Source organism: Rhinoderma darwinii, chromosome 12 (assembly GCF_050947455.1).
Source record: "Rhinoderma darwinii isolate aRhiDar2 chromosome 12, aRhiDar2.hap1, whole genome shotgun sequence".
In the NCBI taxonomy this organism is placed as follows: domain Eukaryota; kingdom Metazoa; phylum Chordata; class Amphibia; order Anura; family Rhinodermatidae; genus Rhinoderma; species Rhinoderma darwinii.
This window is the reverse complement of record NC_134698.1, coordinates 40,488,184-40,776,541: the sequence shown is the minus strand read 5'-3', so window position 1 is coordinate 40,776,541 and position 288,358 is coordinate 40,488,184. Positions and strand designations below refer to the sequence as shown.

At 43.8% G+C, this 288,358-nt stretch overlaps 1 protein-coding gene across 1 annotated transcript; it reads left to right on the top strand.

Moving 5' to 3' along the window:
* The first annotated feature begins 125,543 nt into the window (after positions 1-125,543).
* On the top strand, positions 125,544-271,800 carry COCH (cochlin). The gene is made up of 11 exons (XM_075844668.1): positions 125,544-125,617; positions 145,054-145,098; positions 184,929-185,085; positions 208,075-208,208; positions 215,920-215,982; positions 226,090-226,134; positions 244,047-244,194; positions 244,299-244,402; positions 258,496-258,722; positions 264,166-264,682; positions 269,876-271,800. Exons 1-11 carry the CDS (start codon positions 125,587-125,589, stop codon positions 270,049-270,051), a joined length of 1,647 nt encoding a protein of 548 aa, XP_075700783.1. The 5' UTR covers positions 125,544-125,586; the 3' UTR covers positions 270,052-271,800.
* The last annotated feature ends 16,558 nt before the right edge of the window (positions 271,801-288,358 follow it).

Below are 288,358 nucleotides of genomic sequence, written 5' to 3'. Positions count from 1 at the left end.
TCATCCATGACTCATCCAAACACCTCTACATGACTCATCCATGACTCATCCAAACACCTCTACATGACTCATCCATGACTCATCCAAACAACTCTACATGACTCATCCATGACTCATCCAAACACCTCTACATGACTCATCCATGACTCATCCAAACACCTCTACATGACTCATCCATGACTCATCCAAACACCTCTACATGACTCATCCATGACTCATCCAAACAACTCTGCATGACTCAACCATGACTCATCCATGACTCATCCAAACACCTCTACATGACTCCTCCATGACTCATCCAAACACCTCTACATGAGTCATCCATGACTCATCCAAACACCTCTACATGACTCATCCATGACTCATCCAAACACCTCTACATGACTCATCCATGACTCATCCAAACAACTCTGCATGACTCAACCATGACTCATCCAAACACCTCTGCATGGCTCAACCATGACTCATCCAAACACCTCTGCATGACTCATCCATGACTCATCCATGACTCATCCAAACACCTCTACATTACTCCTCCATGACTCATCCAAACACCTCTACATGACTCACCCATGACTCATCCAAACACCTCTACATGACTCACCCATGACTCATCCAAACACCTCTACATGACTCCTCCATGACTCATCCAAACAACTCTACATGACTCAACCATGACTCATCCAAACACCTCTACATGACTCCTCCATGACTCCTCCATGACTCATCCAAACAACTCTACATAACTCATCCATGACTCATCCAAACACCTCTACATGACTCATCCAAACACCTCTACATGACTCATCCATGACCCATCCAAACAACTCTACATGACTCCTCCATGACTCATCCAAACACCTCTGCATGACTCATCCATGACTCATCAAACACCTCTACATTACTCATCCATGACTCATCCAAACACCTCTGCATGACTCATCCATGACTCATCCAAACACCTCTACATGACTCATCCAAACAACTCTACATGACTCATCCAAACAACTCTACATGACTCATCCATAACTCATCCAAACACCTCTACATGACTCAACCATGACTCAACCATGACTTATCCAAACACCTCTGCATGACTCATCCATGACTCATCCAAACACCTCTACATGACTCCTCCATGACTCATCCAAACACCTCTACATGACTCATCCATGACTCATCCAAACAACTCTACATGACTCATCCATGACTCATCCAAACACCTCTACATGACTCATCCATGACTCATCCAAACACCTCTACATGACTCATCCATGACTCATCCAAACAACTCTGCATGACTCAACCATGACTCATCCAAACACCTCTGCATGGCTCAACCATGACTCATCCAAACACCTCTGCATGACTCATCCATGACTCATCCATGACTCATCCAAACACCTCTACATTACTCCTCCATGACTCATCCAAACACCTCTACATTACTCACCCATGACTCATCCAAACACCTCTACATGACTCCTCCATGACTCATCCAAACACCTCTACATGAGTCATCCATGACTCATCCAAACACCTCTACATGACTCATCCATGACTCATCCAAACACCTCTGCATGACTCATCCATGACTCATCCAAACACCTCTACATGACTCCTCCATGACTCATCCAAATACCTCTACATGACTCAACCATGACTCATCCAAACACCTCTGCATGATTCATCCATGACTCATCCAAACACTTCTGCATGACTCATCCATGACTCATCCAAACACCTTTCTTATCTATACTGCAGTCTTTTATGTTTGTTTCTACTTTGACAGTCTCTTTATCAGACTTCAATGACCTTTTCAATCTAAGTAACCTTTAACCTGCCAAACACATTAGCATGTCTCATCCATGACTCATCCAAACACCTCTACATGACTCCTCCATGACTCATCCAAACACCTCTACATGAGTCATCCATGACTCATCCAAACACCTCTACATGACTCATCCATGACTCATCCAAACACCTCTACATGACTCATCCATGACTCATCCAAACAACTCTACATGACTCATCCATGACTCATCCATGACTCATCCATGACTCATCCAAACACCTCTACATGACTCATCCATGACTCATCCAAACACCTCTACATGACTCATCCATGACTCATCCAAACAACTCTGCATGACTCAACCATGACTCATCCAAACACCTCTACATGACTCCTCCATGACTCATCCAAACAGCTCTACATGAGTCATCCATGACTCATCCAAACACCTCTACATGACTCATCCATGACTCATCCAAACACCTCTACATGACTCATCCATGACTCATCCAAACAACTCTGCATGACTCAACCATGACTCATCCAAACACCTCTGCATGGCTCAACCATGACTCATCCAAACACCTCTGCATGACTCATCCATGACTCATCCATGACTCATCCAAACACCTCTACATTACTCCTCCATGACTCATCCAAACACCTCTACATGACTCACCCATGACTCATCCATTCACCTCTACATGACTCACCCATGACTCATCCAAACACCTCTACATGACTCCTCCATGACTCATCCAAACACCTCTACATGAGTCATCCATGACTCTTCCAAATACCTCTGCATGACGATTCCATGACTCATCAAACACCTCTACATTACTCATCCATGACTCATCCAAACACCTCTACATGACTCATCCAAACATCTCTACATGACTCATCCATCACTCATCCAAACACCTCTACATGACTCAACCATGACTCATCCAAACACCTCTGCATGACTCATCCATGACTCATCCAAACACCTCTACATGACTCATCCAAACACCTCTACATGACTCCTCCATGACTCATCCAAACACCTCTGCATGACTCATCCATGACTCATCCAAACACCTCTACATGACTCATCCAAACAACTCTACATGACTCATCCATAACTCATCCAAACACCTCTACATGACTCATCCAAACACCTCTACATGACTCATCCATGACTCATCCAAACACCTCTACATGACTCATCCATGAGTCATCCAAACAACTCTACATGACTCAACCATGACTCATCCAAACACCTCTACATGACTCATCCATGACTCATCCAAACACCTCTACATTACTCCTCCATGACTCATCCAAACACCTCTACATGAGTTATCCATGACTCATCCAAACACCTCTACATGACTCAACCATGACTCATCCAAACACCTCTGCATGACTCATCCATGACTCATCCAAACACCTCTACATGAGTCATCCATGACTCAACCAAACAACTCTACATGACTCATCCATGACTCATCCAAACACCTCTACATGACTTAACCATGACTCATCCATACACCTCTGCATGACTCATCCATGACTCATCCAAACACCTCTACATGACTCATCCATGACCCATCCAAACAACTCTACATGACTCCTCCATGACTCATCCAAACACCTCTGCATGACTCATCCATGACTCATCAAACACCTCTGCATGACTCATCCATGACTCATCCAAACACCTCTTTATGACTCATCCAAACAACTCTACATGACTCATCCAAACACCTCTACATGACTCAACCATGACTCATCCAAACACCTCTGCATGACTCATCCATGACTCATCCGAACACCTCTACATGACTCATCCATGACTCATCCAAACACCTCTACATTACTACTCCATGACTCATCCAAACAGCTCTACATGAGTTATCCATGACTCATCCAAATACCTCTGCATGACGATTCCATGACTCAAACACCTCTACATTACTCATCCATGACTCATCCAAACACCTCTACATGACTCATCAATGACTCATCCAAACAACTCTACATGACTCATCCATGACTCATCCAAACACCTCTACATGACTCAACCATGACTCATCCAAACACCTCTACATTACTCCTCCATGACTCATCCAAACACCTCTACATGAGTTATCCATGACTCATCCAAACACCTCTGCATGACTCATCCATGACTCATCCAAACACCTCTACATGACTCATCCAAACAACTCTACATGACTCATCCAAACACCTCTACATGACTCCTCCATGACTCATCCAAACACCTCTGCATGACTCCTCCATGACTCATCCAAACACCTCTACATGACTCCTCCATGACTTATCCAAACACCTCTGCATGACTCCTCCATGACTCCTCCATGACTCAGACAAACACCTCTACATGACTCCTCCATGACTCATCCAAACACCTCTGCATGACTCCTCCATGACTCCTCCATGACTCATCCAAACACCTCTACATGATTCAACCATGACTCATCCAAACACCTCTGCATGACTCATCCATGACTCATCCAAACACCTCTACATGACTCCACCATGACTCATCCAAATACCTCTACATGACTCAACCATGACTCATCCAAACACCTCTGCATGATTCATCCATGACTCATCCAAACACTTCTGCATGACTCATCCATGACTCATCCAAACACCTTTCTTATCTATACTGCAGTCTTTTATGTTTGTTTCTACTTTGACAGTCTCTGTATCAGACTTCAATGACCTTTTCAATCTAAGTAACCTTCAACCTGCCAAACACATTAGCATGTCTCATCCATGACTCATCCAAACACCTCTACATGACTCATCCATGATTCTTCCAAACACCTCTACATGATTAATCCATGACTCATCCAAACACCTCTACGTGACTTATCCATGACTCCTCCAAACAACTCTACATGACTCAACCATGACTCATCCAAATACCTCTGCATGATTCATCCATGACTCATCCAAACACCTCTGCATGACTCATCCATGACTCTCCCAAACACCTCTGCATGACTCATCCATGTGACTCGGCACTTTTTCACACCTTTTTTTACCACTTTGTCTTGGCTATATATTTCAAGGGGCATGTATAGCATTTATATTTTCCCTGATTAAGAGGATCAGTTACCTCTACATGACTCATCCAAACACCTCTACATGACTCCTCCATGACTCATCCAAACAACTCTACATGACTCAACCATGACTCATCCAAACACCTCTACATGACTCCTCCATGACTCCTCCATGACTCATCCAAACAACTCTACATAACTCATCCATGACTCATCCAAACACCTCTACATGACTCATCCAAACACCTCTACATGACTCATCCATGACCCATCCAAACAACTCTACATGACTCCTCCATGACTCATCCAAACACCTCTGCATGACTCATCCATGACTCATCAAACACCTCTACATTACTCATCCATGACTCATCCAAACACCTCTGCATGACTCATCCATGACTCATCCAAACACCTCTACATGACTCATCCAAACAACTCTACATGACTCATCCAAACAACTCTACATGAGTCATCCATGACTCATCCAAACACCTCTACATGACTCATCCATGACTCATCCAAACACCTCTACATGACTCATCCATGACTCATCCAAACAACTCTACATGACTCATCCATGACTCATCCAAACACCTCTACATGACTCATCCATGACTCATCCAAACACCTCTACATGACTCCTCCATGACTCATCCAAACACCTCTGCATGACTCATCCATGACTCATCAAACACCTCTGCATGACTCATCCATGACTCATCAAACACCTCTACATTACTCATCCATGACTCATCCAAACACCTCTGCATGACTCATCCATGACTCATCCAAACACCTCTACATGACTCATCCAAACAACTCTACATGACTCATCCAAACACCTCTGCATGACTCATCCATGACTCATCCAAACACCTCTACATGACTCATCCATGACTCATCCAAACACCTCTACATGACTCATCCATGACTCATCCAAACAACTCTACATTACTCATCCATGACTCATCCAAACACCTCTGCATGACTCATCCATGACTCATCCAAACACCTCTACATGACTCATCCAAACAACTCTACATGACTCATCCAAACACCTCTGCATGACTCATCCATGACTCATCCAAACACCTCTACATGACTCATCCATGACTCATCCAAACACCTCTACATTACTCCTCCATGACTCATCCAAACACCTCTACATGAGTTATCCATGACTCATCCAAATACCTCTGCATGACGATTCCATGACTCATCAAACACCTCTACATGACTCATCCATGACTCATCCAAACACCTCTACATGACTCCTCCATGACTCATCCAAACACCTCTACATGACTCATCCATGACTCATCCAAACACCTCTGCATGACTCGGCACTTTTTCACACATTTGTTTACCACTTTGTCTTGGCTATATATTTCAAGGGGCATGTATAGCATTTTTATTTTACCTTATTAAGAGGATCAGTTACCAGTTAGCAGCGCCAGGGAAAATCAGTTTTTTCCTCAAACTTCTCAAATTACCATCTACACACTTTTTAACATTTATCTTGTATTTACCTTGTTAAAACAGTCTTTTGTCTATTTCCTTGATGAGCAAGGTTTAAGCTGACAGTTATTTTCAGTTACTTTCATTTCTTCCGCATTTGCTAATCGCCAAACTCACTAATTTTTCCCATCTCAGCCACCGTAGTCCAGCCAATATTTGCATATAACCATGACAACGTTGACGCTGTCGGCTGTTGAAGCTACCGCGAGGTTTCCCGTGCATCTGATGACGAGCGACCAGGTTTTATTCTCATTTAGCTTCTTTTGTTCCCTTATTATTTTCTAAGTTTACTCTCTACTCACCATGATTGCCCTGCAGTGTATGTGGATAATTTTCCTGAAGGATGGCACTGACATCAATCTCGCAATCTCACTTACTAATGAATAGTATTTTTACTATACTTGTTCTCTTCTATTATTGTTTGACTGCTGTATTGTTGTCCATTGGATTAATTCCACCATGCTCCGTTTATTTACTACTCTGACGTCATGGCTGAGCTTTGACCCCATGTTTTTTGCGCCCTTTTTTGCTGATTGTGTTTTCATTGTATGTGTTACCTCTACAAATAGAGGTTCTTTTTTGTTCTTGTATTATTGGCCTGATGAAGATGTTAGTCCAACGTCGAAACGCTTTGCCTGCATATCAATAAACCTTCTTATCTTAAAACTAATTGTTATCCCTCTCCGCAATACAGCAGCGCCTCACTAGAGGTCCTCAATATATATATATATATATAATTGCACCCATATATATATATATATGTACAATTTTGTTTTCTTTCAACTAATTTCATGCACTTGCGGTAACCTTTACGGTTTACTGGATTGGACCTGGCTGCAGCTGACTACTCCTTTTACCAGCATTGTGCCTGTAGTTTGCACAAACTGACAAGGTGCGCATTTGCCTTGATCCTTATTTTTCCATATTGTCTATCAACATTTACTTTGCACTATGTGGCACCGTACTTTTTTATTTTTTTCCACATCTAATCCAGATGACATATGACATGTATGCAGCAATGGAGAAGCATACCCAGCAAGATATAATTTGCTATTCAAAGTTTAATTGAATTAGATATACACAAAAACCTATTAATCTTAAGGTAACAAATATATCGATGATGCAAAACTAATGTTAAAGTGGTGGCCTGGGACTAGAAAAAAGTATTATTTTTCCCAGAAACAGCACTAATTAATTAAGTAATGAAAAAAATGAATGTTAAAAAACGCTTTGCTCGGGGGGCGTGGCTTGGCTACCGGACTGGATGGCTGTGTGAGGGACTAGCTCCGCACTGCACAAACGACTTCTACCGCATTGTACCTTGGTACACATCTAAAAACTATCCACAACGGGTAACGATCATCTCCTGGGATGCCCAGGAGAAAGAGAACCGTCGCTAAACCGGCGAAACTGACGGACTTCTACCTCCCGTGCCGCCGCATGTCGGGACAAGATGGCGCCGACGACTGCTCTCAGGCTGGTTCCCTGACGTCTGATCCGGGTTCCTCCTCCGTGCCTCCCGCTGCCATACCGAGGCGAAGCAGCTCAGCTCCGCTGACTCCACCACCAGGAGAGACACAGGTCGGTAACTCACCTATGGCTACGGGCTCGCCTTCTCTGGATCACAGCGGCCGCCATCTTGAGACCACAACACGTGGCTCACAGCTTCACTCTCCTTCCTCCCCTCTCACACGCGGCCCCGGAACAAAAGAGCATCTAGAGGTAGGAGAAAACCCTGCTGAGAACCCTGTGCTTGCCATAGCTCCACAATCTGATTGGCCTGAATCTGCGCCTCCTTCATCTAATTTCATTACTGAAATCTCCCTTAAAATGATGTTGCAGGATTTACAGCGCTCCATACAGGTGGGCTTTGCCCAATTGCTCAAACCTATGTCCGAGGCCATTCATGAGATTGAGGACAGAGTACAACACACGGAATCAAAAATGAGCGATTATGCAACTTCGCACAATGCTCTGATTGACGCACATTACGATCTAGAGGGAGAAATGTCGCAAATGAGAGCGAAGATCGCTGATTTAGAAGACCGCTCACGACGTAACAACGTTAAATTTCGGGGAGTTCCAGAAACAGTAGCCGCAAAAGATCTAGCCCAGTACATTCAAGGGCTGATGACAGCATTGCTCCCCAACTGTACCCCTAGAGATTTAATAATCGACAGAACTCATAGAGTTCCGAAACCGAAGCATCTGGCGGAAGAAATACCAAGAGATGTCCTTGCTCGACTGCATTTCTACCACATCAAGGACCGCTTCATGCTGGCGTCCAGACAAAAAGATGCGTTCCCTGCCCAGTACAAGACGGTCTCCATCTATGCGGATCTATCAGCAGCTACCCTCCAACTCCGGAGACAGCTTTCTCCAGTTACCTCAGCACTTCAGGACAAGGGGATTCTTTACAAATGGGGCTTCCCGGTTCGTCTGCTGGTACACAGGAATAACACGCTACATGTGATCAGATCTGTGGACGAAGGGACTTCCTTGCTGCTGTCATGGAATATTCCCGTCAAATCTTCCTCGACTTTGTTACCAACTTCTGGCTCTCCTATTCGACACGCTGAGAACGAGTGGAGAGGGGCCAAATCTCGCACCCGAGCAAAGCACTGAGGTACTGTATATCTCCATCTGCAATAGTGCCTTCTTTTGCAGTTCTTTCGTGCTATCCAGTCTACAAGCTGACTCTTTACCCTCTGGTTTTACTGAACAATGGTCTTGTTCAGATGTTTTTCTTTTTTTTGGTTCTTACGGACATTCCGTTCTTTTTTTTATGTTACTGTGTTTCGTGCAGATTTTGTTTCTCCTGACATAGTCGCAACTTATTTTAACGCCTATAAAGTGTCATTACTTCTAATGTTTCAAGGTATGAGGGAATGTGTACTATTGACATATCTATCATATGCACCTGAAGGCCCGCAGCACTCCTACCCCCACTATGGCCCTTAAATTTGCATCCATGAATGTTAACGGTCTGAATAGTCCTCATAAACGTACATTCATGTGGAAAGAGGCCCAACAGTTGGCCTGCGATGTCCTATGTGTGCAGGAAACTCACCTGTTACACAAAGATGGAGCCCGTATCAAACACCCACTTTTCCCTCATATATTTCAATCTCATCATTCCTCTAAAGCGAGAGGGGTGCTGCTGGCAATCAAAAATACGGTTGCCTTTCAAATGCTTTCAGTACTTTCGGACCCTAATGGTAGATACATCTTACTTGTGTGCTCTGTGAATAATGTTGTATATACTATTCTCTCATTGTATGCTCCTAACAAACGCCAGGTTCACTTTTTGCACAAAATCCTCCGCTTGATTGATAAACATAAACAAGGTAAACTGATCATTTGCGGGGACTTTAATGCTGTAATGGATGCGGAGTTGGACTCAACCTCTCATTCCCGACACTCCCACGTCACAATTGCAGATGTATTCTGGAAGGCAGAATTGCATGATGTGTGGCGCAACCAACACTCCTCTGAGAGAGACTTCTCTTACCACTCCCAAACACATAATAGTTACTCCAGACTCGATATGTTTCTGGTGGATAGGGACACTCTGTTTGGGTCCAAGTCCGCATCCATTGGGGACATAACATGGTCCGACCACGCTCCGATCACGCTGATTGTTGCTGAGAAGTATGACTCTCCTCAAACATATTTATGGAGATGTAACTCCTTCCTACTGTCCCATCCCACATATAAACAACAAATAGAGAGAGATCTCACTGAATATTTTGAGACAAACAATACGCCTGATATCAAAACAAACACACTTTGGAATGCGCACAAAGCGTACATTAGGGGCACTTTCATTCGCATTGGACACATAATAAAAAAACAACACAATGCAGAGCTTTCCTCCTTAATGAACGAGATTCATTCGCTAGATGAAAGAAACAAAGCTTCCCCTTCAGCAAGCTTAGCACAGCAACTCTTGGGCCTAAGACAGCGTCTCCGACTTTGTTTGTTATCATCATATGAAAAGAATCTTAGGAAAACGAATGCCAGATACTACTCTCAAAACAACAAATCAGGGAAATTGCTGGCGTCGCGCCTCAAGGCCCACCATCAAAAAACTAGAATCCCATATCTACGTGATCCTTTGACTCAAAACAAAATTTTAGACCCCAGAGATATAGTGGATCAGTTCCGAAAATATTATTCTTCTCTGTATAACTTAAAAGATGACCCCTTTATTGAACCTCCCACCCCTCCAAACATAGAGGACTTCCTTAAACGAGCCTCCCTTCCCAGCATATCGACAGACCAACTCCTTTCCTTAAACTCGCCGATCACAATTTCGGAGGTTTTGAGGGCTATTCACTCCCTGCCACAAGGTAAATCTCCAGGACCAGATGGTCTGACTAATTTATATTACAAAACATACTCCACTATTTTGACCCCTTTTCTCAGAAATTTCTTTCAAACTGCTGTGGAGGCGGGCTCCTTCCCAAAAGAGAACCAAGCAGCCCTTATTGTCACACTTCCCAAACCAGGGAAAGCTATGGACAGCCCTCAGAACTTCCGACCCATTTCACTCCTCAACACAGATTTAAAATTATACGCCAAAATACTTGTCCAGAGACTCACACCTCTATTGCCCTCGTTAGTTGGTCTGGATCAAGTTGGTTTTATTAAAGGGCGTCAAGTCCCAGATAATACCAGGAAAGTCCTGAATTTGCTACACATTATTGAATCTCGTCAGATTCCTGCAGTGTTGATGGCTCTGGATGCGGAGAAAGCCTTCGACCGGGTTAAATGGTCGTATGTCTTCTCAACCTTGAGGGAAATGGGGTTTGGCGGAGAAATATTAAATGCAGTGATGGCGTTATATTCTGAACCCTCGGCACGAGTATATAACAATGGTGTTCTTTCCGACGATTTTCGGATATCTAACGGGACTCGTCAGGGTTGCCCATCGGATATCTAACGGGACTCGTCAGGGTTGCCCATTATCTCCCATAATCTTCATCCTCTCGATGGAACCGCTGGCTCAGCATCTCAGAAACCACGCTGGAATTCTAGGCATCCCTTTCGCAGACAAAAAACATATCATATCCCTCTATGCCGACGACATTATCCTATCCCTATCACATCCTGAGGCCTCCATTGCCTCAGTCATGGACACAATCAACGCCTTCGGGAAGTTATCGTACTATAAATTAAATACCCAGAAAACTCAGGTGTTACCATTCTACATAGACCAGTCTACATTACACTTTCTTAAAACAAAATACCCGTTCGACTGGAAATTGAAGGGAATTCAATACCTTGGAATTACGTTAACCCCCTCTTTCAAAGACTTGTATAAGGCCAATTATGCTCCTCTACTACAGATCATACAGACTGATACAAACAATCTCCTTAAATTTGAAGTGTCGTGGCTGGGAAGGATAGCGGCTTTTAAAATGATGCTTCTTCCTAAATTATTATATTTATTTAGAGCCCTTCCCATTAAAGTACCTAAGAAATTCTTCTCTGCGGCCCAATCCATCCTTTCTAAATTTATATGGCAAGGGCATAAACCGAGAATAGCGTTCAAGATCCTAGCGCAAGATAGAAAAGTGTTGGGACTGGGAGTCCCAGATATTCATAATTATTACATAGCTACTCAAGTGGCCCAGATCTCTAGCTGGTGGAATAACGATAGAGGGAAACAGTGGCTACAAATAGAAACATCATATTTAGCTCCAATAAATCTAAAAACGGCTTTGTTTTTGGGGTTCTGGGGTGCTTCCCTCCCTTGCGATGTGTCACCAATGACAAAAACCTCCCTGGAGTGCTGGTCGTTCAGTCAGAGCAATACACACACCCGGGGCACACTGCCTAAAAAATATATCCCCTTGGATCTCCTTATGCTTTTAATCCCTGATCTAGACATCTCTCACTGGATAGACAAAGGTATACTTAACATCTCTCAAATGTTTGAGGAAGATCAGTTTGTTACTTTCGAACATCTAGTCTCCAGATACGATCTCTCTAACTCTGATTTCTATAAGTATCTACAAATTAGGCACTGCGCCTCAAAAAACAACAATTTCACGGCCTCATGCAACTTTACTTTATTTGGGATCTTCTCGAACCACCAAAAAGGGCTCAAAGGTATATACAACACATTGAACTTCAACTGTAGCTTTTCCAAATCTCGTCCTTTGAAAGTCTGGGAAAAAGAGATCGGCCTCACTTTTTCTGAATCCATGTGGATGGCCTCCTTTAAACTTATACATATAGCGCTACCTTGTGTTCAGCATCTGGAAACTGCGGTTAAGACATCCCTGAGATGGTACTTCACACCAGATAAGCTCCACAAAATGTTTCCCGGCGCTTCTCCTGTATGCTGGAGAAGCTGTGGACACATAGGAACACTATTTCATGTACTCTGGGAATGCCCTCAATTGACTACATATTGGAGTCAAACGTTTCGTCTCATACATACTGTTACTCACTGTCGAATGCCTCAAACTCCTCAAATAGCATTACTCTTTCTCGATCTAGATAAGTATCCAGTGAAGATTAGATGCTTGGTTTGCAAAATATTGGCAATGGCGAAACTGGTTATAACCCGACACTGGAAAGAGACCTCTCCTCCCCTCATAGGGGAACTAAAAGGCCTGATAAACACCACATACACGTATGAGAAAACCATTGCACTGGGAAATGGGAACCACCAAAAATTTTACTCCATATGGAATCTGTGGACCCAGAGCACCTCTTTCACCCCATAACTTGTTATTTATAGACATGTGAAAACTGGTAATAGAACCTGCTTCCTCTCCCCAAGGATGATAAAAATTTGGTTAAATAAGGGAAGGAAATCTATGCACGATGTTTTGTTTCTTTTTCTTTCATACTTTCTGATGTTTATGTTACATGGATATGTATACCTTGATTGAGTTCGGGATATTGCGATGAACACAACGGCTGTTTACTTTGTCCTCTTCATATCCCAGAACGAATTCTCATTCAATTATATATTACCTATTGTAAATTTTACTGTATGAATACTATTGTATGAATATGTGTGGATACTGTTTTCCACAAGGTAATGTGAATATACTGTCTTGTTCTATGCTTGAAAAACAATAAAAAACTATTGAAACGAAAAAACGCTTTGCTCTATTTGTATTCAAATTCTTTTGCGGCTCCACCAATGGATATTGTGGCGTGTTAACATTATATTACAATTTTATTAGGATTTCTACACATGATCTTTTTTACTTATTGTTGCATCAACACTTTTAACAACATTAGTGGAGAGGAACATCCATATTATTTCTCACCAGGGCTCCCTCTGTCTGTTTATAAATTAGATGTAAACATTTAGGTGGATCATGTGTTTCCGAGACATGCAGGACACGCTCTCAGTCAAGCCGTCACTTCAGTTAAATTGACGGAATAGGCAGAGAGAGAAGGATACAGCTTTTATGTATACCGGATAGGCTTCGTCCACATCTGCGTCGGGACTCAGTTTATGAGTTCCGTCTGAGTTTTCTGTCAAGGGAACCCATAAATGGAATCCAAACGGAAACCATAGGTTTCCATTTGCATCACCATTGATTTCAATGGTGACGGATCCGTTGCAAATGGTTTCCGTTTGTCACCGTTGTGTAAGGGTTCCGTCATTTTGACGGAATCAATACCGTAGTCGACTCATTTTATCATTTTGTGAAAATGATGGAATTCTTACACAACGGAAACATTCTTTCTGTTTGGATTCTGTTCATGGGTTCCCCTGACGGAAATCTCAGGCGGAACCCATGAACAGTTTCTCGACGCAGATCTGAACGAAGTTATACATAGAAGCTGTATTGTAAAAAGTAAAACAATTTTTTAATAAAAGTCAAATAGAAAATTGCTTCAAAACACAATAGTTTGCTAAAAAAAACAAAAACATCCATTTAAATGTGTACATAGCTTTTAATTCAACAGCTTTGCCAAGTTAAGTTCTTGTACACAGATAATGTAAGTCCCATGTGTTGATCACCACAGAACATGGTAGATACAATCTACTATTCATAAGGGAGCAAAATCTACAAATATTGTAATGAAAACAGTGCAACAGCTTGTGCCCCCACTCTTATAAATATATTTGGCCCCTAAAAGGACAATTGTAAAAGAAAGTCATTCTTTTTTGGATACCGTAGATTTTTTCACAAACAGTGTTTCCTTTATAAATAGGGGCGCTAAAAATTGGTGGAAAAAGTGAAAAAGGGGTGAATTAAATGAATGATTGCCCATATGAGTTATCATGCTGAATTTCAGGGACAGTGGGCGGTGAGGGCACATACTGAAACCACCGGCTTAGGCAGCAATAGAGTTTGTCCTAAAAACTCTCAACCTCCTTTACTAAATCCTATAAATATCTTACACACATCTGCAGGACTCTTGCTGCACCCATTTTGTGGAACTCCTTCTCCCGGACCATTAGCCTTGCTCCTAACATTCCCTGTTTTAAACATGCCTTAAAGGGTTTCTCCCACTGAGCACCTTTATCACCTATCCACAGGTCACTAGAACGGGGGACGATTGCAATGAGGAGGATATTGAATCCAGAGGCAGTCGCGCATCCGTGCTTCTAATTCCATCAATGTCTATGGGCCGACGGAAGTAGCTGAGTACAGCGCATGGCTGTTTCCATCAGCCCCTTAGACATTGAATGAGTAATGGCCGTGGACTGTCAGCATTACTTACCTGCCAATGGCTACGACCGCAGGCCTCTGCGCTCTTGCCGGCGTCTCTCTCCGCTGAGAAGCCAGCACACAAGACAGTCCTCAGCTGCTGTGCATAGGGTGCGCTGAATAAAGCTCCATATCAAATCCCTACCCACCCCCTGTATAAAAGGACCATTCCCTCTTCCTCCTTGCATGAGCGTTGTTGTGTCTACCCATGTTTGTTATCGCAAATGGTCCCTTAGTTGTATCCTGTATCCTGTGTTTCCGTATGCTGTATCCGTATCCAGTAATTGTATTTGTTCCGGAGCGAAGTCTAGTGTTGGAGTCGAGTTCATCCACTGTGCCACGTGTCTTCTGCCACGCCAAGCGTCATCTGCCACGCCAACTGTCATCTGTGCCAATTGTCATTTGAGCTAAGTGTCTGCTACTCCTCGCACCTGCTACGCCACGTGTATTGACTATACTTTGGCCAACTGCTACTCCGCTACGGAGGAGCGGCCTAGTGGGTCCACATACCCCATAGCCGTGACAGTACACTCAGGCCATGGATCCCGCTGGTCAACCTAAAAGTACGGTCCAAATGATGCATGTCTGCACCTCCAGCCCTGTCTGGATCAACTACTATGGGTGGTAAACTCCGTAATTAACTGTTTGGATCGTCCTTCTGTCACTCCTCTGGCTGCTATTGCTGCTCCATCACCAGCTATCCCTCCTGTCTGTCCTGGGTCTGCAGTCTTGTTGCCACTACCTCCTCGCTACGACGGAGATCCTAGGACCTGTAGAGGTTTAATTAACCAATCTACGATTCACTTCACGTTACATGCCCGACTCTTCCCCTCTGATGAGGCCAAGGTCGCTTTTATTATTTCTCTCCTCTCTGGCAAAGCTCTGGCATGGGCGAACCCCATCTTGGAATGAGAGGGTCTGGAATTCTCTGATTTAGCACTGTTTTTGGAGACCTTCAGTACATTGTTCGAGGAACCAGGTCGAACCTGCTCTGTAGCTGCCTCACTGGGAATCAACTTGTAGCGTCCATGGCCACGGGCCGTCGGGTTTACTCACCTCCTGACGCCCGCAGTCACGGATCTGTGAGCGCTGGTCCCCATCTCCTTCCTAGGAGACGCCAGCGCTCACTTCCGCTCCGGTCTGCTGTGTCCCGTAGGAAAACAAGAGGAAATCATCATCATCATCCTGCCATGATTTCCTGGTCTATAAGAAGGCCCCAGCCCCTCTGATCCATGCCTGAGCGTTGTTAGTTATCCCTAGTCTGTCTTGCAAATGGTCCCTTAGTGTTTTCTGTTCCAGTTGTTACCCGTGCCCTGTTACCTGTTCCTGTATCCCGTGCTGTTCTTGTTCCAGTGCCTACTAGTGTCGGAGTCATGTCACATACTGTGTCATCTGCCACGTCTAGAGGAATTCGCCACGTCTAGCGCAACCTGCGGCATCTGTGTCATCCACCACATCCTGTGTCATCTGCCACGTCCAGAGGAATTTGCCACATCTGGCGCAACCTGCGGCACCTGTCATCCGCCACGTTTGGCGTTACTTGCTGCACCCATCTACATCAGTGCAAGAGCTGCAGGCAGTGTCTGGACTATCCAGGTACCCTTGTGCGGGACATTGAATTGCTGGGGTTCCTGTTGTTTGGCCAGCTGCCTCCCCGCTACGGCGGTACAGCCTAGTGGGTCCACAAACCCACAATGTGACAGTACGCTCAGACCATGAACCCCGCTGGTCAACCTGAGACCTTGACGACACAAGCCATGCTGACCGAGATGGAGGATCTCCAGTCACGACAAGACCAACTCCACCTGTCGGTCAACGCCATTGCCCATTGGCTGCTTGCTCCAACCACAGTCGTCACCGCACCCATTCCTCCTGCTACACTTCCGGTCTGTACCAGTACCAATCCCCTGTGCTTCCTGCCGCTACCTCCACGCTATGACGGAAATCCGAGGTCCTGCAGGGGATTTTTGAATCAGTGCCAGATCCACTTCTGACTACATGCCAGGTCCTTCTCTTCGGATGACGTCAGGATTGCCTTCATCATCTCTCAACTTACTGGCAAAGCCCTGGCATGGGCTAATCCTCTGTGGGAACATCAGGGACCAGAGACCCGTGACTTGCAGTACTTCTTACGGACCTTCCGCTCGATCTTTCAAGAACCTGGGAGAGTTTCTTTGGCTGCTGAATCCCTGCTGACCCCACACCAGGGAGACCTCTCCATGGGCGAGTACGCTATTTAATTACATATCCTGGCTGCTGAGTTGACCTGGAACAACGAGGCTTTGGTGGCCACATTCTGGCAGGGACTGTCTTCAGGGATTAAGGACGAGCTGGCTGCTCGCGATCTACAATCTACCCTGGACGATCTTATCCTACTCGCCTCCCGGGTTGACATGAGGATCCGGGAGCGTTCCCAAGAGGTTCTCCGGGAGAGAGAACTTCCTAGGCTGGATTCTACATTCCAGCAATCCTCCTCAGTCGTCCCACCAGAGGATCTTGTGCATAGTAAGCAAGCCAAGTTGTCTATCCAGGAGAGACAGCGCAGACGCACTTCTGGACTTTGTCTGTATTGGAGGCCATATTGTGCGTCTGTGTCCCCAGAGGCCAGAGAGACCCCATTGCCTAGGATTGGTTGGAGAGACAACCCTAGGTGGAACGTACCTAATAGAGCATTCTGTTCCAAGCTGACTATTCCTGTGACCCTAGTATCCGGCAAGAGGACGCATTGGGTTTCTGCCTATCTTGACTCTGGGTCTGCGGCAAACTTCATTCAAAAGGAGCTAGTGGATCATCTTCAGTTGCCCACAGTTCCCGTGGAGACATCTTTGGCTGTTGCCTCGATGAATGGACTGCCTCTGCCTGATCCTATCGTTTCTAAAACAAAGCCGTTGAAGCTCCAGGTTGGAGTTCTTCATTCTGAACTGATTTCTTTCCTTGTTTTGCCCAAGGCCATCAATCCTGTTCTGCTGGGCCTGCCTTGGCTTCGACTACATGCCCCAGTCCTGGACTGGAATTCTGGAGAGGTTCTCCAATGGGGCTCCAAGTGCCTTGGTCGTTGTCTGTTGCAGATCCATCCTATCCAGCCTCGTCTGCCTCAGTCATTTGCGTGACTCCCCCCCAGTTTGCTCAGTTTGCAGATGTTTTCAGCAAAAGGGAGGCTGAGACGCTGCCTCCACATCGGACTTATGACTGCCCCATTGAACTGGTCCCTAATGCCTCTCTCCCCCGTGGCCGAGTATATCCTCTCTCCTTCCCAGAGTCTCTATCCATGTCGGCCTGTATCAAGAAGAATTTGGAGAGGGGTTGCATAGGGCTGGATTCTTCTTTGTTAAAAAGGAGGACATATCTCTTCGACCCTGCATTGACTACCGTGGTCTCAACCAGATCACGGTCAAGAACAAATACCCGTTGCCACTTATATCCGAGCTGTTTGATCACATACGAGGAGCCCAACATTTTTCTAAGCTAGACCTGCGGGGGGCTTATAACCTAGTCTGGATTTGCCGGAGTGACGAATGGTAGACGGCATTTAACACCCGGGACGGGCACTACGAATACCTAGTTATGCCCTTCAGACTGTGTAATGCTCCCGCAGTGTTTCCGGAGTTCATTAATGATATCTTCAGAGGTCTCCTCTATGTCTGTGTTGTTGTTTATCTCGATGATATTTTGATTTTCTCCCCAGATTCGATGACTCATCAGAGGCATGTCCGTCAAGTTCTACTATGATTATGAGGGAATTGTTTATACACCAAGCTGGAGAAGTGCGTCTTTGAGAGGAGTTTTCTGCCCTTCCTGGGCTACATCATCTCGGATCAAGGTCTCAAGATGGATCCTGAGAAAGTGAGAGCTGTCCTGGAGTGGCCACATCCTCAAGGCCTAAGGACCATACAGCGGTTCCTGGGATTCGCCAATTTCTACTAGCAGTTTATTCCAAACTTCTCATCCCTAACGTCTCCCATCTCTACCCTTACCAAGAAGGGTGTGAATGCCAAGGTGTGGACTCCACAGGCAGAGTCCGCATTTATTAGCCTCAAGAGAGCCTTCAGTTCAGCTTCGATCCTCCATCATCCTGATGTATCTCGGCAGTTCTCTCTGGAAGTGGACGCTTCCTCTGTTGGTGCTGGTGCACTTCTGTTCCAGAGGAGATCCAAAGGAAAGGCAGTAGTATGTGGCTACTATTCTAGACTTTCTTTCTTCTGCTGAGCGCAATTACTCTATTGGAGATCGGGAGCTACTAGCCATCAAATTGGCTCTGGAGGAGTGGAGACATCTTCTAGAGGGCACAGCTCACCCCATCCTGATCTTCACCGACCCCAAGAACCTTACCTACCTTCAGTCTGCTCAACGACTGAATCCCCGTCAAGCCAGGTGGTCGCTGTTCTTCACCCGTTTCCAGTTTGTGCTCCACTACCGTCCCGCGGACAAAAATGTGAGGGCCGATGCCCTGTCCAGATCGTTTGAGACGGAAGACACGGTGGAGTCCCTTCAGACTATCATAGACTCGTCCTGCATTGTCACTGCTAATCCTCTGAAGGTTAGAGACATCCCTCCAGGGAGGACTTTTGTTCGGTTGGCAGACAGGAGAAGAATTCTCCGCTGGGGACACAGTTCTAAACTGGCTGTGCATGCTGGTGTCCATAAAACCCGAGACCTGATTGCTCGTCACTTCTGGTGGCTCACGCTACCTAAAGATGTTCTGGACTTTGTCTCTTCTTGCACGGTGTGTGCTTCCAACAAAGTTACTCACTCCAAGCCTCCCGGCCTGCTTCAACCTCTGCCTGTACCCAACGCCCCCTGGCAGCACATTGCGATTGAATTTGTCACATACCTTCCCCCCTCAGCAGGATGCAACACTGTCTGGGTGGTGGTGGACCGGTTCTCTAAGATGGCACATTTTATCCCGCTGACCGGCCTACCTTCTGCTCCCCGACTGGCGAGTCTCTTCATTCAACACATCTTTCGCTTGCATGGCTTGCGTCTTCACATTGTGTCCAACCAGGGGGTTCAGTTTACTTCAAAGTTCTGCAGAGCCCTCTGTAAACTCCTTGATGTGAGATTGGACTTTTCCTCAGCCTATCACCCCCAGTCCAATGGGCAAGTTGAGAGGATCAACCAGATCATGGAGAATTATCTCCGCCACTTCATCTCTTCACAGCACAATAACTGGGTACAGCTTTTTCCATGGGCCGATTTCTCGTCTAACAACCACACAAGTGAGTCCACCACTTCCTCCCCATTTCACATTGTGTACAGTTAACATCCTAGAGTCCCCCTTCCAGTGTTGACCACATCTCAGGTACCCGCTGCTGACTCTGCATATGGGGACTTTCTACAAATCTGGCAACAGACCCGGTCTTCTATTTTGCTGGCAGTCGATCGCATGAAGCGAAAAGCAGATACAAGGAGAAGAGAGCCTCCTCAGTATCTTCCGGGTACCAAAGTCTGGCTGTCCTCTCGGAACATTCGTTTGAGGGAGCCTTCGTACAAGTTTGCTCCCAGGTTCCTTGGTTCTTTCAAGATTCTGCAACAGATAAACCCTGTCTCCTATAAGCTGCGGCTGCCTCCTACCCTCAGAATTCCCAACTCCTTTCATGTGCCCCTCCTGAAGCCTGTGGTCCTGAACCACTACAGCAAGACTTCTAGTTCCACAGTTGCTCCCAGCGGTTCTTCTGATGTGTTTTAGGTGAGGGAGATCCTGGACTGCAAAAGGGTAGGAGGAAGGACTTTCTATTTGGTGGACTGGAGAGGGTTTGGTCCTGAGGAGAGAACCTGGGAGCCAGAAGAGAACCTCAGTGCTCCTGCTCTTATTAAAAAATTCCTCTCTCGCTCTGGCCCCAAGAAGAGGGGGCGTAAGAGGGGGGATACTGTAGCGTCCATGGCCATGGGCCGTCGGGTATACTCACTTCCCGATGCCCGCTCCATGGATCCGTGAGCGCTGGTCCCCATTTCATTCCTAGGAGACGCTAGCGCTCACTTCCGCTCCGCTCTGATGTGTCCCGTAGAGTGCGCACGCACTCTCGTGCCTGGCCTTAAAGGAAATCATATTAGAAATCATCATCATCATACTGCCATGATTTTCTGGTCTATAAGAAGACCCCAGCCCTTCTGATCCTTGCCTGAGCATTGTTAGTTATCCCAAGTCTGTCTTGCAAATGGTCCCTTAGTGTTTCCCATTCCAGTTGTTACCTATGCCTTTTTACCGGCTCCTGTATCCCGTGCTGTTCTTGTCCCAGTGCCTACTAGTGTCGGAGTCGTGTCATGTCCTGTGTCATCTGCCACGTCCAGAGGAATTTGCCACGTCTGGCGCAACCTGCGGCACCTATGTCATCCACCATGTCCTGTGTCATCTGCCACATCCAGAGGAATTCACCACGTCTGGCGCAACCTGCGGCACCTGTGTCATCCGCCACGTTTGGCGTTACCTGTTGCAATCATCTCCATCAGTGTCAGACCTGCGGCCACTGTCTGGACTATCCAGGTACCCTTGTGCGGTACATTGTATTGCTGGGGTTCCCTGTTGTTTGGCCAGCTGCCTCCCCGCTATGGTGGTACGGCATAGTGGGTCCACAAACCCACAACGTGACACAACTGTAGGGGAGTACGCTATCTCCTTCCGTACACTGGCGGTGTTTGGAATAATGAGGCTCTAGTGGCAACTTTCTGGCAGGGACTATCTCCGCGTATTAAAGATGAACTGTCAGTTTGAGAGCTTCCCTCTACTCTGGATGCCTTGACACTGCTAGCAACCCAGATTGATATGAGGATCCAAGAGCGCACTTGTGAAGTTCGCCGGTAGAGGAGGTCTTATCAATTTGCACTTAAGTTTCAAAAACCTCTTCTGCCTTCTCTTGTTGTACCTCTGAGGGAGAGCCAATGCAAATAGATAGACTCAGACAGTCCGATCAAGAGCGGCAACGTAGAAGTTCTTCTGGATTGGGTCTGTATTGTCGTCACAAGGGACATTTTGTGTCCCAATGCCCTATGAAACTAGGAAATCCCCAGCACCTTGTGTCGATTGGAGAGACAATCCTAGGTGAATCCTCCACGACTACTAAATTCTCCTCCAGACTTTCTATTCTGGTGTCTATCATGAGGTCCTTCCTCCTCATCATCCCTACGATTGTCCTATTGAGTTGCATCCTGAAGCTTCACCTCCTCGTGAACGGGTTTATCCTCTCTCTTTGCCATGTTGGACTATGTCAAGGAGAACCTGGAGAGGGGGTTCATCAGAAAATCTTCTTTACCAGCCGGTGCCGTATTCTTCTTTGTGAAGAAAAGATGGATCACTCCGTGCATCGATTACCGTGGGTTAAACTTAATCACGGTAAAAAAACAAGTACCCCTTGCCGCTTATCTCCGAGCTCTTCAATAGGATTCCTGAAGCCAAGATTTTCACGAAGCTGGATCTACGCAGGGCCTATAACCTGATCCGTATTCACAAGGGGGACGAATGGAAAGCCGCATTCAACACCTGATACTACAAGTATCTCGTAAAGCCCTTTGGACTGTGCAAAGCTCCAGCGGTGTTTCAGGAGTTTGTAAACGACATCTTCCGTGATCTTCTGTATGTCTGTGTGGTGGTTTATCTGGATGACATCTTAATTTTCTCACCTGATCTGACGACGCATCGGAAACATGTTCGCAAGTTTGCTCATCCATCACATCTTTCGTTTGCATGGTCTCCCCCTCCATATTGTGTCAGATCAGGGTGCACATCTAAGTTCTGGAGAGCCCTGTGTAGACTTTCGGATGTGAAATTGGACTTCTCTTCCGCTTATCACGGCAGTCTAATGGCCAAGTTGAAAGGATCAACCAAGTCCTTGAAGATTATCTTCGTCATTTCATTGGGTGCAGCTTCTGCCATGGGCCGAATTCTCCTACAACAACCATACTAGAGAGTCTACTGCTTCTTCTCCATTCTTCATTGTGTACAGTTAACATCCACGTGTTCCTCTTCCTGTGTCAGCTACGCCTCAATTGCCTGCAGCCAACTCTTCCTTCTGCGGTTTTCTTCACATCTGGCTGCAAAATAAGTCTGCGATCTTTCAGGCAGTGGATCGCATGAAGAGCTATGCAGATGGGAGAAGAAAAAATTCCTCCTCAGTTTTCTCCTGGAGTCAAGGTCTGGTTGTCTTCCAGAAACATTGGCCTTAAGATCCTTTCCCACAAATTCGCTCCCAGATTCCTCGGTCCCTTCGAGGTTTTGTAACAGATAAACCCTGTATCCTATAAGCTTTGGCTACCTCCTACCCTCAAAATCCCCAAACCATTTAATGTCTCCCTCCTAAAGCCTGTGGTCCTGAACCGAGTCAGCAAATCCCGTGGTTCTGCAGATGCTCCCTGCAGTTCTTCTGACATCTTTGAAGTAAAAGAGATCGTGGATTACAAGAGGATAGGACAGAGGACCTTCTACCTGGTATACTGAAAAGGGTTTGGTTCTGAGGAGAGTTCGTGGGAGCCTGAAGAGAATGTGGATGCTTCAGCTGTCATCAAGAGATTCCTCTCACGTTCTGGACCTAAGAAGAGGGTAAGGGGGGTGTACTGTAAAGGGAACAGTGCGTGCACCAGAATTAAGCTCCCTATCCAATCCCTACTCACCCACCCCCTGTATAAAAGGACCCTGCCTTCTTCCTTCTTGCCTGAGCATTGTTGTGTCTACCCATGTTGTTATAGCAAATGGTCCCTTAGTTGTATCCTGTAACCATCTGTTCCCGTATCATGTATCCCGCATCCCATATCGAGTAATTGTGTTTGTTCCTGAGCGAAGTCTAGTGTTGGAGTCAAGTTCATCCTCTGTGTCACATGTCATCTGTCACGCCAAGCGTCATCTGCCACACCAAGCGTCACCTGCCACGCCAAGCGTCATCTGCCACGCCTGACTTCATCTGCCACGCCAAGCGTCATCTGTGCCAAGTGTCTGCTACTCCTCGTGTCTACTACGCAACGTGTCTGCCACGCCGAGTGTCTGCCAGATCATCTTTCCAGGTACTCTTGTCCTAAAGACTGTTATTGACTATACTTTGGCCAGCTGTTACTTCGCTATGGTGGAGTGGCCTAGTGGGTCCACATACCCCATAGGCGTGACAGAATGGAGCAGCATCGTGCAGTGAGCTACTCCTGTTTCAGCACTCTGCAATTTATATAGGTTTTGGCTCAAATACAGGATGGGTAATGGGTTCATGCAACTTTATTTATATTTCCATTACCAACAGAAGGGGCTGGATCCCTGGACAAAATAAGCACCGCGTACCTTTTGTGTCACTCCTCCCATTTAAATTAAATTGTAAACTCCTATGGTCAGAGACCTCTAGATCTCATTGCTTTTGATTGATTGTTTGTTCATTTGTTATAATTGCTTCAAATTTTACTTGTTTGTCACTTCCCCAATTGTAAAAAGCTTCATAATATGTTGGTCATATATATGTAAAGATAGATTATTATTGAATGATATTTGGACAGCGTTTTGTCCCCAATTTTTGCTTGAAAGATTTCTGTTCAAGGGTAGCATTTCAGTTATTATATACCAAATAAGCATTTTAGTTGCAGTTTTCTCCAAAATGTAGTATTCAAAAATAACTTACATACTTGTGGAATCAATGTTCTGTATCCTATACCTTAGTGAATGATTTTTAGTGAGTGTACGCCAATGTATAGTACTTTGCCATTTCTATGAATATGCATGTCTGATATGTGTTTTTCAACTGCGTAGATAATTTCTCTGTATGTTTTCTCATGAATTCTTTGGGTAATTTATTGTAACTTTGCATCTTATAAAGTGATGGCATATCAATAGGATATGGCATCAATTTATGATCAGTGGGGGTCTGATCTCTGGAACCCCCACTGATCATGAAAAAAGGGGCCACAGCACCGGTTTATTGCTATGTCCCCTTTTACGTTTTGCTTGAATGGGGCCATGCAGAAGTTCCTTGGACAGCGGGTGCCTGGGGGACCACTGTGCAGGAAAAATCAGTGAAGGAGACACAGTGCTAAATTAGCGCTGTAGCCCCTACATTCTCATTATTGGTGGGATTCCATAGGTCGCATATGCCATCACTTTATAAAATGGGAATACCCCTTTAAGTCTTGTAAGAGTGCATAGACATAAGACTGCTAGCATACGCCCTGCATAATGGTATTGATGTGTTGGGGTTGTTATTAATTGCAGAAGGGTTGGTGACCGTTTAGAATGGAAATATTTACATTTCCAATAAATACCAAGAAGCTGATTTGTAACTGTGATCTTGTTTATACATGTACCGTAGCATATTATGTTCCGTGCCTTGTAATTTTCTAGTCCTGCTTTAATCTAGTTAACTACCCTGACCAAAATATTCTAAGACATGTTTCGTAAAAAAGGTTGAACTTACTGGAAATCTCATTCTCATCTGGGAACATAGATTTAGGTTATCGTTCTGGAATGTTTTGGAAATTAGTAGATTAGAAAATTTATTTGGTTGGTACTATACTAAAGGTTCTGAAAAAAATAGACTAAAGACTAAAAGAAAAACATATTTAGTCTATTTAGTTGGTTACAAAACCCCAATTTTGCCCCTTCACAAATTTGGCCTTCGTTCCCCTTGGTATAAAAGATATATTATACATATACTGTATGTGTTTTTACGCTCTCAAATTTTATGCTTATCTGGTTAATGGTTCTCTGCATATAATAATAATTTAGATTCCAGAAGTCCAGTGTTGACGCTATGGAAGTGGCATAGACAGAATTTAACCCCTTGGAGACACAGCTAGTTTTGGCCTTGTCGACACAGCCTATTTTTTTAATTCTGACGTGTCACTTTATGTGGTAATAACTTGGGAGTGCTTATCCAAGCGAATGTTTTCTCGTGACATATTGTATTTTATGTTAGTGAAAAAATTTGATCGATAAATTCAATATTTCTTTTTGAAAAACACCATGATTTAGGGAAAATTTGGAAAAATTAGCGTTTTTCTAAATTTAAATGTATCTGCTTGTAAAACAGATAGTAATACCACACAAAATAGTTACTAGTTTACATTTCTCATATGTCTACATCATGTTTGCATCATTTTTTGAACGCTCTTTTATTTTTCTAGGATGTTACAAGTCTTACAACTTTAGCAGCAATTTCTCACATTTTCAAGAACATTTCAAAAGGCTATTTTTCAGGGACCAGTTCAGTTCTGAATTGGCTTTGAGGGCCTTATATATTAGAAAGTCGCCATAAATCCCCACATTTTAAAAACTGCACCCCTCAAAGTATTCAAAACAGAATTAAGATAGTGTCTTAACCCTTTAGATGTTTCACAGGAATTAAAGTAAAGTGAAATGTACAAATTTCATTTTTTTTGCAGAAATTCATTTGTAATAAATATTTCCCTGTAACACAGAAGGGTTTACCAGGGAAACACAACACAATATTTATTGCACTGATTCTGCAGTTTTTAGAAATATCCCACATGTGGCCCTGGTGTGCTAATAGACTGAAACAAAGGCCTCCGAAGCAAAGGAGCACCTAGTGGATTTTCAGGCCCCTTTCTATTAGAAAATATTTTAGGACCATTTCAGGTTTGAAAAGGTCTTGTGGGGCCAAAACACAGGGAAACCCCTCAAAAAGACACAATTTTGGAAACTATACCCCAAGGAATTTATCTAGGGGCATAGTGAGCATTTTGACCCCACAGATTTTTTTCAGAATTAATTGGAACTAGGCTGTGAAAATGAAAATCTAAATTTTTTCCCATAAAATGTAGATCTAGCTTAGATTATTTTCATTTTCACAAGGGCTAAAGGAGAAAAAGCACCACAATGTTTGTAAAGCAATTTCTCCTGAGCACAGCAATATCCCATATGTGGACATAAATTGCTGTTCGTACCCACGGCATGGCTTAGAAGGGAAGGAGCATTATTTGGCTTTTGGAGCTCAAATTTTGCTGGAATAGTTTGCGGCGCCATGTCACATTTGCAAAGCCCCTGCGGGACCAAATCAGTGGAAACCCCCCAAAAGTGACACCATTTGGGAAACTACACCCCTGAAGGAATTTATTGAGATGTATAGTGAGCATTTTGCCCCCACAGTTTTTTTTTGCAGAATTTAGTGTAACTATGCTTTGAAATGATCAAAATTTTTTTTTCGGATAAAACGTTACAAGGAATAAAGGAAAAATGCACCCAAACATTTGAAAACCAATTTCTCCTGATTACAGCAATATCCCATATCTGGTAATAAACTGCTTTTGGACCCACAACAGGGCTCAGAAGGGAAGAAGCGCCATTTGGCTTTTGAAGCTCAAGTTTTTCAGGAATAGGACTGTGCATGTGTCCCGACCGGAGCCTGTGGGGGTGAGCAGGATGGCACTATATACAAGGGGGTAAGCAGGGTGGCACTATATACAAGGGGGGAGCAGGGGGCACTATATACAAGGGGGAAGCAGGGTGGCACCATATACAAGGGGGAGCAGGGTGGCACTTTATACAAGGGGGAGCAGGGTGACACTATATACAAGGGAGTAAGCAGGGTGGCACTATACACAAGGGGGGACCAGGGTGGCACTATATACAATGGGGGAGTAGGGTGGCAATATTTACAAGGGGGAGCAGGGTGGCACTATATACTAGGGGGGCTGAGTGGCACTATACAGGGGGGCTAGCCCCATTTTCCCCTGAAGGACGCCAATACGGTGGTGAAACATGTTGGGGGGCTTTTCTTCTTTTAAAATTCAATGTGTTCTGACAATTCCGAGTCTTCTTCTAAGCGGACTGCAGCCGCTAATTATAGTTGTTAATTATAGTTGTTTCATCAGGCAGTGTGGTCATCAGAGATGGTGGTTTGACTCTGCATTTAGATAGTACAGACTACAGAGCAATACTAGTAAAAAACAGTATGTAGGTAGAACAATACAACCCCTACACTGTCGCCTCAACAAACATAGGTCAAACTGTATGAAACAATTTATGCAGCACAGCATATCACGTCATTGCACTACCGAACATAAGGGAGATTTTAATTGTTTTTTGATCACTCCAATTGAACAAATAGACCCCTCCCTCAGTAACAGTTTTGAGAATTTATGTAAAAGGGAGATCTTCTGGATCTACAAACTAGACACCCTCAAACCTATGGGCCTCAATGAGGTCACTGAAACTATCATTTGACACCTGAAACTGTGTTAGAGGCGGTAACCCGTCTCCTTAGCAACCAGAGACGCCAACCCATCTCCTGGCTTCCGAGCGTTAGCGCTCGTTCTCCATAGCGACCTGAGACGCACATCCTGCGATCCCCGCTGTAAACGGCAGACACATATTCTGGAACATTCCGTAACTGTTAGTATGATATACAGTATCCCAAGCCCTTGAAGTTTTAATCTTTGATCATATGGTTAGAAATGTCAATAACAGTAATACTGGCAGAATTTTTTAATTCATTTTTTAATTTTCAATTTTAACCATTTTTAGTTCCACGAGCACAATGGCAAAAGCCCTCTCATGTTTCTCCTGCACTGAGCCACATAAACTGTAGAACAGTAATTAAGTTCATGTGTACAGTCTCTATGTTTATCATCAATTTTGGGTATTTGTTCAATTGCATCTGTTATTAAAGTTTTTTTTTTCCTTTGACCTTTGACACCAGAAACGTTCTTTTTTGGTGGTCTTTTTAAGCTATTTAAACCCTGCTGGGTCCTCCAGCATCATGTATGTTTCTTTGCCTGATGAAGAGATCGGTCCGATCTCGTAACGCGTGGCATTCTTATCCATTAAACATATATCTTATTTAAACTTCTTGCCTTGGATTGAATCCTTCAATTTCACAACAATTGGACAGCGCTGGAGAATTTTATCCACTTTTTTCTCCATTTATCTCTTTAATTTGCAGTGGGTTCACGGGAATAATCCTGGAAGGATCTATGATATATTGGGGAGTCTCCTCAGTGTCATCTGTCTCAAATGACCTAGATACAGATGTAGCCGTATTTATCTTGACTAACGCATAAAATACACAGTTGCAATATCCTTTTTCTTGATATTTTCAATGGCTTTTGTTGTGTGACATCACGTTGCAGCAAGTTATCAGTCAAGATAAAGATGGCTACATCCGTAGAGCATCGGCCCTCACATTTTTATCTGCAGGGCAAAAGTGGAGCAGAAACTAGAATCGGGCAAAAAACAGCGACCATCTGGCTTGACAAGGATTTAATCATTACGCAGACTGAAGGTACGTGCGGTTTTTGTGGTCCAGATAAATGATGATGGGGTGAGAAGTGCCCTCCAGCAGATGTCTCCATTGCTCCAAGGCCAACTTGACTGTCAGTAACTCCCGATCCCCAATGAAGTAGTTGCGCTCTGCAGGAGAGAACAGTTTGGAGAAGAAGCCACAAACCACTGCCTTACCCTTGGAGTTTCTTTGAAACAGTAGTGCTCCAGCACTAACGGAAGAGGCATCTATCTCTAGTAAGAACTGTCAAGACACACCAGGATAATAAAGAACTGAGGCTTTAGTGAAGGCGCTCTTGAGACTCAAAAATGCTGACTCTGCCTTCGGGCTCCAAACCTTGGCGTTCACCTCCTTCTTAGTAAGAGAAAAGACTGGAGCAATCAGGGATGAGAAGTTTGGGTTAAAATGGCGGTAAAAATGTGTGAATCCCAGAAATCGCTGTATGGCCCGAAGGCCCTGTGGACGTGGCCACTCTAAGACAGACTTCACCTTCTCTGGATCCATCTTGAGCCCACAATCAGAGACAATGTAGCCCAGGAAGGGCAGAGAATTCTTCTTGAACCTGCATGAGTTTTGCATACAGGCGAAATTCCCCCTTAACCCTGACAGGACTTGGCGAACATGCTTCCGATGCGTCGTCAGATCTGGTGAATAGATCAGTATGTTGTACAAATATACCACCACACAGACAAACAGAAGATCCCGAAAGATGTCATTCACAAATTCCTGAAATACCGCTGGAGTGTTACACAGACCAAAGGACATCAGGAGATACTGATAGTGACCAGCTCGGGTGTAGAATGTGGTCTTCCATTCATCACCTTGATGGATCCGGATCAAGTTATAAGCCCCACGTAGATCCAGCTTAGTAAGAATCTTGGCTACACAGTTTCGAACGAAGAGATCTGAGATTAGCGGCAAAGGATACTTGTTTTTGACCGTGATCTGATTCAAGCCACAGTAATCGATATGTGGTCGAAGTGATCCGAAGAGGAATGAAGAGGAATCCGGCTCCGACCGGAGACGGAGATTTCCAAATAAACCCCCTCTCAAGTTTCTCCTTAACGTAAGCCGAAATGGCCTGGTTCTCTTGCAAGGAGAGAGGATAGACCCGTCCACGAGGGGGTAAGACATCTGGACGCTGTTCAATAAGACAATTGTAGAAACGATGGGATGGAAAACCTCTGCCTCCTTTTTACTAAAGACACCGGCAAAGCTGGCATAAGTGTGGGTAGTCCAGAGAGTGACTGAGGCAGTGGAGGCAGAACAGGACGAACCTGTGGCAGGCAGTGATGAAGACATTTGTATCCCCATTGGAGGGTCTCTCTGGAACTCCAGTCGAGAACCGGAGCATGTAGACGAAGCCAGGGCAGGCCCAGCAGAATAGGGTTGATAGATTTTGGCAAGACCAAGAAGGTAATCTGTTCCGAGTGGAGGGTGATTCTGACTTGTAGTCTCAACGGTTCCGTGATGGACAGAATAGGAACGTGCAGTGGTTGCCCATTCACAGAGGCGACTGCCAGGGGTCTCTCCAGAGGAACCGTGGCCAGATGCAGACGATCTACTAGGTCCTGCTGAATAATATTTGCAGCCGCTCCAGAGTCCAGATAAGCAGAAACGGTGTGTGAATTTTCACCATAGACAATGGTTACTGGAGTAGATAATTTGGGAGAGGATTTTGCATTTGGCATCGTTCCACCTATGTGCTGGAGTTTCCCGACTTTTTTGGACATTGACGCACAAAATGGTCTTTGTGGCCACAATACAGACACAGACCTGAAGAGCTTCTGCACTGTTTCTCCTGATCTGACAATTTAAGTCTGAACACTTGCATTGGCTCTACAGGTGAAACAATTGGAGAAGGAAGTAAGGGTCTCTGGAATGTGGGTACCAGTATATAGGGCCGTCTCTCCTGGCAAACCTCCTGAGCACATTCCTGGATCCAAAATGTTGATCTGGGTCGCCAACAGGATAAGGACATCCAGCGTGGAAGGAAGGTCGCAAGCTGCAAGCTCATACTTGATGTTTGGAGACAGTCCTTGCCAGAAAGTTGCCACCAAGACCTCATTATTAAACGCCAGCCCCGCCACCAGTGTATGGAAGGAGATGATGTACTCCCCTACAGTCGATTCCCGTTGTTTGAGGATCAGCAGTGAGACAGTGACAGAACATGTTCAACCCGGTTTCTCAGACACTGTACGGACAGTCTCCAGAAATAGTGACAGATCAGAAAACTCAGGTCCCTCTCGTTTCAAGATGGGGTTTGCACATGCCACGGCTTTGCCAGAGAGGAGAGAAATAATAAAAGCGACTTTGGCCTCTTCAGAGGGGAAGAAGTGAGCACGTAACCTGAAATGGATAGTACATTGATTGAGATGTCTTGGGATCCCTGTCATAGTGAGGAGGTAGAGGTAACCAAATTGCAGGACCAAGGTAGTAAGGGGGGATAGCAGGTGGTGGAGCAAGGGGAACAGCCAGAGGGGGTGCAGGAGGATGACCCAAACGATTTATGATGGAGTTCACCGCCAGCAGTAGTTGATCCTGACGTGCCCGGAGGTCACACATGTCTGTTTGCATAATTTGAATGGCGGACTTGGGTTAGCCAGTGGGCTCCATGGCCTGAGCCGTACTGTCAGGATTCTGGGATATGTGGACCCACTAGGCCGCTCCGCCCTAGCGGAGTGGCAGATGGCCCAACATCAGTCAATGGAAAGTCTTAGCACAAGAGTACCTGTATGAGAATCTAGACAGACACGAGATGTAACAGATGCTTTGGCACAGATGAGTCTTGGCACAGATGATGCTTGGCCTGGCAGATGGTGCTTGGCATGGCAGATGATACTGGACATGGCAGATGACACTGGACGGAACAGATGACACTTAGTGTGGCAGAAGACACTGGACGTAGAAGATGGAACGAACATGACTCCAACAGTGGACCTCTAATGAAGAAATATTGGTTCGAATTTTTGCGTTCAAACAACTAAAGCAGATAAATCCGCCAGGAAAAGAACGCTTAAAAAACTATTTTAATATTGGATCCTTAAAAATGGGCTAGACTAGCCAATATATTCCTATAGATACCAGGCTAACCAGGTAGGTAAATACTAGATAAGAGTGCCAATAATGATTAATAATTAATAATTCAATTATTGTGACACTACCCCAGATATCTAGCTAAAACATATAACAGCTGTCCCTGCCTGGACTAAATAGCAAAGTGTGCATTCACACTAAATAAAGATCTGATACCTAGCAGAGTGTGCATTTACACTCAATAGCGGAAGCGCAACACCTAGGAAGCAGTCTGGGCCGGCCTTAGGTTGGATGGCGCCCTGTGTGGGACTCCCTATTGCCGCCCCCTACACAAACCAAAAATTAACCACATATATAGACACGTACATACTAGAACATATATACTGTACATACATAAAGACAGATATATAGACATACAGGCAAATATACATACACACATCTGGAATATATACATACAGGTAAATATATAGACGCACAGACACATACACACACACCGGCGGATAAATACACAGACAGGAACATATACAAATACATAAAAGGCACGTATATACAAGCACAAAGGCACATTCACAAACAGACCCATATATACTCAGTACAGATAATGCAGTAGATGTTACCTGCAGTCCTATGTAACACCACAGATAACACACAGTGATAACTTCCTGAGTACAGATAATGTAGTTGATGCTACCTGCAGTCCTATGTAACACCACAGATAACACACAGTAATAACTCTCTGATTAGAGATAATGTAGTAGATGTTACCTGCAGTCCTATGTAACACCACGGATAACACAGTGATAACTCTCTGATTACAGATAATGTAGTCGATGTTACCTGCAGTCCTATGTAACACCACAGATTACACACAATGATGAGTCTCTGAGTACAGATAATGTAGTAGATGTTACCTGGAGTCCTATTTAACACCACAGATAACACACAATGATGAGTCTCTGAGTACATATAATGTAGTAGATGTTACCTGCAGTCCTATGCAACACCACAGATAACACACAATGATGAGTCTCTGAGTACAGATAATGTAGTAGATGTTACCTGCAGTCCTATGCAACACCACAGATAACACAGTGATAACGCTCTGATTACAGATAATGTAGTCAATATTACCTGCAGTCCTATGTAATACCGCTGATAACACAGCGATAAATTTCTGAATACAGATAATGTCGTAGATGATAACTATACCCAGAGCCACATATAAACACACACACACACACAGAGGCATATATATAAGGGCAGCAGAGTATATAAGGAGCAGCAGGGTTTATAAGGGGCAGCAGGGTATATAAGGGGCAGCAGGGCATATAGGGGGCAGTAAGTTATATAAGGGGCAGCAGGTTATATAAGGGGCAGCAGGTATATAAGGGACAGCAGGGTATATAAGGGGCAGCAGGTTATATAAGGGGCAGCAGGATATATAGGGGGCAGCAGGGTATATAGGAGGCAGCAGGTTATATAAGGGGCAACAGGATATAAAATGGACAGCAGGATATATATGGGGCAGCAGGATGTATAGGGGCAGCAGGGTATATAGGGGCAGCATGCTATATAGGGGCAGAAGACTATATAGGGTCAGTGGGTATATAGGAAGCAGCAGGGCAGCAGGATATATAGGGGGCAGCAGGTTATATAAGGGGCAGCAGGATATATAGGGGCAGCAGGATATATAGGAGGCAGCAGGGTATATAGGGAGCAGCAGGGCAGCAGGATATATAGGGGGAAGCAGGATATATAGAGGGCAGCAGGGTATATAGGGGCAGCAGGATATATAGGGGCAGCAGGGTATATAGGAGGCAGCACAGATATCTTTGTTTTATCTGTTCTACTTTAATAATGTACACACGCTTTTACAAAGAGACATAAACACATACAGAAACACACCCACACACCCACACACACACACACACACACACACACACACTGTATACACAGACGCACAGACACACATAGAAACTTACCATGTCTCCATGCTGACGGGATCACAGGCTTCGTTGCTGGGGGGGGGTGCAGTGCCCTGTGCGCTCGCAGAGCTCGCACACCCCTAAGGCTGGCCCTGGACATAGTGAGCATTCACACTGAAGTGAGCCGCAGCACATAAAGATATTATGCATTAACACTCATAGATAACAGTGCAGCACCTATAACGATAGTGTGCACTCACACATTTTCATGAGTGAAGGATTTGCAATTGTTTGGGCGTAAGCTCAAGTGAAAACAATTCTTCAAGTTGAATGATAGACGCAGATGTACTGAACTGAGTTTGGAGGAGGAGGCTATGCCACTGTTGAGAACAATGGGTGGTTGTTGGATGAGGGTAACAGAATACCAGGTGAAGGTCCATTTACCAGTTTGACCCTTCCTTCAACAAAAAATCCTCCAATAAATGACAATACACCTATTGATACATTCCTTAATGTAGTCATTGATCAATTAACGTGTTAAAGGGGGTGGGGTGATAGCGGGATTCACTGGTTAGTGGCACCCACTATTACTACCGCCTTTATAATCAGGGTCACTAGGGTTATGCCTAGTTCCCCTACCTTTTCCTTATACGAACGTTGATCTAATTGCTTTAGCGGCTACTCAAGGGAATAGGACCGTACAGTAAATAAAGATAATATTTAATAACATACATTAATCACTCTCATCTATAAAATACAGTAACTAATCACAGTACAGTATAAACACGGTATCACAATCCTAATTATACTGCCACCCACTTACCTAAACATACATAAGAATACAGTTACGTTACAACACAATACACATAAGTTACTTATAATTCTCACACGCTCACTATCTCTGTCCCGCTCCCTCCTAATATGGTGTGGGAGGCAGGCAGCTCCCAGCTGGTGGTGAGGTCGTCTTCTGCTAGCTCCAGCTAGCTTCGGCTACTGAGCGTACCGACGCAGGGCTATTTAACCCTGCTGGTACGCTCGCAGCGGGGGATGTGTGGCGCTCTCCCCCGGCTAGCATGGGTCGGCATGGTGATGATGTATCACCAGCCGACTCATGAGCGCCCGCACGAGACCGTCCGTGCGCGCGGGAGACTTGAAATGGAGACAGGGGATAACTATCTCCTGTCTCCATGGTTTCCAAACAAAGCAGGGCAATGGTATATATATATATATATATATATATATATATATACACATACATATACATAAATAGGGACACTTCCCTTTACAATCCCCCTCTTGTCGGGGACTCGACAATGCAATTTAGGGAAGTGTTTGTGGAGTTCTATTTACCCCCTCAACCTCCCTGGTTACTGGTAATGGTCTGAGATGGAATGAAGTATACTATTGGACCTAGATACTCGACATCAGCTATCTCCTCAAGGACACCTTCCCGCCAGTCCTCAGACTCTGGAGTCTAGTGTCCAAAGAAACGAAACCTCAAAGTTCACAGAATGAAGATGAAACTAAATCTCCTAGTCCATAGAACGAAGCCTCGAAGCTCATCAAACGAAGTTGAAATGAAACCTTTATAGTCCATAGAACGATGAAACCTTCATAGTCCATAGAACGGGGTTGAAATAAAACACACAGTCCATAGAACGAAGCCTCAAAGCCCATCAAACGAACAAAGCTCATACGAAAACTTCAAAGTCCATGAACCGCAGATTTCTTGTTCTTTCTTGCTTGGAATTTCTTCCTCTTGTACAGGATCCATTACTTTTCCAACTTTTCCCAGCATCTTGATTGAAGACGAAACAATGTTTGTGAGCCGATGTAAAGGTTTCTATCATGGCAGGTTAACATCCCCGAGGAGGAGGTGATGTCTTAGTCCCCGGGAATCTACTGTGGGGCGGAGCATCTCCTTCCATTTCCCCTCTGACATTCAATCCATCATCATATTGACCATACCAGTTCTCAGGTTGAGGTGGCAAATACCTACAAGGGTGTGTGTGTACCTTACCTGACCCTAAGGGTTCCTACACACTACCCAATCATACAAACAAAGTGAAAAATACCAAACATACAAAAATATTCCCCCCAAACCATAGGTATATGTACATATAGAGATTCATGCTCAAACAGCATCTCTCACTACTCTTCCATAAACACGTGCAAGGTACACATGTAAATGAGGTGACTACAGGCTGTAAATATATGACCGCCTCCACGTACATACTCACTTGCTGTGGGACGGGCACGTCCTCACTGCGTATGCCTATGTTGCGGACACATATCAACACCTAGAATGTCCATATGTACATCTGTAAATATTTGTACAACCCATTGTTTAACCCTTTCACGACCAAGGACGAAAATGCACGTCCTGGTCGGCTGCTAGTTCCCGCTCCAGGACGTGCATTTTCGTCCGCATTTCAAACTGTCACTCTGTGTAAACACAGAGTGACAGACCCGCGCTGACAGCTGTCCTAGACAGCTGAGACATCAGTCTTGCCGGACAGCTGACCATCGCCGCTGCTTTCGGCAGTTAACACCTTAAGTGCGGCGACGGATTGCCGTCGCCGCATTTAAGTGGTTTGAAGCACATCGGCAGCCCCCACGAAGTGATCGTGGGGGCTACCGATGCTTGTCACGGCAATCGGAGGTCAGATAATGACCTCCGGGTTGCCATGCACGGAAGCCTCGGAGGAGCAGCCTCTGGCCGTTCCTCCTCTGCTTCCTGTCAGTGTGACAGTCACGTCACAATGACAGTTGGAGTACATTACACTACGTGTGTAGTGTAATGTACTCTAGCAGCGATCAGAGCTGCAAGACTAAGTGTCCCCTAGTGGGACAAGTTAAAAAAGTTAAAAAAAGTAATAAAAATGTTTAAAAAAAAGTGTAAAAATAAAAGTTATAAGTTCTATAAACACTAAATGCTTTTTTTTTCCTATAATAAGACTTTTATTATAGAAAAAAAATGAACACGTTAAAAAAGTACACATATTTGGTATCCCCGCGTTCGTAACGACCCCAACTATAAAACTATAATGTTATTTTTCCCGCACAATGAACACCCCCAAAAAAATCAATAAAAAACGACGACAGAATCACAATTATTTGGTCACCACCCCTCCCAAAATAAAGAATAAAAAGTGATCAAAAAGTCGCATGTTCCCAAAAATAGTACCAATAAAAACTTCTATCCGTCCCGCAAAAAACAAGCCCTTACACAGCTTTTTTGACTAAAAAATAGAAAAATTATGGCTCTCAGAATATGGCGACACAGAAATTTTTTGGGTTTATAAATAAGTCATTTTATTGCGCAAACGCTAAAAAAAAGGACCAAACCTATATACATATGGTATCGCCGTAATCGTACCAACCCCCAGAATAAAGTAAAAATGTCATTTATAGCGTACGGTGAGCGCCGCAAAAAGAAAACCTAAAAAACGGTGTCAGAATTCCTGTTTTTTGCTCAGGATTGCAAAAAAATTGAACAAAAAGTGATAAAAAAAAAAATCACACGTACCCCAAAATGGTACCAATGAAAACTACAGATTGTCCTGCAACAAATAAGCCCTCACACAGCTCCGGTGGTGAAAAAATAAAAAAGTTCTGGCTTTCAGAATATGGCGATGCAAAATGTGCAGAGTGTCCAAAAGCGGATAAGATCGGGCGCCATTTATCAGTGCGACACCAGTCACATATCTATGAAATATTATTTATTTACCCCATTATTATACCCTCTTATTATGCCCTGATGTTCTCCGCACAGATTACACATGCCCCCCACATTATAAACTGAAATACCAGCGAAACCCAAAACAGGAAAACTACCAAGCAAAATCTGCGCTCCAAAAGCAAAATGGCGTCCCTCCCTTATGAGCCCTGCAGCGTGCCCAAGCAGTAGTTTGCGCCCACACATATGGCGTCGCCATACCCGAGAGAACCCGCTTAATGTTTTATGAGGTATTTGTCTTCTGTGGCACACACTGGGCACAACATATTATGCACTAAAATGGCATATCAGTGGAAAATTGCAATTTTCACTTTGAACCATCCGCTGGGCATTAACCCCTTTGCGCACTATGACTTAATTGCCCGTCATGGTGCGGTGGTTGATGTATGGAGCCGGCTCACATGCTGAGCCCGCTCCATACGCTGCGGGTGTCGGCTGTGTATTACAGCAGGCCCCCTCGGTACTAACGGGCAGGAACAGCGATCGCGCTGTTACAGAAGCCTGTAAGAATAACAATACACTGCAATACATTAGTATTGCAGTGTATTGTACCAGCGATCCAATGATCGCTGGATCAAGTCCCCTAAGGGGATTGATTAATAAAATGTGTAGAAGAATTATAGTTATTAGTAGTGAGAATTTTTTTTGAAAGTTAAAAAAACAAAACACCTTTTCGCATTTTTCTTCTAAAGTAATGTAAAACAATGAACAAAATTGGTATCGCTACGTCCGTAAAAGTCTGAACTATTACAATATACCATTATATAATTTGCACAGTGCACACCTTAAAAAAATTTAATAATTGAAACCGCCAAAATCTCAGTTTTGTTTTGTCACCTACGCTCTAAAAGAAAAATGTAATACAACTTTTGAATCACTTTTTATGTACCAAAAAATGGTACCAATAAGAACTGCAGCTCCTCCCGCAAGAAATAAGCCCGCACACCGCTCTATTGATGGAAAAATAAAAAAGTTATGGCTCTTGGAAAGCGGGGAGTGAAAATCTAAAATAAGAAAGCAAAAACTGGATCAGTCCTGAAAGGGTTAATTCATTTCTAATGAAAAAACGTATGACCCCATGTGGGGTATTTCCGTACTCGGGAGAAATTGCTTTATAAAAAATGGTTGTTTTTTTCCTCCTTTATCCCTTGTGAAAATGAGAAAATTCAACATTTTAGTGGAAAAAATTTTGATATTAATTTTCGCGCCCTAATTCTAATAAACTCTGCAAAAGACCCGTGGGGTGTAAATGCTCACTATACCCCTAGAAAAATTCCTTGAAGGTTTTTCCAAAATGGGGTCACTTTTGGGGGGTTTCCCCTGTTTTGGTCCCTCCAGTGCATTGCAAATGCGACATGGCAACGAAAACCATTCCAGCAAAATCATAAATCCAAATGGCGCTCCTTCCCTTCTGAGCCCTGCTGTGGGTCCAAACAGCCGTTTATTACCACATATGGGGTATTGTCGTAATCGGGAGACATTGCTTAAGAAATGTTGGGGTGCATTTTCTTCGTTATTCCTTGTAAATAATAAAAATTTCTATGTTGTTTCAGAAAAAAAGTACATTTTAATTTTTACAGACTAATTCCAATATATTTAGCGAAAAACCTGTGTGGTCAAAATGCTAACTATACCCCTAGATAAATACCTTAAGGGGTCTAGTTTTCGAAATGGGGTCGTTTATGGGGAGTTTCTATCGTTCTGGCAGCTCAAAGCCTCTCCAAATGTACAGTGGGGCCTAAAACATTTTCAAGCAAAATAGGAGTCCTGAAAGCCTCCGGGTGCTCCCTTCTTTTGGGGCCCTGCCGTGTGTCCAAACAACGCATTAGGGCCACAATGTGGGTATTTTTGAAAACAGGAGAAAGAGGGTGATAGATTTTGGGGTGTGTTTCTTCATTTTCATGTTCGCTTTACAAAGAAATCGGTCTTCAAACAAATACTTTTATGAAAAAAGTGAAATTATTTTCTTTTTCACCTGATATGCATTAAATTTAGCAAAGAACTGTGGGGTCAAAATAATTACTATACACCTAAATAATTACGTTATGGGGTCTAGTTTTCTAAATGGGGTCGTTTATGGGGAGTTTCTATCGTTCTGGTAGCTCAAAGCCTCTCCAAATGTACAGTGGGGCCTAAAACATTTTCAAGCAAAATAGGAGTCCTGAAAGCCTCCGGGTGCTCCCTCCGTTTCGGGCCCTGTCGTGTGTCCAAGCAATGCATTAGGGTCACAATGGGGGCATTTTTGAAAACAGGAGAAACAGGGTGATATATTTTGGGGTGTGTTTCTTCATTCTCATGGTCGCTTTACACAGAAATCGGTCTTCAAAGTGATACTTTTATGAAAAAAGTGTTTTTTGTTTTTTTTTCACCTGCTATGCATTAAATTTAGCAAAAAACTGTGGGGTCAAAGTACGCACTACACCCCTAGATAAATACCTTAAGGGGTCTAGTTTTCTAAATGGGGTCGTTTATGGGGAGTTTCTATCGCTCTGGTAGCTCAAAACCTCTCCAAATGTACAGTGGGGCCTAAAACATTTTCAAGCAAAATATGAGTCCTGAAAGCCTCCGGGTGCTCCCTCCCTTTCGGGCCCTGTCGTGTGTCCAAGCAATGCATTAGGGTCACAATCGGGGCATTTTTGAAAACAGGAGAAACAGGGTGATAGATTTTGGGGTGTGTTTCTTCATTCTCATGGTCACTTTACACAGAAATCGGTCTTCAAAGTGATACTTTTATGAAAAAAGTGAAATTTAATTTTATTACGCCTGCTTTGCATGAATTCTTACAAAAAAACTGTGGGGTCAAAATACTTACAACACCCCTTAATAAATACCTTAAGGGGTGTAGTTTTCAAAATGGGGTCACTTGTGGGGGTTTCCACCATTCTGACAGCTATGAGCCTCTGAAAACCTGGCTTGGTGCAGGAAAACAAAATGTACTTCAAAATGTATAAAATTATTACAAAATTTGTAAGTCTTCCAAATTGCTCAAAAAAAAATTTTTTTTTTCAAAAGTGCTGCCAAAATAGAGTACAGAGATGGAAATATATATTTAATTAAAAAAATTGTGCAGTATGTGTGTACATATGTGACATATTGCAGTTAAAAATAGGGAAAAATGATCATTTTTACAAAATTTCTTCTATTTCTCTATTTTTTAATTAATTTCCGCAAATCGTATCAGTCTACTTTTACCACTAAAATAAAGTACAACATGTGACGAAAAAACAATGTCAGAATTACTTGGATATTCAAAACTTTCACAGAGTTATTCTCTGATAAAGTCAGACATACCAGATTTGACAAATCTGGCTTGGTCATTAAGGTACAAACATGCCCGGTCATTAAGGAGTTAAGATTTACACTTTACAAATATATATAAACATACAATAATAAACAATTCCGGGTCGCAGGACTGTATCATTATGTCCTTAGACCCCGTCTACGAATGTATTCGTGACTTTCTGCTTGACCTCGTTGTATTTGGTCAACCAGTCCTTTCATTCGTCGGTACACGCAGAACAGTCCAACGTACATAATCGCCACAAGTATGAGAAGGATTATCACTGGGTAGATGAGTAAGTTGAAGAAGGAAGTGGCCTTGGGACTATATCCGAACAAGCTCTCCCACCAAGACACTGCCGAGTCCGCCTCAAGGTTGTTCACAATTCCTGTGATCTTTTTAGTGTCATGTTCCATCTGAATAGTGGCTTGGTGTTGGGAATCTTTCAGTTTCTCCACGACATCCTCTTCCTCATTGAAGTCTAGCAGGAGATTTCTTAGTTCGATGCCAAACCCAAGAGGAATCGTCTGGAGTCTCACAGAGGTGTCTAGACACTTGTCGAGCCTCTTTTCAGGTGTCACCGGAGTTCTTCCCTTCTGATCCGCCACATCAATGCCTAATACGGGATTAAGAGTACAGTATGCTTCTGGGAGGAGTATGCCTCTTTCAGAGCAGTTAGTCGTGTGGCATTCTGCATTAGATACCAGCACCAATATTCTTGACCCATGTCTTGCTGAGGGTATTGGATTAGCCTTCATATCACAGGACCCCTTGGTATCCCAACACTGGTGTAGGTCAGGATATCCGAGGGGAGCTGTGGATGAAGCATTGTTTTTGTGGTTCCTCACAATTCTCAGGTTTGTGGAACTATATCCCTGTCTTACCAAACCCATTATCTTAAAATCAAGAAATGGGTGTAATGCCAGGGTTACCTCCCCCTGTCCAAAGTTTCCTAACTCCAGTTAAGCACAAAAGAATCAGCCATACTGTTATTCGCTGTACTTAATTGCACTCGCATTAGGCCTCAGATGAAGTTGTGTTACCTGTCTGAACCCCCCAGGTCTAGGTGCACAGAATAACATAAAACACCACACAGTGAACTTATGTTACCTGTTCGCACCGCCCAACCTGAGTTCACAGTATAATAACAACTTCAACGTTATCCTAATAGAGAGCAATTAAAACATTGGGCGCAAATACACCACTATCCAATGGTTGATTCTCCAGTTGTTTTCCTGGAGTGGTTTTCTAATTATGCATTATAAATACAGGCAACACCCATATAGTATAAATACATATTACTGATAACCAGGGATATACCACAATAGAATATGTGAAAGAACCACAAAATAAAAACACAAATGAAAACAAACGGACAACTGGGGACAAACACAACAGACCATAAACAAACATTACAGACATAACACCAGACTGAACATGCAATTTATGGACAACTTCCTAAACTCCTCCCCAGTTGTGGTTGGTCATTTAGACCCTTGAGCACGTGGCAGAGCACATAAGGCTGTATGGAGACTCTTATGCAGCCATTTTGTCTAAACCCACGTTTTGTTGTGACGTGGACATTTTCTATTGCCATTTCGCTGGGCTTTCCATGGTTGCTTATGTTGTGGCAGTTCCTTGCAATATGTCCCATCTGACCACATTTAACCCCTTAAGGACGCAGCCACTTTTGGACCTTATGACACAGCCTAATTTTTTAAATCTGACATGTGTCACTTTATGTGGTAATAACTCTGGAATGCTTTTACCTATCCAAGTGATTCTGAGATTGTTTTCTCGTGACATATTGTACTTTAAGTTAGTGAAAAAATTTGGTAGATATATTCAATATTTTTGTGTGAAAAACACCAAAATTTAGAGAAAATGTGCAAAAAATTAGCATTTTCTAAATTCAAATGTATCTGCTTGTAAGACAGATAGTTATAGCACACAAAATAGTTACTAGCTAACATTTCCCAAATGTCTACTTTAGATTGGCATCGTTTTTTGAACATCCTTTTATTTTTTTAGGACGTTACAAGGCTTAGAAGTTTAGCAGCAATTTCTCACATTTTCAAGAAAATTTCAAAAGCCTATTTTTTTAGGGACCAGTTCAGTTCTGAAGTGGCTTTGAGGGCCTTATATATTAGGAACCCCCACAAATCACCCCATTTTAAAAACTGCACCCCTTAAAGTACTCAAAACAGCATTTAGAAAGTTTCTTAACCCTTTATGCGTTTCACAGGAATTAAAGCAAAGTGGAAGGGAAATTTGCAAATTTCATTTTTTTTTGCAGAAATTCCATTTTAATCCATTTTTCCTGTAATACTGAAGGTTTTTACCAGAGAAACACAACTGAATATTTATTGCGCTGATTCTGAAGTTTTTATAAATATCCCACATGTGGCCCTAGTGCGCTACTGGACTGAAACACCGGCCTCAGAAGCAAAGGAGCACCTAGAGGATTTTTGGGCCTTCCTTTTCTTAAATTATATTTCAGGCACCATGTCAGGTTAGAAGAGGTCTTGTGGTGCCGAAACAAAGGAAACCCCCCAAAAGTGACTCCATTTGGGAAACTATACACTTTGAGGAATTCATCTAGGGGTGTAGTGAGCATTTTGACCCCACAGGTGTTTCATAGATTTCATTAGAATTGGGCAGTGAAAATGAAAAATGACATTATTTTCCAATAAGATGTAGCTTTACCTCAAAATTTTTTTTTTTTTCAACAAATAAATGAGTAAAAGCACCCCAACATTTGTAAAGCAACTTCTCCAGAGTACGGAAATACCCAACATGTGGTCATAAACTGCTCTTTGGGCAAGCGGCAGGACTCGGAAAGGAAGGCACGCCATTTAGCTTTTGGAGCGCTGATTTTGCTGGATTCATTTCTCTGCACCATGTCGCATTTGTAAAGCTCCTAAGGTACCAGAACAGTGGAAACCCCCCAAAAGTGACTCAATTTAGGAAACGACACCCCTTGAGGAATTAATCTAGGGGTGTAGTGAGCATTTTGACCCCACAGGCGTTTCATAGATTTCATTAGAATTGGGCAGTGAAAGTGAAAAATTACATTATTTTCCAATAAGATGTAGCTTTACCTCAAAATTTTTATTTTTTTCAACAAATAAATGATGAAAAGCAGCCCAACATTTGTAAAGCAACTTCTCCAGAGTACAGAAATACCCAACATGTGGTCATAAACGGCTGTTTGGGGAAGCGGCAGGACTCAGAAGGGAAGGCATGCCATTTAGCTTTTGAAGTACAGATTTTGCTGGTTTGATTTCTCGGCACCATGTCGCATTTGTAAAGCTCCTAAAGGTACCAGTACAGTGGAAACCCCCCAAAAGTGACTCCATTTGGGAAACTACACCCCTAGAGGATTTCAACTAGGGGTGTAGTGAGTATTTTGACCCCCCCAGGTGTTTCATAGATTTCATTAGAATTGGGCAGTGAAAATGAAAAATTACATTATTTTCCAATAAGATGTAGCTTTACCTCAAAATTATTATTTTTTTCAACAAATAAATGAGTAAAAGCACCCCAACATTTGTAAAGCAACTTCTCCAGAGTACGGAAATACCCAACATGTGGTCATAAACTGCTCTTTGGGCAAGCGGCAGGACTCGGAAAGGAAGGCACGCCATTTAGCTTTTGGAGCGCTGATTTTGCTGGATTCATTTCTCTGCACCATGTCGCATTTGTAAAGCTCCTAAGGTACCAGAACAGTGGAAACCCCCCAAAAGTGACTCAATTTAGGAAACGACACCCCTTGAGGAATTCATCTAGGGGTGTAGTGAGCATTTTGACCCCACAGGTGTTTCATAGATTTCATTAGAATTGGGCAGTGAAAGTGAAAAATTACATTATTTTCCAATAAGATGTAGCCTTACCTCAAAATTTTTTATTTTTTTCAACAAATAAATGATGAAAAGCAGCCCAACATTTGTAAAGCAACTTCTCCAGAGTACAGAAATACCCAACATGTGGTCATAAACGGCTGTTTGGGGAAGCGGCAGGACTCAGAAGGGAAGGCATGCCATTTAGCTTTTGAAGTACAGATTTTGCTGGTTTGATTTCTCGGCACCATGTCGCATTTGTAAAGCTCCTAAAGGTACCAGTACAGTGGAAACCCCCCAAAAGTGACTCCATTTGGGAAACTACACCCCTAGAGGATTTCAACTAGGGGTGTAGTGAGTATTTTGACCCCCCCAGGTGTTTCATAGATTTCATTAGAATTGGGCAGTAAACATGAAAAATTTCATTTTTTTCCACTAAGACGTAGCTTTAGGTAAAAATGTTTCATTTTCTCATCAAATAAAGGAGAAAAATCACCATAACATTTGTAAAGCAACTTCTCCAGAGTACGGAAATACCCCGTATGTGGTAATAAAGTACTGTACGAATACACATCAGGGCTCAGAAGGGAAGGCGCGCCATTTGGCTTTTGGAGAGCAGATTTTGCTGGATTGGTTTTTCTGCACCATGTCGCTTTTGCAAAGCCCCTTAGGTAGCAGTACAGTGGAAGCTACCCAAAAGTGACTCCATTTGGCAAACTACACCCATTGAGGAATTCATCTAGGGGTGTAGTGAGCATTTTGACCCCACATGTGTCTCATATATTTTATTAGAAATGGGCAGTGAAAATGAAAAATTACATTATTTTCCAATAAGACGCAGCATTAGTTAAAAAATTTTCATTTTCTCAACAAATAAAGGAGAAAAAGCACCATAACATTTGTAAAGCAACTTCTTCAGAGTAGGGAAATACCCCACACGTGGTCATAAACTGCTATTTGGACACACAGCAAGGCTCTAAAGGGAAGGAGCGCCATTTAGTATTTGGAATGGAGATTTTATAAGATTCGTTTTTTGACACCATGTTGCATTGAGCTATAGTACCAGTACAGTGGTACCCCCCGAAAAATTACCCCATTTTGGAAACTAGATCCCTCAAAGAATTGATCTAGGGGTGTAGTGAGCATTTTGACCGCACAAGTGTTTTGCAAAAATGAGTAAACAATAGATGTTGCAGATTGAAAATTGCTGTTTTCCACAGATATGCCATTTCAGTGGCCAATGAGTTGTGCCCAGCTTGCACCACCATAGACACACATCCCATAAATTGTTAAGCGGGTTCTCCAGAATACCCCATATGTGGTATCAGGGCATATGTAAGCTGTGAGGAGTAAATCAGGATTTATGTAATATGTGCAGGTACATCAGGGTATATGTAATCTGTGAGGAGTACATCAAGGTATATGTAATCTGTGCGGAGTACATCAGGGTATATGTAATCTGTGCGGAGTACATCAGGGTATATGTAATATGTGTGGGTACATCAGGGTATATGTAATCTGTGCGGAGTACATCAGGGTATATGTAATATGTGCGGGTACATCAAGGTATATGTAATATGTGAGGAGTACATCAGGGTATATGTAATCTGTGCGGGTACATCAGGGTATATGTAAGCTGTGCGGAGTACATCAGGGTATATGTAAGCTGTGCGGAGTACATCAGGGTATATGTAAGCTGTGAGGAGTACATCAGGGTATATGTAATATGTGAGGGGTACATCAGGGTATATGTAATATGTGAGGAGTACATCAGAGTATATGTAAGCTGTGCGTAGTACATCAGGGTATATGTAAGCTGTGTGGAGTACATCAGGATATATGTAATATGTGAGGAGTACATCAGGGTATATGTAAGCTGTGCGGAGTACATCAGGGTGTATGTAAGCTGTGAGGAGTACATCAGGGTATATGTAAAATGCGCGGAGTACATCAGGGTATATGTAATCTGTGCGTAGTACATCAGGGTATATGTAAGCTGTGAGGAGTACATCAGGGTATATGTAAGCTGTGAGGAGTACATCAGGGTATATGTAAACTGTGCGAAGTACATCAGGGTATATGTAATATGTGAGGAGTACATCAGGGTATATGTAAGCTGGGCGGAGTACATCAGGGTATATGTAAGCTGGGGGGAGTACATCAGGGTATATGTAAGCTGGGGGGAGTACATCAAGGCATATGTAAGCTGGGCGGAGTACATCAGGGTATATGTAAACTGGGCGCAGTACATCAGGGTATATGTAAACTGGGCGCAGTACATCAGGGTATATGTAAGCTTGGCGGAGTACATCAAGGCATATGTAAGCTTGGCGGAGTACATCAGGGTATATGTAAGCTAGGCGGAGTACATCAGGGTATATGTAAGCTAGGCGGAGTACATCAGGGTATATGTAAGCTTGGCGGAGTGCAACAGGTCATAACAGGATGATGTAATAATGGGGTGAATGAATAATCCATGGATTGGTATGGCTTTGAACCAATCCTTTATACACAGGTCGGTTTATTGGGTATTATACAAAATATCTGCGCTCCAGTATTGCCTTATATTTGACTTCTTCATTAGCCCTATAAGCCGCACAAGGCCCTAAAGTTTCCTCATCTCCGCTGCATCTATAGGGTCTACCCGTGGGGTCCAGCAAATGATGATGTGGGGTATTTAGTGAAATTCTACTGGACCTAAAAAGGAGTCTGGGCCGTCATTTAGCATCATTTTGCATCATTGCGTTTTGAGAGTCATAACGTGTTATTTTTCCGTTGACGGAGCTGTGGGAGGGCGCGTTTTTTGTGGAACGAGCTGTAATTTTTATTGGTTCCATTTTGGGGTACATGAGATTTTTTTTTATCACTATTTATTCCATTTATTGGGAGATGAGGAAACCAAAAAACAGCCATTCCAGCACGTTTCTTTTTTACAGTGTTCACCGTGCAGTATAAACAACATGTTAACTTTATTCTGCGGGGCGATACGATTACAGCGACACCAAATTTATATCGTTTTTTTACGTTTCTCTACGTTCCCACAATAAAAATACTCTTTTCTAAAAAAATCATGTTTTAATGTCGCCATTTTCTGAGAGCCGTAACTTTTTTATTTTTTCGTTAATATCGCTGCGGGACGGCTTGTTTTATGTGTGACGAACTGTAGTTTCTATTGGTATCATTTTGCGTTACTTGCAACTTTTTGATCACTTTTTATTAAAATAATTTTGAGACAAGACGATCAAAAAAGAAAATGCTGTCATTGTTTTTTATTAAAAAAATTTACGGTGTTCACCGTGCGGTAAAAATAATGTTATATTTTTATAGATCAGGCCGTTCCGAACGCGGCGATATCTATTATGTATAGTTGTTTTTCATATTTTCATGTTTTTCTAATAATAAAGGAGTTGATCAGGGAAACAGGGCAAGTTTTGTTTTTATTATTTATTTATTATTTATTAACTTTTATTTATTTATTTTTCTTTCACATTTTTTACTTTTTCTTTTACACTGACCTGGGGACTTGAAGATCTGGTCTTCTGATCCCCGGTACGATACACTGCACTACTTATGTAGAGCAGTGCATTGTAACTGTCATTTTTCATTTGACAGTTCACGTATTAGGTCCTGCCTCGGGCAGGACCTAATAGGCTACCGTACCTGGGCAACCAGGAAGCCTAGTAACGGCTTCCTGGTTGCCATAGCAACAATCGCCACCCGCGATCCATCGCGGGGGGGCCCGGGGGTTACAGAGGGAGCTCCCTCCCTCTGTAAACCACTTCAATGCGGCGGACGTCATTGACAGCCGCATTGAAGGGGTTAAATGGCTGTGATCGGCGGTAACAGCCATCGTAGCGGCATGTCAGCTGTGTATAACAGCTGACAGCCGCTGAAGATAAAGCGCGCACAGCTCCTGTGCTCACTTTATCTCCAGGGCGTAACTGTACGCCCGTCTGCGGGAAATCACTTGGTTTTCGGACGTACAGTTACGCCCAAATGCGGGAAGGGGTTAAAGCATTTAACAGGACCACATTTCTTAGTACTCAAAGACTCGCAGTACTTCGCAATATGGCCTGATCCGGCACATGCAAAACATTTAACAGTACATGCTCTGCTGAACTTAGGGCAGTCACCAGTGCATGATCTCTTAAAGTTCTGCATGGCTAGGGACACACTTCTAAATATAGTGCGCTTACATCTGCGTAACACTTTCGTAACAATGTTACCTTCAGCAGGGGCGTAGCTAGGGGGGGGCAGGCGGGGCATGTGCCCCGGGCGCAACCCGGAAGATAGGGAAGGGGGCGCCGAAGAGTAGCTGATCGCTGCTGACAGGCGCCCCGTATGTCGGACACCTGCAGCATCTTAGGAAGAGCCAGGACATTACGGCGTACTGACTGGGGTCTGTGACGGCCAGGGAGTGGACCAGTCCAGTCACCTGACCTCACGTCGGTGACATGAGGTCAGATAACTCAGGTCAGGGAACAGGTCCACTCCCGTGCTGCAGCCTCCCTGCATCTGCATCTACTCTGTGCTCTGCACACACGCCGAGAAGCAGAGAGGAAGCTCCGCCCACACACAGCCCGTCCTGACCTGTCAGCAAGGATACATGGTGAGTGTGTAGTGTGTAATGTGTGTCTCTGTGTTTGTATGTGTATATGTTACAGTGTGTGTGTGTGTGTGTGTGTGTGTGTGTGTGTGTGTGTGTGTGTGTGTGTGTGTGTGTGTGTGTGTGTGTCTCTGCATGTGTTTGTCTCTTACATCTACTACATTATCTGTACTCAGAGAGTTATCACTATGTGTTATCTGTGGTGTTACATAGAACTGCTGGGGACATCTACTACATTATCTGTACTGTGTGCTAAATTACAATCTCAGCTCTGCTACACAGTACAGATAATGTAGTAGATGTTCCCTGCAGTTCTATGTAACACCACAGATAACACACAGTGATAACTCTCTGAGTACAGATAATGTAGTAGATATTACCTGCAGTCCTATGTAACACCACAGATAACACAGTGATAACGCTCTGAGTACAGATAATGTAGTAGTGTTACCTGCAGTCCTATGTAACACCACAGATAACACAGTGATATCTCTCTGAGTACAGATAATGTAGTAGTGTTACCTGCAGTCCTATGTAACACCACAGATAACACAGTGATAACTGAGTACAGATAATGTAGTAGTGTTACCTGCAGTCCTATGTAACACCACAGATAGCACAGTGATAACTCTGATTACAGATAATGTAGTAGCTGTTGCCTGCAGTCCTATGTAACACCACAGATAACACATTGTGCTAAATTACAATCTCAGCTCTGCTACAATGTGTTATCTGTGGTGTTACATAGGACTGTAGGCAACAGCTACTACATTATCTGTACTCAGACAGTTATCACTGTGTTATCTGTGGTGTTACATAGGACTGCAGGCAACAGCTACTACATTATCTGTACTCAGAGAGTTATCACTGTGTTATCTGTGGTGTTACATAGGACTGCAGGTAACACTACTATCTGTATTCAGAGAGTTATCACTGGTTATCTGTGTTGTTACATAGGACTGCAGGTAACATCTACATTATCTGTGCTGTGTACATATGTGCCTGTGTGGGTATATTTGGGTCTGTTTGTGAATGTATCTTTGTGCTTCTATATTTGTGCCTTTTATGTATTTGTATATGTTCCTGTCTGTGTATTTATCTGCCGGTGTGTGTGTGTATATATGTCTGTACGTCTATATATTTACCTGTATGTATATATTCCAGAATGTGTGTATGTATATTTGCCTGTATGTTTAAATATCTGTCTTTATGTATGTACAGTATATATGTTCCAGCGTGTCCATATATGTAGTTCATTTTTGGTTTGTGTAGGGGGCGGCAATAGAGAGTCCTGCACAGGGCGCCATCCAACCTAAGGCCAGCCCTGGCTGTCACCAACCCTCGTCAGAAGAAACTCCGCCGCTGCCTGCGCCGCTTGACCTCCTCGGCTCCTCCGGTAAGTCACACCAGGCAGAGCGGAGAGTGGTAGCGGTAGGCTACTGCTCACCGATCTGTTCACAGTGTGGCGCGAAGTACAAGAGGGTGAATGTGGCACTATTTACAAGGGGGGAGTGTGGCGCTATTTACAAAGGGGCAGCGGGCTGTGTGTGGCGCTATTTACAAAGGGGCAGCGGGCTGTGTGTGGCACTATCTACTGGGGGCTGTGTGTGGCACTATCTACAGGGGGCTGTGTGTGGCACTATCTACAAGAGAGGGGCTGTGTGCGCTATCTACAGGGGGTTGTGTGTGGCCTCTTTAATATATTTTCTTTTAATTTATTTTTATGTTAATTACATTATAGAACTATATCGCTTGTAAAATGTAGAAATGCTTTTATACTCGCGTTACATTAAAAAAATTGTGAACAAAAAATTACATCTCATTGATTGGTAGAGAAAGAAAACATGGCGAGGGGGAAGGAGATGTCGGGAAATAAGTTGGGGGGGCGCCAATCTGAATCTTTGCCCCGGGTGCAGGAGAACCTAGCTACGCCTCTGACCTTCAGGATTCCGGATGGGATCACGATTTGTGACATCTGGTCCATCACTCTTTCTACTCCCCCCTTTTTGCCCTGTAGAGGGCAAACTTACAGCAGAATCAGGCCTTGAAAAGGACAAGGCTGGTAACATTTTTGAGAAATCTTTTATGATGTTTTGCATACTGGCAACCAATTGTGACCTAGTAGCAAGCTCATCATTCAACTTGGCAATGATGGCATCCGTAGATGCCGTCTTATTCTTAAACGCATTGATCACAGCATAAGACACAGTCAGCTGTGCATCAATATCATCACCACGATTTTTCAAATCTATCACCTGCGATTCCGGGCAAGCAAATTTGCTTATCTCTACATTGGGCATTCTCTGCCTGTTGTGTCTGAAAATCACAAACCCGTTTCACATTGTTGGCACAACACTGGCAGTGATGATTTGGGGAATCACTCTTTATTTCTGAGTGATCAGGCTTCCACGTCTCCTCATACACACAGATTAATTTAGCCAGCATGTGGAGACGTTTAGAGGTTTTGTTAACCCCTTCCCTCTTTTGGCCACATTTGACCTTCCTGACACAGCCTCATTTTTCAAATCTGACATGTTTCACTTTATGTGGTAATAACTCCGCAATGCTTTTACCTATCCAAGCGATTCTGAGATTGTTTTCTCGTGACACATTGGACTTTATGTTACTGGCAAAATTTGCCCGATACATTCAGTATTTAATTGTGAAAAACACCAAAATTTAGCGAAAAATTGCAAAAATTAGCATTTTTCTCAATTTAAATGTATCTGCTTGTAAGACAGGCAGTTATACCACACAAAAATGTTGCTAACTAACATCCCCCATATGTCTACTTTAGATTGGCATCGTTTTTTGAACATCATTTTATTTTTCTAAGACGTTACAAGGCTTAGAACTTTAGCAGCAATTTCTCACATTTTCAAGAAAATTTCAAAATGCTATTTTTACAGGGGCCAGTTCAGTTGTGAAGTGGCTTTGAGGTCCTTAGATATTAGAAACCGCCAATAAGTCACCCCATTTTAAAAACTGCACCCCTCAAAGTATTCAAAACAGCATTTAGAAAGTTTCTTAACCCTTTAGACATTGCGCAGGAATTAAGGCAAAGTAGAGGTGAAATTTACAAAGTTCATTATTTTTTTCCAGAAATTCATTTTGAATCCATTTTTTTGTACCACAGAAGGTTTTACCCAAGAAATGCAACTCAATATTTATTTCCCAGGTTCTGCAGTTTTAGGAAATATCCCACATGTGGCTTTAGCGTGCTACTGGACTGAAGCACCGGCCTCAGAAGCAAAGGAGCACCTGGTGGATTTTGGGCCTCCTTTTTATTAGAATATATTTTAGGCACCATGTCAGCATTGAACAGGTCTTGTGGAACTAAAACAGTGGAAACCCCCCAAAAGTGACCCCCATTTGGGAAACTGCACCCCTCGAGGAATTTATTTAGGGGTGTAGCAAGCATTTTGAGCGGCCAGTTTTTTTGCAAACAATTTTGGAACTAGGCCATGAAAATCTTCATTTTTTCAAATAAAATGTAGGTTTAGCTAATTTTTTTTCATTTCCAAAAGAACTAAAGTAGAAAAAGCACCACAACGTTTGTAGAGCAATTTCTCCCGAGTAAAACAATACCCAACATGTGGTAATAAACGGTTGTTTGGACACACGGCAGGGCTTAGAATGGAAAGAGCGCCATTTGGCTCTTGGAGCTCAAATTTAGCAGGAATGGTTTGCGGAGGCCATGTCGCATTTGCAAAGCCCCCGAGGGGACAAAACAGTGGAAACCCCAAACAAGTGACCCCATTTTGGAAACTATACCCCTTGAGGAAATTATCTAGGGGTATGGTGAGAATTTTGACCCCACAGGTTTCTTGCAGAAATTTTTGGAAGTAGGCTGTGAAAATTAAAATCTACATTTTTTCAAATAAAATGTAGGTTTAGCTAATTTTTTTTCATTTCCACAAGGACTAAAGGAGAAAAAGCATCATAAAATTTGTAAAGAAATTTCTCCCGAGTAAAACAATACCCTACATGTGGTCATAAACGGCTGTTTGGACACACGGCAAGGCTGAGAAGGGAAAGAGCGCCATTTGGCTTTTGGAACTCAAATTTAGCAGGAATGGTTTGCGGAGGCCATGTCACATTTGCAAAGCCCCTGAGGGGACAAAACAGTGGAAACCCCCAACAAGTGACCCCATTTTGGAAACTACACCCCATGAGGAAATTATCTAGGGGTATAGTGAGCAGTTTGACTCCACAGGTGTTTTACAGAACTAATTGGAAATAGGCCGTAAAAATGAAAATCTAAATTTTTTCAAAGAAAATATAGGTTTAGGTATTTTTTTTCATTTCCACAAGGACTGAAGGAGAAAAAGCACCATAAAATTTGTAAAGAAATTTCTCCCGAGTAAAACAATACCCCACATGTGGTCATAAACGGCTGTTTGGACACACGGCGAGGCTGAGAAGGGAAAGAGCGCCATTTGGCTTTTGGAACTCAAATTTAGCAGGAATGGTTTGCGGAGGCCATGTCACATTTGCAAAGCCCCTGAGGGGACAAAACAGTGGAAACCCCCAACAAGTGACCCCATTTTGGAAACTACACCCCATGAGGAAATTATCTAGGGGTATAGTGAGCAGTTTGACCCCACAGGTGTTTTACAGAACTTATTGGATGTAGGCCGTAAAAATGAAAATCTACATTTTTTCAAAGAAAATGTAGGTTTAGGTATTTTTTTTTCATTTCCACAAGGACTGAAGGAGAAAAAGCACCATAAAATTTGTAACGTAACTTCTCCTGGGTAAAACAGTACCCCACATGTGGTCATAAACATCTGTTTGGACACACGGTAGGACTCAGAATGGAACTAGCAACATTTGGCTTTTGGAATGGTTTCTGGGCGCCATGTCACATTTGCTGAGCCCCTGTAGCACTAGTACAGTGGAAACACCCCAAAAGTGACTCCATTTGGGAAACTGCACACCCTGAGGAATCATCTAGGGGTATAGTGAAAATTTTGATCCCAAAGGTTTTTTGCTGAATTAATTAGAATTAAGCCATGAAAATGAAAAATAATTTTTTTTTTCCAACAAGATGTAGTTTTAGATCAACATTTTTCATTTTTACAAGGAATAGAGAAGAAAAAGCACCCCAACATTTGTAAAGCAATTTCTCCCGAGTACAGTAACACCCCATATGTGGTTATAATCAGCTGTTTACATATATGGGAGCATTCAGATGAAAAGGAGCGGTATTTATCTTTTGGAGCGTAGATTTTGCTGGAATGGTTTGAGGACGCCATGTTGCATTTGCAAAACCACTGATGTACCAAACAAAAGTGACCCCGTTTTGGAAACTACACCCCTAACGGCATTTATCAAAGGGTGTAGTGAGAATTTAGACTCCACAGGTGTTTTTCAGAAATGAATACGCAGTGGATGGTGCAAAGTGAAAATTGCAATTTTTCCATGATATGCCCATCCACTGCACAATATGTTGTGCCCCTAGAGAATCTTACCCCATAAATTGTTAAGCGGGTTCTCCCGGGTATGGTAATGCCATACTTGTGGACATAAATTGCTGTTTGGGCACACTGTAGGGCTAAGAAGGAAAAGACCGCCATTTTGAGCATGGATTTTGCTTGGTAATAGTTCTGTTTGGGGTTTTGCTGGTATTTCCGTTTATAATGTGGTGGCATATGTAATCTGTGCGGAGAACATCAGGGCATAATAAGAGGGTATAATAATGGGGTAAATAATACAATTATCCATAGATGTGTGTTACGCTGTGAATCGATCCGTTATGCGCAGGCCGGTGTCACACTGATAAACGGTTTTCTTTCTTATCCCCCTTTTGTAACGCTCTGCACCTTTTAGGGACTTTTTCTCCTTCGTAGTTTGGGAAATATTACTGGGAAAGTTTTGCGCTGGTATAATACGGGCACCCTCACTTCCAGCGGATGTGCTATGTGCCTTCCCTTTCCTAGTTCCTAAATACTAGGGCCCTGAAACTGAAGGAATGTTCCCCTCCGGCCTGCGCATTGAGATGTTTTTCATCACCGCATTACTAGTGCCGTAACTTTTTTGTTTTTCAGTTGATTGAGCGGTGTGTGGGCTTGTTTTTTGTGAGACAGGCTGTAGATTTTATTGGTACCATTTTAGAACACATACGACTTTTTGATCACTTTTTATTTCATTTTTTGGTAAAGGAAATTACCAAAAACAAGCAATTCTGGAATAGTTTTTTATTGGTTTTTTTTTCGCCATCTACAGTGCACCCTAAATTACATGTTAGCTTTATTCTGCGGGTCGATACGATTACGGCGATACCAAATTTATATAGTTTTTTTAATGTATTGCGGCTTTTGCACAATAAAATCACTTTTTTTATAAAATCATTTGTTTTCTGTGTCGCCATATTCTACGACCCATAACTTTTTTATTTTTGCGTGCACAAAGCGGTGTCAGGGATTATTTTTTGCGGGACGGATTGTCGTTTTTATTAGTACTATTTTGGAGTAAATGTGACTTTTTGATCACTTTTTATAGCATTTTTTGGAAGGAAGTGTGACCTAAAAACAAAGATTCTGGCGTTGTTTTTCATGTTTTTTTTTTACGGCGTTCACCGTGCGGGATAAATGACATAACAGTTTTGTAGTTTGGGTCGTTACGGACGCGGCGATACCAATTATGTATAGTTTTTTCAATTTTTACGGTTTTTCCCATAATAAAAGACTTACTATGGGAAAAAAGTCAGTTTAGCTTTATTTTTATTTGAAATGTGTGTGTTTTTATTGTTTTACCACATTTTTATTAACTTTTTTTTACTTTTTTTACTTGTCCCACTAGGGGACATGAGGGCCTGATGCCCCGATCGCTGTTCTAATACACTGCACTACATACGTAGTGCAGTGTATTAGCGCGGTCAGTTATTCACTGACAGCAAGGCAGACTCGGACGCCATTTTCTGGCATCCGATTGCCACAGCAACCCAGCGATTCATCACTGGGTTGCCGGTCGGGTGAAAAACCTATCAGATGCTGTGCTCTATTGAGCGCAGCATCTGAGGGGTTAATCAGCCGGATCGGAGAATAGCTCCAGTCCTGGCAGTTACAGGAGGGTGCCAGCTGTATAATACAGCTGTCACCCCGCGGTGATGGTGCTGGCTCTGCTTCTGAGCCCGCACCATCACTGCGACGTAACTGTACTGCGCTTTGCGGGAAGCACTTCCCGACAGCGCCGTACATGTACGGCGGATGTCGGGAAGGGGTTAAGAACACTCTTCTTGTTAATACACAACTTATCATGTGCATAAGCCTCGTCCAGCAGAGTTGACCACAGCATTCCTGCTGACTTGTATGTTTTAGGTGTTACTGGATTAAATTTACTGTTTTTGGCGAGGTGTTTAAGTGTGGAGAAGTCCATACTCACTGTTCCAGAAGTAATCTCCGACCTCCTTATCATTTTCTTCCGGAACGCCTTTTCCCGATCAGCTGGACTTCACCGGAAGAACACCGACGTTGATACTTCTGCAAACTCTTTTGATTCGTCGCCGTAGAGCAGCACGCCGCAAAGCAAAATAAAAGACGTTAATACCTCAGAAAATAAACAAAAAACAAAACGTTCGCTGATCAATTATATCCTGTATCAAGCCTTAAATAAAATTGTGTTACTCGTCTGAACTTCAAAAAGGTCTAGGCACACAGTATAACCCAACACTACACCGTGTACGTACGTTACCTGTCCACGCCTCTCCGCCTATCTGTAGTTCACGTTTTAACACAATTTTATTGTACAAAAGACAGAAATCAATTGAAACCAGTTTGGGCTGGCTCGCCAATGTTAAAGGGGTTACACATATATATATATATACATACATACATACATATGAACATATAGTCTCCTGGCTAGCTCGCCAATGTTAATGGGGGTGGGGTAATAGCGGGAGTCACTGGTTAGTGGCACCCACTATTACTACCGCCTTTATAATCAGGGTCACTAGGGTTATGCCTAGTTCCCCTACCTTTTCCTTATAAGAACGTCGATCTAATTGCTTTAGCGGCTACTCAAGGAAATAAGACCGTACAGTAAATAAAGATAATATTTATTAACATACAGTAATCACACTCATCTATAAAATACAGTAACTAATCACAGTACAGTATAAACACAGTATCACAATCCTAATTATACCGCCAAACACTTACCTAAACATACATAAGTATACAGTTACGTTACAACACAATACACATAAGTTACTTGTAATTCTCACACGCTCACTATCTCTGTCCCACTCCCTCCTAATATGGTGTGGGAGGCAGGCAGGTCCCAGCTGGTGGTGAGGTCGTCTTCTGCTAGCTCCAGCTAGCTTCGGCTACTGAGTGTACCGACACAGGGCTATTTAACCCTGCCGGTACGCTTGCAGCGGGGGATGTGTGGTGCTCGCCCCCGGCTAGCATGGGTCGGCATGGTGATAATGTATCACGAGACCGTCCGTGCGCGTGGGAGACTTGAAATGGAGACAGGGGATAACTATCTCCTGTCTCCATGGTTTCCAAACAAAGCAGGGCAATGCTAATTGTCCTGCTTTGTTTACAACCGTACTCATGACCAGGGCTGTGTTGCTACAGCCCTGGCACATGATACATTATATGTATTATACATACACACACATATTGTATGTGTATATATATATATATATATACACACATACATAAATAGGGACATTTCCCTTTACATGACTCATCTACATTCTAATGGCAAAGTGAATAACATTACGCCTGAAGAGGTGGAGAACCTGGAGGCTTTCAGGACTCATATTTTGCTTGAAAATGTTTTAGGCCCCACTGTACATGTAGAGAGGTTTTGAGCTGCCAGAACGATAGAAACTCCCCATAAATGACCCCATTTAGAAAACTAGACCCCTTAAGGTATTTATCTTGGGGTGTTGTAAGTATTTTGACCCCACAATTTTTTGCTAAATTTAATACATAGCAGGTGAAAAAAAAAATGAATTTCACTTTTTTCATAAAAGTATCATTTGGAAGACCGATTTCTTTGTAAAGCGAACATGAAAATGAAGAAACACACCACAAAATCTATCACCCTGTTTCTCCTGTTTTGAAAAATACTCCCATTGTTGCCCCAATCTGCTTATTAGACGTGTGGCTGGGCCAAAAAGAAAGGGAGCACCCTTTGGCTTTCAGGGCACAATTTAATAAATTCTAGGCCCCATATCATGCATTTAGAGGCATTGAGCTGCCTGAACAAAACAAAAAAACCACGCAGAAATGACCCCATTTTAAAAACTAAACCCCTAAAGGTATTCATCTAGTGGTGTAGTGAGCATGCGAACCAAAAAATTTTTAAAGGAGGAAATAACGGGTATTATTTTAGACACTATTGGTATATAATGTTTTCTTCAAATTCTTATTACGTTTCAAGATAAAATAGGGGAGACGTGGTAGAAGGTTATTTTGTTAGAAATATGCCACATTAATAAATTTGTGCGGCATACAAAAGAGAAGTGAAGCCGTGTATTCATAACGGATACATGTTGCTATAGACGTATTTGCCTGTACTTATGACTTTGCCTTGCTGAAGAAGCAGTTGTCCCGCATCTGTGCCATTATGATGTCATTGTGGACAGAATTCTGTCCTAATATAAAATCAGTCAGAGAGGAAAAAATAAACTGTACTGGAGTGACGGGCAATATCTTCAAACAAATGGAGGAAAATGTATCCAACTATGTTGCAAACTCGAGTCTGTTCACTAGATAGAAGAACACCTGCAGGGCTGCCATGACAAGGTTTTTTTTTTTTAAGTGACTGTTTGTACAACGTCTCTTTAGCTCCATCAATCCTTATGAGGGACGAATGTGCTAAGTGACGCGGTACACCATAACAGGCCCCTGCCCGGCAAGGTAGGAACCGCTATGTCCACAAAACAACCAATCACCTGCAGAATATATAAAGGGGCAGTGTCCAAAACCATCTATAGGAACAGTAAAGGATCACAAAAACCCAAAATGATGTCAGTATTTCCAGAAGAATTGTAACAAAGCCCATGGTGTAAAAAAATATCATGCCCATATCACGGTACAGAATTAGGAATGTAACAGCTGTATGTGTCAGGACATAGTCATAAGAAAAAGGAAATACATCCTCAATTTATTCTTGTAACCATTGCTAAAATGCACGACTTCCACTAATTCAGGGGCAGCACGGGCCACAGGTGTTGGATTTATCTACTAATAAATGCAATGCCCACATTTATTTTTTTATTTCAAGAACACTTGTGGGGGTCCATGTTCTGAATAGACAGGTGTGGGCTCCTGCACAATAAATAGTATTTATTTGTGAGTGATCATGTCCAGGATTTAATTGTCCAAGAAATGCATAAAAAAAATTAAAAAAAGGGAAAATTAGTTTTACAGTCTGAAATAAATAATTTGCTTCCTCCCCGTGAAAATCCCTCCCTCCCTTGGAAAGCCCAAAAACTAAACAAAAAATATGAATAAATTAAATTGACTCCCTAAAATGAATCCCCCACCCCACCCTTTTTGGTGTTCCCTAAATTATATATAAAATCAATAATTAGAAACGGTCTGATAGTTCTCAAAACATGGGAAGTTGCACAGGCCTGGATTTGAAGGGCACATGGGGCAGTAAAACCGGGTATCCCTCCTCCTTCCATGTTTACTGCACACCCGGCATCTCCTTTGGGGGTATTCCTTATTCTCAGTGGCAGGGACGGGGTGAAGGAAGTAGCGCTCAGTGAGCCTTTTGACTTCCTCTGACTCAAAGGATTCTCCAGGTGCGGGGGAGTCAAACAGGAGGTGCTCTATAATTTTCTCCTGATATTGGAGGAAACTGAGCGTTCCCTGGGTCTTGTAGAGCACATAGCTGTTGTAAGTGGCCATTTGAATGAGGTAGATCGCTACCTTTTTATACCAGGCCCTAGTTTTGCGCTTGACCAGGTACGGTTGTAGGACCTAGTCAGATAGATCAACTCCCTCCATGAACTTATTATAGTCCACCACGCAGACCGGTTTCCTCTTATCAGAGGTAGCGCCCCTCTCTCTCATGCACGGTGGTCAGCATGTGAACCTCCTTTTTGTCACTCCATTTGACAGCGAGCAACTGGTCACTTGCAAAGGTGAGTGTCGCACCCCTTTCTATTCTCCTGGACACCAGTTGTTGAGGGAAGCCGACTCTATTTTTGCGTACCGTCCCACAGGCCCCTGTATTAGCAGCATGGAGGGACTTATACAGGGGGACACAGGTGTAATAATTGTCAGTGTACACAAGGTACCCTTTCTGTAGGAATGGCACCATGAGTTCCCAGATAATTTTCCCACTAATGCCAATATCCTCTGGGCATCCTGGGGGATTAAGGTGGCGGTCCCTGCCCTCATATATAAAAAAAAGGCACAATGCGTAGCCGGTTGTGCTCTCGCACACCTTATAAAGCTTCACCCCGTATCGGGCTCTTTTGGAGCGAATGTATTGGTGAAACGATAGACGGCCCTTGAAGGACATAAGGGACTCGTCTACCGCTATTTTTTGTCCTGGGGTGTACAAATTTAGAAATGACTCAGATAGGGGGAGATGAGGGATTTTAACTTGTTGAGGCGATCATGGCCTGGGTCACTTCTTGGGGGGATTTGGGAGTTGTCAGAGAAGTGCATGAAACGCATTAGAGTCTCATAGCGCATTCGGGTCATGACAGCAGCAAATACAGGCATTCTATGGATAGCGCTGGTAGCCCAGTAGGAGCGGATAGAAGGTTTTTTACTATCCCCATATTTAGTGTAATTAACAAAAAAAAATTAATTTCACAGACGGTTGTGGGGATCCATCCTCTGGCATAGTAAGACCTGGGATTTTGGGTGACAAATTGCCTTGCGTATAAATTTGTCTGCTGGACAATTAGTTCCAGGACCTGATCGCCTATAAACAAATTAAAAAAATTATAGGGGGTAAAATCTGTGACATCAGAGTTGATGCCTGGAGTTGCTGTAAATGGCGGAATTTGGGGGGAGAAAGAAACTGCAGGATCCCACATTGCGGGAGGGACTGCAGTACTAGGCCCTGCTCCTGACCCTTCACTGGTGACAGCTGCATTCACCACCATAGGGCTGGGGGGTCCAGTGGCAGAAGCAGAACTTGTGTCGCTTTCTGAGCCAAGTTCTGCTTCTGACACAGTGTCCGTATCGCTGCCGGAACCGTATGCCTGTTCTGCAGAGAACATTCTGCGGCTTCTGCGGTTCATTATTTTGTAACACTAAACTAACAAGTTAATTTAATTTTTTTTTGTATTTTCAATTTTTTTTGTATTTTTTTTATATATATAATATAGACACAACACTAACAGAAAAAAATAAAAAAAAATACGGTAAACCGCAGTTAATAACAGCAACTAAAACTAATTCAGCGGGAAAAAAAAGAATTACGCCGATAACAAGTAATTACGGGTAATCTGGGGTGATTACGGGTAATCTGGGGTGATTACGGATAATATAGGAACACTGGCAAATATGTGGTGTATTTCACAGTATAATACAGCACAAGATTTGTATAGTATTTCTCTCTCTCCTCTCACAGATCAACCACAGTGAGAGGAGGGAGGGAAAGAGCACAAATCCTGTGCGGTATTGTGTAAATATGGGACTATGGTCACTGTGATAGGTATATCACAGTGACCATCTGATCAGGGACCAATTATCAGGGTCCCTGATCAATTTCTATGTACAGGCAGAATAGCTGCCTTACACTGACAGCGCATGCGTGCGCCATTTTTCTTTTTTTTCCCGGCAGTTAGGGGTGGGCGGGCACAGGGGGGGAGGGACACGATCGGTGGCAGCAGGGGGCCTAACAAGTAGTTTTTTTATCTCCTCTCATCAAACATACATGGTGAGAGGAGATAAAAACCTCATTTACATCGGCACATCCATTGTAACGGCGATCACCGGTATGGGGACCGCAAACAGCGGTCCCCAGTCACTGCTCCGAGCCCTCAGCTACCTCCGGCAGCTGAGAGCAGGGAGCTAAACCTCCCCCCGGCGGCGCTACTTTATTCCGATGCAGAGACGTAGAAAGTCAATGGCATCGGAATAAAGCCCGTTAGTGACCAACGTAAAAAGACTATGGGCCGGTCACTAACGGGTTAAAGGGCAGCCTATTGTAGCAGGCATTGACAGTGTCACACAAAATGATAGCCTGTATGTTGCTCGTATACTCCGTCCATTTGTGGTGACTCTCCCATCCTATGTCAGAGATACAATGGATGTTCTTAAACAGTTAGAGGGTATACAGCTTGATGATAATGTACTCTTGGGTAGTTTGGACGTGGAGAACCTTTATAGCAGTATACCGCATGAAAAGGGTTGTGATTCAGTGACATATTTCCTCAAATCTAGAGGTACTCAGTATACAAGCCATAATGAGTTTGTCATGAAGTTGCTTCAATTTGTGTTGGGACGCAATTCCTTTACGTTTGACGGGAAGTTTTTCCCACCAACTCAGAGGAGTGGCAATGGGCAGTCCAGGTGCCCCAACCTTTGCTAATCTTTACCTGGGCTGGTGGGAGAAAAGAACTGTCTTTCAGGAGGCCATGGAATTTTTGACCTCAAGTGTAATCCTCTGACTTAGGTTCATTGATGATATTTTAATACTGTGGAATGTTTCACAAGCCAAATTCAAGGAGTTTGTACAGATATTGAATGTCAATGACCTTGGTTTCTTTTTTAGCTCAGAAATACACACGGATAAGATTACATTTCTAGTTCTGATAATAAGCAAGTCGTTGTCAGGAAGACTTAACACACAAATTCATAGAGAACCAACAGCCACCAACACTTTATTAAGGTGGGATAGCTGGCATCCAAAACTCCTTAAAAAAGGAATTCCAAAGGGACAATATTTGCAAGCCCGTAGAAATTGTACAAATATGTCTGATTATAAGAATGCAGCCTCGGACTTGAAAACGAGGTTTAGTCGAAGGGGATACCCTGATTGGGTTCACAAACATGCATATCAACATGCCCTATCAGTGGATAGGAATGAACTTCTTAACCCAAGGATGAGAGAGAATGAGGGGACTGACCTTAGAATCATAGGGACCTATGATTCACAACATACCCAATTGAGAGAGGTCATTCAGAAATTTTGGGGTATTTTAAAAGCTGACACCGATATAGGGAGAATTTTGAGTGATAGCCCAGCTATAACCTACCGTAGAGTACGTAACTTAAAAGATAGACTGGTCCAGAGCCATATGAACATGGTTGCCTAAACCCCCAATAGGTACATACATCTGTGGTGCCTGCAAAGCTTGTAGACCAATCTCAATAAGTAAGTCATATTTAAGTACTACATCAGATTTCTCTTACAAAAATTATGAATTCATCAATTGTAGGACCCAATGTGTGATATACTTGATGACACAAGCAAAAAGTGACACAATTTAAAAAAAAAATTTTTCTTTGCAGCTTCTTTCCTGCTGAGCAGTTCACTAGGTTGAAGGGTTAACTGCTCCCAGGTGATATAAATTAGCCTGCAGGCCTCAGTTGAGATTGCTCTGTTTTTGGGCTAGCTGAATTAAGTGGCTTCTGATATAAGTGGAGTTATTAAACCGGATTGTGTTGCTGGGTTCCTGTGTGTGATACTGTGCAAGAACTGAATTGAGTGCTTACAAATAGAAGATAGCAAAAACTGACACAATTAAAAACCTTATTTTCTTTGCAGCTTCTTTCCTGCTGCGCAGCTGACTAGGGGGAGGGGATAACTGCACTCAGTAAGTGGAGTTATTAAACCGGAGTTAAAAAGAGAACATAAAGCCCCTGTAAGTACTCTTCTTTTCTTTTACTTTTTCAATTGTTCACAGTTTTTTTTGTAACTGGGATAATGGACAGCAAGATTGGAGGTTTTCTTCAGTGCACAGTTTGCCTTCTGTATGGATGACTGAAGCCGGAGTTCCAGGGTGAATACCTCTGTGGCAGATGTGAGCATATTGTTCACCTGGAAGCACGCATTAGAGATCTAGGGGAACAAAATGCAATCTTGAGCGGAGCATGCTGCTCACTGAGCATGCAGCTAGTGGGGTAGACCTGGAGGGTGAAGACATGGGTCAGCAGGATCAGGCAAGTAACTGGGTTAGTGTAGTTAGGGGCAGTAGAAAGGGGTCCAAGAAAAGAAAAGCCAATCCTGTTTCTGATATTCCAAACAAAATTGCCAAGTTGTGTGATGATACAAGGGTGTCGGTCTCAGAAATGGCAGCCCTAGTGGATACTGATCTCCCTAACAGCCGGGAGAACAGCCCAGCTAGTACTCGACGGGATGGTAATGCAGGTAATGCAGGTAAAGCAGGACAATTGGTAGTTGTAGGGGATTCTATAATCAGAAAGACGGAGAGAATAATTTGTCGCCAAGACTGCATCAACGAAATGGTTTGCTGTCTCCCTGGTGCCAGGGTTCGGCATGTGGTGGAACGGCTGGATAAATTACTGGGAGGGGCTGGTGATGATCCAGCTGTCGTGTTCTATGTGGGTACCAATGATAGAATACATGCTAGGTGGAGGAGACTTAGGAATAATTTTAAAGAACTAGGCTACAAGCTGAAGGGAAGGACCTCCAAGGTTGCATTCTCAGGAATACTGCCTGTGCCATGCGCATCGCAGGAAAGACAGCAGGAGCTCAAGGAGTTAAATGCATGGCTTGTCTTCATGTAGAGGAGAAGGCTTAGGGCTCCTAGAGCACTGGGCTGACTTTTCATTGGGGTACAAACTGTATTCTGAAGATGATTTGCACCTAAATGGAAGGGGGTCTGCTGTGCTGGGGGAGAGAATTCTAGCTGGGGTGGTGGAGTAATTAAACTAGGGCTGAGGAGGGAGTTCAATGTAGAACATAAAGGGGTAGTCAGGTTATAGAGGGGTCAGACTATATTGGTGGGGGTGGGTTAATAGAACATTTTTAATTATATGATTACTTTATCTAATGAAGAATAAAACTGTGTATCTGTAAAACCTTGACTAACAAAATGTCTAGTATGTTTTATTGTTAAGATAACTGATATTATATATGAGGAGGGGGTAGCGGAATTCCTAAAAAGGGAGATTAGAATTTCCAGACACAGGTTTAACTGGTAATTAGTTGTCAATTGTGATATATGAAACAAAATGTAACAAGAACTAGTCCAGACATGTTATTCTCAGAATATGTATAAAAACGCTGTCATTCAGGATGGAGGCAGACATTTTGCCATAATGTCTCCTTATCGATAAGAATAAAGACGCATATCATCTCTATTCAGGTGACTTCTTGACTCTTCCTTGATAAGAATATAAAATTCCTCTAACATTTGGTCCTTAGAAGCCGGGAAACCAACATCTCCTGACCTCTCGTCTACCCGAGGACTGCTTACCGTGCACGGGGTGATTTATTTCATGAACTCACTAAATCTAAAGACCTCCAGCTCAATTGCTGTCAAAAAGAGGCTGGTCTTATGGGACGCACGGGGTTGGAGTGACGGATTCTAAAAGAACGTATAGAGAGGAATTGAGGATTCAAGTTTTCATCTGAATAAAGGTAATATAAATTTGTTTATATATGTTTGTATTATTTTTCATATTTAGATGTTATAAGGTTATGTGATTAAAAAAAAACCTAAGTTGGATCTTTGGTACTAAGACTGGGTCTTAGTTATATTAAGCACAGGTCTTAATATAAAAACCTGGGCATAATGGTTCTCGAGGTTAGTAGTCCATAGCCTGTGTGAGAAGGCTACAGGTAATAAATAACTCTGTGCAGCACGTAAAACATAAAGTACTTGGAGATTTGGAGGATCTCTTATAGATTAAGGATTATAGAGTGTTATGATTATTTGTTAAAAAAAGAAAAAAAAAAGAGTTGAATAAGTTAATTGTGTATGGCCAGGTGTTAACTGTTAATTGGGCTACTTTAAATTACAAAGTAAGAAATTACAGGTGGTTACAGAGTAAGTTGATATAAGAGACAAATTGTTGAAAAGGCTGGCAGCCATAAGATGGTCGTTTGCATGTGATGAATATAATGGTTTGTGGAAAGTTGAAAGAAATGATTGTTATAGATTAAAGGTATATGCGAAGTATACCTAAAGAGTAAAATAATAGGATAATAAGCATTGAATGATTGGGATATGAGGGGAACAGTTTGTCTTTGTAAGTGTCTGAATTGGGCTGTGCAGGGTAATGATGTGTATAGGTTTATGCTTCTGTGAATGTATGATATGAAACATATATGAGACTCCTTGGCTGTGAAGAATGAATGTATGAGGGTAAAATAAATAAAACCTTGTGTGTATAAGAGAGTCCAATTAGGTATGGTCCTAGGTAAAATTGTTACCAGGATAAATTAGTAGGAAAAATACTGTTAAAACACCCAGGAACATTAAGTATATGACTGATGAGCATAATACTTGTAAATATTGGTGTGAGTGTGATAGAAAAAATTAAAGAATTTAAACTTTTTACTAATGTATTAACATGGAGAATGATGACGTGTCTTGTGGGAGAACAGAAGTTATACTGCTTCTATTGTGTTAGTTACCAGACAGTCACAGGAATTCCATCTGTTCAACTAACCATTGTATATAATAAATTAACCTTTATCTTTACCGCATTATATTATATAGACATGTACCAGTGGTATTGTATATTTAGTCTCTGTATCTCCTGGTGTGCATACGTCATATTGGCTATATAAACTGCTGTAATTAATGATTTGATGTCCAATCTGCATAGGAAAATTTTTGTTTATATTACAGATTGCAGAATATGTGTAATATTGTAGAAATATGTAATATTATATATAGTAGTATATGGTATTGTCTCTCTGTGTTTTACAGACTTATCCACCAGAACGTGGGTCTAAGTTGAGACACTTTATTATAAACTCTGTGTGTGAAGTGGCAGGTAACCACTCCCGTCCACGAATCTGGACAGCACTCTTGCAGTCCACGTTGTGACTATTATTGCGCTCGTGGTCAGGAGTGAGCTAGCGAATTAACAATTGAGAAAAGTAAGATAGAAGTGTATGTATGACTTGTTTTGTATACATAAGTTCTGCATTTGTTTTATGTGGAGTTATGAGGTGAAGGTCACTGGTTGTTGTCACTTATAAGTAAGAAGTACATGGCAGCAATGAGAGCCCGGAGGTTATGTGACCTGGGTGTCTTTAGGTTTGAGAAAGATGCTGCCCACAACCTGTTATATCTGCAGGGGTAAAGTCCCATTAGGACAGTAAGTGACAGTGCGACAATTATGACCAATATGTACCATGGCAGGACAAGTTTTGATTATTGCCAATATTAGTAGGTTTAGCAGTAAAGAATGCTCATAATATAGAGAAAGTGGCAGACAGATTGGAAACTGTTACAGATTATGTATTTGATGTTTTGAATGCTGCCCAAGGGGGCATTTGACAAGTAGTTGGCCCAGCCTGTTGTCACTGTATAGACCTTTTTGGCATTATGCAGGACAAGTATGACCATAGAGCAAGCTAAGAAAATAAAGTCCGTAAGGGGGATAAGCCCTATTTTAAGTACCTGGCTTGGGGAAATGTGAAAGTGATTAAAATAATGTTTAATTTTGTGCAGCAGCCATCTTGTCTGGAGACCCCCATCTTGTTCTTATGTAGTGAATACTAGGAAAAAAAGCAAAAAGGGAGACACGGCGCCAAGTAGCGTGATCAATAGTATAAGGAGCAAAAAAACGGTACATAAATGCTCACCTGTTCAGTGGCAAATTACCGGCATGTAATTTGTATCAATAAGCTGCTGCCAATCCCAGACGCAATCCCCGTGGAGATGCCAAAGTAATATTGAAGTAAGAGAAAAAACGGGATAAACGGCGCTGCTTATAAAGGTACGGTTTATTAGAAGGATGCTACGCGTTTCGGCGCCGGACCGGCGTCTTCATCAGGCATGTCGCAGGGTTAAAAACCACATGTATATATACCAAATACCATAGGGTAAATTACAAACTGATTGGACCAGTTCAGACCAGCCTCCTGGCCAAAAACCGCCAAAAACAGCAGGTCAAAGTTCAGAAGTTGATACAAATAAAGAGAGAAAAAAAACAAAAAAACAAGGAAATGCAATATGCAAACATATAACAAGGAAATAACAATATATGACAAGGATGATTAGATAAAAGACATGGATGATTAAATAGGTATATTAAAACTAAGACAGATGTTTGTAAAAGCCTGTCTCGAAATGCCGAACTACAAAGAGGATAAATACAAATCAGAGTGAACTACCAGCTAGTTTACGATAATAGAAATAAAAAATATATATAATTATAATAAAAAACATTGCTGAAGTACATACGTGATGGTAGTTTAAGAAAAGGGCAGCGGCCGTTGTATGTTGCCAGGAAACACATACACAATACAATCCGGAAGAGGTAAAGCGGTCTCAATGGAACGCATGGTGGAACGTTGTCAGGGAAACCACTGACAACAAAAATCCCGGAAGTGAAGCACAGTGATACGCATAATGGACCGCAGATACGGGCGATATGCTGGGATTATAAAAACAGGATTTACCTGATTAATACAGTAATGAATTACAATAGAAGATTTAGAAGGACATAATAAAGGACCTAACCCGGGGACATATAGACAATTAGGACGGCAATACTAGATACAATAGCCGAAGAAATTCAATATTGATTTAGACATGCACGAACTATAAATAATAATTAATAATATTATTATAGAGCGTAAAGAAATATATATATAAAAAAATATATAGTATGAACTAGCCTCAGCTAATAAAATTCACATAAAATGTTAGGGTAAAATTACATAGCACAATGATAATAATACTTACAACAAAACTGCATAAATGAAGATAGAAGGGTTATTGTAAAATAGTAACATAACGCTTATGAGGAACAAAATCTAAAAGCAAGGTTAAATTAATCGTCAAGACTTCTATATCATTAATCCAATACGGAAATATGGTTAAAAAGCAAGGTCAACAGTTATATAAACATAAGATCATTAATCCAATGCGGACTCTGTAATATCGTTAAGACCATTGGGGTATAACGTTCCCAATTTATATATCCAGAAATTTTCCCTTTGTTTTAATCTGGTAAATCTATCGGGTATATCGATAGGTATTCTCTCTATAGGAGTTACAGTAATAGCGCCAAAGTTACAGTTATGTACAGTGGCACAATGGCGAGATACACTATGTTTAACGAAACCAGTCCTGACATTAAATCTATGCTTATTGATCCTATTTCTAAGGGTTTGGGTGGTACGACCCACGTATTGACGGTCACATGTGCATTGTAATAGGTATATAACATAGTCGCTCCCGCAGTTGAGGAAGTTTTTAATCGGGAAACTTTCCTTGGTATTTACCGATATAAAATTAGTTATTTTGTTCGCAATATTGGAACAACAGAGGCATCTTGGTTTGCCGCAACGATATGAGCCATTAGATGTTAAAATTGTTTTATGAGGGTCACAATTAATTTTCCGTAATCTACTAGGTGCAATTAAATTCCTCAATGTTTTAGCCCTTCTATAAGTGATCTTGGGTCTAGTGGGAATAATACTTTTCATATATTGGTCGTTCTTAAGGATATGCCAATGTTTATTAATTGTTGAACTAATTAATTTGCTTCCTTTGTTAAAAGTAGTAATAAAATTGCAATTAAAATCTGTGGATTTCTCTATACAAGCACTCGGATTAATGCAATCTAATTGTGTTAATGCCTTTGCTCTCGATTCTGCTCCCATAATCAGGCTTGCTGGGAAGTTTTTTTGTTTAAACCTTCTTTTTAATAAATTACATTCAGTCGAGAAATCTTTGTCATTAGTGCAGTTTTTTCTTATCCGCCTGAATTGGCCAAAGGGTACGTTTTTTTAGCCAAGGTTGGTAATGTGCACTTTTAAAATCCAAGTAGCTATTCACATCAACTCCTTTAAAATGTGTTTTAGTACTAATGAGGTGACCATTTTTCATAATTGTAATATCTAAAAAATCAATGTATTCACGGGAAGATGTGTGTGTAAAGGAGATAGCATAACTGTTATCATTAAGATGCTCGATAAAATCTGAAATAACTGTCGCCTCACCTTTGATAATAAAAAAGAGGTCATCGATATACCGTTTATAAAATATAATATTGTCCCTAAATTTATCATTACCATAAATATAAAAATCTTCAAAGGCCCCCATGTACAGATTGGCGTACGATGGGGCAAATCTCGACCCCATCGCACAGCCCTTTAACTGCCTATAAAAACTCCCTTCAAATGTGAACACATTGTGTTGAAGTATAAAATCAATGCACTCCATTAAAAAATTGATCTGGTTGTTTGGTAATCGTGGATCAGACATTAGGTAGGTTTGTGATGCCTGCATACCAAGGTCATGGGGGATGTTCGTGTATAATGATGAAACATCTGCTGTTAAAAACCAAAGATCCGTAAAATCATGAATGGTTTGTAAGTGGTACAGCTCTCTAATTAGATCAGTTGAGTCTATAAGATGAGATGGTAATTTAGACACGTGTCTGGAGATGAATATCTATAAAGTGGGATAGATTACTTGTAAGGGACCCTATTCCAGATATGATGGGTCTACCAGGGGGATTAGATAGGGATTTATGAACCTTAGGTAAGTGGTAGAGGAACGGTGTGGTAGGAAATGGAACAGTTAAAAATAATTTTTCTTTTTTATTTAAAATCTGATCCCTGAAAGCGGTTTCAATAAGATTTTTATATTTAGTTTGAAACAAGGGTATTGGATTACATTGCAGTTTCTCATAGTAATTAGTATCGGACAGCAATCTATAGGCCTCATTGGTATAATCCAAACGATCCTGGATGATAATCCCACCACCTTTATCTGCGGACCGTATAACAATTTAGTGGTTCTTTTGGAGATTCTTTAATGAAATACGCTCAGATCGCGTAAGGTTATCCAGAGAATGTATGGGTTGTTCTATTGTTTTAAGATCATTACTGACCAGGTTATAAAAAGTTTCAAGAGCTGGTCCACGGTGGTGGAGGGGATAAAACGTATATCTAGGCCGAACGTCTACACTGATGGGCTTAGGACAATGGGGGGGATAGGACCATTTGGTGTGGGAGCTCAGGTAGAGAATTTTTGGGTATTAGTGCAAAATGTCGTAGGAGTGTTAGTTTACGCATAAACCTATTAAGGTCCATAAAAATTTCGAAGCCATCGGCAGAGGTAGTAGGGCAAAAAGAAAGGCCCTTGGACAGTAAACTTGTTTCATCAGTATTAAGATTATATTTGGATAGATTGAACAATTTTATTGTTTCTGTCTGTGCTTTTTTGGAAGCAGGGAGGGGCTTGTGTCTGCCCCCTCTACATCCTCTGGTTCTTCCTCCAGTTTTCTTTTTATTGTAATCTTTTGTATCCTTGGAAAAAAGGCAGTGATGGTTTGGGATTTTGGACTTTTTAAAAAAGGCAGAAGAATATCTTGTGATCGGGATATCGGAGTGATCGGGGGTCGGGTGAACTGCGATGGGAGTCCTAAAAAAGACACAGTTCCCAGGGTATTATCAAAAATAGGTTCTAAACCATCCGTGGTCATGTTCAGTGGGTGTGTCCTCGTATGTCGATTGTCCAAAGGGACCGGATTGTCGTGTACAGAAATGTTCAGCAAGCATGATGGGAGGGGTGATGCTACATCAACATCAATAGAATCATTAAATACAGGGGATTCAAAAAATAAATCAGAGGTAAGACTAGGCGGAGTGTCAGGGATGAGGTTAAATAATTTAAGATGAGCATCCAAATTGGCGGACTTGAATGCATGTTGAGGTATTTGTCCCAATAGGTTATTATTTTTGGACATATTTTTGGTATTTGTGGTAGTAGGATTCATAGGAGCTATGTAATTAGTGGGATTGGGATATTGGGACAATGAATGGCCGGTAGGAATCTGGGCTGGTACAGACTTATGAATGAGGGCCATGGGAATGGTGTGATTACATGTGCCATTATTTTTATTCAGATTGACTACAGGGGTGGGTGTATTCAAATTAATGCTAAGGTTAGTTGTAGATGTCTCGTCTCTAATTAGGCCATGTTTTGATTTAAAACGTTTGCGGGAATATGATAAATTAATACGAGGAGTTTCAGGTTTATTTCTAAAATTATTATTATAACGGTCCATGAGCGGACGTATGGTGGGAGGGGGTTTAGATGTCCAGTCCCCCAACTTGTTGTCAACATAATCATCTCTATCACGTTTGAGTTTTTTCATTTTTCTGCTAATGGTTTCTTTTATGGTAATGATAAATTTAGGGACAATATTATATTTTATAAACGGTATATCGATACCTCTTTTTTATTATCAAAGGTGAGGCGACAGTTATTTAAGATTTTATCGAGCATCTTAATGATAACAGTTATGGTATCTCCTTTACACACACATCTTCCCGTGAATACATTGATTTTTTAGATATTACAATTATGAAAAATGGTCACCTCATTAGTACTAAAACACATTTTAAAGGAGTTGATGTGAATAGCTACTTGGATTTTAAAAGTGCACATTACCAACCTTGGCTAAAAAACGTACCCTTTGGCCAATTCAGGCGGATAAGAAAAAACTGCACTAATGACAAAGATTTCTCGACTGAATGTAATTTATTAAAAAGAAGGTTTAAACAAAAAAACTTCCCAGCAAGCCTGATTATGGGAGCAGAATCGAGAGCAAAGGCATTAACACAATTAGATTGCATTAATCCGAGTGCTTGTATAGAGAAATCCACAGATTTTAATTGCAATTTTATTACTACTTTTAACAAAGGAAGCAAATTAATTAGTTCAACAATTAATAAACATTGGCATATCCTTAAGAACGACCAATATATGAAAAGTATTATTCCCACTAGACCCAAGATCACTTATAGAAGGGCTAAAACATTGAGGAATTTAATTGCACCTAGTAGATTACGGAAAATTAATTGTGACCCTCATAAAACAATTTTAACATCTAATGGCTCATATCGTTGCGGCAAACCAAGATGCCTCTGTTGTTCCAATATTGCGAACAAAATAACTAATTTTATATCGGTAAATACCAAGGAAAGTTTCCCGATTAAAAACTTCCTCAACTGCGGGAGCGACTATGTTATATACCTATTACAATGCACATGTGACCGTCAATACGTGGGTCGTACCACCCAAACCCTTAGAAATAGGATCAATAAGCATAGATTTAATGTCAGGACTGGTTTCGTTAAACATAGTGTATCTCGCCATTGTGCCACTGTACATAACTGTAACTTTGGCGCTATTACTGTAACTCCTATAGAGAGAATACCTATCGATATACCCGATAGATTTACCAGATTAAAACAAAGGGAAAATTTCTGGATATATAAATTGGGAACGTTATACCCCAATGGTCTTAACGATATTACAGAGTCCGCATTGGATTAATGATCTTATGTTTATGTTTATATAACTGTTGACCTTGCTTTTTAACCATATTTCCGTATTGGATTAATGATATAGAAGTCTTGACGATTAATTTAACCTTGCTTTTAGATTTTGTTCCTCATAAGCGTTATGTTACTATTTTACAATAACCCTTCTATCTTCATTTATGCAGTTTTGTTGTAAGTATTATTATCATTGTGCTATGTAATTTTACCCTAACATTTTATGTGAATTTTATTAGCTGAGGCTAGTTCATACTATATATTTTTTTATATATATTTCTTTACGCTCTATAATAATATTATTAATTATTATTTATAGTTCGTGCATGTCTAAATCAATATTGAATTTCTTCGGCTATTGTATCTAGTATTGCCGTCCTAATTGTCTATATGTCCCCGGGTTAGGTCCTTTATTATGTCCTTCTAAATCTTCTATTGTAATTCATTACTGTATTAATCAGGTAAATCCTGTTTTTATAATCCCAGCATATCGCCCGTATCTGCGGTCCATTATGCGTATCACTGTGCTTCACTTCCGGGATTTTTGTTGTCAGTGGTTTCCCTGACAACGTTCCACCATGCGTTCCATTGAGACCGCTTTACCTCTTCCGGATTGTATTGTGTATGTGTTTCCTGGCAACATACAACGGCCGCTGCCCTTTTCTTAAACTACCATCACGTATGTACTTCAGCAATGTTTTTTATTATAATTATATATATTTTTTATTTCTATTATCGTAAACTAGCTGGTAGTTCACTCTGATTTGTATTTATCCTCTTTGTAGTTCGGCATTTCGAGACAGGCTTTTACAAACATCTGTCTTAGTTTTAATATACCTATTTAATCATCCATGTCTTTTATCTAATCATCCTTGTCATATATTGTTATTTCCTTGTTATATGTTTGCATATTGCATTTCCTTGTTTTGTTTTTTTCTCTCTTTATTTGTATCAACTTCTGAACTTTGACCTGCTGTTTTTGGCGGTTTTTGGCCAGGAGGCTGGTCTGAACTGGTCCAATCAGTTTGTAATTTACCCTATGGTATTTGGTATATATACATGTGGTTTTTAACCCTGCGACATGCCTGATGAAGACGCCGGTCCGGCGCCGAAACGCGTAGCATCCTTCTAATAAACCGTACCTTTATGTAGTGAATAAGAAAGACATTGTTCCTTTAAGACAATTATTTAATGCTGATTTCGTATGTTATTAAAGTTAGTTACCTTTGACCTTGGTTCTCATGCGAAACTCAAAGTGAAGAAATATTGCTTAGTGATTATTGATGTATTTACCAAATGGGTAGAAATATTCCCCACAGCAAGCCCAGATGCTATCACAGTCGCTAAAGCATTGGTAAAGGAGATAATACCTAGGTTTGGGATACCTGAGAAAATATACAGCGACAATGGGATACTAAAAAACAAACGCCAGAAAACAATGGAAGAGACTGGGAAGACTTGGGTATATTGTTTACCATTAGTAGTCCTAAATATGCATGTGACTCCTACAGCATCAGGTTTGACACCTTTTAAAATTATGTATGGTAGACCATTTGTAATACCACAGTTAAATCCATTCTCTTAGATGGATGAGGAGTCTGATTTTACACTTGTTGAATATATGGCAAAAATGCTAACCAACAAGGAAGTTTCTATCTCTAATTGTATTCCAGGTGACCCTGTACCTGAACCTGAAACTGTGAAGTCGGGAAATTGGATTCTGATCAAAGTTATAAAAAGAAAAACCTGGTATCATCCTCGTTCGGAAGGACCATATCACATTCTGCTTACCGAACCTATGGCCGTACAGATAGCCAAACGTACCTCTAGGATACACTTATCACACTGTAAGATAGTTAAGGAATTGCCACTATCCTCCTAGGCTATAAAAGACTGATTACAAAGGGTGGTCATTTGTTAGAAGTGACTGGTCTCAAACTTCAGTAAAGAAAACATCCAGATCCCGGGAGGAGACAGGGCAAGATGTTATAAGTTATTTTAGGTATCCTATGGGAGTCCAATGTGTGTCAACCTAAGGTATGGGATTTCTTACAAACTAGCATATTCAGATAAATACATTTGGACTATCTATGTAAATACCCTAGGGAAAAGGTGATGTTCTTCATGGTCTTCGGCCAAATGGATCACAGCTGGATATTCCATGATGTCTGCCATTAATCCCTCTTTAAAAGAAAAGTTAATTATTATGAAGAAACTTACCTCTCCCTGTACAAGTTCTACCAACTGTAACTAGTTATTTTTGACCTTCCGATATCCTAATAAAAGGATAAGGGACTATATGCTATAGGAGCTGATGTTTCAGGTACTGATCCTATAGATCATTTCTTTATTGAAGTTACGAAAAAAGATGTAACTGAAAGTCCTTTAGCCCCGAGAGATAGACCTACCCCTTAAGGATGCAGCCTAGTTTGGGCCTTAAGGCTCAGAGCCCATTTTTCAAATTTTGACATATTTCACTTTATGTGGTAATAATGTCGGAATGCTTAAACCTATCCAAGCGATTCTGAGACTGGTTTCTCATGACACATTGGGCTTTATGTTAGTGGTAAAATTTTGACGATATATTCAGTGTTTATTGGTGAAAAATTGCAAAATTTCGAGAAAATGTATAAAATATAGCATTTTTCAGAATTTAAATGCATCTGCTTGTAAAACAGATGGTTATACCACCCAAAATAGTTACTAGTTCACATTTTCCATATGTCTAGTTTAGATTGGCATCGTTTTTTTGAACATTCTTTTATTTTTCTTGGACGTTACAAGGCTTAGAACATAAACAGCAATTTCTCATATTTTTAAGAAAATGTCAAAAGCCTTATTTTTAAGGTACCTGTTCAGTTCCGAAGTGGCTTTGAGGGGCCTATGTATTAGAAACCCCCATAAAACACCTCGTTTTGAAAACAAGACCCCTCAAAGTATTCAAAACAGCATTTAGAAAGTTTATTTAACCCTTCAGGCATTTCACAGAAATGAAAGGAAAGTAGAGGTGAAATTTGCAAATTTAATTTTTCTTGCTGAATTTGTATTAAAAAAAATTCTGTAACACAGAAGGTTTTACCAGAGAAACAATACTAAATATGTATTGTCCAGATTCTGCAGTTTTTAGAAATGTCCCACATGTGTCTCTAGTGAGCTTGTGGACTAAAACACAAACCCCAGAAGCAAAGAAGGACCTAGTACATTTGAGGCCTCTTTTTTATTAGAATATATTTTAGGCAGCATGCCAGGTTTGAAGAGGTGTCAAAACAGTAGGAATCCCCAAAAAGTGACCCCATTTCGGAAACTACATCCCTCAAGGAATTAATTTATGGTTGTTGTTACCATTTTGACCCCACAGTTTTTACACAGCACATATTTGAATTGGGCTTTTTCATCAAAATGTCTTATTTTCACAGGGAACAGAATACCCCATTTTATTGCCCAATTTCTCCTGAGTGCAGCAATACCCCATTTGTGGCAACAAACTGCCCTTTGGGCCCATAGGAGGCCTCAGAAGGGAAGGAGCGCTGTGTGTTCTTTGGAGTGCAGATTTTGCTGGATTGGTTTTCGGGTGCCATGTCGCATTTGCAGAGCCCCAGAGGTATCAAAGCAATGGAAACCTACCAGAAGTGACCCCATTTTGGAAACTACACCCCTCAAGGAATTCATTTATAGGTAATTTGACCATTTAGACACATAGTTTCTTCACATAACTTATTTGAATTGGGCTGGGAATTAAAAAAATATATATTTTTTTTCCAATAATATGTAGTTTTAGCTCAAAATTTCTTATTTTCACAAGAAATAAAATACTCCATTTTGTTGCCCAATTTGTCCTGAGTGCAGCAATACCCAATTTGTGGTGATAAAATGCTGTTTGGGCCCATGGGAGGGCACAGAAGAAAAGGAGCGCTATTTGTTCTTTGGAGTCCAGGTTTTGCTGGATTGGTTTTCGGGTGCCATGTCGCATTTGCAGAGCCCCAGAGGCATCAAAGCAATGTAAACCCACCAGAAGTGACCCGATTTTGGAAACTACACCCCTCAAGGAATTCATTTATTGGTGTTGTGAACATTTTGGCCACATAGTTTTTTCATATAACTTATTTGAATTGGGCTGGGAATTCAAACAAAATTAATTTTTTCCAATAATATGTAGTTTTGGCAGAAAATTTCTTATTTTCACAAGAAATAAAATACCCCATTTTGTTTCCCAATTTGTCCTGAGTGCGGCAATACCCCTTTTGTGGTGATAAACTGCCGTTTGAGCCCATGGGAGGGCTCAGAAGGAAAGGACCACCATTTGGCCTACTGGGGATTTTCTGGTGCGAAGTCATGTATGCAGAAGCCCCTGAGGTACCAGTACAGTTGAAACCCCCAAGAAGTGACCCCGTTTTAAAAATTACACCCTTAAGGCATTCATCTAGAGGTGTAGTGAGCATTTTGACCGGAGACATACACCCCATAAACTGTAATGTGGGTTCTCACAGGTATGGCAATACCCTCAATGTGGCTGTTATCAGCTGCCTGGGCACGCAGCAGCACTCAGAAGGGAAAGACGAGGGGGGATAAGCTGTGCGGAGTGCATCAGGGTAAGTAAAACTGGGGTAGATTAAAAATCAAGGGATGTATGATACATTTTAAAACTCTCTTTCAAACAGAGCCTTAGTTTTTCGGGACACGTGTCACATTGATATATTGTATCCTTCCTTATCCCACTCTTCTAGCAGACTTTGTACCTCTTTTGACTTTTTCCTTTCATGCCAGTTTGGGGAACTTCTCCTGGAAAGTGTTGCCCTGGTACGATGCGTGTGGCCTCGCTTCCAGAAGTACTGGGTCCCTAAAAATTAATTTTTTGATAACCACCTTTTGAAATTCCAGGAAAGTTCCCCTCTGGCCTGTACATCGACGTAGCACGTACGCATTGTACAATGCCATCGGTATGATGTGCACGGCCAGCTTCTTATACCACACCGCATGGCGCTGTAGGGCTTCAGGACTTGATCTGACAAGTCCACCCCTCCCATGTACCTATTGTAGTCCAGGATGCAGTCTCGTTCGGGGGTGTCTGTACTGGTACCTCGTACAGGTACATGGGTACTGGTGTGGGCATGTATTGATGTCAATACAAGGACATCTCTCTTGTCCTTGTACTTGACACACAATATGTTGCTGCTAGAATGTTCCCCTCTCTCACCCCTTCTTGTTTGCCCAAGCAGAGTCTTAGGGAGGCCTCTCAGATTTCTTCTAGCAGTACCGCATGCCGCAGTACTTCTGGAAGCGAGGTACTTGAAGAGTGGGACGCTGGTATAAAAAATGGTCCAGCAGTGGGTGCACCAAATCCCGCACAATTTTTGCATTAACCCCCAGTAAGGGGGGGCATTCTGGGGGCTGAATACTGGTGTCCTTCCCTTCATATATCCTAAATTTGTAGATATACCCTGATGCACTCTTATACAACTTCACACCATACCTTGCCCTCTTACCCGGCAGCTACTGGCGGAATTGAAGCCTCCTTTTAAAATGTACCAAGGACTCATCAATAGAAATACAATTCTCGGGGGTGTATGCTTGGGAAAACCAGGCATTAAAACGCTCTAATAGGGGTCTCCGTTTATACAAACGGTCAAAACTGGGGTCATCTCGGAGTGGGCGCTGCTCTTTAGGAGAAGCGTAGTATTGCCTCATTTTTATTTTTTTATAGGTTCCAGTTCAGTTCTGAAGTTGCTTTGAGGGGCCTATATATTAGACACCCCTATGAAACACCCCATTTTAGAAACTAGACCCCTCAAAGTATTCACAACAGCATTTAGAAAGTTTATGAACTCTTTAGGTGTTGTACGGGAATTTAGAGCAAAGTAGAGGTGAAATTTACATATTTATTTATTTTTGTCAGAAAATCCTTTTTATACCATTTTTTTCTATAACACAAAAGGTTTTACCAGAGAAACGCAACTTAATACTTATTGCCCAGATTCTGCAGTTTTGAGAAATATCCCACATGTGGCCCTAGTGCGGTAATGGACTGAAGCTCCGGCCTCCGAAGCAAAAGAGCTCCTAGTGGATTTTGAGGCCTCCTTTTTATTAGGCACCATGTCCGGTTTGAAGAGGTCTTGTGGTGCCAAAACAGTGGAAACCCCCCAAAAGTGACCCCATTTTGGAAATAGACCACTTGAGGAATTCATTGCAGTTTTCTTGGGGTGCATGCGGCTTTTTGATCAGTTTTTATTCTATTTTTAAGTGGTGTGGTGACTAAAAAAACAGCAATTCTACTATTGTTATTTTATTCTATATTTTTTTTACAGTGTTCACCATGCGCTATAAATGACATATTCACTTTATTCTGTGGGGCGATACGATTACGGCGATACCATATGTTTATAGCTTTTTTTATGTCATGCCGTTTGCACAATAAAAATACTTGTTGTAAAAAATCATTTACTTTTTGTGTTACCATATTCTAAGAGCCATAACTTTTTTATTTTTCCATCAAGAAAGCCGTGCGAGGACTTATTTTTTGCGTAACGAACTGTAGTTTCAATCATTATCATTTTTAGGTACATGCGACTTTTTGATCTCTTTTTATTCCATTTTTTGGGAGGTGAAGTGACCAAAGAATTGTGATTGTGGTACGGTTTATTATTATTTTCTTTTACGGCGTTCACCGCACGGGATAAATTACGAAATAATTTAGTAGTTCAGGCCGTTATGGACGCGGCGATATTATGTATGCTTTATTTGTTTATTTATCTATTTTTATTAATAATAAAGGACTGATAAGGGAAAAAGGGGGATTTTTACTTTTATTACTTTTAAAACGTTTATTTTCTTACTTTTTTTTTTTACTTTATTACTTTGTCCCACTAGGGGACTTGAGGGCAGGAGGCCTTGATTGCTATTCTAATACACTGCACTACATGCGTAGTGCAGTATATTAGAGCTGTCAGCTACTCACTGACAGCAAGCATAGTGGGTCCTGACTTTGTCAGGACCCACTAGGCTTCCGTCGATGGCATAGCCAGACGCCAATGTTAGGTGTCCGGTTGCCATAGTCACCATCGCCGGCCGCTATCGTGTAGCAGGCCGGCGATTGGAGCTTAACCCCTAAAAAGCCGCGATCCCTACTGAACGCGGCTTTTAAGGGGTTAATCAGTGGGGACACAGCGATCGGTCCCCGCTGTAGGAGCTGCAGCAACTGCTGTACGAGACAGCAGCTGTCACAGCTCCTGTATATGTCGGGAAGACGGCTGAAACGGCCGTTACTCCCGTGACGTACTATTAGGTCATGGAGTGCAAACGATACAGATACCATGACCTAATAGTATGTCCAGGAGTGGGAAGGGGTTAAGGCCCAAAATCAGATTGCATCAGGCTTCGAGTCTGTATTTTTTTGGTGGTCTACAATAAATAAGAATGTCGACTGGATTAATTATATTTATTACAATCAACAGAGATTTGTTAATTATACCAGAGATGCAATAAAGGGCATTGCAGATCAGGTGGGACCTACATCTTTAATGACTTGGTGAAATAGAATGGCCCCGGATATGTTACTAGCAGAAAAAGGGGGTGTTTTTATGAAGAGGTGAGCAGAAGCCTAGACAGAAGGGCCGCCATGGATATAGTGTTTTTGGACTTTGCAAAGGCATTTGACACTGTCCCTAATAGACGTCTAATGGGTAAATTAAGGTCTATAGGTTTAGAAAGTATAGTTTGTAATTGGATTAGGAATTGGCTCAAGGACCATATCCAGAAAGTTGTGGTCAATGATTCCTACTCTGAATGGTCCCCGGTTATAAATGGTGTACCCCAGGGTTCTGTGCTGCGACCGCTATTATTCAACTTATTTATTAATGGTATAGAGGATGGGATTAATATCACTATTTCTATTTTTGCAGATGACACCAAGCTATGTAGTAATGTTTAGTCTATGGAAGATGTTTGTGAATTGCAAGTGTTTGGGCGTCCAATTGGCAAATTAAGTTTAATGTAGATAAATGTAAAGCTATGCATCTTGGTACCAACAACCTGCATGCATCATATGTCCTAGGAGGAGCTACCCTGGGGAAGTCAGTTGTTGAGAAGGATCTGGGTGTACTTGTAGATCATAAACTAAATAACAGCATGCAATGTCAATCAGCTGCTTCAAAGGCCAGCAAGATATTGTCGTGTATTAAAAGAGGCATGGATTTACAAAGCATTAGTGAGGCCTCATCTAGAATATGCAATTCAGTTCTCTGCTCCATTTCATAGAAAGGATGCCCTGGAGTTGGAAAAATACAAAGAAGAGCAACGATGCTAATAAGGGGAATGGAGATTCTAAGTTATGAGGAAAGATTAAAAGAATTAAACCTATTTAGACTTGAAAAAAGACGACTAAGGGGGGACATGATTAACTTATATAAATATATTCATGGCACATACAAAAAATCTGGTAAAATCCTGTTCCATGTAAAACCCCCTCAAAAAACAAGGGGGCACTCCCTCCGTCTGGAGAAAAAAAAGTTCAATCTGCAGAGGTGACAAGCCTTATTTACTGTGAGAACTGTAAATCTATGGAATAGTCTACCGCAGGAGCTGGTCACAGCAGGGACAGTAGATGGCTTTAAAAAAGGCTTAGATCATTTCCTAGAACAAAAAAATATTAGCTCCTATGAGTAGAAATTTTTCCCTTCCCTTTTTTCATTCCTTGGTTGAACTTGATGGACATGTGTCTTTTTTCAACCGTATTAGCTATGTAACTACGCAACATGCAGCTCTGATATCTAATATGTGGGTAAAACAATTCACGAATTTCGCAGATGAATTAGAGACCACATTAATGATACTGAAAAACGAGCTGATACTCCAATCTCACGCCATATTTGAGAGCAACATCAGGGTAATACTGATCATTTGAGATTTTAAGGCATTGAAAGGGTATGCCCTCATCCTAGAGGGGGTGACTGGGATAAACATATTCTTCAACGGGAAGCACGATGAATATTTCTACTACAGACTGTGATACCTGGGGGCCTGAATGAAAACATTTCCTATACATGTTTTCTATGAGGAAGGTGTGTTTATATGGTGATATCAGTCTTATTTCAATATAATCGTCTATGTATAGTTGCTAGTTTTGTGTATTTGTCTAAATTTCAAATGCTTTATTCCTATATGACCTCTCACCGATGTGAGTTCAAAATGTTTCTCCTTTATATAGAACACCTCTCTTTGGGTTTGCAGCCACTTGGAGGATCCCATGGTAACGTGATGCTAGGCGTCGTTTAATATGCTCAGGGAGGAGAGATCTGGTAGAGATCCTGAGAGGGCGGAGCGTTGGATGAGGTGTGCCCACTGATTGGGGGTTTGATGTAATCGTCCAGCCTCTGGATGGGCAGGGTTAAAGGCTTCAACAGCCGGAGTTCTGTCACATGCGCTGAGGTCAGATACCAGAATCGTGCTGTTAGAGTAAAGTTCTAGCAGACACAGGGCGGCTTGACAATATTGCACAAGAAATTGATGTGCTAATCTTCCCTGTCTTGCTATACGCCTCTGAAGAAACATCCTACATAAACTAAGGACGCAGACATTTTGTTCAGTGTGAATGCACACTCTTGTTCCCGGTTGTACAATCGCCTTCCAAGTGTGAATGCACACTATTACTATAGGTGCTGTGTTGTTATCTAGGAGTGTGAATGCACACTACCCCTACATGCTGGTGCTCATTTCAGTGTGAATGCACACTGTGTCTTAGGTGTTACTTTTTCGCGATAGAGTGTGAATGCACATTCTGTGAATAAAAATCGTTGAGTGTGAATGCACACTCTTGCTTTGAATGTACAGTCCCTTTTTAGTGTGAATGCACACTGTCATTATAGTTGCTGCACTGTTATCTAAGAGTGTTAATGCATAATATCTTTATGTGCTGTGGCTCATTTCAGTGTGAATGCACACTGTGTCTTAGGTGTTGCACTTGCGCTATTGAGTGTGAATGCACACTCTGCTAGGTATCAGATCTTTATTTAGTGTGTATACACACTTTCTATTTAGTCCAGGTAAGGACAGCTGTTATATGTTTTAGCTAGATATCTGGCGTAGTGTCACAATAATTGAACCTCAGCTGGATTATTAATCATTATTGGCACCCTTATCTAGTCTTTACCTACCTGGTTAGCCTGGTATCTATAGGAATATATTGGCTAGTCTAGCCCATTTTTTTCAGGATCCAATATTAAAATTGTTTTTTAAGCGTTCTTTTCCAGGCGGATTTATCTACAACACTAGACTTCAGCTCAGGAACAACACAGTTACAGGATACAGGATACATCAGATATGCCTGATGAAGACCCTAGTACAGGGTGAAACGTGTTACAGTTCTTTTATTATTTTTAACCCTCTCTGTGACAGGGTTTTAAGAAAAGGTTTTATTTTCCTGAAACTCAAGTTGTCTTCACCATTTGAAGCTTTCACATCGATAGAACGTACACAGGAGTGCCTCCACTGGGAGTTTTTCATTTTCCTTGTTATTCCTAACTAGTTCTACCATCAGTGAAAGTAATTTCCCTAGGCACACCCGATGCAATACTCCAGAGGCTTTGCATACTGTGGTTCTTTCGATTGCAGTGATATACTGCTAATTGTCTGAAAATTGAATCGTGCTGACCATCCTGCACAACCCAAATTGGTGAGTCGATAACTGCTATTTACTAACGTTAACCATGCTTGTTGTTTGTTATGTACCCCACGGATCCTTACGATATTTACCTTAGAGGAGCGCCTATTTTCTTTCTTTTTTTCCTCTTTTTCTCTCTAGGATATAGGATACGGGAAGCAGGATATAGGAACACTGGGAACAGGATACAACTAAGGGACCATTTGCCTAAACTAACAGGGGAGGACAACAACAATGCTCAGGCAAGGAGAGGAAGGGCAGAGCACTTTTTAAAGTCCAGGGTGTAAAGGGATTGGCTGGGGAACTTACACAGTTGTGGGAGTGAGCGCGTGCGCACCCTATGGGACACAGATGAGAGCTGCAGCCGCGTGTATCGGCGTCTCTAGGGAGGGAGATGCCGGCATGAGGAAACTGTCCTGCGGTGACAGCTGCTGGTAAGTGGAACTTGCCGGCGGTCAGCGACCGTGGGCACAAAAACTAGTAAGTTGTAAATGAATTGTATCTAAAATTGTTTATTTTGTTCCAGATGAATGTTGTTTTTTTTACAATCAGTGTGTCCCAAATTCATGGGTATGGTTAGGTATAGGTAACAGTTGGCTTCTTAGACATTACTATCAGTGCACCATTCTAGTCGGTTGATGTGTGCTGAACTTAGTACATCAAGCCCTATTTATGTACCTTAGTACAGTCTGGACCTCAGTCTCGCTCTCTAAAGAGTATCCCAGCATTCAATTTCCCACAAGCTCTCAAAAGTGTTTCACCCTGCATTCGGGAATCAGGGAGAGTTAGGTTGCATATTTTATTTTATTATTCCACTGCAGTAGTGCAGTTTATTATAAGAATGATAAGAAGTTCAGGCCTTCAAGCGCCTTGATAGTACTAAAAAAAAATTAAGTTATAGAGAAACAAAAGAATAAATCTTTTAAGTAATAAAATAAAAAAAATTACCTTTATTTTATCCCTCATCAAATCCTTTATCATTGAAAAAATAAAAAATTAAATTAACTATGCATACATGGTATCAGTACTTTCGTAGCAACCTTAACTATAAAAATATTACGTTATAAATTCCCGCGCAAGGAATGCCGTAAGAAAAAACTAAGAGGTCATAAAGTTACATGTGCCCCAAAACTAAAAACTATCCCCAAAAATTTATTTTTGGTCACCTTGTCTCCCATAAAATGGAATAAAAAGAGATCAAAAACTTGCGGGTACCACAAAATGGTACCAATAAAAACAACATCTCGCCCAGCAAAAAACAAACTCTCACACAGCTTTGTCGATGGAAAAACAAAAATTTTATTTTCTCAGAATATGGTTTGCACAAATAATAATAAAAAAAAACTGGAGTAACAGTAGTAAAACACAAAAACTAGATAAATGTTGGTATCGTCATTATCATACTGACCCGCAGAATAAAGTTAACATGTCATTTATACGCCATAGTGAATGACGTATTAAAAGAACTAAAAACTATGCAGGAATTGCTGTTTTTCAATTACCTTGTCTCCCACAAAATGGAATAAAAAGTGATCATAATTTATGTGTACCTCTAAATATAGCACAAACTACAGCTTGTCCTGCAAAAAAAAGTCCTCACATGACTACGTCTATGAAAAAATAAAAAAAGTTATCACTACCGTAAGGTGGGGATGAAAAAACATTCCGATGTCCAGGCTAGAGTGGAATATTTCTTCTGTTTTAAGAAGTGGTTATCCAGGCCCTAATATTGGGGAACCAGGAAGGCGAGGGCCCAAGCACATCTGCAGGAAGCAAGGTTGACTGTATTGTACAAAGGCAACACTTTCCCAGCAAAATTCCCCAAACTCCAAAGGTGCAGAGTGTGTTCCAAAAGGGAGATTGGAAAGGACACCTTTTATCAGTGCGACACCTGTACCCAAAAAAACCTGGCCTGTGCATAAAGGATTGCTTCAAAGCTTACCACACATCTATGGATAATTTTATTATTTATTTACTCCATTATTATTTCACATTATATACTCCGCAAAGCTTACATATGCCCCTATATTATATTTTGAAATACCAGTAAAACCACAAACAAAGCTCCAACCAAGCAAAATTCGTGCACCAATAGCCAAATGGCGCTCCTACCATTCTGGGACACTCCAGTGTGCCCAAACAGCAGTTTACATCCACATATATGACATTACCATACCCAGGTGAACCCACTTAACAATTTATGGGGTGCGTATCTTCAGCGGCACAAGCTGCGCACATCATAACACACACTCAAATGGTATGTCTGTGGAAAAATTACAATTTTCACATTGCACCACCTGCAGCGTATTAAATTCTGTAGAAAACACCTCTGGGGTCATAATGCTCAATACCGGGGCCGACCTTAGGATAGATGGGGCCCCATGCGAAATTATCTTTCGGCGCCCCACCCCATCATAAAAAAATGCCCCAAAAAAAGTATAATGCCCCCCACAGTATAATGCCCTTTATAGTGCCCCTACACAGTATATTGCCCCACACAGTATAATGCCCCTTTAGTGCCCCATACAGTATAATGCCCCCCATAGCTGCCTCATACAGAATAATATTTAATAATATAATATATTATAACCCATTCAAAGACAGTATTTTGTCCTCTAATTATGCCCACACAGTATTATGCCCCCTAAGTGCAACACACAGTATATTGTCCCCTGTAGTGCCCCAACACAATATAATATCAGCTTAGTGGCCCCCATACAGTATAATGCCCCCTCCCCTGTGTGCCACACACAGCCCCCACCTTGTAGATAGTGCCTCCCTGTAGATAGTCCCATAATCCCACACCTCCACCTTGTAGACAGTGACATCATCCCCCACCTCCCCCTGCAGACAGTGCAATAATCCCCCACTCCCCCCTTGTAGACAGTGCCATACAGCCCCCCACATCCTCCTTGTAGACAGTGCCATAATCCCCACCTCCCCCTCATAGACAGTGCCATAAAGCCCCCCACCTCCCCCTTGTAGATAGTGCCATACAGCCCCTCACCTCCCCCTTGTAGATACAGACCCCATCTCCCCCTTGTAGACAGTGCCATACAGCCCTCCACCTCCCCCTTGTAGACAGTGCAATACAGCCCCCCACCTTCCCCTTGTAGACTGTGCAATACAGCCCCCAACCTCCCCCTTGTAGAAAGTGCCATATAGCCTCCCACCTCCCCCTTGTAGACAGTGCCCCCACGCCACTTGTAGACAGTGCCATACAGCCCCCCCCACCTCCCCCTTGTAGACAGTACCCTCTAACTCCCCCTTGTAGACAGTGCCATACAGCCCCCCACCTCCCCCTTGTAGACAGTGCCATACAGCTCCTCACCTCCTCCTTTTTCGAAAGTGTCCCCAAACAAAAATAATTGTACTCCTAGGCCCCATTCCCACAATGAAGGGTGCCGCTCCACAACGCCGACGATGGGATCCTTGCGTAGGCCGGGGTGATCCAGTGACGTCATCGAGCCAACCTGTGCAGGGATCCTGTCCCTGCCCCTGATAGGCTGCAGGCCTGTAGCTTAGTAGATGGCAGAGCAGGGAGATACCTCCCTGCTCTGCCATAGTGTACAATAGTATCTGCGTCCTAAGCAGGGGAAGGGAGCCAGCACACCCTTTGATAAATGCCTTGAAGCAGTAGCGTAGCTATAGGGGTCGCAGCGGTTGCAATTGCGGTTGCATCTATTAGGGATTTCTAATATATATATATATATATATATATATATACACCTATCAAAACCACTTCAGAACTCAATTAGTCCCTAAAAAGTCCTGTTTTGGAAATTATCTTGAAAATTTAAAAAATTGCTACTAAACTTATAAAGCCTTCTAACGTTCTCAAAAAATTAAAGGGTGTTTAAAAAAATTATGCCAAAATAAAGTAGACATATGCTAAATGTAAATTAGTAACTATTTTGTGTGGTACAGGCAGATAAATTCTAATTTAGAAAAAGGCAACATTTTCTGTATTGTCTAAACATTTTGGTGTTTTTCCACAAATAAACATTGAATGTATTGACCAAATTTTGCCATTACCATAAATACAGTGTGTCATGTGAAAACAATCTCAGACTCACTTGTATAAGGCCTCATGCACAAATCCGCTGCCCGTCGTACGGCTGCTAATGACGGATCCATGAAACACGGACCACACACGGATGGCTTCCGTGTGCAGTCCGTTGTTTCAACGGACCAAATGAGTGGACTGGCCGAGACTGTTCCATCAAAAACGGACAGGAGTAGGACCTGTCCTGTTTTTGTCGGAACGGCCACATGGTTCCATTAAAACAAGGCCAAGAATTCCAAAGTTATAACCACATAAAGTGACACGTCAGATTGAAAAATAAACTGTTAACATAGCATCAGCATGGGTTTATGAGGTATTGGTCCTATCAAACCAATCTGATTAGCTTCTATGAGGAGGTAAGTTCTAGATTGGACCTGGGTAAGGCTGTGGGTGTGGTGTATCTAGACTTTTCAAAGGCATTTGATACTGTGCCACATAAAAGGTTGGTGTATATAAAATGAAAATGCAGAGATTGGAGGAAAATATGTGTAACTGGGACAACAACTGGCTCAGTGATAAAAAAAAAACCAGAGGGTGATTATTAATGGTACATCCTTTGAGTGGGTCACAGTTGCCAGTGGGGTTCCACAGGGTTCAGTATTGGGCCCTCTTCTTTTTAATGTTTATAAATGACCTTGTAGAGGGTTTACAGAGTATTTGTAGATAATACTAAGCTCTGTAAAGCAATCAACACAGAGGAGGATAATGTAATACTACAAAGCGATTTGGGGAAGCTGGAGGTTTGGGCAAGGAAATGGCAAATTAAGTTTAACGAGGATACAGTTTTAGGAGGAGACAGGCGCAGCGCGGAGAGACACACTGGCATGCTCTCCCGGTGTTCAGCGACTAAAGAAGGTAAAGATAAAACACAATGTGGTAACTACCGCCCCATATCCCTTCTCAACTCAGATATTAAATGGTGGGCTAAGCGTCTATCCAATAGACTTAAACCTTTCCTGTCTAAACTCATCTCCCCTGAACAAGTGGGATTTATCCCTGCTAGAGAGAGTAAGCATAACACCACCAGACTCGTCAACATTATCCACCACGCTAACTTAAAAAAAAGATACCGTTAGTTTTATTAAGCACAGACGCAGAAAAGGCGTTTGATCGGGTTCAGTGTTCTTATATGCATGCGACTCTACTTAAATTTGGTCTCCCTCCCTCATTTATATTAGCTATTTTCTCTTTTTACACCATACCCAAAGCAAGATTGCTGTTAAATGGCACACTTTCCCCTTTCTTCAATATCGCGAACGGCACGAGACAGGGTTGCTCTCTCTCTCCAACTCTATTTATACTCACTATGGAAACACTAATTCAGAAAATCGTTCACACAAACTCCATCCAGGGCATTAAACTCGGAGACTTCACATACTCGACAGCGGCCTTCGCCGACGACCTATTAGTGTTAATCACCAATCCAAGACAGACCTTCCCTCACATTCTACACATATTTGAAAATTTTGGTTGGGTCTCCAATTTTAAAATCAATTATCACAAATCAGAAGTACTCAATGTTACCACTACTGTCCGAGAAGTGAATGAACTTAAAAGTCTTGACCCGTTCAAATGGCCGACTACCCATATTAAATACTTGAGGAAAAAACTGCCTAAATCCTCATCTATGCTTTGCCCCCTAAATTTCCTCCCTTTCGCTAATAAATTCCACACACACCTTAACTCTCTTAACATCCCTTTTATCTCCTGGTCAGGGCGAAAGAACTATGTGGAATCATATATTCTCCCACAATTGTTATATGTACTACAAACTATACCTATTCGCCTTCCAAACTCCTTTTTTGATTCTATTAGACAAATTTTCTCAAAATACATCTGGGCCTTCAAGAAACCGAGATTGCCACATGGACTCCCTATCCTTAAAACCTCGAGAGAGGGCATGGGCCTACACAACTCTCAATTGTACTACCACGCTGTTCATCTATCTAGATGGATAAACTTACATAGATCACAAGATTCCTCTCCTAGTTTATCTGCGGAAAAGGCTCTGAACCTTGTCCCTAGTATTTTAGGCTGCCCGAGTCCAATACATAATCTTTGGAAGAAGTTAGAGTAGATCACGATTATTGAAGCCTTTAAACCCAGGGTACTCCCTTCCATCCAGTCATTGCTCCCAGACACAACTGACAGTTCAATAAACTTCTTACAGGTGTCACAATTCAATGACTTGATGAGACAGTTCTCTGTTAAATTCCCGAAGATATCTGAGCCATCATGGTTGGAAACCCTTTTATTACTCCCCTCTCTGCCTAGAGACATTCCATTGAAAATGTATGCAGGACTTTTACTAGACAGGACTCTGAATAAACCTAATTATCTCTTAGCCTGGGAACAAGAGTTCACTAGATGCCCCTCTGATACTTCTCTGGGTTCTCTCCGGAGAGTTCCAACCTAGCCGCCATGATCGCTCCACTCATTTACTCACAGCAGCTAAACTGCTCGTACCCCTGCATTGGTGATCAAAAGAACCCCCCACCACACAAGAGTGGTTAATGAGAGTAGACTCAATATGCAGTATGGAGGAACTGTTGAGTTGGGAACTTAGACATCACGATAAATTTATAGAAGTGTGGAAACCTTGGTTGGGTTTTAGAAGTCCCGGGTAGAAATAACATGCTAACTTACTTGACATTCTTGATCTTAGGGTAAATTTTCTCCCCCTGCCTCTTGCTTTGTAGACACCGTGGAAACCTCTGTTTGTATATAGTTCATGTTGTTTTCTTGTCTAAATATGCTTCAAATCAATTGTACCTGGTTTTTACTGGCCCAATCTTTCATTTTTGCTGTGCATACAAAACCACATATTCTGTAATATGTTTGTTGTATTGTATATTTCCTTCAATAAAAAGAGATTTGCAAAAAAAAATAAATAACATTTAGGGAAGACCTTAACCCCTTAACCCCTTAAGGACACAGCCTAGTTTTGGCCTTAAGGCTCAGAGCCCATTTTTCAAATCTGACATATTTCACTTTATGTGGTAATAACGTCGGCATGCTTAAACCTACCCAAGCGATTATGAGATTGTTTTCTCGTGACACATTGGGCTTCATGTTCGTGGTAAAATTTGGTCGATATATTCAGTGTTTATTGGTGAAAAATTGCAAAATGTAGAGAAAATTTAGAAAAAATAGCATTTTTCAGAATTGAAATGCATCTGCTTGTAAAACAGACGGTTATACCACCCACAATAGTTACTAGTTCACATTTCCCATATGTCTACTTTAGATTGGCATCGTTTTTTGAACATTCTTTTATTTTTCTTGGACGTTACAAGGCTTAGAACATAAACAGCAATTTCTCATATTTTTAAGAAAATTTCAAAAGCCTTTTTTTTAAGGTACCTCTTGAGTTCTGAAGTGGCTTTGAGGGGCCTATGTATTAGAAACCCTGATAAAACACCCCATTTTAAAAACTAGACCCCTCAAAGTATTCAAAACAGCAGTTAGAAAGTTTTTTAACCCTTCAGGCATTTCACAGGAATTAAAGCAAAGTGGAGATGAAATTTGCAAATTTCATTTTTCTTGCTGAATTTCAATTTTATTCATTTTTTTTTCTGTAACACAGAAGGTTTTACCAGAGAGACACTACTAAATATGTATTGTCCAGATTCTGCAGTTTTTAGAAATGTCCCACATGTGGCCCTACTGCGCTCGTGGACTAAAACACAAGCCCTAGAAGCAAAGAAGCACCTAGTGCATTTTGAGTCCTCTTTTTTATTAGAATATATTTTAGGCAGCATGCCAGGTTTGAAGAGGTGTTGAGGTGTCAAAACAGTAGGAATCCCCCAATAGTGACCCCATTTTGGAAACTACACCCCTCAAGGAATTCATTTAGGGTTGTTGTTACCATTTTGGCACAGTTTGGCACAGTTTGGCACAGCGCGCTTCGATTCCGGCAGTTGCAGCAGGTGCCAGGCTGTGTATAATAGCCGTGCTCCTGCCGCTGATTGCGTGGGTACAGTGGCAGTACCCGCGCCATCACAGGACGGATATATCCGTCCTTCTGCGCAAACTAGCGGCTGCAGAGGACGGATATATCCGTCCTTCGGCGTTAAGAGGTTAAACGGGCAGTACATGCTCGAAAACCATTACATTTTTCTGAATTAAAACAATTCTGTAAAGAATAGTGCACCAAATTTGCTCCACAACTATGTAAAAGGCTCATCGCAAGTTATCGCAAACGTTTGATTGCAGTTGGCACAACAGTTATTAGGTTTAGGGGGGGCAAAAACTTTTGCACATGGATGATATAGGTTTTAAATCAATATTTTTCCTCAATAAATTTAATGATCATTTAAAAGCTGCATTTTGTTTTTACTCGTGTTGCAACATCTAAACAGACACATTTGAGTGAGAGGCAAATACTTTTTAACAGCACTGTAGGTAATTTGTCAATGAAGGACAAATACCAATTTTAATTTTCCAGCAGCATTAGGGCTTGTCCAAATGTAACGGAATTGCTGCAGAATAGTTCTGCAGCATTTCCGCTCAAACTAGCAGACATTCCGCTGCGGAAAAACCGCGCCAGATTTTTCTGCATTATTTTCAATGCTGGGAGATGGTGATATCTCCTCTAAAAAAAAGCAGCAATTCAGTCCACTTTCCGCAGCAGGAATTGACATTGCAGAACGAAATAAACGCACTGCAGGTGAATTTCGGAACGGAAATTTTACGCAGCGTGTGTATGAGATTTGTTAAATCTCACCCACTATGCTGCTACTGTATTCCGCTGCATATTTTCCGTACACAATTTCGGACGGAAATACGCAGTAATTCCGTTTCGTGTGGACAAGCACTTAGTAGTATTTATGTCATAAGTCAAACGTCAAATGACTACAGTATTAGTTTAGGAATAACATAGTGCACATCATTGTTTTCCATTTTAAGCATCAAGCATTAATTTGCACCAACTCCACTTTAGACACATTTCTGTTAGGAACATATGATGTTTAAAGTGTTGACAGTGTCCTGTTTCCTTCCATACAGTACAACCTTTCACAGCAGAAGCCTCTTGAGGGATACAGTGTTATTTATACAGTAGCTGCCCTCTATCCTCTCATCAATTCTTTCCTACAGGTAATTGATCCAAAGATCATGCTTCTACTTACTCAGGGATTATTAATGGCTATTGCTGTTTTGGAAAAAAATTATCTTATGGAAATAGCAGTTATTTAACCAAAAGGCTCACTGGCTAGCTTGTCAGTAGGTCCTGGATTCCCATGACCAAAGCTGTGGTGCCAGATATTAAATTCAAAACATGTGCTGTTCTTGCGTCTTCTGAAGTATTGATATCTGGCAAAGGATGTGAAGTTCAATATTTACTCTAGAACCCAAATGCTTTATTACATTTCCATTATGTATAATTCCATAAATCCTCATAGCACATATTGTACCTCTGTTTGCTTCTGATTTTTTATATGGAGACACATAGAGATTTTTCCTCATGGATTAATACAGAATATATACACTGCATATTGTATTATGCAGGTATCTTTCCCTAAGGGTAAATTCAGACAGGTCCTATACGCTGCTTAAAGGTACACAGCCTATCCGCTCTCTTGCTCGCAGGGAATTCTGGCCGAAAAACCTCTACAAATTATGGTTCTGTTTTTTGCCTGGAATGTCTGCTGCGGAAATCCTGCAATTAAAAAAAAGAGAGAGAGAGAGACAGTATTATTTACAAATTTATAATTTTTAGATTTATGCAAATATTTCTTAATAACCAACTGGGCGTTTTTTTTCCATTTTACCATGTGGGCGTTGTATAGAAAAGTGTATGACGCTGACCAATCAGCGTCATACACTTCTCTTCAGTCCAGCTCATCTTCGCTCACAGCCCAGCGAGATCTCAGCTAAAATCGCAAGATCACGCTGTGACGCCACTTGCTCACGCAAGTCCTTCACCGGAGCAACGGAATACGGACCAGATATCGCCTCCAGACATGCCAGTACGATTATCTTCCTCAGCAGCAGCTGTGCTATTGTACTTTATATTAGTGAAAAAACCTGGTCAATAAATTCAATATTTATTTGTGAAAAACACCAAAATTTTGAGAAAATTTGCAAAAATTAGTATTTTCAAAATTTGCTTGTAAAACAGATAGTAATACCACACAAAATAGTTACTAGTGAACATTTTTCATATGTCTACTTTTTGTTTGCATCATTTTTAAGTTCCAAGACTTAGAACTTTCGCAGCAATTTCTCACATTTTCAAGAAAATTTCAAAATGCTATTTTTTCAGGGACCAGTTAAGATCTGAATTGGCTTTGAGGGCATTATATTTTAGAAAGTCCCCATAAATCACCTTAATTTAAAAACTGCACCCCTCAAGGTATTCAAAACAGCATTCAGAAAGTGTCTTAACCCTTTAGGCATTTCACAGGAAATAAAGCAATGTAGAGGTGAAATGTACAAATTTATTTTTTTTTGCCAAAATTCATTGGTATTACATTTTTCCTGTAACACAGAAGGTTTTACCAGACAAACACAACTCAAAATGTATTGCCCAGATTCTGCAGTTTTAAGGAATATTCCACATTTGGTCCTAGTGTGCTAATGGACTGAAACACAGACCTCAGAAGCAAAGGTGCACCTAGTGGGTTTTGGGGCCTCCTTTTTTTAGAATATATTTTAGGCACCATGTCAGGTTTGAAGATGTCTTGTGGTGCCAAAACAGTGGAAACCCCCCAAAAGTGACCCAATTTTACAAAACTACACCCCTCAATGAATTTTTTTTATGGGTATAGTTACCATTTTGACACCATAGTTTTTTTTGCTAAATTTATTTGAATTAGTCTGTGAAAATGAAAATCTACTTAGATGTTTTTCATTTTTGCAAGGAATAAAGGAGAAAAAGCACCCCAATATTTGTAAAGCAATTTCTCCCAATTATGGCAATACCACATATGTGGTAATAAACTGCTGTTTGGACCCATGGCAGGGCTCAGAAGGGAAAGAGCGCCATTTGGATTTTGGAGCACAGATTTTGCTGGAATAGTTTTCCGTGAATGTTGCCCTGGAGGGGCAAAAACAGTGCAAACCCCCCAAAAGTGACCCCATTTTGCAAACTACACCCCTCCAGGAATTTTTCTAGGGATATAGTTAGCATTTTGACCCCACAGGTTTGTTGCTGAATTTATTACAATTAGTCTGTGAAAATGAACATCTAACTTTTTCTGCAAAAAAAACTTAGATATTTTTAATTTTAACAAGTAATAAATGAGAAAAAGCACCACAACATTTGTAAAGAACTTTCTCCCGATTATGGGAATACCCCATATGTGGTAATAAACTGCTGTTTGGACCCACGGCAGGGCTCAGAAGAGAAGGAGCGCTACTAAAAGCACAGATTTTGCTGAAATGTTTTTCAGGTGCCATGTCGCATTTGCAGAGCTACTGAGGTACCAGTACAGTGGAAATCCCCAAGAAGTGACCCCACTTTGGAAACTGCACCCCTCACAGAATTTATCTAGGTTTGTGATCACTTTTATGACCCATTTGTTATAGTTTGGGTGTCCAATTTTACAAATGGGTAAAAGACCAGAATGATACAGGGAGGTGTGGTGGTTTTAAAAATATAACATTTCTAATCCAGAGAGGTATGGTAGATTCCGATAGACTGGGCATGAAAGGAGTTGGGGTATTCCAAAATCAATTGGTGGACATAAAGTTTTGTTTGGTCCACCATAAGCTGGATCAAATTGTCTGTAAAGAATAATTTGAAAAGGCCGATTACAGGCAGCCTTTCCGTCTGCATGTGAATTCCAGCCGAAGCAGTAAATTCTGGGATTTGGGGGGTGTATTTGGAAGCTTAGCCCGCACCATCACCGCCAGGTGTCAGCTGTATGTTACAGCTGACACCCTGCTGTAATTGCTAGGACCGGAACTAGTCTCTGATCCAGCTGATTAACCCATCAGAAGCTGCGTTGAATAAAGATCGCAGCATCAGAGGGGGTTTTAGCCACCGGTACCTTAACCGATGGTTGGTATGGCAACCGTAGGCCTAACAACTGCCTCCGTGTCTGCTTTGTACAGAAGCCTATGAGGACCCGCCTCTGTATGGTCCTCAAGGGCTTGCTGTCAGTGTATAACGGAAAGCTCTAATACACTACACTACGTATGTAGAGCAGTGTATTAGTATAGCGAATAGGGCTTCAGGCGTTCAAGTCCCCTAGTGGGACAAAAAAATTTTAAAAAATGTTTCAATTTAAAAACCCCAAATTTGCCTTTTTTCCCATAATAAGTCTTTTATTATTGATAAAATAAAAAACAACTATACATAATTGAATTTGTTGCGTCCGTAACGACCCAAACTATAAAACTTTTATTTAATTTATCCCGCACGGTGAATGCCGTAAAAAAATACATATGAAAAACATCTCTTGGAGACGGGAGTGGAAGTGTTAAGGATCTGCCAGGCACAGCTTCTGTATCCACGCCCATAGGTAATCAGTCTGCACCTTCTTCTATGTCTGTGAGACTGACTCCATCTTCCACCACTCAGGATGGCAGGCTTAGGAGTGGGAGAGCCTATCACAGCCTGGCCAGACGGAGCTAGCTCCCGCCCTCTGTATATTTATACCTGCCTTTCCTGTTCCTCCTTGCTTGTGATTCTTCTCTGTTGGTTTCCTGGCCCTGCTGCAGCTTCTTGTACTACTTGTCCCTGCTTCGTATTGACCCTGGCTTACTGACTACTCTTCTGCTCTGCGTTTGGTACCTTGTACACTCCTGGTTTGACTCGGCTTGTTCACTACTCTCCTGCTCTGCGTTTGGCACCTCGTACTCTCCTGGTTTGACTCGGCTCGTTTACTACTCTTGTTGCTCACGGTGTTGCCGTGGACAACTGTCCCGTTTCCCTTGTTCTGTGTTTCCTTGTCTGGTTGTCTGTCGTGCACTTATTGAGTGTAGTGACCGTTACCCAGTTGTACCCCGTCGCCTAGGGCGGGTCGTTGCAAGTAGGCAGGGACTGAGTGGCGGGTAGATTAGGGCTCACTTGTCTGTTTCCCTATCCCTGTCATTACAGGAAGGTTCTGATTATGGAGGATTTTAATCTAAGGTCGTTGGCAGAACGTAGAGCCCGAGTAGGATGGTAGACAGAGATGAGGGAGGAGATTTAAGGATGTGCAGCACTGTGGAGAGCTTTGTGGGTAAGAGTAATAAGTTTGAATTTTATTCTGAAGGGGATGGGCACAGGGTAGAGGTGTTGGCGTAGCGGTTGGTCATAAAGATGAGCCTGGCTGCTGAATTAAGGATAGATTGGAGAGGGGAGAGTTTAGTTAGGGGAAGACCGACTAGTAATGAGTTACAGTACTCAAGACGAGAGTTAATCAGAGAATAACAATGAGAGTTTTGGCTGTTTCCTCAGTAAGAAAAGGGTGGATTCTGGTGCTGTTTTTGAGGTGAAAATGAGAGGAGCGTGAAAGTGATTGAATGTGAGGAGTAAAGGAAAGATCTGAGTCAAAAATAACCCAGAGACAGCAGGCGTGCTGCTTAGGAGTTATGATAGTGCCACACACTGAGATGGAGACATCTGGTTTAGGTAGATAACACAAGGAGCCCAGTTTTAGAAAGATTCAGTTTCAGATAGAGAGAGGACATGATGTTAGAGACAGCGGACAGACAATCACTGGTGTTTTGTATTAGAGGAGAGGTGATGTCATCAGAAGAGGCATATAATTGGGTGTCATCAGCGTAGAGATGGTACTGGAAGCCAAATCTGCTGATGGTTTGTCCAATAGGGGTTGTGTAGAGAGAAAAGAGGAGCAGACCTAGGACTGATCCCTGAGGAACCCCGATAGCATGTGGATAAGGAGAAGAAGTAGAACCAGCAAATGACACACTGAACGAGCGGTCAGAGAGATAGGAAGTAAACCAAGAGAGAGCAGCATCCTTGAGGCCAATAGAGTGGAGCATGTTAAGAAGGAGTTTGTGGTCTACAGTGTGAAAGGCTGCAGAGAGATCCAGAAGAATCAGGAGAGAGTATTTACCGTCCGATTTAGCCGCCAAGAGATCATTTGAGACTTTAGTAAGGGCACTTTCTGTGGAGTGTAGAGTGCGGAAACCAGATTGTAAGGGGTCTAGAATGGAGTTGGCAGAGAGATAGCGAATAAGACGAGAGTAGACCAAGCGTTCCAGCAGTTTGGAGATGAAGGGGAGATTAGAGACTGGTCGGTAGTCATCCTGGATGGGTCAAGAGTTGTTTTTTTCAGTAATGGGTTTATAATGGCATGTTTAAAAGAGGAGGGAAAGATCCCAGACGAAAGAGAGAGGTTAAATATTTTAGTCAGGCGACTAGTGACAGCTGGGGAGAGGGACTGGAGGAGGTGTGAGGGGATAGGATCACTAGGGCAGGTAGTAGGACGAGAAGAAGAGAGGAGCCTGGAGAATTCTTCTTCTGTTATTGATCAAATGCTGAAAATGAAGAAGAGGGAGTGCGGGAAGGAAGGGGATCGATGTTACTAGGGGACTGGGAGATAATATCATGCCGGATGTTGTCAATTTTAACTTTAAAATAAGTGGCCAGGTCTTCAGCACTGAGATCTGTGATTGGCAGCTGCACTTTTGGACTAAGGAGGGAGTGAAAAGTATCAAAGAGGCGTTTTGGATTATTAGATAGTGTGGAGATGAGAGTAGTGAAATAGACTTGTTTGGCGCGGTGAAGGGCAGAGTTGTAAGTTTTGAGCATAAATTTGTAATGGAGGAAGTCAATCAAATGCGATTTTCTCCACAGTCGTTCTCCACATCTCAAGCACTGCTGAAGAAAGCGGGATTGAGACGTGTGCCAGGGTTGTCGTCATCTTTGACGGGTGGTTCAGAGTGCATTTTTGAGAGTGTTATTCTAAAGTTTGACAGCCAGATTGGGACAGGAGAGGGAAGAGATAGGGGACAATGAGGACGGTAGACTGCCTATGAGTTGCTGAGTGTTAATGCCATGTAGATTTCTGTATGTCTGACAGGTAGGCATGACCTGAGGAGGCAGAGAATATTTGATATTAAAGGAGAGAAGGTTTTGGTCAGAGAGTGGGAGAGGAGGTTTAATAAAGTCATAAACTGAGCAGAGTCGGAAGAAGACCAGGTCAAGTGAATGCCCGTTTTCATGTGTAGAGGAGTTAGTAGGTTGTGACAGACCTAGGGATGAGGTTAAAGTTAGTAACTGGGAGGCAGATGGGGAGATTGGGTTATCAATGGGGATGTTGAAGTCACCCATGATGAGAGATGGTGTTTCAGAGGATAGAAATTATGGAAGCCAGGCAGCAAAATGATCCAGGAATTGCCGGGGTGAGCCCGGGGGCCGGTAGACAACTGACACTCGGAGGGGAAAAAGGTGAAAGGGTCTGAGGGTGTGGACTTCAAAAGAGGGAAATGTGAGCGAGGGTACCGGAGAAATGATCTGAAAAGTGCAGTGTGGGGAAAGAAGTATACCTACTCCTCCACCCTGCCTGTTCTCAGGTCTGGGGGCATGAGAGAAATCGAGACCACCATAAGATACAGCAGCAGAGGAAGAAGTGTTAGACAGGTGTAGCCATGGACAAAATAGTACCAATAAAAATTACAAAAAAGTGATTTTATTGTGCAAAAGATGCAATATATATATTAAAAAAAAAACTATATAAATTTGGTATCGCTGTAATCGTATTGAAACTGCAGCATAACGTTAACATGTCATTTATTGGGCACGGTAAATGCCGGAAAAAACAAAAATGAAAAAAAATTCCAGAATTGCTTGTTTTTGGTAATTTCCTCTTCCAAAAATATTTAATAAAATGTGATCAAAAAGTCGTATGTGTCCCATAATGGTACCAAAATAATCTACAACTTGTCTTGCAAAAAACAAGCCTTCACACAGCTCCATCAACCAAAAAATAAAAAAGTTATGGCAGTAGTAATAGAAAAAACATCCCGATGTGCGGGCCGGAGGGGAACATTCCTTCAGTTTGAGGGCCCTAGTATTTAGGAACTAGGAAGGGGAGGCACCTAACACATCTGCTGGAAGCGAGGGCACCCGTATTATACCAGGGCAACACTTCCCCAGCAAAATTTCCCAAACTACAAGGGAGGAAAGTCCCCAAAAAGTGCAATGTGTTACGTTCGTGTGAATCCCCCCTAAAACAGACATACAGAGTGGTGGTGATGTACATGTAGCTGCCACAGGTACCCTATACGGACTATAGGCTGTAACCTGTGCCCTGTTGGCCAGCTGCAATACCGCCAAGGCGGTACGACCCAGTGGGTTCACGAACCCAACGTGACACTATCCTTGGCCACCTGCCTTTCATTTTGTATTTTTGCTGATTTTATTACCATTTTACAGATTTTATTAAAGAGACTCTGTCACCACATTATAAGTGCCCTGTCTCCTATATAAGGAGATTGGCGCTGTAATGTAGGTGACAGTAATGCTTTTTATTTTAAAAAAACGATCTTTTTTCACAAAGTTAGGAGCGATTTAAGTTTATGCTAATGAGCTTTCTTAATGCCCAAGTGGGCGTACTTTTACTTTCGACCAAGTGGGCGTTGTACAGAGGAGTGCATGACGCTGACCAATCGGCATCATGCACTCCTCTCCATTCATTTACACTGCACTAGCGATATAGATATATCGCTATGTGCAGCCACATACACAAGCACTAACATTACTACAGTGTCCTGATAATGAATACACATGACCATCCAGCCTGGACCTCATGTGTACTCAGAATCCTGACACTTCTGACTCTTTTTTGTGAGATTCCAGCAACGGATACGAAATCTCGCGAGATCTCGGAGCTAAACGAGATTTGGTTTCACTTGCCGGAATCTCACAAAAAAAAATTCAAAAGTGTCAGGATTCTGAGTACACATGACGTCCAGGCTGGATTTCATGTGTATTCATTATCATGACACTAGTAATGTTAGGGCTTGTGTATGAGGCTGCACATAGCGATATATCTATATCGCTAGTGCAGTGTAAATGAATGGAGAGGAGTGCATGATGCTGATTGGTCAGCGTCATGCACTCCTCTGTACAACGCCCACTTGGTCGAAAGTAAAAGTACGCCCACTTGGGCATTAAGAAAGCTCATTAGCATAAACTTAAATCGCTCCTAACTTTGTGAAAAAAGATCGTTTTTTTAAATAAAAAGCATTACTGTCACCTACATTACAGCGCCCATCTCCTTATGTAGGAGATAGGGCACTTGTAATGTGGTGACAGAGTCTCTTTAAGCTCTTTATAATTTAAAAAGGCTTCAGCTGTACCCTCAGATTTGTATTTTTCAAATGCCCTTTTTTTTGTTATGTATTGCCCTTTTTACAGAAGGTGTAAGCCATGTGGGGCTTAATTTTAGTAGTTTATACTTGTTACCTATAGGAATAAATTTTGCACTATAATTATCAAAAGTAGATTTTAAAATCTCCCATTTATCATTTTTTTTTTTTTTTTTTTTAAACTCGGTTTATTGAACAATATACAAACCATGCACATTTCAAGTTCATATGCATAAGAGAATACATATCATAAGACTTGGGTTACATATCACAATGCAGCATATAATGTTGGTCATACATATATTCAATTAAATCCAATACAATTTACAGTATCATGTATTAACATTATATTTCTAATGTCTATAAACCGCTGTGAATCATATAGTGTATGTGGAGAGTCACACCAGAGACCCCAAACCTTAGAGAACTTATTCTCACACCCTCTATTTTTGTATACGATTTTTGCATATGGTAACATGGAGTTTACCAAAGCCTTCCATTGTGAGATGGAAGGCAGTCTCGGATCCATCCATCTAAGAGCTATTGCTTTACGTGCTAGGAATAATACCTCCCTCAAGAATATTCTAGTGTGGTGTGTACAGTGCTCTTCGGATACAATTCCAAATAAACATACAAAGGGCGTAAAGGGTATCGGCATCTGCAGTATATCAGATATCAATGCTATCACATCCGCCCAGAAAGAGGAGATCCACGGGCATGCCCAGGACATATGCCAAAAGTCTGCTCTGGAGATTCTACACCTATGACACTCAGCAGTCGGACATCTACCCATCTTGTGTAGTCGTACAGGAGTCAGATAGCTCTGATGAGTAATGAATAGTTGTGTCATCTTATTGTTGGCGGCTGGTGAAACTAGTGTATGTGAGTTTAACATGTCAATCCATATTTCGGAGGATATCTCCGGAATTAACTCCCTCCATCTCGTCTCTACAACCAACGGTGTCGCTTTTAATCTAGCCTGGATGAGGAAAGAGTAGATCACTGAGATCAGGCCCCTAGGTCCCTGGGACCTAAAAATTCCAATGAGAGGAAAATCTGAGAGTCTGCAAAGCTGAAGGAATTTAAAAATGGACTTTCTGGGTATATCAAAATCAGGCTGCATGTGCACAAAAGACTTCATATTCCCATCCACATACATATCACCAACCCGCTCAACCCCCCGCAGCGTCCAAAATTGAGGGTCTAGAGCATCTGAGACATGAGGCAAAGACGGATTATGCCATAAGGGAGTTTCAGCTATAATATCCACAAAATTGAGCAGTTTCTTGGCAGCCAACCACACCTGCGCCACCACTCTATGTAGGGGAGGTAAGCTCCTGAACATTGACGTTGAACCCTCTAACACAGGCCACAGATGTGGAACATCCAAATAAGATGCTAGATAGTGATCGCGATTAGGGAGGACTCCCATCTCTATCCAAGACGTAAAATAGTGAAGCTGTCCCGACAGGTAATACAAATAAATATCAGGGAGAGAAGTTCCACCCATAGACTTGGGTCTCTGTCGTGTACTGAGTTTAAGCTTTGATCTACTGTTTCCCCATATAAAGGACGGAAACAGAGCATGGACACTTTTAAAAAAAGACATTGGTACAGGCACTGCAGCATGTTCCAGCATGTACAGACATTTAGGGAGTATAATCATTTTTATGAGATTAATACGACCAGAGACAGCCAGGTGTAGTGAGCTCCACAGTTTAAATTTAGCCTTGATGTAATCCAGCAGAGGTTGTATATTATTATCGAAATCTGAGCCATGGTGTCTGCTAATCATAATCCCAAGATATTTAAAGCTATCAGTCACCCTAAACCCGCACTCTGTAGGCTCCCAGCCCTGGCTCCGTAATGGCATAAAGTGCGATTTGTCCCAATTTATCCGTAGGCCAGAATATCCACCAAATTCATCAATTAAATTGATCGGTATGGGTAGAGATTCCTTAGGTTGCTGCATGAAGAGGACCATGTCATCAGAATAAAGGCCTATTTTGTCTATTCTCCCCCCAAATTGAACCCCTTGGTATGAGGCGTCCTGACGTATAAGTAAGGCCAATGGCTCTATGGACATATTTAACAGTAGTGGAGATAACGGGCAGCCCTGCCGTGTGCCTCTAGCAAGTCGAAAATACGGGGATAAGGCACCATTAATCAAAATTTGGGCCCTAGGGGATTTATACAATATAGAAACCCATTTTATAAATTTAGGCCCAAAACCAAATCGACGCAATACCTCTAACAAATATGGCCATTCAATTGAGTCGAACGCTTTGGCGGCGTCCAGTGAGGCCACCGCCCAATCCTTGTTCAGGGCTATACCCACTTGTGTCACCACCTGTACTCTTCTAAAGTTGTCTGACGTGGATTTCACTGGCATAAAGCCAGTCTGGTCCAAATGAATAATAGTATGTATGACTGAGTTCACCTAGTTGCCAATATCTTGGTGAGAACCTTATAGTCACTGTTTAAAAGCGATATAGGTCTATATGACCCACAGTTTAATGGATCCTTATCCGGTTTTAATAATACAACAATAGTCACATCATTCATGGATTCAGGTAACGATGCAGTCTCCAGCGAATGTGTGAACATTGCATGCATATCAGGGACAACATGTTCTGCATATTTGCAATAGACTTCTATAGGAATACCATCGGGTCCACCATCGGGTCCCGGTGATTTACCCTTTCCAAGGTCATGGATGGCTCTTGAAACCTCTTCTACAGAAATATCAGCATCCATGAGCGTTCTATCCGAGTCAGACAGAGTGGGAACTACAATATTATTCAAGAAGGAGTGCAGATCGGGAGGAGTATAGTTAGCCCTTGAGGAATAGAAATCTCTGTAATACTGTGCAAATCTGTGAGCTATATCAAAGGTAACCATCAGAGCATTCCCATCTACCAAATGTATTTTAAGAATTTTTGTAGTTATGCAAATGAGGCTTGCAAAAGTCCAAGTGGGTGTGTTTAAAAGTAAAAGTCCAAGTGGGCGTGTATTATGTGCGTACATCGGGGCGTTTTTAATACTTTTACTAGCTGGGCGTTCTGATGAGAAGTATCATCCACTTCTCTTCAGAACGCCCAGCTTCTGCCTGATCACGCTGTGACGTCACTCACAGGTCCTGCATCGTGTCAGACGAGCGAGGACACATCGGCACCAGAGGCTACAGTTGATTCTGCAGCAGCATCAGCGTTTGCAGGTAAGTAGCTACATCGACTTACCTGCTAACGCCGATGCTGCTGCAGAATCAACTGAAGCCTCTGGTGCCGATGTGTCCGACACGATGCAGGACCTGTGAGTGACGTCACAGATCTGCACTGCCAGAAGCTGGGCGTTCTGAAGAGAAGTGGATGATACTTCTCGTCAGAGCGCCCAGCTAGTAAAAGTATTAAAAACGCCCCGATGTACGCACATAATACACGCCCACTTGGACTTTTACTTTTAAACACACCCACTTGGACTTTTGCAAGCCTCATTTGCATAACTACAAAAATGGTCATAACTTGGCCAAAAATGCTCGTTTTTTAAAAATAAAAACGTTACTGTAATCTACATTGCAGCGCCGATCTGCTGCAATAGCAGATAGGGGTTGCAAAATCTGGTGACAGAGCCTCTTTAAGGCAGCCTCTCAGATACGCCTTAAAGGTGTCCCACTTAATACCAATATCTACATACTGACTATGATCTTGTAGGAACATTGACAGTTGATCAGGGATCCGATCTTGCAGGCCAATAGCCTTTAACCAAAAGGCGCCATCAGAACCACGAGCACGCGGAGGCAGAGGGGAGCGGCCACCATCTTGCCCCTCTCCCCTAGCATATTCCTGGAGCTTTTCAGCCGCTGATTGCCCACGTGTAGGTCCCATACCGTCCTCTTCGTATCGCCAGGTACTTTAGTGCCGCTATGAGGTAAGTTTAATCCAGGTATTATGTCAGCAGGATGATTAGGACATGGGTTCAGTGCGGAGCTATCGAACCATGCGACTGCTCCCGCTGCGCGCCTAGCCATGCCCCCATCATTTGTACCATTATTTGACATTAGTTCTTCCCAGTCTATGTCCTGAATTGCAGCCCTCATCCTGGGGAAATCAGCCTTCTCAAAATTAAGTGTTTTTGCCCTCCCAGCCTGTGTTTGTTTTTTACGGTATAGGTAAAATGTGACTATATTGTGATCACTGTTACCAAGGTTTTTACGAACATTGACATTCCCAACAAGCTCTGCATTATTAGAAATGACCAGATCCCACAGAGCTTCACCTCTAGTCGGGTCTTCCACAAACTGGCCCATAAAATTTTCCTGCAACAGGTTGAGGAACTTTCTTCTCTTTGCAGTTGAAGCTGAACCATGACACCAATTAATGTCCCGGTAATTAAAATCTCCCATTAGCACTACAGTACCAGCCTGTGCAGCATGCTCCATTTGTTTATATATTTGACCTTCTATCTCTTCAGTTATATTGGGGGGTCTATAGATTACACCAAAAGTATTTTTTTTAGTGTTTACCTCCCTTTGTAATTTCACCCACAAGATTTCAACCTCCTCACAGTCTTCACCCACTATTGTCTCTTTCACACTCACTTTCATATAACTTCTCACATACAGACAAACACCACCGCCTTTCCTATTTGTCCTGTCTTTCCGAAACAGTGTAAAACCTAGTGGATTTACAGCCCAGTCATGTGTAGAGTCTTGCCATGTTTCAGCAACAGCTTGCCTCATCCTGCTGACCCATGTCTTCACCCTCAAGTTCTACCCAACTAACTGCTTGCTCAGTGAGCAGCATGCTCCACTCAAGATTATCTATCGCCCTCAGTGTTGCATTTTGCTCCTCTAGATCCCTAATGCGAGCTTCCAGGTGAATAACATGCCACATCAGCCAGAGAGTGATTCAGTGAACAATTGTTAACGTAAAAGAAAAGAAGAGTACTTACAGGGGCTTTAACTCCTCTTTTTAACTCCACTTGATATACAAACCACTTGATTTAGCAAGCACAAAAACAGCGCAAACTCAACAGAGGCCAGAGGGCTAATTTATACCACCTGAGAGCAGTTAACCCCTCCCCCTAGTCAGCTGCACAGCAGGACAGAAGCTAAGAAGGAAAAAAGGGTTTTAAATTGTGTCAGTTTTGCAAACTTTTATTAGCAAGCACTCAATTCATATATCACACACAGTCTCCCATACAGTATCCCACACAAGAACACAGCAAGTCAATCCAGTTTAGTAACTCCACTTGATACAAACCACTTGATTTAGCAAGCACAAAAACAGAGCAACAGTATCCGTTTATATAATAGCACATTCCAAATGACATCTTTTGGGGCAAAACTAATTAGAGAGGGACCATTCATGCCAACCTTCAAGGGGCAAGGCCAAGTTTAACATTTCAACGGATCTTTGCTACCACAAGATGAGCCAAAATTTCTTCAGATTTATTTAGTATCAGATTACAATGAACAGGCCAATATCAGAAATCAGAACTTTCCACAACTAAATACTAACCTTATATCTCCACTTCAAAACATGCTGTATCAGGTGAATCTGTACGTGCATAGTTTCAAAGCTGCATTACAGTCTATTCCACCGGGGCAAAGCAATGATTACAAAATGATCATTAGCGCAGATAGACATCCTGTTGCTAAACACCGCGCCAGGTATAACGCCCCCGTCACAGATGAAGTTGCAGTGGTTTTAGTTGATCAGGAGTGTGATAGGTGTGACATCGTGTTGCGCACTCACGACGATCGCCTGCAACGCATTTTCGAAACACACAGCGCTTACGACGCCCTGCAATATCCTTTAATTTATTGCCATGGTGAAGATGGGTACAATTTTGGACTCTACCAAGTTAATCCTACTACTAGGGTAACAAGTTTTCATAAAAATGTATCAGCCCAGCAATTATATTCATACCTGCTGCAGATAAGGCGTAATAGTTTTTTATATTTGCAACAATTTCGAGGATTGTTCTGCCAATTTATTGTGGACATGTATGCGAAAATAGAGATGGAGCGTTTAGTGTACATACGCACTAACCAGATACGTTTACATGCTGAAGATTATGTCAATCTGCGAGACTCCATGCAACAAAATAATAACGTGGAAAACTTAGGGTGATTAGTTATCCTGCCATCCAGTTTTACCGGTGGTCCCGTTACATGCATGAATGTACACAAGATGCTTTTTTCATAACGTTCACAACTAATCCAAAGTGGTACGAAATTTCCCAAGAACTTCTCGCAGGACAGGCGTCTTATGATACGCATGATATTATAGCCAGAGTTTTCCACTTAAAAATAAAGTTGATAATCGACCTGATCACAAAACAAAAAGTTTTAGGTTCAGCTCTTTGTTTCATGTACAGCGTTGAGTGGCAAAAGCGTGGCTTGCCACATGCCCACATTCTCCTGTGGCCGCAAGAAAAAAAATTGTCACGATAAGTGCTGAATTTCCTGACCAGAACGAGGATCCGATATTGCATGAGATTGTAAAGACGCACATGGTTCATGGGCCATACGGTGCTTTAAATAGAAACTCTCCTTGCATGCAGGAGGGTCATTGCTCTAAAAGATACCCTAGAGCGCTATTAGACCAAACGATGTTGGGGGAATCAGGTATCCGTTGTATCGTCGAAGATCACCCCTACAAGGTGGTTTCACAGCTACAGTCAGGTTACATGGGCAAGAAATTGTTTTGGACAATTGATGGGTTGTATCCTATTCACCGGTGTTATCAAGAACATTTCAAGCTCACATCAAAGTCGAAATATGTAACAGCGTCGAAGCCATATATATGTAAATACGTCAACATAGGTAGTGACCAGGCCATGTTTGCGTTGAGAAATAATAATGAATACGACAAAGTCACAAGGTTCCAATCTGGCCGATATATAAGCTCTTCTGAGGCGATGTGGCGCCTCCACATTCACGAGAGACATCCGCCAGTGATGCATCTTGATGTGCACCTTGAAGGCGAGCAACGAGTGTACTTCAACCCTGAAAATGTGGCAGAGCGGTTAGAAAACCAGAGACAAACCACTTTGCTGGCATACTTTCAACTTTGTGAAACAGATGATTTCGCAAAAACACTGTTATATAACGAAGTTCTGTCATATTATACTTATTTAAGCAGTAAGGTGTTTTCAACCGCAGAAGAATGTGCTGTGAATGGCGAGTCCAGCCTTTTAAAAGAACACGTCATTGGAAGAGTCTATACGGTGCATCCAAACAACTCTGAATGCTATTACTTCTGCTTACTTCTACATACAGTGCGAGGACCTACTTCTTTTGCTGAATTGCGAAAGGTTGACGATATTGAATATCCTACTTACCAGGCTGCTGGCCGAGTGCGTCATTTGCTAGATGGTGATCAGCATTGGGATGGCGCTTTGGCCAAAGCATGCGTCAGTAATAGTCCAGATAGTCCACATTGCTTGCGTCATTTGTTTGCCATTTTGTTGTTTTTTTGTGGACTTTTGTATGCTGCACAGTTGTGGCAAGAATATCAGGAAAAATTAGTTGAAGACTTTTTCAGGAATGCAGAACTAAACAATAACAGCGAACTGAACGACAGGTTGCGTGAAAGTAATATGAATCGATGTTTGCTGGCTATCCAAGACATATTTACATGTATAGGGGGTAATCCTGTCTCTCAATATGGTATGCCCGCACCAGCTTTAGACGGGGAACGCATTAACAGGGAGTTCGCGGCGGAATTAAACTATAATCCACTGGCCGAAACATTGCAAAACGGTGTCTCGATTCTGACAGCGGAACAGCGTATGATATTCGATCGCGTGTGTCATAGCGTAGTTGGTACTTTGGCAGAAATCCAGTTTTTAGATGCACCCGGTGGGACGGGAAAAACATTTCCCACCAAAGTCATCTTGGCCCAAATACGCAATCAAAGCAAAATTGCTCTTGCTGTTGCGTCATCGGGCCTAGCAGCCACATTGTTGCCCAGAGGCAAAACCGCCCATACAATGTTCAAGATCCCGATTGACTTGAATCTCACGGAAAGCCCAGTGTGTAATGTTTCTAAAAACAGCAACAAAGCAAGAGTTCTACGCGATTGCTGCATAGTAATATGGGACGAATGCACTATGGCAAACCGTAAAGCGGCAGAAGCGGTAGATAGGACCTTGCGAGATATCAGACAAAATGACCGGTCCATGGGTGGTATGACCATGCTTTTCAGTGGCGATTTTAGGCAGACTTTGCCAGTCATAACACGAGGAACGAGGGCAGATGAAATTAGAACCTGCCTAAAGAGCTCAAGTCTGTGGCGCAACGTTATACCGATGCATTTAACAATAAATATGCGGGGGCGAACAGGAGGCGACCGAAATGCACAAGAGTTTTCAGATTTATTACAAAAAATTGGTGACGGCACGTATCCGCAAGAAGAAGGGAAATTTATTTTGCTTGATAATTTATGTTGTACTGTTCCATCACTGCAAGACCTAATTTCTTCTGTGTATGGTGACCCAACGCAAATAACAAATCATGAAAACTCTTGGCTATGCAAAAGAGCTATTTTAAACCCGTGGCAACGATCAGGCAGCAGCAATAAACGCTGAAATATTGACGTGTGTTCATGGGGAAAGTGCAGAATATATCTCTATCAACAGAGTCATTGAACAAGAAGACGCTACCAACTATCCAGTGGAATTTTTAAATTCCCAAAGCACACCCGGTCTTCCGTCACACAAAATTAATATAAAAGTCGGCGTCCCCATAATTCTCCTAAGAAAACTATGTAACGGCACCCGACTAAAAATCACAAATCTACAACAAAACGTGATAGAAGCTGAGATTTTAACAGGATGCGGCGCAGGTGATAGCATTTTTATACCCCGAATCCCCCTCATTCCAAATAATTTTCCCTTCAGTTTTAAACTTGTACACTTTCCTGTCAGCTTATGTTACGCTATGACTATCAACAAAGTGCAGGGCCAGACGCTGCGCGTTGGGAGGTGGACCTTAGTGTTAGCTGCTTTGCGCACAGCCAGCTCTATGTGGCTCTCTCCTGTGTTAGCAACTCCACCAATCTTTATGCACACATCCCTGGTGGTTCTACTACTAACATTGTTTACAGAGAAGCTTTGTCGTATTGAACCGGACTACTGAAAGAAAACTATTTTTAATTGAAGTTTGTTTATTGTCTTTGATTTTTTTTCTCTTTGTTTTGAGTATGGTCCAAGGCTAGGAGTATACTTATAAAAAACGGCATCAGCACGTTTTTCAGTGGTCTGCGCGTACGAAGTCGTGGGCACAGATAGTTCTCAATAAAATCATTAACAAGGATTGTGTGGTGGTTCGTTATTTCAATAAAATATTTTTTTCTATGTCTCTGTATTTATTTAAACTTTATTACTACCTCCTTAGTAATGGCCGCTAGCTGATTGACAGCGTCCATTACTAAGGTGGAGCTTAATGTTAGCCTGTGAAAAGATTAACCATATCCCCCGATATTACCCTGGTACCCACTGATACCAGGGTGGCTGGGAAAAGCTGGGTACCTGGGTACAATCCAGTACCCAAACATCTATAGTGATGGCCGGGGTTTGGGGTGGTCGCAGGCTGGTATTAATAGGCTGGGAAAGCATAAAAACAGTGGGCCATCCCCTGGTAATGCTAGTCTGCTGCTGCTATGTTGTATCTGGCTGGTTGTGAAAAATGGGTGGGATAGTGCCAAGAGTAACCTCTGAAGTTACTGTCCTGGAGAGGAATCCCCTGCCATAGTGTCAGCAACAGGGTTTCCGCTTCAGAGGGGCCACTGACTCCACTGTCCAGTGACGTCAGTGGCTCCTCTGAAACGGAATCCCCGTTGCTGACGCTATGGCAGGGGATTCTGCCCCAAGAGTAGCCCCTGACGTTACTGTCCTAGAGCGCAGGGGCGTAACTAGGGGGGGCAGGCGAGGTGTGTGCACCACGCGCAACTAAGAGGGAAGGTGGTGGAGGCGCCAGGGGTGCACCGTCCATGACGGTGCCCTGCTGCCTCTCTGAGGGGGCGGTGGCGCCACTGAAACCTGCGATGAATAGCCAGGTACGTTCCAGTAATTCAGCACCTTTCAACAACGCAAGCGCCGTGATTACTTCTTTGCGTCACTTGCGTCTTTGAAAGGTACAGATTGACAGGGCAAATCACTCTGCCCTGCCAATCAGCGCATTTCACAGACGCTAGGGGCAGGATGACATCCGCTTGCATCTATGAAAGGCGCTGATTGGCAGGGCAGAATGACTTGCCCTGTCAATCAGTGCCTTTCCACGACGCAAGCGGTGCAATGATGTCATTGCGCCGCTTGCGTCGTTCAACCCCAGCAGACCTCATCAGAAGAGAGCAGGTGTGCATTGCCACCGGACGGCGTGGGAACGGGATTAAGGTGAGTTTGTAAAGTAAATTTTTTATCCTAATAAAAATGTAAGTGCCATTATCTACAGGGAGGCTCTATCTGCAGGGGGGATATATACAGGGGTGGGCTATATGTGGAGCACTATAGGGGAAGCTATATGTAAGGCACTATATACAGTGGTGGGCTATATGTAGGACACTATTTATAGGGGGAGATATATGTAGGGTACTATCTACAGGGATGGGCTATATCTACAGGGGGGCTATATACAGGGGTCGGCTATATGTTGAGCACTATAGGGGGAGCTATATGTGGATCATTATTTGTAGGGGAGATATATGTAGGGCACTATCTACAGGGGTGGGCTATATGTTGGACACTATATACAGGGCTTGGCTATATGTGGAGCACTATCTATAGGGGAGCTATATGTGAGCCACTATCTACAAGGGTCGGCTATATGTTGGACACTATATATAGGGGTGTGCTATAAGTGGAGCACTATCTACAGGGGTGAGCTATATGTGAAGCACTATCTACAGGGGGAGCTATATGTGGGGCATTATATAAAGGGGGAGCTATATGTGGGGCACTATCTACAGGGAGAGCTATATGTGGGGCACTATCTACAGGGGTGGGCTATATGTGGGGCACTATCTACAGGGGGGCTATATGTGGGGCACTATCTACAGGTGGCTCAATGGGGGCACTATCTACAGTGGGCACGGTGTGTGTGTGTGTGTGTGTGTGTGTGTGTGTGTGTGTGTGTGTGTGTGTGTGTGTAATGACAGGGATAGGGAAACAGACAAGTGAGCCCTAATCTACCCGCCACTCAGTCCCTGCCTACTTGCAACGACCCACCCTAGGCGACGGGGTACTACTGGGCGACGGTCCCTACACTCAATAAGTGCACGACAGACAACATACAAGGAAACACAGAACAAAGGGAAACGGGGCAGTTGACCACGGCAACACCGTGAGCAACAAGAGTAGTAAACGAGCCGAGTCAAACCAGGAGAGTACGAGGTGCCAAACGTAGAGCAGGAGAGTAGTGAACAAGCCGAGTCAAACCAGGAGTGTACGAGGTACCAAACGCAGAGCAGAAGAGTAGTCAGTAAGCCAGGGTCAATACGAAGCAGGGACAAGTAGTTCAAGAAGCTGCAGCAGGGCCAGGAAACGAACAGAGAAGAATCACAAGCAAGGAGGAACAGGAAAGGCAGGTATAAATAGACAGAGGGCGGGAGCTAGCTCCGTCTGGCCAGGCTGTGATAGGCTCTCCCACTCCTAAGCCTGCCATCCTGAGTGGTGGAAGATGGAGTCAGTCTCACAGACATAGAAGCAGGTGCAGACTGATTACCTATGGGCGTGGATACAGAAGCTGTGCCTGGCAGATCCTTAACAGTACCCCCCCTTTTATGAGGGGCCACCGGACCCTTTCTAGATGGACCTGGTTTATTGGGGAAACGAAGGTGGAACCTCCTGACCAATAACCCAGCGTGAACATCCCGGGCGGGTACCCAAGTACTCTCCTCAGGCCCGTATCCTCTCCAATGGACCAGGTACTGGAGGGAGTCTTGGACCATCTTGCTGTCCACAATCTTGGCCACCTCGAATTCTACCCCCTCAGGGGTGAGAACGGGGACAGGAGGTTTCCTCGAGGGAGCCAAGGACGGGGAGCAGCGTTTAAGGAGGGAGGCATGAAACACGTCGTGTACTCGAAAAGATGGTGGCAACTCCAGTCGGAAGGAGACAGGATTGAGGACTTCAATGACTTTGTACGGCCCTATAAACCGGGGAGCAAACTTCTTGGACGGGACTTTAAGGCGCAAGTTCTTTGACGATAGCCACACCAGATCCCCGGCCATAAACAAGGGGTTAGCAGAACGTCTTCTATCTGCCTGAGTTTTTTGTATGCTCTGGGACGCCTCTAGGTTCTTCTGAACCTGGGCCCAGAGTGTGCACTGTTCCCGATGAACGACTTCTACCTCGGGATTGTTGGAACTACCAGGTGAAACGGAGGAGAACCGTGGATTAAACCCAAAATTACAGAAAAAGGGGGAGACCCCTGACGAGTTACAGACCCGGTTATTAAGAGAAAATTCGGCGAGGGGAATGAATGAGACCCAATCATATTGACAGTCAGAGATAAAACACCTTAAATATTGTTCTAGAGACTGATTAGTCCTCTCGGTTTGGCCATTAGTTTCAGGATGGAAGGCAGAGGAGAAGGACAGATCAATCTCCAACTTTTTACAGAAGGCTCTCCAAAACAAAGAAACAAATTGTACCCCTCTGTCGGAAACAATATTGACAGGGAGCCCATGGAGACGCAGGATGTGTTTGACAAACAAGGTAGCTAACGTCTTAGCATTGGGTAGTTTTTTGAGGGGCACAAAGTGGAACATCTTGCTGAAGCAATCAACTACAACCCACACCACCGACTTGCCTTGAGATGGAGGCAAATCGGTGATAAAATCCATGGAGATATGGGTCCAAGGTCTCTGGGGAATGGGCAAAGAACGTAGTAAGACCGCTGGTCGGGACCTGGGAGTCTTGGACCTACCACAAACCTCACAAGTGGCGACGTAGGCCTTAATGTCTTTAGGCAACCCAGGCTACCAATAGTTTCTGGCAATGAGGTGCTTGGTACCCAGGATGCCTGGATGACCAGATAGTGTGGAGTCATGATTTTCCCTAAGTACCCTTAGCTGGAATTGCAGGGGAACAAACATATTGTTCTCAGGAAGGTTCCCGGGAGCTGAACCTTGATCAGCAGCAATTTCAGAGACTAAATCAGACTCAATAGAGGAAATGATTATACCTGGAGGCAAAATACAAGCAGGATCTTCCTCCGAAGGAGGGCTGGCCATGAAGCTACGCTACAGTGCATCAGCCTTAATATTTTTAGGCCCAGCCCTATAGGTAACCAAAAAATTGAATCTTGTAAAAAATAACGCCCATCGAGCTTGTCTCGGGTTTAGCCTCCGGGCAGATTCTAGGAAAACCAGATTCTTGTGGTCGGTAAGGACCGTTACCTGGTGCCTAGCCCACTCCAGGAAGTGGCGCCACTCTTCAAATGCCCATTTAATGGCTAAGAGTTCGCGGTTGCCAATATCATAGTTACTCTCAGTGGGCGAAAACTTCCTGGAGAAGTAGGCACAGGGACGGAGATGGGTGAGGGACCTGGTACCCTGGGACAAGACAGCCCCCACTCCCACCTCGGACGCGTCAACCTCCACGATAAATGGCTCCATTTGGTTGGGCTGAACCAACACCGGGGCCGAGATAAAGCACTTCTTAAGGACCTCAAAAGCCTGGACAGCCTTAGGAGGCCAGCGGAGGAGATCAGCACCCTTGCGAGTGAGGTCCGTAAGAGGCTTAGCGATGACCGAGAAGTTAGCAATAAATCTCCTGTAATAATTAGCGAACCCCAAGAAGCACTGTAACGCCTTCAGGGAGGCAGGTTGGACCCATTCCGCCACAGCCTGGACCTTGGCGGGGTCCATGCGGAATTCATGAGGAGTGAGGATTTGACCCAAAAATGGTATCTCCTGCACCCCAAACACACATTTTTCGGTCTTCGCAAACAGTTTGTTTTCCCGAAGGACCTGGAGCACCTTCCTGACATGCTCAATGTGGGAGGACCAGTCCTTGGAAAACACAAGTATGTCATCAAGGTACACTACAAGAAATACCCCCAGGTAATCTCTTAAAATCTCATTTATGAAATTCTGGAAGACCGCGGGAGCATTACACAACCCAAAGGGCATGACGAGGTATTCGAAATGACCTTCGGGCGTGTTAAACGCAGTCTTCCACTCAACCCCCTCTTTGATGCGGATAAGGTTATACGCCCCCCGTAGATCAAACTAAGAGAACCATTGGGCCCCCTGAACCTGATTAAATAGATCAGGAATCCTTACAGTGACCTTATTAAAGTTACGGTAGTCAATGCATGGCCTAAGACCACCATCCTTCTTCCCTACGAAGAAGAAGCCAGCACCTACCGGAGAAGTAGAGGGGCGAATGTAACCCTTGGCCAGGCATTCCTGGATATACTCTCTCATGGCTTCACGTTCGGGACAAGAGAGATTAAATATCCTACCCTTAGGGAGCTTAGCTCCTGGTACCAAATCGATAGCGCAATCGTATTCTCTATGAGGAGGTAACACTTCGGAGGCCTCCTTAGAGAAAACATCAGCGAAGTCCTGAACAAACTCAGGTAGCGTGTTCACCTCCTCAGGGGGAGAAATAGAATTAACAGAAAAACATGACGTCAAGCATTCATTACCCCATTTGGTAAGATCCCCAGTATTCCAGTCAAACGTGTGATTATGCAACTGCAACCAGGGAAGGCCTAAAACCAAATCGGACGATAATCCCTGCATCAACGACCCGCCCTAGGCGACGGAGTACAACTGGGCGACGGTCCCTACACTCAATAAGTGCACGACAGACAACAGACAAGGAAACACCGAACAAAGGGAAACGGGGCAGTTGCCCACGGCAACACCGTGAGCAACAAGAGTAGTAAACGAGCCGAGTCAAACCAGGAGAGTACGAGGTGCCAAACGTAGAGCAGGAGAGTAGTGAACAAGCCGAGTCAAACCAGGAGTGTACGAGGTACCAAACGCAGAGCAGAAGAGTAGTCAGTAAGCCAGGGTCAATACGAAGCAGGGACAAGTAGTTCAAGAAGCTGCAGCAGGGCCAGGAAACCAACAGAGAAGAATCACAAGCAAGGAGGAACAGGAAAGGCAGGTATAAATAGACAGAGCGCGGGAGCTAGCTCCGTCTGGCCAGGCTGTGATAGGCTCTCACACTCCTAAGCCTGCCATCCTGAGTGGTGGAAGATGGAGTCAGTCTCACAGACATAGAAGCAGGTGCAGACTGATTACCTATGGGCGTGGATACAGAAGCTGTGCCTGGCAAATCCTTAACAGTGTGTGTGTGTGTGTGTGTGTGTGTGTGTATGGGACACAGTGTATGCTGCGTTTATAATTAGAGGTGCAGTGTATGGTGCTATTATATTTAGGGGCACAGTGTCTGGCACCATGAGAACTATATCTTTGTTTATAGGTGCAGAAATGTTTGAAAAGTGAGAATCTGAAGACATCTGAGTGGCAAACTGAGAAGAAAAGAGAAAAAGAATAATTAAAATCTGAGACGTCACCAGTGAGTCACTTAATGTAAATGTTTATTCGGCCTCTAATCAGTAATGTAGTCACTGTATGATCTGCAGCGAGATCATGGGTGGCATGATTATTTTTTGTGAAACAGCATCTCCTAGCATATCCTTACCATTGTTTGGGCCATGCTGGGAGCTGTATACAATTTAGTGCCAACCTATATGGCAGGGGTTGCACTAAATTGAGCTGTATTTGTGCTGATGTTTTATTTATGTACTGAGCCTGGTCCTGGTCCTGTATATATATATATATATATATATATATATATATACACACGTGTATATATATATATATATATATATATACACACACACGAAACAAGAGCAAATAAACACAGCACTCCACGAATCCGGAAAATCAGGCCATGTGCTCGTCACCAGGGGATGAATCAATTCCACTTCTTTTTAGATAGAAACCAGCATAGGATATAGTAACGGCACCAGGACTTAAAGGCAGATGAAAAACAGGGTGGATTTATTCACCTTAAACACAGCAACGTTTCGGTTCAACGGGAACCTTTCTCAAGCCATCACAAACTAACAATGGTGTCAAGTATAAATAGAGGGAGCATACATAAATTAGCAATCAAGTTATTAAATGTACAATACCCATTATAAATGTGAAACATTATTCAGAATTATTACAAACTTTGGTATAAAAGTGAATATCTTTAAGTTTAAAAAGCCAATAGTATAAATATCATAAACAGTGATAATAAGGATAATTAGAGTGATATGGAATGAGGCAGGGGCCAATTAAATCCAGGTGGAGGTTAATAAACTTACAGTTAACAATCTATATGCAATGTCCACATAGCCGGCGTGTAACAACTGCTCCGTCTGTTGCGTTCCACCGGATTGAATATCCGTTTTGGATGCCATCTTGGAGCATGCGCACTTGATGCGCGCGGAATCTACACACCGGCTATGTGGACATTGCATATAGATTGTTATATATAGAGAGAGAGAGCTTGTTTCTTCTGCTGCATTTATGTACTGAGCTTGGTTCTGGGGATGTATATATGTATTGAGCTTTGTACTGGTGTTGTATTTATGTACTGAGCTTGGTTCAGGTGCTGTATTTATGTACTGAGTTTTGTTCTGGTGCTGTATTTATGTACTGAGCTTTGTTCTGGTGCTGTATTTATGTACTGAGCTTTTCTCTGGTGCTGTATTTATGTACTGAGCTTGTTCTGGTGCTGTATATATGTAATAAGCTTGTTCTGGTGCTGTATATATGTAATGAGCTTGGTTCTGGTGTTGTATAAAGAACTATATTGCTTGTAAAATGTACAAATGATTTTATGCTCAAGTTAAATTTAAAAAAATGTGGGAAAGAAAACGACACCTCATTGATTGGTAGAGAAAACAAACATGGCGAGGGGGAAGGAGATGTCGGGAAAGGGCACCAAACTGAATCTTTGCCCCGGGTGCTGGAGAACCTAGCTACGCGTCTGCTGGAGCGGACGCCCTAGCATCCCATGCCAAAGCGTCGGCAACAGGGCTTCCGTTTTAGAGGAGCCACTGATGTCACTTTCCCCCTTGCTACGCCCCTGGCTCTGCTCACCCATATACCATTCTGGTTTTGGCTTAAAAATGCATGCAAAATCTGCAGCAAATCTACTATGTGTGAACAAGGCCTTAGTTCATGCAACTGAAAGACAGTTCCATTCATCTGAATGGGGTAGTTTCTGTAGCAAGCACATGTCTGCAACATAATCTGCTGCGTGTGAATCAACCCTTACTCCACATTTACATTGTGAGTCATTGGTAAACCATCCCTCTGTGTTTTTACTGGGACTCTGTAATAAAAGAAGTGATGAAACAAGGTGTATGCTGGGAAATGTTTTTGTATTATTTCCCAGCAAACAATGCCCCTTATATGTACTTTTCTATTATATATAATGCTCGCTTTTTACACTAGTCACTGCTGCACTGCAAACATAAATCAAATTATTATCTGAGTCAAACATAATACCAGATGTGTGGTTTACAAATGTATAAAATACTGCCTACCTACATTACAGCGATATCAAAGCAGAGCATATGATGCTTATTAGCCGTCCTACCACATTATGTGCACAGTTTTATTTTATCTACAGTAATTATATCCAGGCATTAGTTTAGGAATGTTATTTTATAATGTTATACTATGCTATACAAAACAACGCTATATGGTTAAAGACTGTTTAAAGTTCTGCATGATACTTTGGGTTAAAGTTTTATAAAATAATTTTAGGGGGGTGCACTACACCTTCTTCCCCTCCGCCCCATCATAGTGCCTCCCCCTGCAAGCCCTCCTCACTGTGGTCCTGATGTTCGTATAAGTAGCACACATACAGCACACATAATACACTCCAGCAAGGAACAGTCCAGAACACAACAGACCTTATACACCCTGTTCTACATCAACTGCAACAGGTGAGTCCATGTCCTGACAATGGCCGTTATATGATCTAATACACAGAGGAGGGAAGCCGGAGATATTTTGAGTTACATACAGAGCACATAAAGTTCCAATGTAAACTCGGCTATACTACTCAGGTGTGCACTGGATATTTTTTTTACATCTTGCTGATCTAACAATGCTGTAAAAATGTAAAACCATTTTACAGCAAATCAAATGTTTATTTCTCATAAGATATCCAGAACTTTGTTTCCATTTCTATGTCTACACTATTATGCCACAATGTTTGTAAAAAAGTGTCAAGGTTCAGTATATTGGTATATTCGCTAGTTTATATGGTATGGTGTGCACTGTGATGGGGCGGGTAATATGCTGTATTTTGTGCCATGTGCAACTGACAGTCCTGTGTGATCATCCAATGTAGTAAATGCCACACTAACCACGGCAGTACAGGTCACATATAGTAATTTGAAGGGGCTTTATTTTTAAAGCAATTGACCTAAAGAGACAGGAAAACCATTGTATATGATTTATCAGTTGTTTCAATAAATTTTTCCAATCTGTTGTCAAAGACTGCCCCCATAAAATAAAAGCTGATCTTTTACATTACAATTTAATAGGGGATCTGATCTAAAAAAAATAAAAAATCTTAATGTCATGTAATGGCAAACATTAAATCTGTTCTGTTTTTCTATTGACTGAGTTAGGAAAAATCTTTACAAAAACTGTGCCTTATGTCTTTAGTTTTAAAATGATCCCTAACAGAACAGATTGAACCTTATCTAAAAAGGGATAATTAAGTTTATGTATTCATTAAATTACCTAAATTACTAATTATTAAATTACTTCTATAGTTTATTTTTTGTAGAACTGTACTGAAAACTCTCACCATTCCTGGTCAGAGGAGCTCACAGCATAGTGTCCCTATCTCACGTACACATACACCTAAGGGTATGTTTACGCGCACTGTTTTCAGACGTAATTCGGGCATTTTACGCCTCGAATTCCGCCTGAAAAAATGGCTCCATTACGCCTACAAACATCTGCCCATTGCTTTCAATGGGTTTTACGATGTTCCGTTCCCACGAGGTGTCATTTTACGCGTTGCTGTCAAAAGACGGCGCGTAAAAATACGCCCGCGTCAAAGAAGTGCATGTAACTTCTTGGGACGTTTCTGGAGCCGTTTTTCATTGACTCCATTGAAAAACAGCTCCAATAACGTCCGTAAAATATGCAGCGAAAAACGCGAGTAGTTACAAAAACTTCTGAAAATCAGGAGCTTTTTTCAGGCAAAAACAGCTCCATAATTTCAGACGTATTTTGCTACTGCGTGTGAACATACCCTAACTGACAAGTAGTATGAGCAAAAATTGGTGCATTTAAGCCACGGTCACGCAGAATGGTGTGTGTGTGTGTGTGTGTGTGTCTGTGCGTGCGTGCGTGCGTGTGTGTGCGTGCGTGGGTAACCAGCGTTAGGCTTTCCTCACTCACATTTTATGTGTGACTTTTTGTTGAAATCGATCAGGCGTTTTTTATAGCGTTTTTTGCTGTTAGTATGTTCTACTACCTGTGTTTTTTTTGGTGCTATTTTTCACATTACTTATTAAGATTCCTCTTTTGCAACACATGATAAATTCTGAAAAATGCCACCAAAAATGCCATAAATGGCACAAACAGTAACACGTGTTTTTTTAAAGAGGCAAAAAAAACTATTGAGACGTGAAAAAAACGCCACCGAGTCAAAAAATTCAAGAAATAATTTAAAAAAGCCACAAATAAAACCATTTCATTATTCCCTATTGACATAAAGCTATCAACTGGTGCAGAGTTTTTTTTGCCACAAGACAGCCTGAAAAAATGGCACTAAAATCTTTTTCTTAAAAATGCTGCGTGTGAAGCAACCCTAAGGACTAGTTCACACAGAGTATTTTGGCTCTGTTTTTGATGTGGAAACTGTGCCCAAAAAAAAGTTACAAATCGCCTCCCATTGATTTCAATGGGAGGCTGAGGAGGTTTTTTCTACGAGCAGAAAAACGCGCGAAAAAAAGTGACATGTTTTTTCCCGCGGTTCCATCTCTGACCTCCCTTTGAAATCAATGAGAGGCAGAGAAAGCGTTTTTCACAGCGTTTTTTGCCCATGGCGCTCAATGGCCGCGGCTGAAAAACGCAGCGAACAAAAAATGCGGCAAAGAAAGTGCAGGCAGGTCAAAATCTGCCTCAAAATTCCTGAAGGCATTTTGAAGCAGATTTTCTGCCTGCAAAAAAACTCTGTGTGAACACAGTCTAAGGCAGCACTTTTTTGGGCGGATGGGTTACAAAGACAACAGAAGTATAAGGATATGTTCACATGGCTTACTTTACGTCCGATTCTAGGACTATTTCGATTCCAGCTTTTTTATTCTCAATAAAATGGTTAATGAGGGTTGTGTGTTTTTTTTAAAATTCAATAAAATATTTTTCTATGTCCTTGTATTTTTTAAACTTTATTGCTACTGCCTTAGTAATGGCCGCTGGCTGATTGGTAGCATTCATTACTAAGGCGGAGCTTAATTTTAGCTGGTGAAAAGGCTAACACTAACCCCCATTATTACCCCGGTACCCAGCGCCACCAGTGGTAACGGGAAGAGCTGAGTAAGATCCAGTACCCGACCATCTGTATTGACGGTCGGGCACTGCATCATTAGGCCGGTAATATCATTAGGCCGGTAAAGGGCGGAGACCTTGGTCCTTCCCACCCTGGTAATGCTAGGCTGCTACTGCTGTGTTGTATCTGGCTGGCTATGAAAAATGGGGAAAAAATTACGTAGGATCCCCCCCCATTTTTGATAACTAGCCAGATACAACATAGCAGCAGCAGGCTAGCATTACCAGGGTGGGAAGGGCCACTGTTTTTGGGCTTTCCCAGCCTAGTAATACCAACCTGCCGCCACCCTGGTGCCCAGCCATCACTACAGATTGTCAGGTACTGGATCGTACCCGGCTCTTCCCGGCACCCCTGGTGGCGGTGGGTACTGGAGTAATAATGGTGGGGTTAGTGTTAGCCTCTGCAATGGCTAACACTAAGTCCCGCCTTAGTTATGGACGCCGTCAATCAGCCAGTGGCCGTTACTAAAGTGGTAGTAATAAAGTTTAAAAGAAAATACAAAGACATAGAAAAAATATTTTATTGAAATAAAAAAAAAAAACACACACAACCCTCGTTATCCACTTTATTGAAAATAAAAAAAGCCGTCATCGAAGTAGTCTTTGAATATGATGTAGTCCAACAACCGAACCTGTAAACACAAACACAAAAAAACAAACAATAGTAACACGGGGGGTAGGCTTAGATACAGGGCCCATGTGTGATACTGTCTGTTAGACCATGTATCTAAGCTTACCACAAGGTAGGCTTAGATACAGGGCCACAGAAGACAGTAACCTTATACTGTATAAGATTACGGTCGGCTGGGGCCCTGTATCTAATCCTACTATGTCGTAAGCTTAGATACAGAGCCCATCAGACATGGGCCATGTATCTAAGAATACCATGTGATAGGCTTAAAAAAGGGGCCCAGCAGACAGTATCATACATGGCGATGTATCTAAACCTACTATGTGGTAGGCTTAGATACAGGGTCCATGTGTGATACTGTCTGTTGGACTCTGTGTCTAAGCCTACCACATGTTAAGCTTAGATACAGGGCCCCAGCAGACAGTAATCTTATACAGTATAAGATTACTGTCTGCCGAGGCCCTGTATCTAAGCCTTCAATGTGGTAGGCTTAGATACAGGGCCCATCAGATCGTATCATACATAGCCATGTATCTAAGCTCACCATATGGTTGGCTTAGATACAGGGTCCATGTGTGATACTGTCTGTTATACCCTGTATCTAAGCCTACCACAAGGCAGGCTTAGATACAGCACCCCAGCAGGCAGTACTGTTACACTTACTATACTCTTCGGCTCCGGGTGCAGCAGATGTCCCCACACCATCCAACGTTGTAACGTCACGCGCTGCGAGAAGACGTCAGGACTTCCGCTGCGCACGGGAAGGAGGGTAAATATTGTGTTATTACTATAGTGATAGGGGCCTGTATATTATATGACATAGTCCCCAGTTACTATTTTTGTAGACGCGGTGCAGGGGGCTGCGGCCTGGTCGCAATTGCTGTAACGGCAGTCGCCCGGGGATCCTGGGCTTGGGCCCCAGAGGCCCTGTGCTAGCGACGCCCCTGAGTTCAGTCATAGATAGACTGACAGAAAGAACCAGATGGTTTATTGCAGAACCAGATGGAATTCTACCTGATAAACCACACCAGTTATTCAGGTGGAATGTCCGCTGCTGAAAATAGTGATTGGAAAAATAAGTTTACATATACCGCGTTCCCCGTAGTCATAGTGACGCGTCCCTCTGTTGTCCGTGCAGTCCGGCCTCCTGGGATGACGCTGCAGCCCATGTGACTGCTGCAGTTTGTTATTAACCACAGCAGTCACATAGGATGAAACGTCATCCCAGCAGGCCGGCCTGGACAGACAACAGAAGAACCTGTTGCTTTGACAACGCTCGGGTGGTAAGTATAATCCTTTTTATACATTTTAAACCAAAAAAACATTTTCATTTTCTGAGTTGTGATTTTTGCGGCGGAACCGCAGCTTTAAGGCCTTATTCACACGGACATGTCCGTTTTGCGTGCTCAAAAAACTCTGCGTTTTGCGCACGCAAAAGGTCCGTGTGGTATCAGCATATGGTGCGCGGCTGTGTGATTTTCGCGCAGCCGGCATCATGATGACACTCTGGTTTTATGTTTACAAACAGAAAAGCACATGGTGCTTTTCTGTTTTCATTCATTGCTTGTACTACTGTTGCGCGAATCACGCGCGGCACCCGGAAGTGCTTCCGTGTGCCGAGCGCGATTTGCACGCACCTATTCACTTCAATGGGTGCGTGCAGCGCGAAACACGGGCAAATATAGGACATGTCATGAGTTTCACGCAGCGCACATACACTGCGTGAAATTCACTGACAGTCTGAACGGCCCCATTCAGTAACATAGGTCCGTGCGACGCGCGTGAAAATTTCGCGCGTAGCACGGACGTAAAACATGAATCAATGGGGAAAACCTGCAACAGAGAAGCAGTGATTTAGACACATAAACACACCACAGGTCAATTTCTGAAAGTATCTTTTGCCAGATTTTTTTTACACAGCGTGTGGATGAGATTTCGTAAAATCTCATCCACTCTGCTGCTACCGTAATACGCTGCAGATTTTCCGCAATGAAATCTGTTGCGGAAAATCTGCAGTGTTTACGCTACATGTGAAAATACGCTATATGTGTCTACACTACTTACCTATATAAATAAAATACCTATATATATTATATCTATATAACATACCCATATACATGATATATAAATACATACCTGTATCAAATATGAAGTAAGCTAATCCTGTCCCTTTTTCTTTCAGGACTCCCACAATCATAAACAGGATGCATTTCATCTCTGCATTGGTGATTTTTGGTAGGTCAGTTTGAAACAATATTTATGGAAATCATATGCGGAGCAGTGATTTTTCAGAGCGTATAGCTACTTCACTTCCTGTCTGGAACACGGATTACATATACAACAGAGGCGTAGCTAGGTTCTCCAGCACCCGGGGCAAAGATTCAGTTTGGCGCCCTCCATCACCCCCCCCCCAACCTCTTTCCCGACATCTCATTCCCCCTCGCCGTGTTTGTTTTCTCTACCAATCGACGTGTCATTTATTTTAATGTAACGCGAGCATAAAAACATTTGTACATTTTACAAGCAATATGGTTCTATACACAACACCAGAACCAAGCTCAGTACATAAATACAGCCCCAGAAGCAAGCTCACTATATATATACAGCACCAGCACAAATACAGCTCAATTTAGTGCAACCCCTGCCGTATAGGTGTGTACGGCGTAAAACTACAGCTCCCAGCATGGCCCAAACAATGATAAGGATATGCTGGGAGATGCCGTTTCACAAAAAATAAATCCTATCATAATCATATCACCCATCATCTCGCTGCAGATCATACAGTGACTACAGTGCTGATTAGAGGCAGAATAAACATTTACATTGTGACTCACCGGTGACGTCTCAGATTCTAGTTCTTTTTCTCCATCCGGTCCAGACCTCTATGGTGGCTTCTCCCGGTCACAGACCATTTCTGCAGTTTGCCGCTCACATGTCTTCGGCTTCTCACTTTTCCAACATTTCTGCACCTATAAATAAATATAAAGTTATCATTATACCACACACTACGCCCCTAAATATAATAGCGCCATACACTGCACCTCTAATTATAATAGCACCATACACCGTGTCCTACACACACACACTGTGCCCCCTGTAGATAGTGCCTGCCATAGAGTCCCCTGTAGATAGTGCCTGCCATATAGCCCACCCCTGTATATAGTGCTCCACTAGATAGTCCACCCCTGTATATAGTGCTCCACAGATAGCCCACCCTTGAATATAGTATATACAGGGGTGGGCTATCTGTGGAGCACTATATACAGAGGTGGACTATATGTACAAGTGGGCTATATACAGGGGTGGGCTTTCTGTGGAGCACTATAGGGGGAGCTATTTGTGGGATACTATATACAGGGGTGGGCTACATCTACAGGGGGACTATATCTACAGGGGGACTATATCTACAGGGGTGGGCTATCTACAGGGGTGGGCTATCTTCAGGGGGACCATATCTACAGGGGGACCATATCTACAGGGGGGCTATATCTACAGGGGTGGGCTATATCTACAGGGGTGGGCTATATCTACAGGGCTGGGCTATATCTACAGGGCTGGGCTATATCTACAGGGCTGGGCTATATCTACAGGGCTGGGCTATATCTACAGGGCTGGGCTATATCTACAGGGCTGGGCTATATACAGGGGTGGGCTATATACAGGGGTGGGCTATATCTACAGGGGGCTATATACTATAAAGCCCCCTCTGTAGCTATAGCCCACCCCTGTATATGCTGCTCCATAGATAGCCCACCCCAGTATATAGCCCCCCTGTAGATATAGTCCCCCTGTATATAGCCCACCCCCTGTAGATATGGTCCCCATGTAGATAGCCCACCCCCTGTAGATATAGTCCCCCTGTATATAGCCCACCCCCTGTAGATATAGCCCCCCTGCATATAGCCCACCCCCTGTAGATATAGTCCACCTGTATATAGCCCACCCCCTGTAGATATAGTCCACCTGTATATAGCCCACCCCCTGTAGATATAGCCCCCCTGTAGATATAGTCCCCCTGTATATAGCCCACCCCCTGTAGATATAGCCCCCCTGTAGATATAGTCCCCCTGTAGATATAGTCCCCCTGTAGATAGCCCACCCCCTGTAGATATAGTCCCCCTGTAGATATAGCCCCCCCTGTAGATATAGTCCGTCCCCCCCGCAGATACAGCCACACACTTCTATTACAATTAAAAAAAATTAAAATATTTAAACTCACCTTATTCCCGCTCCCACGCCGTCCGGCAGCCATGGAGACCTGCTCTCTTCTGCGCAGGTCTCCAGGGGGTTGAACACAGCGTCTATGAAAGGCGCTGATTGGCTGGGCAGGATGACTTTCCCTGCCAGTCAGTCAGCGCCTTTCATCGACGGAAGCGTCACTGGTACAAAAGGTACCAGTCGCTTCATTCGTGGAGAGACTCTGAATGGCCGGGCACGGAACGTGCCCGGTCATTCATTGCTTCTAATTGTACCTGTGTCCTTGCGACACAGGTACAATTATAGTGCAGGAGGAGGGGGCGCTGGCGCCCCCCTCTGAGCTGCGCCCAGGGCACGTGCCCCGCCTGCCCCCCCCTAGCTACGCCCCTGCATACAAACATACGTGTTCACCTGTTGGTGCAAAAAGCTATAATCCGCCAACTGCTGAAGTTAATTTTCAAGGTTACCAATCTAAATAATTTCTCTTGAGTATTGAGGAGATCTGCACGTGCATACACGTTTTATACTGTTTTGACTGTTCACCTAGTTATCTGCATTTATTTTTTTAAATGTTTTTATGTATAATAATGTTAAAGGGGTTTTACGGTACAATTATAGTGATGGCCTATCAGATAGGTCATCAATATCAGATCGGTGGGGGGTTGAGTCCGGGCACTCCCACCAATCAGATGACTGAATGGACCATGGTAGGAATGCCGCTGCTTCTTCATAGTTTAACAGGCATCCAAAGTGTCTGTGCCTGAGATTGCAGCCTGATCTCATTTACATGAATGGGACCAGGACTGCAATCTCAAGTACAGCCGCTATGAATGTGTACGGTGCTGTGCCTGGTAAACTATGCTATTGCTGTGGTCCCTTCAGAAAGCTGATTGTCGTGGTTGCCGGAATTTGGACCGCGACCGATCTGATATTTATGGCCTATTCTAAGGATAGGCCATCAATATAAAAGTACCAGAAAACCACTTTAAGGCCATGTTCACACAGGGTGGAAACGCTGCGTAAGGGCCCACAGGGAATTACGGTCAAGGAAACCGCACCAAATTGTGGTGTAGTTTTTGGGCGGAAGGTCCACTGCGGAAATCAGCGGTAAAGAAAACAAAAAACCTTATACTTCCCCCCCCAGGCCGTAGTAATGGGGAAGCGTCCCTCCATGCAGTCCAGCCTCCTGGGATGATGCTGCATCCCATGTGACTGCCACAGCCTGTGATTTGCTGCAGCAGTCACCTTGGACTGAGAAGCCTAGAGAGCGGGTAAATATAAGCTTTTTCTTTCCGAGTTGCAATTTATTTATTTTCGCCGCAAAAAATGCAACATTTGCAATTTTTTGCAGGTTTTACCTCCCCATTGAAATCAAAGGGGAAAACCCGCAACAGAAAACCTGCCATGTTTTTAATCCGCAGCATGTCAATTTATGCTGCGGATTTAAAAAATGCATCGCAGGTCAATTTTTGAACGTTTTATCGTCGGTTATTTTATGCAGCGTGTGGATGAGATTTGTTCAAATCTCACCACTCTTCTGCTACTGTGTTACGCTGTAGATTTTTCGCAATGAAATATGTTGCAACAAATCGGCAGTATTTACGCTACGTGTGAACATACCCTTATTGTGCATGTAATTAAAATTTCTGTTTTTTTCTTTTTCATACCACACTGAAATTTAGGGTCTGTTTTTGAAGCTATTGCTTTTTTAAAATAGGATTCCTGTCTAAGACATTTATGGTATATCCACTGGATATGCCATAAACATCTGATAGATACGGGTCCCAGCTGCTACATCCAGGCAACTAAGCAATTGAGGGGTGGCCGTGCTGCCGCCTTACCAGTCAGTCGCGTGACTTCCATTTGCGAGATGGGTGCTGGTCCCAGCGCTGGGACTCACATCTATCAGACATTTATGGCATATCGAGTGAATATTCCATACATGTCTTAAATGGAAATACCTTTTTAATATATATCCAACAATAAAAGAGGTATTCCCATTTTACACATTGTGCACTGTTCTCTCCGTTGAAGTCTATAGTAGTTACAGAGAGAATGCTGCATGACCACCACTCAATTGACTTCAATTGAGAGGGCGGATGGAATTGTCAAAGGGGTTCACTAGGTCCCTCTTTACCCAATACACCGATCAAGCATTTATAGCATTTCATAAAAACTCTATAAGTATGATGTGTCAGCTAACTTCAGGGCTTAACCGTAGCACATCTGAATTTTCAATGCGTTTGAGTGGACTGTGATTTTAAAGGGGAAATAAGACATTTTGACTAGCTGTAAAGAGATTAGAATACTAAAGAAACATTAATTGCTGATTGGTAAATCATCCCAGCTACACATAACTAAAATAACCAATACAGTTAGTCAAAGTATATATAAGTATATTAACCTCTTAAGGACCAGGTCTATTTCGGCCTAATGGACCAAGCATTCTTTTTCGTTTTTTCCTCCCCGCCTTCCAAGAGTCATAACTTTTTTATTTTTATGTCGATATAGCCATATGATGGCTTGTTTTTTTGCAGGGCGAGATGTATTTTTCAAATTGCTGAATTTTTGGGTGTATATACTACCATTCAAAAGTTTAGGGTCACTTAGAAATTTCCTTATTTTTGCAAGAAAAGCACAGTTTTTTTCAATGAAGATAACATTAAATTAATCAGAAATACACTCTATACATTGTTAATGTGTTAAATGACTATTCCAGCTGCAAGGCAGGCAGAGGAGAAGGCAGAGGAGAAGGACAGATCAATCTCCAACTTTTTACAGAAGGCTCTCCAAAACAATGAAACAAATTGTACCCCTCTGTCAGAAACAATATTGACAGGGACCCCATGGAGACGCAGGATGTGTTTGACAAACAAGGTAGCTAACGTCTTAGCATTGGGTAGTTTCTTGAGGGGCACAAAGTGGCACATCTTACTGAAGCGGTCTACTACAACCCACACCACCGACTTGCCTTGAGATGGAGGCAAATCGGTGATGAAATCCATGGAGATATGGGTCCAAGGTCTCTGGGGAACGGGCAAAGAACATAGTAAGCCCGCTGGTCGGGACCTGGGAGTCTTGGACCTAGCACAAACTTCACAAGCGGCGACGTAGGCCTTAACGTCTTTGAGCAACCCAGGCCACCAATAGTTTCTGGCAATGAGGTGCTTGGTACCCAGGATGCCTGGATGGCCAGATAGTGCAGAGTCATGATTTTCCCTAAGTACCCTTAGCCAGAATTGCAGGGGAACAAACAGCTTGTTCTCAGGAAGGTTCCCGGGAGCTGAACCTTGATCAGCCGCAATTTCAGAGTCTAAATCAGAATCAATAGAGGAAATGATTATACCTGGAGGCAAAACACAAGCAGGATCTTCCTCCGAAGGAGGGCTGGCCATGAAGCTACGCGACAGTGCATCAGCCTTAATATTTTTAGACCCAGCCCTATAGGTGACCAAAAAGTTGAATCTGGTAAAAAATAACGCCCATCGAGCTTGTCTCGGGTTTAGCCTCCGGGCAGATTCTAGGAAAACCAGATTCTTGTGGTCGGTAAGGACCGTAACCTGGTGCCTAGCCCCCTCCAGGAAGTGGCGCCACTCTTCAAATGCCCATTTAATGGCTAAGAGTTCGCGGTTGCCAATATCATAGTTACTCTCAGTGGGCGAAAACTTCCTGGAGAAGTAGGCACAGGGGCGGAGATGGGTGAGGGACCTGGTACCCTGGGACAAGACAGCCCCCACTCCCAGCTCGGACGCGTCAACCTCCACGATAAATGGCTCCATTTGGTTGGGCTGAAGCAGCACTGGGGCCGAGATAAAGCACTTCTTAAGGACCTCAAAAGCCTGGACAGCCTCAGGAGGCCAGTGGAGGAGATCAGCACCTTTGCGAGTGAGATACGTAAGAGGCTTAGCGATGACCGAGAAGTTAGCAATAAATCTCCTGTAATAATTAGCGAACCCCAGGAAGCACTGTAACGCCTTCAGGGAGGCAGGTTGGACCCATTCCGCCACAGCCTGGACCTTGGCGGGGTCCATGCGAAATTCATGAGGAGTGAGGATTTGACCCAAAAATGGTATCTCCTGCACCCCAAACACACATTTTTCGGTCTTAGCAAACAGTTTGTTTTCCCGAAGGGCCTGGAGCACCTTCCTGACATGCTCAATGTGGGAGGACCAGTCCTTGGAAAACACAAGTATGTCATCAAGGTACACTACAAGAAATACCCCCAGGTAGTCTCTTAAAATCTAATTTATGAAATTCTGGAAGACCGCGGGAGCATTACACAACCCAAAGGGCATGATGAGGTATTCGAAATGACCTTCGGGCGTGTTAAACGCAGTCTTCCACTCATCCCCCTCTTTGATGCGGATAAGGTTATAAGCCCCCCGTAGATCAAACTTAGAGAACCATTGGGCCCCCTGAACCTGATTGAAGAGATCAGGAATCAAAGGAAGGGGATACTGGTTCCTTACAGTGACCTTATTCAAGTTTCGGTAGTCAATGCATGGCCTAAGACCACCATCCTTCTTCCCTACGAAGAAGCCAGCACCTACCGGAGAAGTAGAGGGGTGAATGTAACCCTTGGCCAGGCATTCCTGGATATACTCTCTCATGGCTTCACGTTCGGGACAAGAGAGATTAAATATCCTACCCTTAGGGAGCTTAGCTCCTGGTACCAATTCAATTGCGCAATCATATTCTCTATGAGGTGGTAACACTTCGGAGGCCTCTTTAGAGAAAACATCAGCGAAGTCCTGAACAAACTCAGGTAGAGTGTTCACCTCCTCAGGGAGAGAAATAGAATTAACAGGAAAACATGACGTCATGCATTCATTACCCCATTTGGTAAGATCCCCAGTATTCCAGTCAAAAGTGGGATTATGCAACTGCAACCAGGGAAGGCCTAAAACCAAATCGGACGATAATCCCTGCATCACCAGTACAGAGCACTGCTCCAAATGCATGGAGCCCACAAGGAGTTCAAAAACAGGGGTATGCTGTGTAAAATAACCATTAGCAAGAGGAGTGGAGTCGATACCCACTACCGGGACAGGTTTAGGCAAATCAATCAATGGCATAGCTAGAGACATAGCAAATTCCACAGACATAATATTAAAAGAAGACCATGAATCCACGTAGGCACTGCCGGAAGCAGACCTACCACCAAAAGAGACCTGAAAGGGAAGCAAGATTTTATTACGTTTCATATTTACGGGAAATACCTGTGCGCCCAAGTGACCTCCCCGATGGTCACTTAGGCGCGGAAGTTCTTCCGGCTGCTTATTCTTATGCCTAGGACAGTTGTTCACTTGATGCTTGTCATCTCCACAGTAGAAGCAGAGACCATTCTTCCTGCGGAACTCTCTACGCTGTTGGGGGGACACGGAGGCCCCGAGATGCATAGGTACCTCCGAGTCTTCCGTGGAAGAACGAAGCAACGGAACCTCGGGAGGCATCATGGGGGAGTCAGAGGAGAAAACACAAACACGTTCAAGTCGTCGTTCCCTGAGACGTCGGTCAAGTCGTACCGCTAAAGCCGTAACCTGATCTAGGGAGTCAGAAGAGGGATAGCTAACTAGCAGGTCTTTCAGGGCGTTCGACAGACCCAATCTAAACTGGCACCTTAAGGCAGGGTCATTCCACCGAGAAGCTACGCACCACTTCCTAAAGTCAGAACAATACTCCTCAACAGGTCTCTTACCCTGACGTAAGGTCACCAGCTGACTCTTGGCAAAGGCAGTCTTGTCAGTCTCGTCATAAATGAGCCCGAGAGCAGAAAAGAAAAGATCAACGGAGGAAAGTTCAGGGGCGTCAGGAGCCAAGGAGAAGGCCCATTCTTGGGGCCCGTCCTGGAGCCGGGACATAATTATACTCACCCGCTGGCCCTCAGAACCTGAGGAGTGGGGCTTTAAACGAAAATAGAGCCTACAACTCTCCCGAAAGGAGAGAAAAGTCTTCCGGTCCCCTGAGAACCGGTCAGGCAACTTGAGGTGGGGTTCAAGAGGTGAGGTGAGGGGCACTACCAGGGTAGCATCAGGCTGGTTGTCCCTCTGAGCCAGGGCCTGGACCTGTAGGGAGAGGCCCTGCATTTGCTGAGCCAGGGTCTCAAGGGGGTCCATAGTAGTGTCAGGGACCAGGGTAGACTAGGTATATGGGCTTGTGATTATGTAATGTCGGGGTAGGGAAACAGACAAGTGAGCCCTAATCTACCCGCCACTCAGTCCCTGCCTACTTGCAACGACCCGCCCTAGGCGACGGGGTACAACTGGGCGACGGTCCCTACACTCAATAGGTGCACGACAGACAAACAGACAAGGGTACAAAGAAGCCAGGGAAATGGGGAAGTTGCCCACGGGAACACCGTGAGCAACAAGCGAGGTTAACGAGCCGAGTCAAACCAGGAGATGAGCGAGGTACAAAAACGCAGAGCAGAAGAGTGGTCAGAATAGCCAAGGTCAATCACAAGCAGAGGATCAGTAGTTCAAGAAGCTGCAGCAGGGCCAGGAAACAAACAGAGAAGAATCACAAGCAAAGGAGGAACAGGAAAGGCAGGTATAAATAGACAGAGGGCGGGAGCTAGCTCCGTCTGGCCAGGCTGTGATAGGCTCTCCCACTCCTAAGCCTGCCATCCTGGGTGGTGGAAGATGGAGTCAGTCTCACAGACATAGAAGCAGGTGCAGACTGATTACCTATGGGCGTCGACACAGAAGTTGTGTCTGGCAGATCCTTTACACCAGGTTCAGATGAATCTAGAGGCGTCCCAGAGCATACAAAAGACTCAGGCAGATAGAAGACGTTCTGCTAACCCCTTGTTTGTGGTCGGGCATCTGGTGTGACTGTCTTCTAAAAATTTGCGCCTTAAAGTTTCGTCCAAAAAATGTGCTCCCCAGTATATAGGGCCGTACAAGGTCATTGAAGTCCTTAACCCTGTCTCCTTCCGAATGGAGTTACCCCCGTCTTTTCGAATAGACGACGTGTTTCATGCCTCCCTCCTGAAACGCTGCTCCCTGTCCTTGGCTCCCTCGAGGAAACCTCCGGTCCCTGTTCTCACCCCTGAAGGGGTAGAATTCGAGGTGGCCAAGATTGTGGACAGCAAGATGGTCCAAGGCTCCCTCCAGTACCTGATCCATTGGAGAGGATACGGGCCTGAGGAGAGGACTTGGGTACCCGCCCGGGATGTTCACGCTGGGGTATTGCTCAAGAGGTTCCATCTTCGGTTCCCCAATAAGCCAGGTCCACCTAGAAAGGGTCCAGTGGCCACTCATAAAAGGGGGGGTATTGTAAAGGATCTGCCAGACACAGCTTCTGTGTCGACGCCCGTGGTTAGTCAGTCTGCATCTGCTCCTAAGTCTGATAGAGTGACTCCTTCTTCTACCACTCAGGCTGGGAGGCTGAGGAGTGGGAGAGCCTATCACAGCCTGGCCAGATGGAGCCAGCTCATGCCCTCTGTCTATTTATACCTTCATTTCCTGCTTCTCCTTTGCCTGTGATTCTGTTTGTTTCCTGGCTCTGCTGCTGCTGCTGCTTGTACTATTTGTCCTCTGCTTCATATTGACCCTGGCTTTACTGACTACTCTCTTGCTCTGCGTTTGGTACCTCGTACACTCCTGGTTTGACTCGGCTCGTTCACTACTCTTGTGGCTCACAGTGTTGCCGTGGGCATCTGCCCCTTTTCCCTTAGCTTCTTTGTACCCTTGTCTGTCTGTCTGTCGTGCACATAGTGAGAGTAGGGACCGTCGCCCAGTTGTATGCCGTCGCCTAGGACGGGCCGTTGCAAGTAGGCAGGGACTGAGTGGTGGGTAGATTAGGGCTCACCTGTCTTTCTCCCTACCCTGTCATTACATACACCTGTCCTGTTACAACACGCCTGGTGTCTGCCTGCTGTCAAAGTCCCATCCGAGCCTGCCTTGCTACTGTCTGAAGCTACAACAGGTACACCTATACGAACTATAGACTTTTCCCTGTGTCCTGTTGGCCAGCTGCCATACCCTACGTGACACCAACGTACTGTGTACGGCTCATGATGATGATGTTTCCCCCATTATCAGAGGGCTTTCTAACAATCGAGTCATCTTTCTTCAGTGTCTGGAGCCTAAGCATCTCCTCCCTTGATCCATTGTGTTTTAGCTTTGTGTGACAATCCAGTTTTTTTTTATTTGGGTAGTCACCACTTCGAGAAAAACATCTATAGGGGTATTGTCGTTTATAGGGGGATTCTTCACGGATGTTAAGCTAAGGTTAGTGAATGGACCGCCTCCCAGACGCCTTTGGCCCTCATCACAAAGTTCACCCAGAACCCTCAAGTGTGGCAAATCTGTCTTAAAGAACTTTCAGACCTGAGACATATATTTACCACCCCACCCCCCGGAAAAAATATATTTTTTACATATATATCGGAGATAGCATATCTATAAGACTAAGGCTCCTATAGCTGCACCGCTGGATAGAATTGTATGCATTGTCTCGGCAGAGAGTATCATACATGATAGGCTTAGATACATGGCCCCAGCAGACAGTATCACACATGATAGACTTAGGGGTCATTCAGACGAGTGTGATTCTCGCCGTAATAGAAAAATATTTTTTTTAAAAACACACAACACTCATTAACCATTTTATTGAAAATAAAAAAAGCCTTCATCGAAATAGTCCTCGAATCCGACGTACAGATGTAACCATCTTTAACTTGATTCTGATAACTTGCTGCAGCGTGATATCACACAACAAAAGTCATTGAAAAAGTCAAGATAAGTGATCTAGCCATTGTTTATTTAATGCGTTAAAAGTCAATGTAAAGACGGGTACATCTGTAGCACAAAAAAAAAACCATTAGCAACACAGGTGGTAGGCTTAGATACAGGGCCACATGTTAGGCTTAGATACAGGGCCCCAGCAACAGTAATCTTATACAGTATAAAATTACTGTCTGCTTGGGGTCCTGTATCTATGCCTGCCTTGTGGTAAGCTTAGATACATGGTCCAACAGACAGTATCACAAACGTGTACTTTATTTTTCACAGTTTTTTCCTCGTAAAAGTAGTAAGATATAGAGCAAAAATATATAAATTTGGTATCGCCATAATCGTATTGACCCGCAGAATAAAGTTAACATGTCGTTTTAATTGCACGGTGAATTCCTTTAAAACGAAGAGCAAAAAACAATGTGAAATCGCTGTTTTTTTTCATTTTCTACCCGACAAATATTTTGCTCTTGTATCCTAGTAAATTACATGGTACAATAAATGGCGCCAAAAAAAACTACAACTCTTGTCACGTAAAAAATCAAGCTTTCATAGGACTATATCGATGGGAAAATAAAAAAGTTATGGCTTTTAGAAGGTGGGGAAAGAAAATGAAATCTGGAAAATGGCTGTGGTGGGAAGGGGTTAATAGTTCAAAATCAATCAGTAGCGCTACAAAAAGTCTCAGTGTAGCCTAAAGCTAAAGAAGTCTGTTGTCAATTAAATGTGACTATATAATTTATTATTTATCTTGTATTGTACTTAAAGAAACACTAAACATAGAAAATTTATTAAAAAATAAAAAAATAGCCCAGCAAATCCTCTTTAGGGTAAGGCCACACGGTGCATTCACGTTGCGTTTATGTTGCGTTTTTAAACTGCAGCAAGTCATTTTTCAATAGAAGTCAATGGTGATATGTTTATTATGGACAGACGGCTGCTATCATATTACAATGTGTTTTTGGTGCAGTTAACTGCATCTTCATAATGTCCGACTGCATGCAGTTAATGACCGCGCTGCCAAAGTTATTGCTGAACTGCTTGTGTTTTTGCTAAAAGTTCTGCAATACATTGTAATAACCTATATACGTGAAGCACCTAACAAACGTCATCACGGGTGAAAACTATGTCCATCAATTATTTCCTTTAAAAACGCAACAGAACTGCAGCATTACAGAAACAAAAAACGCATGCAGTTGACCGGTTTTCAAACGCAACAAAACCGCGTCAACAATGCACCGTGTGGCCTTACCCGTGGCAGTATTTTTCCGCTGCAAATGTTAGTGCAAATTCGGGAAATTACGCAACGAATCTGCAACCACATTTGCATATTTGTTGAAGATATCACAGCGGACTCGCCACAGATTTCAGGTTTTGCATTGCAGAGGCTGAAGTCCGCAGTAAAATTCTGCTGCTCCTCCGAAACATAAGGTGCATGCTGTGGAGGAAAAATTCTGCACCGCTGCCTAATTTCCGCACAGTTTTTTTCCGCAACGTCTGAACTAAGTTTCCTAAAAATGTATAGAAAGAAATGTAAAAAATGGCTGCTGCAGAATTCCACTGTGGACTGTCCGAAGTGGAATTCAACAGAAATTCCGCCACATCTGAACGTGGCCTTACCTTTTGTCCAGTTTGTAATTACGCAGATTTAAAACCATAGCAATTTCCTGCAGTCACCACTAGGGTGAACTGATTTTTACAACGTCTATTGAGCTCAATGGTAGCTGTCATTAAAAAACTGACTGCCCTAGTAGTGACTGCAGGGAGTCAGTTTTAGAATGTACCCTGTAAAGTAAAGCAGGTGATTTATCAATGTATTTATGCCAGTTGTCTGGAGTAAATACATTGGAAAATATGGGGGGGGGATTTATCAACTTTTCTGGCGTAGAAAAGTCACAAATGCAAAAAAACTCGCAATTTTCAAATGTAAAAAAAAATTGACTTTAAATGCATTTACACCACCCACTTGACTTACCCACAAAGTGGGTAGCGCTTAGAAAATGGTCATTGCCTGTCATGGCCCAACAAATTTACTATAATTTACAGTAGAAACTGTAGTAAATTATAGCGGACATCTATGTCAGCCCATAGCGACATTTATGCCAGCCCATAGCTGGTGTAGATTTCCCTTTCAAGCGAACGGACAGACAGAGATGCGCCTAATTTAATAAGAGGCGTGCACCTTTTATTAAATTAGAAGCATCTTCCTCCAGCTATCTTTGTATTATAGCTGGCGTATGAATCATCTTTCTTAATAAATCTCCCCCAATGTGTTAAGATTGAGCGCCATATTTATGAAGCACCTGTTCCACTTTTTCCGACATACAGTCAGGCAAAGTTGTCGAGACTTCACCGTTGTGCAGAGAGCGACTAGATTAACCCCTTGGCGCACCATGACATGCCGATGCGTCACGTTGCAGGGGTACAAGTATTGAGCTGCTCACACGCTGAACCCGCGCCATACGCTGCGGATGTCAGCTGTGTATTACATCTGACACCCTGCACTAACGGCCAGGAACAGCGATCGCACTGTTACTGGCTATCTAACCACTCAAATGCCACGGTCAATATCGACTACGGCATTTAAGCCGTTAGAAAGTGGGGTACGGCCCCCAACGACAGCCCATAGGCCTCCCTGCGACACAATTGCGGGGTGCCGATAGTTGTCATGGCAGACCAGGTGTCTAATGAAGGACCCCATGACTGCCTTCTCTTTGCCCCTAATAACCCCTTTAGGACGCAGCCTGTTTTGGCCTTGTGGCACAGCCGATTTTTTCAAATCTGACATGTGTCACTTTATGTGGTAATAACTCCGTAATATTTTTACCTATCCAAGCGATTCTGAGATTGTTTTCTCGTGACGTATTGTACTTTATGATAGTGGAAAAATTTGGTCGATAAATTCAATATTTATTCATGAAAAACAAGAAAATTTAGAGAAAATTTGCAAAAATGTGCATTTTTCTAAATTTAAATGTATCTGCTTGTAAAACAGATAGTAATACCACACAAAATAGTCACCAGTTACCATTTCCCATATGTGTACTTTATATTTGCATCATTTATTTTTCTAGAACGTTACAAGGCTTAGAAATTTAGCAGCAATTTCTCACATTTTCAAGAAAATTTCAAAAGGCTATTTTTATAAGGGCCAGTTCAGTTCTGAAGTGGTTTTGAGGGCCTTATATATAAGAATCCCACAATAAATCACCCCATTTTAAAAACTGCACCCCTCAAAGTATTCAAAACAGCATTCAGAAAGTATTTTAACCCTTTAGGTGTTTCACAGGAAATAAAGCAAAGTAGAGGGGAAATTTACAAATTTCTCTTTTTTTGCCAAAATTCATTCGTAATAAAAAAAAATTGTGTAACACAGAAGGTTTTATCAGAGAAATACAACTCAATATTTATTGCCCAGGTCCTGCCGTTTTTAGGAATATCCCACATGTGGCCCTAGTGTCCTAATGGACCGAAACACCGGCCTCAGAAGCAAAGGAGCACCTAGTGGATTGGAGCGCAGATTTTGCTGGATTGGTTTTTAGTGCCATGTCGCGATTGCAACGCCCTGGAGGGAACAAAATAGTGGAAACACCCCAAAAGTGACCCCATTTGGGAAACTACACCCCTCAAGGAATTTTTCTAGGGGTATAGTAAGCATTTATACTACACAGGTCTTTTGCAGAATTTAGTAGAATTAGGCCGTGAAAATAAATATAAACATTTTTGTCCACTAAAATGTTGAATTTTTTCATTTTCACAAGGGATAAAGGAGAAAAAGTCGCCCTAAATTTGTAACGCAATCTCTCCCGAGTACGACAATACCCCACGTGGTAATAATTTATTTTTTTAATAGAAATTAATTAACCTTTGCAGGACTGATCCTTTTTTGCTTTTCCATTTTAGTTTTTCACTCCCCGCCTTCCAAACGCCATAACTTTTTTATTTTTCCATGAATTGAGCGGTGTGAGGGCTTATTTTTTGCAGGACGAGCTGTAGTTTTTATTAGTACCATTTATTGGTACATGCACATTTTTGATCACTTTTTATTACATTTTATTTAGAGCTTTGGTGGCCAAAAACAGTGATTTTGGCGTTTTAAATTCTTTATTTCTTACGGCGTTCATAATGCACTATAAATTACCATTTTACTTTATTCCGAGGGTCCATACGATTACGGCAATACCATATGTATATAGTTTTTTATGTTTTGCAGCGTTTGCACAATAAAATCACTTCTTTATAAAATAATTTATTTTCTGTGTCACCATATTCTGAGAGCCGTAACTTTTTTATTTTTCAGTCAAAAAAGGTGTAAGGGCTTGTTTTTTGTGGGACGGATTGTAGTTTTTATTGGTACTGTTTTGTGCTAAATGTGACTTTTTGATCACTTTTTATTCTATGTTTTGTGAGGGGTGGTGACTAGCGATTCTGGCATTGTTTTTTATTTGTGACTTATTATAGGAAAAAAGGCAGTGTTTGGTTTTTTTTTTTAACTCGAACTTTTATTTTTACACTTTTATTCAACATTTTTATTAACTTTTTTTTTCCCCACTAGGGGACTATTTTCGGGTACATTTGACTTTTTGATCACTTTTTATTCTATATTTTGGGAGGGGTGGTGACCAAAAAATAGTGATTCTGGCATTGTTTTTAGTTTGATTTTTTTGCGGCGTTCACCGTGCGGTAAAAATAACGTTATCGTTTTTTAGATTGGGTCGTTACGAACGCGGTGATACCAAATATGTGTACTGTTTTTTAACGGTTTCATTTTTTCCCTATAATAAGAGACTTATTATTGGAAAAAAAAATCTCTGTAACGGGTTAATTGCCGAAATTAAAGGGACAGCTGACCTCCCGGTTCCCATTGTACACTGTTGCCGACACTGTCACAGACACTGTTATCGACAGTGTACATCGTGAATGGCAGTGACATCCTGTCACTCTGGCAGGAAGTCTATCAGGAGGCTGATCCTGATAGGCTTCCGTACAAGGCAGACACAGTGGCCATTACTTGGCCTCCGATCGCCATGCTAGCCATCTGCAAACCTCACGATTTCATCGTGAGGTCTGCCTATGAGCTAGAAACCCCTGAATGCGGTGATTGCAATCGATCACCGCAATCAAGGGGTTAATTGCCAAAATCAGCAGAAATAAGCCGCTGATCGGCATACAGTGGAGTGTCAGCTGTCAGGGACAGCTGGCCTCCCGGTTCCCGGTGCACACTGTCGCCGACAGTGTGCACCAGGAAACACGCAGTAACTGTACGTCCCTGTGTGCTAAGACACTGGCCACATGGACGTACAGTTGCGTCCTGGTGCACCTAGGGGATAAACACTGCATATGGTAAAAAAAAAAAATTATATTTAACAAATAGTTGTGAGAGTAAAACATTAAAAAAAAATTATATAAATTTGGTATCACCATAATCGTGTTGACCAGCAGAATAAACTTAATTTGTAGTTTTTACCACATGGTGGAAAAAGTTAAAACGGTACCCAAAAGAAAATGGAGGAAACGCAATTTTTTCCAATTCTACACCACATTGAATTTGTTTTCAGTTTCCCAGTACATTATGTGGTACTTTAAATGGTGCCAATAGAAACTACAACTCCTCCTGCAAAAAAACAAGCCTTCATACCACTGAATTGATGGGAAAATAAAAAACACATGGCTCACGGAAGGCAGGGAGTGAAAAATTAAAAAGCAAAAAACGGCTTGGACTTCGAGGGATTAAGAAAAGAAAAACTCCTCCACTTTTCTACTTAGAAAAATGTTGGAAAAGGTGGAACTGGCCTTTTTAGCTTAGGCCAGATTCTTTAACAGGGCATACACCCTGTTCATAAATCTGTTACACGCTGCATAGGGGAGAGATATTGACAATCTGCTCGCTCAGTGTATATGGTGATCATTAACGTAATAAAAAAATGTGTCAACTTGTAGGAGCCTTCAGTGGGGTTGGGGCCCATATTAAGTTTTTTCTATGGGGCCCTATGATATTTCAGTGTACGTTCCTGATAGTAGGACACTAAAATTGTTAAACCCTGCTAACTTGACTAAGAGATTAGCAATAAAAACGCTGTGTTCTCTGCAGGATTTTCACAAGACTGTTTGCTTTAGGAACATGCAGAAAATCCTGCAGACTGACAAATACCGGGGGAAAATTTTATCAACTGATTACTTTTATAATTTATTTCTAGTTTCAATGGTCCTTTAAAGCCTAAGGCTACATTCACACGAAAGTTAAAAACGGCCAATGATGTTCTATGGGTGTATTCACACGGCTATTTTCAGAACAATGATGTTCTATGGGTGTATTCACACGGCCGTTTCTTTAACGGCCCGTGAATATTGGCCGTAAAAAAATAGGAGTCAATGTATCAGTTTTTTACGGCTGTCAATACATGTAACAACCGTTAAAAACGGATCTGTGACATGGGGGTTCAAGAGGCAAGGGAACTATTGGTTCCCTTGCTGGCTATCGGTGGTGCGATGATGCTGAATGCCCTACACACTCAACGATGCAGCACTGTCTTCTGCAGGTGTGGTCTCTGGTCTTCACGGGTTCTGCGAAGGCGACGCGATGATGTCATCGCGCCACCTTCGCAGAACCCGTGTTGACTAGAGACCACACCTGAAGAAGACGGCGCTGCATCGGTGAGGGGGTAGGGCATTCAGCCAGAAGTTTATTAATAAATGTTGAGTATTGTTGCGCTCACTAAAAGGGTAGTGCGGCGCTATTACAGGGGGTATTGTACATAGTTGTCAACTGTAGCGAATTTTCCGGGACTGTCCAGAATTTACAGAGACAGTCTCTTACTACAAGAGGGGGTGGTACTTTCTTCGGAGAGATGTGTGTGGCATCATATACAGGGGGGCTGTGTGGCATCATATACAGGGGGCTGTGTGGAATCATCTACAGGGGAGCTGTAAATAGTGTCTAGGTGAACATGTGACCTTCCTTTGGGTGTTTTCAGGGGGTTGGGACAAAAAAAAAGCCTGACAAATGAAATTCATCAGTTTTTCTAACGGCTATGAAAAACGGATGCAAAACGGATGTCAAACGGCCATTAAAAATGGACAGACGGACTGGGAATGGATGAAAATTTGTAGAAAAACATGCAAAATGTACAATTCTGCTGGCTGTTTTTGTGCCATTCACCAGATTTTTTTACATACACACCGCAATCATTGAGCTTGCAAGGAATTATGAGCAGTTTTATTTCAGAGGCATACAGAATTATTTATGCCACTGAGGACTATTTCTATGTGTAAACTAAAAGATGTAAGTCAAAAGTTAATTTACGGTTTACATTTTGGCATAAAAGTAAGGGTATGTTCACGCGGCAACGCAAAATACGTCTGAAATTACGGAGCTGTTTTCAGGCGAAAATAACACCTGAGTTTCAGACGTTTTTACAAGTGCACACATTTTTCGCGGTGTCCATTACGGACGTAATTGGAGCTGTTTTTCAATGTAGTCAATGAAAAACGGCTCCAATTACGTCCCAAGAAGTGTCCTGCACTTCTTTGACGCGGGTGTAATTTTACGTGCCATCTTTTGATAGCGACGCGTAAAATTGCAGCTCGTCTGTACAGAACATTGTAAGACCCATTGCAAGCAATGGGCAGATGTTTGCCAACGTATTGGAGCCGTCTTTTCAGGTATAATTCGAGGTGTAAAACGCCTCCATTACGTCTGAAAATAGGTAGTGTGCACATACCCTAAGGGCCGATTCACACGAACGTGAATTGCGTCTGTGCAGGCCGCGTGGTTTTCACGCGGCTCGCATGGACGAATAGAAGTATATGGGGCAGTACAGACAGTCCGTGCTTTTTGCGCAGTGTTTGTCCGCTGCGTAAAAAGCGCGACATGTTCAATATCTCGGCGTTTTTCGCGCATCACGCACCTCCGTGCGAACTGGCTGTTTCGCGCAACAGCTGTCAAAAGAATGAATGTAAACAGAAAAGTACCACGTGCTTTTCTGCTTACAAACATCCAAATGGCGTGCCATAATGATGGCGGCTGCGCGAAAATCACGCAGCCGTGCATCATATGCTGCTGCCACACGGAGCTGTCAAGTGGATTTTGCGCAGGCAAAATGCCGCATTTTTTGCGCGCGCAAAAACGTCACGTTCGTCTGAATCAGGCCTAAAAGAAAGATATAAAATAGCATAAGGATTTATGTGGATTTGGTGCTTTGTAACAGAAAAACTAAGCTCTGACCCCCTATAAAGATATATTATGAAATTAATCCGCACAGAATTTATTTAGATAAAAAAATAAATATTTTAACACAATAAAGAGGCCCATCGCCACTTCTGACATGTCTGTTTTAGTAAATAATTGTATTCCTTATGAAAGAACAATTCTGGAACATTTTTCTTAGAACTCTACATTGTGCTGTTCCTCTGTTATTCCTCTTAGAAATGTATGAATAAATTGACCAGTTGGGGGTGTGTCTCTACACATACTGACAATGTCCAATCAATGCTGTCAGAGTGAGACTGTGTAGGGACACATTACTTTGACAAGGGGAACGGTAACACCCAGTTGTCAATTTTTTCCATACATTTCTAGGAGGTATAAGAGAGGAATGCATAACACAGAGTTCTAAAAACGTATGTTCCAGAATTGCTTTTTCATGTGGAATCCAATATTTACTAAATTAGACATGTCAGGAGAGGTGACAGGTCCTCTTTAATTTTAAAAAATCTTAAACTGTGTTTCTTTTTTAGGCATTTTGGTACAGTCAACAGCAGCAGACCCTAACGCTGGAGAATGTGAGTGTCAAGTCTACTTTCTAGTCCAATACTGGAATTTAGTAGAGATTATTTTTTTTAAATAAAAATCTGTACAAATAACCAAATATATTTGATCTACATAACTGACTGTTTGGTGGTAACAAAAATGGTTTTAAAGCTAAACTCCACTAAAAACATTAACATTCTGGTGTAACCCCCTCCTTCTCACACTTTTACAGGTTTATGATACATTTTTATCCTGATTAACAAAAATATCAACTATCAAATATCAGAAAACAAGAAATACATATTTGACTTATTAACCTTGCAGAGCTACTATTTTGTGAGAAATAGTTCTCCAGATTACCTTGGCATGAAGTTTCAATATCTCAGCTTCTCAGACACCAGTGAGTGTGACAGTGTAGGTGGTTAAGAAGTGTGGGAAACAAATACAGGGTTTAACTGCAGTCCCACCTACATTTTTAGGTATTAAAGAGGTCTTCTTCAACTGTAATATTGGTGACTAGAAGTGAGCGAATTTCCCAAACTTCATTACAGGGCCAATTCTTTTAAAACAGCGTTCAGATTCGATTTAGTCCAAATAAATTAGTTGTTAATCGAAAGTACCCCGATTTCCCTGAAAAGTCATGTATGACATTCTGAGGTCTTCTTCTTGAAGAAGATTTGTGAATGATGATATTGAGATTGGTGATTCAGAAATTAATGTAAGAATTGTATAGCTCTAGCAGCACTTACTCATAGCAATAGCTGCCTGTGCATGCCTAACTAACATACTATCATTGACTGGCTCCAATCTCTCACTAAAATCTATATCTCTATCAAATTATTGTAAATCTAACTATCTATTCTCTTTTCCTCACTATGAAGCACACTCACTGACACTAATCCACTATCTATCTGTATTCTCTGTTTTACTATCTCTCAATCTCTGTCTGACTTCCTCTGTCTCCTATCTGTATCCCTACAAAGCAGAAGCATTTCCTAGTTAGGCTGTTTATAGTGGCTATGACTTATGACTCCTAATTGGTAGTAGATAGAGGGAGGGCTGCCTGAAAGGCATTATTGGGAAGCCTGTTGGACGAATTCCAAAAGTTTCAGATTCACTAAAATCAGAAACTTTTGGAAAATGCGTAATGAATTATATTTGTGTAGAATCGATTCAATCATCTCTATTGGTGACCTATGGTTAGAACAGGCCATCCATATCTGAATATTGGAGGTCCGACTGCCAGACCCCCTGCCAATCAGCTGTATTGGAAATGGTGCTCCAGTAAAGGCTGCATCCCTGTTAGGGTATGTGCATACGGAGTGTTTTCGTGCATTTTTTGGGCAGTAAATATCCTGAAAAACGGCTGAAAAATCAGAAGCAGAATGCCTCCAAACATCTGCCCATTGATTTCAAGTTGTAAATACGGTGTTCTGTTCCGACGACTTTGATTTGACAGAATCAATAGCTCAGTCAACTGCGCTATTGATTCAGGCAAAAAACAACGGAACGCTGTCACTACGGTGACAAACGGAAACCATTAGCAAAGTTTCCGTCACCATTGAGATCAATAGTGATGCAAACGGAAGCTAAGGGTTCCGGTTGCCTTTCCGCTGAGGGGTTCCCCCAACGGAACTCCTTAACGGATAGCAACGCTGATGTGAACAGGCCCCTAGATGTGATAGATTACAGGTGGATTCTGCATTTCAGAGACATGCAGGACCCGGTGACACTGAACCTCTCAGGTCTGACGGATTCAGGTAATCGTGAACGATACAGATGCTCTGTATAGAGAATACAGAGCAACTGTATCTCAAAAAGACACATTTTTAATAAAGACTAATTAAAAAGTTACACCAAACACACTGACTGACCTGTTTATTAAAATAGCTTTAAGTTTCATAAACACAAGCATAGTTCTTCAGCAGTCATACCATAGTGAGAGTGAGCTCTCCACTATGCTTAAAGGGGTTCCACGAAAGACATTTATTACTTATCCATAGAATAAGTGATAAATGTCTGATTGCTGGGGCCCCACCAATAGGACCACTAGAATGGAGGTCCCGAGTCCCTCCTACCTTCTACCGAATCTAATGTCAATAAGGTCAATATGTCAATACACAACGACAGGGATCTGTGAGGTTAATAATAGCTTGTTTTTTTATTTTATTTTTATTTTGCATCATTCCTACATTGGCCAATTTTTTTTAATAACTCGGAAAACCCTTTTAAAATATAAGAACGCCAGGTGTCATTTAAAAGTCTCTTTTGGTAGTATATACAGATTCTGTCCGAATAAAGCGGTGTGTGAGGAACACAATTTAAAGTCTATACACGTTTTAGAAATATCCCTCTCCTTCCTCAGTAGCAAACCCTCTATGCAAAGTGAGTAAGGGGGTGATACTGCTGTTTTAAATTGAACTGTCTTCCCTGTGCATCTTTCATGTTTAGTGGTACTTTTAGTCTGTGTTCCCTCTAGTCTGGAGTGATGACTGCTTCTGTTTTTTCTGCACCTACTATATGTGTTATCCTGTGTATGCCTGCCATGTTATTATTAGTGACTGAGGAGACAGAACTGTTGGACAGGAAGTGGAAGTCAGTGGTTGCCATGTGACATGGTGGAGAAGAGAGAGGATGCAGAGAGTAGCGAGGAGACAGCCAGCATTGGAGATGTAGAGATGAGGGACAGCAGAGGAGGTGCCAAGAGAGATAAGCCTTGGAGCTGGCCAGTGTCATGTCCGTGGCTGCGGGCTGTCAGCTCCGTTCTCCCCCTGACAGCCGCAGTCACGAGTCCTCAGGAGAAGCCAGAGCTCACGTCTTCTCACCACTGCCGGATCCCGTAGGGTGCGCACGCACGCTCGTAAAGGGGCAGCGCGTGCACCGGACCTCGTTCATGAAATTTGACCCTTGAGTACTCTGGACTATAAGAGGGATCCAGCCCCCTAGTTCTATGCCTGAGCTTTGTTGTGTATTCCTAGTCTGTCTTGCATATGACCCCCTAGTGTTTCTTGCTCCCAGTGTTCCTGTATCCTGATCTAGTGACGTGCTGAGCTGTAGCCGTGCTCTGCTGTATTCCACGCCTGTCCTGCTTTTTCACGCCTGACGTTCACCTGCTGCCAAGTTCCTGCCTAGCCTGCCTTGCTACTGTCCGAGCTGCCACAGGTACTATGCAAACTATAGACTTTGACCTGCATCTTGTTGGCCAGCTGCCTTACCGCCAAGACGGTACGGCCCAGTGGGTCCACTAACCCAACGTGACAGCCAGCACCTGAGCTAAGTGACCTGTGTAGCCTAATGCTCACACTGTTAATGGCGTCTGTGTGAGATCTGATACTGCTGAGAATTACTGCAGACGACTGTGTTAGCTGATGAATCTGGATTAGTGTGATCTGAAGCCAAAGAGAGAGCTGTGATTGGACTGGTGCCTGTGTTAGGCAAAGAGCAGAAGATAAGTTGTCACTGGGAAGTGAAGATAGGGCTTGGAACAGCCTGGAAGTACTATTAACCCCGTGCTGTCTGCTGAGTCACTCCCACCAGAAGATCGCTTGCAAGTGTAGCATATGTTAAATTATCAGCAGTGAATTGCTATTGAAGACTGTGTCAAAAGGAAAGTGGCGTGTCAGGGAACAGTGACACGTGAAACAAGGACAGACCCCGGAAGCAAGAATGAATCCCCAGACCCCAGCAACGGACCAATAGTGAGTACAACATTCCCCTTATAGTGGTCATTTCATAGTGTAGTGGGTAGCTCCCACGTAGACCCGCGAAGGCGCAGAGCGTATCCAAATATCAACCTCCCGCCGCAGCCAAGGATGTCGGGGCATAGCCTCCCGTCTTGGGGAGTCCGCGAAGGGTAGTGGATAGTCCCACCGTGACCCGCGGAGGTGGCCTTGTAACCTGCCGTACCAGTGTTTAGACGCAGCCACTAGGAGAAATACCCTACAGAGACCCCCCAACCAAAAAGCTAGAAGTTAGTCTGCTACAATAGTATCAAATCCTTGTTGTATATATCCAGTGATTCAGAAAAGTTGAAGTTATACTCGTTGTACCATAATCACCTAAGTAAAACGCATTAGAAACAACTTTAAGTGGTGTCAGTGATTATTAGCGGAAGCCGTTACAAGTGTTTCTTCTTTGGATTCTTCATGAAATATACTAGTATGTGTAATGACCTTTGCCTTTACTTTCAGTTAGACCGCCTGAAAAGGAATTTGCAGTATTAGGCTACATTCAGATGATTTGCACGCATAAAATTAAAAGCAACATTTTTCCTGCATTTCATGTCCGTGTGCGCTGCATATTGGCATCAGTGTGCTTTTAGTGTGGCATGCATCTTTCACGTCCGTGCAAGCACTTATTTTAAAAAAAAATGTATTACTTTGCTTTTCTATGTAACTGATGAGTGAAACACGGACAGCACATGGATGTCGTCTGTGTGCTGTCCATGGTTTTCACACACCCATAGATTTCAATGGGCGACTAGGTGCGCAAAAACGTGCCAACATAGGACATGAAGTGAGTTTCACGCAACGGACACTCACTGTGTAAAAAACTCACACATGTCTGAATAGCCCCATTGAATTGCATGGGTCCGTGTGCTATGATTGATTTCAACGCACAGCACACGGATGAGTATTACGCCCGTCTGAATGTGCCCTAACTGGGTGTTCACTAGGGATGCACGATGCATCGAAACATCGATACTTTTTCGATACTGTGCATCCCAAACAGTTCGATACCGTTATTTTATGTATTTCCATACTTAGCTGTACGGGAGCACAGCTCAGTATTGTAACACATAAATGTATGAGAGCAGGGCTGTGGCCGTGTAATACAGACATTGCCCTACTCCTGAGTACTGACAAGTGCGTGCTGTCAGGATAATGTGGTGCGGCCAGTGCTGCACTAATGAGCGGAGGCACGGAAGACAAAACATGGCGGGCGCACTGCAAAACACTCTCATGTTGTAATGACGGGGTAGGGAGACAGACAGGTGTGCACTAATCTACCCGTCACTCAGTCCCTGCCTACTTGCAACGGCCCGTCCTAGGCGACGGCGTACAACTGGGCGACAGTCCCTACTCTCACTATGTGCACGACAGACAGACAGACAAGGGTACAAAGAAGCAAAGGGAAAAGGGGCAGATGCCCACGGCAACACCGTGAGCTACAAGAGTAGTGAACGAGCCGAGATAAACCAGGAGTGTACGAGGTACCAAACGCAGAGCAAGAGAGTAGTCAGTAAAGCCAGGGTCAATATGAAGCAGAGGACAAATAGAACAAGCAGCAGCAGAGCCAGGAAACAAGCAGAATCACAGGCAAAGGAGAAGCAGGAAATGAAGGTATAAATAGACAGAGGGCGGGAGCTAGCTCCGTCTGGCCAGGATGTGATAGGCTCTCCCACTCCTCAGCCTCCCAGCCTGAGTGGTAGAAGAAGGAGTCACTCTATCAGACTTAGGAGCAGGTGCAGACTGAGTAACCACGGGCGTCGACACAGAAGCTGTGTCTGGCATATCCTTTACAGTACCCCCCCCCCTTTTATGAGGGGCCACTGGACCCTTTCTAGGTGGACCTGGCTTATTGGGAAACCGAAGATGGAACCTCCTGAGCAATAACCCAGCGTGAACATCCCGGGCGGGTACCCAAGTCCTCTCCTCAGGCCCGTATCCTCTCCAATGGACCAGGTACTGGAGGGAGCCTTGGACCATCCTGCTGTCCACAATCTTGGCCACCTCGAATTCTGCCCCTTCAGGGGTGAGAACAGGGACAGGAGGTTTCCTCGAGGGAGCCAAGGACGGGGAGCAGCGTTTCAGGAGGGAGGCATGAAACACGTCGTGTATTCGAAAAGACGGGGGTAACTCCAGTCGGAAGGAGACAGGGTTAAGGACTTCAATGACCTTGTACGGCCCTACATACCGGGGAGAGAATTTTTTGGACGGTACTTTAAGGCGCAAATTTTTAGAAGACAGCCACATCAGATCACCGACCACAAACAAGGGGTTAGCAGAACGTCTTCTATCAGCCTGAGTCTTTTGTATGCTCTGGGACGCCTCTAGGTTCTTCTGAACCTGGGCCCGGACTGTGCACTGTTCCCGATGAATGACATCTACCTCGGGATTGTTGGAACCACCAGGTGAAACGGAAGAGAACCGTGGATTAAACCCAAAATTACAGAAAAAGGGGGAGACCCCTGACGAGTTACTGACCTGGTTTTTAAGGGAAAATTCAGCGAGGGAAATGAAGGAGGCCCAATCATATTGACAGTCAGAGATGAAACACCTTAAATATTGTTCTAGAGACTGATTAGTCCTCTCAGTCTGGCCATTAGTTTCAGGATGGAAGGCCGAGGAGAAGGACAGATCAATCTCCAACTTCTTACAGAAGGCTCTCCAAAACAATGAAACAAATTGTACCCCTCTGTCAGAAACAATATTGACAGGAACCCCAGGAGATGCAGGATGTGTTTGACAAACAAGGTAGCTAATGTCTTAGCATTGAGTAGTTTCTTGAGGGGCACAAAGTGGCACATTTTACTGAAGCGGTCTACTACAACCCACACCACCGACTTGCCTTGAGATGGAGGCAGATCGGTGATAAAATCCATGGAGATATGGGTCCAAGGTCTCTGGGGCATGGGCAAAGAACATAGTAAGCCCGCTGGTCGGGACCTCGGAGTCTTGGACCTAGCACAAATTTCACAAGCGTCGACGTAGGCCTTAACGTCTTTAAGCAACCCAGGCCACCAATAGTTTCTGGCAATGAGGTGCTTGGTACCCAGGATGCCTGGATGGCCAGATAGTGCAGAGTCATGATTCTCCCTGAGTACCCTTAGCCGGAATTGTAGGGGAACAAACAGCTTGTTCTCAGGAAGGTTCCCGGGAGCTGAACCTTGATCAGCCACAATTTCGGAGACTAGGTCAGAATCAACAGAGGAAATGATAATACCTGGGGGCAAAACACAAGCAGGATCTTCCTCCGAAGGAGGGCTGGCCATGAAGCTACGCGACAGTGCATCAGCTTTAATATTTTTAGACCCAGCGCTATAGGTGACCAAAAAGTTTAATCTAGTAAAAAATAACGCCCATCGAGCTTGTCTCGGGTTTAGCCTCCGGGCAGATTCTAGGAAAACCAGATTCTTGTGGTCGGTAAGGACCGTTACTTGGTGCCTAGCCCCCTTCAGGAAGTGGCGCCACTCTTCAAATGCCTATTTAATGGCTAAGAGTTCACGGTTGCCAATGTCATAGTTACTCTCAGTGGGTGAGAACTTCCTGGAGAAGTAGGCACAGGGACGGAGATGGGTGAGGGACCTGGTACCCTGGGACAAGACAACACCCACTCCCACCACGGAGGCGTCAACCTCCACGATGAACGGCTCCATTTGGTTAGGCTGAATCAGCACTGGGGCTGAAATAAAGCACTTCTTAAGGACCTCAAAAGCCTGGACCGCCTCAGGAGGCCAGTGGAGGAGATCAGCACCTTTGCGAGTGAGATCCGTAAGAGGCTAAGCGATGACCGAGAAGTTAGCAATAAATCTCCTGTAATAATTAGCAAACCCCAGGAAGCACTGTAACACCTTCAGGGAGGCAGGTTGGACCCATTCAGCCACAGCCTGAACCTTGGCAGGGTCCATGCGGAATTCATGAGTGAGGATTTGACCCAAAAATGGTATCTCTTGCACCCCAAACACACATTTTTCGGTTTTAGCAAACAGTTGTTTTCCCGAAGGGCTTGGAGCACCTTCCTGACATGCTCAATGTGGGAGGACCAGTCCTTGGAAAACACCAGTATGTCATCAAGGTACACTACAAGAAATACCCCCAGATAGTCTCTTAAAATCTCATTTATAAAATTCTGGAAGACCGCGGGAGCATTACACAACCCAAAGGGCATGACGAGGTATTCGAAATGAACTTCGGGCGTGTTAAACGCAGTCTTCCACTCATCCCCCTCTTTGATGCGGATAAGGTTATAAGCCCCCCGTAGATCAAACTTAGAGAACCATTGGGCCCCCTGAACCTGATTGAAGAGATCAGGAATCAACGGAAGGGGATACTGGTTCCTTACAGTGACCTTATTCAAGTTTCGGTAATCGATGCACGGCCTAAGACCCTAAGTCCCTACGAAGAAGAAGCCAGCACCTACCGGAGAAATAGAGGGGCGAATGTAACCCTTGGCCAGGCATTCCTGGATATACTCTCTCATGGCTTCATGTTCGGGACAAGAGAGATTAAATATCCTACCCTTAGGGAGATTAGCCCCTGTACCAAATCGATTGCGCAATCGTACTCTCTATGAGGAGGTAACACTTCGGAGGCCTTTTTAGAAAAAACATCAGCGAAGTCCTGAATAAACTCAGGTAGAGTGTTCACTTCCTCAGGGAGAGAAATAAAATTAACAGAAAAACATGACGTCATGCATTCATTACCCCATTTGGTAAGATCCCCAGTGTTCCAGTTAAACGTGGGATTATGCATCTGCAACCAGGGTAGGCCTAAAACCAAATCGGACGATAATCCCTGCATCACCAGTACAGAGCACTGCTCCAAATGCATGGAGCCAACAAGGAGTTCAAAAACAGGTGTATGCTGTGTAAAATAACCATTAGCAAGAGGAGTGGAGTCGATACCCACTACCGGGACAGGTTTAGGCAATTCAAACAATGGCATAACTAGAGACATAGCAAATTCCACATACATAATATTAGCAGAAGACCCTGAATCCACGAAGGCATTGCCGGTAGCAGACCAAAATAGACCTGAAAGGGAAGCAAGATCTTATTAGGTTTCATGCATACGGGAAATACCTGTGCGCCCAAGCGACCTCCCCGATGGTCACTTAGGCGCGGAAATTTTCCGGCTGCTTATTCTTACGCCTAGGACAGTTGTTCACTTGATGCTTGTCATCCCCACAGTAGAATTAGAGACCATTCTTCCTGCGGAACTCTCTACGTTGTTGGGGAGACACGGAGGCCCCAAGTTGCATAGGTACCTCCGAGTTTTCCGTGGAAGAACGAAGCAACGGCACCTCGGGAGCCATCACGGGGGAGCCAGAGGAGAAGGCACAAAAACTTTCAAGTCGTCGTTCCCTGAGACGTCGGTCAAGACGTACCGCTAAAGCCATTACCTGATCTAGAGAGTCAGAAGAGGGATAGATAACTAACAGGTCCTTCAGGGCGTTCGACAGACCCAATCTAAACTGGCACCTCAAGGCAGGGTCATTCCACCGAGAAGCTACACACCACTTCCTAAAGTCCGAACAGTACTCCTCAACGGGTCTCTTACCCTGACGTAAGGTTACCAGCTGACTCTCGGCAAAGGCAGTCTCGTCAAATATGAGCCCGAGAGCAGAAAAAAAAAAGGTCAACAGAGGAAAGCTCAGGGGCGTCGGGAGCCAAGGAGAAGGCCCATTCTTGGGGCCCGTCCTGGAGCCGGGACATAATTATACGCACTCGCTGGCTCTCAGAACCTGAGGAGTGGGGCTTTAGACCAAAATAGAGCCTACAACTCTCCCGAAAGGAGAAAAAAGTCTTCCGGTCCCCTGAGAACCGGTCAGGCAACTTGAGGTGGGGTTCAAGAGGTGAGGTGGGGGGCACTACCAGGGTAGCATCATGCAGGTTGCCCCTCTGAGTCAGGGCTTGGACCTGTAGGGAGAGGCCCTGCATTTGCTGAGCCAGGGTCTCAAGGGGGTCCATAGTGTGTCAGGGACCATGGTAGAAAAGGTATATGGGCCTGTGATTATGTAATGACGGGGTAGGGAGACAGACAGGTGAGCCCTAATCTACCTGCCACTCAGTCCCTGCCTACTTGCAACGGCCCGTCCTAGGCGACGACGTACAACTGGGCGACGGTCCCTACTCTCACTATGTGCACGACAGACAGACAAGGGTACAAAGAAGCAAAGGGAAAAGGGGCAGATGGCCACGGCAACACTGTGAGCTACAAGAGTAGTGAATGAGCCGAGTCAAACCAGGAGTATACGAGGTACCAAACGCAGAGCAAGAGAGTAGTCAGTAAAGCCAGGGTCAATATGAAGTAGAGGACAAATAGAACAAGCAGCAGCAGAGCCAGGAAACAAGCAGAATCACAGGCAAAGGAGAAGCAGGAAATTAAAGGGAACCTGTCACCAGCATTTCACCTATTGAACTTTACTTCTCCCTCACTGGCCGCTGCTATAAAAAGTTAATTGCCGTTATCCCCGCTCCTAAACTCCTCTTCCGACTGTAAATATCGGTCTGCAAACGTTTTGCGCCTTTTATCGTAATTATGCGGTGTCCCTTTGTTCGCACACACCAAAAGAGGACATCAGTGCATAAGCGTGGGATTTTGTGTGCTGGGGGAAGGCGAGGAGCTGTCAATCAAAAGTAAGGAGGCAAAGTAAACTTGGAAAGACTTGAGGAATGAAGATTTTACTCTTTCCAAACGAAGATTTGACTCTTTTCAAATGAAGATCTGACTCTTTTCTGCTCATTAGCATACGGTGTGGGAACACTAAAAAGCTAAATACTAAAGCCACAGAGCCGACTAAGAAGATAATTATAGGTTATATAGAAATGATTTTTCACCCACTACCACCAGGTATAGTCGGTTTAATAGGTGAAATGCTGGTGACAGGTTCCCTTTAAGGTATAAATAGACAGAGGGCGGGAGCTAGCTCCGTCTGGCCAGGCTGTGATAGGCTCTCCCACTCCTCAGCCTCCCAGCCTGAGTGATAGAATAAGGAGTCACTCTATCAGACTTAGGAGCAGGTGCAGACTGAGTAACCACGGGCGTCGACATAGAAGCTGTGTCTGGCAGATCCTTTACATATGTTCTGTCTTCAGTGCCTGCGCCGCCGCTTATTATAGTGCAGCGCCGGCCACATCACCTCATGCTGACCGCGCGCGCACTTGTTGTCAGGAGCGGGGCAATGGCTGTATTACACAGCCGCAGCCCCGCTCTATAACGGCGGAGATCAGAGAAACCTCTCATCTCCGCCGCTATTCCCCTGAATGCTGCGATCAAAGCTGACTGCAGCATTCAGGAGAAAATGAGAAGGGGAGATGCCCCTTGGATCGCATCACAGGAATCCTTGTGACGCGATTGAGTGACATACCCTATATGGACCCCAGGGCTGTCTTACCATATTTCCTGTTGTTAGGGCGTACTTAGGTATGTCCTAACAACTACCTGTGTACTATCTGTACACAGGCTAATGTACTGGCATATAGATATATGTCAGTACATTAAGGTTTAAAAATAAAGTAAAAATATAAAGTAATATTAAATAAAAAAAATACACATACACATTTTTTACAATAAACATTAAAATAAGACTCAATACATAAAATATACACATATTCGGTATTGGCGCGGCCGTAATAACCTGCACAACCATTTTTTTGCATCATTTATGGTGTGCGCTGTAAAAAAATAAAATAAAAAGTGCTTTCTTTCACTTATTGTGGGGCACAAGGTGTGATAAATTTAACATCCACGTGCCTCACATTAAGGACTTATTCACACGAGCGTGTCCGTTTTGCGCGCGCAAAAGGTCCGTGTGGCATCAGCATATGGTGCGTGGCTGCGTGATTTTCGCGCAGCCGGCATTATTATGACACTCTGTTTTTATATTTACAAACAGAAAAGCACGAGGTTCTTTTCTGTTTTCATTAATTTATTTTACTACTGTAGCGCGCATCACGCGCGGCACCCGGAAGTGCTTCCGTGTGCCGTGCGCAATTTGCACGCACCCACTGACTTTAATGGGTGCGTGCAGCGCGAAACACGGGCAAGTTTAGGACATGTTGTCAGTTTCACACAGCGCACATATGCTGCGTGAAAATCACTGACAGTCTGAACGGCACCATTCACTAACATAGGTCCGTCCGTATTACGGATGTATAACGCGTTCATGTGAATAAGGCCTAATAGTAATTAACCCCATCGCACACCTCGCGCCTCACATCGCAAAATGGAAGAACTTATTTTTTTTTTTTATTACTGTTCGTAAAGTATCGTTTTGGTATTCGAAATCGCAGTACTACACGAAGTATCGGTATAGAAGTCCAAATTCTGGTATCGTGACATCCCTAGTGTTCACACTGTGTTTTTTGACAGGCAGCAAAAAATATTGCCAGCGGATTTTGCAGCTTTTGTTTTGTGTATTTGCAGCATTTTTTGCCTGCGGCCTCTGAATTAATTGCAAAAACCGTGGGCAAAAAACGCATCAAAACTGGCACTATGTTGCCACTATCCTGACTGGGCACTGTGACACTATCAACAGAGGCATTGCGGCACAATCTACATGGGCACTGTCATGTTTTTAGGGTGTTTGGACAAAAAAAAAACATACAAATTAAATCCATCAGTTTTTTTAACGGCCATGAAAAACGGATTGCAAATGGTTGACAAACGACCATTAAAAACGGACAGACTAACTGGAAATGGTGGTAATTTGGAGAAACACTGATGCAAAACGACCATGAAAAACTGACAGTTGATCCATTTTTTTTCCCTGTTGTGATTACAGAAGATCCAGAGGTTACATTCTCACGACAGTGGAAAAAATGGCCAATAACCCCTTCCCCCTGCTGGCATTCTGGGCCCTAATGTCCAAGCCATTTTTTAGATTTTTCCATTGTCACATTCGAAGAGCTGTAACTTTTTTATTTTTGCGTCGGCATAGCTGTATAAGGTCTTGTTTTTTGCGGGACGACTTGCAGTTTTTATTGGTACCATTTGAGAGTAGATGCGACTTTTTGATCACTTTTTATCACATTTTTTTTAAGTCAGGATTAACAGAAAACAGCAATTTTTCCATTGTTTTTTATTTTATTTTTTACGGCGTTCACAGTGCAGGTTAAATAATGTAACAGCTTTATAGTCGGGGTCGTTACGGACGCGGCGATACCAAATATGTGTAACTTTTCTGCTTTATTGTAGTTTTTTTTAATAGTAAAGCATTTTGTAAGGGGAAAAGCTGGGTTTTTCATTTTTTTTTTTCACTTTTTTTTTTTTATTAACTTTATTAAACTTTTTTTTCTTTTTTACTAGTCCCACTAGGGGACTTCCCTATCCTCCGATCGCTATTATAATACACTGCAATACTTTTGTATTGCAGTGTATTACTGCCTGTCCGTTTAAAACGGACAGGCATCTGCTAGGTCATGCCTGCGGCATGATCTAGCAGGCATTCGCTGCAGGCAGACCTGGGGGTCTTTATTAGACCCCCGGCTGCCATAGAAGACACAGACACTCGGCGATTTTATCGCCGGGTGTCAGTGAGATGAGAGGGAGCTCCCTCCCTCTCTCCAAAACCATTCAGATGCGGTGCTCGCTATTGTGCACCGCATCTGAAGGGTTAAACAGGTGAGATCGATACTAATATCGATCTCACCCGGCAGAGCAGGGACGCCCCCAGCCCTCAGCTGCTTCTGGCAGCTGAGAGCAGGGAGATTTCACGGCTCCCTGCTCTGTTTACTTTATTCTACAGCAGCGACGTAGTTTGGCGGCGCTCTAGAATAAAGCCCACTAATGACCGCCGTAAAAAGACGTATCGGCGGTCATTAAGGGGTTAAAAACTGATCAACTGCCAGTTTTTCATGGCCATTTTGCATCAGTGTGTCTCTAAATTTTCATCCATATACAGTCCGCGCTCATCATTATAGCTGCTCTTGGTTTACAATCCTATCGCCCATTTAAGCCTTGCCAAAAAACAGTCTACATCAGTCCCTCTCTCCTTGCCTCGCCCATGTACAGCTCCCATTCACTATTCACTTTCCTCAATCAACTTAACCCATCTCATCCCACTGCCCAACATAAAAATCACTCTCATAAATCACAGAACCATCTGCTGCCTCTCTCCATTCTCCTGCTGCTAGCTGCAGGGGACATCTCTCCCAACCCTGGTCCTCCCTTTTCTTCTGCCAAGCTCAACCACTTACCTGTCACACATAGAAACCCTGCAAATCTTCTTGCCATTCCTTGTGTGTCTTCTCCTGTCTCTTTTAACTGTGCTCTCTGGAACTCTCGGTCCGTGTGCAACAAGCTCACCTTTATTCATGACTTATACCTTTCTAACTCTCTCAACCTTCTGGCTCTTACAGAAACATGGCTACACCTGTCTGACACGGCTTCCCCTGCTGCTCTATCTTATGGTGGTCTCCAGTTCTCTCATGCTCCCAGACCTGAGAACAGGCAGGGTGGAGGAGTAGGTATACTTCTTTCCCCACACTGCACTTTCCGGGTCATTCCCCCGGTCCCCTCACTCACATTTCCCTCTTTTGAAGTCCACACCCTCAGACTCTTTCACCCTTTCTCCCTCCGAGTGGCAGTTGTCTACCGCCCACCGGGCTCCCCCCGCCAATTCCTGGATCATTTTGCTGCCTGGCTTCCACAGTTTCTATCCTCTGAAACACCCACTCTCATCATGGGTGACTTCAACATCCCCATTGATAACCCAATCTCCTCATCTGCCTCCCAGTTTCTATCTTTAACCTCGTCCCTAGGTTTGTCACAACTTACTAACTCTCCTACACATGAAGACGGGCATTCACTTGACCTGGTCTTCTTCCGTCTCTGCTCAGTTTCTGACTTTATTAACTCTCCTCTCCCGCTTTCTGACCACAATCTTCTCTCCTTTACTATCAAATATTCTCTGCCTCCTCAGGTCATCCCTACGTATCAGACATACAGAAATCTACATGCCATTAACACTGTGAAACTCATAGACAGTCTACAGTCCTCATTGTCCCCTATCTCTTCCCTCTCCTGTCCCAATCTGGCTGCCAAACTTTATAATAACACTCTCAAAAATGCATTGGATGAAGCAGCCCCCCTACACTCCGAACCACACAACAAAGACGACGACAACCCTGGCACACGCCTCAATCCCGCTTTCTTCAGCGGTGCTTGAGATGTGCTGAACGACTGTGGAGAAAATCGCATTTGGATGCAGACTTCCTCCATTACAAATTTATGCTCAAAACTTACAACTCTGCCCTTCACCGAGCCAAACAAGTCTATTTCACTTCTCTCATCTCCCCACTATCTAATAATCCAAAACGCCTCTTTGATACTTTTCACTCCCTCCTTAGTCCTAAAGTGCAGACGCCAATCACAGATCTCTGTGCTGAAGACCTGGCCAATTATTTTAAAGTTAAAATTGACAACATCCGGCATGATATTCTCTCCCAGTCCCCTAGTAATATCGATCCCCTTCCCTCCCGCACTCCCTCTTCCTCACTCTCAGCATTTGACCCAATAACTGAAGAAGAAGTCTCGAGGCTCCTCTCTTCTTCTCGTCCTACTACCTGCCCTAGTGATCCTATCCCCTCACACCTCCTCCAGTCCCTCTCCCCAGCTGTCACTAGTCACCTGACTAAAATATTTAACCTCTCTCTTTCCTCTGGTATCTTTCCCTCTGCTTTTAAACATGCCATTATAAACCCATTACTGAAAAAAACAACTCTTGACCCATCCAGCGCTGCTAACTACCAACCAGTCTCTAATCTGCCCTTCATCTCCAAACTCCTGGAACGCTTGGTCTACTCTCGCCTTATCGGCTATCTCTCTGCTAACTCCATTCTTGACCCCTTACAATCTGGTTTCCGCACTCTACACTCCACAGAAACTGCCCTTACTAAAGTCTCAAATGATCTCTTGGTGGCTAAATCGGACGGTAAATCCTCTCTCCTTATTCTTTTGGATCTCTCTGCAGCCTTTGACACTGTAGACCACAAACTCCTACTTAACATGCTCCACTCTATTGGCCTCAAGGACGCGGCTCTCTCTTGGTTTTCCTCCTATCTCTCTGACCGCTCGTTCAGTGTGTCATTTCCACTTCTTCTCCTCTTCCCCTTGCTATCGGGGTTCCTCAGGGATCAGTCCTAGGTCCGCTGCTCTTTTCTCTCTACACAGCTCCTATTGGACAAACCATCAGCAGATTTGGCTTCCAGTACCATCTCTACGCTGATGACACGCAATTATATACCTCTTCCCGTGACTTCACCCCTGCTCTAATACAGAACACCAGTGATTGTCTGTCCGCTGTCTCTAACATCATGTCCTCTCTCTGTCTGAAACTGAATTTTTCTAAAACTGAGCTCCTTGTGTTCCCACCATCTACTAACCTCCCTAAACCTGATGTCTCCATCTCTGTGTGTGGCACTACCATCACTCCTAAGCAGCACGCCCGCTGTCTCGGGGTTATTTTTGACTCAGATCTTTCCTTTACTACTCACATACAATCACTTTCACGCTCCTGTCATTTTCACCTCAAAAACATCTCCAGAATCCGCTCTTTTCTTACGGAGGAAAGCGCCAAAACTCTCATTGTTGCTCTGATTCACTCTCGTCTTGATTACTGTAACTCATTACTAGTCGGTCTTCCCCTCACCAAACTCTCCCCTCTCCAATCTATCCTCAATGCAGCAGCCAGGCTCATCTTTATGACCAACCGCTACACCAACGCCTCTAATCTGTGCCAGTCACTGCACTGGTTGCCCATCCCCTTCCGAATAAAATTCAAACTTATTACTCTCACCCACAAAGCTCTCCACAGTGCTGCACCTCCTTACATCTCCTCCCTCATCTCTGTCTACCACCCTACTCGGGCTCTACGTTCTGCCAACGACCTTAGATTAAAATCCTCCATAATCCGAACCTCCCACTCCCGTCTCCAAGATTTCGCTCGTGCTGCACCGTCCTCTGGAATGCGCTACCCCAGACAATCCGATTAATTCCCAATATCCACAGTTTTAAACGTGCCCTGAAAACACATCTATTTAGACAGGCCTATAACATTCCCTAATCTGACTCCTTTCCATGGCCCTCCTTTTAGATTAGTCATCAGAATAAGATTCCCTCATACTCCTTCTCTTCATGTCCGCCATACACGGATACTGGCTGGTGACCGGCTCATGCAGCTTTATGTTACCACCGCATGTGTATAAAAATGGCCGGACCATTGTACAGAACAAACACTGTTACACTTTGTGTCTCCCTTATTTCCTCATAGATTGTAAGCTCTTGCGAGCAGGGTCCTCACTCCCCAGATTTGAATTGTAAATGATCTTTGTCACTATGTAATGTCTGATATTGTTTGTTTCATGTCCCCTCTAAATTGTAAAGTGCTGCGTAATATGTTGGCGCTATATAAATAAAGATTATTATTATTATTATAGTCCGTCTGTCCGTTTTTAATGGCCATTTGCCATCCGTTTTTCATGCCCGTTAAAAAAAAGATAGATAATGCCCACATAAGGCCAGTGCCCACATATAAAGTGCCACAGTGCCCATTGTAAAATGTGCCACAGTGCCCACATATAACGTGCCAGTGCCCACTATAGGTAGTGCAACAGTGCCCACATATAAAGCGACACAGTACCCACATATAAAGTGCCAGTGCCCACATAGTGCCACAGTGCCCATTGTAGATAGTGCCACAGAGCCCACATAGTGCCACAGTGCCCATGTAGATAGCGCCACAGTGTACCCTGTAGATAGTGCCACACCCCAATATAGCAACCCCCCTCTAGATAGCACTCCCTGTACACAGCACACCCCCCTGTAGATAGCACCATCTTGTAGATTCCACCCCCTCCCCTGTAGATAGTGCCACTGTACCTCACTGTAGGAGCGGAATCCCCAAGGCCGGGGATTCCTCAAAGACAGAGCCCCTGACGTCTCTGTCCATATATGGACAGTGACATCAGGAAAGTGGATTCCCCTGCCAGAGCGGGCCGGGGATTCCGCTCATAGACGGAGCCCCTGATGTCTCTGTCCATATATGGATAGTGACATCAGGAGAGCAGAATGCACTGCCAGAGTGGGCCGGGGATTTCGCTCATAGACGAAGCCCCTGATGTCTCTGTCCATATATGGACAGTGACGTCAGGAGAGCGGAATCCCCTGCCAGAGCAGGCCGGGGATTCCGCTCATATACGGAGCCCCTGATGTCTCTGTCCATATATGGATAGTGACGTCAGGAGAGCGGAATCCGCTGCCAGAATGGGCCGGGGATTCCGCTCATAGACGGAGCCCCTGATGTCTCTGTCCATATATGGACAGTGACGTCAGGAGAGCAGAATTCCCTGCCAGAGCGGGCCGGGGATTCCGCTCATAGACGGAACCCCTGATGTCTCAGTCCATATATGGACAGTGACATCAGGAGAGCAGAATCCCCTGCCAGAGCGGACCGGGATTCCACTCTAGGAGTAACACTTTGAGGTCACTATTCATAAATGGATAGTGACGCCGGGGGCTTCTCCATGAGCGGGATCCCCTGCCAGAGCGGGGTCTGGCCACTGGGGATTCCGCTCCTACGGGGAGCTACAGTGGCACGCTATCTACAGAGGATGGGCAGGGGCTAGTGATCTTTGGGCAGGTAGGTGCTATCTACATGGAGGTGTGCTATCTACAAGACTGAAGACCCCGGCCAGAGATCTTGCGATGCTCTGGCCAGGGATTATATTGTTGAAATCCTGATATCACTGTCCTTCTATGGAAAGTAATGTCAAGGGCTTCCCTGGGCTCAGCACTCAAAGTAGAGGTGTGTGCGGAGAGTCCTCGGCCAGGATCAGTTTTTACCGGCCGTTACAAGGATTGTTTCCTAACAAAAAGGCTGGTAAAAACTTCATTGACTTCTCTGGGAGCCGTCTGGTTGTGAAAACGGCCAAAAATAGGACATATCCTATTTTTTGACGGCCAATATTCACGGGCCGTTAAAAAAACGGCCATGTGAATATACCTATAGAACTTTATTGTTCTGAAAACGGCCATAGGCTACATTCACACGACAGTGAAAAAAAATCGCCATTAAAAACTGATCAACGTTCAGTTTTTCATGACCGTTGTGCATCAGTGTGTCTCCAAATTTTCATCCATTGCCCGTCTGTCCGTTTTTAACCCCTTCCTGCAAATGGGCGTTACTGTACGTCCTTTTTAGCGGTGCCTTCCCACAAAAGGGAGTACAGTAACGCCCTGCATTCAAACTGTCACCATGTCACTTGACATGGTGACATCACAATGATTGTTGCTGTCCGTGACAGCTAACAATCACAGTTACCCGGCACGGGACCTATCCGAGCGGCCCTATGTCGGCAATCGGTGTGGTTGGTCAGTCAAATGTGACAGACCAATCACAGCTCTCAATGACGACATAGTGCAGTTTCCCAGCTCTGAGAAGCTCATTACGTGTCAGAACTTCTCAGAGCCGGTCATCAGTCTAGTGTAGTGTAGTGTAGTGTAGTGTAGTGTACTGTGTGTCAGAGTGTTTCTGACAGAAAAAAAACTGTTAAAAATATTTTAAAAATCTCCTCTATACTCACCCTCCATGCCCTTAAGCTGATCCCTACCTAGTGTGAAGGACCCTGTCAGATCTGTTTAAAAAGTTCCCCAATTTTACCCTATACTGACTCCTAGCCCCAGCTTCTGTCACCTGGTAATCCTGCTTACCTGCTGACGTCCGTCACCTTCTGATGTCCATCACCTGCTGACCGTTTACTTGCGGACTTCTGTCCCTACCTACTCCGACCTCTCCTGTATTTTTAGGGAGTTTAGTTTTCTTGTTAAAAAAATAAAAATAAAAAATAACATTAAAAAAATAAAATAATAATTAACAGTTATTTAGCAATTGTTAGGAGTCTTGTTAGGGGTAGCGCTACTTTATATAGGCTCAATACCTGATCTCTGTGTCTTGTCACAACCTGTGACCTATACAGTGCGCTCCGTCCCGCTCCTGTATTTTTAGGGATCACTTTTTTTCTAGTTATTTTAGTTATATAAAAAATATATAAAAAAAATTGTGTTAGGGAGTTTTATTAGCTTTATAGTTATTATATACTATACCCAGAGATTTTATAGTCCAGAGGAGGCATATGCCATGTTATGCTCCAACACCGACTCTGCAAGTGATGATGAGATGGAATTTGTTATTTCATCTTCATCTAGCGAGTCTGATGAGCCCCCCCCCCCCCACACAGCGCAGTAGAGCAGTTGGTCCTGCGCAGCCGGATTCAAATGAGGCAATGTGCAGGGGTGTAACTAGGAAAGACTGGGCCCCAAAGCAAACTTTTGACTGGGGCCCCCCCTCCCCTGGGTGTCACGCAACCACCCCTTGTAGATAGTGCCTTTTTTACAGCCCCCCTGTAGATAACGCCATAAAGCCCCCCCTGTAGATAACGCCATACAGACCGCTTTGTAGATATCTACAGAGGGGGCTGCATGGCGTTATCTACAGAGGGGGCTGTATGGAGTTCTCTACAGGGGGGCTGTATGGCGTTCTCTACAGGGGGGCTGTATGGCGTTATCTACAGAGGGGGCTGTATGGAGTTATCTACAGAGGGGGCTGTATGGCGTTATCTACAGAGGGGGTTGTATGGCATTATCTACAGGGGGCTGTATGGCGTTAACTACAGGGGGGCTGTATAGCGTTACCTACAGGGGGCTGTATAGCATTACCTACAGGGGGGCTGTATAGCGTTACCTACAGGGGGGCTGTATAGCGTTATCTACAGGGGGGACTCTGTATGGCGTTCTCTACAGTGGGGGCTGTATGGCGTTATCTACAGAGGGGGCTGTAGGTAACGCTATACAGCCCCCCTGTAGGTAACGCTATACAGCCCCACCTGTAGGTAACGCTATACAGCCCCCCTGTAGGTGACGCTATACAGCCCCCCTTGTAGGTAACGCTATACAGCCCCCCTGTAGGTACGCTATACAGACACCCCCTGTAGGCAACGCTATACAGCCCCCCTGTAGATAACGCTATATAGCCCCCCTGTAGGTAACGCCATGCAGCCCCAACCCCCCAAAAAAATCTGACCTACAGTGTGTCCTACAAAAGACATGTATCCCCTATCCACAGAATAGGGGATACATGTGTGATCGCTGGCAGCGATAGGGAGAACGGGGGACCGAAAGTCCCCCGAAGTTCTCCATGACTAACCTCTGACTTCCGGCGTCTGCGCAGCTCAATAAAAATGAAAGGAGCGCTGGTCACGCATGCGCACAAGCGCGACCGGTGCTCCATTAATTTCTACGGAGCTGCCGACACAGACGGAAGTCCGAGGTTTGTGGTGGAGAACTTCAGGGGACTTTCAGTCCCCCGTTCTCCCTATCAATGCCAGCGATCTCACATGTATCCCCTATCCTGTGGATAGGGGATACATGTCTTTTGTTTAATGGCAGAGCAGGGAGATACCTCCCTGCTCTGCCGTAGTGTTCAGTGGCGTTGCGCTGTAGTAGCCATAGCGGCAGCTAGCGGAGCCTCCGGCCATGGTGTGGGCGACACGGGCCCCCTCATGCCGCGGGCCCCGTAGTTACGCCACTGGCGATGTGGGTACCCACTGTAAATTATACCCCTCAGATTCCCAACTTTATTGCCTCCTCAGGGATCCAAGTAGCGACAGCAGGGTTCAGGGAATTTGATTTTTTTAATTTGTTCTTTTCTGAAGAATTTGTTTCTGCGATGGTCCAGCAGACCAATTTGTATGCAGAGCAGTTTAGGGCCAGCAATCCCACCTCATATTACATAGTTACATATTAAATAGTTTGTACGGTTGAAAAAAGACAAATGTCCATCAAGTTTAACCAAGGGATGGGAAAGGGGAAGTAAAAAATTTCTACACATAGGAGCTAATATTTTTTTGTTCTAGGAAATTATCTAAGCCTTTATTAAAGCCATCTACTGTCCCTGCTGTAACCAGCTCCTGCGGTAGACTATTCCATAGCTTCACAGTTCACACAGTAAAGAAGGCTTGTCGACGATGCAGGTTGAACCTGTCTTTTTCCAGACGGAGGGAGTGCCCCCTTGTTTTTTGAGGGGGTTTTAAATGGAACAGGATTTCATCATATTTTTTGTATGTGCCATTCATATATTTATATAAGTTAATCATGTCCCCCCTTAGTCGTCTTTTTTCAAGGCTAAATAGGTTTAGTTCTTTTAATCTTTCCTCATTAATAATAATGCCAGAGTTCAAAACTGGACCTCCACATTCCCAGTGGAACTCCGAAAATTTTGGGGCCCATTGTTAAACATGGGCCTCATAAAATAAAACACGTATCCGGGACTACTGGTCCTCTGACATATTGTACAATACACCCCTCTACTGTATGGTGATGAGCAGTACACGTTTTGAGGCTCTACTCAAGTTCTTGCATTATAAGGACAATTCCCGTTGCCCTCCACCCCAGGACCCCCATTATGGCAGGCTATTTAAGATAAGGCCTGTCATCGACCACTATAATATCACATTTTCAGAAAATGACACCCTGAAAAAAAATATAGCGGTCGATGAATCCCTCGTTAATTTCAAAGGGAGGCTGCACTTCAAGCAATACCTCCCAAACAAAAGGGCCCGGTACAGCATAAAAATATACAAGGTGTGTGAGAGGTACACACACAGTTTTAAAATTAATGAGGGGAAAGATTCAAAAATTGGACCCTCCAGACAGCCCCTCATTTCTTGGTATCAGCGGCAAAATAGTTTGGGATTTGATACACCCTTTACTTGGTCAGGGATATCACCTATACATGGACAATTTTTATAATAATATTCCCCTCCTAATGTCCCTTTCGTCCAGATCCACCGTGGCTTGTGGCACCATCCGGAAGAATTAGAAGGGCCTCCCCAAAACCCTGCTGGGGCAGGCTTTGCAGAAAGGGGAAAGTAGCGCCGTCTGCGGCGATAATCTGCGCTTTCTTAAATTTAAGGACAAAAGCGATGTACATATATTGTCCACCATTCATGATTCTAGCAGCAGACCTGTTATAGTACGTGGATCCAGCACTCCAACCACCAAGCCTACCTGCATCCTGGACTACAATCACTTTATTATTGGGGTCGACCTATCTGATCAAGTGATCAAACCATATAGTGCCATGCGTAGGAGCAAAACATGGTACCAAAAGCTGGTCATCCACCTCACCCAAATTGCATTTTATTATGCGTTTGTGGTGTCCAGGTATGCAGGCAATCGTGAATCCTTCCTGAAATTCCAGGAGAAGGTCATCAAGGCACTAATATTTGGAAACCCAGAAGAGGAGGGTACTGCAAGTAATGTAAATTGCATTATTCCAGGCCAGCATTTTCCAATAGAATTACCCGCTACCGAGAAAAAAAAAGACCCCCAAAAAAATGTAGGGTGTGTACAAGAAGAGGGATCAGAAGAGACACCACCTAACAATGCGATACATGCCCCACAAAACCCAGGCCTATGCATAAAAGAATGCTTCAAAGTTGAGTTTTAAATTATTTTTTATCAGTCCCCTCTTTCTTCATATTGGCCATTATAAAGTAATTTTATTTATTTTCCCATTTTCTGCCCACTGTGCCCAAAATTTTAATAACCCCAAAACAAAACTAAAAATTCTCACTATACCCCTAGATGAATACCTAGTGTGGTGTCACCTTACAATTGGTCACGCAAAATTAGTATAACTGGTAAAACCTTAAAACAAAACCAAAAATTCTCACTATACCCCTAGATGAATACCTAGGGTGGTGTCGCTTTACAATTGGTCACGCAAAAATTGAATAACTGGTAAAACCTTAAAACAAAACTAAAAATTCTCACTATACCCCTATATGAATACATTGGGGGTTGTAGTTTTTAAATGTTCGATTTTTTTGTTCTGCCTGTTATTATGATTATGTCCTGCCATAAAAAGCTGTTATTTTCATTCTTAGTACTTTTTTACTTTTTGGTGATGCGGGCATAGCTCTTTTTATTTGGAGGGTATACGAGCTGTTCCTGATCAGTGCAGCTTGTTTTACTGTTTTGTGCAACTTGTTCTACCCGATAATACTGCTGGTAAAGCTGACAATAATTTGTGGATTAGTGATCCTTTACTGTATCTATACATACAGTGTTGGACACTGCTCCTTTATATATTCTGCAGGTGATTGGTTGTTTTGCGCACATTTCAGTTCCTACCTTGCCGGGCAGGGATCTGTTATGGAGTGCCAGTGTCACTTGGAACATTTGTCCCTCATATAGGGATTGATTGTGCTAATGAGACGTTGTACAACCAGTCCCTTTAAAAAAAAAAAAAAAAAAACAATTATATAGCCCAATGGCTGTCCTTTGATTCTGTGAACATGCACAGTATTTGTTTCCTCCACTTTTCAAATAAATTGCCTTTCACTTTAAAGCAGTTTCATATATTTTTAAAAATGTTCCCAATCTAACTTACTATATATCAAAGTGAAATGCTGTTCTTAACTCTACGGACTGACACATGTGTTGGTCATATGCTTTTTTAGCACAACATAGTAATTTGTACAGGCAAATGCAATGTTTAGGGACAAAAAAGACAAATAACCTAAATAACACCTAAAACCTTGTGATCAACATGCTCAAAATACCCCTAGATAAATACCATAGGGGGTGTAGTTTCCAAAATGGGGTCAGTTTTTGGTGGTTTCCACTGTTTAGGTCCCTCCAGTGCGTTGCAAATGCGACATGGCACCAAAATCCATTCCAGCAAAATCTGCGCTCCAAAATCCAAATGGCGCTCCTTCCCTTCTGAGCTCTGGCGTGAGTATAAACAGCAGTTTATTACCACATATGGGGTATTGGCGTAATCGGGAGAAATTGCTTTACAAATGTTGGGGTACTTTTTCTCCTTTATTCCTTGTAAAAATTAGAAAATGCTATGTTTTTTCAGAAAAAAGTAGATTTTCATCTTCACAGACTAATTCCAATAAATTTAGCAAAAAAACTGTGGGGTCAAAATGCTAACTATACCCCTAGAAAAATTCCTCGAGGGTTGTAGTTTAAAAAATGGGGTCAGTTTTTGGTGGTTTCCACTGTTTCGGTCCCTCCAGTGCGTTGCAAACGCGACATGGCACCGAAAACCATTCCAGCAAAATCTGCGCTCCAAAATCCAAATGGTGCTCCTTCCCTCCTGAGCTCTGGCGTGAGTTTAAATTTTCATTTTCACAGACTAATTCCAATAAATTTTCATTTTCACAGACTAATTCCAATAAATTTAGCAAAAAAACTGTTGGGTCAAAATGCTAACTATAACCCTAGAAAAAAATCCTTCTGGGGTGTAGTTTCCAAAATGGGGTCACTTTTGGGGGGGTTCCATTGTTTTGGCACCACAAGACCTCTTCAAACCTGACATGGTGCCTAAAATATATTCTAAAATATATTCTAAATATATTTTTAAAAAAAAGAGGTCCCAAAATCCTCTAGGTGCTCCTTTGCTTCTGAGGCCTGTGTTTCCCATTTAAATCAATGGACAAATGTTTATAGGCGTTCTGCTTCCGATTTTTCAGCTGTTTTTTGGGACGTTTACAGCCCGAAAAACGTCTGAAAATAGCTCGTGTGAACATACCCTTAATGTTCAAGAAGTAATTTCTCAACAATTAACAATGCTAAACGGTTTCTCCCACCAGTAGAATATGTTGTCACATTCTTAAAATCTGTGTATTTATGCATACACAAAGAGTTAAAAAGGAAGTTTCTGGTTTCTGGTTATAAAGTTATGGCATATCGCTAAGATCAGCGGGGGTCCAACATCTATGGTGTGTCCTGCATTATCGGCGATAACCTCTCCCAAAGCCCTCCTCTCTGCTCTTAATTGACGTCTACTGTTTCATCCGATGTCCTTTCCAGGAGACGTTAATCAGGACGGGGGGGGGGGGTTCGGGAGGGATTGCTAACGATAAATAAATCAGATAACAGATGAAAGAACGCCCAGCGGCCACATGGAGTTTATGAGGGTCAAATCTGCTGACAGATTCATTTAATACTATTATAGAGAATCTGTAAAAGAGAAAAGAAGCATTAATCAGTTTGAATAGTATTTGTTCCTTCTAAAGGAACACGAAATAAGTTTTGCTACTTGATCTGTTTCATGATGTTCATCAAATCCCTTCTCCTGGGCCTAGGTTTCTGTAAACTGTCTGTCTATTGTTGATATACAAAAAACAAAATCCATACTATATTAAAAAGTGTATGTGTATATATATATATATGTGTATAAATCTACATTTGTATATATATATATATATATATATACACACATATATATATATATATATATATATATATATATATTTATACATATACATATATACAGGGCCCACCTAAGGTTCCGGAACACCCTCATAACTTTTGAACGGCTCGAGGTGGAGGGTTGAAATGTGGTGGGATTTAATGGGGTCATAAAATCTACCAGTTAACGCCAAAAAAAACACACCCCCACCCCCTTGGGGGCAGTGGGGTGGGCGGGGGCAACAAAATCTTAAATGGCACGGCGGGTCAAGTGGGGGCTCATTTGAAAGCTCCTTTCAATACGAAAACAATGCCGCAATGCCCAAGGGGGTGGGGGGGGTTTCGGCGTTAATTGGTAGATTTTATGACCACATTAAAACCAACCACATTTCAACCCTCTACCTCGAGCCGTTCAAAAGTTATGAGGGTGTCCCGGAACTTATATATATTTATTTCTTTTTCAGACAATTTTAAGGAAAAAAATTATTCTTTTCTGGCTATTAGACAGTTTTTATTTTCAAACCTCAATAGACTGTAACTTTATCCAGGGTATTTTTTTTATAGAGAAAAAGGAATGTATAAATATAGAAAACAGTACAGGGCATTTTCTTTGCCAATAGCTTTCAGTAGAGATCTCACTGCAGGGGACACATTACTAAAAAATCAGCAGCACAGTGAAAGGGAGTAAAATAAAAGTAAACAATCTGTATCCGCTCAGAAAAAAGAACCGTAAATGCAAAATGCATCTGAGCCACAGAGAGGAAGTGACAGAATACATGCCAACACATAGGCTTAGCTGCTACCAGGTGGTATAAATCAGGCCTCACTACTCTGTAGAGCCTGCTCTGTGCCTTGAATAGCAAGTGGTTTGTATATTAAGTGGAGTTCCAAAAACCGGAGTTCAAAAGAGGAGTTAAAGCCCAAGTAAGTGCTCTTCTACTTCTTTATCTTTTTGGTTAACACCTGTTCGCTGTTTTTTTTGTAACTGGGATAATGGACAGCAAGATTGGAGGTTTTCTTCAGTGCACAGTTTGCCATATGTATGCACGACTGGAGCCGGAGTTCCAGGGTGAATATCTCTGTGGCAGATGTGAGCATGTTGTTCACCTGGAAGCTCGTATTAGAGATCTGGAGGAGCAGAATGCAACACTGAGGAGGATAGACAATTTTGAACGGAGCTTGCTGCTCACAGAGCATGCAGTTAGTGGGTTACAACTGGAGGGTGAAGACATGGGTGAGCAGGATCAGGTAAGTAGCTGGGTTAATGTAGTTAGGGGCAGTAGAAAGGGGTCAAAGACAAGGAAGGCCGATCCGGTTTCTGACATTCCAGGCAAAATTGCCAAGTTGGGTGATGATGCGAGGGTGTCAGTCTCAGAAATGGCAGCCCTAGTGGATACTGATCTCCCTAACAGCCGGGAGAACAGCCCAGCTAGTAGTCGGCGGGATGGTAATGCAGGTAAGCCAAGACAATTGATAGTCGTAGGGGATTCTATAATCAGGAAGACGGATAGAATTATTTGTCGCCAAGACCACCTCAACCGAATGGTTTGCTGTCTCCCTGGTGCCAGGGTTCGGCATGTGGTGGAACGGGTGGACAAATTGCTGGGAGGGGCTGGTGATGATCCAGCTGTCGTGGTCCATGTCGGTACCAACGACAGAATAAATGGTAGGTGGAGGAGCCTTAAGAATAATTTTAAAGAACTAGGCTACAAGCTGAAGGGAAGGACCTCCAAGGTTGTATTCTCAGGAATACTGCCTGTGCCATGCGCATCACAGGAAAGACAGCGGGAGCTTAGGGAGTTAAATGCATGGCTGAAGTCTTGGTGTAGAGGAGAAGGATTTGGGTTCCTAGAGCACTGGGCTGACTTTTCATTGGGGTACAAACTGTATTCTGCAGATGATTTGCACCTAAATGGAAGGGGGTCCGCTGTGCTGGGGGAGAGAATTCTAGCTGGGGTGGCGGAGTATTTAAACTAGGGCTGAGGAGGGAGGTCAATGTAGAAAATAAAGGGGTAGCCAGGTTAGAGAGGGGTCAGACTATATTGGTGGGGGGAGAAACAGAATGTGGGGAGAGGACTAGACAACAGGATAAGGAGATCCTTTCGTTACAAGACATCAGTGTAAATAAAAAGGACCGATTAATGTCAAATCACATTTCTGATAATAAAAGTGAAAAACTGACAGGCAAGTTAAAGTGTATGTTCACAAATGCCAGAAGTCTAGCAAGTAAAATGGGGGAGCTGGAGGCCTTGATACTGGAAAAAAATATAGATATAGTTGGTGTTGCTGAAACATGGCTGGACTCTTCACATGACTGGGCTGTAAATCTACAGGGTTTTACACTTTTTCGTAAAGACAGGACAAATAGGAAAGGTGGTGGTGTATGTCTGTATGTGAGAAGTGATATGAAGGCGAGTGTGAAAGAGACAATAGTGGGTGAAGACTGTGAGGAGGTTGAAACCTTGTGGGTGGAACTAGAAAGGGAGGTAAACACTGAAAAAATTACTTTTGGTGTAATCTATAGACCCCCCAATATAACTGAGGAGATGGAAGTTCAGCTATATAAACAGATGGAGCGGGCTGCACAGACGGGTACTGTAGTGATAATGGGAGATTTTAATTTCCGGGATATTAATTGGTGTCATGGTTCGGCTTCAACTGCAAAGGGGAGACATTTCCTCAACCTGTTGCAGGAAAATTTTATGGGCCAGTTTGTGGAAGACCCGACTAGTGGTGAAGCTCTGTTGGATCTGGTCATTTCTAATAATGCAGATCTTGTTGGGAATGTCAATGTTCGTGAAAACCTCGGTAACAGTGATCACAATATAGTTACATTTTACCTATACTGTAAAAAACAAACGCAGGCTGGGAGGGCAAAAACATTTAATTTTAAGAAAGCCAATTTCCCCAGGATGAGGGCTGCAATTCAGGATATGGACTGGGAAGAACTAATGTCAAATAATGGAACAAATGATAAATGGGAGATTTTCAAATCTACTTTGAGTTATTATAGTGCAAAATTTATTCCTACAGGTAATAAGTATAAACGACTCAAATTAAACCCCACATGGCTTACACCTTCTGTGAAAGGGGCAATACATGACAAAAAAAGGGCATTTAAAAAATACAAATCTGAGGGTACAGCTGTAGCCTTTGTAAAATATAAAGAGCTTAATAAAATCTGTAAAAATGTAATAAAATTAGCAAAAATACAAAATGAAAGGCAGGTGGCCAAGGATAGTAAAACAAATCCTAAAAAATTCTTCAAGCATATAAATGCAAAAAAGCCAAGGTCTGAACATGTAGGACCCCTAGATAATGGTAATGGGGAGTTGATCACAGGGGATCAAGAGAAGGCAGAGTTACTAAATGGGTTCTTTAGCTCTGTATATACAACTGAAGAAAGAGCAGCTGATGTAGCCGGTGCCAGTGCTGTTAATATATCGGCTGATATACTGAATTGGATGAATGTAGAGATGGTCCAAGCTAAATTAAATAAAATAAATGTGCACAAGGCTCCGGGACCAGATGGGTTACACCCTAGAATTCTTAAAGAGCTTAGTTCAGTTATTTCTGTCCCCCTTTTCATAATATTCAGAGAATCTCTAGTGACTGGTATAGTGCCAAGGGACTGGCGCAGGGCAAATGTGGTGCCTATTTTCAAAAAGGGCTCTAGGTCTTCCCCGGGTAATTATAGACCAGTAAGCTTAACATCCATCGTGGGGAAAATGTTTGAGGGGCTATTGAGGGACTATATACAGGATTATGTGACAATAAATAGCATTATAAGTGACAGCCAGCATGGTTTTACTAAGGACAGAAGTTGTCAAACTAACCTAATCTGTTTTTATGAAGAGGTAAGCAGAAGTCTAGACAGAGGGGCCGCTGTGGATTTAGTGTTTTTGGACTTTGCAAAGGCATTTGACACTGTCCCCCATAGACGCCTAATGGGTAAATTACGGACTATTGGTTTAGAAAATATAGTTTGTAATTGGATTGAGAATTGGCTCAAGGACCGTATCCAGAGAGTTGTGGTCAATGATTCCTTCTCTGAATGGTCACCGGTTATAAGTGGTGTACCCCAGGGTTCAGTGCTGGGACCACTATTATTCAACTTATTTATTAATGATATAGAGGATGGGATTAATAGCACTATTTCTATTTTTGCAGATGACACCAAGCTATGTAATATAGTTCAGACTATGGAAGATGTTCATGAATTACAGGCAGATTTAAACAAACTAAGTGTTTGGGCGTCCACTTGGCAGATGAAGTTTAATGTAGATAAATGTAAAGTTATGCATCTGGGTACCAACAACCTGCATGCATCATATGTCCTAGGGGGAGCTACACTGGCGGATTCACTTGTTGAGAAGGATCTGGGTGTTCTTGTAAATCATAAACTCAATAACAGCATGCAGTGTCAATCAGCTGCTTCAAAGGCCAGCAAGATATTGTCGTGTATTAAAAGAGGCATGGACTCGCGGGACAGAGATGTAATATTGCCACTTTACAAAGCATTAGTGAGGCCCCATCTAGAATATGCAGTTCAGTTCTGGGCTCCAGTTCATAGAAAGGATGCCCTGGAGTTGGAAAAAATACAAAGAAGAGCAACGAAGCTAATAAGGGGCATGGAGAATTTAAGTTATGAGAAAAGATTGAAAGAATTAAACCTATTTAGCCTTGAAAAAAGACGACTAAGGGGGGACATGATTAACTTATATAAATATATTAATGGCACATACAAAAAATATGGTGATATCCTGTTCCTTGTAAAACCCCCTCAAAAAACAAGGGGGCACTCCCTCCGTCTGGAGAAAAAAAGGTTCAAGCTGCAGAGGCGACAAGGCTTCTTTACAGTAAGAACGGTGAATTTATGGAATAGCCTACCGCAGGAGCTGGTCACAGCAGGGACAGTAGATGGCTTTAAAAAAGGGTTAGATAATTTCCTAGAACAAAAAAATATTAGCTCCTATGTGTAGAAATTTTTCCTTCCCTTTTCCCTTCCCTTGGTTGGACTTGATGGACATGTGTCTTTTTTCAGCCGTACTAACTATGTAACTATGTAACTATGTAACTATATAGACCACAGTTAGGGGCGTAACTAGGAAAGACTGGGCCCCATAGCAAACTTTTGACTGGGGCCCCCCCTCCCCTGGGTGTCACACAACCCCCCCCCCTTGTAGATAGTGCCTTTTTTACAGCCCCCCCCTGTAGATAACGCCATACATCCCCCTCTGTAGATAACGCCATACAGCCCCCCTGTAGATAACGCCATACAGCCCCCTTTGTAGATATCTACAGGGGGGACTTTTTGGCGTTATCTACAGAGGGGGCTGTATGGCGTTATCTACAGGGGGGCTGTATGGCGTTATCTACAGAGGGGGATGTATGGCGTTATCTACAGAGGGGGATGTATGGCGTTATCTACAGGGGGGCTGTATGGCGTTATCTACAGAGGGGGATGTATGGCGTTATCTACAGAGGGGGATGTATGGCGTTATCTACAGAGGGGGATGTATGGCGTTATCTACAGGGGGGCTGTATGGCGTTATCTACAGAGGGGGCTGTATGGCGTCATCTACAGAGGGGGCTGTATGGCGTCATCTACAGAGGGGGATGTATGGCGTCATCTACAGAGGGGGATGTATGGCGTCATCTACAGAGGGGGCTGTATGGCGTCATCTACAGAGGGGCACTGTATGGCGTTACCTACAGGGGGGGCTGTATGGCGTTACCTACAGGGTGGACTGTATGGCGTTACCCACAGGGGGGACTGTATGGCGTTATCTACAGGGGGGACTGTATGGCGCTAACGCCATACAGCCCCCCCCTGTAGGGTACGCCATACAGCCCCCCCCTGTAGGGTACGCCATACAGCCCCCCCTGTAGGGAACGCCATATAGCCCCCCTGTAGGGAACGCCATATAGCCCCCCCTGTAGGGAACGCCATACAGCCCCCCCCCCCGGTAGGGAATGCCATACAGCCCCCCCCTGTAGGGTACGCCATACAGCCCCCCCTGTAGGGAACGCCATATAGCCCCCCCTGTAGGGAACGCCATACAGCCCCCCCCCTGCAGGGAACTCCATACAGCCCCCCCTGCAGGGAACACCATACAGTCCCCCCCTGTAGGGAACACCATACAGCCCCCCACTGCAGGGAACACCATACAGCCCCCCCCCCTGTAGGAAACGCCATACAGCGTCCCCAACCCCCCCAAAAAATGCGACCTACAGTGTGTGCTACAAATAACATGCATCCCCTATCCACAGGATAGGGCATAAATGTGTGATCGCTGGCAGCGATAAGGAGAACGGGGGACAAAGTCCCCTGAAGTTCTCCATGACTAACCTCTGACTTCCGGCGTCTGCGCAGCTCAATAAAAATGAAAGGAGTGCGGGTCACGCATGCGCACAAGCGCGCTCGGCGCTCCATTCATTTCTACGGAGCTGCCGACACAGACCCCAGAAGTCCTTTTGTTTAATGGCAGAGCGGGGAGATACCTCCCTGCTCTGCCGTAGTGTTCAGTGGCGTCCCGCTGTAGCAGCCATAGCGGCTGCTAGTGGAGCCTCCAGCCATGGTGGGGGCCCGTGCCGGCGGGCGACACGGGCCCCCTCATGCCACGGGCCCCGTAGCAGCCGCTACGGCGGTAGTTACGCCACTGACCACAGTGCTGCACAGAAAATGTATTGACTCAGTACCTCATATGTTATTCTCCAGATTTAGGTCACAGAGGACTTTATGAAAATAAAAGGGGCCTGGTTCCTATGGGACAAAACCCAATGTGATAATATGGTGGCATTTTACTAATCTAAAATTATTTGCATGTACTTAACCAAATTAAATTCTAATTTATCGAAGGGCATTAGCATATTAAAGTTTTTCACCAAACAAGTCTCTACTGCTCCCTCAGTATTACAAAAAACATTTCCGTTAACATCCATATTAAATTAATAGGATTTTTGTGATGAAACTTCAGAATTAGCTCCCGTTACATCAAGTTTCCATTGTTTTTATCAGACAGCATAGTGTAATCTTTTATCCTTTACCATAATAGGGTTTTATTCCCATCTTATAAACTGATGGCATATGCTCGCAATCACTTTATTTTTGTTGGGGGTCTGATCTCTGGGACACCCACAGATCCACAAGCACTGATTTAGCGTTGCGTACTTCGAAGTTTTGCCTGCACAGCGACGCTCCTGGATAACTGGCTGTGCAGGGAACTGGAGCCCGCCTCATTCACTTTAATAGAGCTGTGATGTGCTGAAGTTCACTGCGTAGTGAATAGCCATGGAACCACTGTCTAGGGAAAAGCAGTAAAGGGAATACATTCTTCATTCTCAGAGTCCCAGAGGTCAAACTCCCAACAATCCTAAAGTGATTGTCTACATTTTTACACAATGTGTTTTTTATGTCCAAAATCCTGTTCTGATTAATTTCTTAATAAATCATGTTGGTGGCTGGAACTCCATTATTCATATACAGAGCACCAAATCTCCAGCAGAGACAAAGTGTTAAATTGTACAATTCAGGCTGCCTATAGCCACCAATCAGTTAAAATAATAATCTTTATTCAGAGGTGTAGCTAGGTTCTCCTGCACCCGGGGCAGACATTCAGCTTGCTCCCCCCCCAACCTCTTTCCCGACATACTCCACCATAGTAGATAGTGCCAGACACCGCGTGTAGATAGTGCCACACTCCCCCTAGTAGATAGTGCCACATACACACCCCCCTGTAGATAGTGTCACACCCCCTTGTAGATAAAGCCATACAGTCCCCCTGTAGGTAGTGCCACACACCCCTCTTGTGGATACATCCACACTCCTCCTAGTAGATAGTGGCAGACACCCCCTGTAGATAGCGCCGTTAGGGCTCCCTCTAGGAGTGGAATCCCCAGCCAGAGCGTTACCAACGCTCTGGCCATAGATTCCTATCCTGGCTGGAGGAACCCCTGATCTCACTGTCCATATATGGACAGTGCCGTCAGGAGCTACTTCTAGAAGCGGAATCCCCGGCCACAGCGTTAACAATGCTCTGGCCGGGGATTACGTTCCTGGAGGAGCCCCTGATGTCACTGTCCATATACACTGTGTGCACAATTATTAGCCAAGTGAGTATTTTGACCAGATCATCATTTTAATGCATATTTTCCAACTCCAGGCTGCATAAACTTGACAGCTTATTGGATTTAAGCATATCAGGTGATGTGTATTTGTGTAATGAGAGAAGGTGCGGCCTAAGGAGATCAGGACCCTATATCAAGGTGAGTATAATTATTAGGCAGCTTGTTTTCCTCTGGCAAAATGGGCCAAAAAAGAGATTTAACTGACTCTGAAAAGTAAAAAATTGTTAAGTCTTTGAGGGAGACGCAGCACTCTTGAAATTGCTAAGATATTGGGGCGTGATCACAGAACCATCAAACGTTTTGTTGCAAATAGTCAACAGGGTCGCAAGAAGCGTGTTGAGAAAAAGAAACCCGCTAATTAACTGCCAAAGATTTGAGAAGAATCAAATGTGGAGTGACCAGGAACCCATTATCCTCCAGTACTGTCATATTCCAGAACTGCAACCTCCCTGGAGTGCCCAGAAGTACAAGATGTTCGTGCTCAGAGACATGGTCAAGGTAATGAAGCCTGAAACCCGACCACCACCGAATGTGAGACATTAGTTGAAACATCAAGACTGGGCCAAGAAATATCTAAAGACAGATTTTTCAAAGGTTTTATGGACTGATGAGATGAGAGTGACTCTTGACGGACCAGATGCATGGGCCTGCGGCTGGATCAGTCATAGGAACAGAGCTCCACTTCGACTCAGATGCCAGCAAGATGGAGGTGGGCTACTGCTATGGGCTGGTATTATTAAAGATGAGCTAGTTGGACCTTTTCGTGTTGAAGATGGAGTAAAAATCAACTCCCAAACCTTCTGTCAGTTTTTAGAATACACTTTCATCAAGCAGTGGTACAGGAAAAAGTCTGAATCTTTCAAGAAAACTATGATTTTTATGCAGGTCAATGCTCCATCGCATGAATTGAAGTACTCGGGACACCCGTGCAGAAAATTTATTTTGTGTTGCCAAATTCTAAGAGCCATAACTTTTTTATTTTTCCATCGATTAAGTGGTATGAGGGCTTATTTTTTGCAGGATAAGCTGTAGTTTTTAATGATACCATTTTGGGGTACATGTGAAGTTTTGATCACTTTTTACTTAATTTTTTGTGGGAGATGAGGTGACCAAAAAATAGCGATTCTGTTTAATTATTTTTTATTTTTTTTACAGCGTACCGTGCGGGTTAAATAATGATATATTGTAATAGTTCAGACTTTTACAGATGCCGCGAAACTAATTATGTTTATTTAGTTTATTTTTTTACTATGCGCTAGCATTTAATATTTTTATTTTTTTTTACATAAAAAAAACTACTTTATTTTACTAATATTTAATCTTTTTTATTAGTCCCCCTAGGGGACTTTAACCAGCGATCATTAGATCGCTTGCACTATATACTGCAATACTAATGTATTGCAGTATGTCATGATTCTGACAGGCTTCTATTAAGCCCTGCTGGAGGCAGCGCTTAATAGGAGCACAAAGATGGCGGATCTGGGGGCCTTCATTAGGCCCCCAGGCAGCGATAGCAACCATCGTCACCCCGCGATTGCATTGCAGGGGCGCGATGAGCTGTTAGAGGGGGTTTCCCCCTCTTTCTAATGATTTAAATGCTGCGATCGCTATAGACCGCGGCATTTAACAAGTTAAACAAGCGGGATCGCGCTCGAGCGTTATCCCACTCGTTACTCTGAAGTGTCGGGTGTAACATACAGCCGACACCCGCATCGTATGGAGCGGGTTCACTCCGTGAGCCCGTTCCAAACTTCCCCTACCCGACTATGACGAATGGATACGTCAAATGTCGGGAAGGGGTTAATAACTGCATGGGCAATGACAAGTATATATGTAGTATAGTATGGGGTCGGTATTCCTGAAAACCACTCTCCTGATCTAGTTGGTGCTCGGATCCGCATAGTCTGTGTCAGCTACAAGTTTAGCAGTTTAGTGAAAGAGGACTGGTATCCGGCATACGTTACAAGATATAAAGATAATATCCTTTATTTTATATAGATAAAACAAATAAAACATTCCTAGGAAGGATGATTACACTTTTCGAACACTTTTCGGTCCTGAGCTATGACTAAGGATCTCCTGTTTGAAACGTGTAACAGTCCTTCCTAGGAATGTTTTATTTGTTTTAACTAGATGAAATAAAGGATATTGTCTTTATATTTTGGAACGTGTGCCGTGTAATAAAGTACACAATACATAAACAGCGCTGGTCACCAACGTCTCTGTTGGAGCTGGATTTTAACAATGTGTATATTACAAAATAGTACATTTAGTGTCCACTGAAATTAACTCTAAATGTTGATATCTAAGAACCCCTTTTAGATACGTGAAATTTTAATTTCTCACTAATGGGTTACATATTTGTTTTGCTAAATTTTTCATCCATCTGTTTTTCAATTATTCCAGTAAAGGGACCTGGAACATGCAACTGAACATGTGCCTAAAAATCAGTGTGGAAACACCAGTAAACTAATGGGATGTTAGGGAATTCGGCAGCCACTCGGGTCTCTGCTAAAGAAATGGCCCCTGACAAAGGCCAAATAAGTTTTAGTCCTTTCCCACCCTAATCCTGCCGTGACAGCAATGGAACCTATTGCCTATTGGCAGCGGGTGTAGAGTGGAAGTCTGGATGCACTTGTGCTTGTGGTTTTAAGCAAAGGTCCCTTTATAGACGTACCTTGTTCTTGGTTTGCAAGAAATTTAGCTAACAGATACATTTATTAGCTTTTTATTGTCAAATCCTAAAATCCATATAAAATAAAATTTCATTAGTGTGGAAAGGAAGATGAAGCCCGCTGACCACACCTTTGTTTAGAACATACAAATTTAGACCAAGAGCAATAAAAATCACTAGACAGTTGCATAATTTCTACCATACAATACTTTCTTGTATTATTTACTGTGTGTGTCTAACAGTTGGTTTTTGAATTGAACATATGGTCCATTCAACAGCATTTTCTTCATATTTGCTTTCCAATTGCAAAAACTGAAAAAATTTACAGGAAATGCAATAAAAAAAGAGAGCTAGAAATCCTCATAGGGGATTGTGTGGGCTATGAGGCAGCAAAAGGTATTTACTGGAAATGCTCATAGGTGCAAATCACGAACATGCAAAAATGACTGGAAGCGTTTGCTTTGATGTATATCTAGGTGTGTATGAAGTGAACCAGGCACAGTTTACATCTTTATTGCAGAGCTCTAGAAGCCTAATCAACATCCCATTTCCTAAGAAACTGAGCCCAGAAGTCCTCTTCACAACTCCAAATCCTATCAAAGGCTTTAATGTAAATGTCTCATTGATGTTAACTGGACATCCTCCATAAGCTTCCCACCAATTGGATATAAATTAGTAAAAAATCATCAAATTAGTATGGCTCACAGTAAGCTGAACACATCCTTTTCACCCTTTGTATAACTCTATGTTAGCATTTTATTTAGCTCAGGTCTAGATTGCAGCCACTATCCAATTTAATCTTTATTAGATACTGATACTGTTCGTGCGGAGCCTTAAGTTCCTTTTACACCGTCCCATTTTGGCCGGTACAACGAGCGTTGATCAACAAGACAGCTCGTTGATCGGCGCTCGTTTGCTCCTTTCACAAGGAGCTAGTATGGTGAACGAGCGACCGTTACTCCAATCGCTCATCCCCATCCATTTCTATCATGTCGGCAGCACGTCTTCCTGGTTACACAGGGAGATGTGCGGCCGACAACAATAATATTATGGGCATTTAAAACAATACAATCAGCCGATGAACGAGCATTTGCTTTTTCATAGGCTAATCGTTGCCCTGTTTACACAGGGAAATTATCAGGAACGAGAGTTCTGGGAACGCTCGTTTGCCCAGTAATTGGCCAGTGTAAAAGGGCCCTTATGGTGAAGACTAGATTATACATAATGCAATGGAAATTAATTAAGTAGTCTCCACTCAGAACTGATATATGTATAATATAGCTCTATACTGTCAGGACTGATGAATACTTCGATGTACACTGCTGCACTTCTTCATGTCTAGTTACAGTTCAGGTATCTATGGATTGTTATATTTTACCATGGATTGTTCCCTTTTACTTTTTCATTGGTTGATTATGATTTTACAAGGGAGCATTTTATGCCTATAGGTTCTGATATTCACATAAAAGTAATGGCTACGGTAATATGGTAGATGACACGGATCATCCCTGAAGCCTCGCATCGGTTTGTGTTTTTGCATATCAGACTCCAGAAGCATCTCTGTGGGTGATCTTATATGGATGGTTACAAAACAGACTGAGATTGCAGATGTAGTTATTTCTCTATTGCCCTTAATTACTACAGAATATTCATACTATTCCAAATTTCCCTTATTTTTTTTCACACAAATTATGATCCTTAAAAGGCAGTACAAAAATGTGGCTGCTTTCTTCCAAAAACAGCACCACACCTGTCTATGGGTTGCATCTGCTATTGCAGCTCAGCTCCATTGATCTGAATGGGGCTGAGCTGCAATACCACAAACAACCTGTGGACAGGTGAGGCACTGTTTTTGGAATTAAGCTGACATGTTTTTCTAATCCTGGATAACCACTTTAAAGAAAATGCAGTAATGCACAAAAAGCACTCAAGAGGGTATAACCAATTAAAACATTTACAGCATATCCACTAGATATGCCATAAATGTCTGACAGATGGGGTTCCCAGCTCTGGAACCTGCACTTATCTCCAGAACGGGGGAGGGGGGCACCCGCCCAGTAAAACGGATGCAGTGGCAGGCAGCAAAGCAGAGGAATAAAAGTAATGGTCTGTCGTGCCAGCTATGGAAGACAGTTCGGCTGTTTCTGTAACACCTACAAAAATGAACCGAGGGAGCCACACATATGTGTTGCCACCTCTCCATCAATCCTCCGCCTGATGCGGCATCCGCTTAACCGGGCGAGTGGGGAATCGAGTGACCCCCGTTCTAGAAATAAGTGCAGGTCCTATAGCACATATCAGACATTTATGGCATATCCCGAGGATATGCCATAAATTTTAAGTTTGGCAGTATCCCTTTAAAAAAAACTGTTAATCCGTTAGTACTTTATTTAAAGCATAAAATCACTGTTGAACATAGTTTTCATTATATAGAGATGTGTATTGAAGAAAAAAAGCTTTGTATTAATACTTTGCTTTATTTATGTTATATTGATCTTGAGTTTTTAGTTGGCATCAGTTACCCCCCTATCTTCTGGGTTTACACTATTTTTTTTACTTCAGAACAATTTATTCTGTCATTATATTGTTCATTCTTCACAGTAAAAATGGGCTTACCTGACCGTCCTTGTGCGTCCCATGTGAATGAAGCGGTATTGTACATGCTCGGACACAGATCAATTTGATTTCTATGGGACTGTCAGAGATAGCATGTGGCAGTCCCATAGAAAATGGATGGAGCGGTGGCCGAGCATGCGCAGTACCACTCCAATCATATGGGACAGGAATGGCCAGGTAAGCTCATTCTTGGGATCAGTGTGGTCCCAGTGGTCGGTAGGTAATAAATTTTGATTTTGGGAAAACCCCTTTAAGAACATTCTGTGCTGCGTTCAGCCACCTTCATTCATCAGATCATGTGGTAAGCATTCAAACGTATGTAATTATACTTTATAAACACATACTTGGGAACACCAAGTTTACATGTAGGGGTACTTTGTAGCCATTTTAACCATAATACTAATATAAAGTGTATTGATGTATTATCAAGTTTATAACGGTTCTATGTTACACGCAGCTCCGGTGCCTGTAACCTGCTCCATGAGAGGAATGGATTTAAAAAGAGAGTCTGCCCAAGTACTATGTCCCCCAGAATGCACGGATCAGCAACTCTCTGTTTATGGAGACGCAGTTTATGCAGCAGTATCCAGCATATGTGGTGCTGCAATTCACCGGTATGTCTGATATCACCCATTTTATCTTAAGACTATTGACATTTTATGATCTGTGTAGTTTGTAGCATGAAACAAACATACCAATATATCCACCATTATTGAGAGATTATTTAGCATACCTGACAGTCAAGAGCCAGTAGTAATTAAAATCTAAATTATCAGTTCTTAGATCAAGACCCTAGTGTTCACATAAGAAATTAAGTGTATTAATCCTTTCTGACTAGATTCTTTGACAGATTCGGTAGGTCAAAACAGCCTGAATGTCTGGCTAGTGTCTATTAGAGGCCTAATTACGGGGGTAGAGGTCGTTGCAGCACCAGGGCTCGACCACCCAAATGCTGCATAATAGAAGTATAAAGGAATAATCCCACTGCTATAAATGCAAGTGATATTTGGGAAGTTCCTGGTCCAGATTTTGCGTTTGGTCCCAAAATTGCACTGAAAAATGGTATTTTATGGGGTGGTCCCCACAAACAAAAAAGTAAACATAATTCAATTAAAGTGGTTACAGGGTCGATTCTGGGTTTTCTGGTGCCTGAGGCGAAAATTAAAATGGTGCCTCCCAGATCTTGATTGACATCCCACTGGCTGTTCTACATCACTAGCAACTTCAAAAAAAATCATTCCACCCATTATCTCGCTGCAGATCATACAGTAACTACAGTGCTGATTAGAGGCAGAATAAACATTTACATTAAGTGACTCACCATGACGTCTCCTCTATGATGACTTCCCCCAGCCACAGCCCATTTCTGTAGTTTTCCGCTCAGATGTCTTCGGCTTCCCACTTTTCAAACATTTCTGCACCTGTAAACGAAGATAAAATTTGCATAGTGCCACACATTATGCCCCTAAATATAATAGCGCCATACACTGCACCTCTAATTATAATAGAACCATACACAGTGTCCCTGATTATTATAGCACCATACACTGTGCCCCTGATCATAATTGCAACATACACTGTGTCCACCCCACACACACTACCCCATGTAGATTGTGCCCCCATAGAGCCCCCTGTAGACAGTGCCCCACATAGAGCCCCCTGTAGACCATGTCCCATATAGAGCCCCCTGTAGACAGGTCCCCACATACATAGTGCCCCCTATAGAGCCTCCTGTAGATACTGCCCCATAGAGCCCCTCTAGATAGTGCCTCCCATAGATAGTGCCCTACACAAATCCCCCTGTAGATAGTAACCGCTGTAGATAGTGCTCCCCATACAGCCCCCTGTAGATAGTGCCCCACATATAGCCCCATGTAGATAGTGCCCCATATATAGCCCCCCTATAGGTAGTGCCCCACATATAGCCCCCTCTAGATAGTGCTCCACATATAGCTTTCCCTGTAGATAGTGCTCCAGATATAGCCCCCACATATAGCCCACCCATAGATAGTACTCCACATATAGCCCCCCTGTAAATAGTGCACCACATATAGCCCCTCGCTCTTAATAGAAAAAGAAAACTATACATACTCACCTAAACCCGTTCCTGCGCCGTCCTCTTGCAATGCAGGCCTGCTCTCTTCTGAGCAGGTCTGCTGGGGCTGAACAACGCAAGCGGCGCGATGACATCATCGCACTGCTGGCGAGGTTAAAAGGTGCTGAGTGGCAGGGCAAGTCATTCTTCCCCGCCAATCAGTGCCTTTCAACGATGCAAGTGGCGCGATGACGTCCTCGTGCTGCTTGCATCGCTGAAAGGCGCTGATTGGCAGGGTGCCTTGCCCTGTCATTCAACAATACAAGTGGCATGATGACGCTCCGCTCACTTCATTGATTGCATGTAATTGTATCTGCATCCTATAGACGCAGGTACAATTATAGTGCAGGAGGGGGTGGCGGCGGCTGGTTTCAGTGGTGCCGCCGCCCCCTCAGAGAGGCAGCAGGCCGCCGCCTTAGGCAAGATGCTTATCTTTCCTCATGGACGGTGAGGCCCCGAGTGGTTCTCTGAAAGGTGAACGTTTTTTAGTAGGGGCTGTAAATTAAATAAACCGAAAAAAGCAATACTTATCTATTGTTGCCCTTGGCTATCCAGTGCTTTGATGACAGAAATACAACAAATGGCTGCTGAGCACATCTTAGCCCTCTGATTGGCTGCAGCGGTCACATGCTATCTGCATGTAAACAACCACTGGGAGTGCCGTCGGAGCCTCCTTGTTGGATCACTGGGGGCAAGGATTACATAGTTACATAGTTACATAGTACGGCTGAAAAAAGACACATGTCCATCAAGTTCAACCAAGGGACGGGAAAAGGGAAGGAAAAATTTCTACACATAGGAGCTAATATTTTTTTGTTCTAGGAAATTATCTAACCCTTTTTTAAAGCCATCTACTGTCCCTGCTGTGACCAGCTCCTGCGGTAGGCTATTCCATAGATTCACAGTTCTCACGGTAAAGAAGGCTTGTCGCCTCTGCAGCTTGAACCTTTTTTTCTCCAGACGGAGGGAGTGCCCCCTTGTTTTTTGAGGGGGTTTTACAAGGAACAGGATTTCACCATATTTTTTGTATGTGCCATTAATATATTTATATAAGTTAATCATGTCCCCCCTTAGTCGTCTTTTTTCAAGGCTAAATAGGTTTAATTCTTCAATCTTTCCTCATAACTTAAATTCTCCATGCCCCTAATTAGCTTCGTTGCTCTTCTTTGTATTTTTTCCAACTCCAGGGCATCCTTTCTATGAACTGGAGCCCAGAACTGAACTGCATATTCTAGATGAGGCCTCACTAATGCTTTGTAAAGTGGCAATATTACATCCCTGTCCCGTGAGTCCATGCCTCTTTTAATACACGACAATATCCTGCTGGCCTTTGAAGCAGCTGATTGACACTGCATGCTGTTATTGAGTTTATGATTTACAAGTACACCCAGATCCTTCTCAACAAGTGAATCCGCCAGTGTAGCTCCCCCTAGGACATATGATGCATGCAGGTTGTTGGTACCCAGATGCATAACTTTACATTTATCTACATTAAACTTCATCTGCCAAGTGGACACCCAAACACTTAGTTTGTTTAAATCTGCCTGCAATTCATGAACATCTTCCATTGACTGAACTATATTACATAGCATGGTGTCATCTGCAAAAATAGAAATAGTGCTATTCATCCCATCTTCTATATCATTAATAAATAAGTTGAATAATAGTGGTCCCAGCACTGAACCCTGGGGTACACCACTTATTACCGGGGACCATTCAGAGTAGGAATCATTGACCACAACTCTCTGGATACGGTCCTTGAGCCAATTCTCAATCCAATTACAAACTATATTTTCTAAACCTATAGTCCTTAATTTACCCATTAGGCGTCTATGGGGGACAGTGTCAAATGCCTTTGCAAAGTCCAAAAACACTACATCCACAGCGGCCCCTCTGTCTAGACTTCTGCTCACCTCTTCATAAAAACAGATTAGGTTTGTTTGACAACTTCTGTCCTTAGTAAAACCGTGCTGGCTGTCACTTATAATGCTATTTATTGTCACATAATCCTGTATATAGTCCCTCAATAGCCCCTCAAACATTTTCCCCACGATGGATGTTAAGCTTACTGGTCTATAATTACCCGGGGAAGACCTAGAGCCCTTTTTGAAAATAGGCACCACATTTGTGCTGCGCCAGTCCCTTGGCACTATACCAGTCACTAGAGATTCTCTGAATATTATGAAAAGGGGGACAGAAATAACTGAACTAAGCTCTTTAAGAATTCTAGGGTGTAACCCATCTGGTCCCGGGGACTTGTGCACATTTATTTTATTTCATTTAGCTTGGACCATATCTACATTTATCCAATTCAGTATATCAACTGATATATTAACAGCACTGGCACCGGCTACATCAGCTGCTCTTTCTTCTGTTGTATATACAGAGCTAAAGAACCGATTTAGTAACTCTGCCTTCTCTTGATCCCCTGTGATCAACTCCCGATTACCACTATCTAGGGGTCCTACATGTTCAAACCTTGGCTTTTTAGCATTTATATATTTATAATTCCCTAAAAGAATTTTTGGGGATTTGTTTTACTATCCTTGGCCACCTGCCTTTCATTTTGTATTTTTGCTAATTTTATTACATTTTTACAGATTTTATTAAGCTCTTTATATTTTTCAAAGGCTACAGATGTACCCTCAGATTTGTATTTTTTAAATGCCCTTTTTTTGTCATGTATTGCCCCTTTCACAGAAGGTGTAAGCCATGTGGGGTTTAATTTGAGTCGTTTATACTTGTTACCTATAGGAATAAATTTTGCACTATAATAACTCAAAGTAGATTTGAAAATCTCCCATTTATCATTTGTTCCATTATTTGACATTAGTTCTTCCCAGTCCATATCCTGAATTGCCGCCCTCATCCTGGGGAAATTGGCTTTCTTAAAATTAAATGTTTTTGCCCTCCCAGCCTGCGTTTGTTTTTTACAGTATAGGTAAAATGTAACTATATTATGATCACTGTTACCGAGGTTTTCACGAACATTGACATTCCCAACAAGATCTGCATTATTAGAAATGACCAGATCCAACAGAGCTTCACCCCTAGTCGGGTCTTCCACAAACTGGCCCATAAAATTTTCCTGCAACAGGTTGAGGAAATGTCTCCCCTTTGCAGTTGAAGCTGAACCATAACACCAATTAATATCCCGGAAATTAAAATCTCCCATTATCACTACAGTACCCGCCTGTGCAGCCCGCTCCATCTGTTTATATAGCTGAACTTCCATCTCCTCAGTTATATTGGGGGGTCTATAGATTACACCAAAAGTAATTTTTTCAGTGTTTACCTCCCTTTCTAGTTCCACCCACAAGGTTTCAACCTCCTCACAGTATTCACCCACTATTGTCTCTTTCACACTCGCCTTCATATCATTTCTCACATACAGACATACACCACCACCTTTCCTATTTGTCCTGTCTTTCCGAAAAAGTGTAAAACCCTGTAGATTTACAGCCTGTCAGTTTTTCACTTTTATTATCAGAAATGTGATTTGACATTATTTGGGCCTTTTTATTTACACTGATGTTTTGTAACGAAAGGATCTCCTTATCTTGTTGTCTAGTCCTCTCCCCACATTCTGTTTCTCCCCCCACCAATATAGTCTGACCCCTCTCTAACCTGGCTACCCCTTTTTTTTCTACATTGACCCCCCTCCTCAGCCCTAGTTTAAATACTCCACCACCCCAGCTGGAATTCTCTCCCCCAGCACAGCGGACCCCCTTCCATTTAGGTGTAAATCATCTGCAGAATACAGTTTGTACCCCAATGAAAAGTCAGCCCAGTGCTCTAGGAACCCAAATCCTTCTCCTCTACACCAAGACTTCAGCCATGCATTTAACTCCCTGAGCTCCCGCTGTCTTTCCTGTGATGCGCATGGCACAGGCAGTATTCCTGAGAATACTACTTTGGAGGTCCTTCCCTTCAGCTTGTAGCCTAGTTCTTTAAAATTATTCTTAAGGCTCCTCCCCCTACCATTTATTCTGTCGTTGGTACCGACATGGACCACGACAGCTGGATCATCACCAGCCCCTCCCAGCAATTTGTCCACCCGTTCCACCACATGCCGAACCCTGGCACCAGGGAGACAGCAAACCATTCGGTTGAGGTGGTCTTGGCGACAAATTATTCTATCCGTCTTCCTGATTATAGAATCCCCTACGACTATCAATTGTCTTGGCTTACCTGCATTACCATCCCGCCGACTACTAGCTGGGCTGTTCTCCCGGCTGTTAGGGAGATCAGTATCCACTAGGGCTGCCATTTCTGAGACTGACACCCTTGCATCATCACCCAACTTGGCAATTTTGCCTGGAATGTCAGAAACCGGATCGGCCTTCCTTTTCTTTGACCCCTTTCTACTGCCCCTAACTACATTAACCCAGCTACTTACCTGATCCTGCTCACCCATGTCTTCACCCTCCAGTTCTAACCCACTAACTGCATGCTCCGTGAGCAGCAAGCTCAGCTCAAGATTGTCTATCCTCCTCAGTGTTGCATTCTGCTCCTGCTCACATCTGCCACAGAGGTATTCACCCTGGAACTCCTGCTCCAGTCGTGCATACATATGGCAAACTGTGCACTGAAGAAAATCTCCAATCTTGCTATCCATTATCCAAGTTACAAAAAAATCAGCGAACAGTTGTTAATCAAAAAGAAAAAGAAGAAGATTACTTACTGGGGCTTAACTCCTTTTTTCCACTCCGGTTTTTGGTACTCCACTTGATCTACAACCCACTTGTTTTTTTAATCCACAGAGCAGGCTCTACAGAGTACTGTGGCCTGATTTATAGCACCTGGGACCAGCTAACCCCTCCCCCTAGTCAGCTACTCAGCAGGAAGGAAGCTGCAAAGGAAAAATGGTTTTAAATGATGTCACTTTTGCAAACTTTGTAGCAAGCAAGCAATCAATGGCCCCCCACTTTGTCACACACAACACAGTAAGTCAATCCGGTTTTTGGAACTCCACTTGATCTACAACCCACTTGTTTTTTCAATCCACAGAGCAGGCTCTACAGAGTACTGAGGCCTGATTTATAGCACCTGGGACCAGCTAACCCCTCCCCCTAGTCAGCTACTCAGCAGGAAGGAAGCTACAAACTAAAAATGGTTTTAAATTATGTCACTTTTGCAAACTTTGTAGCAAGCAAGCAATCAATACATATATCCCATACAATGGCCCCCACTTTGTCACACACAACACAGTAAGTCAATCCGGTTTTTGGAACTCCACTTGATCTACAACCCACTTGTTTTTTCAATCCACAGAGCAGGATAGGTAAGCATTGCTTTTTTGGTTTATTTATTTCATTTGCAGCCCCTACTAAAAATGTTCACTACCTTTAAAGTGTGTAATGCAATCAGCAAACATGTACAGCACACAAATACACAGCCCTCGAATTCTTAGTCCACAGCATGACTCCCCTCTCATCCTTAGTCCCAGGCATGGTTCCCCTCTTGGCTCCCAGCATGGTCCCCTCTTGTTGCTGGTCTCATTCTATCTCCCAGCATGGCTTAACCTATTTCTTAGACCCAAGTCAGGCTCCGATCTCCATTTCCCCCTCACTGCTAGACTTGATGCCTCAGTGGTAGTCTGCAGGCTCCCTTTCCCAGCAATCATGCAGGCTGTTGAGTGCAGCACGATGTGCGCTGCACCCTCCCTTTCTCTGAAAGCCTCCCTTCTTTAGAATGTTGCTCCATGGTGCTGGAAATGCTCCTCCTGCTCTCTCTACACCAATGATGCAGCGAGATGCTGGCAGATTCTTTCACCTGATGAGCCAATCAAGGCTCCTCCTCCCTCTCCGGTCTGGTGATGCAGCGTGGCGGGCACCTGCATTAAGATAATTTACAGTGCTTGTGAGTCCAATTTGTGGTCTTTTGAAAGGGTTTCCAACTGAAAAATTAGCTCCAAAAAGTGGTCTTTAGTTAGAAAAGGGGGTGGTCTGCTTTTAGAAGGGGAACTTCCATAAACTATAACGATAAGGGAAATTGATCACAGAAAACTTCAGTGTGAAGTCATCTCAAAGGGGTGGTCTTCTGGGGAGGTTTCACTGTAGCAAGTAAAGCATGATGATCCAACCCAAAAAAAATAAAACCCACCAAACTAGATAAGATGAAAACCTGCAGAAGAGGCACCCCAATTTGGCAAAAAAAACCTGCCAACCCTGGTAATTTAACAGGTTTAAATAAGGGTCAGTCATGTGACCACCAGCCACACGTCATGTCACCCTGGCCTTTAGAACTTTTAGGCTGGGTTCACACGACCTATTTTCAGGCGTAAACTAGGCGTTTTACGCCTCGAATTACGCCTGAAAACACGGCTCAAATACGTCAGCAAATATCTGCCCATTCATTTCAATTGGTGTGCCGACGGCCTGTAATTTTACGCGTCGCTGTCAAAAGACGGCGCGTAAAATAACAGCGTCGTCAAAGAAGTGCAGGACACTTCTTGGGACGTAATTTGAGCCGTTTTTCATTGACTTCAATGAAGAACAGCTCCAAATTACGGCCGTAATTGACGCCTCGCAAAACGCGAGTACGAGCAATTACGTTTGAAATGCAGGAGCTGTTTTCTCCTGAAAACAGCTCCGTAATTTCAGCCGTAATTGTCGTTATCGTGTGCACATACCCTAAAAGTATTTCTAACTATGGCAACATTTCAGCTTTGTGCATCTCTTCCTAACTCGTGTGTGTTTAAAGAGGAACTATCAGTTCTGAGGAAAATCTCTGTAAGTAACAGTAGATTAAAGTATAAGAATTTTCTCAAGTACTTATGATTAGCAAAACAGAACATTTTTCTCAGTACTACAGGGACAAAGGGGAAAAATTACCGAAAGATTTGAGCATTTTTTTGTTTTAAAGTTGCAAATCATGGCCCACGCCGTATTTGTGCAAGAATATGTGACTTTATCTCCCTATGGGATATTTAAAAAAATGAAAGAAATAAAAGGAAAGTAATGCTAAAAAAAAATATTCAAAAGAAAGATGTTTTTACAATAAATAAACTTTATAAAATTCAAGACATAAAATAATACAAGACATATTTGTTATTCTAACAACTATAATAATCTGTACAATAGAGTTTTAACATCATTTATGTTGATTGGTGTATTGCGTAAAGAAATGCTAATGATAAAAACTGCAGCGGAATTGCTTTATATATATATTATTACCAAAATAAAAATGTATATAAATTAAAAGCTAATGCATATGTACAACTTGTCTTGCAAAAAACAAAGCCATATATCACCATGTTAAACAAAAAACTTATGTTATAACCGTCGGAAGGCAAAGAGACACAACACCACAATTTAGCCGGCCTTTTAGGGGCTAATCTAGGTCTCTCACTCCATGCACACAAAACCAGCAGTAGCCACACCTGTCTTGTATCTCAGTTCTCTGGTGTATCTACTGAGAGACTCTTTAGATTACCTAGCAGCCTACTCCTCCTCTAGCTGCTCCATACTACTACATAATCTTACATTGCTGTTAATATAACAACATACAGCATAAAGTAAAACTACAGCATAGATCTTCACTGTAACCACAGCTGCACACTAACAGTCTCGACCTTCACAGTGGGCTCTCCCACTGTGATACAAGGCCCCAGCAGACAGTAATCTTATACTGTATAATATTACTGTCTGTTGGGGCCCTATATCTAAGCCTACCATGTGGTAGGCTTAGGTATAGGGCCCATCAAACAAGATCACACATGGTGTGATCCTGTCTGCTGGGCCCTGTATCTAAGCCTACCTTGTGGTAGGCTGAGATACAGGGTCCAACGGACTGTATCACAAATGGGCCTTCCATCTAAGACTACCACATGTGTTACTAATATGTTTCTGCTTTTTTTTTACTGTTTCGGTTGTTTGACTATGTCGGATTCGAAGACTACTTCGATGACTGCTTTTTATTATTTTCAATTTAATGGTTAACGAGGGTTGTGTGGCGGTTTTCAAGTAATTTTTTTTTGTCTTTGTATTTTTTTAAAACTTTATTACTACTGCCTTAGTAATGGCCGCTGGCTGGCTGACTGACAGTGTCCATTACGAAGGCAGGGCTTAATGTTAACCAGTACAGAGGCTAACACTAAGTCCCCATCCACACGAACGTGCTTTTGCGGCCGCAATTCCCCCGAAAATCAACGGGAGATTTGCGGCCACATTCCTATGGGGCCATGCACACAACCACGGTTTCCTCGGTCCGTGCATGGCCCTGGAGCCCATGTTCTGCGGTCCAGGCTCATAGCAAATAATGGCCTGAGATTTGCGGGCGGCTCGCGGGTGTCACTCCGCTGCCAGCCGCCCCGAAAATCACGGCCGTGCACCTGGCTACGGTCGTGTGCATGAGGCCTAACTCCCATTATTGCCCTGGAACCTGCTGCCACCAGTGGTACCGTGATGAGCCGGGTGTGATCCAGTACCCGACCATCTGTAGTGATGGCATGGCACTGGGGCGGTCGCAGGCTGGTATTATTAGGCTGGGAAGCCCAAAAACAGTGAACCTTCCCCCCCTGATAATGCTGGCCTACCTCTGCTATGTTGTATCTGGCTGGTTATCAAAAGTGGGCGGGGAACCCACGTCATTTAAAAAAAAATGGAAAAAGGATGTGGGTGTAATGAATCGGGGTGGGGAGACAACAGGTGAGCCCTAATCTACCCGCAACTCAGTCCCTGCCTACTTACATGGCCCGTCCTAAGTGACGGCATACAACTGGGCGACGGTCCCTACGCTCAGTAAGTGCAAGATAGACAACACAAGACAAGAGCACACAGAAGCAAAGGGGAAGTAGGGGCAGTTGCCCACGGAAAACCGTAAGCAACAGGCAGTGGTGAACGAGCCGAATCAAACCAGGAGAGTACGTAGTAGCAAAAAACGGAGCAGGAGAATAGTCAGGCAAGCCAGGGTCAAAAAGGTTACAGCGGTCAATCAGGTAAATAGCAGGAATAGCAGAGCCAGGAAACCAGAGAATCACAGGCAAGGAACATGCTGCAAGTGAGGGTATAAATAGACCAAGGGCAGGAGCTAGAACCATCAGGCCAGGCTGTAATAGGTTCTCCCTCTCCACAGCCTGCAAGCCTGAGTGGTAACAGATCGCGTCACTCTAGCAGATCTTGGAGCTTATGAAGGCTGATTAACCCCAGGCGTCGACACAGAACCTGTGTCAGGCAAACCCTTTACAGTGGGGTCCCCCCATTTTTCATAACCAGCCAGATACAACATAACAGCAGCAGGCTAGCATTACCAGGGTTTCTGAACTTTTTTCAGCCTAATAATTCTAGCCTGCGGCCGCTCAAGTGCCCGTCCATCTCTACAGATCGTCGGGTACTGGATCGAGATCGGGAACTTCCCGATACCCTTGGTGGCGGTAGGTATCAGGGTAATAATGGGGATTAGTGTTAGCCTTTTTACTGGCTAACATTAAGCCCCTCCATAGTAATGGACACTGTCAATCAGCCATCGGCAATTACTAAGGCTGTAGTAATAAAGTTTAAAACAAAATACAAGGACATAGAAGAAATATTATTGAAATAAAAAACCCCCACACAAATTTCGCTAACCATTTTACTGAAAATAGAAAAAAATGCCATTATTGAAATATTCCTTGAATCTGATGTAGTCATAGGGTATGTTCACACTGCTTATTATCGACCATTTTTCGGGCCGTGAAATGCTGAAAAACGGCCAAAAAAATCGGCAGAACGCCTCCAAACATCTTCCCATTGATTGGGTCGTTTTTTTTACGTGGCCGTTTTGAAAAACGGCTGTGAAAAAAGTGCAGGTCACTTCTTGAAATGTTTTTGGAGCCGTTTTTCATAGGCTCTATTGAAAACTGCTGTAAAAACGGGCGTAAAAAAACGCCGCAAAAACCGCGAGTGGCTTAAAAAAGTCCAAAAATCAGGAGCTATTTTCCCTTGAAAACAGCTCCGTATTTTCAGACGTTTTTGGTTAAGCGTGTGAACATACCCTTACAACCGTACCTGTAAAAAAAAACACAAAAAAGATTAGTAACACATAAAAAGGCATAGCAATTATTAAACTTACCTTTCCTGGGTAACATGCACATTATTTCTTTGTAGGGTGACATACGTATTGGGGCTATTGCCCCTGACGATTTAAGACCTTAGCAACGCCCCTAGCTGCTAGTGCTGCATCATTGGGTCCTCAATCACCAGGCCGTGTGGACCAATACCAGGCCATGGATAATTTGGTACCGGGCCGGGGCGGATATGCTGTGTAAAGTTACACTGCGTATCTGCCCCGGGGGCAGCAGGGAATTCGGGGCATAAAAAAATCGCACTAAACTGTGGTGCAGTTTTTCTCCCAGAAATGTCAGCTGCGGAAAACCTCAGCATTTAGCCGGCCTGCTAGCAGGCCAGCCTCCTGGGATGGCTGCAGCGGCGGTCACATGGGATGAAACTTCATCCCAGGAGGCCGGCCCTCTGACGTCATCTGGGCCGGCCTTCTGCAATGAGGTTTTATCCCATGTGACCACCGCTACAGCCTGTGATTGGCTGCTGGGTCACATGGGATGAAACATCATCCCAGGAGGCCGGTCTGGAGGAAGAAACACAGACTTCTGGGTAAGTGTAAGATTTTTATTTTTTTTCTGAGTTGCGTTTCTGCGGTGGAATCGCTGTGAATACACCGCAATAAACTCAACATCTGCTATTTCTTGCGGGTTTTACCTCCCCTTTGAATTCAACAAATAAGCAGCTTTTACACAAATACAATTGACATTCTGCGGAATAAATCTCCAAGCCGCATGTCAATTTCTAAGCGTTTTTTTCCGTTCACTATTTACGCAGCATGTGGATGAGATTTGTTCTATCTCATCCACTTTGCTGCTACTGTATTATGCTGCAGATTTTCCGCAACAAATTCAGTTGCGGAGAATACGCAGTATTTACGCAACGTGTGAACTGACCCAAAAAAGTTTTCATTTTTATTTCCATCTAATTGCAGTCTGCAGTGTGTCCTGTAATGCAACCCCCAGCCCCGCCGCAACCATCCAACCCCCACTTCCCCCCCGCGCCTGTTCATGGAAAAATTATCTTGCATGAAACTGGTTCTTGGTGCAACAGGGACTGCTGCCTTAGGAGACCCAGCGATGCAGCTGAAAGCTGCCTGCCGTCAGCCATGAGAAGTTGGGGAGGGGGCCCAAAAAGGACTTTTGCACCGGGACCCATGAGTCTTTAGCTACAGAGAGAGATAAAGTAATATTAGCTTTTAAAGGGCTTTCAAAGGGCCGGTGGTTTTATCACTAAATTAAAGAGGAAATTCTTTAATTTTCCTATTAAATATATTTAAGGAATATTTTTATATTTTTGTCTCTCACTATTTCATGAGGTTTACCCAGAAGAGACAGGTCCACTTTTACTTTATTAGAAACATGACAACATTACCTAAAGACAGGCAGTCATGTTATACAAGTAAGGCTATGTTCACACCTGTGTCGGGCTATTCCGTTGTTCTTCTCTTTCAGAGGAGCAGAACAAGAGAGTAACGGAAGCAACAGTTTAGTTGCACGACGGACACCACCGGCAGCCAACGGAACCCATTGACTTTAATAGGTTCCATCGTCTTTCCGTTGGGGTGTCTGTCTTTTTACCAGAGACAATAGTGCAGCATGCTACGCTATTGTCTCCGGTAATTTCCGGTAAACTTAACCAGATCTACGACAGAGGCCACTATCGGAACATCCAAAGCAGATGTGAATGAAGCCTGAGGGTATGTTCACACGTAGTCAACCAAAACGTCTGAAAATCCAGAGCTGTTTTCAAGGGAAAACAGACCCTGCTTTTCAGACGTTTTTTTACTAACTCGCATTTTTCGCGGCGTTTTTCGCGCCGTTTTCGCGGCGTTTTTTACGTCCGTTTTTGGAGCTGTTTTCATTGGAGTCTATGAGAAAACAGCTCCAAAAACGTCTGAAAGAAGTGTCCTGCACTTCTTTTGACGAGGCTGTATTTTTACGAGTCGTCGTTTGACAGCTGTCAAACGACGACGCGTAAATAACAGGTCGTCTGCACAGTACGTCGGCAAACCCATTCAAATGAATGGGCAGATGTTTGCCGACGTATTGGAGCCGTATTTTCAGACGTAAAACGAGGCATAATACGCCTCGTATACGTCTGAAATTTGGCCGTGTGAACATACCCTTAATACACGCACAGTAAAGTAGTTGTTGCAATAACCATGCAATGGCCGCGTAAAAAAATGCCAGCGGAAAAGAAGTACATGTCACTTCTTGAGCCGTGTTTGGAGTTGTTTTTCATTCACTCTATAGAAAAATAACTCCAAAAATGGCCGTAAAAAACGCAGCGAAAAACGCGAGTTGCTTAAATAACGACTGAAAATCAGGAGCTGTTTTCCCTTGAAAACAGCTCCATATTTTCAGACGTTTTTTGTTAAGCGTGTGCACATACCCTAATAATGATCAAAAAATTCTGTGTGCACAGGGTCTAAAAGAGGATTTTTTTTTTTACTGTAAGAGTAGTAAGACTATGGAACTCTCTGCGAGAGAAAGTTGTTCTGGTAAATTTACTAAGATAATTCAAAAGGAGCCTGGGTGCCTTTTTTGAAAGTTATAATATTACAAGTTTAATATCCAAAAAAGAGAACGTGAAGCAGCACTCAAATAAAGTGAATTTATTCATCCAACATGGAACCACAACGTTTCATCTCCTCAATAAATTCACTTTATTTGAGTGCTGCTTCACGTTCTCTTTTTTGGATATCCAACACATAAGGAGAAGTGACTCCTTTATCTTTGAAGCCCTGCACCAGCCTAGTCAGGTATTTGTTGACAGTGCTGCTCCAATCCTTTGCTTTTTTGATATTACAAGTTTAATGTACTAGATTACTTTAGATGTGTCATTGATCCAGGGATTTATTCGAATTACCATATTGGGAGTTGGGAAATAATGTTTTTCCCTGAGATGAGAAAAATTGGCATTTGCCTCATGGTTTGTTTTATTTTTTTGCATTTCTCTGAATCAATATAGACTTAACCCGTTAGTGACCGGCCCATCGTGTTTCTACGTCGGTCACTAACGAGCCTTATTCCGATGCCATAGACTTTTTACGTCGCGGCATCGGAATAAGTAAACAGAGCAGGGAGCTGTCAAATCTCCCTGCTCTCAACCCAGAGGCAGCTGAGGGCTGGGAGCGTCCCTGCTCTGCCGGGTGAGATCGATATTAGTATCGATCTCACCCGTTTAACCCCTCAGATGCGGTGCTCAATAGCGAGCACCGCATCTGAGTGGTTTTGGAGAGAGGGAGGGAGCTACCTCTCTCTCCCACCGACACCCGGCGATAAGATCGCCGAGTGTCTGTGTCTCTGATGGCAGCCGGGGGCCTAATAAAGGCCCCCAGGTCTGCCAGTGATGAATGCCTGCGAGATCATGCCGCAGGCATGACCTAGCAGATGCCTGTCCGTTTTAAACGGACAGGCATAATACACTGCAATACAGAAGTATTGCAGTGTATTATAATAGCGATCGGAAGATCGCATAGTGAAGTCCCTTAGTGGGACTAGTAAAAAAGTAAAAGAAAAAGTTTAATAAAGTTAATTGAAAAAAAAATTGAAAAAAAATGAAAAACCCACGTTTTCCCCTTACAAACTGCTTTACTATAAAAAAACAAAATACAGTTAAAAAGTTACACATATTTGGTATCGCCGCGTCCGTAACGACCCTGACTATAAATCTATTACATTACTTAACCCGCACGGTGAACGTCGTAAAAAATGAAGTTAAAAACAACGGAAAAATTGCTGTTTTCTGTGAATCCTGACTTTAAAAAATGTGATTAAAAAGTGATCAAAAAGTCGCATCTACTCAAAAATGGTACCAATAAAAACTACAAGTCTTCCCGCAAAAAAAAAAGTCCTCATACAACTGCATCGGCGAAAAAATAAAAACGTTATGGCTCTTCAAATATGGAGACAAAAACAAATAATTTTGAAAAAAAAGCGTTTTTACTGTGTAAAAGTAGTAAAACATACAAAAACTATACAAATTTGGTATCGTTGCAATCGTAACAACCCGCTGAATAAACTTATTGTGTTATTTATACTACACGGTAAACGGCGCAGATTTAGGACGCAAAAAAGAGTGGCAAAATTTCAGATTTTTTTTCTATTCCCTCCCCAAAAAAAGTTAATAAACGTTAATCAATAAATAATATGTCCCCCAAAATGGTGCTATTAAAAAGTACAACTTGTCCCGCAAAAAACAAGACCTTATACAGCTATGTCGATGCAAAAATAAAAACGTTATAGCTCTTGGAATGCGACGATTCAAAAACTTAAAAAATAGCTTGGTCATTAAGGTCTAAAATAGGCTGGTCATTAAGGGGTTAAAGACTATGTGAACCTTTAAAAGGCAAATTATTATTATTTTTTTTTAACTTAAAAGGTATATCAGTGTGTTTTGTAAATACGTTTTATTAAAAATTATTTTTACTTTTTTAGATACAGCTGCCCTGTATTCTCTATGCAGAGGTGCTATATCTAGCGCTATTCACTGAATGCATCAGTCTTGCAGACCTGACCGATTCAGTGTAGCCTTTAACTAGATGGATTTATGTCTTTTTTCAGCTTACTATGTTACATCTTGCTACAATTTGCTGATTGTTTACGGTTTATTATTTATTGTTTATTTCTTGGCTTTTTCATCAGCGCATGCGCAGTAGTGCTGATTACAGCGGCGGACATATTTTTTTATACTGCGCATGCGCCGACTAAGGTGTAGGAACGCGCGCGCGTTCACTATACTACGGGGCCAGGCGTGAACTCGCCGAATACACTGCCTGGCCCATGTCAATCACATCAGGCAGGGAGGGACGGGGTTGAACAGGGCAATAACGCGCTAGTACCCCACTCAGCAGGAGCCCAAATAAACCAGATCCCCATAACCTAATTTGGGAGGGACCATCCCTACTATAAATCCCTCCCCCACCAAATGTAACCAACTCCAAGGACCCCAAACCCGCCACAGTGAGCATATCTTGAACACCTCAAATATGCAAGTTCTCCCACAACAACATAGCCCGCTCAATTCCTTCCTGAATCCTCAACACCCACAGATCCACACCCACTGCATTCAGATTGCCCACACCATCCTCAAAATCATAGTGAGGCACAAACACCCCGCCATTCCTCACTACAAACGCGGAGACAGCCCGATTCACCTTCACTCATGCCCTGTTAATCGCCGACACTGACCTGACGGCCCTCCACGATCTACGTGGTACAATCTCCGACCATACCACAATCACTAGAAACGGACGAATACCCAGGTCATTCCCCCCAACATGAAGCACCAGGACATCCGGTGCCCTATCCAGACCCACAGAATAATGGAACTCCGGTAAAACCCTCGCCCACAACATGCCCCGGAATCCGAGCCATCGCAATGTAGCCACTGATCTCGCAAAACCCAGCTGGCGCCCTACCGGCTGAACCTCCACCCGAACCGCCCCCAATGGACATACGAGAGCCCAAAGATCCACACAAGGAACGGGGAATGATCTGAAATAAAAAAATAAAAATTAAACAACAACGCGAGCCAGCAACACGAACCATCATTCCCACCAAACAATAATTCCACCAACCACCCGCCCCTACACAAGCAAATGGGGGCGGATGTATGACTGAAATTGCCGAGATTCCCACCTCCCGATACGATGCACAACATCAGGTCCCAACCCCCAGCTGGCCGCCTCTGTGGCCGCTCCGATCCGATCCGAAAAGAATGCGGCACAAAAGACCAACCCTCGAGCCCAATGGACATTAAACACTTAACAGCCGTGATCTGAAAACGAGACAGAAAACCCCCGTCCGCATGATGCAGCAATGGACCCGACACTACATCAATACCCCGTAAGTAAATCATCAAGGAGCGAACAGGACTCATGATCGCGCCTGGCACTGCTCCCAACAACACCCGCTTGCCCCTTCCGGACTGATCCGTTTTAGAACAGCGAATCCAGAACTCCACCGGCCCTTCAACCTGCGTTACATCCTCAACCAACAAACCACCTGATCGTGACCCGCTGGGAGACATCAATTTCCCCAAACGAAGCACCCCGAAAAAGCCAACCTAAACAAATTTGACTCATACATTGAGGTACACACCACATCCACTGCAGACCCCAATCGTTCCAACAAAGTAAACGACACAGGGCGACGTCTATCAGGCACCACCTGCCCTCTTCTTAACCCCCTCAGAGCCTGGCTGACCAGAAAATCCTTAATGACATTCCGCCGTCCCCGCCATTTGCAACCAAAAGCCAAGACCATCAAAGCAATTAACCTTAGCGATCGACCAACCCGCAGCCGCCACATAACCCAGGAAAGCTAGCAAGGCAACCATCCAATCATCATCAGTAACTGCCCCGTCCATTTCACTCAACCACTCTTCCCAATCCAGCCATGTTGCCTCGTAAGCAATCCACGTCCCTGGAGCCAGAGAAAAATGGATCAGTCGATTCACTCCTTGCAGACCAGATCCCACAAGTGAGGAGGACAAGTGAGACCCTCCGCTTCCAGGGCCAAAAGCCGGAACCGTTCCCACTGTAAGCAAAAAAGAGAATCAGCAATTGAGTTGTTGACCCCCGGGACATGCACAGCAGTAACCAAAGCAATCAAAGACAAACACAAGAGGACTAAATGCCCCAACAAACAGACAATAGGGGGAGAAGATGCTGAAACTTTGTTATTTGCCATCACCACCCCCATGTTGTCACAATGAAAACTCACCTTCCTGTTCTAAAACGCTCACCTCATATTGTAACTGCCATGACAATGGGGAACAATTTCAGGAAAGCCAGGTTACGAAACCAACCCTCCTCAACCCAGGTATCAGGCCATTGACCCACGCACAACTACTGCCCTTTGCAATAGGCCCCAAAACCCACACTACCAGATACATCGGTGAATAATTTCAAGTTAAAATGATCAACAACCGGTACCATGATAATGGAACGGCCAATGTACTGTCCCAGAAATTCTGCCCACACCTCCAAGTCGTCACGATGGTCTCGGACCAAGCAAACAAAATGATGAGGGGCCTTCACGCTCGTCGTTGCCTGAGCGAATAGTCTACAGAAAACCTGAACCATAGGCATAATTCGACATGCAAAATTGTTTCCCCAGGAGAGATTGCAAATCACGCAACGTGATTTTCCGCAAGTGACAAGTTCTGACCACCAGAAATTTCAAATCTTGCAATTTCTCCGGGGGAAGATGGCACTCTATGCATTCTGAGTCAATGGTGATACCCAGTAACACCATCACTGACCTAGGGCCCTCGGTTTTTGCAGGCTCAAGCGGAACTCCCGAACCGCCTAGACACCCACTCTACTGTCGACAAAAGATTACCACACACCGGGGAACCCGCCAGACCAACACAAAGGAAATCATCCAAGTAATGAATGATTGAGGCCACCCCTGCCACCTCACAAATAACCCATTCCAGAAATGAACTAAAGGCTTCGAAATAGGCGCACGAAATCGAGCAGCCCATCGGAAGACATCTATCAACAAAATAACACCACTCCCAATAGCAACCCAACAGCAGAATGCTCTCGTGATGAACGGGAAGTATCAGAAAACAAACTCGATATCCGTCTTCGCCATAAGCGCTCACTCGCCATACCGCCTAACCCAATCAACTACCACGTCAAAGGAGGTGTAAGCCACAGAACAGAGAGACGGATTAATGCCATCATTCACCGAAGCCCCCTTTGGATGCGACATGTGATGGATAAGCCTGAACTTGTTAGGTTCCTTCTTTGGGACCACCCCGTGAGGGAAAACCACCAAGTCAGAAAATGGGGCGGCCAAACGGAGCCGCCATTCTACCCAGCCCCACCTCTTTGCTCAGCTTCTCAGCCACTATTAACGGGAACTAACGTGCTGACTTTAGGTTCCGCAATGAAAAGGGGACCTCATGTGGGGGCGGGATACAAGAACCGACCCTAAACCCTAACTCAAGTAACTTCGCCTTTTCCCTATCCGGGTACCTATCTAGATAAGGCAACATCTCTGCCCCATGCCCCCCTTAACTGTCCCCTCTTCCTTTTCCCTTCTTAAAGCAATGGGACTACCCGTGGGATGCCCCTCCGCAAACAGAGCAGGAGTGCTTGAACTTGCAACCCGCCCCAAAATTACATTGTCCGTCATTAAACTGCCAGCATAAACCCGATTTGCTGCTTGCAGCACTGCCCAACTGTCCTCCTCCTCCCTGTTGTCCATACTGGCCGGTAACCCCGGCCCCACCTAGAAAGGACTCCCTGCCAAACCACACCGGCACCATGACTCTCAACCATAGCCCAATATCCTTTTGATCCAATCGTATACTCTGGTGGACTACCTTACGCTGTCTAAACTGCTTATCGTATCTGAGCCAAGTCATCCCTCTGTAAACCCTGTAAGCTTCCCCTATGGCATCTAAATAGCAAAAAAGCCCGGAGCAATTATCCGGCGCCTTCTCCCCGATAACACTTACCAAGATGGCAAACGCTTGTAACCAGTTAGGAAAGGTTTGGGGTATCAATCTGTACCTACGTTTTTTCTTAACCTCGGGTTTTAAATGTGCTCCCAGGGGGCCTTCGAAACAGAAGTAAATCTCCCCCTTATCCTTACCCTGTGTGATCCGACACTGCCACCCCGGACTCGTGAACTATAGCCCCTTGTCCCCCATAAACCCTAGCGATGTTCCAGTGGCACCTGCCCACGCAGACACCGGTGATGGACTTCCCATCAACACGACACTCTTGCACCACGAAAACAATTCCTGCACACTACCCAACAAATCACAGAAACAATTGTCCTCCCTCTGACCCACACTACCAGCAATGGATTCCCTGACTAGCCCCCCAGGGACACCCCACCCCGCCCCGGGGACCTAAAGATAGCAGGAATCGAGTAAGGAAACAAATAAGACTCACCGGGCTGCGCAGGAGCTGTGATCCCACCACCCACAGGAACAGGATCATCCAGTCGACCTCCTCAAAGCACATCATCATCACCGGGATCTTCCTCCATCTGTGTCCCGCATCCAGCAGCCGAACCTGGAGGGCCACTCCCGCCGCCCTCCGCCCAAGCTGGAAAAACGCCCGTTGTCGAAGCTTTAGCGTGGCATCGACCTTCCAACGCCGAGCCAGCAGGGCGCCGCCCATCACCATTGCCCCGCACGTCCACCGTCTGTGGCCCGCGGGCGATCCTGGCTCTTTCCTAACGGGAACAAGCAGGCCGCCCGACTGGAGCATCGCCAGGACGTCCTGCCGCAGATCGGGGTAAAATTGTACTGGGGCCTGAGGGCATCCCTCGCCTCATGGGGACTGGACCCCCTGATTCCGCTGGATTCGGCTGGGAAACGGGATTACTGCCAGACCAGGGTCTGCGCCCAGGATGAGAGGGCACACGGCCCTGGCCTCCAGGGTTCCTGGAGGGGCTCCCAACCCTGCGTCGGACCCTGGGAGTAGCGTCAGGGCTTAGCCTAGATGGCGGCCTGGCCCTCCTGGACCACCGCCGATTCACCTTCTGGAGATCGCGGTCCTGCGATCCCCCAGCCACCTCCCCCTCCCTGGCCTTTGTGTCCTTTACTCCCTCAGCTGAGGGCGCGGCTGCACTAGCCCCCGCCGGTCCTCCCACCTGACAGGCAAGCAGGGCGCTGAGCCACTCCGAGTCCCGCTCGTCCACCATGTTCCGGAGCTGCTCCAGCAGCCTGGAAACGTCCGCCATCGTGAAGGAAGGCGAGTGAGAAGCGGGAGAGCAGCAGGCACAACTGCTACGCTTGCTGCTTCTGGTTAGACTGTCGCTCAAACCAGAGAGCCGTCTAACCCAGCCTCGTGTCCCTCAGCTCCTCCCCTTCTTCTTCCCCTCGTCAGGTGGCCTCCCCCTATACCTTGCGGCTTGGGTACGGCCGTTCTGTTCACCCCAGCAAATACAATAAAAAAGTGTCATAAAAAGTGTCACAGCAACTATTATTCATCATTTCTCTCAAAAGTTACTTTCAGATAAAAAAAGTTTGCATTTAAATTGCATTAATTTACATAATTGCACTGATTGAAGCAACAAAAATGTACCATCACAGTGACAAAATAATACCACCATACTATTACTGACTACTAAATAAACAACTATACAAAAAAACAATATTACCACCATAATGTGATAATATAGTTCTACAAAGGTGCTCTGCAGTTCATACAGAAGAATGGCTTATAGAGTAACTGTACTTTCCAACATACAGTAATAATACCCCCCTCTTTTGGTAGTCATGTCCCCTTTTGTGACTTAGGGCCTGTTCACATCACCGTTCGTTTCCGTTCGACTACGCTATTGATTCCGTCGGAAAACCGGAAACCAGCCAGAATGGTGACAAAAGCATTAGCGATGTTTCCGTCACCATTGAGATCAATGGTGACTGAAACGGAAGCTGTGCTGTCAGTTTCACTTTCCGTTGCGGGGTTCACACGACGGAACCCTGGAACGGAAATGAACGGTGATGTGAACAGGCCGTTATCCTGGTTAAATACAGTCTTCTTTGTGCCTTTGAAATAATAAATCATAATCATATAACCCCGTTCCCACACCGAGCTTCCTGTCTGTGCTGTCAGCAGCACAGCGCAAGCTGTATGATGGAGTGACTTAATTGTGCCGTCTCTACCGGGCTGCTGACGTCAAGAGCATGTTCTGAGGTCTCGTAGACTGCAGGTCTAAACTGGCACCTACAAGAGTAAATAATGGGGCAGGGAGCCAATGTCCCTCTGCTCCACTACTGTTTTAGGATATCAGGCCAAAAATTGTCAAATCGGCCACGTAAAAAACGGCCGCAAAAAAGAAGTGCATGTCAATTCTTCTTTTGGAGCCGTTTTTCATAGACTCTATAGAAAAGCAGCTCCAAAAACGGCCGTAAAAAACGCTGCAAAAAACGCGAATGGCTTAAAAAACGTCTTAAAATAAGGAGCTGTTTTCCCTTGACGTTTCAGACGTTAATGAGTTTGTGTGTACATACCCTTACTATTATTACATACCTCTATCTGTATTGAGTGCATAATGGAGTACTATTCTAAATGGTGTGTGTCTTCATGGCTCATTAACACCTTAATAATATCTGCAACCCTGCTCATTAACATATGAACACAAAAGGCAAGTTCAACTCCAGCAATTCTGCATTTTACCACATCATCAGAAATACTGAACTATTGGAAGTTTATATAGCAAAAACAACTAAAATGATTTAGCTCAGTATTCGGGCACAAAGGTTTACTGCAAGCAGTAAAAGACATACAGTTAATGCTGTCCATTGAATGCCGGGCTATCAGCTTTTATGATCATTTGCATTATCAGGATTTACAGACCATCGGGTGCTGTGTTAATACAATTTTACTGTATAAGGTGTTTCTATGTTTATAAGTCTATTCGGATGATTATCAGATATTCATTTGTTCTTGGGCAGATTTCAGTTACTTTACTTTCTTTTGCTAGTGGGGTAATAGCCAGCAATGGTGGACCAGTGTCGCTACGTAGGCTTCCTGGACAACAAAATTATGAAGCAGCCTATGCTAATGGAGTGCAGTCCCAGCCACTCAGCAAGTGGTCTTCATCCTTCTCTGTATCTAGTAAGTACATTCATTTATAAGCACCTGGTTTTTGAATGCATCTTTTATCCCACAGAAAATCTTTGACTCTTTAATATAAATTCATAATGGAACTAAATGATTCTAAACCCAGATACTTTGGTGAGTGCTAGTAATTCAGTGTTTTCAAATGTATTTGAATTCTTACATGGATTTTCAGACTACCCCTTTGCAAAACGCTTTTTAGAGTATGTATACCCATCTGAGATTATATATTTTAATGGCACTTTCCATGCGCTGCTGCTACTATGTTCTAGCAATTGGAAGGGAATCACATGGGTCGAACCCCCACCTATAGTAGAGATTTGCCACCAATGTCTGTGATGAGACAACTTCTTTAAAGAAGAACTCCGCAGTTTTTATAATTACCATATCGGGAGTTGGGAAATAATTGTTTTGCCTGAGAATGAGTATTTTGAACCCTTTCATTATGGGCAGCTGTGTCATGTGATCTCAGACTGACCACCAAAATAGACCATGCCCTCATGTGTAGACAGGAGTTTTCACGGTGTGGCTGACTTCCTGTGAACTACAGGATTACATTATCACAAATCAATTTTATTCCTATGAGATGCTACTTCTCACTGTCCCCTGTGTAAAAACTGACAGAGAGAAACCTATCACTAGCAGGAGGCAGAGGAGACAGGCTGAAGCTGCATAGAATACACTGAGTCTCTGCAGTATTGGGGGACAGAAGTTCTATGTCACTGATCTATCACTTGCTGCACTCAGAGCTGAGGAACTGCAGTTGGATGAGACTGCGCCCCCTTTGCTTCTGCAGTCAGAAGCATCATAAGAAATGTATGCTTCATTAGAGAAATCATATCAGAGGGGAAGAAGGATCGTAGATGGCAGACAACCCATTTAATAGCCAATCAACTTAACAAGTATATACAATTCATACACAGAAGCCTCTACATTATTATTTAATAATAGCCTATGCTCAGGGGTGAACCTAGCCCCTTTGCTGCCTGAGGCGAACTATAAAAAGGTGCCCCCCCCCAAATCTATACAAGTATCCCCAGCCGGACGTTTTGACTTTCTGCTGAGTTCAGCAGCCCAGCACGGATGGCATGATGCAGTGACGTAATCTCGCTAGGCCGCTGTCTACAACGGTCTACAACAGTCCAAGAGCAATAGCGTGCTCTTGAACTGTTGTAGACCGCAGACCTAAATTAGGCTGTGGTCTACGAGAGAAACGGTGGGGCAGGGAGCCAACGGCCCAGAGCTGGCTGGCAAATTTTAGCATGGAGGCAAGCACACAGCACTTACCCAAGAGAAGCGGCCAATTTTGGGGGCACTGTGCAATTGCGGCGTTTGCCCTCCCTAACACAATCCCTATAGAACTGCTACATGTCAATGGAAAAATCTTCCACAAGAGGAAAACATTTTTACCAATAAAAGAAAGCTTCACCTGGGCCTGGGACCTGATACTCCGCCATGTGGAAACATTTTTGTCGCCTGGCAAATTACTTTTCAGTTGACAGGTAGCAAAGTTACATGAAGAGGAATTATTTTTCTTTGACCTCTAGTTTCTAGTGCATTGCAGGGGAGAAGGAAAGTATATATTTTTCATACACTTTTTTTTTTTATTCCGGTTGGTTCCAATATGTCGTAGATTTATTGGACTACTTTGATGATCTAAATTTATTTATTTTTTTAAATAAAATGGTGAAATTGGGTTATTTAAATTAAAAAATGTTTGTTACGTTTGTGTTTTTTTAATACATTTTTACCCCCAGTGCAATGGCCGCTATTTGATTGCCGGCATCCATTACGAAGGCTGGGGCTTACTGTTAACCAGTAAAAAGGCTAGAACCAACCTCCCATTATTACCCCGGTACCCAATGCCTCCAGGGGAACCGGGAAGAGCTGGGTACTATCCATTACCTGAACATCTGACACCGGCATCGCTTCAAATGACCGGGTCCTGGGTCGTACCCGGCTCTTCCTGGTACGCCTGATAGCGGTGGGTACTGGGGTAATAATGGGAGGTTGGTGCTAACCTTTTTACTGGCTAACACTAAGCCCTGCCTTAGTAATGGATGCTGTCAGACAGCGGCTATTACGAAGACGGTAATAAAGTATAAAAAAAACCATAAAAATCATTTTTTTTAATTGAAATAACAACTCCCTCACATAACCCTCTGACTATTTTATTAAAAAATTTTTTAGATCATCGAAGTAATCCAACGAATCTACGACATCATCAAAATGGTCCAGTGGAACCTGCAAAACAAAAAACAAAACATAACCAGTATGAAAAATAATGATACTTACGGTATGTGCACATACAAAATAAAAAACGTCTGAAAATATGGAACTGTTTTCAAGGGAAAACAGCTCCTGATTTTCCGACTTTTTTTAAGCCACTCGCATTTTTCGCAGCATTTTTTACGGCCATTTTTGGAGCTGCTTTTCTATAGAGTCTATGAAAAACGGCTCCAAAAACGGTTGAAGAAGAGACATGCACTTCTTTTTCGCGGCCATTTTTTTACGCTGCCGTTTTGAAAAGCAGCCGAGTAAAAAACGGCCCGTCGGAACAGAACACTGTTTTTGCCATTGAAATGGGCAGATGTTTGGACGCGTTCTGCTTCCGATTTTTCAGCCGTTTTTCTGGACGTTCACGGCCCGAGAAACGGCTGGAAACACTACGTGTGCACATACCCTTATACTCACCTACTGCAGACTTCTGTCTTCTTTCTACTCCCGTGCGCTGCAATAGAAACTAGAGGTCAATGAACTGTAGTTCCTATTGTGGCACACAGGAACTAGAGATCCGGCAGAAATATTAATCGTTATTAATAATTCTGATGCATCTAGGCGGTCCCGTGCACCAGAAAATGCTAATGCATGCACTAAAGAGACAGAAGAGTCCTTGTATTAGCTATGTGACTGAAGTTACTAGCAGGTGGCAATTCAAATTAATTGGCGGGTAGTCTCCCATCCACAGCAGGCAGGGCCTGGCAATTCATTTCAATTGGCAGACAACTCCTGTGATTGACTGTAGTGGCTGTCACTCTTAGATAAAATGGTGCCCGTCTTCCCCCTAGAAGCGAGGGTCGCTGTGGGTCCCTGTAAACCGTACATGCCACAGAGCATGCACAGTTCAAAGCTAGAAAGGCTCCAGCAGGAGATAGGAAAGTAGGGATGGGAGCCGACCCTAAGCCCTGGGTGCGCCATATAGAACCTGTGTATGTGCCATGCAGAAACACATACACAGATGCTAATAAAGATGGCTGCCCCCATCTTTATTAGTAAAAATATATGAATAAATACAGTTACATTAGGGAACATATTAAAATAGTTATAAAAAAAATAAACCCATAACTTAAAACACATTAAAAAAAAAAATACCTTTCCTTTAAAGTGTAATTAAACTTTTAAAAAAAACCTTGCAGCTCTGTAATGTCGCCCCCTCTGAGACTCTGCAGGGTGCCGCCTGAGGCTCAACTCGCCTCATGGTAGGTGCGGCCCTGCCTATGCTGCACTAAATAGGTTAAAAACAAAAATAGCTAGGGTGCTTGTTTAACCCCTTCCATTCGCAGCCAATTTTAAGTTTTTCATTTTTGTCTTTTCCTCACCGCATTCTAAAAGCCATAACTTATTTATTTTTCCATCGACATAGCCATATGAGGGCTTGTTCTTAGCGTGTTGTAGTTGGAAAGTGTTAGAAAACTGAAAAATATATATTTGTGGGACAAAATGGGCAAAAAACAGCGTTTCCACCATTGTTGGGTCTCATTTTTACGGCCTTAAATGGGTTATCCGGGGACCAAAAATTGCATTACAATAATATATTTATGTGAAACTAAGTAACTTACTAATATACTTTAATTAAAAATTCTGTACTAAATGGTGCAGTTCAAACCTCGTGAATTGTTCCCGGAAGTGCTGGAGCTTTTCTAATAATGATGACGCTCCAACACGGCCCCACGTGACTGAGCGCTTGCTTCGTGTGCTGTTCATGAACAGGACTGCAAGGGGCTGTCACATTGCCTATTGCTAGAGTCCCGAGCCGAGCATCAGCTAGTGCTTTTCTCGGGACTCCAGCACTGCTCCCGACGTCCATATTTGGTTAATTCAGGGGTTAACTATCGCTGGAGTTCCTGGGGACTCCAGCACTTCTGCCCACATCACTGTCCATATATAGACAATGACGTCGGCAGCATTATTGAAGTCCCTGAGCAGAGCATCAGCTGATTCTCTGCTCGGGAACTCCAGTGATAGGAAACCCCTGAAGTCACTGACCATATATGGGCAGTGACATTGGGAGCAGGGCTAGAGTACCCGGGCAGAGCATCAGCTGATGCTCTGCTCGGGGACTCCAGTACTGCTGCCGAAATCACTGTCCATATATGAACAGTGACAGTGACGTGGGCAGAAGTGCTAGAGTCCCCAGGCAGATCATCAGCTGATGCTCTGCTCGGGAACTCCAGCGAAAGGAACCCCTGAATTGACCAAATATGGACGTCGGGAGCAGTGCTGGAGTCCCGAGCAAAGCGCTAGCTGATGCTCTGCTCAGGACTCACGCAATAGGCAATGTGACAGCCACTTGCGTTCATGTTCACGAACAGCACATGAAACAAGCCCTCAGTCACGTGGGGCCGTGTCGAAGCGTCATTATTATTAGAAAAGCTCCAGCACTTCCGGTAACAATTCACGAGGTTTAAACTGCACCAATTAGTACAGAATTTTGAATTAAAATATATTAGCAAGTTACTTCGTTTCACATAAATATAAAATGCAATTTTTGGTCCCCGGATAAACCCTTTAAACGTGCGTTAAAAACGGCATGTTAACTTTATTTTACGGCAATTCCAATGTCGTCACGTTCTGAAAGCCATTACTTTTTTTATTATTCAGTCGAATCATTGGTATAATTTTGCGATACATGCGACTTTTTGATTACTTTTTATTACATTTTTTGGGTAGCTAAGGTGCCTAAAAAAAGGCAATTCTGGTGTTTTTCAGATGCGGTAATACCGGTTAAGTTTTATTTTTTTTAACAATACTTTAAGGAGAAAATTGGAAACTTTTTTTTTTTTTTAAGTTTATATGTTTAATATATAATATTTTTTTGTGCATTCAAAAAAAACTTTATTCAACTGTTTGTTGTTTTCTTTATTAGTCCCCCTAGAGGACTTAAACAACCAATCGTTGAATCGCTCGCACTATGTATATTGTGATTTTGACAGGCTTCTATTCAGCCTTGCCTCTGGCACAAAGGTGGCAGACCGGGGGGGCCTTCATTAGGCCCCCAGGCTGCTATGACAAACAACGGCACAATGCAATTTTGTTCCAGGGTGGCCGATGGGCTGATTGAAGGGGCCTCCCCCCTCTTTCTAACCGCTTACATGCCGCCATCGCTATTGACTGCGGTATCTAAGGGGTTAAATGGGTGGAATCAAAGTTATCATTGATTCCGCACGTTGCAGTTGGTTGTCGGCTGTAACGTATAGCCGAAACACGCTTAATATGGAGCGGTCTCAGCCCGTGAGCACGCCCCATACAAACTCTTAACACTTGTCATGTACAGTTACGTGATAATACGTTAAGGGGTTAAGCTTCAACTGGACTTTGCAACTGACAGTCATGTTATGTTTTAGTATCATAAGCCTTATATTTAATCTGCTGCCGACAAATTATGTCTATGCTCGTCATGAGCAGCTGGACATTGTCACATCATGACGAGCACAGATATCAAACGATCGTGTGGGTACAACAAGTGTGCCTGCGTGATCAGGAGCTGGGCAACAGCTGTAATACACAGCACTGCTCTAACATCGGTGATAAGAGAAACCTCTTATCTCCACCGTTAACCCCTTGAACGTGGATCTTTTAGTATTTTTGATAGAATGTGTAAGGCTGGAATCACACAAGCCACAAAAACGGCATGTGTGTGTTATGCCTTCGGCCTGCATTAGACTTCTAATCAAAAATCAAAATAAAAAATACAGTGAAGGAAATAAGTATTTGATCCCTTGCTGATTTTGTAAGTTTGCCCACTGTCAAAGACATGAACAGTCTAGAATTTTTAGGCTAGGTTAATTTTACCAGTGAGAGATAGATTATATTTAAAAAAAAACAGAAAATCACATTGTCGAAATTATATATATTTATTTGCATTGTGCACAGAGAAATAAGTATATGATCCCTTAGGCAAAGAAGACTTAATACTTGGTGGCAAAACCCTTGTTTGCAAGCACAGCAGTCAGACGTTTTTTGTAGTTGATGATGAGGTTTGCACACATGTTAGATGGAATTTTGGCCCACTCCTCTTTGCAGATCATCTGTAAATCATTAAGATTTCGAGGCTGTCGCTTGGCAACTCGGAGCTTCAGCTCCCTCCATAAGTTTTCGATGGGATTAAGGTCTGGAGACTGGCTAGGCCACTCCATGACCTTAATGTGCTTCTTTTTGAGCCACTCCTTTGTTGCCTTGGCTGTATGTTTCGGGTCATTGTCGTGCTGGAAGACCCAGCCACGAGCCATTTTTAATGTCCTGGTGGAGGGAAGGAGGTTGTCACTCAGGATTTGAGGGTACATGGCTCCATCCATTCTCCCATTGATGCGGTGAAGTAGTCCTGTGCCCTTAGCAGAGAAACACCCCCAAAACATAGTGTTTCCACCTCCATGCTTGACAGTGGGGTTGGTGTTCTTTGGGTCATAGGCAGCATTTCTCTTCCTCCAAGCACGGCGAGTTGAGTTAATGCCAAAGAGCTCAATTTTAGTCTCATCTGACCACAGCACCTTCTCCCAATCACTCTCAGAATCATCCAGATGTTCATTTGCAAACTTGTACATGTGCATTCTTGAGCAGGGGGACCTTGCGGGCACTGCAGGATTTTAATCCATAACGGCGTAATGTGTTACTAATGGTTTTCTTGGTGACTGTGGTCCCAGCTGCCTTGAGATCATTAACAAGTTCCCCCCGTGTAGTTTTCGGCTGAGCTCTCACCTTCCTCAGGATCAAGGATACCCCACGAGGTGAGATTTTGCATGGAGCCCCCGATCGATGTCGATTGACAGTCATTTTGTATGTCTTCCATTTTCTTAATATTGCACCAACAGTTGTCTCCTTCTCACCCAGCGTCTTACTTATGGTTTTGTAGCCCATTCCAGCCATGTGCAGGTCTATGATCTTGTCCCTGACATCCTTAGAAAGCTCTTTGGTCTTGCCCATGTTGTAGAGATTAGAGTCAGACTGATTAATTGAGTCTGTGGACAGGAGTCTTTTATACAGGTGACCATTTAAGACAGCCGTCTTTAATGCAGGCACCAAGTTGATTTGGAGCGTGTAACTGGTCTGGAGGAGGCTGAACTCCTAATGGTTGGTAGGGGATCAAATACTTATTTCTCTGTGCACAATGCAAATAAATATATATAATTTTGACTATGTGATTTTCATTTTTTTTTTTTTTTAGATAATCTATCTCTCACTGGTAAAATTAACCTAGCTTAAAAATTCTAGACTGTTCATGTCTTTGACAGTGGGCAAACTTACAAAATCAGCAAGGGATCAAATACTTATTTCCTTCACTGTAGGTGTAAAGTTAACCACGAGATCTACAGTTGTTTATATAACTAGTAATTTTAAATAATAGCGTGATAGATGTAAACCAAGTTTAGAAGATGCAAGGACATCGACCTTAGTGTGTATGGATTTTATGTCTTTGTTTTTGTTTATATAGAATATAAGACTCGGGGAATGGAGGTCTCTGGAAAACCTGTATCTACCAAGGCATCTACAGCAAGTGAGTAATAGAGCGTATGCACATCCACTATCCATGTCATGTATTCCACAGACAATCTAATGTGTATGGGGCCTCCCAATTTTCCCCAGGGGCTGATATCAGAGAAATGAGGATGGGGCATGTTGAACTATGGTATTCATCCCGTCAAAACGACGGAACCCTTGCACAACGGAGACAAACTGATACCATGGGCACCGGATCTGTCACCATTGAAATCAATGGTGTTGGAAACAGAAACCTAAGGTTTCCGTTTGTGTCAGTCAGGGCCCCGTTCTGATGGAAAGCTCAGACGGAAAGTCGGAACGGAGCCCTGACGCAGATGTGAACGAAGCCTTAGTTGTGCTGAAAGATAAGCTGCTGCTAGCGGTATCCGACATCGGCTTGTCTCCCTCTCCTCATTGAAATAAACATGTTTATGCGGAGGTCAGGGGAGATGGATGTTGGCAGGACACTCATTACACTATCTTATGTGTATGGTAATTGACGGGACTGGTTTTTTAATTAAACAATTAAACTTTATTGATAACTTGTGAGTAGTTATACAGGGTAAAATTACATTTAGATACAGGTATATAAACAACTGTTATGCAATGCAGCAAAGTAAGAAAAGTCTGTATTACAATGCACTGGGTTTAGGGAGATGAAACCATTCAGTTTTGTTTTATGTAAATACCTTAATTATTTATTTATGTTTAAATAGAAGCAAACACAGTAAGTGAAATAGTGGTACAATAAGCAGTAAACCATAATGATGATGCACAGCAGTTCTCATGCATATTACTTACAGTTAGACTTTTCTTCTTATTAATAATAGTAATTCTGCCTCAAAAGTGATGCATTTCATCTATTACAACCTATTTTTTGAAAATACTGCCATCTCAAGAAATCCTCTTACCTAGTCTGGATTGTAGTCCCTTTGTAATTTCTTGTTGCTAATAGACACGGCCACCAGCAGTGAGAATTATAGTGAGCAGTGTTGCATGCGCAGTGCTTCCTTCCCGACCCCTCTTTTGCTTCTAAGGTATAGCTTGCACAGCCACCTCACAGTTAATGTTAGTAGCCTGGATCTGTTTTGCGTCTCCACTCAGGAGGGCTTAGAGCAGGGGTCTCAAACTCGGCCGGGTAAGTGGGCCGCATATAGAAAAAATGGGAAGTTGACGGGCCGCATTACTTTCAAATTTGATACAATACAAAATTATTGTTAATCAATTAGTTATTTGAACTACTATAGCACTATATTACTATAATAATAATACTACATTACTATAATAATAGCGCTAGGTTTAAAATTTGAGATATTTCTCCACGTGCTTATTTCAACAATCCAGCTTTCCAGTTTAAGTGTCGCTAAATGCAGTCCGGAGGCTCAGTTAGCACACATGTCAAGATTGGGCAGTCCCTTTTTAGATAGTGCCGCAGTGCCCTCTGTGGATGCTGCCGCAGTGCCCTCTGTGGATAATGCAACACACCCCTAGATAAGGCCACAGTGCCCTCTGTAGATAAGGCCACAGTGCCCTCTGTAGATAAGGCCACAGTGCCCTCTGTAGATAAGGCCACAGTGCCCTCTGTAGATAAGGCCACTGTGCCCACTGTAGATAAGGCCACTGTGCCCGCTGTAGATAAGGCCACTGTGCCCGCTGTAGATAAGGTCACTGTGCCCTCTGTAGATAATGCAACACACCCCTAGATAATGCCAGTGTCCTCTTCAGATACTGTCACACAGCCACTTGTAGATAATGCCACAGTGCCCTCTGTAGAGGCTGCCACAGTGCCCTCTGTAGAGGCTGCCACAGTGCCCTCTGTAGAGGCTGCCACAGTGCCCTCTGTAGAGGCTGCCACAGTGCCCTCTGTAGAGGCTGCCACAGTGCCCTCTGTAGAGGCTGCCAAAGTGCCCTCTGTAGAGGCTGCCAAAGTGCCCTCTGTAGAGGCTGCCCCAGTGCCCTCTGTAGAGGCTGCCCCAGTGATGTCAGGGGCTTGCCCAGAGCTGGAGTCCCAGGCAGAGCGCTAATAGGCTCTTCCTGGGACTCCAGCTGTGCTCCTGACATCACTGGGACTCCTGCTCTGGGGAAGCCCCTGACATCATTGTCGATGTATGGACAGCGATGTCAGAGGCTTCCCCAGAGTCCCGGAGCAGAGCCGATAATAGCGCTCTGCAGGGGACTCCGCTCTGGGGAAGACCCTGACACACTGTCCATATATGGGCAGATATGTCAGGGAATTCCGCAGTGTCCCGGAGCAGAGCCTATACTAGCGCTCTGCCCGGGACTCCACTATGGGGAAGACCCTGACACACTGTCCATATATGGGCAGCGATGTCAGGGAATTCCACAGAGTCCCGGAGCAGAGCCGACACCAGCGCTCTGCTCGGGACTAGGGCTCTGGGGAAGCCCCAGACATCGCTGTTCATATGTGGACAGCGATGTCAGGGAATTCCAGAGTCTCGGAGCAGAGCCGATACTAGCGGCTTTGTGTCCCACGGGCCGCAGATGACAGCCCCAGGGGCCGCATGCGGCCCGCGGGCCGCGTGCTTGAGACCCCTGGCTTAGAGACTACTGTGCATGCCTCGAGCTATCCAATTGATTATGAGACCTACAATAAACCTTGTTTTACACGATACTGCAAGCTCTGCTCAGGGCCGGTTTTAGACAAAGTGTGGCCCTGGGCAAAGTTAAAAGTAGGGCCCCAAATGATGAATTATTGTATCAATAATGCAGTCAATTCAGAAGGCGGTGTTCAGTGAACTGCATCGCTAATTTCTAGGAGTGTTTCAAGCCCCAAACCAAATGTCCACCCTCTCTGTAATGGCAGGAAGGAGGTGAAGGGAAAGTGAGCCCTAATCTACCCACCTCCCTGTCCCTGCCTACTTGCAACGACCCGCCCTAGGCGACGGGGTACAACTGGGCGGCGGTCCCTACGCTGTCTAAGTGCACGGGAGAACAAACAGGGAACATGCAAGGGAAGGGGCAGTCGCCCACGGAACGCCGCGGGGAAACGGGCAAAGGGCAGGGGGCGGAGCTAACTATGACTGACCAGGCCGCGATAGGCTCTCCCACTCCTGAGCCTGCCACCCTGGTTGGTGGGAGATGGTGTCAGTCGAACAGGTCTGGCCTCAGGTGTGGATTGATTAATCCCAGGAGTATACCTAGACGTAGTACCTGGCAGATCCCTAACAGTACTCCCCCTTTTATGAGGGGCCACCGGACCCTTACTAAGAGGTCCCGGTTTAGTAGGGAAGAGAAGGTGGAACCTCCTGATCAATACCCCAGCGTGAACATCACGGGCAGGTACCCAAGTCCTCTCTTCCGGCCCGTATCCTCTCCAATGGACCAGGTACTGGAGGGAGCCCTGGACCATCCTACTGTCCATAATCTTGGCCACCTCGAATTCCACCCCCTCAGGGGTGAGAACGGGAACAGGAGGTTTCCTCGAGGGGGACCAGGACAGGGAGCAGCGTTTAAAGGAGGGAGGCATGGAAGACGTCATGTATGCGAAAGGATGGGGGCAGCTCCAGACGGAAGGATACAGGGTTGAGGACTTCAATGATCTTATAAGGTCCAATAAATCGGGGAGCAAACTTCCTGGACGGGACCTTAAGGCGCAAGTTCCTGGACGACAACCAGACCAAATCCCCGACGACAAACCGGGGGTTAGCAGAACGTCTACTATCCGCCTGAATCTTTTGTGCGCTCTGGGACGCCTCTAGGTTCTTCTGAACCTGGGCCCAGACAGTGCACAGTTCCCGATGAACATCCTCTACCTCAGGATTATTGGAACAACCAGGGGAAACGGAGGAGAACCTTGGGTTAAACCCGAAATTACAGAAAAACGGGGAGACCCCTGACGAGTTACTGACCCGGTTATTCAGGGAAAATTCAGCAAGGGGAAGGAATGAGACCCAATCGAATTGACAGTCAGAGATGAAACACCTTAAATATTGTTCCAGGGATTGGTTAGTCCTTTCCGTTTGGCCATTAGTTTCGGGATGGAAGGCGGAGGAGAAGGACAGATCTATCTCCAACTTTTTACAAAAAGCTCTCCAAAATAAGGAAACAAATTGTACCCCCCTGTCAGAAACGATATTGACTGGGGCCCCATGGAGACGCAGGATGTGTTTCACAAACAAAGAAGCTAACGTCTTGGCGTTAGGTAGCTTCTTAAGGGGCACAAAGTGGCACATCTTGCTGAAGCGGTCTACTACCACCCACACCACCGACTTGCCCTGAGATGGAGGCAAATCAGTGATAAAATCCATGGAGATATGGGTCCAAGGTCTCTGGGGAATGGGCAAGGAACGTAGTAGGCCCGCAGGTCGGGACCTAGGGGTTTTGGACCTAGCGCAAACCTCACAAGCGGCGACGTAAGCCCTAACGTCTTTAGGCAACCCAGGCCACCAATAGTTTCTGGTAATGAGGTGTTTGGTGCCCAAGATGCCAGGATGACCAGATAGAGCGGAGTCATGGTTTTCCCTGAGTACCCTTAGCCGGTATTGCAGGGGAACAAACAGTTTGTCCTCCGGGACGTTCCCGGGAGCTGCACCCTGATCAGCCGCGATATCAGAAGCCAAATCAGAATCCGTGGCAGAAACGATTATACCAGGGGGTAAAATACAAGCAGGATCCTTCTCGGAAGGAGGATTGGCCATGAAACTACGTGACAGGGCATCAGCCTTAATATTCTTGGACCCAGCCCTATAGGTAACCAAGAAATTAAATCTGGTAAAGAATAATGCCCACCGAGCTTGTCTAGGATTAAGCCTCCGGGCCGATTCTAGGAAAACCAGATTCTTGTGATCCGTAAGGACCGTTACCTGGTGTCTGGCCCCCTCCAGGAAGTGCCGCCACTCTTCAAAAGCCCATTTAATGGCTAGAAGTTCGCGGTTGCCAATATCATAATTACTCTCCGTGGGCGAAAACTTCCTAGAGAAGTAAGCACAGGGGCGGAGATGGGTGAGGGAGCTGGTACCCTGGGACAAGACGGCCCCCACTCCCACCTCGGATGCGTCAACCTCCACAATAAATGGCTCCTCTTGGTTGGGCTGAATCAGCACGGGGGCCGAGATAAAGCACTTCTTGAGGGTCTCAAAGGCCTGGACGGCCTCAGGGGGCCAATGGAGGACATCAGCACCCTTGCGAGTAAGGTCCGTAAGAGGCTTAGTGACGACCGAGAAGTTGGCAATAAATCTCCTGTAATAGTTGGCGAACCCTAAAAAACACTGTAACGCCTTAAGGGAGGCAGGTTGGACCCATTCCGCCACAGCCTGAACCTTGGCAGGGTCCATGCGGAATTCATGAGGAGTGAGGATGTGCCCTAAAAATGGTATCTCCTGTACCCCAAAGACACATTTTTCAGTCTTAGCAAACAGATTATTCTCCCGAAGGACCTGGAGCACCTTCCTGACATGCTCCACGTGGGAGGACCAGTCCTTGGAAAACACCAGTATGTCATCAAGGTACACAACAAGAAAATTACCCAGGTAATCTCTCAGGATTTCATTAATAAAATTCTGGAAGACAGCAGGAGCATTACACAACCCAAAGGGCATGACCAGGTATTCGAAATGACCCTCGGGTGTGTTGAACGCAGTTTTCCACTCATCCCCCTCTTTGATGCGGATAAGGTTATATGCCCCCCGTAGATTGAACTTAGAAAACCATTGGGCTCCCTGAACCTGATTAAAAAGATCCGGAATCAAAGGAAGTGGGTACTGGTTCCTTACGGTGACCTTATTCAGGTTACGATAATCAATGCACGGCCTAAGACCACCATCCTTCTTCCCCATGAAGAAGAAGCCAGCACCTATAGGAGAAGTCGAGGGGTGAATGAAACCCTTGGCCAAGCATTCTTGGATATACACCCTCATAGCTTCACGTTCAGGACATGAAAGATTAAATATCCTACCCTTAGGAAGCTTGGCGCCAGGCACCAAATCGATGGCGCAATCGTAATCTCTATGGGGGGGCAACACCTCGGAGGCCTCCTTAGAAAACACATCGGCGAAGTCCTGAACAAACTCAGGTAGCGTGTTTACCTTCTCCCGGGGAGAAATAGAGTTAACAGAAAGACATGACATAAGACATTCGCTACCCCATTTGGTGAGATCCCCAGTATTCCAATCAAACGTGGGATTATGCAACTGCAACCAGGGAAGACCTAATACCAGATCAGACGATAATCCCTGCATCACCAGTACAGAGCACTGCTCCAAATGCATGGAGCCAACCAGGAGTTCAAAAACAGGAGTATGCTGAGTAAAATAACCATTAGCAAGGGGAGTTGAGTCGATACCTACAACAGGGATAGGATAAGGCAAATCAATAAATGGCATCTTTAGAGACATAGCAAATTCCACAGACATGATATTAGCAGATGAGCCAGAATCCACGAAAGCACTGCCCGTGGCAGACCGGCCAGCAAACGAGACCTGAAAGGGAAGCAAAATTTTATTGCGTTTCACATTAACGGGAAATACCTGTGCGCCCAAGTGACCTCCCCGATGATCACTTAGGCGCGGAAGTTTTCCGGGTTTTTTATTCTTGCGCCTGGGACAGGTGTTCAGAAGATGCTTATCGTCCCCACAGTAGAAGCAGAGACCATTCTTTCTGCGAAACTCCCTACGTTGTCGAGGGGACATGGAGGCCCCGAGTTGCATAGGTACCTCCGAGTCCTCCGTGGAGGGGCGAGGAGACGGGACCTCGGGGGGGATCGCAGAAAAGTCAGAGGGGAGCACATTGAAGCGTTCAAGCTGACGTTCCCTGAGACGTCGGTCAAGTCGTACTGCTAGGGCCATAACCTGGTCAAGGGAGTCAGAAGAGGGGTAGCTAACCAGCAGATCCTTCAGGGCGTCAGATAATCCTAACCTAAACTGGCACCTTAGGGCCGGATCGTTCCATCGAGAAGCTACGCACCACTTTCTAAAATCAGAACAGTATTCCTCCACCGGTCTCCTACCCTGACGTAAGGTCACCAGCTGACTCTCGGCTAAAGCAGTCCTGTCAGTCTCGTCGTAAATGAGTCCGAGGGCAGAGAAAAAACAATCAACAGAGGAAAGTTCAGGGGCGTCAGGAGCCAAGGAGAAGGCCCACTCTTGGGGCCCTTCCTGGAGTCGGGATATGATGATACCCACCCGCTGGTTCTCGGAACCTGAGGAGTGGGGTTTTAGGCGGAAATACAGTCTGCAACTCTCCCGGAAGGAGAGAAACGTCTTACGGTCCCCTGAGAACCGGTCAGGTAACTTGAGGTCGGGTTCTAGAGGTGAGGTGAGGGGAACTACCAAGGCAGCGTCACCCTGGTTGACCCTCTGGGCCAGGGCCTGGACCTGTAGGGAGAGGCCCTGCATCTGCTGGGCCAGGGTCTCAAGGGGGTCCATGATAGCATCAGCGTAGGAGAAATGGTAGACTAGGTATGGGGGCTTGTAATTATGTAATGGCAGGAAGGAGGTGAAGGGAAAGTGAGCCCTAATCTACCCACCGCCCTGTCCCTGCCTACTTGCAACGACCCGCCCTAGGCGACGGGGTACAACTGGGCGGCGGTCCCTACGCTGTCTAAGTGCATGGGAGAACAAACAGGGAACACGCAAGGCAAGGGGCAGTCGCCCACGGAACGCCGCGGGGAAACGGGGCGGTGAATGAGTAGTCCGGACCAGGATGAAGTGGAGTATACCCAAGTGAGCACGGAGGAGGAAGCAAGCCAGAGGCAAAGCAAAGCAGGTTAAGCGGAACTGCAGCAAGGCAGAAGCAGGCTGGAGCAAGCAGCAGTGGGCCAGGAATCCAGAAGAATTACAAGCACTGAGGAGGAGAACACAGCAGGTAATAAAGGGCAGGGGGCGGAGCTAACTATGAATGACCAGGCCGCGATAGGCTCTCCCACTCCTGAGCCTGCCACCCTGGTTGGTGGGAGATGGTGTCAGTCGAACAGGTCTGGCCTCAGGTGTGGATTGATTAATCCCAGGAGTATACCTAGACGTAGTACCTGGCAGATCCCTAACACTCTCTTACAAAAAAATTATATATATACATATGCAGTTATTAAATCATACCACTATACCAGATTAAATTACCTGCATACTGTTTCTGACCACAACTCACTATCATGAGACCAATAATACCAACACAATATAAGGTCTAAATAATACTGCTACGATAACCATATAGACTGAATAATACCTCCATACTCTACTGAATAATACCGCCACACCATAACCACATAGTGACTGAATAATACCCCCATATTCTACTGAATAATACCGCCACACCATAACCACATAGTGACTGAATAATACCCCCATACTGTTAATGAATAATACCTCCACACCATAACTACATACAGGGGCATAAATAGGAAAGACTGGGCCCCATAGCAAACTTTTGACTGGGCCCCCCCCCCTAGGTGCCACATGCAGCCCCCCTTATAGAAAGTGCCCACTGTAGATTGTGCCATACAGCCCCCTTGTAGACAGTGCTATACAGCCCCACCTGTAGACAGGTACACCCCACTTGTAGATAGCGCCCCCACCTCCCCCTTGTAGACAGTGCCATACAGCCCCCCTGTAGATATCGCCATAAAGCCCCCCCATAGACAGCACAATACAGCTCCCCCTGTATATAATGCCACACAGCCCCCCTTCCTTGTATATACAGGTAGGTCCAGAATTATTTTGACAGTGACACAAGTTTTGACATTTTAGCCCCTCAGTAACCATGCCGACTTTGTGCCCCCACACAGTAATAATGCCCCCTTTGTTCCACCTGTAGATAGCGCCACACATAGCCCACCCTCTGGTAGATAACGCCACAAACAGCCCCCTCTAGTAGATAGTGCCACACACAGCCCCCCTATGGTAGATAGCGCCCCACACAGCTCCCCTCTGTGGTAGATAGTGCCACACACAGCCCACCTCTCTGTAAGATAGCACCACACGCAGCCCCCCTGGTCGATATCGCCACAGACAGCCCCCCCCCTCTCTGGTAGATAGCGCCACACACAGTTCCCCCCTCTGGTATATAGCACTACACAGCCCCCTCCTTTGTAGATAGGGGCACTACACACAGCATCCCCTCTGGTTGATCGCAGCGCACACAGCGACCCCCTGGTAGATATCACCACACACAGCCCCCGCGTTGTATATAGCGCCACACAACACCCCCCTTGTAGATAGCACCACACAGCCCCCCCCCCCCTGGTAGATAGCGCCACACACAGCCCCGCTCTGGTAGATAGCACCACACAGCCCCCCCTCTGGCAGATAGTGCCACACACAGCCCCCCATGGTAGATAGCGCCACACACAGCTGCCTCTTTGGTAGATAGCGCCACACATATCTCCCCCCTCTGGTATATAGCACCACATAGCCCACTCTTTTGTAGAAAGTGCCACACAGCCCCCCTCCCCAGTTTATAGCACCACACACAGCCCCCCCCCCCCGGTACATAGCATAACACACAGCCCCAACCTTGTAGATAGTGTCACACAGCACCCCCCATTGTAGATAGCACCTAACAGCCCCCCTTATAGGTAGCACCACACACAGCCCCCCCCCTTCTTGTAAATAGACCCAAACAGCCCCCCTCTTGTAGATAGTGCCACACAAACAAATAAAAAAATGGTACTTACCTAGTCCCATTCTGAGGATGCAGATGCAATTGAATGTTGCAGTCGCTAGCACTGGGCTCCCCCCCCCAACGTTGCTAGCGACGCTATCGAACATGAGGGGCCCCGTACCCTCCGGCCCATAAATGTTATGGGCCGGACGGCTGTTATTGTGGGCAGGGGGCCCTGAGAGTATGAGGTCCTTGGGCAATTGGCCAGGTTGCCCCCCTGATGCCGGCCAAGGCTCTGCTCTGTGAGTAACATGGAATCAGGCTGTATATCTGCCCACAAACCAGGAAGGCAGAACAGGCAGCCCGGGTTGTGGCAGGCATCACAGGGAGTTATAGTAAGTGAATTATTTAATAAAGAACACTTAAATATTGTTAATTAACCATGACTTAATGAAATCAAGCTTCTTCTTACAAAAGGCGGAGTTGTAAAAACTCTTTTAATTGTTTACAATACATAGATTGTAGAAATTAAGGTATGACTTTTAAGTACTATATTTTGTGGTTTCCGTAGCTCGACGTCAAAAGAAGACACCAGAGAAGTCAACTGGCAATAAAGGTACAGTGCATTATTAGATACAGAAAATACTGTAGTAAAGGGCTTTATTCTGTAGTGAGAGAATATCTGAGATAATCAAAAATGCTACAATTACTATGAATGCATGAATCTTTTGTATGAAATTCCTATAGAACTCTGTGCCATTGTTTTTGTGTCCTTGTACAGCACAATACAAAAAATATCATCATATTATATATATTTTCTAAAGTTTGTTTGAAGCCCGATTTTTCATTGGTTTAAAATGGATCATACTAACAGGATGTGCCAAGGGGGAAGTTGTCTTTATTCCTACATAATATTGATGGTTATGGATTCTTTCTATCATCTCCAACCTCTAATAACACACACTTCTTATGTACCATTCATTATTATTATAAGCGGAGCACACATTGCGGTTATCCCATACACGACTACACACATTCACTTTCCCTGGAGCTGCATCGTTCCTCTGTTATTGGACTTGAGGCGCCCGTCGTACTGCGCATGCGCAGGGAGCCGCGCTGTTTTTTTACTGGTGAGGGCCCCGGCGCATGCGCACTGGGTACAGGAGGTGTCGTGCTTGGTCCTGCCCCCGGTCGTCGCATTGGGCATGCGCGGAGGGCCGCGATGTGGGGCGTCCCTGGCGCGTGCGCGTTGTGCACGTGCGGAGGGGTGTTCTCGTGCTGCACTGGGCGTGCGTGTAGTCCCGCGTCATGCAACATGGCGCCGGTGTCAGGCGCATGGCGCTCTGACGGACGCCATCTATACCGTGAGTCAACCTTCCGAGCAACGCCGGGTATAACAGTTAGTGCTTTATGAGTAAATCATAGTCACCTTTTTTTATAATATATTTCTGATACATTGATTTCTGATACTGATACATTGGATAGAATGGAGATTTAACATAGGCATTCTTACTATTACCAAATACTCATTTATCAAGCGAATAGTGCTCTTTTTTTCAGTTCTGGGCTTAAGACCCCTCAGGAGAAAGAAGGACTCTAAGCATCTTTTTCCATGAATGTCTGAAGACGTGGACAGTGTTGGTGACCCCATCACCAGCAGTTATTTGTTGTGTGTGTGCCCTATTTGTTGGGTGTGTGCCACTGTCAAATGGCAGTTTGACAGTGAAGTTTTGAATAGGGGGCACATCATGTCTATAAAATAGTGGTAGGCAATATGGCAAGACCGCCCATGTTGCTGGACTGATACGGACTCTGTGTCTATACCCATAGCTCTATGTGAAAGGTCATGTAAACCTTTGAAGTTATTTGTTTATTTTAAAGTTGTTCACAATCACATAATACACACTTTTCCAAGAAAAAAAAATGGACTTTAAAAGAGGTTGGCCGGGCAAGGACACAGATGACCTATACACAGCAGCAGAGGCGTAGTTAGGTTCTACAGCACCTGGGAAAAATATTCAGTTTAGCACGCCCTTACCCCATTTTATTTCCCGTCATCTCCTTCCCCCTCACCATGTTTGCTTTCCCTACCAATCAATGAGGTGTAATTTTTTTTTCACATTTTTTTTATTTAACTAGAGCATAAAACCATTTCTACATTTTACATGCAATATAGTTATATAAAGGAGTTACCATAACAACAAAAGAAAAGGAATTAAAGAGGTCAGTGCCTGACTAAAACAGATTGTATAACTGAGGCTAGTGAGACAATATGGTGACATAATAAACAGTCCCCCTCCCTGTAAATAGAGACACACGCCCCCCTTGTAGATCCTGACACACAGCCCCCCTATAGATAGTGCAAGACAGCCCCCACTGTAGATAGTGCCACAGAGCCCTCCTTGTAAATAGTGCCACGCAGTCCCCCTTGTAGATAGTGCCATACACACCCCCTGTAGATAGTACCACACAGCCCCCCTTGCAGATAGTGCCACACAGCACTCCCTTGTAGATAGTGCCACACTCCCCCTACAGGAGATAGTGCCAGGCATGCCCCCTTATAGACAGTACCAAACACACCCCCTATAGAGAGTGCCACAAAGCCCCCTGTAGATATTGCCTCACAGCCCCCCTTGTAGATAGTGCCACGGTTCCCCATTGTAAATATTGCCACACCCGTCCCTAGTAGATAGTGCCACACACACCTTCCTCTAGATAGCACTACACCAGCCCCCCCCCTCCCTGTACATAGCGCCACTGGGGCTCCCAAGAGGAGCCCCTGATGCCACTGTCCATATATGTACAGGGTCGTCCGGGGCTCTCTCTAGGAGCGGACTCTCCATCCAGAGCATCGGCAACACTCTGGTCGGCGATTACGCTCCGGGAGGTGCCCGACATCACTGTCCATATATTGATAGTGACGTCAGGGTTTTCTTCAGGAGCGGAATCCCCGGCCAGAGCATCGGCAACGCTCTGGTTGGGGTTTCCGCTCCAAGAGGAGTATTCAATTTCATCTGCGCCTGGCCCGTCATGCCCCCCGCCTCCTCTCCTAGTTTCGCCTGGGGCACATGCCCCACTTGCTTCCCCCTAGCTACGCCCTTGGTCATTAGTATATGATCGGTGGGGGTCCGACACCCAGACTCTGCACTGATCAACTGCTCCGGCTGCCTCTGGGCACCGAATGTCCATGCTGAAAGCAGATGGCTCCAATCAAGTGAGTCATCTGCTTCCGGCTCCGAACTCTGCATACACTGCAAAACATCCGACACCTTGAGACAGCCTGAGCAGCTAATCGGTGTGGGATCCGAGTGTCGGACCCCCACCGATCATATACTGATAACCTATACTGTGGATAGGTCATCAGTTGCCCATGCCCGGACAACCCCTTTAAAGGTTTACACAGCCTTTAAAGTCTGACCAAAAGCTTGGCTTACTATTTATAAAGCTCAGGCTTTGTTTACATCTGTGTTCAGTATTCTGTGTTTCCGTTGTTCTGCTCCATCATAGGAGCAGAATGATGAAAATACCGAAAACACAGGATCCGTTGCACAGTTTAATGGGGTCCGTCATGGTGTCTGTCAATTTAACGGAAAAAGAAGAGCAGCTATTTATTCCACTATATTGGACCAGATCTGCAACAGAAAATCCAAACATAGCCTCCAACGCAAATGTGAACAGAGGCACAATTTTGATATGCAGTATGAATAGAAGTGTGCATGTGAGTTTTTTGTAAACTAAATTTAATACGCAGTGAATTACTGTAAGGGTCCTTTCAAATCACATTTGGCTATCCTGTTAAAACATCCGTTTGTCGTGGTTTTTTTTGTTTTTTTTTTACTTCTGTTATGCCATAAAGTATCAGTTTGACTTATTTCCATCAGGATCCATTTTTTTTATTTTTTTAAAAGGACAGACAAATGGTGACTGTCTAATATTTCTGTCGTGTTGAACACCAGGCTTCTAATGGATCAATTTTTGTTTTCTTTACAATAGAAGGCCAATTTTGCCTAGTATTTTGCTTTGGTATTTGGAAGCCAAAGCAAGGAGTGAAACATAAAAAGAAAAAAGCCTAATGAAAGAATCACACCTCTTTCTGTATTTTGGATCCACTTCTGGTCTTGACTTACAAATTCCTGTGCAAAATACTCACCAAAATACTGCCGTGTGAAAGGTGCCAAAGTCTACGGCAACAGGATGCTAAAGAATAGGCACCTGCCTGCAGGGCCGCCATCAGGAATTTCAGGGCCCCCTACAGCTAAATTTTCTGGGCCCCCCTACCGTGGCACCGCCTGTTAACGGTACTCCGTCCAGCACTATATCATGGTACCCAGGGCCGCCATGCGGGGGGTATTATGGGTACTGATGTGAGAGGCCCGGCCAAACCTAATTGAAAGGGGGGCCCGGCAACTGCCGCGACTTGCCTTTGGTAGAAAAAAAACAGGCCCCTGCAATGGGGCCCGTTTTTTTCACCAAAAGAATGTCGTGAGCTGCGGGCCCCCCTTTCAATTAGGTTTGGCCGGGCCTCTCACATCAGTACCCATAATACCCCCCCCTGATGGCGGCCCTGGGTAGCATGGGGGTCGTCATGGGGGCCGTCAAACACTGCCGCCCGTGCGACCGATCGCGCGCACCCGCAAACTCCCGCGCATGCGCACCCGCGACCGCCTGGAACCGCGCACCGAATTTTGAGGCAGATTTTGACCTGCCCACACTATCTTGCCGCGTTTTTTGCCCGCGGCGATTGAGGACAGCAGACAAAAAACACAGGGAAAAATGCATTTTCTGCCTCCCATTGATTTCGATGGCAGGTCAGAGGCAGAACCGCGGCAAGAAAGGACGTGCTGCTTTTTCTTTTTTCCGCGACTGGCTCCCATTGATTTCAGACTAAATCAATGGGAGGCGGTTTTGGAAGTTTTTTGGTGCTGATTCTGACGCAGTGTCCGAGTCAATATCAAGGGCCAAAAACTCTGTGAACTGGGCCTTATTGTTAGGGCTTATTCAGACGAACGTGTAATACATCCGTGCAACGCGCGTGATTTTCACGTGGCTCGCACGGACCTATGTTACTCTATGGGGCCGTTCAGACGGTCAGTGATTTTCATGCAGCGTGTGTCCGTGTGTCCGCTGCGTAAAACTCACGACATGTCCGATATTTGTGCATTGTTCGCGCATCACGCACCCATTGAAGTCAATGGGTGCGTGAAAATCACGCCCAGCACTGCCGCAGCAGTATAAACTATGAATGAAAACAGAAAAGCACCACGTGCTACAAACATACAAACAGAGTGTCATAATGATGGCGGCTGCGCGAAAATCACGCAGCCGCGCATCATACGCTGCTGACACACGGAGCGGTTATGACCTTTTGCATGCACAAAACGCCACGTTTTGGCGCACACAAAAAGCACACGCTTGTGTGAATCCGGCCTTAGGGTAGGAACACACTAGGCATTAACGCTGCAGTTTTTATGCAACACGTTTTATTGTGGAAAATCCACAGCGTATCACAGTCGCAGCAGAGTGGATGAGGTTTAAACAAATCTCATTCACACGCTGCAAAAAAAATGGACCTGCAGTGTGACTTTTTAAGCCGCAGCATGTCAATGTATTCTGTGGAATCGCTGCTCCTCTGTTGCGGAAATGCTGCGTTTCTGCCGCAAAAATCACAAATGAGAAAAAATAAAAAAGGCACTTTTTTAAATTTATACAAATTTTAGACTTGCCCCGGCCGTAGTCCTGGTGACGCGATCCTCTATTCTTAGCGCAGCCCCGCCTCCTGTCATGACGTTTCATCCCATGTGACTGCTGCAGGTCACATGGTCTACAGCGTCGTCCCAGGAGGCGGGGCTACATACAGAAGAGAGAGATGCGTCACCTAAACTACGGCCGGGGCAAGTCGAAACTTTTATTTCCCTGCAGGATTCCCTGCAGGATTCCCGCAGCGGACACGCCTCACGAAACCTGCGCCACTATTTGGTGCGGTTTTGCTGGCGGAATTCCCTGCGGCTACTGGGGCGGATAAGCTGTGTAGTTTTACTCAGCATATCCGCCTTGTGTGTCCCTTATGATGTCGCTCCTGGAGCTGCTGCCGGTCTCTAAATAGGCAGTTGGTCCAGTGGAATTTGGAATTATTTTTTTTTGTGAACCAGCTTAAAAAAATACAAAACTTTTTTGTTAGGGCCTGTTCACATCACCGTTCGCTTCTGTTCCGTCTGAGGTTTCCGTCGGGTGAACCCCGCAACGGAAAGTGAAAGCTTCCGTTTCCGTCACCATTAGCGCAGTCGACTACGCTATTGATTCCATCCGAAAACCTGCCGGAACGGTGACGAACGGAAACCATTAGCGATGTTTCCGTCACCATTGAGATCAATGGTGACTGAAACGGAAGCTGTGCTGTCACTTTCACTTTCTGTTGCGGGGTTCACCCGACAGAAACCTCAGACGGAACCCCGGAGCGGAAGCGAACAGTGATGTGAACAGGCCCTAACACAAAAGTTTTGTGTTTTTTTAAGCTGGTTCACAAAAAAAAATAATTCCAAATTCTACTGGACCAACTGCCTATTTAGAGACCGGCAGCAGCTCCAGGAGCGACATCATAAGGGACACACTAGGCGGATATGCTGAGTAAAACTACACAGCTTATCCGCCCCGGTAGCCGCAGGGAATTCCGCCAGCAAAACCGCACCAAATAGTGGCGCAGGTTTCGTGAGGCGTGTCCGCTGCGGGAATCCTGCAGGGAAAAAAAAGTTTAGACTTGCCCCGGACGTAGTTTAGATGACGCATCTCTCTCTTCTGAACGTAGCCCCGCCTCCTGGGATGACGCTGTAGACCATGTGACCGCTGCAGCAGTCACATGGGATGAAACGTCATGACAGGAGGCGGGGCTGCGCTAAGAATAGAGGATCGCGTCACCAGGACTACGGCCGGGGTAAGTCTAAACTTTTTTATAAATGTAAAAAAGTACCTTTTTTTTTTCTCATGTGTGATTTTTGCGGCAGAACCGCAGCATTTCCGCAACAGAGGAGCGGCGATTCCACAGAATAAATTGACATGCTGCGGCTTAAAAAGCCAAAAGCCACACTGCAGGTCCATTTTTTTTGCAGCGTGTGAATGAGATTTGTTTAAACCTCATCCACTCTGCTGCGACTGTAATACTCTGCGGATTTTCCACAATAAAATGTGTTGCATAAAATCCGCAGTGTTCATGCCTAGTGTGTTCCTACCCTGAGGCCGGATTTACACGAGCGTGTGCTTTTTGTGTGCGCAAAAACGTGGCGTTTTGTGCATGCAAAAGTTCATAACCGCTCCGTGTGTCAGCAGCGTATGATGCGCGGCTGCGTGATTTTCGCGCAGCCGCCATCATTATGACACTGTTTGTATGTTTGTAGCACGTGGTGCTTTTCTGTTTTCATTCATAGTTTATACTGCTGTGGAAGTGCTGGGCGTGATTTTCACGCACCCATTGACTTCAATGGGTGCGTGATGCGCGAACAATGCACAAATATCGGACATGTCGTGAGTTTTACGCAGCGGACACACGGACACACGCTGTGTGAAAATCACTGACCGTCTGCACAACCCCATAGAGTAACACAGGTCCGTGCGAGGCGCGTGAAAATCACGCGCGTTGCACGGATGTATTACACGTTCGTCTGAATAAGCCCTAACAATAAGGCCCAGTTCACACAGTTTTTGGGCCTTGATATTGACTCGGACACTGCGTCAGAATCAGCACCAAAAAACTTCCAAAACTGCCTCCCATTGATTTAATCTGAAATCAATGGGAGCCAGTCGCGGAAAAAAGAAAAAGCAGCACGTCCTTTCTTGCCGCAGTTCCGCCTCTGACCTCCCATCGAAATCAATGGGAGGCAGAAAATGCATTTTTTGCTGCGTTTGTCTGCTGTCCTCAATCGCAGCGGGCAAAAAACGCAGCAAAAAACGCGGCAAGATAGTGTGGGCAGGTCAAAATCTGCCTCAAAATTCTTTAAGGAATTTTGAGGCAGATTTTTTCGGCCTGCAAAATACTCTGTGTGAACAGGGCCATACATAAACAGCACTTTGAGACACTTTACTCACCGTGTCAGAAGAGCTGCTCCCACTCCAGTCCTCTTCAGGCGATGTCTTCGGTCCAGATGTCATCCTTCACCTTCACCTCCAGGCTCCAGAAAATGGCGGGGATCATAGAACTGCCGCCGCGCAACAACTAGACTCCTCCCCCTCTCCTTACGCAGCCACGCTCTGGAGAAGGAGGAGGAGGCGGAGTCGGACGAGGAGGCGGAGTCGGACGAGGAGGCGGAGGCGGACGAGGAGGAGGACGAGGAGGACGAGTCAGAGGCGGGCCAGCAGGTAAGTAGACTGCGCCGCTGTCCAGTGTGGCTGTGCTGTCCTGTCCTTCCCCCTGGATCTTGTGTTGCGGGCGCACCGCCTCCCTCTCGGCGGCGCGCCTGGACGCGCGCACTTGCGGTCGTTTGCGCGCTCGCTTGTACGCGCGCAAGCGGGCGGTGTTTCGCGGCGGTGATAAGAGGGGGGCCCGCAGCTCACGGCGGTGTTAAACGAGAGGGGGGCCCGCAGCTCACGACATTGTTTTGGTGAAAAAAACAGGCCCCATTGCAGGGGCCTGTTTTTTTCTACCAAAGGCAAGTCGCGGCAGTTGCCGGGCCCCCCTTTCAATTAAGTTTGGCCGGGCCCCCTACACTACTACCCCTAATACCCCCCTGATGGCGGCCCTGCCTGCCTGCACCATACTGTCGAGCATCTGTTGTTGTTTTTTTCAATACTTGCAAGACCCTTAAAAAAATAACAAACAAAAAAACTCATCAGTTTGGAAACAGATACAGACAGACACAAACGGATACAACTAATCTATAAAAGAAATCTGACATCTCACTTTATGTGATAACTTTGGAATAGTTTTACTTATCCAAGCGATTCTGAGAACGTTTTCTTTAAACACATTGTACTTTATTGTAGTGGTAAAATTTGGCTGATACATTCAGTATTTATTTGTCAAAAACACCAAAATTTATAGAGAATTCTGAAAAAATAGAATTTTCCTAAATTGAAATGTATCTGCTTGTAAGACAGCACACAAAATGTATCTGCTTGTAAGACAGATAGTTATACCACACTGTAATGGCCGCTATCGCGGACCGCCGGAAGTACTCACCCACCAATGGCCGCTACCGCAGATTCACAAGCTCATGCCGACGCCTCCCTCCTCTGTGATGTCGGCACGCTGTACTGTCCTCGACTGCTGCGCTTGCTTGCTCCTGGCCTCAAAGGACCAGTGCGCGCACCAGGAAAATCTTCCCCATCCTATCCCAGCATACCAAGAACTATAAAAAGGACTCTGCCCTCTTCCTCCTTGCCTGAGCATTGTTGTGTCTACCCATGTTCGTTTAGCAAATGATCCCTTAGTTGTATCCTGTTCCAAGTGTTCCCGTATCCTGCTTCCTGTATCCCGTATAAAGTAATTGTGTTTGTTCCTGAGCGAAGTCTAGTGTTGGAGTTGAGTTCATCCTCTGTGCCACGTGACATCTGCCACGCCAAGTGTCATCTGCCACGCCAAAGTGTCTGCTATGCCACGTGTCAGTCAGAACTTCTATACAGGTACTCTAGTTCTATAGACTTTCATTGACTGTAGTTTGGCCAGCTGCTACTGCGCTACGGCGGAGCGGCCTAGTGGGTCCACATACCTCCAGAGTCGTGACACACACAAAATAGTTACTAGTTAATCATATTTATCATATGTCTACTTTATGTCGGCATAATTTTTTGAACATCCTTTTACACAGGCCTCAGAAGCAAAGGAGCAACTAGTGGATTTTGAGGCCTTCTTTTTATCGATTATATTTTAGGCACCATATGAGGTTGAAGAGTTCTTGGTGCAAAAACAGAGGAAACACCCCAAAAAGACACAATTTTGGAATCTTCAAGGAATTCATCTAGGGGTATAGCAAGCATTTTCACCCCACAGTTTTTTTTTTTTGCTGAAATCATTGGAATTAGGCAGGGAAAATCTACATTTTTTTTCTCATGAAATGAAGTTTTAGCTCAGATTTTTTTCTTTTTTATTAATAAGAAATTAAGGTAAAAAGAACCCCAACATTTGTAAATCAATTTTTCCCTAGTACAGTAATACCACATATGTGGTCATGTGATGTTTGGACACACGGCAGGGCTCAGAAAGGAAGGGATGAAATTTGGCTTTTGGAGCTCAAATTTAGCTGGAATGATTTTTGGGTGCCATATTGCATTTGCAAACCCCCCAAAAGTGACTCCATTAAGGAAACTACACCACTCAAGGAACATTTTAGCCCCACATTGTTTTTGCTGAACTGATGTGAATTGAGCCAGGAAGATAAAATCTAAATTCTTTTTAATAAAACTTAGACTTTTTTCAATTCCACAAAGGATTAAAGTAGAAAAAGCACCCTAACATGTGTAAACTAATTTCTCCCGAGGATGGAAATACTCCATAAGTGGTTATAAACTGCTGTTTTGACACACGGCAGGGCTCATAAGGGACAGAGTGCCATTTGGCTTTTGGAACTCAAATTTTGTTGGAATGTCTTACAAGTAACATTCGCAAAGCCCCTTAGGAACTAAAAGAGGTGGAAACTCTACAAAAGTGACTTTACTTAAAGAGACTCTGTCACCACATTATAAGTGCCCTATCTCCTACATAAGGAGATGGGCGCTATAATGTAGGTGACAGTAATGCTTTTTATTTAAAAAAACGATCTATTTTCACAACGTTAGGAGCGATTTTGGTTTATGCTAATGAGTTTCTTAATGCCCAAGTGGGCGTATTTTTACTTTCGACCAAGTGGGCGTTGTACAGAGGAGTGTATGACGTTGACCAATCGGCATCATGCACTCCTCTCCATTCATTTAGACAGCAGAATCGCGTTCTTACTAGAACATGATCTGCAGCCACATACACAACGATTCTGCTTGATTAACATTAATCCAGTGTCCTGATAATGAATACACATGACCATCCAGCCTGGACGTCATGTGTATTCAGAATCCTGACACTTCTGAATCTTTTCTGTGAGATTCCAGCAACGGATACGAAATCTCGCGAGATTACGGAGGTAAACGAGATTTCGTATCCGTTGCTGGAATCTCACAGAAAAGATTCAGAAGTGTCAGGATTCTGAATACACATGACGTCCAGGCTGGATGGTCATGTGTATTCATTATCAGGACACTGGATTAATGTTAATCAAGCAGAATCGCTGTGTATGTGGCTGCAGATCATGTTCTAGTAAGAACGCGATTCTGCTGTTTAAATGAATGGAGAGGAGTGCATGATGCCGATTGGTCAGCGTCATACACTCCTCTGTACAACGCCCACTTGGTCGAAAGTAAAAATACGCCCACTTGGGCATTAAGAAACTCATTTACATAAACCAAAATCGCTCCTAACGTTGTGAAAATAGATCGCTTTTTTAAATAAAAAGCATTACTGTCACCTACATTATAGCGCCCATCTCCTTATGTAGGGGATAGGACACTTATAATGTGGTGACAGAGCCTCTTTAAGGTATCTATCTAGGGATACAATGAGAAGAGAGATCCCACAAGTCTTTCACAAAAATTATTGGAATTAGGCCATGAAAATAAAAATCTAAATTTGTTTCCACTTAAATCTTGGAAAACATTTTTTTCAAAGGGATAAAGGAGAAAGAGCACCTCAATCCATCTAGGGGTGTAGTGAGCACTTTAATTTTATTAGAATTAGGCCGTGAAAATGAAAAATTTAATTCTTGCCAAAAATATGTAGGTTTAGTTCCCAATTTTTTATTTTCACAAGGGGTAATAGAAAATAAAACACCACACAATTTGTTACTCAGTTTCTTCTAAACATGGCAATACCCCATTGTGTGGCTGTTTGGGCACATAGCAGAACTCAGAAGGGAAGAGAGCCATTTGGCTTTTGGAGCACAGATTTTGCTGGATTGGTGTTCATGCGATATACTGCAATTGCAAAGCCCCTGAGGTACCAGAGTATAGCGGAAACCCCCGAGAAGTGACCCCAATTTTGAATCTACACCCCTCAAGGTGTTTAGCATTTGCCTGAACATATGGCAGGGCTCAGGAGTAATATCCATATGCATTTGAGGCCTATTTTGGTGATTTTCACAGCATTGGCTGACAATTGTAGGACTCTGAGGTCAAATAGTAAAACAATTCCCAAAGAAGTGACCCCTATTTTGTAAACTGAACCCCTTAAGGCATTTTTTAATGGGTGTAGTAAGCATTTTGACCCCACAGGTTTTTATTCATTACAAATGAATGCGCAGCGGATGGTGCAAAGTGAGAATTGCAATTTTCCACTGATATGCCGTTTTTTTTAGCAATATGTTATGCTACTGGAGACAAATACCTAATTAACTGTTAAGCAAGTTCTGTCGGGTATGGGAATGCCGTATATGTGGACGTAAACTACTGTTTGGGCACACTGTAGAGCTCAGAATGAAGGGAGCGCCATTTCGATTTTGGACTGCCGATTTTGCTTGGTAGCATTTCACTTTATAACGTGGGGCATATGTAAGCTTGGCAGAGTACATCAGGTCATAATAAAGTGGTATAATAATGCGGTAAATAAATAATAATCCGCAGATGTGTGGCCAGTGTCGCATTGATAAATGGTGCCCAATCTTTTCCCCCTTTTGAAACACACTCTGCCCCTTTTGTGTCGCCATATTCTGAGATCCGTAACGTTTTTATTTTTTTGCCGATGGAGCTGTGTGAGGGCTTCGTTTTCATTGGTATGATTTTGGGGTACATGTGACTTTTTGATCACTTTGTATTCCACATTTTGGCAAGCAAGGCGAACAAAACAGCAATTGTGACATTGTTTGTAATATTTTTATTACAGAGTTTACTGTGTGCTATAAGTGACATATCTACTTTATTCTGCGGATCGTTACGATCATGGCGATACTATATGTGTATAGTCTTTTCTGTGTTTTACAGTGTTTGCATAATAAAATCACTTTTTTTAAAATAATAAATTTTTTGCGTCACCATATTCTAAGAGTCATGACTTTTTTATTTTCACTCAAGAAAGCTGTTTCAGAGCTTAATTTTTTTGCATGAAAGATTGTAGTAGTGGTACGATTTTGGGGTATATGCCAATTTTTGACCACTTTCTATTCTATTCCTTGAGAGGGGGTGTCCAAAAAACAGCGATTCTGGCATTGTTTATTTTGATTTTTTTTTAGGCGTCAACCCTGCGAAAAAAAATAACATGATAGTTTTATAGTTCGGGCTGTTACGAATGCGGCAATACCAAATATGTATACGTTATTTAATATTTTAATTTTTTTCTTATAATAAAAATATTATTATGAAAAAAAAAATGTAACTTAAAAATTGAATTTTTATACTTTTGTACAACATTTTTATTTACATTTTTTTTATCCCACACTGACAGCAAGCATATTAGGTCCTACCTCCAGTGGGGCATAATAGACATTTGTACTTGGCAGACCAGGAGGCCATCGTGCAATCGGCTACAAACGAACTAGATGCCGCGGGCGCAGGCTAATTACAGCAGGGTGTCAGCTGTAACATACAGCTGACACCCGCTGTTGATGGCATGAGCTTCACTTCCGAGCCAGTTCCATCACTGTCATGTACAGTTACGTGATGTTGCGCTAAGTTCTTGGTCGTTGATATTTCCGTTGTTCTGCACTGTCAGAGGAGCAGAACAACGAAAACATCAGAAGGTTCCAGTGGACGACGGGCAGCACCGGCGTCCGACGAAACCCATTGACTTTATTAGGTTCCATCGGGTTTCCTTCAGGGTGTCCATGGTTTTTTCGGAAACAATGGCGCAGTATGCTGTGCTATTTTTTCCAGAATTTTTGTCCAGATCTGTGTGACAGAGGCCCCAGACGGAGCCTTCAACGTAGATGTGAAAAGGCCCTAAACATAAAACGTGTAAAAAAAAAATTAAAAGCTACAAAAAATGGATGTTTCAATAGAATGCGAACACGTGGTGCTAACCTAGCCTAATGCCCTATTAACATTTAAAGCCTTTCCTCTGAGGTATACATTGGAAGGACTCTTGACATATACTTCCGATGGAAGGCTGAAATGTATCCCACTGTATAGGTATACAATGGAATATGTAGTTGATCCCCTCAGGCTGAGGGCTACCTGAAGTCACTGTCCATATATGCACAGTGACGTTAGGGGCTTTAAGATGCCAGAATCCTCAGCCAGAGCGTTGGAAATGCTCTGGCCAGGGATTCTGCCCCTGGAGCAAGCCCCTGACGTCACTGTCCATATATGGACAATGATTTCAGGGGCTTTCACTTACAGAGCACCCAGCCAGAGTGCTTTTGATGCTCTGGCCGGGTACTCTGTAGTTGAAAGCCCCTGACATCACTGTCCATATATGGGACTCCCCAGTGCTTAAGTACCTAGGCCCTAATTCTCTTCCCAGGGTCTACAGTCCTGGGTAAGCTTCCCGAGGTATACATCTAAGATATACATTTGACAGATTCCATACAGTAGCATCTGTCACACATAGACTCCCATGTTAAAAAAATATATATATATGTGAATAGGGGTCATTATTGGGCCCTCTTCTTTTTAATATGTTTATAAATGACCTTGTAGAGGGTTTACAGAGTATAGTTGTGGTATTTGCAGATGATACTAAGCTCTGTAAAGTAATCAGTACAGAGGAGGATAATGTAATACTACAGAGGGATTTGGGAAAGCTGGAGGTTTGGTCTGAAAAATGCTAAATGACGTTTAATGTGGATGTAAGGTTATGCATTGGGCCGTGGAAACAGATTTTACAATTATGCATTAAATGGTAAAACACTGGTTAAAACTATCACTGAAAAAGATTTGGGGATATTGGTGGACAGTACATTTACCTTTAGCAGCCAGTGCCGGGCAGCTGCTGCCAAGGCAAATAAAATCATGGGATGCATCGAAAGAGGCATAGATCAAGAACATAGTTTTGCCTCTATACAAATCGCTAGTCAGATCACATATGGAATATTGTGTACAATTTTGGGCTCCCTTGTATAAGAAAGACATAGCTGAACTAGAACGGGTGAAAATATGTGCGACCAAGGTAATTAAGGGAATGGGCCGATAGCAGTACCAAGAAAGGTTATCAAACTCGGGGCTATTCAGTTTAGAAAAAAAGACAGCTTAGGGGCAATCTAATTACAATGTACAAATACATAACTGACAGTACAGAGATCTTTCTAATGATCTTTTTACACCCAGGCTTGTAACAAGGACAAAGGGGCATCCTCTACGCCTAGAGCGGAAAAGGTTTCACCGTCACAGATGGGGATTCTTTACTGTGAGAGCAGTGAGACTACGGAACTCTATGCCACAGGATGTTGTGATGGTTGATTCTTTGAACAAGTTCAAGAAGGGCCTTGAAAAAATATAATATTACAGGTTAAGAGTACTAGGTTCTGGAGATGGGACTATAGCACAAAGAGACAAAAGAGCTTTTAACGCCAATGTATCAATATATAAAAAGTTATAAATTTTATTTGGACAGACAACATATACATTAAAAATAATACAGAAAGTATGACTCTAGTAAAGTTACGGAGACCGCACTCACAAACTGCTACACACTATAATATATGGGCAAGCAATACCCACCACTGTATGGACCACCCCACAGTTAAAGTCAAAGACAATGCATAGCATAGGGTTGAATGGTCAGATCAAGTCAGATCAAGGGACTTACCCATGTGTGAGACAGAAGGTGAAAGAGTGTCTGCTCCGCCGTATACCCCGACGCGCGTTTCGCCACGAAAAGCTTCCTCAAGGGGATGTGTATTCATTCTGGAGATGGGACGTTGATTTATTCTGATTTCTATATTTAGAGTCAGGGAGGAATTTTTACCCTAATAAGGCAATTGGCATCAACCTCATGGGGGCTTTATCTTCCTCTGGATTAGCACGGTAGGATTATAGGTTGGACTAGATGGACCTTTGTTTTTTCTCATGTGGTTTTCAATAGGGGTTTTGTCAAGTGTCCACTTGTGTATGTTATACAAGTTTCCATCAGGACCCGTTTTTTTCAACAGAACAGACAAACTTAGGGCCTGTTCACATCACCATTAATTTCCGTTCCGGGGTTCCGTCGGAGGGTTCCGTCGGGTGAACCCCGCAATGAAAAGTGATACAGACAGCACAGCTTCCGTTTCAGTCACCATTGATCTCAATGGTGACGGAAACATCGCTAATGCTTTCCGTTCGTCACCATTCCATCTGGTTTCCGGTTTTCCGACTGAATCAATAGCGTAGTAGCGTAGTCGACTGCTATTGATTCCGTCGGAAAACCGGAAGCCAGACGGAATGGTGACGAAAGGAAAGCATTAGCGATGTTTCCATCACCATTGAGATCAATGGTGACTGAAACAGAAGCTGTGCTGTCAGTTTCACTTTCCGTTGCGGGGTTCACCCGACAAAACCCTCCGACGGAACCCCGGAACAGAAATGAACGGTGACGTGAACAGGCCCTAAGGCCTTATTCACACGAACGTGTCCGTTTTGCACGCGTAAAAAATGCAGTGTTTTTCCTGCATTGCAGTTCCGTGTGACATCAGTGTATGGTGCGTGTCTGCGCTTTTTACGCGCGTATGTCATCAGTATGTCACGCGTTTCACGTCAGCAAAATAAACTGAAGGTGTTTTTCTTTTTCAAAATCATTCCTTTAGCAACTGTTGTGTGAATCAAAACGCTGCGTGAAAAACACGGAATGTCTGAATGGCCCCATTGACTTGCATAGGTCCGTGTGACGTGCGTTATTTTCACGCGCGTCACACGGACGTGAAATACGCTCGTGTGAATTAGGCCCCATGCACACGAACGTAAAAACGCCCGTAATTACGGCACGTTTTTACGGGCCCATGGACTTTTATTGGCCACGGGTACCTCCCCGTATGCTTACGGGAAGGTGCCCGTGCCGTTGAAAAATATAGAACATGTCCTATTTCAGGCCATAATTACGGCACGGGCAGGCCCATAGAAGTCTATGGGGCTCCCGTCATTACGGGTGACTACGTGTGTGCACCCGTAATTACGGGAGCGTTGCTAGGCGACGTCAGTAAATAGTCACTGTCCAGGGTGCTGAAAGAGTTAAACGATCTGCAGTAACTGTTTCACCACCCTGGACAGTGACTTCCGATCACAATATAGATCGACATGTAAAAAAAAAGACGTTCATACTTACCCAGAACTCCCTGCTTCTTCCTCCAGTCCGGCCTCCTGGGATGACGTTTCAGCCCATGTCACAGGCTGCAGCGGTCACATGGACTGCTGCCTCATCCAGTGAGGTCGGACTGGATGTCAAGAGAGGGACGCGTCACCAAGACAACGGCCGGGTAAGTATGAATTTCTTTTACTTTTTCTGCAGAAAGGGCTGTCCCTTCTCTCTATCCTGCACTGATAGAGAGAAGGACTGCCGATTACTGCCGTGTAATTTTGCAGCAAAAACGTGCCCGTAAATACGGGTGGAATACGGGTGACCAAGGACCCGTATTTACGCCAGTAAAGGCCCCATGCACACGACCATATTTTTGTCCACCCGTAAATTCTGGCGTAAATATGGGTCCTTGTTCACACGTATTCAACCCGTATTGCACCAGTATTTACGGACCCGTGCCCGTAAATACGGGTCCAGTGTCACCCGTATTCCACCCGTATTTACGGGCAAGTTTTTGGCTGCAAAATTGCACTCCACTAATCGGCAGCCCTTCTCTCTATCAGTGCAGTATAGAGAGAAGGCACAGCCCTTTCCGTAATAAAAGTAAAAGAAATTCATACTTACCCGGCCGTTGTCTTGGTGACGCGTCCATCTCTTGACATCCAGTCCGACCTCCCTGGATGACGCGGCAGGCCATGTGACCGCTGCAGCCAGTGATTGGCCTGTAATTAGCTGCAGCGGTCACATGGGCTGTAACGTCATGCCAGGAGGCCGGACTGGAGGAAGAAGCAGGGAGTTCTGGGTAAGTATGAACGTCTTTTTTTTTTTTACAGATTTATTTATATTGTGATCGGTAGCCCCTGTCCAGGGTGCTGAAAGAGTTACTGCCAATCGTTTAACTCTTTCAGCACCCTGGACAGTGACTATTTACTGACGTTGCCTAGCAACGCTCCCGTAATTACGGGTGCACACACGTAGTCACCCGTAATTACGGGAGCCCCATAGACTTCTATGGGCTGCCCGTGCCGTAATTACGGTCTGAAATAGGACATGGTCTATCTTTTTCAACGGCACGGGCACCTTCCCGTAAGCATACGGGGAGGTACCCGTGGCCAATAGACGTCTATGGGCCCGTAATTACGGGCCGTAATTACGGGAGTTTTTACGGTCGTGTGCATGGGTCCTAAGACAGTCTTATTTCCTGTCCTGGATCCTGTTTGCAACCTTTTTTTGTGCTGTTTTTTTCATGTTAAAAGGCCAAACATTTTTTTTATTTTTTTTGCCTAAATGTATATTATTTTCCATTTTACAAACAGACTGCAAAGCAGAAATCGCCTTTCTCTTGGATGGCAGCAACAATATTGGACAGCGTCGCTTCAACCTACAAAAGAATTTTGTGGCTAAAGTAGCCCTAATACTGGGGATTGGCACAGCAGGCCCTCACGTAGGAGTGGTACAAGCCAGGTAAAATGATATTATGATGATACAATTAAAGGGCAGTACCAATCACTGTAAAGATTTAGACCCCTTGCCTACTAACTTTGCTTTATCTTTATTCTTCTACTTAGTGAGCTGCCAAAGACAGAATTCTATTTGAAAAATTTCACCTCAGCAAAAGATGTTGTGTTTGCAGTGAAGGAAATCAGCTTCAGAGGAGGAAACTCTAACATAGGTCAGTAGTAACAACCGGGGTCGCGATCAGGAATTTCTGGGCCCCATACTGCTAAAGAAGCCTGGTTCCCCCCCCCCCCCTCATTTTCAGGGTGGGGAGTAAAGGTGTGAGAGGTAGGGCACAGTGAAAAGCAAACTAGCAGGGCCTCTTTTGGAGAAGCAGGGCAGAGAGAGGAGATGGATATCAGAGAGCAAAGGGTTGAGACTAAGTGCCAGAGCTCAGTGGGGGGGAAGGGGAGAGGAGGGCTGGAAGGACTGAAAGTGGCAGGGGTGGGAGAGTGGCCAGAGGGAAGACGCAACCTGACATGGGCTCTGTGGAGTGACAGGAAAGAGATTGCGGCTCTGTGGGGGGCAAAAAGGGAAAGAGTGTACACACTGGTAGTAGACACCAGGTGGCATGAGCAGGGTAGCACACAGATTAAGGAGCTTTGTAGGTGAGAGGTCAGCGAGGAGACACCTTGGCAGGGGCTTTGCCAGGGCTGGGTGATTATGACAAAAAATAACATCTAGATTTTTTTTCAACACTTTGGGCGATTTTCATTTTGAATCTCGATTTTTCTTATTTTTTTCCTGCTTATTTAACAGTAATACCAAGAGATAATTGAATACATTTTCTATATATAAATAACTTTTTAACATATATTGCTATAATTATTGTATGTAACTTCCCAACTTTTAACCTCTGCAAATACTTTATTTTATCATAAATACAATTGGAAAAATGTCTATCTAATTGATTATAACTTCTGTGTTCTCCGGCAGGGAACAAGTTAACATAATCTATAATCAATGAGGCACTGCGTTCACCAACATCCCCCTCTGCCCGTCACCACCTCAGCCGGCATTGCCGAATTCACACGAAAAACAGTCCGTGTGTCAGACGGATTTCGCGGCCCAATCACGGTACATGTGAACTAGACTACTGGCATCATAGTCATTTAGGCTACAACCACATGACAGTGACCATTAAAAACGGATCAATGGTCAGTTTTTCATGTCCATTTTGCATCAGTGTCTCCAAATTCTCATCCATATACAGTCCATCATTCATGGCCGTTTAAAAAAAAAAAAAATAGTGCCGACATATAGTGACATAGTGCCACAGTGCCCACATATAGTGACAGTGCCACAGTGCCCACATATAGTGACATAGTGCCCACATATAGTGACCTAGTGCCACAGTGCCCACATAGTGCCACAGTGCCCACATATAGTGACCTAGTGCCAAAGTGCCCACATAGTGCCACAGTGCCCACATATAGTGACAGTCTTTCATGGCCATTTAAAAAAAATAGTGCCCACATATAGTGACATAGGTCCACAGTGCCCACATATAGTGAGTGCCACAGTGTCCACATATAGTGACATAGTGCACACATATAGTGACCTAGTGCCACAGTGCTCACATATAGTGACATAGCGCCACAGTGCCCACATATAGTGACAGTGCCCATATATATTGACAGTGCCCACTTATAGTGACACAGTGCCCACATATAGTGACATAGTGCCACAGTGCCCACATGTAGTGACAGAGCCACAGTGCCCACATGTAGTAACAGTACCCACATATAGTGACAATGCCACAGTGCCTACATGTAGTGACAGTGCTCAAATAGTGCCACCCAATATAGTGCCACAGTGCCCATGTAGACAGTGCCACACCCACTTGCAGATAGCACCCCCACGTAGATCGTACCCCACTTTGTAGATCGCAGCAGCACCCCCCTCCCTTGTAGATGGCACCCCCACATGTAGATCTCACCTCCACATGTAGATCACTACCCCACCCCCTCCCTTGTAGAGCGCAACCCCACCCCCCTTCCTTGTATATCACACCGCTATAGCTGCCCCTAGGAGCTGAATCCACGTCCAGAGGTTGCTGACACTTTGGCCGGGGATTCAGCTCCTAGTGGGAGCTACAGCGGCGCGATCTATAAGGGGGGGGGGGTTGTGGTGCATTCTACAAGGTACACGGGAGGGTGGTGCGATCTACAAGGTACAAGGGGGGTGCGATCTACAAGGTACAAGGGCAGGGTGCAATCTACAAGGTACAAGGGGGGTGCAACCTGCAAGGTACAAGGGGGTTGGTGGTGCGATCTGCATGTGTTTGCTATCTACAGCAGTGCAATCTATAAGGGGGGTTGTATAGCGATCTACAAGGTAGAAATGGGGGGTGCGATCTGCAATGGGGTGCTATCTACAGCCAGGCAGTGCTGTGACTATGTACTAGAAGTCCCTGCTTCACCACGGAACTCCTGTTCCGTCCTGTATCATTTTGTTCAGCACAGAACAGCAGTACCATGGGGAAACAAAGACAGAACAGGGCGGACGAGAAAGTGACGAGGAGGCAGCGCGGAGCTTCCCCTTGCAGTGTGGCGCGACAGCGACACTAAAGAATAGATTCTATGAATCTGTTAAAAAACAGAATCGGAAAAGAGCCCTTGAGGGCGAATTAATCAAATTAATTTGATTAAATCGCCCAGACCTACGGTTTGCATACCTCCCAACTTTCAAGTACGCTGCTCGTAGTGTGGCAATTCTTTTCATTTTAAGCCACGCCTCCCTCCGAATCCCCGCCTATACACACTGAAGTTAGTCCACACAGTATCATGCTCCCATAGTGCCTCCTACACAGTATAATGCCAAATAGCTGCCCCACACAGTATAATGCCAAATAGCTGCCACCATGCAGTATAATGCCCCCATAGCTGCACCCATACCGTATAAAGCCAACACAGATGCACCCATACAGTATAAAGCCCACACATATGCCCCCATGCAGTATAATGGCCACATACAATATAATGCACCCATAGCTGCGCTTATATAGCATAAACTTGGTGTAAAAAATGGGCCGGGGCTCCATGATGGGCCCTGATCTTAAGTGCCCCACTTCCGTGAGCAAATAATCAGGGAGCCGGGCAGCATACACCTTGCTGCACGGTGCGTGAACAAGGAGTACAAGGCAATGGCGCATCTGAGGCAGTTGGAGGAGGCTGGTAATAATGTATAACAGCAAGGGGGATGTCAATCAAGCATGGAAAGGTGGGTTTGGAGGCAGGACTATTTGACTCTTCAGGATAGCGGCACCGCCCCATGATCCTTAATTGAGTAGATAGCATATAGTGTGCGCCGTTTCAAAAGTTGATTTTATAGATTTTGCTGCATATGAAAAAAACATACAAGGGAATGTATAGAAATATTGTCAGGTCATGTATTACCGCATGGTGGTGGTTTAAGGTGTTAAAACTGCCTGACAGGTTCCCATTAAATATACAATGAGTTGAAAACAATTCCATCTGCATGGCAATTTTGTTATTATAAATATATCCTATATAATTACAGCTCCAGTACCAAGCGCATACATATATACAGTACCAGAACAAAGCTCAATACATATATACATCACCAGAACCAAGCTCAGTACAAAAATAAAACACCAGAATAAAACACCAGAATCAAGCTCATTACATAAATACAGCAAAAGAACCAAGCTCAGTACAAAAATACAACACCAGAACTAAGCTCAGTACATAAATACAGCACCAGAACAAAGCTTAATACATATATACAGCACCAGAACCAAGCTCAGTACATAAATACAGCTCCAGAACCAAGCTCACCACACAAGTACAGTACTAGAACCAAGCTCATTTCAGAAATACAGTACTAGAACCAAGCTCAGTACATAAATACAGCACCAGAACAAAGCTCACCACACAAGTACAGTACTAGAACCAAGCTCATTTCAGAAATACAGTACTAGAACCAAGCTCAGTACATAAATACAGCACCAGAACAAAGCTCAGTACATAAATACAGCACCAGCATAAAAACAGCTCAATTTAGTGAGACCCCTGTGGTATAGGTTTGTACGGCGTAAAACTACAGCTCCAAGCATAGCCCGAACAATGGTAAGGATATGCTGGGAGTTGCTGTTTCACAAAAAAAATCATACCTTCCAACATCTCGCTGTAGATCATAAAGTGACTACAGTACTGATGAGTTAGAATAAACATTTACATTAAATGACTCACAGGTGATGTCTTCTCAGATTCTAGTTGTCTTTTTCTCTTTTCTTCTCCATCTGGTTCAGACCTCTATGATGACTTCTCCAAGCCACAGTCCATTTTTACAGTTTGTTGCTCAGATGTCTTCAGCTTCACACATTTCTGCACCTATAAACGAAGATAAAATTCTCATGGTGTCACACACTACGCCCCTAAATATTATAGCGCCATTCACTGCACCTCTAATTAGAATAGCGCCATACACTGTGTCCCTAATTATAATAGCACCATAATAATAAAAATTTTATAATTTTTATTTATATAGCGCCAACATATTCCGCAGCACTTTACAGTTCAGGGAGTACACTGTACAGACAATATCAGACTTTACATATTGACAATACTAATTTACAATTCAAACAAGTGGAGTGAGGACCCTGCTCGCAAAAGCATACAATCTCAGTGCCCTTGTACAAATACAAGGAAATAAGGGAGACACAAAGTGTAAAAAATGCTTAAGTACAATGGTCCAGCCATCTTTCATACACATGGGGTAGTACACATAATGCTGCATGAGCCGGTAACCAGCCAGTGTCAGTGTATGACAGACATGAAGTGTATTAGTGTGCAAGGAGTGTGGGGGATACTACTGAATAAGGGGTCCTCATTACTAATGTAATGGGTGGCCAGGGAAAGGAGTTAGATCAGGGAATGTTATAGTTCTGTCTAAAATTATGTTTTTTCAGGGCACGTTTTAAACGGTGGATGTTGGTAATTAATCTGATTGTCTGGGGTAGAAAATTGCAGAGGACTGGTGCAGCACGAAAAAAATCTTGGAGACGGGAGTGGTAGGTTCGGATTATGGCAGATGTTAATATAAGTTTGTTGGCAGAATGTAGAGTTGCAAGTAGGGTGGTAAACAGAGATGAGGGAGGAGATGTAAGGGGGTGCAGCACTGTGGAGAGCTTTGTGGGTGAGAGTAATAAGTTTGAATTTAATTCTGAAGAGTATGGGCAACCAGTTCAGTGACTGGCAGAGGGTAAAACATTGGTGTAGTGGGTGGTCAGAAAGTTGAGCCTAGCTGCTGAATTTAGGATCTATTGGAGAGGGGAGAGTTTAGTGAATGGAAGACCGATTAGTGATGAGTTACAGGAATCAAGACGAGAGAGAAACAGAGCAACAATGAGAGTTTTGGCTGTTTCTACAGTAAGAAAAGGGCGGATTCTGGAGATGTTTTTAAGGTGAACGTGACAGGAGTGTGAAAGTGATTGAATGTGTGAAGTAAAAGAAAGATCTGAGTCAAAAATAACCCCAAGACAGAGGGCGTGCTGCCTAGGAGTTATGGTAGTACCACACACTGAGATGGAGACATCAGGTCTAGGGAGGTTAGAAGATGGTGGGAAAACAAGGAGCTAAGTTTTAGAAAGATTCCGTTTCAGATAGAGGGAGGACATGATGTTAGAGAGAGCAGATAGACAATCACTGGTGTTTTGTATTAGAGCAGGGGTGATGTCAGGGGAAGAGGTATATAATTGGGTGCCATCAGCATAGAGATGGTACTGGAAGCCAAATCTGTTGATGGTTTGTCCAATAGGGGCTGTGTAGGGAGAAAACAGAGGCGGACCTAGTACTGACCCCTGGGGAACCCCGATAGCAAGGGGAAGAGGAGAAGAAGTAGAACCAGCAAATGACACACTGAACGAGCGGTCAGAGAGATAGGAAGAAAACCAAGAGAAAGCCGTGTCTTTAAGGCCAATAGAGTGGAGCATGATAAGTAGGAGTTTGTGGTCTACAGTGTCAAAGGCTGCAGAGAAATCCAGAAGAATGAGGAGAGAGTATTTGCCATAAGATTTAGCTGCCAAGAGATCATTTGAGACTTTAGTAAGGGCAGTTTCTGTGGAGTGTAGAGTGCGGAAACCGGATTGTAAGTGGTCAAGAATTGAGTTAACAGAGAGATAGCGGATAAACCAAGAGTAGACCAAGCGTTCCAGGAGTTTGGAGATGAAGGGGAGATTATGGACAGGTCAGTGGTTAGCAGCGCTGGATGGGTCAAGAGTTATTTTTTTCAGTAATGGATTTATAACGGCATGTTTAAAAGAGGAGGGAAAAATTCCAGAAGAAAGGGAGAGGTTAAAATTTTTAGTCAGGTGACTAGTGAGAGCCGGGGAGAGGGACTGGATGAGGTGTGAGGGGTTAGGGTTACTGGGGCAGGTAGTAGGATGTGAAGAAAGAAGCCTAGAGGCTTCTTCTATTATTAGGTCAAATGCTGAAAGTAAAGAAGACGGCGTGCCGGAGGGAAGGGGATCGATGTTACTAGGGGACTGGGAGATAATATCATGCCGGATGTTGTCAATTTCAATCTTAAAATAGGTGGCCAGGTCTTCAGCATTGAGATCCGTGATTGGCGTCTGCACTTTAGGACTAAGGAGGGATTGAAAAGTATCAATGAGACGTTTTGGATTATTAGATGGTGTGGAGCTGAGAGAGGTGAAATAGACTTGTTTGACTCTGTGAAGGGCAGAGTTGTAAGTTCTCAAGATAAATTTGTAATGGAGGAAGTCTGCTGACAAGTGCGATTTTCTCCACAGATGTTCGGCACATCACGAGCACCGCTGAAGAAAGCGGGATTGAGGTGTGTGCCAGGGTTGTGGACGACTTTGCCGGGTGGTTCGGAGTGTAGGGGGGGCTGCTTCATCCAAAGCATTTTTGAGAGTGTTATTGTAATGTTTGGCGGCCAGATTGACATGAGATGGAAGAGATAGGGGACAACATGGACTGTAGACGGTCTGAGTTGCTGAGTGTTAATGGCATGTAGATTTCTGTATATCTGATAAGTAGGCATGTCCTGTGGAGGCAGAGAATTTTTGATAGTAAAGGAAAGAAGGTTATGGTCAGAGAGCGGGAGAGGAGAATTATTAATGTCAGAAACGTAGCGGAGACGGATGAAGACCAGGTCAAGTGAATGGCCGTCTTCATGTGTAGGAGAGTTAGAAACTGGGAGGCAGGTGAGGAGATTGGGTTATCAATGAGGATGTTAAAGTCACACATGATGAGAGTTGGTGTTTCAGAAAACAGGAATTGTGGAAGCCAGGCTGCAAAATTATACAGGAATTGACATGGTGAGCCCTGGGGGCGGTAGACAACTGCCACTTAGAAGGAGAATGGGCGAAAGAGCTTGAGGGTGTGGACTTCAAAAGAAGGAAATGTGAGTGAACATGATGGGGGAAAGACCTGGAAAGTGCAGTGTGGGGAAAGAAGTATGCCTACTCCTCCACCCTGTCTGTTCTCAGGTCTGGGGGCATGAGAGAAATGGAGACCACCAAAAGATAGAGCAGCAGGGGAAGCAGTGTCAGACAGCTGTAGCTATGTTTCTGTAATAGCCAGGCGGTTGAGAGAGTTAGAAAGGAATAAGTTGTGAATAAAGGTGAGTTTGTTGCACACAGACCGAGAATTCCAGAGCGCACAGTTAAAAGAGACAGGAGAAGACATACAAGGAATGTTAAGAAGATTAGCAGGGTTTCTATGTGTGGCAGTTAAGGAGTTGAGCTTGGCAGAAGAAAAGGGATGACCAGGGTTGGGAAAGATGTTCACTGCAGCTGGTAGCAGGAGAATGGAGAGAGTCCACAAATGGTTGTGTTTTATGAGCGTGTCTTTTGTGTTGAGCAGTGGAATGAGATGGTTTAAGGTGATTGAGGAAGAATGTGAGTAGTGCATGGAAACTGTACATGAGCGAGGGAAGGAGAGAGGGACTGATGTGGATTGAGTTAAGCAAAGGCATAAATGGGCGGTAGGATTGTAAACAAACCACAGCTACAACGAGGAGTGAGGTAGTAAACATGTTGTGATGGTTTTCGGATAGGAAGCAGTAAAAATGTCCAAAGAATAAATTATGTAAAAAAATGTGTATGTTTAGTCCATATAGCTTACCTGTCACTTTCCCTGCCTAACTGCCATGTATAACTGCAGCAACTCTTGGCCAATATGACACTTAGGTAGAAATTACGTCTGCATTCCTGACACCCCTGCACGAGTGCCTTCCCCTTATGCTACAACTAACTATATAGGGGAGTAGATGCTCACATCTAGGCCAAATTAAGCTTGTTCAGTTGTTAATCAAATAAACTGTGTCACTGTGTCCCTGATTATAATAGCACCATACACTGTCTCCCTGATTATAACAGAACCATACACTGTGTCCCACACATACACACAGTGCACCCTGTAGATTGTGCCCCCATAGAGCCGACCATAGATAGTGCCCCCATAGAGCTCCCTGTAGACAGTGCCCCCCTAGAGCTCCCTGTAGACAGAGCTCCTCATAGAGCCCCCTGTAGATAGTGCCCTACATAGATCCCCCTGTAGATAGTGGCCCCCATAGATCCCCCTGTAGATAGTGGACCCTGTATATAGTGCCCACATACAGCCCCCTGTAGATAGTACCCCACATATAGCCCCACCATAGATAGTGCCCACATATAGCCCTCCTGTAGATAGTGCCACACATATAGCACTATCTAGCTGAGAGGGCAGTAAGGAGACACTTTCGCAGGGGCTTTGCATCCACCATAATCCGAACCTCCCACTCCTGTATCCAAGATTTTTCTCATGCTGCACCAGTCCTCTGGAATGCGCTACCCCAGATAATCAGATTAATTCCCAACTTTCACAGAATTAGGCGTGCCCTGAAAACACATCTTTTCAGAAAGGCCTATAGCATTCCCTAATCTAACTCCTAATATGTTGGCGCTATATAAATAAATAAAAAAATTATTATTATACCTCCCAACCATTAACTATCGCAAAGAGGGACAACCGATGCGCTGCTCATAGTGCGGCAATGTTTTTAATTTTAAGCCACGACTCTAATCCCGTCCAATCCCCGCCTATACACACTCAATTTAGCCCGCACAGTATCATGCTCCCATAGTGCCTCCCATACAGCATAATGGCAAATAGCTGCCGCCATACAGTATAATGCCCCCATAGTTGCACCCATACAGTATAAAGCCAAAACAGATGCAGTATAATGCCCCCATACAGTATAATGCACCCATAGCTGCCCTTATACCATATAATACTTGGTGTAAGGAACAGGCCGTGGCTCTGTGATGGGACCTGATCTTTTCACCAAAGTGAAATCAAAAGGGCCCCACTGACATGAGCAAATAAACAGGGCCAATTCTTGCCTTTCTGCTGCCTGAGGCGAAAAATGAAATGGCGCCCCCACCGATCTTGATTGACATCCCCCTGGCTGTTCTACATAACTAGCAGCCTCCTCCAACTCTTGCAGATGAGCCGTTTCCTTGTACTTCCCTGGCATACGCAGTGCAGCGATGAAGCCGCGCGGTGTATACCTCGCTACGTGTACGTGACCAAGGAGTACCAAGCAATGGTGCATCTGAGACAGTTGGAGGAGACTGGCAGGGATGTATAACAGCCAGGGGGATGTCAATCAAGCATAGAAAGATGGGTTTGGAGACAGGACTATGTGACTCTTCAGGATAGCGGCACCGCCCCATGAGTTGATAGCATATAGCGTGCGCCGTTTCAAAAGTAAATTTTATAGATTTTGCTGCATATGAAAAAAACATACAAGGGAATGTATGGAAACATTGTCAGGTCATGTATTACCGCATGGTGGTGGTTTAAGGGTCTAAATCCTGACAGGTTCCCATTAAATATACAATGAATTGAAAACAATTCCCTCTGCCCTGCAATTTTGTTATTATAAATATATCCTATATATACTGTACCAGAACCAAGCTCAATACATATATACAGCACCAGAACAAAGCTCAGTACAAAAATAGAACACCAGAATCAAGCTCATTACATAAACACAGCAACAGAACCAAGCTCAATACAAAAATACAACACCAGAACTAAGCTCAGTACATAAACATAGCACCAGAGCCACGCTTATTACATATATACGGCACCAGAACAAAGATCAGTACATAAATACAGCACCAGAACCAAGCTCACTACATAAACACAGTACCAGAACCAATCTCAGTACATAAATACAGTATTAGAACCAAGCTCAGTACATAAATACAGCACCGGAACCAACCTCAGTACATAAATACTAAACCAGCACAAATACAGCTCAATTTAGTGCAACCCCTGCGGTATTGGTTTGAATGGCGTAATACTACAGGGTAAGGATATGCTGGGAGTTACTGTTTCACAAAAAAAAATCATACCACCCATCATCTCGCTGTAGATCATAAAGTGACTACAGTATTGATTAGATGCAGAATAAACATTTACATTAAATGACTCACAGGTGATGTCTTCTACTAGTTGTCTTTTTCTTTTTTCTTCTCCATTTGGTCCAGTCCTCTATGATGACTTCTCCAAGCCACACCCCATTTCTGCAGTTTGCCGCTCAGATGTCTTTAGCTCCTCACTTTTCAAACATATTTGCACCTATAAACGAAGATAAAATGCTCATTGTGCCACACACTCTGCCCCTAAATATAATAGCGCCATACACTGTACCTCTAATTATAATAGCGCAATATAATGTGTCCCTGATTATAATAGCACCATACACTGTGTCCCTGATTATAACCGCACCATACACTGTCTCCCTGATTATAATAGCACCATACACTGTGTCCCACACACATACACACAGTGCCCCCTGTAGATAGTGCCCCCATAGAGCCCTGTAGATAGTGCCCCCATAGAGCCTCCTTTAGACAGTGCCCCACCCATAGAGCCCACTGTAGACAGTGTTCCCCTTATAGCCCCCTTTAGATAGTGCCCTACATAGATCCTCCTGTAGATGGTGGCCCCCATAGATCCCCCTGTAGATAGTGCCCCACATACAGCCCCCTGTAGATAGTACCCCACATATAGCCCCTCCATAGATAGTGCCCACATATAGCCCCCCAGTAGATAGTGCCTGACATATAGCCCCTCTGTAGATAGTACCTCACATATAGCCCCCCTCTAGATAGTTCCCACATATAGCCTCCCCTGTAGATAGTACCCTACATATTGCCACTCACACTTTTTACAGAAAAAAATAACTTTACATACTTACCTTATCCCGTTCCCACGCAGTCCTTTTCCAATGTAAGCCTGCTCTCTTCTAAGCAGGTCTGCTGAGGCTGACCAACGCTGATTGGCAGAGTGCCTTGCCCTGCTATTCAGTGATGCAAGCGGTATTGAAAGGCACTGAACGGCAGGGCACAGAGCCTGCCCTGCCATTCAGCACAAATGCATGTAATTGTATCTGCGTCCTATAGACGAAGGTACAATTATAGTGCAGGAGAGGGTGGCGGCTGGTTTTAGTGCCACCACACCCTCAGAGAGGCAGCAAGCCACGTCGGGGAGCGGGCCCCTTTTTATAAAGTGCATGTCTGATCCCCTGACGGCAGTATCGCCAGTACTGCCCTAATGGCGGCCCTGGTAATAACACATGAAAAGGGACGGTTTGCATGACCAGAAGATGACATGTTAGGACTTTGCCCTTTAGAGATTATATGCAGGTCACGTGCAAAAATAAGTAAGGCTTTTGAAATTTATTATCAGTCGTATATGTAAATGAAAACTTCTTATATTGAGTTGTAACGTGTCAGTCATTTTCCTTACTGCTTCTGTCCATGGGACTACGTGAAAGCGTAAAAAAGCAAATGATCAATAAAATGTTAGTTATTTGTATATGTTGTAGGTAGCAAATCTCTGAGAAGCAATTCATTACTTAAAAAGAAAATTGGACATTGCATCTAAAAAGATCAATTTAAAAAGGGAAGGTTCACCTTCGCAAACTTTTTTTTTTCATTTCTCCAATACATCTAAAATTAAAAATAAAGCAACTTTGCAAACAGTCTCATTTAAAAATCAGTTTGTCTAAAGCTCCTTTGTATCTATGCATCAGACTGTGGTGACAGCCTACAAACCAACCCTATGTAGCCTAATCCTTCAGTCACACTCCTACCTGTCTCTAGCTTCTTACTAACGTAATACGTACATTTTGTAGGTTAGCAAGAGGTAGGGGAAAGATGGAAGGGATTATGATGGCAAGATCAGACTACAAAGGATTTGTTTGTAGTATGTTACTATTTTTAATTTTAATTCATTGGAACAATAAAAAAAATGCTTGTGAAGGTGTAATAAAATACTGCGTTGTTAAAAAGGGTCTTAGGACACTTTCACACTGGTGTGTGGGACTTTCTATTGCTGACCTCCACAAATAAAAAAAATTAACCACATATATAGTGTTACGATCTGTGGGTATGTGGACCCACTGGGCCATACCTCCGTAGCGGGATAGCAACTGGCCAAAAGAGTACCAAGTGAATATATAAATAGTCCAAGCACAAGGGTAACTGTAGTGGTTCGGACAGTAGCAACGGCTAGGCACAGATGGGACCTTGACAGTCGACACCAGACGTGGTGTAACACAGCAGGTGGAAACGGTGGCACAACAGGATTCCAACAGGTTTAAGGCACAGGAACAAATAGCACGGGATACAAGGTACAGGTAGCAGGGCACAGGAACAACGGGAACAGGATAACACTAAGGGACCATTTGCAAGACTAACATAGGGAAACACAACCACGCACTGCAATGAGCAAAGGGGCAGGGCCCTTCTTATAGTCGGCTAATTAATGATAATTCCCATATGCGCACGCTGGCCCTTTAAGGCCGGGCACGAGCGTGCGTGTACACCCTACGGGACACATCGGACCGGAGCGGAACTGAGCCCTGGTGTCTCCTGGGGAGGACATGCGGGTCAGCACTCACAGATCCATGGCTGAAGCCGTCGGGGCGTGAGTAATCCAGATGGTCTGCGGCCATAGACGCTACATATAGACACGCACATACTGGAACATATATGCTGTACATACATAAAGACATATTTAGACATACAGGCAAATATATATATACACACATAGGTACATATACAGACATGCATACACACACACATTTTATATATATATATATATTTATTTATTTGTAAACACACCAGGCACTTTATATATATATATATATATATATATATATATATATATATATATATATATAAGTGCCTGGTGTGTTTACAAATAAATAAATATATATATATATATAAATACACACACACAAGGGCACATATATACACACATACTGGAACATATACAAATACATAAGGGCACATATATAGACATACAGGCAAATATATATATATATATATATATATATATACACACACACAGGAACATATATACATGCACAGAGTCCCATATACACACACAGACCCATATATACCCACACAGGCACACATATACACAGTACAGATAATGTAGTAGATGTTACCTGCAGTCCTATGTATTGTCACAGATAACGCGCAGTGATATTTCTCTCAGTACAGATAATGTAATAGTGTTACCTGCAGTCCTATGTAACATCACAGATAACACAGTGACAACTCTCAGAGTATAGATAATGTATAAGTTGTTACAGGTGTAGCCGTCTTTACCTTGACTATTAACGCATTAAATAAACTATGGCTAGATCTCTTATCTTGACTTTTTTAATGACTTTTCTATAACTTTTGTGTGTGATATCACGCTGCAGCAAGTTATCATAATCAAGTTAGAGATGGCTGCATCAGTACCTGCAGCCCTATGTAACACCCCAGATATCACACTCCGATAACTATACCCACACAGATAGATACACACACACACATATATATTTATATATACACACACACACACACACACACACACAGAAAAATATTTACACACAGAGACATATATACACACAGGCACATAGGCAGACACACACACACACACACACAGACACACACACACACATACATACTGGAATATATACCCATATACACACTCAGAGGCATATGTACACAGACACATATACACACAGACATATAGACACACATAGGCACTTACCATCTCTCCTTGCTGCACAGGCTTACAGGCTTCTTGCAGGGGCATGCTCCACTGGCTTTTGCTTACAAATACTGAGTAAAACACTGCTGTCTGAAAGTAGTGTAATGCTGTGTAATTTGAGAATGAAAAGTCTAATCTTATGATGAATTTATATTTTTGCTTTCTTGGAAAGGAAAGGCCGTTAAACACACTGCCCAAAACTTCTTCACTAATGCAAATGGAGTACGAAAAGGAATTCCAAAAGTTATGGTGGTGTTTATAGATGGTTGGCCCTCTGACAACATCGAAGAGGCGGGTATAATAGCCCGGGAATATGGCATTAATGTCTTCATTGTGTCTGTGGCTCCTCCATCTCCAGAAGAGCTTGGAATGGTGCAGGATGTAGCGTTTATAGACAAGGTGATTAAGGACATCCATTTTAAGAAGTAAAAGTTTGGGGTAATGATTCACTCATAGCAATACTACATGAATAATTTGTTAATTAAATGGGTTGTCCAAGATAGATTATAAATATAGGTATGCTTTTGAATATTAATAAATTGCAATACCAGACAAAGTCAATGGATAGATATAGCACTGATTCTGCAAAAAAAAAAAAAAAAGGAAGCCCCTTTTTCTAATCCTGGACAGCCGCTTTCAGTACAGCTAGCTAGGATTATCATGTTCAGACAAAAATAAAAAGTCCTGCGTTTACCCAGAGATGAGACGATCTTACACCCTCCAAAAAGATTACTTACCAGGGCTTCAAGCAGGTGGCTATGTCCATGTCTGCTACATTATTAGCTTCTGCGCACAGTGGCGTAACTACCGCCGTAGCAGCTGCTATGGGGCCCGTGGCATGAGGGGGCCCGTGTCGCCCGCCGGTATGGGCCCCCACCATGGCCGCAGGCTCCGCTAGCAGCTGCTATGGCTGCTACAGCGGGACGCCACTGATCACTACGGCAGAGCAGGGAGCTATCTCCCCGCTCTGCCATTAAACAAAAGACATGTATCCCCTATCCACAGGATAGGGGAGACATGTGTGATCGCTGGCATTGATAGGGAGAACGGGGGACTGAAAGTCCCCTGAAGTTCTCCATCACAAACCTCGGACTTCCAGGGTCTGTGACGGCAGCTCCGTAGAAATAAATGGGGCGCCAGTCGCGCTTGTGCGCATGCGTGACCAGCGCTCCTTTCATTTTTATTGAGCTGCCGACACAGACGCCGGAAGTCAGAGGTTAGTCATGGAGAACTTGGGGGGACTTTCAGTCCCCCGTTCCCCCTATCAATGCCAGCGATCGCACATGTATCCCCTATCCTGTGGATATGGGATGCATGTTATTTGTAGGACACAACAACACTGTAGGTCGCATTTTTTTGGGGGGTTGGGGATGCTGTATGGCGTTCCCTGCAGGGGGGGCGCTCTATGGCGTTCCCTGCAGGGGGGGCTGTATGGCGTTCCCTGCAGGGGGGCGCTGTATGGCGTTCCCTGCAGGGGGGCGCTGTATGGCGTTCCCTGCAGGGGGGCGCTGTATGGCGTTCCCTGCAGGGGGCGCTGTATGGCGTTCCCTGCAGGGGGGCGCTGTATGACGTTCCCTGCAGGGGGGCGCTGTATGGCGTTCCCTGCAGGGGGGCGCTGTATGGCGTTCCCTGCAGGGGGGCGCTGTATGGCGTTCCCTGCAGGGGGCGCTGTATGGCGTTCCCTGCAGGGGGGGTGTATGGCGTTCCCTGCAGGGGGTGTATGGCGTTCTCTACAGTGGGGGCTGTATGGCGTTCCCTGCAGGGGGGCGCTGTATGGCGTTCCCTGCAGGGGGGCGCTGTATGGCGTTCCCTGCAGGGGGGCGCTGTATGGCGTTCCCTGCAGGGGGCGCTGTATGGCGTTCCCTGCAGGGGGCGCTGTATGGCGTTCCCTGCAGGGGGGGTGTATGGCGTTCCCTGCAGGGGGTGTATGGCGTTCTCTACAGTGGGGGCTGTATGGCGTTAGCGCCATATAGCCCCCTCTGTAGAGAACGCCACACAGTCCCCCCTGTAGATAACGCCACAGTCCCCCCTGTAGATAACGCCGCACAGTCCCCCTGTAGATAACGCCACACAGTCCCCCCTGTAGATAACGCCACACAGTCCCCCCTGTAGATAACACCACACAGTCCCCCCTGTAGATAACGCCGCACAGTCCCCCTGTAGATAACGCCACACAGTCCCCCCTGTAGATAACGCCACACAGTCCCCCCTGTAGATAACACCACACAGTCCCCCCTGTAGATAACACCACACAGTCCCCCCTGTAGATAACGCCACAGTCCCCCCTGTAGATAACGCCACAGGGGGCTGTATGGCGTTATCTACAGGGGGGCTGTATGCCGTTATCTACGGGGGGGCTGTAAAAAAGGCACTATCTACAAGTGGGGGGGTTGTGTGACTCCCAGGGGAGGGGGGCCCCAGTCAAAAGTTTGCTATGGGGCCCAGTCTTTCCTAGTTACGCCCCTGTCTGCGCAGAATATTGCCATGAACAACACCATCCTTCTGTAATATCCAGCAGTTGACAAATTTATTTATATAAATGAATAGGCAGTTAATGAAACCACTTAGGAGCAGAAGCTGATATTGTCCTGGATCACCGGAAGCTGACAGGGAAAGGCCAAAAGATCTTCTGTGTAACAGGGTTAATAATATTGTAGTTGTGTGAGATCAGCCCCTTCAAAGCAATGTCAACTATCAAAGTATATTGAGCATTGATAAGCAGATGTCTCCATCAATTGTTAAGTACACCTTTGAAATAGTTTTTGTATTGTTTTTAATTTAAAGGTCTATGAGTGTGTTTGTTGCAACTCTCTAAATATTTTTTTTTATTAAAAATAGTTTTTACTTTTGGAGATACAGCTGATTTGTATCCTGTATACAGAGCAGCTGTATCTAGCGACAAGACCTGAACCTGTCTGGTCAGCGGGACTGACGGGTTCAGTGTCAGCGGGTCTCTGACACACAGGATCCACCTGTTATCTATCACATCTAAGTTATTAACTTAGATGTGATCGGTAACAGCTCGATCCTGTGTGATCTGACCTGACTGATACAGCTTTCAGCGCTAGATAGGACATCTCTTGTACAGAATACAAAGCAGCTGGATCGCAAAAAGTAAAACTAATTTTGAATAAAAAGTCATTAGAAAGTTGCACCAAACACACGGATACATATTTTTGTTAAAAAATAAGATTTCAAAGGTGCACATAGCCTTAAAGTTAATAGCTGCCACAAAGTGAGTTGTTACATTTTAATATATGGTATTATGCTTTTTTTCTTAATTTTTCTTTGTAAGTTTGCAGCATTGTCTATAAACTGAATAATGTATGTGTATACTGTATTTTTCAGACCTCAAAATGCACACAAATTTAGGTATTGTATGGAGATTAAATTTAAAGGCCACTATCTCATTCAGACTATTAGGGGGGATTCACACGAGCGTGTATTCGGTCCGTGCGGGCCGCGTGGTTTTCACGCGGCACGCATGGACCAATACAAGTCTATGGGGCAGTACAGACAGTCCGTGCTTTTTGCGCAGCGTTTGTCTGCTGGGCAAAAAGCGCGACAGGTTCAATAACTCTGCGTATTTCGCGCATCACGCACCCATTGAAGTCAATGGGTGCGTGAAAATCACGCGCACCACACGGAAGCACTTCCGTGGGACGAGCGTGATTCGCGCAACAGCAGTGAAAAGGATGAATGAAAACCGAAAAGCACCACGTGCTTTTCTGTTTCCGAACATCCAAACGGAGTGTCTTTGCGATGAGCGAAGCCGGACAAGCGTACCGAACTTCACCGGGTTCGGCCAAACTCGTTTTGGCCGATCCCGGCAAAAAAATTATCGGTACGCGACGTCAGGAGATAGTCACTGTCCATGGTGCTGAAAGAGTTAAACTGTTTCAGCACCATGGACAGTGACTTGCGATCCCAAAATACATTAACCTGTAAAAAAAAAACGAAGTTCTAACTTACCGATTACTCCTGTCTCCTTCCTGCAGTCCGACCTCCCGGGATGACACTTCAGTTCAAGTGACAGCTCCAGCCAATCACAGGCCAAGCACAGGCTGCAGCCAATCACAGGCTGCAGCGGTCACTTGGACTGCTGCGTCATCCAGGGAGGTGGGGCCCGATGTCAAGAGAGGCGCGTCACCAAGGACGCGTCACCAAGGACGCGTCACCAAGGCAACGGCCGGGAAGTTCTCGGTAAGTATGAACTTTATCTTTTTTTTTTACAGGTTTTTCGCTGTTGTGTTCGGCATTCACTGTCGAGGGTGCTGAAAGATTTAGCTCTTTCAGCACCTTGGACAGTGACGGGCGTTGACAAGCCTCATCTCTATGATGCCGGCTGCGCGAAAATCACGCAGCCGCGCATCAGACACGCATGACACACGCAGCTGTCAAATGGTTTTTGCGCTCGCAAAACGCTGCGTTGTTTGCGAGCGCAAAAACGCAACGTTCGTGTGAATCTGCCCTTAGATGCACTTTTTTCTGCTGAGAAGAGTCTAAGGCCGGGTTCCCACGTAGCGTAAACGCTGCAGAATTTCCGCAACGGAATTCTGTGCGGAAATTCCACAGCATTTTCAGTAGCAGCAAAGTGGATGAGATTTAGAAAATCTCATGCTCACGCTGCGGAAAACAAATGCAGCTTAAACGTTAAAAAAAAATGATCTGCCGTGCAGAATTAAATTCCGCAACATGTCAATTTATGCTGCATTTTTGCTGTTTTTCAGTTGCAGGTTTTTCCCATTGAATTCAATGGGGATGCAAAACCCGCAACAGAAAGCCAAGTGTTGCGACTCTTGCGGCGGAATCGCAGCGATTACGCCGCAGAAATCGTGACGAGAATTTTTTTTAATAAATCACACTTACCCAGAACGCACTCCTTCTTCCAGCAGACGGCCTCCTGGGATGACGTTTCATCCCAGGTGACCACTGCAGCTAATCATAGACTGCAGCGTCACATCGCCTGCAACGTCATCCCGGGAGGCCGGACTACGCGCAGAGAAGAGAGAGGGGGGTAAGTATGGACTTTTTTTTCCGTCAGTGCTGCATTCCACAGTGGAAATTCCGGCCGAAAACCACGTTGCGTTGCGTTTTTTTCGGACGGGAGGTACTGCGTTCTCCAGGTCAGATACGCTGCTGATTTATACGCAGTGTATCAGGACCCGTGGAAACCCGGCCTAAAACCGGTTTCGGATGGCCACAATGAGGTTGCATTTTAATGTCTGTATTAATGCTGCAGTAGCTGGACGTCCTACAGTTCGACGGAACTGGTCTTAGATCACCCTAGGGCTCTGTGGTTAGTCCACTAGAACCACAGAAGGTCCATGTACTACAGCCATAATATGGATGCTAAAATATAGCGCCATTACGACTGTCTGAAACCATCCTAATGCCTCCTGCAAATGGCATACATGTGCATACAAACCCAGGGGTAGACCATGTGCAATTGTGTTGTAGTACATCTTACGGAAAATACCTCTGTAATGTGCCATGCATATGTCATGATTTTTTTTACGTGTGTTCACACTTTGGGTCAGGGGTGTACTGACCATTCCGGCATTAGGGCAGTCCCGAGAGGTCATTGCTGAAAGAACCCACTAATCCTGATTCAAATGTATTAGTTTAAGTGACTGCTAAAAAAAAAAAAAAAAAAGGCCTTGTGTTAATTATTGTGGTGGTTAGCCACCAATGGTCATTATTGCCAGGGAGACCACCCCTGTTATGCGCCCATTGATTTCTATGTCACTCAGATCCCGAATAGGTCAGGAATAGTATTTTAGGATATAGCATAAAAGGGTAAAAGTTTTACAATTACATTACTGTACTTTGTATTCTCCAGGCTGTCTGCAGGAATAGCAGTTTTTTCTCCTTCCACATGCAAAACTGGTTTGGCACCACAAAGTTCGCAAAGCCTCTGGTCCAGAAGTTGTGTACACATGAGCAGCTTTTCTGCAGCAAGACCTGTTACAACTCTGTCAACATTGCTTTCCTGATTGATGGCTCCAGTAGTGTTGGTGACCAAAATTTCCGTCTTATGCTGGAATTCATGAGTAATATTGTGCGTGCATTTGAGATCTCTGATGTGGGTGCAAAAGTGGCAGCAGTACAGTTTACCTATGATCAACGCTTAGAGTTTGGTTTGAATGATTACACCAATAAGGAGGATGTGTTACGAGCCCTTTACAACATGCGGTATATGAGTGGAGGCACTGCTACTGGGGATGCCATCAATTTTGCCGTACGCAACGTATTCCAGCCAACCAAGGATGGACACAACAAAAACTTCTTGGTCATTATAACTGATGGGCAGTCGTATGATGACGTCAGGGGTCCAGCCATCGCAGCACATACAGCAGGTAAATGAGAAATAAAGTTCACAGGTGCAGGTCTCACCTGACGCAAACATTTAAAACTAAGGCCATCTGATGAAACATGCCACAATTTTTTTCATGCACCTCTATGGCTCTATACAAACTGGAGTTGTAATACTGTATAGCAGTGTGCATGAGCCCTTAGGCTGTGTTCAGTAAAATAAAGGGGTTATCGCATGAAGACATCAAAGATGGGGGTCCGATAAGCAGATCTTCATATCTGGCGGACTCGAACCATCCTTGTACTACAAAGACGGCAATTCAGCTGTTTGCCGAGGGTGCCAGGAGCAGGACTCAGGGTGATCAACCGATCGTTCTAGTGGCTGCATTCTAAAAGGGGTTGTCTATGATAAGATAAACCATTAAATTCACCTGCAAAACTTTATACTGTAGTAAATAGGATTTATTTTAAATAATTCACACATTCTGGTTTCAAACCATACAGTTGTCTGGGTATGCTGTTTTTTTTTTTTCTAATCTGCATCAAGCCAGTTTAGTGAGGGTTTTGTGGTGTTTTGTTACAGTTTTGCAGGAAACTGTGTTTTTACTAGAAAAATTTGTTTTTACAAAACTGCATGTATTTAATTGCTGGTATTGCTGTGAAGTAAAGCTAAGGCATCAGGTTCAACTTTTCTCAATCAATTATGCATCATTCATTGATTCTAACCCCCAACGCCATTCATCATTACATAAGCTTCTAGCCCTTTTTTAATGCTGTCATAGTATTTGCCATTACTACCACTTGGGGTAGGAATTCCATAGTTTGACTACTCTAACTTTAAAAAGCCCTTTCCTATATTAATGTCTGAAACGCCTTTCTTCCACATGCAATTTATTTTTTATGGCCCTTTGTATAGTTCTTGGAATTAATTAATCATGTGCTAGTTCTTTGTATTGTACTTGTATATACTTATGTATGCTTATAAGAACACCTCTAAGGAGTCTTTTTTTCAAGCTGAACAAGCCCAAATTTTCTAGCTTTTCATAATAAAAGAGACCTACCATCCCATTAAATAATCTAGTCGCCCGCCTTTGAACCTTCCCTAGTTCTCCTATATCCTTTTTAGAATGGGGAGCCCAAATCCAATATTCAAGATGTGGCCTTACAAGAGATTTATAGAGGGCTAATATTACATTGGTAATCACAGGTTTTTATCTCTTTCTCATACAAATTAAAATCGTATTTGCCTTTATAGCTGCTGTTGACATTGAGTATTGCCGATTTACTTATTTCCAACCAGAATACCTGAGTCCTTTTCTTGTTCTGTCATCCCCAGTTTTATTCCATTTAATGTATATGCATTAATACTATTATTGCTGTGTATCTGCTTACGTTACATTTATCAACATTAAAATTCACCTGCCATGTTTTTGTCCATACTAACAGCTTATCTAGGTCTTTCTGTAATATTTTACAATGGATTTAACGAATTCTACAAAGTTTTGTATAAGCAGCAAAAAGTTTACTATCAATCCCATCCACAAGGTCATTAATAAAGAGATTAAAAATAATTTGGCCTAACACAAATCCTTATGGTACCCCACTTCTGACGTTAGCCCATTTTGAGAAAGTACCATTTACAACGACTCTTTGTTCTCTGCTCCTTAAGTGATTCTTGACCCATATGCATACATTGTTTGCCAGTCCCGGTGTCTGTAGCTTCAGTACAAGGCTGTTTTGTGGTACAATATAAAATCCTTTTTCAATGTACATTGTTTCCGGAAAGTCTTCAGACTCTCATTTTTTTCACATTTTGTTATGTTGAGGCCTTGTGCTAAAATACCAAAAATTCAAGTTTTCCCCATTATCCTGCACTCAATACCCCATAATGACAAAATGAAAGCAGAATGTTAGTAATCTTTGCTAATTTATTGAAAAGGAAAAACTAAAATGACCCTTCACTCTGTTCTTAGTTGAAGCACCTTTGGCAGCAATAACAGCCTCTAGTCTTCCTGGGTATGATGCCACAAGGTTTGCAGACCTGGATTAGGGGATTTTCTGCCATTCTTCTCTGCAGATCCTCTCAAGCTCTGTCAGGTTGAATGGAAACAGTCGGTGGACAGCTGTTATCAGGTCTCGCCAGAGTTGTTCAGTTGGGTTGAAGCCAGGGCCACTCAAGGACTAGGTTGTCCCTAAGCCACTTCAGTGTTGTCTTGGCTGTGTGCTTAGGGTCATTGTTTTGTTGGAAGGTGAACCTTTGTTCCAGTCTTAGGTCCAGCGCACTCTGGATTCAGGTTTTCATTAAGAATATTTCTGTACTTTGCTCCATTCTTCTTTCCCTCAACCGTGATCAGTCTCCCTGCACCAGCCGATGAAAAACACCCCCACAGCATGATGCGGCCACCACCATGCTTCACTGTAGGGATGGTATTGGGCAGGTAATGAGCAGTGCCTGGTTTCCTACAGACATGACGCTTAGAATTGAGGCCAAAACGTTCAATCTTGGTTTTATCAGACCACAGAATCTTGTCACTCACAGTCTGAGAGTGCTTTAGGTGCTTTTGTTTCAAACTCCAGACGGGCTTTCATGTGTCTTTTACTGAGGAGAGGCTTCTTTCTGGCCACTCTTCCATCAAGCCCAGATTGGTGGAGTAGTGCAGTGATGGTTGACCTTCTGGAAGTTTCTCCCATCTGCACACAGGATCTTTGGAGCTCAGCCAGAGTGACCATTGGGTTCTTGATCACCTCTCTTACAAGATCCTTCATTCCCGATTACTTCGTTTGGTGGGGTGGCCAGCTCTAGGAAGAGTCCTGGTTGTTCCAAACTGCTTCCATTTAAGAATTATGAAGGCCACTGTGCTCTTGGAAAATTTCAATGCAGCAGAATTTTTTTTGTACCCTTCTCCAGATATGTTCATCTACAAAATCCTGTCTGAGCTCTACAGGCCGTTCTTTCCTCCTCATGGCTTGGTTTTAGCTCTAATATGCATGGTCAGCTGTGAGACCTTATATAGACAGGGGAGTCTTTCCAAATCATGTCCAATCAAATGAATTTACCACAGGTGAACTCCAATCAAGTTGTAGAAAAATGTATCAGTTATTAGATTATTCATATACTTTTGCAGTTCATCTCTTAGAATACCTTAAAAAATGTAACATACCACAGATGTCAGACTTACCGGTTGGTAATTATCTGGTTTCACCTTTTTAACCGTCCTAAAAATTAGTACAACATAAGCCGTCCTTTAATACCATGGCACTGATCCTGTTACAAGAGAGTCTAAGATGAGATACAATGGTCTGTCCTTTACTGAGTTCAATTCCCTTAATACCTGTAGATGTATGCCGCCTGGACCAGGGGATTTATCAATATTTAATTTGTTCAGACGCAGCTGTACTTCCTCCTGTGTTAAGCAGGTAATATTGGGGTGGGGAACCATTATTACTGTCCCACTGAAAATCCGGCACTGGCAGCTCATTCGTAAACACAGAGAAAAAGCATGTGTGAAATATCTAAAGCCCTGCCTTTGTCCTCAAAAATGATATGCCAATGGTCGTCTTTTAGAAAGCCAATATTATCAGATTATTTTTTTTTTTTTTACATTTATTTAGATTTGTACATTTTTGGGGCATTTTAAAGTCATCAGCAATGTGTTCTTCTGTGGATAACTTTACTAGCTTGATTTAATTTTTATATTTCCTATGGAGAACTTTCTAAACCTAGAATGCTTATTCTGAACCCCCAGCCTTCAATGTTTTAAATGCCCTGTGTTTTTGTCTTACTATATTTAGAATTTTCCTATTGAGCCAAATTGATCATCTTTTATGTCTAGACATCTTATTACCAGAGGGTATAAAATAACCACACAATTCATGTAATATATGTTTAAAGGTTATGTACACCTTTGAAAAGGATATACATATACTTTTTTTTTTTCAATAAAAAGGTCAATTAGTGTGTCTAATGAAAAATGATAATTAATTTATTTTTACTTTTTGAGATACAGCTGCTCTGTATTCTGCATACAGAGCAGCTGTATCATTCACTAAGACCTGAATCCATCAGTCCCGCGGACCTGACGGGTTCAGTGACAGTGGGATCCACCTGTAATCTATCACATCTAAGTTATGAACTTAGATGTAATGGATAAAATGTGGATTCTGCGTGTCAAAGACACGCAGGACCCGCTTTCACTGATCCCGTCAGTCCCACAGACCTGACGGGAACAGGATTTAGCGAACGAAACAGTTGCTCTGTATAGAGAATACAAAGCAGCAATATCTCAAAAAGTAAATTGCATTTTTATGAAAAACTAATTATAAAATTGCACCAATCACACTGATTGACCTTTTTATAAAAAAAAATCTCTTTCAAAGCTTTATATAGCTTTTAAAAACTCCCCTTTTAGCTTCAGTATTCCTACTAACTTACATAATTCCATACTACCAGACTAAACCTATCCAATAGTTGATTGAATTTTGCTTTCTAAAAGTTACAGGTTTTGGTAGCTCTCCTTAGTTTCGTTTTTTTTTTTAGATTATTTCAAAACTTACCATATTATGGTCACTATTGCCCAAGTGCTCCCAGACCTCTACATCTGATTGTGAACCAGTGCAGAAGTTGTTCTCCTTCTGCATTTTAAAATCCAGTAGAAAAGCAGCCTTCTGTAGTGGCCTGAAATCAGAATCTACCAGTTGCAACTAGACACCACTGCATTACTTAATAAAAAGCCTAAAGCCAGATTCATACAAAGCGTTTCAACACGTTTTTCAGCATGGGGGCGCCAGAAACGCTGTGGCCAGATGTTAGTTTAATGTCTATAGAAAAATACTGTATGAGACTTCCTCATTGGCCCAACCATATTACAGTACAGTATCAGCTTTGATTTGTGCAGAGCCCTTATATGGCACACATAAAAGTCTATCGGGTACATATTGTACTGTTGTTTTCCCCCACTTCTCAATGACTCAATGACAATTCAACATAGTTATGTAGTCCTTTTGAAAAGTAGGAAGATCTGCCTCTCAAATCAGGAAAAGCTGGGTGCCAACTACTGTAAATGCCTATATCAGCCACTAACTAGACATTCTGCTCCGGAAGGCCTTTGCTGTAGTAGCTTAAATTGAGTTTTTTCTTTCAATGTATGATTAGTTAATAATAATATCTCTGAATGTTTTTCTCATTGTATAAACTGCAGTTAGTTACAGCTAATATATTCGCTTGTTTTTGCATACAGGAGTGACTGTGTTTTCTGTGGGTGTTGCATGGGCACCTTTAGAAGACCTGAAGGATATGGCATCTGAACCCAAGAATTCCCACACATTCTTCACCAGAGAATTCCCAGGGCTGGAGCAAATTGTTCCTAGTATTATTCGTGGGGTCTGCAGAGATTACCTGGATTCTCAGAAGTGAGATTATGAGGCAGAACTTCTCCCTAGAAAGGATTGTTAAACGGGCAATTTACAAATTTTAGCCTCTCTACCTGGGGGAAGGTGATATGCTATACACATTACCTGTAGAGATATCAGAAAAGCTGGCATCATTTGTCAAAGAATTTCTTCATTTTGTAAAATGTTAACAATTATCTTTATAGCCTTTCATTAAGACCTTTGCATATATGGCAGCAGTTACATGATAAAAGGTAGATTTAAGCCATTTAAAAACCACTCATTGCTTTTGCTGAATTTACATACATTTTTTGAGGGTTTTTGTGAGAAGCAAGAAAATTGTTCCCGTAGGAAAAGTTCTCCTGCTTCCCTATATAATTAGATCCAGTCCTAGTTCAGACTCAAAGTACACAGACCGTTAATCTGTCCCAGTGAATACAGCTTTAGGCTGAAAACACACATGCAGTATTTGATACCGTTTTTTAAGTTAAACACAGGAGTGGATATAAAAGAGAAGAGAAGTATTAGTCTTTCATTGATACTTTACCTTCTTTTTGGATCCACTCCTGGCTTTGGCACAAAAAACTGGATGTGGGATTCCAGCCATACGTTCACACAGAGTAAATATGAGGCCACAACATTCAACGTGGAAACTGCCTGCAAAACAGATGCGTTTTTTAACTGAAGAGCGGATTTGAGGCTTTTTTGGAGCAATTTTCGGTGCGGCTTTGTGGCATGGTTTGGTGGATTTACTTTAATGGGAAACTTCAAGGTGGAATACTCACAGATTCTGCCTCAAAGAAGTTAAAATGCCCTTTCCGTATCAGAAAATTCTACCCCATATGAACAACGGAGCGGTTTCCCATTGAAATGAACTGGATGCTTATTGTAGGCGTCTTTCACACAGATTTTGGGACGTTTCCGCGTCAGAATCTTACTAACTCTAACTCTGTGTGAACAAAGCCTTATTAGACAAAAGCAGATTAAATGCCCAGTCACGTATGCCTGCACATTCACATTATGGAAGAATTGTTTAACAAATGCAGCATTTGTGGTATACACTGTTTATGTTACCAGTGTCTGCACCTTAACACCCTCATTTGATAGGGACCCAGCGATTACTGAAAGGGTAAATAGCTCAGTCAAAATTATACTTCGGCTATAATTTTATATGTATATATATAAAAAATATATCAATATAAGAAAGACATTTTTTGCATTTAAAATGCCAATCAAAAGAAAAGCACTAAGCATAGCACACTGTACACAGTAAGCCAGCTCATCAACATCTTTCTTGTAAAGTAGTCGGGCAGTATTCTCTTAAAAAGCTTCACCTTCTGCAAGTAATTGATGCACAAGTGTCTGATACACTATATAAGTACTTGTTTATCTGTAATATAGAAAAGCAACACTGGGTGGCAGTAATGTTCCAGAATAACTTCAATCTAAACACTGAAGTGTATTAGTGATTGTGTATGTGTTTAGCATTCAAATACAAAATTAAAATTATTTACAAACTCCATTTAAAAAATATTACATTTAAAATTCTTTCAAAATTGACTTTCTGTATAATAAAGATGGAGAAAACATTTATTTACCAGGATTATGATAAACAAATGGTTCACCGAGATCTGATTTTCACTAAGATTGCCATAATTACTACAATTATCTACAGTGTTTAGTGTTTATGGGAAGATATATCTGTATAATACAATTACTTGTATATATATTTATACTTTTGAGTGATAACTGAAGATTGACGTATTAAACCAAGCATGTAATGTTACATCAAATAAATGTCTTGGCTATATTCTTTTCTGAGTTATTCCTTAAAATGGTTGTGAATCATTTTAAAAAGTGTATAAGGTCATTGGAGAAAACCCCAAAAGCAATCCGTTTTGTTTGTTTGGTTTTGGATATTAATCAATTGCTTACACTCTTATTTTACAATACGCAGATATTAGAAGTTGAATTATAGAAATTGCTGGGGATATATTTTTACACACTTACTAGTAAAATAAGCTGAAGCTTTGGAACATTTTATTGGGTTTTCCCAACTAGAACAGACACAATTTAAAGCCTCATATACACAGTGCACCGTGTGACTGTGCCAGAGATATCTTCCTATAGAATCAATGCTTCCAGAAGAGAATAGCTCTGTAATTAATACATACAGAGGTACAGATGAGTCCCATAGAAGTCTTTGGGTGCACTATTACAACTTTGTACAACTTGGAGGTTGTACAGAGCTGTTATGAGGCTTTAAGATTAACATGAACTACAGAAGGCAGCTACTGATTATCAAACTCTCATAAATGTCTAAAATGAAAAAAAGCCCAAAAACTCTCTGCTTTTATTATTGCAATATCACGTAAAATCACAATCACATAATATTGTATGTCATTTTAATAGAATCCGAACGATAAAAAATTTGATTTTGGCAATAAAAAAACCAAAAACATTTTCTACACATGTAACCTATTCCACCATGGGAACACATTTTATGCAATATTGCTCTGAGGTCTAACATGCCAATTAGCGTATTAATCTGCCTACATTTATTACCATGAAGCACTGGCCTAAGATTCTCTGTCAGGAGTCCATCCCAGATGAGTATATTTTAATGGAGGAGCAGATAGAAATGTAGTCTTAGGAAAATTAGGAAAGATTATTTGATATAAAGATTTTAAGCTTTCGACCTGACATACATATACTGTCGTGGCCGTGGTCGCGGACCGCCGCCGTTCCTTATCTGGCGATGCCTGCGACCACAGTCCGTTGGTTTCCTGCCGGCGTCTCCCTCAAAGGAGACGCCAGCACTCGTGGCCGGCTGGTCTTGCTCTCACTGTTAAGGTGCGCTCGCTCGGCCCCGTACTTTAAGGGCCAGCTCGCACACATGTTTAAAGTTCCCTAATCAACCCCTGTCCATCCTGGACTAAAAGAAGGGCTCCACCCTTCCACTCCCTGCCTGAGCATTGTTGTAGTTGTTACATGTTTGTATTTCAAATGCTCCCTTAGTGTTTTCCTGCTCCCAGTGCTCCCTTGTCCTGCCTCCTAGATCCTGTATCCCGTGCTGTGCCTTGTCCCCGAGCCCTCAGGAGGTTCGACAGGAAAGCCGGTTTCACAGACTAGCACTGTAGATCCAGAGACCACTATTGCCTTCCCCTGTTGGTCTACCTGAAGAACCGATGCAGGTACACGGAGTCAAGTTGTCCGAGCAGGAGAAACAGCGCAGATGCTCTTATGGTTTATGTCTGTATTGCGGCCTTAAAGAGGGTCTGTCACCAGTTTATAATTGCCCTCTCTCCTACCTAAGGTGTAAGGCGCTGTAATGTAGATAGCAACAGTGTTTTTTTTGTTGTTTTTTTTAACTTTTATTTTTGACGGTGTTATGTCTATTTTTCATTTTTATGCTAATTTCTTCTAAACGCCCAACTCAGCGGTTTTTTTAACTTTAGAGCAAGTGGGCGTTGTAAAGAGAAGGGTATGACACTTCTCGCGAGATCACGCTGTGCTGTGAGTACAGCTAAACATGAATGAAGAGAAGCGTATGACACTGGTTGGTCAGCACCATACACTTCTCTTTACAACGCCCACTTGCTTTAAAGTTAAAAAAAACGGCCAGTTGGGCATTTAGAAGAAATTAGCATAAAATGAAAAATAGATAACGTTATCTACATTACAGCACCTATTGCCTTAAGTAAGAGATAGGGCACTTATAAACTGGTGACAGAGCCTCCTTAAGGGTCATTTTGTGCGCCAATGTCCACAGAAGCCGGGAAACTCCAGCACCTAGGATTGGTTAGAGAGGCAACTCTAGGGGGGACGACTTCAAGCGTCAAAACCTCTTCAAAAATTATCTAATCCTGTGACCATCATCTCTGGAGAGACATCACATTCCTCCTCTGTCTATCTTGATTCCGGGGCAGCTGCAAATTTCATCCAGTAGGATTTAGTGGATCGTCTACATCTACCCACAGTTCTTCTAGAGAGACCCCCGGCTGTTGCCTCTGTAAATGGACTACCATTGCCCGATCTTATTGTGTCTATCACCAACCACTGACCTTACATACAAAGTTCTTCATTCGGAACAGATCACCTTCCTTATCCTGCCTAAAGCCATGAATCCTGTCCTGTTGGGCCTGCCTTGGCTCCGACTACATGCTCCGGTTCTCAACTGAAGTAAGGTCCTCCAATGGGGTCCCAAGTGCCTTGCCCGCTGTCTGCCACATATTTGTCCTGTTTTGCCGCCTCTGTCTCAGTCACTCTCCAATCTGCCATCACAGTATGCCAGTTTTGCGGATGTCTTCAGTAAGAAGGAGGCAGAGATGCTTCCCCCCATCGAATCGGTTCCTTACTTGTCGACGCTTGCGACCACAGTCCGTTGGCTTCCTGCCCGCGCCTCCATCCTAGGAATCGCCAGCCCGTGGCCAGCCCGGCTGCACGCACATGTTTAAAGTTCCCTAATCAACCCCTGTCCATCCTAGACTACAAGAAGGGCTCCACCCTTCCACTCCCTGTCTGAGCGCTGTTGTAGTTGTCACATGTTTGTATTGCAAATGCTCCCTTAGTGTTTTCCTGCTCCCAGTGCTCCCTTGTCCTGCCTCCTATATCCTGTATCCCGTGCTGTGCCTTGTTCCCGAGCCCGTATAGTACCTGAGCCGTGCCTTGCTGGAATACTCCATGTCTGCTGTCGCCTGTCATCCTGGATACCAACCGCCACATCTGGTGCAACCCACCACCTCCAGCCTCATCTGTGCCAGAGCCCTTGCCGCCATCCGGACTATCCCAGGTACCCTTGTGCTACACTCCTACCATAGACTTTGTGCATAGACTGTGAGTTGGTCAGCTGCCTCTCCGCTACAACCGAGCGGCCTAGTGGGTCCATACACCCTTAGATCGTGACATATACACTCCATATATTTCAATGACTACACATTTCCCAGGTACTGTGGCTGCAAAACAAGCCTAAATAATATAGTTACATAGTTGATAAAATTGAAAAAAGGCACAGGTCCTTTAAATTTAACCTATAATCCTACCGTGCTAATCCAGAGGAAGGCAAAAACCACTATGAGCAGGGATTGGGAGTGTAAAGTGGCCCTGGAAAAAAATCTAAATGTGGCCCCATGTTGTGGGTGGGGCCAGCACAAGTAGGCGGAGTAAGCAAACCATTAGCTGTATCCACATTGGTGATAGATCTAATAATGCAGCCTTATTATTATTGTCAGCATTGGACTGTGTTCCCATCTGCATTGTACGCTTTCAGACCACAGTATTACTATTACTATAATGTATGTGCTGATAAATCTCCCAGGAGATGCATTAAACAGTTTAAAAAATGGATGTCTCTGCTGTCTTCCCTTGATAGGCGCCCATGTTAAAAAGAAGCACATACATATGCATGGAATAACGCAGTCTTCAAAGTTATTCCACGCAGCAAAAAGGAACTTTTTTAGCCTCAGTTGGGTGTTTTAACATCCCAACTCTGTTTATTTATTCTGATGCAGTGCCGTGAAAAGGCGTATGCATCAGAATAAAGCCCGATAGTGGCCGCTGTGAAAAGGCGTATTGGCGATCACTAACGGGTTAAGTCCTGGAAGATAGGTTCTTAATAGGTGCTGGTAAACATTACAAAAAATTCAATACATTGGTACGTATTATTGCTGTTTTTTGGTCACCTTAGCTCCCAAAAAATGGAATAAAAAGTTATCAAAAAGTTGTATGTACACCGAGCAGCGTCAGGCACGGCATCAGGTCCTTCTATGAGCCACGCTGGAGTGATGTGGGAGCCAGAGGGGAGAAGAGGAGCTGTGAGTATAATTTTTTTTTTAAAATTTAACTGTCCAATGGGGGGAAGCGGGGGTAGTCTGGTCAGGGGTGGCAAGGTAGGGTCCCTGCCTTGCTATGCCCAATAGAGTGAAATCTACGCCAGCTAGCAGCTGGTGTAGATTTCCACTATAATTTATGCCAGTTTTATGACGTAAAGTATAATTAATTTGCCGGGCTGCGGTGGCCATGCCCCCTTTACAGAAAAGTGGCAAGGGTTTACTTATTCCGATGCAGCGCCGTAAAAAGGCTATTGCATCGGAATAAAGCCCGTTAGTTGCCGACGTAAAAACACTATGTGGCGCTCACTAACAGGTTAAAGTTTAACAAAACTTTTGACATGTCATAGTGATATGTCAGAATTTTTAATCGGTGGGGGGTTCGAGCACTGAGACCCCCCACCATTCGCTAAAGTGAAGCGACAGAAGCGCATGATTGAATGCTGCACCGCTTTGTTTCTGATCGGCAGTCCTTGGAGTGGTGTAAGTCTGTACACTGCTTGCCCGGCATTTCGAGAAAAGCAGATCAGAAATGAAGCGGCTACTTTGCCACTTTGTTTTAGGAATCCATGGGGGTCTCAGTGCTCGGACCCCCACCGATCAAAACTTCTGACATTTCACTATGACATGTTAGAAGTTTAGTTACAATTTAAAGGGGTTTTTCACGTAAGGGAAATTTATGACATATCCTGTCAGATAGATGCGAGTTCTATCTCTGGGACTGCACCTATCTCTAGAACTGGGACCCCTAAACCAGAGCCGGACTGGCCATCTGGCAGTTCTCACAAGTGCCAGATGGGCCGGTGAACAGTGGGCTGCCTGCTGGCCTCCCAAATGATCAGTGTCGGCGGCCTGCTGTCCAGGTGAGCTTCTGGTCTCAGGCGGCAGGGTATAGCATTTCTAAGGGGACGGCACAGCAGCTAAGAAATGCTGTCCGACTATAATAACAGCTGTAGTCTGTGCTGCTATCTAACAAAACTCCCTGTACTACTTTAAAATCTCCCCCTCTAGCCCCCCTTCCCTACTCTTCACACAACCTCTCCTCCTCCTGCTGCTGTTACCAGTTGGAATGTGAGGGAGGGGAAGAAGAGACTATCGGCAGGCTCTGTGTCGGGCTGTGAGCAGGGGAAATGATGAGTGAAGGCTCTCATCCCATCAACCTGCTGAACTCCCTTCACAAATATCCTACATAAAACGAAGTGCATGTGTGTTTACAATGTGTACTTTATATGTGTATAATGTGAGTATAAAGCGTACATATAGTGTGTGTGATGTGTGCATGTGTATATATTGTGTGTGTGTGTGTGTGTGTGTGTGTGTGTGTGTGTGCGTGTATATATATATATATATATATATATAAATAGTGTTTGTGTGTATGTGAATGTATATATATATATATATATATATATATATATATATATATATATATAGAGTGTGTTTGTATATATATATATATATACACATACATACATACATACAGGGGTGGGATTCAAATTTTTAACAACAGGTTACCTGTTTTTCGGACGAAGACACCGGGGGGGGGGGACTCTAAATAAATAAATTCCCTGTCCAGAATGTTTTAGTGTGGATTGCCACACTATTTATATAATTACATAAGCGTACAGACCTACCCACACATTATACTAAACTCATCCATTACGTATAGGCCTCTATGCGTGCTCAGCCCATTTAGTTAGGCTGTGCACATGAAAATGGGTGGAGGACAGTGCGGCGTGCGCAGTAAGCCGCGACAACTCTCCCAGCTAATTAACAGATACAGCGCCAGGAGCAAGCTCAGTACATATATATACAGCACCAGAACAAAGCTCAGTACATATATATATATATATATATATATATATATATATACAGCACCAGAGCCAAGCTAAGTACATATATACAGCACCAGTACAAATACAGCTCAGTACAGAGATAATTTGCAAATTTAGTTTAACCCCTGCCATATAAGTTTGTACGGCATAAAACTACAGCTCCCAGTATAGCCAGAACGTTTGTAAGGATATGCTAGGATTTGCTGTTTCACAAAAAAGAACGATACACACATCATCTCGCTGCAGATCATATAGTGATTACAGTACTGAGCAGTCACAGGGAGAATAAACATTTATATTTAGTGACTCACGGGTGACGACTTCTCAGATTGTAGTCGTTCTCTTTACTTTTCCATCTGGTCCAGAACTCTATGATGCCTCCTGGCCATGACCCATTTCTGCGGAAATGGGTAAATTTGCTGCTCAGATCTCTTCGGTGCTCACTTTTTCAACATTTCTGCACCTATAAATGAAGAGCAAATTCTTATGGTACCACACTCTATGCCCCCAAATATAATAGTATCATACACCGTGTACCCGAATATAATAGCGCTACACACTGTGCCCCTGAATCTAATAGTAACATACACTGTTCCCCTGAATAAAATTGTGTCAAACACTGTAAAGTAATGCACCACACACAGTGCCCCCTGTAGATAGTGTCCCTCATAGAGCCCTATGTAGATAGTGCTCCCAGTAGAGCCCTCTATAGATAGTTCTCCTCATAGAGCCCTCTGTAAGTAGTAGCGTTCCCTGTAGACAGGGCCTCCTGTAGCATTCCCTGTAGATAGTGTCCCCTGTGGCATTCACTGTAGCGTTCCCTGTATAGTGCCCCCTGTATAGTGCCCCCTGTAGCGTTCCCTGTTTAGTGCCCCCTGTAGATAGGCCCCCCTGAGGCGTTCCCTGTGGATAGAGCCCCCTGTGGCGTTCCCTGTAGATTGAGCCCCCTGTGGCGTTCCCTGTAGGTAGAGCCCCCTGTGGCGTTCCCTGTAGATAGAGCCGCCTGTACCCCTGTGGCGGTCCCTGGAGATAGGGCCCCATGTGGCGTTCCTTGTAGATAGAACCCCCTGTGCCCCTGTGGTGGTCCCTGTAGATAGAGCCCCTTGTGGCGTTCCCTGTAGATAGAGCCCCTTTTGGCGTTCCCTGTAGATAGAGCCCCTTGTGGCGTTCCCTGTAGATAGAGCCCCTTGTGGCGTTCCCTGTAGATAGAGCCTCCTATGCGTTCCCTGTAGATAGAGCCCCCTGTGCCCCTGTGGCGGTCCCTGTAGATAGGGCCCCATGTGGCGTTCCCTGTAGATGGGGCCCTATCTACAGGGAATGCCACATGGGGCCCTATCTACAGGGAACACCACATGGGGCCCTATCTACAGGGACCACCACAGGCGCACAGGGGCTCCATCTACAGAGAACGCCACATGGGTCTCTATCTACAGGAAACGCCACAGGGGGCCCTATCTACAGGAAATGCCACAGGGGGCCCTATCTACAGGGAATGCCACATGGGCCCCTATCTACAGGGAACACCACATGGGGCCCTATCTACAGGGACCACCACAGGGGCACAGGGGGCTCCATCTACAGGGAACGCCACAGGGGTCTCTATCTACAGGAAACGCCACAGGGGGCCCTATCTACAGGAAACGCCACAGGGGGCCCTATCTACAGGGACCACCACAGGGGCACAGGGGGCTCCATCTACAGGGAACGCCACAGGGGTCTCTATCTACAGGGAACGCCACAGGGGTCTCTATCTACAGGAAACGCCACAGGGGGCCCTATCTACAGGAAACGCCACAGGGGGCCCTATCTACAGGGACCACCACAGGGGCACAGGGGGCTCCATCTACAGGGAACGCCACAGGGGTCTCTATCTACAGGAAACGCCACAGGGGGCCCTATCTACAGGGAACACCACATGGGGCCTGATGTGGCGTTACCCTGTAGATAGGGCCCCCTGTGGCGTTCCCTGTAGATAAGGGCCCCCTGAGGCGTTACCTGTAGATAAGGGCCCCTATATAGAGGACATACTAAAAAGAATGAACAATATTAGTAATGGGCGAAAATATAAAAAAAAGATATTCGTTTTTTATGTTTCCAAAACATGGAATGAACAGATTTTCTTTGTAGTTAATGAGAAAATAAAAACAAATTCCATAGAAACAGATGTGTAAAAATGTTTACTGTGCTTGATAGACCTGTAATGAACAGGATATAAGTGGAGTTTATAAGGGAATGAACACATTCCCTTATAAAAGACACATATATCGTGTTCATTCTCGGTCTATCAAGCACAGGAAAATGATTATGCATCTGTTTCTATGGAATATGTGTTCATTCTACTAGAAACTGCACTTATATCCTGTTCATTCCAGGTCTATCAAGCACAGGAATTTCCTAAGGCGTCTGTTTATATGGAATTTGTGTTTTATCTCCTCATTAACTACAAAGAAAATCTGTTCATGCCATGTCTACCACACATAAAAAATTAATTATGCCTTTTTTTATATTTTCTTCCCGTTAGTAATAATGTTCATTATTTTTCTTCATTCTTTTTAGTTTGTCCCCCTATATAGTCCCCTGTAGTTAGATCCCTATATTCTTCTGTTGTTCTCGTTCCCTGTATAGTCCCCTATGTAGTGCCCTATAGTGCCCACAGTAGAAGGAAGAAAAAAAAAACACATTTTCTTACCTCTCCCGTTGCCCGTGCCATCCTCCAGCGACGTCAGTCCTCCTCCATCGAAACGATGCAGTGGCGCGATGACATCATTGACATCGCGCCAACTGCATCATCACTAAAGCGCCGAATGTTGAGGCATCGTGTACCTCGCCAGGACAGCGCTCATAAACTCAACTGCATCCGCGTCCTAAGGACGTGGATACAATTGAGTGCAGAGGACCGGTTCCGGCTTCCCACTTCACCCGGTTCTGTGAACCGGCTGTCATCTTAACTACTGCTACCTCTTTTCCTCTGGATTGCGATTGTGCGTATTTGGGGTTTCATGTTAAGTCTCCCCTGAGGATAGCACCCTCACTGCATGCTACGGTGCAGCTCCTACACTTTGCTTTTTACTATATATATATATATATATATAGTGTGTGTGGTGTGTATATATGTGTGTGTGTGTGTGTGAGTGTGTATATATATATATATATATATATATAGTGTGTATGTGTATATATAGTGTGTGTGTATATATAGTGTGTTTGTGAGTGTATATATATATATATATATATATATATATATAGTGTGTGTGTGTGTATATATGTGCGTGTGTGTGTGTCTGTAGAGAGATATATATATATATATATATATATACATACATATATAGTGTGTGTGTACACCTAGTGTGTTTGATGTGCGTGTGTGTGTGTGTGTGTGTGTGTGTGTGTGTGTGTGTGTGTGATATATATATATATATATATATATATGGAAAATTTACCGCAAATTTTCATTTCCTGGAGTCCGTAAGCTGCAGGGTTAAGATACTTCTTCTGACCGGATAGAAGCGACATATTACTCAGCAGTAATCAATTAAACAATTAGGAGGTCCCAGGTAGCCTAAAAGAGGCTCTGTCACCACATTATAAGTGCCCTATCTCCTACATAAGGAGATTGGCGCTAAAATGTAGATGACAGCAGTGCTTTTTATTTTGAAAAACAATATATTTTTACCACGTTATTAGCGATTTCAGCTCTATGCTAATTACTTTTTTAATGCCCAACTGGGCGTGTTTTTACTTCAGACCAAGTGGGCGTTGTACAGAGGAGTGCATGACGCTGACCAATCAGCATCATACACTTCTCTCCATTCATTTAGTCAGCGCATAGGGACCCTGCTAGGATCCAGTAGGTGCTGTCCTATACTGACACATTAACGTTACTGAAGTGTTTTATTCTGTTATGTCTAAATGTAATAAAGTTTATATTTTTATATTCCAATCATTGTTGTGCTGAAGTTGATCATTTTTCCTCTCTCGAGTGTTCCTATAGACATTCCTTCCAGCCAGGACGGGATGTCTATTCACAAAAAACGCATAAAAATCGGACGCGAAAAAGAAGTGCAGGTTACTTCTTGGGACGTTTTTGGAGCAGTTTTTCAATAACTCTATAGAAAACAGATCCAAAAACATCCGTAAAAAAATGAATCAAAAACGCAACGAAAAGTGGCTTAAAAAACGTCTGAAAAACAGCTCCGTATTTTCAAACATTTTTTGTTAAGCGTGTGAACATACCCTTAGACTGGCAAAACTATCCCTTGATTCAAGTTGGAGCTGGATGATACTTTTGGTAAGAACCCTGGCATTGCTCAAAGGATAACACACCCGGTTAAGATCCTAAGATAAGGCTCTTTACAGGAAAGAGCTTGCAACTCGCCAACCAGTCTGGCGGAGGTAATTGCTATCAGAAATAGGGTTTTATATGAGAGAAGCTTAAGGCTTATACTGTGAAGTGGCTCAAATGGGGCACGGCTGACGTGTTTCAAAACAATGGGCAACTCCAAAGAGGGTAGAGGATTGTGATACTATGACCTTAATTTTTGAACCGCTTTTAGGAATCTGGTTACCAGTGGATGGTTGGAGAACCTCCCCTCTGAATTGGCAATAATGGCCATCAAATGCACTTTTAACGTATTGGACGTGGGGCCTTTCTGGTATGCCTCTTGTAGAAACTGCAATACTGTGGACACTGTATCTGGTAACCTGCCATTATCCTGACACCATTTAGAAAATATAAAAGCCATATTCGAGAATATATTTTCATTGTACTGGGTTTCCTGGAGGCTAATAAGGTATTGACTACCTCATCAGAGAAGCCCTTATTTTTCAAAGACTGCCGGTCAGTTTCCATGTCGTTAACTGTAACCTGTCTAACGTGGGATGAAACCAACCCTCCTATAGCAGGAGATCTGGATATAATGGAAGTTTACAGAAGTTGCCGTTCGAGAGATTCAACACAAGCGGAAACCATGCAGTTCTGGGCCAATGAGGAATGATCGCTATGGCCTTCACTTTCTCGTCCCTTATTTTCCTCAATACCCGAGGAATGAGAGGAATGGGGGGAAAGACATATATGAAGGTTTCTCCCCAACCCAATGATAGACTGTCTATGGCATATGGGTGATCCGACCTGTTGAGGGAGCAGAACTTCTTTAATTTGGTATTCTTTGCGTTCACCATGAGGTCTAAAGATGGTTTGCTCATCTTCCTGGTGATTTGAAGGAAGACTTCCGGATTCAAGCTCCACTCTCCTGGGTGAATCCACTTCCTGCTCAGTCAATCCGCTTTCAGATTCAACACTTCTCGAATGTGGACTGCGGAGACTGATCTCAGATTGTGTTCTGCCCACCGCATGATCTGACTGCATTCCTTTTTGAGGGAATTGCTTCTAGTGCCCCCGCTTGTTTATATAAAACACTGTGGGGAGGTTGTCTGACTGAATTTGGACATCGTGGCAATGGAGTACAGTCTGAAAGTGTAATAGGGCTAGTTTGATCGCCCTGAGCTCTTTCATGTTGGATGAAAGGTAGCTGTCATGTTTGGACCATTTCTTTTGCACCCATGATGTTCCCACATGTGCACCGCAGCCTAAGCCTGAGGCATCCGTAGTGAGGAGTATCCAATGAACTGGTCTCAGAGACCTGCCTCGATCGAGATGGTAGGCTACCAGCCAACACTGGAGGTTTCGTCTCACGTCCAGAGACATTGACATTAGGGTGTCGAGAGACACTATTTTCTTGTCCTAACTTTTCAGTATGTTGGATTATAACATTCGGATGTGTGCCCTTGCCCAGGGTACCGCCTCGATAGCTGATGTTAGAAGGCCTAACACTCTCATGACCTGACGGACGGAGCAGTGACTCAGTGATATTTGTCGTTGAACTCCTTGACGGATAGAATAGACGGGTCCTGAAAGAGTTACTGCCGATAAGTTAACTCTTTCAGCACCCTGGACAGTGACTATCCCCTGACGTATCCTAGCAACGCTCCCGTAATTATGGGTGCACACACATAGCCACCCGTAATTACGGGAGCCCCATAGACTTCTAAATAAGACATGTTCCATATTTTTCAACGGCACGGGCACCTTAAGCAAACTTAAGGTGAAATCTAAACTTAAGGTGAAATCTATGGGCCCGTAATTACGGCCCATAATTACGGCCGTTTTTACGTTCGTGTGCATGAAGCCTTACACTGGGAACTGGAAAACACTAGGAGACCATTTGAAAGACAAACCTTAGGTAACACAACAGTGCTCAGGCAATTGTCAAGAGGGCAGAGCCCCTTTGATAGTCCAGCAGCATTCTGGGCTGATTGCAGATATTCTGCAACTGTGCGAGCACTGCCCCTTTAAGGCCCGCGCACCCTGCGGGAGACAGTCTCTGAACCAGGAAGTGACTACTGGCATCTTCCAGGAAGGGGATGCCGCCGAGAACTCACACATCCATGGCCGCGGCCATCAGAGGGTAAGTCAGAGCGACGGTCCATGGCCATAGACGTTACAGTATACCCCTTCACCCTCTTCTTGGGGCCAGAGCACCCAAGACCTCTCCTCTGGACCGAATCCCCTCCAATCCACCAAATAAAGTCCTTCCTCCCAATTTCTTGGTGGCCAGGATCTCCCTCACTTCGAAAGTCCCTGACGAGCCGCTAGGAGCCACTGTGGAACTAGGAGTCCTGGAGTAGCGGTTCAGGACCAAAGGCTTCAGCAGGAAGCTTGTAAGACACAGGATACATTTGCAGCAGAATCTCGAAGGGTCTGAGGAAGCTGGGCGCAAATTTCTAAGATGGCACATGCAGCCGGATAATCTTGTAAGACAGCCAGACCTTCGTACCTGGAAGAAATTGGGGAGGCTCTCGTCTTCTAGTGTCTGCCTTTCTCTTCATGCGGTCCACCGCCAGCAGAACAGAAGATTGGGTCTGTTGCCATATCTGCAGAAAGTCCCTGAAGGTAGAGTAAGCTGCAGGCACCTCGGACATAGTAGAGACAGGAAGAGGTATTCGAGGATGTTGGCCATAGAAAATGATGAACGGACTGGAGGTGGTGGACTTACTAGTATGGTTATTATAGGAGAACTCAGCCCATGGGAGCAGCTGCACCCAGTCATAATGCCGCCTGGAGACAAAGTGCCGCAGATAGTTCTCCACAATATGCAGGGGCAAGCCATGCAGACGGAAGATGTGTTGGACGAAGAGATCGGCCAGTCGGGAAGCAGAAGGAAGGCCAGTCAGTGGAACAAAATGAGCCATCTTGGAAAATCGATCCACCACCACTCAGACCACACTGCACCCAGCAGAGAGAGGCAGATCTGTGACAAAGTCCATTGCAATATGTCGCCAGGGAGCATCAGGCACAGGCAGTGGTTGGAGCAGACCAGCTGGTCTGGAGTGGGCAAATTATTTGCTGTGCACAGAGGGGCAGATTATAATAAGGGCAATCTGGCAAGTACCCGGGGCCCGAGGCTGGAAGGGGGCCCAGTTTGCCCCGGTTCTCCCGTACTGGCTGTTAAAATAACAGCCGGATCAGAGAACCGGAGTGAAGCGGGACCTCTCACCCAATTGTATTTGCATCCTTAGGTTGCGAATACAATTGCTGACATTAGCACTGGCGAGAAAGGGAACTATCCGTTCCCTTCCTCACATTCGGCGCTTTACTAATGACACAGTCGGCGCGATGATGTCATCACGCCGACTGCGCCGTTACGATGGATGACGCTGTCTGGTCTCTGATCACTGGAGGTAGACGCAGGAACGGGTACAGGTGAGAATGTTTTGTTTTTTTCTCTGCAGCGTTGGGGGGCAATAGCTATAGGGGGCATTATCTACAGTTGGCATTGTAACGGCGCTATCTACAGGGGACATTATCTAGATTGGGCATTGTAACTGGCACTATCTACAGGGGACAATATCTACAGTGGGCATTGTAATTGGCGCTATCTACAGGGGCATTGTGACTGGCGCTATCTACAGAGGACATTATCTACAGTGGGCATTGTAACTGGCGCTATCTACAGGGGGCATTATGACTGGCGCTATCTACAGGGGACATTATCTACAGTGGGCATTGTAACTGGCGCTACCTACAGAGGGCATTGTGACTGGTGCTATCTACAGGGGGCATTGTGATTGGCGCTATCTACAGGGGGCATTATATACAGAGGGCATTGTAACTGGCACTATCTACAGGGGCAATGTTAGTGTGTGGTGTTTTACTTTACAGTGTTTGACACAATTTCATGGGCACAGTGTATAATCCTATTATATTCAGGAGTTCAGTGTATGGTACTATTATATTCAGGAGCACAGTGCATAGTACTATTATATTCAGGAGCACTGTGTATAGTAATATTATTGTAATGTCGGGGTAGGGAGACAGACAAGTGAGCCCTAATCTACCCGCCACTCAGTCCCTGCCTACTTGCAACGACCCGCCCTAGGCGACGGGGTACAACTGGGCAACGGTCCCTACACTAAATAGGTGCACGACAGACAAACAGACAAGGGTACAAAGAAGCCAGGGAAATGGGGAAGTTGCCCACGGGGACACCATGAGCAACAAGCGAAGTGAACGAGCCGAGTCAAACCAGGAGATGAGCGAGGTACAAAAACGCAGAGCAGAAGAGTGATCAGTAAAGCCAAGGTAAATCACAAGCAGAGGATCAATAGTTCAAGAAGCTGCAGCAGGGCCAGGAAACCAGCAGAGAAGAATCACAAGCAAAGGAGGAACAGGAAAGGCAGGTATAAATAGACAGAGGGCAGGAGCTAGCTCCGTCTGGCCAGGCTGTGATAGGCTCTCCCACTCCTAAGCCTGCCATCCTGGGTCGTGGAAGATGGAGTCAGTCTCACAGACATAGAAGCAGGTGCAGACTGAGACTGGGCGTCGACACAGAAGTTGTGTCTGGCAGATCCTTTACAGTACCCCCCCCCCTTTTATGAGGGGCCACCGGACCCTTTCTAGGTGGACCTGGTTTATTGGGGAAACGAAGGTGGAACCTCCTGAGCAATACCCCAGCGTGAACATCCCGGGCTGGTACCCAAGTCCTCTCCTCAGGCCCGTATCCCCTCCAATGGACCAGGTACTGGAGGGAGCCTTGAACCATCCTGCTGTCCGCAATCTTGACCACCTCGAATTCTACCCCCTCAGGGGTGAGAACAGGGATCGGAGGTTTCCTCGAGGGAGCCAAGGACGGGGAGCAGCGTTTAAGGAGGGAGGCATGAAACACGTCGTGTACTCGAAAAGACGAGGGCAACTCCAGTTGGAAGGAGACACGGTTAAGGACTTCAATGACCTTGTATGGCCCTATAAACCGGGGAGCAAACTTCTTAGACGGGACTTTAAGGCGCAAATTTTTTGACGATAGCCACACCAGATCCCCGACCACAAACAAGAGGTTAGCAGAACGTCTTCTATCTGCCTGAGTCTTTTGTATGCTCTGGGACGCCTCTAGGTTCTTCTGAACCTGGGCCCAGACTATGCACAGTTCCCGATGAACGACATCTACCTCGGGATTGTTGGAACTACCAGGTGAAATGGAGGAGAACCGTGGATTAAACCCAAAATTACAGAAAAAGGGGGAGACCCCTGACGAGTTACTGACCCGGTTATTAAGGGAAAATTCGGCGAGGGGAATGAATGAGACCCAATCATATTGACAGTCAGAGATAAAACACCTTAAATATTGTTCTAGAGACTGATTAGTCCTCTCAGTTTGGCCATTAGTTTCCGGATGGAAGGCAGAGGAGAAGGACAGATCAATCTCCAACTTTTTACAGAAGGCTCTCCAAAACAATGAAACAAAATTGTACCCCTCTGTCAGAAACAATATTGACAGGGACCCCATGGAGACACAGGATGTGTTTGACAAACAAGGTAGCGAACGTCTTAGCATTGGGTAGTTTCTTGAGGGGCACAAAGTGGCACATCTTACTGAAGCGGTCTACTACAACCCACACCACCGACTTGCCTTGAGATGGAGGCAAATCGGTGATGAAATCCATGGAGATATGGGTCCAAGGTCTCTGGGGAACGGGCAAAGAACATAGTAAGCCCGCTGGTCGGGACCTGGGAGTCTTGGACCTAGCACAAACTTCACAAGCGGCGACGTAGGCCTTAACGTCTTTGAGCAACCCAGGCCACCAATAGTTTCTGGCAATGAGGTGCTTGGTACCCAGGATGCCCGGATGGCCAGATAGTGCAGAGTCATGATTTTCCCTAAGTACCCTTAGCCGTTATTGCAGGGGAACAAACAGCTTGTTCTCAGGAAGGTTCCCGGGAGCTGAACCTTGATCAGCCGCAATTTCAGAGACTAAATGAGAATCAATAGAGGAAACGATTATACCTGGAGGCAAAACACAAGCAGGATCTTCCTCCGAAGGAGGGCTGGCCATGAAGCTACGCGACAGTGCATCAGCCTTAATATTTTTAGACCCAGCCCTATAGGTGACCAAAAAGATGAATCTGGTAAAAAAGAACGCCCATCGAGCTTGTCTCGGGTTTAGCCTCCGGGCAGATTCTAGAAAAAACTGATTCTTGTGGTCGGCAAGGACCGTTACCTGGTGCCTAGCCCCCTCCAGGAAGTGGCGCCACTCTTCAAATGCCCATTTAATGGCTAAGAGTTCGCGGTTGCCAATATCATAGTTACTCTCAGTGGGCGAAAACTTCCTGGAGAAGTAG

Coding starts and splice junctions, on each gene's coding strand:
- COCH (XM_075844668.1), top strand. CDS start 125,587: ATGCATTTCATCTCTGCATTGGTGATTTTTG. Junction 145,099..184,928: donor AGACCCTAACGCTGGAGAAT/GTGAGTGTCAAG, acceptor TGTTACACGCAG/CTCCGGTGCCTGTAACCTGC. Junction 215,983..226,089: donor TACCAAGGCATCTACAGCAA/GTGAGTAATAGA, acceptor TGGTTTCCGTAG/CTCGACGTCAAAAGAAGACA.